The sequence below is a fragment of the Diabrotica virgifera genome, chromosome 3, assembly GCF_917563875.1.
Source record: "Diabrotica virgifera virgifera chromosome 3, PGI_DIABVI_V3a".
Classification (NCBI taxonomy): Eukaryota; Metazoa; Arthropoda; class Insecta; order Coleoptera; family Chrysomelidae; genus Diabrotica; species Diabrotica virgifera.
The window spans coordinates 76485436-76773793 of NC_065445.1; the positions used below are offsets into that span (position 1 = coordinate 76485436).

Genomic DNA, 288358 nt, shown 5'->3' on the forward strand with positions numbered 1-288358 from the left:
CTTCCTGGAGCTCACTTTCCAAATATTTTTCCTTGCAGGATGGCTTATAGGATAATATATACTCACCGGCACAAAATTCCGCCACCCAAAATTTTTGACTAAGTTTGACAATCTATAACCGTTGACCGTAACTACGGTCCTGTTGGTGTAAATTTGTCTTCCTCAGAACCTCCTTGACAACAGGTAGATCTAGAAATAGTACTATCGGGGGATGGAGAGAGACAGATTCGAATCAAAACGAAACCGTAGATTTTCTTATTTTACTAATGCCATACTCTGTATAAGAGTACACAGACTCGTTTCATACAGGTTCTCTGAACCGCAAAGTGGAATGTTTTCCTGGCGGTGCCTTTTGGTATTGTCATACCTGGGTTAAACAGAGAATCGAGTCGAAATTCATTTCAGGGACCGTTCAAATATTACGTAACGCAGGTGGGGGGGGGGGGGGGGGGTAAAAATCTTCAAAAATTGCGTTACGTAATACGTGAACGCCCCATTAAGGTGCGTTACGTAGGGGGGAGGGGGGGTCAAAAATCTTCAAAAACCGCGTTACATAATACTTGAACGCTCCCTCATTAATATAATTATTTATACAGGGTGCCCAAAAAATTTTTTTAATTAAATTAATTGAGACAAAAAGAAGAATGTATATAATTTATTTAATTCGAAATACATTTTAATGTTGTCCGGAAACAGGAAAAATGTTTATTTAATAAATAAATATTGCATTCGCTTAAATTCAATATTAAAGCTGCCACCCACCCACCTCTTTGCAGTTTGAACATTTAATTTAAGCGAAAAGCAATGTTTATTTTTCACATTAACATTTTTTTCTCTCTTTTGACAGCAATAAAATGTATTTTGCATTAAATAAATTACATACATTCTTCTTTTTGTCTCAATTAATTTAATTAAAAGAAGATTTTTGCACCCGGTATAAATAATTATGTTAATGTTTATATTAGTGAATAGAGAATTGAATAACCTTTCGAAGGAGCTATCACACGATCCCTATTCTCATTTAAAAAATCATCGATTGCAACATCACGCCCAGATGGATGACGTCACTAGTATGATATATATTCCAAAAAATTAAAATTTAAAAATAAAAATCGACCAGATCCGGGATTTATTTCCAAAGTCGCCCATTGTCGAGAAAATGAATTTATTCCAACTCAAACTTCCTCACTATACATACAACTTCAGAGTTTTATATCTTAAAACCATGATTTTTTAGAGCTAGGTGCCCATTGAGTCTTTTGTTCTACACATCAAGGACTACCAGAACCCAAAGTTTCAGAGCATTTGACAGAGAGCCATTTCCCATAAGCTATCTGCGGGGTCCTTTTGCGTCTATGCACCCAAAGTTTCAGAGCATTTGACAGAGAGCCATTTCCCATAAGGTTTCTGCGGGGTCCTTTTGCGTCTATGCTCTTAATCGCGGTCATCTTAAAATAATGAATTCATCAAACTATGGCTCTAAGATGTCAAAAGAAAATTATAAAAATCGCATTTACTTATTGAAAATTATATTATTTTAAAAACGTATCACAATTATTTTTTCTGTACAGCACTTCTTGCAAACACGACAACTAACGGTTTGTCTTTCAAAATGTAACCATTGGTTTCTTTAACCGCTTTTTGGGCTAACTCTAGACTATCAAGAGTTACAAAAGCTTGTCCTTTCATTCTGCCTTCTTGCATCAGCCGAATATCAAACTGGCTAGGAGTGTTTTCCTTTGATATTTTGTACCTGTAAAATTAGCATAATGTTAATGTTACCGTAAAAACCCGATTTCAGTTAAAACCCGAATTGACTAGGAAAAACTAGTTTTAACTATGGGCTTTAGACAATTCTAGTTTTAACTAATAAAAACTAGAACTATAAAATATTTTCAGTTAATTCTAGTTGAGACTAAACATATTTCAGTCAAAACTAGTTTTTACTAAACTTTTCAGTAATTTCTAGATTCAACTAAAACTCGGTAAATAATTTGCTGCTCTGGTTGTTTGTAAATAATTTTTTTAAAACGTAAAATACTGGACAAGATCGTAAACGTAAAAAACGCAAGTCCTTTGACCACGTTGTTGTTATTGTCTTGCATCCAGACTGCCAACATTTTCTCGATACCTTGGTTAGCTCGCCCTACTGAAACTTGACTCTGGCTGTGCCTTGGTTCTCCACGAACTAATTTTGCCTTAGGCCAGTATGACATTACCGCATTTATAACTGCATTACCGAACTCTCGGCCATTATCGTAAAGTAAAATGCATGAATGTAAAAAGTCAAGAATATATCCGTTAATTATTGATAAGCAACTTCGTCCACTCTCTTACTTTGTAACAAAACAAATTTTGTTAAATGGTCTTGATAAACCGTTATAAACTTGTACCCGTGATCCTTTTGTGATTGCATATCGATCAAATCTACCTAACAGCGACTATTCATTTCTGGATGCAATAATATAGGTTTCGACACAAGACTCCTCTTCGCTTTACTCTTCTTCCCTAACCTATCCCAACCTCCATGACCAATAGCAACGTGGGCGGCTTCAATTATGTCAAAAATGTCTTCAGCAGGTACATAATATACCAAAATATACCAAATTATAGGTTCAATTCTAGAAGCCAACTTTTTTATTTCGCCAACTTCAACAATTCTAAATCGTTTTAGTGTTGTCTGGGCAGACAGTTCCGCATCTTGTACTTCGGGCATTAATTTAATATACATGCTTTGGTCACAACATTGTAGTGACTTTCTTTCTTCTCGCTAAGTTCTTTTTTCAAGATCTTTTCCAAAAAACGTTCTTTCCAAGTTCTTATATATCTGCCCTCAACCTGATCTTCGACATTACCACTCATGGTGAATAATACACAGTAGTGTAATATAACCAATAAAAACGATGCAGAAAAATCAACAGTTGCACACTCTAGTTTGTTACCGACCGGCCGCCTTCGTCACTAAAGCCTGGGTTTCCTCGAAAGCGGCACCGACAACATGCGACCGTAACACTGCGATGAATTACGTCAGATTACGGTGAAAAATTCAAGGTTCTTCACTGCGGAAATGGAATGTGCAAACTCAGCAAGCGGTGGCTTCCAACGCATCCTTGGAAACCACCGCTATTATTTTGCGTGGTACAGTTTTTTATGACGTCATTCATCGCAGTGTTACGTTCGCAGTTTGTCGGTGCCGCTTTCGAGGAAACCGAAACTTAACCCTACTCCGAAAAAGCCAAATCGTATTTGTCTCTTCTCGCAACGATTTTAACTGGTAGTCGCTAGTAATTTCAGTAAAAACTAATTTAAACTAGTATAAACTACTCTAAATGAAATTTGTTCGGGATTTCTAGTTTTAACTGTATTTAGCAGTCAAATCTAGTTTTGAGTAGTTAAAACTAGAATTGTCTAAAGCGCTTAGTTAAAACTAGTTTTTCCTAGTAAATTCGGGTTTTAACTGAAATCTGGTTTTAACGGTAACATTAATACGAAATTGTGTGTACCTACCACTAGAGGGAGAGTTACTTTAGACATTATTGAGCAAAAATATGTGGAAATAAAATAAACATTAGTAAAACTATAAAAAAGGTTCGAAGAACGGCATGGCAAAATGGACGCCACTATAGTATGCGATCTAACGTCGCGTTTCTGCTGTTAGGCGAGCGGCACACCCCTAATTTGAGGCTTAGAAATCGAAAAAGCGACCATGATAGGTGAATGGCAAATTTTGATCACTCTTTATCTTTTCGAGGTCGGTGAATCCGAATATGAAGTTTATTTTTATCTAGAATTGGTGGAACATGTTCAAAAATCAAATTTTATGCAAAAATGCGAAAAATCAATTTTGATGATTTTTCATATTTATCATTACTATTATCTTTGGTCACTGTAAATATTTCCTTTTGAAAATTTTACTATATTATTATTACCAACGAGATTTGTCCAAAATGTTTAAACAAATTAAGGGGTTGTCAATTTTTAAACATTTTGTCGTCAGATTTCGTTAGTTTCGTGTTTACTTAAAAAAGTTGAGTGACAAATTTTTTAGTTTATAATTTTAACTACCACAGCAATAAAATATAATCCATGGACAAGTTTTCTGGAAAATTTCAAGTCAAAATAAGCAATAACAAAAAAGTTATGTGACTTTATAGACGAGTGGCACTCTTCCAAAAAAAAACGCTTATTTCTCGAGATACTGACCACGGTATGGTGAGTGGCTAATTTTGATCTTACTTTATGTTTTTGATGGTGCTGAAAACGAAAATAAGGTTTATTTTGAATTTTAGTTGGAGGAACATTTTCTTAAAATTATAAGTTGCATTATTTTTTTCCATAAAACACTTTATTCTTTGTACCCTACATTTTAACATAAACTTGATTAAAAAGCTAAATTTACAAATTTTGTCCCTGAACTTTCGCGAATAAACTTTGAAATTCGGGAAACTGCACCTTCCACTTTTTTCCTATTGCATGTTTTGACTTAAAATTTTCCAGAAAACTTTTTCATGAATTATGTTTTATTAGGTACTGTGTTGGTTAAAATTATAAGCTAAAAAGTTTGTCACTTAACTTTTTTAAGTAAACATGAAACTAACGAAATCTGACGACAAAATGTTGAAAAATTAACAACTTATCTTTTGATTTGTATAAACATTTTGTACAAAGCTCGTTGTTATCTAAATACTTCAAAGATGACACAGTAAAATTTCCATAAGGAAATATTTACAGCGACCAAATATACAGCGAGGTAAAAGTTGAAAAATCATCAAAATTGATTTTTTGCATTTTTGCATAAAATTTGATTTTCGAAAGTATTCCACCAATTCTAGATAAAAATAAACTTCATATTCAGATTCAGCGACCTCGAAAACGTAAAGAATCACCTAAATTGGTCATTCACCTTAAAGTTGATTTTCGTGGTCGGTATAACGTAATTTTAGGGGTTGCTGCCGCTCGTCTATGTAGCTTGCGGTCTACCTAGGGATGCGGTGTATTAGACATAATTATTACAGTGCCGGCAAAAAATCTTTACAAAGTGAATTAAACTCATTTTGCAAATTAATACTTTAGGTACACGGTGACCCCTCTGGCGCCTAGACTAGAAACCCTGCGGCAATTAATAACAAATAAGTGGCTGATTTTTTAATATAGTATTCATTTAAGGGCAATTGCCCGTTTTTTAATGCAGGGTGTAACATTTAAAAAAAAAACCCTTTTTATACCATCTGAACCGCTTATGCTAGAGTAAAAAAACTTTCAGCGTTTATCAATGTACTGGTGTTATTTACAAATTTGTATAATGCACCCCCATTTTTTACCCGGAACTACCCCAAATGAAAGTAGAATTAATAAAGAAAGTGATTTTCTTGGAATCCTTCACACACCATGCCCTTTATTAAAATGCTTCATATATCATTTTGTGCACGTTCTTATTACCCATGCATAGACACCAAAAACAATTTCTTGATGCAACCCCTGTAGCCAAAAAAAAAATAAATAAAATGGGGGGTTGAAAAAAAACTTTTTTTTTTGCTTTTTGGCCCATATGGGCATATGCTCCTATGGGCATATGCTCCTATGGGCATATGCTCCTATGGGCATATGCTCCTATGGACATATGGGCATATCCTTGAAAATAAACTGCAGAAACTACACCTATCCCTTGGCGAGCATGTTTTTACGATTTTCTCATTACCTATGAATTTTTTGAAGATATTCTTCTTTAGCGGCGAATCGATTGAGGGTAAAATTTGATTGATCCCCGCGCATGCGCACACCGACAGAATGGTATTAGTGGTTATACGGGCTCTGATTGGGTGTTGAAATTTTGAAATGATCTGTCAATAATTGTTCAATATGGAGGTTATCGGTAAACAAAAATATTGTATAATATTAGTTTTTATTGATGTGTGGAGAGAAATAAAATCAAATTTATAATTATAGTGACTTTTTAAATAGTTTTGAAAAGCCGCAGGTACGTAATTCTAAATGTTTCAGTTGGAAATACCTAATAGTTTCAATACCTATCTATTTGGAAATTGTAAACAAAATAATGTAGTTACCTATTAGTAGACAATGCTTTAATTTACATAATCTGATTATGAACAAACTCTCTACAAAAATCTTCATCTCATATATTGTTTTCTTACTCTATATTTTGTTGTATTTTATTTCGACAAAAATCAAACTAATAATTTTATTAAATTCATATAAATTTATGGTGTAAACGTTTAGTTTGTGTATATTCCCACATGTCGTACACGAGAATGTGGTGCAGTTTGAAATGCCGTCAACTTTCGTACAGCGCGGTAGACGTGAAGTGGGTTCGAGCCCCAAGCAAGTTATTTTTTTATTTTTTTTATAGATTTTATGATTGTAAGTATATTATTATATAATTTTTGAAGATATTCTTCTTTGTTGAAAGTGGTAGATAGCAAAGTTAGTTTGATTTTTAAATAAAATAAGTACAAATAAAATAACCTTTTAAGTATATTTACTTCGTTTAAATTGCCTATTATATAATAGAAGAATATCTTCTTACGTGCGTACAAAGTACACACACATTCTTTTTTTTTTAACAAAACTTATATAGAATTAAAGACCACTATTTTCTCTACAAATAAGGACCTACGCATTTTTTTCGTATAAGCAACCGTTACGGCAAAGTGGCGCCGTAAACCTAAAAAATGCTTTGGCTCCAGTTTTTGTTTTCTTTTTCGTCACCTATTCATTTTATTGATAACGTACTTATGGAAAATAAAAGAACACATTGTCTGCTACACATTATGACCTATGCATATTTTACTTTCTTTGCACCCTAAAGCCACAGTGGTGGCCCAAAATCAATTTTTGATTATTTTCTTTATTAATTCTCCTTTTTTTGGGGTGGTTCCGGGGAAAATATGGGGATGCATTATACAAATTTGTAAATAATACTTGCACATGGGTAATCGCTGAAAGTTTTTTTACTCTAGCATAAGCGGTTCAGATGGTATAAAATGGGGTTTTTTAAAATGTAACACCCTGTAATTAAAAAATTTGCAATTATCCTTAAATGAAACCTATACCAAAAAATCAGCCAATTATTTGTGATTAATTGCCGCAGGGTTCCTTCTTGATTTTCATTACAGTTAGGGAAAAATAAGTTTTTTTAAAATCTTGTCAACTTTGGGGCGCCACCCCCGCTAAACGGTGGGAGATAGACATATGCTGTTGGGAAATAAATAGTAGTAAATATAGTGCTCTTCATTCCAATATTAAGTAAATTTTTTGCAAAACGTAGAGGAAGGGCTACGTTTCGCAAAAACCACAAATTACCCCCTTTAAAGGGATGAAAAGGGGGGTTCCGGGGAAAAAGTTTTTAAGAAAAAGTTAGTCTCATAATAAGCACCCCTTATCCGAATACCACACCCACACCAGAAAAAAAATAAAACCGGACTTGTGTCCATTTTGCGAGGTTCAAACTCTGTTTCCTGCATTATAAGCTTATTGAACTTAATTACTAAAGGTACGAGATTATGAGCAAAATGTTTAGAATAACGAACAGCCTTTTTAAATACACTGACCATTTTTCAAATACCCAAGATATCTAGACATTGTGCAAATGCAAAAGGGGTTTAATTCTGATTTAGTGACTAAAAGAACCATTCCATTATACTAATTAGATAGAATCTATTTTCCGCAGAAGTACAAAATTGGTCAAAATAATAGAAAATCTCATTTTTTTTTTCATTGTAAATTACCCTAAAATTAAACATCAAAGATCATTACAAGGGCAACAACAGGCATAACATATGCCATGGAACGGATGGCACATAAGAAGTGGAACTGGGCTGGACACACGGAAGGAATGGTTCTAGACTTCAAGCATATGGAGGTAAACCTTTGATATGGTCGAAGAATGATATAAATATACTCAAAGTATAACTTTGGGTTTGTAATGTCTACGACCAATTTATGCACTTTTTGTTACCAGCAACAATAAAAGACTCAAATTTAAAGTCTCAATGACTCAAAGTTTCTTACCTATTGTAAATATATTCCAAGTCTTTAGTAGTAACTGTTTTTGCACAATTCTTAATGTATAGTCTGCATGTAGGTACTCCTGGATGATAATTTTTGAAAACTGGAAGAACACCTAAGTCCTTATGATTAATACGGTTAGCAGCAAGTTCTTCAGCTAAAAAAATATGTTAGTATGATTTTTGTATGGTAAAGAATCGATATCGCAGGAAATGGGGTCTAAGATGATCAAATGTTTGTATCTTTTTTATTCATACATATCTATTTGTATGGTATGAAAGATATTTTAAGTTCTGATATACTCTATTCCTTCGGAGTAGGTATTATAAACTTAGATAATGCGATTTTTAATTGTATTGTCTTTTGTAATTTGATCTTATAATCACAAAACTTAACAAAGCACAACACAAGATTCAACTCTTAGTCTCACTGTTCATGCAAACGTTCCTACTAGTGTATTTCTTATTTACTTATTAGTCTAAGAGCTAGTGAACCCTCCGACTAACGGTCTTCCTGTAAAGCTAGAAATTTGTCTAGTGATTATTCATAGCACACCAAGGCTAAAAACCATGACCTGACATGCACCAGCCGTGCACGTGTATCTACCAGGTGAATCGAAAAGTGCATAGTTTAGGGGTAAAATAAACTTTCTCCTGTAAGGTTTAAATTTAAGTATGTGTTTGAGGTCATTTAGAAGAAATATGTACCGGGTGTCCCAATAAGAATGGCTCTCGGCCATATCTCAGGAACCGTTTATAGTAGAGCTTTGAAATAAAAAATTTTATAACAAAAGTTGCCTCAGGAAAAGCCTGGAAATTATTTTCATAATTGTGGGTCCACCGCTAGAGGGCGTAATTGAATATCAAAAATAAAAAAATCTAAATTTTACAAAATTTTCCTAATGAAGGGGCACTGGAAATCCGATTATTGTATTCTTCATCAAATTCTGCGCATATTTGATTTAACAAGTTTAACTCTATCTTTGCAAATAAGAGGTGGGGTGAGTGGGAACCTTGTTATGAAAAAATGGCTGTAAGTCCGGTTCTGCTAAATCAAATTTTGAAAACTGGGTCTTGTTGAAGACAGATCTTTTTGTTCAATATAAGCGTGATAATTTTGAACCATCCTAATAAGTAATAAGCCAGCTGGGAGGCGTTATTTAATTATTTTCAGAAATCTAGTTTTCTTTGGAAAATATTAAATACAAGTATGCATTTTTAATCATACTTTATAAAATTAGATTAAATTAGCAATAGAATGGCGAAAACCGCATGTCGATACCTTTTTTCTATCTCAAGATATCTCGAGAAACGTGTAAATTTTATACATAACTGTTACTATCACCGGTAAACTAAGTTAATGAAAAGTAGTGTGCTGTGGAAAAAAACAAAATAACATTTTCCACATGTCAACGTATAAAAATATAATTAATTAAAACAACAATATAAAGAGAAACAATACTATTAAAATTAAATATAACACAGAACAAAAAGAACTACTTAGTGACGACCTAAATATTCAAATTGTTGCCCATCATACACTACTCTAGAATACATTATCCAGAGAATACTAAACGCCATTCAAAGCATATCGAGAGCAGAAATTGAGACTGCTGTTCAATCTACTCTTGAAAGAGTAAATGTTTGCAACGAAAATGATAGTTGTTTTTATTTCTTTGTAATAGGGCTTTTCAACGCTTCTCATTTGTTTCGAGCCTCTGTCATATGCCGTATAATCCGTGTATAATATTAATATACGAGATACGAACGAGGCTCGAAACAAATGAGAAGCGTTGAAAAGACCTAATATACGTTGACAGCTGGAAAATGTTTCTTTGTTGTTTCCATAGCACACTACTTTTAATGAATTTCGTTTACCGGTGACAGTAACAGTTATGTTTTTAAATTTACACGTTTTGTAAGATATCTCGAGATAGAAAATAGGTATTAACATGCGGTTTTCGCTATTCTGTTGCTAATTTTGTCTAATTTTGTAATATGGTATTAAAAATGCATGTTTGTATTTAATATTTTCCAAGGAACACTAGATTTCTGGAAAAAATTAAATAACGCCTTCTAGCTGGCATATTACTCAGTAAGTTGGTTCGAAATCAAAACTTTTACATTGACGAAAAAGATATGTCTTCAACAAGACCAAGTTTGCAAAATTTGATTAAGCAGAACCGGACTCACAGCCAGTTTTTAATAACAAGGTTCCCACTCACCCCCACCTCTTATTTCCAAAGGTAGACCTAAACTTGTCATATCAAATATGCGTAGAATTTTATGAAGAATACGACGATCGGATTTCCAGTGCCCCTTCATTAGGAAAATTTTATAAAATTTAGATTTTTTAATTTTTGATATTCAATTACGCCCTCTAGCAGTGGTCCCACAATTATGAAAATAATTTCCAGGCTTTTCCTGAGGCAACTTTTGTTATAAAAATTTTTATTTCAAAGCTCTACTATAAACGGTTCCTGAGATATGGCCGAGAGCCATTCTTATTGGGACACCCGGTACAATGACAGACGATTCTGAACAGCATAAGACCTTGCCAGACGAAAGGAAAGATTAGGGGTTTTTCCTAAAATTATGTTTTTTGCATCGAACAAAGTTTTTTTAGGTTTTTCAATCATTCCAAACAGAAAAGGTCTTTAGTGAGTTTTCTCTTAGGTTCATAGTTTTTGACATATAAGCGATTAAAAAGTTTAAAAATTGCGCAATCGGCCATTTTTAACCCTGAATCAGACATTTAACTGAAAATTTCAATGTTGCCAAGGTAGGTAGGATATTCTTTAAACAACGTTTGATGAAATCCCGAAGAGATTTTTGCAATACAATATCGAAAACCCCTTTGTTTTTTAATTGCTAATCAAGCGGGCGCGACACTGTAGTATAAGCGAGTAAGTTTGAGTTTGCATAAATTCATTATCTCGAGAATGGGCAAATTTGAAGAGATATCCTCAGACAGGTCGATTTATATTTTTCAGAGATTTCATCAATCGATGTAAAGAATATCTACCTACCTTGGCAACATTGAAATTTTCAGTTAAATGTCCGATTCAGGGTTAAAAATGGCCGATTTCGCAATTTTTAAATTTTTTAATCGCTTATATGTCAAAAACTATTAACCCAAGAGAAAAGTCACTAAAGACCTTTTCTGTTTGGAATGATTCAAAAAATCTAAAAAAAACTTTATTCGATGCAAAAAAAATAATTTTAGGAAAAAACCCTGATCTTTCCCCTCGCCTGGCAAGGTCTTATGCTGTTCAGAATCGCCTGTCATTGTACACATTTCTTCTAAATGACTTACTCAAACTCATACTTAAATTTAAACCTTACAGGAGAAAGTTTATTTTACCGCTAAACTATGTACTTTTCGATTCACCTGGTAGATACACGTACAGGGCTGATGCCTGCCAGGTCATGGTTTTTAGCCTTGGTGTGCTATGAATTATCACTATACAAATTTCTAGCCTTAAAGGAAGACCGTTAGTCGGAGGGTTCACTAGCTCTTAGACTATATGTAAAAGGGGTTTCAGTTAAATTAACGGAAACATTGCAGAGAGGTAGCTTTGATCAACGAAGGTTGGCTATAACCATTGCAAATTCGTCTCTATCTTCTGCTTTTCTTAAAAGTGTATGTTTGTTTAACTCAGTCCAGTCGCGAATGTTTTACAGCCAGATTAAGTATTTGTTGTCTACGAGAACCCCTTTTTCTTCGATTTTACCCTGCATAATCAGCTGAAAGTTGGGATATCCCAATCCTACCCAGGATTTACCACTTTCTTTGACAGGTAAACATTAAGAAATGTCATTTCAAAACAATATTCATGTATGCCTATTGACATTGAGATGCTGCATATTGAATGTGTCGGTCTTCACCTTTCCTTTTTCTTCTTCTTCTTCTTTTTATATAGACATTACTCTGTCTGTTTTTCAATGTGCCTCCAGTAAGTTGTCATTCCATCTTTTTCGTGGTCTTCCCACTGATCGTCTTCCTATTGGGGAACCGTCCTTCGCCGTCCTTACTACTATATTTGTTGTCATTCGGCTTATGTGGTCGTTCCATTCTACTCTTCTGCTTTTCACCCAGTTAGTAATGGTAGGGGAGCCCAAGCAGGGATTTTTGCAGTTACTCGAGCGCGTCAGATTATCATATGGGAGAAACCTGGTACCCTGCAGATGTACTTCTACCATATATTGGCTCTTAACACAGGGAGGTTCGTTAAGTGGGGGCCCGAAAAAAAATATCTATGGTTAAAAATACTCCAAATTGTCAGATTAAGATAAGGTAAGTTAAGTACATGCAAGAGAGTGTATATTTCAAAAATCTGACGATTTGAGCGGGGCGTAAGGAAATGGGCGAGTCAAAAATTTCACAAAAGAAAAGCGAATATTTCGCGAAATGAACGTCAGATCGAAAAACAAAAAAAAAAAGTCTTCAATATTTTTCAAAAATCTATCGAATGGTACTAAACATGACCACCCACGGAGAGGGGTGGGGGTAAATTTAAAATTTTATATACAAACCCCGCAATATTCCGCAACATGAACATCAGATCGGAAAACTGCAAAATACACTTTCAAAATGTTTTTGAAAAATCTATCGAATAGTGCCAAACACGACCCCCCACGGAGGCGGGGTGGGGGGTTACATTAAAATCTTAAATGAGACCCCAAATTTTTATTGCAGATTTGGATTCTTTACGTAAAAATAAGCAACGTTTATTCGAGATATTTTTTCTAATTGTGGATAGATGGCGCTATAATCGGAAAAAACGATTGTTGGAAATGGAAAATTAAATTAAAAAATGACAAGCGCCCGCTAAAATGGAAAATTTTACTTAACTTTTTTTGATTTTAGGGCCTAATAATCACAACCCAATTGGTCCCCATAACGCTCTAGTGACTGCAAATTTAGCATACTTTACTCCCCTACTATAATGATGTCCACCTTGCATCTCCTTCGTATATCTGCACTTCTAGCTCTATCCCACAGCGTCTTGCCATCGATTTTTCGCAATGTTTTCATCTCTGCTGTTTCTAGCATTCTTTTTGTCCTTTCTGTATCAGGTCGTGTTTCTGCCGCGTATGTCATTATTGGTCTGATAACTGTTTTGTAAATTCTGCCTTTCACTTCTTTTCCGTTGTTTTTATTTCTCCATATTGTTTCATTCAGGCAACCTGCGGCTCTGTTTGTTTTATTCACCTGTTCTTCCACTTCTGTTTCGAGCTTTCCGTAGCTGTATAGTGTGATGCCTAGATATTTAAACTCCATGACTTGTTCTATTATTTGACCCTCCAGCTCTAATTTACACCTATTAGATCTGCTGTTATAACCATGCATTTAGTCTTTTTTGGGGAAATTAACATGTTAAATTTTCTAGCGGTTATATTAAATTCGTGCAGCATACGTTGTAAATCATCTTCACTTTGAGAGATTAGTATTGCGTCGTCTGCATAGCAGATTATTTTAAGTTGTTTTTCTCCCATTTGGTATCCTTTTTTTGTTCTTACTTTTTTTATTATTTCGTCCATGATCAGGTTGAATAACAGAGGACTCAGGGAATCTCCCTGTCTTATCCCATTGCCAGCTTCAATAGGGTCAGTTAGTTCTTCATCTACTTTTACTTTTATTGTGTTGTTCTGGTAGATATTTTCGATCTTTTTAATTATTCCTAGAGGTATCTCTCTTGCGTACAATAAATGGATAACGTCCTTTAATTTGACCCTGTCAAATGCCTTCTTAAGGTCCACGAAACATAAGTATGCCGGTTTGTTGTATTCTAACGATTTTTCCTGAATCTGCCTCATCATAAATATAGCGTCGGTGCATGATCTTCCCTACCTAAAACCTTGTTGTTCTTCTGCTAGTGTTATAATTTTATTCAGTTTGTTATCACTTTGGTCGTTAATTTTAGTGTTGTGTTTAATAAATTAATTCCTCTGTAATTCTCCGGGTCCGATTTTTCTCCCTTTTTGAAGAGAGGTATTAGGATGCTTGATCTCCATTCTTGTGGTATTCTGTTTTGTTCTGTTATTTTTTGGATTAGTTTTAATAATTGTTTGGTCAGGTCTTGTCCTCCATACTTTAGGAGTTCATTCGATATTCTGTCCTCTCCTGGTGATTTTCTATTTTTTAATTTCCTTAATGCTTCCGTTACCTCTGCTTCTTCAATATTTATTTCTTCGTTTGTTGTCACTTCAGGTGTTGGTGGTTCGTTATCGTTATCTTTAGCAAACAGGGATCGAAAATAGTCTGCCCAAGTTTCCTTCTGAATGTGTTTCGTTTTTATTAGTTCGTTCATCTCTTTTCTTTGTCCTCTGATCATCCTCCATATTTCCTTTTGTGTTCCGTAGAAGTCGTGTTCCATCTGTTTTGAGAAACTCTCATAGTGTTCTCTTTTTATTTGTCTGACTAAAGTGTTTGTTTCGTTTCTAATTATTTTATAGTGGTTGTATGCCTGTTGTGTTTGTTGTGTTCTGTATTGTAAAAAGGCTTTCTTCTTTTCTTCACATTTTATCTTCACTTCCTCTCTAAACCATGGGGTTTTCTTTTTTGATATATTGGTATTCGTTACTTTCCTATCTCCAAGTGATTCTGTTGCTGCGTTAATTATGTTACTTTTGAGTTTTTCCCAGCTTTCCTCGATGTTATCGTTTTCTAGTATTTCATTATCAGCAATCTTCTCTGATATTCTTTTTCTATATAAGTACTCCGTGGATTCCGTACTTAGTCCTTCGACTTTGATTTTTGTTTGTGTTGGTGCCACTCTCTTAGGTGTGAAGCATTTCATGGTGATTCTAATTTTACATAATACTACTATGGTCACTACCTACATCTGCTGAGTTGAGGCATCTTACGTCAATTATTTTTGATGGATGTATGTCTCTGTTAGTTACAACATAATCTATCATAGATCTTTGTCCACGGGTATTATTGAATGTATATTTGTGTTGGTCTTTGTGGTCAAAAAAGGTGTTGTTTATTCGAAGTTCGTTATTCGTGCAGAAGTTTATCATCAGCTCTCCATTTTCGTTTTTGCAAAACCTTTCCCTGTCACCTTTCCTAATTCATAATTTTGCAAAATGGACTAAAAACCAACATTTTGAAGCACTATAACTCAAAAACAATTGATTTCTGAGTCTTGGGACATAAGAGCTTTTAATCAGCATGATCTAACCTGCCTCTCTGCTTTGTCAATTTAACTGAAACAACTTTTAAATGTGTAAATAAAAAAAGACTAGGAATATTTGTACGAATACGACAATCAGTGATGCTAAGAGTTGAATCTTGTGTCACTTTTCAGGGCCAGGTCACTTTGAACATTTTTTGTAGCTTAGCACCTATTTAAAATTTTATTAGTGGTACTTTCTCTTATTGTTCTGGTTTAATGTTATTGTATTAGAGAGTTCTTGAGGATGTATAGAAATGAGAAGTATGCTTTAAGATGTTCTATATTTTAAATAAATACAGCACCTTCTATGAAAAAAATGCAAGAAAGATTTTTTGTCACAAATTAAACGAAGAATTAAAAAGTGATTTTTAATTTCAAATGTCTCAGTGGCATACCATTTTTCTCCAAAAAAAAAACATACATTTAGATGATATACGTGGACCAAAAAACTTATAGAATGCAGACCACCAAAAGATGGATGAAAAACAGCAGGAAATTGGATGCAAAAAGCACTGGATAGATAGAGAACAGTATAAGAAGATGGAGGAAACCTGTGTCCCAACAGTGGATGCCAGAGGTAGATGACAATGATGATGGTAATTGTTCAAAATTATGACTGTTTCATCAAATTAATGTCAGTTATTTATTAATAAATATATACCTGTTATTGCAGTTTTGTCTTCTTGTTCCTCTGGTTTTTCTTCTACTAGTGTTTTTTCAGGAGATGGAGGTTTTTCAGGTTCAGGTTTTTTAGGTGGAATTGTACCAATAGATCTCGGCTTTTCTTCTTTTTGAGGTGTATGGAGCAGTGCTTCACTTGATACTTTCATCTCGATTTTTTTATGTACTTGAATATCCACCTGCAAATTATAAATAGTTAATAATTTTCATACAGAACAAGTAAAAACTTCGTTTGTACAATGGTATAAAAAGTTTATTGAAAAACTATTAAAAAGTCATCCAAAGGATTCGCAAAACGTTTTCGATCTAGATCAGATCATCTTCAGTGCGTTCTGCTTATAAAATAGGTGACATCGAGAAATATGATTTGTTGATAATATGATGTTAGTAGCGACTCTAAGTCGATGTTAAAAGATAAATTTGTTAAGAGTGCTCAAAGGGCAACATGATTCACTGTTCGATAAGAACGTGTGGTTCTTGCCAGTTCAATGGACACAGACCAACCTCCAAGTGTGGTTGCACGTGTGTTTCTTGCCAAGTCCATTGAACTGGCAAGAAACGTTCTTATCGAGTAGTGAATCATATTGCCCTTTGAGCACTCTTAACAAATTTATGTTTTAACATCGACTTAAGAGTCGCTACTAACATCAGATTATCAACATGTAAATTATATTTCTCGATGTCACCTATTAGTCCATTCTTTCACGGTTTTTACTCTAAATTTTAAAGAACCGCTTGGATTGACATCAAATTTGGCACACGTATAGCTTACATGTCAAAGAAAAAAAGTGATATTGTGCCGATGTGTGCTTTTGCCCTGGGGGTGACTTTCACCACCTCTTGGTGAAAAATATATGTCCACCTCTTGGGGGTGAAAAATATATGTCCAAAATAAGTCCGGAAATGGGTAAACTGACTAATTTTAAGTAACTTTTGTTCTATAGAGCTTTTTCGCTAAGTCCACACTTTTCGAGTTATTTGCGAGTGAATATGTTCATTTTTCAACAAAATAACCACATTTTTAGACGGTTTTTCGCAAATAACTCAAAAAGTAAGTATTTTGTCGAAAAAAACGTTCTTAGCAAAAATATAGCCAAAAAAGTAAAAAAAATGGTGTACACGTTAGGTCTCTGGATCTCGTAGAACCACAGTTATAGCCAATGAAAAATAGATTCATATTCACCAAATTTCAAATAGAATATTTCGACGTGAAATATCCAAAAAATTAAGCACTTTTTGGGGAAAACCTTTTATAACTTTTTTAAAGCATTTAAAAAAAGCTTTATTTCTGTTTTTACAAAAAGTTTCTAGCATTAAATTTAAGCAAGTTACGCTCAAAATAAAGTTGGTCCATTTTGTTTTTGCAAAAAAAAAAATCGGGAAGGCCACCCCCTAATTAGCAACTTAAATGAAATTAATCGTTACCGCTCCACAAATTATTTTACTTATTTGTGTTTATATGATCTGTAAGTTTCATAGATTCAAAGTGCTTAATTTTGAAAAAATTTGGTTTCAAAGTAAAATTTTTAAAAATTTAAATTTTGAAAAATATGCTTTTTTTCAAAATAACTTGAAAATTGTTAGAGATACCAAAAATCTCGAAAAACAAAAAAAGTCAGATTTGCTTTTCTGAATATCACGTATTTTTTTGTTTTTCTGTTAGACAAAAATTGATTGAGATTTGGTGTTTCGAAATTTGCATACATTCGTGATCAGTGACTCGTTCAACTCCTTTTAACTACAGCCCTTTCAATAATAAAGACTTTGAACCGATGAAACTTACAGATCATATAAACAATATATACACGAGTCAATAAACTTGTGAAGTCGTAACGATTAAGTTCATTTAAGATACTAAGTAGGGGGTGATTTTCTCGATTTTTTTACCAAAACCAAAAGGGAGTAACTTTATTTTGAGCGTAACTTGCTTAATTTTGATGCTAGGATTTTTTTTATAAAACAAAAATGAAGCTTTTTTTAAACACTTTAAATAAGTTGTAATGAGTTTTCCCCGAAATGTGCTTCATTTTTGGGTTATTTCACGTTAAAGTATTCCATTTGGAATTTGACGAATATGAACCTATTTTTCAATAGCTATAACTCTGCTTCTACTAGGTGTAGAGACGTAGTATATACACCATTTTTTAAATTTTTTACTGGCTATATTTTTGCTAAGAATCTTTTTTCGACAAAATACTTACTATTTGAGTTATTTGCGAAAAACCGTCTAAAAGCGTGGTTATTTTGTTGAAAAAATGAACATATTCACTGCCAAATAACTCGAAAAGTATTGACTTAGTGAAAAAACTCTATGGAACAAAAGTTATTTAAAATTAGCCAGTTTATCCATTTCCTGACTTTCTTTGGACGAATATTTTTTCACCCCCAAGAGGGGGTGAAAACCACCCCCAGGGCAAAAGCACATATCGGCACAATATCACTTTTTTTCTTTGACTTATTAGCTATATGTATGCCAAATTTCATGTCAATCCAAGCGGTTCTTTAAAATTTAGAGGTTTTGCAATATTTTACCGTTAAAGAACGGACTATATTTTATAAGGTTGCTAGTTTCATCTACTAAGCAGAACGCACTTAAGATGATCTGATCTAGATCTAAAACGTTTATCTAGAGATATGGCCGAGAGCCATTCTTATTGGGACACCCGGTACAAACGAAGTTTTTACTTGTTTTGTATGATTTTTAATTATGGTATACAGCCAGCTACTGGGATTTTCCCATTGATTTAGTTAATAATTTATTATCAGTACATTCATGTTTTAACCCATGTGCATAAAGAAATATTCCAGAACTGTAGAAGTGTCGAAAAAATTTTATGGTTTCAGAAGGAATTTTTTTTGTTTCTAACATTGTAACCTAAGTTTGACTATCATTCTCGAAATTATATTATACAACGAAATTATTAGAACATCAGAATGGTTCACAGTTGAATTTTTTGTAAGGACACTAAATACATCCAAAAGATATGAAGTATACATATTATAAACTTGCGAGTAAAAAATCGGGCCACTCGATGAATAATTATACACGTTAGATGTCTCGAATTTCCTAAACCTGTTGTCCGATTTGAGTGATTTTTGAAGTTATACTTCTTTAGGCGTGATAGGGAGTGAATGCAAATGTGCGCAAATTCATCAAAATTGTTGGTGCCACGCGGATATACATTATTAGTGGAGTCAATGAAGGTGGATATGAGTTATTACCTCAGATTTCGTTGAACCTCCATCGATTTTCATAAAAATCGGTGAGTTGTTAAAGGATACCTCAAGGAAGAAAGGTGACATAGTGCCAACTTGAGCTTTTTGCATTTTAGGGGTGCAATACACCCCTTTTTTAAAAATTATTTTTTAGATTTCTGAAAGTGCAGTCACTGTAAGTTTTCACTTCCTATTTTGTTGAACCTTCATCGATTTTCATGAAAATCGGTAAGTAGTTAGAGGATACCTCAAGTAATAAAAGATATATAGCATCAACTTGCGCTTTTGCATTTTAGGGGTGTAATACACCCCTACTTTTTAAATTGTAAAAAATGCAGATTTCCGCATTATGGCGCAAGTAATCTCGTTTAATTAAGAAAAATAAATATTTTTTTTATATTTATGTGCATGAATTACATTTTTTTTTAATTTTTCAAACCTTATAGCAACCAAAAATCCGAAAATTAACAAGTCGAAAATCACGAAAACCTTATTCTTCTATATTTCTGAAAGTGTAGTCACTGAATGTTTTCACCCATGATTTCTTTGGACCTTCATCGATTTTCATGAAAATTGTTGATTAGTTAGAGGATACTTCAAAAAACAAAAGTGATATGGCACGAAGTTGCGCTTTCTGCATTTTAGGGGTGAAATCCACCTTTTTTTTAATGATAAAAATGCAGATTTCAGCATTCTGGCTCAAGCAATCTCGTTTAATTAAGTAAAATAAATATTTTTTTACATTTATGTGCATGATTTATAATTTTTATTAATTTTTTAAACCTTATAGCAACCAAAAATCAGAAAATTAGCAAATCGACAATCACGAAAAAAATTAATCTTTTATATTTCCAAAAAGGCAGTCACTGAAGGTTTTCATCCCTGATTTCGTTGAACCTCCATTAATTTTCATGAAAATTGGTAAGTAGTTAGAGGATATCTCAAGAAACAAAAATGATGTGGTACCAACTTGCGCTTTTATCCTGGGGGTGGATGTTACCCCTTCTCATGGGTGAACACTATTTTATTAAAAATAACCCCATAATTAAATAGAGGAGTAAATTCAAAGCAAACTTTCTTTTATCAAGTTTATAAATTTTTTATTTAAATAATATTTCATAATTTAATAAAATATTATTGGTACAGTAAAACCTGACAATAACGGCCACTAAAAATAGAAAACAATTGGCCGTTATAGAAATGTGGCCGCTAATGCTAGGTTTCCTTTTCCACAAATACATAAAATATAATTGAAAATTTATTTATTTTAGTAATTAAAGCAAATCTAATTAAATATAATTCTACAAACAAACGGAACATACTAAAACTAAATTCAATTTACTACAATATAAAACAATATCTATACGAAAAAACAACTACAAGAAAAACAGAATTTTTGTTTGTTTTACATTTTTTTAGATAAACGAAACATACTAAAACTAATTTAATATAGGTAATACATAATATAAAACAACATACTATAGCTACTACGAAAAATACGATTATCACTAAAGTATCGTCGTGCTTCCATGCTATATTCAACAAAACCAACTTGGTAGGGCCTTTAATTAGATATCGCAAATCACTTTGGCTGATTTTGTCTGCATATATATTATGTTTGAGGAATCCCTTTTTTTTTGTGAGACTGGATATAGGACATTTCTCAAGTATGAATTCACATTCATGGTATATCGTTGCTATACAGGGATAATAATCTGTGCAATGTTATGGTACAGGCTACGTTAAATATGAAGTAAATGTGGAAGATATACACTGGTTATTCATTTCAATTTAATTTGATTGTTTCTTAATCGTTTACAATATTTAAAATAATTAAAGACATAAAGTTAGGGATTTCAAAAATAAATTCAGCTCTCACTGGCAGGGTGGGAAATAATAAAGTGCCATACAATAGCATTTCATTACAATGCTCATTACAGGCATTACAGGTTGCTCCGTTTGAGAAAACTCATATCAAACTTTGAGAAAACACTCATTCAGTTTCGACCAACCCTGTATTAGCTAAAATTAAACGTTTTGCTAGATTAATAATTTTTAACAATAATAGATTATATTAAAAATCTATTGAACATAAATTGATTTTCTGATGTCAAGTCACTACAATTATACAGGGGGTGAATATTGCTATGAAATTTGAAAATAAAAACGTAATTATCTTTTAAACTACTTTGTATAACATCACAAAACCTGATATTTTAAGAAATAAAACATATAGGAGAATCCAAAAATGTAAAAATATACAGGGTGTTCCATTAAACAAAAGATAATTTTGTTTCACCCTGTCAATATGGGTAGCCCTGTATATTTGGAAATGTATTTAAATTCTGATATTATCTATGCCCCAATCTCACCTAAATAAACTTTTTTCGTATCTCCTACAACAAACGACTAATTGGACTTCCCACAACCTGTATACATAGAAAATCTCCGCTAAAAATTTTTTCAAAGAAAATGTTATTGGTTTCTTTTAAAATAACTCCGTTAAATTTTGAAATATGAGATTTATCCAAAAACCATTACAAAGCTAAGTAAAAGTTCTATAACACTGTATTAAAGATAATTTTCTAAATCCTTTATTTTTTTCTAAATACAAGGTGAAATGGCCCCGGTTACATGGTTCTCGCAGTAAAATTTAGGTTTAAATGTTTCTATCTCGGTTATTTTTTGTCGTAAAAAAATATTAAAAAAAGAAAAAGCTTAAATGAAGTTAAAACTAAAATTTTGTTCTCTACCATTTTTTAAGTATATTGAGTATTTTTGGAGTTATTATCAAAAGAAAATTAAATTCACGAAAATTTGAAAAATTCTAATTTTTTTTAATCGTATTTTTTTTCAAAAATATGCATTCTAAACCGGTAAAAATTGTTGAAGTTATTACTCATGTTAAAATAAATAAAGTTTTAAATGGGTTACTATAAATTTTAATTTTTGTGGAAATGACGTATGTTTCATTTCTCATTCTTCCCTAAAAAATCTGAAAGGGTCCTCTTATTTCCATCATAACTTGCTTAATTTTGATGCTATCGACTTCTTATATAGGTTTTTGATAGTTACCTTTAAGTACTTTATTAAAATGTTTAATATCTATATTTAACAAAGTGCATCGTTTTCCTGTTATTTAAGCTTGAATACTAAGATTTGAGTACTCGCGGAAAAAAATATACATTCAATTGCATATAACTCACTTTGTATATGTAATAAAGGATTTTTCGAATAAGGAGCTTATTTATTTTTAATTATCTTCGATTTTGATAATAACAACTTTTTTGAAGAAACTTATGGTTTTTGAGTTATTTATGAAAAACTGCTTTAAAACATGGATTTTTTTCAGGAAAAATCAAAACTTTTGATTTTTAATAACTCAAAAACTATTGATTTATTGAAATAACTTTATATAACAAATTTTACTTATAATTTGTTCCTCTATCGATTAGTGGTATTATTTTTAATAAGATAATTTCCACCCCCGAGAAGGGGTGGCATCCCCCCCCCCAGGGTAAAAGCGCAAGTTGGCACCATGTCACCTTTGTTTCTTGAGGTATCCTCTACATACTTACCAATTTTCATGAAAATCGATGGAGGTTCAACGAAATCCGAGGTGAAAACCTTCATTGACTCCACTATATATGTTAACTCTGATTGGGTATTCCAATGACATGTCAAAAATTTTGAATATTTACGACATGTAGGTATTTTGCGTATATAAACAATTATAAGCTATTTATTTTCCTTTTTTGGTAACTATTCTTCCTTGTAAAAAATTCTATTTGTAAATAAAATGCAGATACGGCACTATTTCTGATCCAGTAATATGTCCGCTACTCAATTAAAACGAGGTATATGGCTTTTTATGTACAGCTTTGATAAAAACATGATTTTTTTAAGAATATATTTTTATGTAATGTTCAACTATCATTAGAACATTTTTTGCGATAAAAATTTGTCAAAACATATAGAGTCCTGAGAAAAAACTTTGAGAGCCGATTTCTCGGTTTTAAGTTGGCTGCACATACCACGTTTTATTTGAGGATGGCAGTATAATTCATTGAGGGGTCCGATACTTTTGCTCGCAAGTGTATATTATCAAGAAATTAGAAGACATGCAAAAATAAATTTAAGTTCAGCATAATATGGTGAAATATACTAGATACTAAAAACTTTTTTTTCCCTGGAAGCCGTCTTGTGAACGGGTTGTACTTAAGCCACTTGGCTTATTGTACATCTTCCATTCGTTTATGAAACCCATTCCAGAATTCTGGAACCCTGTACCAGCTTGTACAGGTCTAGTGGGTGGGTGCCATATATATTTGGAGTCACTTCGATGTCTCCGAAAAGTGTTTGCCGCCTCTGATCCAATGCCTCACAGTCATGCAAAATATGGTTGACTGTTTCAGGTTCTCTGTTACAGAGTCTGCAGCTCAAGTCTCCATGAAACAGGTGACCTCTCCATTGTATGCAGGTGACCCTTAACTGGTGCATGTCCAGTGAGGAAACCTGTTATGACTCTGAGCTGATTCCTGCTTGTTTTCAGCAGTAACTCAGCCCTACTAGCACATGTCCGTCCGATATACATCTTGCCATGTGTTTGACCTGGTACACTCTACCAGTGTGAGTTGTGTTGGCTTCAGATTCAGGATATTTTTCGTTTGCGGACGGTGCTTTTTGGCACTCCAACGGCCGGCTCTGGACCCAGGTATTTTGTAGCTGATGCTCTCTTGACAAGTGCATCAGCTCTTTCATTGCTGTATATGCCCCGATGACCTGGAACCCATACCAGTATAACACTGTCATGTTGTGCCAGTGTGTCAAATTCTTGTCGACATTCCCACACCAGCCTAGAGTTCACCTTAGGGTTTATAAGAGCCCCAATGGCTGCTTGGCTATCTGTGCATATGTTAACCCACTGCAGTTCGAATAGCCTCAGGTTGTTTTCTCTTGGGCATTGCAAGATTGCAGAAATCTCTGCCTGAAATACGGAGGTATATTCTCCCAGTGGAATAGAAATGTTAAAATTTTCACTACTAAAAACTTACTTTTTCAAATACATTTTCTGTCCTCTCAACGGTTTTAGGTATACTTGTTGAAGCTGAAACTATTGGTGGTTTAATAAACTTAGGTCTTTTAATCATTTTCTTTTGAGGTGCCTTCCTTTTTAGAGGCATGTACTCCCTATTTCTGAATGTGTCCTCACTGTCACTCTCTAGTTCAGATTCTGAAGTAGTTATTGGAAGTTGTGGCTCTGGATCCAGAGGGGGTTTAGAAGGTGTTTCGACTACTGCGGGTGCAGGATTAACTCTCTCAATAGGTTTTTGTATTATGGGCTGTTGAACAGGTATGACAGTTCGTACAGGTGGTTGTTCTACAGCAAAAGGTGGTGGTAAATTCATTTTATTCATTAAATGAAGTACCTACAAAAAACCATTCAGTTAATAGAAAATGCAATGAGCCTGTGCAAAAAACTTTGTTAATTGGAATGAAAGTCATTCCCACAGAACAATAAATAACACAAACACGCATAGCTTAGCCAGGGGTGGGCAAATACTTTTACGCGCGGGCCAAAATGAAATTTTCAAAATATCTCCCGGGCCGGAGGACTATACCTACCCAGTATGTACGCTAATGTTTTTGGTGGATGTTTTTCTCTGGCCAAGACCTTTTTTTGACAAAAATACTATAAGTATCATTTTAAAGCATTTGGAGAAAGACATTTGACTGTTGATAATAATAAATTGTCTTTCTGGTGTGTACATGCGAACAATTTGTTCACAGTAAAATTACGAAATTTTTAATATGGTCCATTATATTAAGCCATAACAAGTATCCAGATAAAAAATGAACTTCAGAAATTTGATCAAGAATAGAGTAATCAAGAGCAGCCTTTTTGAAGATGAGGAAATTTTTGAGTAACCAAAGATTCAATCTGCAAATCTGATATCGGACGGTAAAATGTTATGTCAAGTCAACCATCATAGACCAAATTCAAACGAGGCAACTGATCTGGTATTGTCATGTATGACGTCAATGGACGACGACAGGCTGCCAAAACAAATTTTAAAATGGACGCCAAGGAAAAGAAGGAAGAGAGGAAGGCCGAAACAATCCTGGCTAGGCGGCATTCAGAAGGCAATGTCGGAAAGGAACCTTCACCCTGACGAATGCAACGACGGACAAAGCTGGAAACTGGCAACCGGAAGGCGGGAACACTATAAAAATCCGGGATAATAATAAAAATTATGTCCACTCTATTCTTCTTTATTGGATTGTTAATGCTGTCTGTCTTAATGAAAAAGCTGCAAGCTTTTGAGGTGGCTTTTTAGGGGAATTTTGAAAGTACCATGGACCAATCATATAACGAACGAAATTATGTTGCACAGAATGGAAAAGGAACAGAGAACTTTTGACTATCATTAAAAGGAGAAAGACAGCAAGGAGAAAGGGCACATACTTAGAAATAATGATAACGTAAGTAAGTTGTTGCAGCAGCTGATTATGAAGGGTAAAATCGAAGGAAAAAGGGGTCCTGGTAGACGACAAATACCCTGGCCGAAAAATATTCCCAACTGGACCGGGTTAAACACACAGACGCTTTTAAGAAAAGCAGAAGATATATATTCATTATTCATAGGAACACTACGAACACTAATACTGTTGATTTCAGCAAAATCGCATAAAAGAGATTAAGAGTGTAGGTGAAAAATTTCGGACCAATGCATTTTAAATGCATTATTTTTTTTCGAATCCTGAGAAAACTAATAAATATTTTTGAAAAAATACATTATTACCGAGGGCCGAAAGTCAATAGAATAAACAAAAAGTTTCTTTGAATGATATATTTGAAATTAAAAATCATACTAAATTTTCTCTTTTTTTTCACCTCTGTGATTATATATACCATTATAGGAGTTTTCAGGGACTTTCGGCCCTCAGTAATAATGTAATATTTCATTCTGCGTTTAAATTTTTCAAAAATATTTATTAGTTTTCTCAGGATTCGAAAAAAAAATTAATGCATTTAAAAAGAATTGCGCCTACGCTCTTAAAAAAATTGCTTGCGGGATTTCTCAATGGGCGGGATAAAGTAAGCAAAAGGGCCGGATCCGGCCCACAAGCCGGCTTTTGCCCACCCCTGTAGCCTATTTTTTTATAATTTTCTGCTTTTTTCAAAACACAGATTTGAATTAGACATTCTTGCTGTGTTGCATACCAGTTTTATTTAATGATCTTTAAAAGTTTAAAAATACAATAACTTTTCATATACTCACGGACAAAAATATTGCATATGCATGTGGAATGAAATTTTTTGTGCTGCTATTCTTAGCCCCCCTGTATCATTTCCTTTTCCGAGGATCATATAAATGCTATAATCAGATTTAAATCTGATTTGGGTTATATGCTGGCCAGTATAATCTTTAAATTGAATTTCATCAAGGTAAGTATTCACTATGCTAAAGGCAAGAAGATGTCCATTGGCACCAATATGTCATATCCAACATGGCTTTCAAATGACAAAACATGATCTTCTAAAATGTTTTCAATGTACATATCAGTTGGCATTCACCTAATCACTTCCACATGTTCGGTATGTCATTTCAAATCAATACCACTTTGTAACACTATGTCGCCACCAGGGTTGAAAAAAAAAACATGTTTTTTTATTTTATATAAAACAAACGTTTTTATACAAAACAAACGTTTTTATACAAAACAAATGTTACAAAACTTAGAAAAAAACATTGTTTAAATCATATTTTCTTAAAATGAGAACGGTCTGTTTGAGGAATTAGGCAGCACAGACATACTTAATAACTTATATTAGGTATATATTATGGCTGTTCAGCCCATATATTGAACTTACTTGCCCATGATACAGAAGTGCCAGGAATAAAGAGTAATATAAAAAAAATTGCAAATATTTCAGAAATGTACATTTTGCTACTGCAACATTAGTGCAAAATTCAGGGAAGCTGGTGATTCTGCTCTTGTATTACATCAGGCTGTTCATTAGAATACTTTATCGGAATGCTTAGGATGTTATTTGAAAAACTGGCTAATATTATTTTATTGTTAAGTATTGGTAAAGATGTAATAAAGCTTAAATGCCTATGACTATTTAAAAAAAATTAAAGTACCTATATTGCAGTTGCTCTTTTTTACAAAGTCCAAGCAAATACTTGCACTATAGGAGAGGCTACAGAGATATGGCTAAAACTTCTGGAAGCATTCGAGACTGAGCATGCAAATGGCGAAATTTTGGTAAGTGATACGAATAAAGTCAAGGAGTTTATGGAAATGGCTTTCATCCTAGCTCATTTTTTGTCAAATTTGCTTGATCATCGTTTTAGTGGAAATAAATTTAGTCAAGAATAAATAGAAACTGGCATGGAATATGTAGAAACTTATTATCCAGAAGCATTGCCAATTATTATTAATTACCAGGCAAAGTGTGTTATTTCATTATTATTATTAAATTATAATTATTGTTATTAAATTATTAATTATTAAATTATTATTAATTACCATATGTTTTCTAAACATCTAATTGAGAACGTAAGACCATTAGCATGGTGGCGTTCTACGAAAAATATAGGTAAGTACATACCTATATTGGAACTTGCTCAACAACTTCGTACAGCTATTGCATGGTTATCCAACATAAAAAAAACTCTTCTGATCATACAGTTTAGTCCATTCCAAACTATATAATTGGCTAGCCAATGTCAAAGCTGCAAAGTTGGTTTCAATTTTTAAAGAGTTTAGTTCTGTCAGTGATGACGAGGACGAACAGATATCAGATTAATAACTTAGAGTCTTAGATTACAAGATTAAAATGAGACTGAAACAGTTTGAGAAATTTATTAGCTCTTGTATGCAAATTGTTTTAAGTTTTTAAATTGTTGATGTGTTCCCATTATTAAAAAATAAATAATATATATGTTAAAAAGTTTTATAATAATATGTATTTGAGATTTTTTTCATGTTTATTTATTATATTCACAAAGAAAATGAAAAAAAAAATGCTTGTTTAATTTAAGTGTTTTAAACACGTTTTAAACTGTTTTAAACAAAAATTGTTTTAAACCTAAAGAAATGTTTAAAACATGTTTAAAACAGTTGATTAAAACAAAATGTTTAAAACAAAACAACCCTGGCCGCCACCACCAAAACTAATGGTCTGTATGAGGCTACAACTGAATACTGTTCGCCAACTCTTATATGGACGAAGTTTTGTAAATCTTGCTCCCATATGGTGAACAGTACGCCAGATGTAACCTAATACACAGTGTTAATTTTGATGGTGGCCGCATAGTGCTATGGAATGGTATTTCTTGGACAGGAGAGACCGAACTTGTGGAGGTGATTGGTAGAAGGTCATGTTTTGCCATTTGCCAGCCATATTGGATAACAAATTCGTGTTAATGCACCATGAGGCAAGTCTTCATGTTGGTCGAATAGTGAATACTTACCTTGATGAGATTTAATTTAAAGTTATATTGGCCGCTATATAGCCATATTAAATATAGATCCAATTATACCATTTATATGATACAATAAAACATGTCATTCAGAAAAGAAATCCTATTTCTATGACACTGGAGGCAGCACAAAAACTTTTATTTCACATGTTAATTTCAAAATATGCAAAATTTTTGTCCGTGTGTGCATATAGACAAAGCTAATACAAATCTCTGATCCAAATAAGCAGAGACAATCAAACATGAAATATAGAGGCGAATATGCCTTACAAGGGCAGCACTTGGCAAACTAAGCCTTATTCTAAAACATGCAATTGCCATGTCTGAAGGTAAAGGTTTATAACCAATATGTTTTGCCCTTACAAAGTTATTAAGCAGAGACTTATGCTAAAAGACTGATGCTAAAATCCACTAATAAACTCAGAATTACACAACGAGACATGGAATGTACAATGCTGGATGTAAGCCTTCAAGAACACATAACAAACCAACAAATCAGGCAAAGAACAGGAGTTCCAGACTTCATCAAAAGAATCATGATGCTTAAGTGGAACTGGGTAGGGTAGGGCATTTAGCTAGAACACCAGATGGATGGTGGACAAGATGAACACGAATCATGAAATTTAGGTCTAGAAACTATTAAAGAAGCCAAGGAAGACCACTGACTAGATAGACCTATAAAGTAAAAACAGTAGCACGAAACTGGCTACACGTGGCCTACTGTAGAGAAGACTGGGAAGAACTGACGAACTATATTACCAGCTCTGTCTACTGGGAAGACTGAACGATCTTACCAGCTCAGTAACACATTATAACTAACTATGTACATTTTTTTTTATTTTAGATGTATGGTAGTAAAATAAATAAATCTGTAACTCACCTGAGTATAGAATCTAGGAATCGTAGTCAAAACATGGACAATATTATTAATAGTAGCCCTATTAGCTTTAGGATACAAATATTTCAAATGTGAAGGTGGTGGTTGATGGAAATTGACAGAGTCATTAAAAGATGTTATTTTATTCACGAAAGTTTTAAACGCCTTCTTGCTAGTAATATCAGGCTCTTCCATCCGTTTTTGTTTAGGTTTTCCTTGGACAATATCATTTTCTGCATATTCTACACACAAACGACAGTTTAAAACATTAATTTGATGAAGCCTGAACATAACACTTTTGGCATACTCTTCCGAATCAAATTTAGCGTACACCACAGATTTTTCTTTGACCCTTGATGTTACAACTTTTACTTTTGAGGCCCCAAAGTGCCGGGCGAAGTCTTCTTTGTGCGCATCGGAAAGTTCTTTGGGTAAGTTTTTAATTTTTAACGTGTCTTTGCAAACCATTTTTAAATAAATTGCTTAGTCGATTATACTTAATTATTTAATATTATTAAACAATTTTTCAGAATTCTTCTTGGTTAGAATAGAAATAGTAAACAATCTGAAATCTGACACCTGACGCTGACAGTGACAGATCCTCTGCAAAAAAACTGTAGGACAAGCAATGTTGCCAATTTAGAATTTTTTTTATTCTTGACTTGCCGTGACGAATGTTGACGATCATCATGGCAATCTTAATATATCCGCAGCAGCGCGGAAAAGCTGCACAGATGTTGTGTTGAACCTGGTTCTTAGGTTCTTAACCAGGATATTCTTCTTCTTCCTGGATTTTGCTTTCCAAATATTTTTCCTTGCATGATGGCTTGAAGAAGGGCATATCAGAATCTGGATCCATTTCCCATAATATGTTCGAAGTATTCTAATGTTCGAGATTTAATGGTGGTGGCTAACTCTCGGTTCTTCTTCATTCTTCTAAGGACCTTCTCATTTGTCATTTGTGGGTCTTTCAGTCCACGAGATTTAAGCATTATTCGATACAGCTACATCTCAAATGCTTTCAATTCTCTGGTCATATCTTTGTTTATCGTCCAGGATTTAACACCATAAAAGAACAGAAAAGACGTAGCATCGCAGCATTCTACAATGCCGCAAACAGAAGTTGTAGCTCTTGAAGAAGGCCCCCATTTGGTTGATGGTGGATCCAGCTTTTCCGATTCGCGTTCTTTTCTCTTGGTTGTTGGTCCACTCTTCATTTATTATATATGGTGCCGAGGTAGTTATGTAGCGCGTCACTCTTTCTACAGTGGTCTGGTTAATGTAGAGTTGACCTTTCTGATATCTTTTTCTTGCTATTTGCTGGGCGTCCGTTATTACTGCCACAATATTTTTTTCTCCTGAAAGTAGCTACTTGTTTATATCAGAAAATAAACTAAATATACATATATGCAGAGCCCGGATAGTAACTGAGTTTCATTCCGACGATTTATACTTCCGGTTTCTAATTATTTCGAGGTCTAACCAAAATTATTCTGGTGCACCATAAGTGGGCTATTTAAGAAACAGATAGGATGTAAAGTCACTTATCATTCTAACTATTTAGAATGGGAAATAAGCCACAATATTATTAAAAAATGATTTTTATTAACGTTTCGACGCCCAAATCGGGTGCCGTTGTCAAAATACAAAATACTATTATTTGGGCGTCGAAACGTTAATAAAAATCATTTTTTAATAATATTGTGGCTTATTTCCCATTCTAAATAGTTAAAATTGTAAAAATGCCACAAGAAAATAGCTTCAGAACAACTTATCATTCTCTTCCACTAATGAGTTAAAGAACGGTTAAAGTGAAATAAATGATAATCCTTTCTTTTTGTAATAGTTTTAGCACTACGCTCGATTTCATAATAAAGGTAAAGTGGACTTTAAATTTAAAGTTGGTACCTTTATAATGCAATTGCTAGTGCTACTGCAAAAAAAGGTTTCTTTTGCTCTGCTGTGTTCTCGAAAAATGCTTTTTTCTACGAGCGTGCAAATATGTCTACTTTCGCGCACACATTTTAGTTTAGAAAGTTTTACTTTTCCGCACGCGTGTTACTTTTCCGCACGCGTTTTACTTTTCCGCACGCGTTTTACTTTTCCGCAGGCGTGGTAATTTAGATATGTTAATATGGCCTTAAAGTAATTATAATACATGCAATAAACTAATATTTAGTTATAATTTACTAATTTATTTCAAATATATCTGTTATTTCAAATATATATGTGTTCATGTTTTAATGAAATTAAAGTCGACTTTACACTACATGATTTATCATGTGATTTGTCATATGATTTTTCCCATGACGAGCCGCATGACAATTTATGACAAAACGAGCCGTATAAACAATGCAAAATCATATGACAAATCACACAGTGTAAACATGTAAATTTCACTCCATGACCAAATCATATGACAAATCACATGATAAATATCATGTAATGTAAAGTCGACTTAACGCGAGAATTCGATGAAATAAAATAATTTTGACATAATATTCGAAAGTCAAATCAGTACACAATAACAGTGGTTTCGAATCGTCGTCATGGAAACCAAGATCGTCGTCATGCTAACCAATTATGCTGTAAGTTTGGTTTTGACAACCTTTGTCAAATAATTAATTTGTGTATGTATATATTTTCATATTAGTTCAATTAATTGATTAAGATTTGGTCATTTTTTAAAGACTCGTAGAAAAAATATTGTTCCTAACGCTTGCAGAAAGTCTCTTTTCCGCACTCGACTGCTTGCCGAACTCCCGCTTCACGTCGTTCGGCAAACTGCAGTCGCGTGCGGAAAAGTATGACTTTCTGCACTTGTTAGGAAAATAACTATTTCTCGTCAGATTTTTGGAACGGAAAATGTTCAAAGTATCAATATTCTTCTTAAGACTATCAGTTTTTTTTTCAGAAATTTTAAACCAATTAATTTGATTTCTTTGGTTTTTTTGGCCTACAACACAGTGTTGTCAAGTGCTGTAATAAAATATGGCATGTGGATCTGTGGATGTGGCATTTCATGCCATATGTCCTAAACGTCAAGAAGTGTCAAAAACGCAAATGTGAAACGTCAAAATTAATTAAATGGTTCACCAAAAGCTGATGGTGGAGACGTGTATATTTTGAAATGTTAACATATTTTCAAGATAAAAAAGATGGCACTTCCAGGGAACGGGATATTTGTCGTCAAAGGAGAAATCTCCAACATGATGGCGGCTATGAAAAGAGGAACAAGGTGGTCGTCTCATTCTTATCAGGACGATGATGTAGATTCATTACTAAGAAACTTTCAAGAACTAAGAGATATTCTAGACAATGTAGACGACTTAAGATTCGTAGAACCCAACACATTTTTGGCCCCCTTTTTGAATGTCATAAGGTCCGAAGAAACCACTGGGCCCGTGACCAGTCTCGCCCTATCAGCTGTTAATAAGTTCTTGTCCTATGGATTACTGGGTAAGTACAGTTTAACAAGTTTTACTTGATTTTTTATATATTGTTTAAATATCTATTGAATGACAGGATACTTGGCATCATTATTTACTTGTTCATATTAACAATTATTTTAATTCAATACTTTGTCAGTATAATTTTAAAATAAATAAATTTTAAATAATATTTATCTATTTATGGATATTCTGTTCTATCATTGACAAAACTAATTAACATAAATTTGGACAAGTAATTTGTGTAATACTCTAGTGTACATTTGTTTTTCATGTACTCTTGTTTTTTATTCCTTTTAGTAATTTTGGGAATCATTTTAATAACCTATTCAGGTCTGTTTATTAATAGTTGTTTATGACAATGGGGAAATCCATGAGCTAATTAAATATTGTTAAATAGCTACATTTACTACTTACACTCAAGCTCAGTATTTATTATGTTTTAAGATAAATATACAGGAGACTTTTATTGTCTAAATTGGAAATAAAATTTGAAATATTTTTAAAGAAAAAACTATTATATTTATGGTTATATTTGAGGTGCTCAGAGCCTAACCCCAAAAACGAAGTTTTGAGATAAATGCAATATTTGCATTTGTATTTCCATTATGCTTATGGGATGGCCCTACAAATTATGTAGCGTCATTTGGCCAAATATAGAAGAAGGTTGTGCAGACCCTCGTTAATCCGAAGATTTAATGTTGCTGCTTATATTGATATATTAATCTAAAAATGCTCAATTTGTGGCTTACGCCACTGTTGCTCTGAGCTCATCATTTGTTTATACATTGTTAAGAAGGTTTTTATATATCAAAACAATTTTTTTGGCACTTTTAGTTGTTTTTACCACTGTTTTCTAATGCATCTTCTAAAACATGCATTTTAATTTGGATGACACTTTTCTGCCTTCCTATAACATTTTTTTTAAATCACAATGGGATTTAATCCTTCTGAAAACACAAATATATAAACCTTTAAAAAGTTATTTTTTTTATATGTTTGCTGCCTTATTACACTATTTAAAGAAAATCTGTTTTGGGGATGAATTTACCCCAGTACTAGAAATATGTTTTTTTAACTTTTAGAGGTTTATTTAGTAGTAGTACAAGTATTCTATGGGTGGTGCGAATAAACACGTAAGTCAAAAAGAGCAACTTTTCAGGAAAACGTAAAAACTGATTAATTCCTACATTATGAAGCACCTGTTCATCAAATTTTATAACTTACCGTGATTTAATGTATCACATATATGTCTTGTAGAAAATAAATTACAAATATACATTTTTTCATGAGTTTTGATTGACTTATTCCATTTGTCACCCACATTGGGTATAAAAAAATGACATGTGTTTTTTCACAATAAATGAAATATTACAAATTAACCAAAAATAATGTAATATTCTAAAGTAATCAAGAACAAAATCATCAAATTAACATCATATTTATGTTAAAAGGCATTTATACACATCAGTTGTTACCATTTTCATCAAATTCTTCTACATCGGGATCAGTTAATATTGACTTTGAACAAGACGGCAATTGTCTATAAAAATCATGAAAAACAGGTGGAATGTAGTCAAGTAGTGCCAAAAAATCTCTTTTTTTCTTCAGAAATGGGCAATGGCATGTTTGTAATATGTGGAACATTGCTTCCTTCATCTAACCATTTTTAAGCTGCGTTAATGCGTAAAAATGATATTTGTTGGTACGGTTCATATTCGTCTAAGCTACTTTTAAAATTGATTTCGCCAAAATTTTTAGTGTACTGAAAACATCGTACAGGTTGCCATTTAAAGTCATTCTTTGCTACATCCTTCTTTCTTTTTACAAGTGGGCCTTTTAACATAGCTGAGAATGTTAAAAAGTCGGTCTGGGTCATTTCGACAACAGTAAACCTTGGTCCGCAAGAGCGAACCAATTGATACCAATCATAAGGATGGCTGATTAAAGTATTGGTTGTTTTCTTTTTTCTTTCTATAATAGAGTGGTTACCATCCACTTCCATATGGGAATACCCAGAAACCATAAATTTATGTTCTATAACATCAAGATTTTGGAACTTTTGTAAGGCTAACGTTAACATCACAGTCACAAATCAATTTTTGTTGTGTCCCCCCGCAAGTATCTGAGTATATGATTACTTTTTAATAGTAGGGGCTAAGGTTTGAATATGGTTGTAAAGACATGACGCAATTTCGTTGGCTCCACGAGCTGCAATAGTCTCGTACCACATGTAGCAAAATGACTTACGTGTTGTATTATCATGGATTGTTAAATTATACGTCCATAACTACGCTTATAGAATGAAATGGAATTAGTTAAAAATCGAGTAGCAAGGCACTGTTGTAAATCCATCGTCAAGAAGCTAATAGCTTCATTGGCTTTTGCTAGTTCTTTATCTTTTTGTTTTTGTTTGTAAGTCTCATCTGCCAAAAATAAGTGATAGTACCTTTGACTTATAATTTCAGTTTTAGCCGAATCATTCTCAGCAAGGTCCAGTTCCAATTTAAATTTATCTCATTCGTCACATATGTCTGCTTTTCTCTTTTTAATTGTCAAGTTTAAATGGTCAAATTCTAAGAGTAAATACACATAAGTCAGACTTATGTTTATATTCACAACAAATTGATGTAGGCGTAAGAACACATAAGTCGACTTATGTGATAATACAATCATTATTATTTCAGTTTGACTGATATGGATTTTCACAGTCATTTTTCATAGAGATATAATAAGTTTTTGACTTATATCATTTTACACAACCACAGGTAAGCATGGGTGGAAGAAGGAGATGACTTAAAATTTTTTTTTTCATTTTTTGACTCATATGCTTATTCCCACCACCTATAGTATAAAGTATCAACAAAATTTGGTTTAGTGAGATTAATGCAGTACCAGACACCAGAGACATACAAATAATATTAAATCTGTACTGGAATCAGCGAGCTAATATAAAAATAGAAGACCAAACATCGGACGAAATAGAAATACGTAGAGGGGTACGACAGGGTTGTATATTGTCACCGCTCTTGTTTAATATCTATAGTGAACAAATATGCCAAGAAGCTCTCTCATATGCAAACGAAGGGATAATAATCAATGGAGAAGTTATCAATAACATTCGATATGCTGACGATACTGTGATAATGGCAAGAACAGCGGAAGATCTACAACATCTAGTTGAAAGTATGAATGAGATATGTAATAACTATGGCATAAGGATGAACGTCAAAAAAACCAAATATATGACTTTCAGTAAGAATCCAATAAATGACACTAGTATCACAATAAACGGTACCCAACTTGAAAAAGTAAACGAATACAAATACTTGGGAACCCTTATCAATGAAACAGGTGACCAAAATCACGAGATAAAAAGACATATTGAAATTGCCAGGTCTACTTTTATAAAAATGAAAAAATTATTTTGTAATCGTGATATTAGTATTCATCTACGAACTAGAATGTTAAAATGCTATGTATTCAGTACTTTTCTCTACAGTGTTGAGTCATGGACTCTTAAACAGAGGAATATTAAAAACTTGAAAGCTTTGAGATGTGGTGCTACCGCTGTATACTAAGAATAAGTTGGGTGGATGAAATTACAAATGAAGAAGTAATACGCAGAATAAATAACGAGCCAGAAGTTCTACTGAATATAAAAAAGAGAAAACTTGAATACTTAGGCCACCTGATGAGGGGACAAAAGTACACATTCCTACAAAATATAATGCAAGGAAAAATCCAAGGACGAAGAAATCCAGGCCGTAGAAGAATGTCCTGGATGAGAAATTTGAGAGAGTGGTTTGGCTGTACCACTAACGAATTGTTCAAAACAGCAGTAAATAAAATTAGAATCGCCCTAATGACATCCAATCTCCGATAGGAGAGGCACTCAAAGAAGAAGAAGAATGATTTCTCTTATATGTGCCTAATTATAAAATATTATACCTGTTGTTCTTCTGCTAGTGTTATAATTTTATTCAGTATTTTTGTTATCACTTTGGCTGTTAATTTTAGTGTTGTGTTTAATAAATTAATTCCCCTGTAGTTCCTCAGATCCTATTTGTCTCCATTTTTGAGGAGAGGTGTTAGGATGCAGGATGCTTGATCTCTTTTCTTGTGGTAGGTATTCTGTTTTGTTCTATCATTTTTTGGATTAGTTTTAATAGTTGTTTGGTCAGATCTGGTCCTCTGTACTTAAGGAGTCCATTCAATATTCTGTCTTTCCTACTGATTTTTATGTTTTTTTTAATTTCCTTAATCCTTCCTTTACCTTGCCCCTGTTTAAGGTTTATTTCTTTGTTTGTTGTCACTTCTGTGTTGGTGGTTCATTATTGTCACATTTAGCAATTTATATTCCCATGGTATTTAAATCTTTTAAGATCCCCATGTCTGGGTTTGTCTAAGGTTCTCTTGTTGACTGGTTCTTTTCCAATATCCTCTTCGTGAGCTGTTTGTTTTGAGCTTTTTACACATATTATGCCCACCTGAGCTTCTGGACTGTTATCTTGTTTATATTCAGTGGCCGTATATGCTTTAAAATTCTGCATTTGTTCTAACTTGAGATTTTCCAGTTGTACTATCAACTATACAACTAAGTTATTTTTTTCAATATTTGGCATTCAAAATGCCTTAATAGTAGTTCGGTTCGTTTCTGGATAGTCCAGGTTTCTTACTATCTTTATCTATCTATTATACTCTGTTTTTAAACCAGGAGGAGGTCCAACCTCAGACAAGTTTACCTACTTCACTTTTATGAAATTTTGACACTAATAACAATAATGACATTTATGAAATTTCTCTATTATACCTTGAATTGATCTATTCTCTATTAAACCTTATACCTGTATCTATATACCTTATTCTGGGCTATATAACCATAAAAGAAGATGTATTTGGTAATTTTTCTAGTGACTTTCTTGGGTGTGAATCTGTCTTTTTAGTTTACTCCTCCTGGTTTAAAAACAAAGTATAGTACCTATTAATATCAGCAGTATGTTATGACTAGCCTAATCATTGTTCTATATATTCTGATCTTTGAAGTTCTAGACATCTTATTTCAGTGTATTTTTTTGTATTAGAGCTCTAATTTCTCTTCGCAAATCATTATCATTATGTATAAGTAAATTGTGGCGGCACCCAAACTTTAAAAATTGTTTGTGCCAATAGTTATATTTTGTCCTATTCTGTCTTTTCTTGCCCTACAGCTGATGTGCATATATTTATTTCATCTTCTCTTCATTGATGTTTAGCCCTATTATTCACTTCCTTTTCTATTTTCACAAACATGGTCTTTTCTTATGGTGGTACTACTCACCATAGTGTCTTTGTGATTGTATTCCAGAATCATCCAGGGGCCCTGGTATAAGCCTTATGCTAGCTTTTTTAATGACCATATCTGTTACGGTTGCATTGATAATAGTCCTTCTAGACCAGGGCGCATCTGTAAAAATATTAGTACATTTGGACGTTAAGAGGTGACTCAAATTTTTTTGCAGAAATTGCTTGAAAATAATTCAAATAATAATATTTGAGTTATCCTCCCTCTCAAAAAGGTCCGGAACATTGTTTAAATAATTAAAATGTCAAAAAATGAAGGAAAAATTCGATTTTTTTCTTGGTTTTTTGATTATAACTTTAAAAGTATTCATTTCCAAGAAAAGTTGTACTGACATAAAAGTTGCGTAATTAAATTTCCTACAATATAGAATTGGTCAAACATTTAAAAAATAGTCACCCTTGTTGCAAAATAGCAATAATTGCTAAAAAAACATACAAAAGCAAGTATTTGCATTTTACGTCTTTCAACCATTTATGCTACACTTAGGACCTTCATATTTCACCCAGAAAAACTTTATGATATAGTAAAACAATACTGTAAATTTCATTAAGATCGGTTCAATAGATTTTGCAAAATAAATTTTGCAATCCAGCTTTTGCAAAAAAAATTCATTTTTCCAAAATGTTACAGGACTGAAAATAAAGCAGATAGCAAGTTGAATTTTTTTTGCATATAGAAGTGTACTGTACCTTTCATATGCAATTTTGAAAAATTAAAATCGGTTAACTACCACGGCGTCAGAAATTTCTTTAAATAAACATTAATTATTGGTGCTGCGCGCAGGACAGCGTATAGTTTGCTCTGATTGGGCATTCCAATGACCTTTGATAATGATTGATACATTTTAATTTTTATTACATTTCGATATAAATAATTAAATTTGTTTATTGCAAAATAAAAACACATACTCTATCCTTTAAAATATCACTTTTATTAGCAAAAACTTTCTTTGTTCATATATTTTAACTTAGAGAATAAAAGTTTATTATTTTTAAACATATGCATTTGTTTAAACAATAGTTCACAAACAATAATAAAATTAGTTTTATTTTTGTGGAATTAAAATATTAAAATACAACAAAATATAGAGTAAGAAAATAATATATTAGATAAAGATTGGAAGAAATTTTGGTGGAAATCAACTTGTGTGAATCTAACACCGCTGTCCTGCGCGTAGCACCAAAAATTAATGTTTATTTAAAAAATTTCCTGACGCCGCGGTAATTAATTGATTTTAATTTTGCAAATTGCAAATGAAACGTACAGTACACTTCTATAAGCAAAAAAAATTCAACTTGCTATCTGCTTTATCCTCAGTCCTGCAACATTTAAAAAAAATGAATTTTTTTTGCGAAAGCTGGATTGCAAAATTTATTTTGCAAAATCTGTGAAACCGATCTTAATGAATTTTACAGTGTTGTTTTACTATATCATAAAGTTTTACTGGGTAAAATAGGAAGGTCCTTAGTATAGCATAAATGATTGAAAAACGTAAAATCCAAATACTTGTTTTTGTATGTATTATTGCTTTTTTGCAACAAGGGTGACTATTTTTTAAATTTTTAACCAATTCTATATTGTGGGAAATTTAATTACGCAACTTTTATGTTGGTAGAACTTTTCTCAGAAATGAATAGTTTTAAAGTTATAATCAAAAAACCAATAAAGAAATCAAATTTTTCCTTCATATTTTGACATTTTGATTATTTAAACAATGTTCCGGACCATTTTGAGTGGGAGGATAACTCAAATATTATTATTTAAGTTATTTTCCAGCAGTTTATGCAAAAAAATTTGAGTCACCTCTCAACGTCCATCTCAAAACAGATGCGCCCTGGACTATTCATTGTGTTTTTAATTACTGGTAACAGATTAGTACCATGGTATGATTCTCTATGTTATTCTTAGCTGTTGAATTATCAACACATATTTTAGTCAAATTAATAATCTCACTTCATAGCCGTATACGTTCCAATAGACCTCCATACAAAATTCCTTACGAAGCTGTCATAAGCTTGCCGGAAATCTATTAACAATTGGTGCATATTTTTATTGAACTTCCAAGTCTTTTCGAGCAGTTGTCTAACAGTGAAAATATGATCTTCTCAGCAGAAAGCCTCACTGGTAGTCCCTGAAGTTCTGAGCCGCATATGGGGTAATTTTCTCTTAACTTATTTGATAATACCTTGTATATTATGTTTAGCCGTGTGATACCTCTGTAATTCTTGCACACTGTTACATTTTTTATGAATGGGGATAATTATACCTTTGCTCTATTCCTTTGGCAGTTTTTTCGATTATCATATCTTTCCCACCAAGGATTGTAACACACCATGCACTTGTTCTTCACTATATTTTATTGTTGTGCACCATATTGAGTTGCACCATCTTGAGTTGCACCATCCTTCGAATGATATATGGCCCTTGCAGAGACAGCGTGACAAACGAAGGGAGGCGCAGATACAATAGCGAGTTAGAGTCTCTAATCATAAAGGAAAATCCAGTTAGATATATAAAGGCCAATAGACTCAGACGGGCAGGGCATGTGATACGCAGTAACGACAATCACCTTATACACAATGTGTTCCGGGAAAGGCCAGATGGAAGAAGGTCTGTAGGACGGCCTAGAAAAAGGTGGAAAGATGCAATCAAAGAAGATCTGGAGAAAATGGGAATGAGACAATGGGAATTAGTGGCACAGGACTGACAACATGGAAGGCAATAGCAAACGCAGCAAAGACTCACGAAGAGTTGTAATGCCATTGATGATGATGATTATATTGAGTTGTGTAGTTATTTGATCAAGGTTTGTTGTTATTTAGCTCGTATATCGTTCTTTCTTTGTAATTTTTTTTAATGTGTTTTTCAATAAAAATGAATTCCAGACCAAAGTTTATAAACCCGAAAACAATATATCATTATAAAACACTGGCTGCTAAGACCAGTGTTTAAGCCCATCGGTACATAATTCGCAAATATTTTACGGCTATCCCTACTTTTTCTGTCTTTACACGGCAAATTACGTGTAGTAAAATTCCCACTGGTATGGATATGTAAACTTTACTTGACAATGTCATCATAAACTTTAAAGATGGCTTTTGAATATTCTTGGATAACTGTTACTTGTATAATTAATTGCCTTAATTATTAATTCAGTTAATTAATATGATAATTTTTTCACTAACTATGTATTCAGTGATTGTAATAATTTATCTACTGTACAACAAAAACTAATAATCAATCGAGAAAAGAGGAAAAGTGATAAAGTGATTTTTCAATTGTAAGAAACGCTTACAATTTTGAACATCTTTAACAACAAAATACTTGGATGGCTGAATATATCCTGGTGTATTCTCTGCTTTGGATCTTCCATAAATAATAAACAATAAATAACTTTTTATTAAGTTCACGTCTTAAATCAATTATTGATCAAATACACCATCAATATTATTGAATCAACAACTCAAAATATTCCCGATACCATTTCAAATAGTCACTGATTGTCACTGTGTGATTGACAATATGCTGACAATATTCTATTCGACTGAGTGCGTTGTATGACAAAGATAGATTTGGAAAATATTACCACGGACATTGTGTTCATTTTTTTCGAATCCTGAAAAAACCAATAAGTATTTTTGAAAAATTTAAACGCAGAATGAAAGACTAAATTATTACCGAGGGCCGAAAGTCCCTTAGAATAAATACAAAGTTTATTTTGAATGAGATATTTGAAATTAAAAATCTCACTAAATTTTCTCTTAGTTTTTCACCCCTGTAACTTATTAAAATAAACATTATATAAGTTCTCAGGGACTTTTGGCCATCGCTAATAACGCAATCTTTCATTCTGCGTTTAAATTTTTCAAAAATACTTATTAGTTTTCTCAGGATTCGAAAAAAATGAATCCCATTTGAATAGCATTGGAACAGAAACTACGTACCCATCCCCTTAATATTTATTATGTTATATTCTTTAGTATCAACTTTCAAAAAGTTGATACTAAAGTGTAAACTGTAAAAAAGTGCCGTAAAAATGTTTAAGAAGTAAACATTTTGTTTTGTTTTGTCACACAGTTGTGATATTTATCATGATTATTTGGCATTCAATATCTTATTAATGCACACCTTTTTTTTTAGATCCCTTGCATGCATCTATCCCTCAAACCATCCACAGTATAGCAGATGCAGTCACCCATGCCCGTTTCGTTGGAACAGACCAGTCGTCAGATGGAGTAGTTCTCATAAGAATATTGCAAGTCCTAAGAACTCTAACATTATCTCCAGAAGGTACCGCCTTAACTAATGAAAGCCTCTGTGAGATAATGCTGTCATGTTTTCGAATATGCTTTGAAACAAGGCTTGTCGACCTATTGAGAAAAACTGCCGAACATTATTTAAAAGAAATGGTGCAATTAATTTTTATGAGGTTGCCGCAGTTTAGTGAGGATCTCAAAGTTTCTTACATTAAACAGTTAAAGATGAAACCTGGAGCTTTAGATCAAACACGTACTAAGAGGAAAAAGCAGTATTCTTCACTTAAAAAAGATAAGAGTGACACTGACATTAAGTCTCCCCAAACCCCACAAGGTAATCTTGCAGCAGTAGCACAAAGTAGTATAGTAGATATGCAAGGTTCCTTGCAAAATCCTGAAAACGCTAACCCTGTAACCTCAAATGCTAGTCCAAAAGAAAACTTCAAGTGTGATGTAGATATCATTGTTGATAGTCCTGTTAGTAATAATGAAGATCTAAAAAATATCGATTCTATATCGTCTGGTGTAGAAGAGGCAGCAACAGAACCTAAATCACTTACTGAAGAAGAAATTACAGAAGAACAGAGTCCGAGTACTCAAGATTACATAAATCAGAGAGGCATAAGGTTTACTCCACAATTGCAGCAAGAAGCTAACTTATCACCCTATGGTTTGGCATGTGTAAGAGAATTACTGAGATTTTTAATAAGCCTTTGTAACCCTCTTGATAAACAAAATACAGAAATCATGATCCATTTAGGTTTAACCCTTTTAACAGTTGCATTTGAAATAAGTGCTGATAATATTGGTAAATATAACACTTTGCTAGCTTTAGTAAAGGATGATTTATGCAGGAACCTATTTTCTCTTATGAATACCGAAAGGCTAGCAATATTTTCATTGGATTTACAGGTGTCTTTTTTATTATTTGAATCATTGAGGACACATCTTAAGTATCAATTAGAACACTACCTAAAGAAATTAATAGAAATCATCCTCAGCGATTCTCCCAAAGTAACCTACGAACACAAGGAAATAGCATTAGATAATTTACTTCAGCTGTGGCGAATACCAGGGTTTCATACCGAACTATATATTAATTACGACTGCGATATGTACTGTGCGAATCTGTACGAGGAATTAACTAAATTGTTAGCTAAACATTCAATATCTTCTAATACTGGAGTGTACCATACACATTTGTTATCTTTGGATGCACTTATGATAATCACTGAAGGGATTGAAAACCGGTGTTGTGAAGAAAAAGATAGGTTAGACGCAGGAAATAGCGAATTGGTTCAACAATCAAATGACATTAGCTTCTATGTCGGAAAAAATTCTAGAACTAAAGTTTCTCCAATCATGCCAAAGAAGGAGGAATTAGCTCAAAAGAAAAGTATTAAGAAGTGGCTACCGCAAGGTAAGAAACTATTTTCTTTCATAAGAATATGTCTTGAGGTATTGGATTTTCCTATAATTCTTTTTAAACGAAAATTATCGTAAATACGAGGAAGACGAAAAGCCTTAGATACAAAGTTTACTGTAATAAAACAATTAAAATAATTGAAATAAAACAATAAACAATATCTTAAATCTAAGACTTTTCGTCAAAAGAAACTGCTTTCTGGTTGCATCCTGAATCTCCGGTTTTAACAATCTATACGCACAGAGACGACGAACATAGAAGAAAGCCGAAAGGACAACGGTCAAGTATCTACTCTTAGTCCAGAAAGCCACTGCGCATCCGCTAGGAAAAATATTCTGATTCGGATTTTTTGCACAATCTTACTCAAAAAGGACTCCTTTTAACAAATTTGCATGTTGCCAGGACCAAAAGGTGGTCAAAAATTTTTTAAACGTTTTTTGTTTGTTTTTTTTTTCTAAAATTATTTTTTTGCATGTAAAAAAGTTTTTTAGGTTTTTTGGATCATTCCAAACAGAAAAGGTCTTTAGTGACTTTTCTCTAAAAATGATAGTTTTTGACATATAAGCGATTAAAAATTGAAAAATTGCGAAATCGGCCATTTTTAACCCTCAAAAACGATGTGAAAAACTGAAAATTTGAATGTTGCGAAGGTAGGTAGATATTCTTTAAACATCGATTGATGAAATCCCGAAGAGTTTTTTGCAATACAATATTCAAAACTCCTTTATTTTTTAATTGCTAATCAAGCGTGCGCGACACAATTTTCCACCGACAGTATGGTGCAAATGAAAGGAATAAATTCGTTATTTCGTAAACCGGCGACTTTAAGGAAAAATCCCGAAACAGGTCGATTTTTATTTTTAAGTTATGATATTGTGGCATATATGGTATACTAGTGACGTCATCCATCTGGACGTGATGACGTAATCGATGATTTTTGAAGTTATACTTCTTTACGCGCGATGAGGGTGAATTTTTATATGTTAAAACCAGGCGCATACGCATCACCCAGGCGCATACGCGCATTGTAACTTTGTTCTGATTGGATGTTCAAATGACATGTCAAAAATTATCCAATATGGCAGCTGTAGGACAGCTGTGGTCTGGAGGAAAAGGTAAAGGTAAACAAATGTATAATATATTAGTTTTATTGTTGTGAGGACAGAAACAAAACAGTTTATAATATTGTAGTGACTTTTAAATAGTTTTTAAAAGCAACAGGTACGTAATAATTGTTAATGTATCATGGGTATAAACCTACCTGTTTGATCTGCCAAAATACATAGTATGTAATAATGTAATACTTTTATTTATATAATTTGATTACCATCAATATTCACCTAATATATTGTTTTCTTACTATATGTTTTGTTGTATTTTTTCAATTCTAAAGTCCACTTTACATCAACAATAATTGAATAAGAAATTGACAACAAGTTATTCAAGGTCAAATTTGGCTTATACAAAACACAATTCTACATCCAATTTTGCCGTGAATAAAAAGAAAATAAAGAAATTTGACAAAATAAAACATATCCAATTGTTCTATTTCATCAAATTCCTTCATTTTCTTTTACAAACCATACATTTTGTACTCGTCAAATTTGGCCTTGAATAACTTTGTCAATTTCTTGTTCAATTTATTGTTGATGTAAAGTGCACTTAAATCATTTCAATTCAAAATTAAAATAATTTGATCAATTTTCAAAATATCACAAGTTTAATGACGTTCTACACCTTCGGCAAAGAATTAAGGATTTGCATGAAATTTTAGTATGTTATAGTTTACTTAAAAAAACTAAGACTTGATTTTTAAAAAAATGTTTTACCGTGCCGTTTAATTACTATTAAGGGTCAAAGTTAAGTTTTAACATGGGCTCTTATGGGAATTCTTAAAAAGTTAATAACTTTTGACCCAAATTTACGATTTTAATTATTTGTGCTTAAATTAAAGGTATTTTTGTAAGGAATAACATATTAAAAAATGAGGATTGTTTACCGTACCATTATTAAATAAAAGTGAAATTACTGTTTCGAAATTTAACAAAGTTGGTAGTAGTGAGATCAGCTGCACTCATAATTATATCCGAAACGTACGTGTCAATCACATGACCTCGGTGGTCTAGTTGTTGAGCGTTCGGTCAGAGTTCGAAACGTCCCGGGTTCCAATCCTCTAAGATTCATTTTTTTTAGTTGTTTTAATAAAAATTTTTTGAAAGTGGTAGATAAGAAAGTTAGTTTAATATTTAAATAGAATACAATTACTTCGTTAAAATTATATAATAGAAGTATAACTTCTTACGTGCGTACAAAGTACACACACATTCTTTTTTTAAATGAGAATAGGGGTCGTATGCTAGCTCATTTGAAAGGTTCTTCAATTCTCTATTCAGTAATATAAACATTTACATAATTATTTATACAGGGTGTCCAAAAAAATTTTATTAAATTAAATTATTTGACAAAAAAAGAAGTAGAAGGACACCCTGTATAAATAATTATGTAAATGTTTACATTACTGAATAGAGAATTGAAGAACCTTTCAAACGAGCTACCACACGACCCCTATTCTCACTAACGTCTCGATAACGTCACTAGTATACCATATATGCCACAATATCATAACTTAAAAATAAAAATCGACCTGTTTCGGGATTTTTCCTTAAAGTCGCCGGTTTACGAAATAGCGAATTTATTCCTTTCATTTGCACCATACTGTCGGTGGAAAATAGTGTCGCGCACGCTTGATTAGCAATTAAAAAACAAAGGAGTTTTGAATATTGTATTGCAAAAAACTCTTCGGGATTTCATCAACCGATGTTTAAAGAATATCTACCTACCTTGGCAACATTAAAATTTTCAGTTTTTCACATAGTTTTTGAGGGTTAAAAATGGCTGATTTCGCAATTTTTCAATTTTTAATCGCTTATATGTCAAAAACTATCATTTTTAGAGAAAAGTCACTAAAGACCTTTTTTGTTTGGAATGATCCAAAAACCTAAAAAAACTTTTTTCCATGGAAAAAAAAAAATAATTTTAAGAAGAAAACAAAAAAAACGTTTAAAAAATTTTTGACCACCTTTTGGTCCTGGCAACATGCAACTTTGTTAAAAGGAGTCCTTTTTGAGTAAGATTGTGCAAAAAATCCGAATCAGAATATTTTTCCCAGCGGATGCGCAGTGGCTTTCTGGACTAAGAGTAGATAGATCTCCTTTCGTCTAGGAAAAAAGCCGAAAGACAGTTTCGAGTACTCAAAAATCTGAGTAAAGATGAACAAGGGACAACGGCAGTTTTTGTTTCTATTTGATTCAGATTTGGACCACCATCTCCAGATAGCTATTTCTGCCTCTCAGGCGTCATCGGTGGAGCTATGCAGTCACAACTCTGAATCAAACATCAACAAGGCTGTCTTATTTTGAGGGAAATTACCACGAATGCAACTCTGGGTCAAATATAAACAAAAACTGCCTTTCCCCCTTGAAAATTATCGTCATTAAATATCTTCTAGCTTTCACTACTGAATATATGCTTTTTCCAATTAATTGCGATTATTTCTTACGTTTGATAAGGACAGAAGTTACTTCTGCTGATCTAAACGATCCCAAATAATCAATTTATAAAATTTTTGGCATTTCGTGATTTGTGTTAATATCTTCTCTTTACTTTACAACTCCCCATGTTCACTTGTTTTTTTCTGTTTAGTCGTAACATTGACATTTTCATTATTCAAAGGATTACGTCAGTTTTGTTCAGTATACTTTTTGACACTGTCATATTTTCTTTTTTAACAAAGTAAAGCAAAATTTTTAAATGAATGGGATTCCTACCCACTAAAAATCTACACCTGTTAAAGAGATAATGATGGAAAAGCTGTGCAGTATACTTTATTAGGATTCTTGGTTTCCTCACATCATTTATGCTTGTCGCATCTACTATTCTACTGCAAAATTGTTACTGCTTATTTCCAATCTCTCCTTTTATATTTAAAGTGTCTTGTTCTGTTTTTGTAATTGTCACGAATTTGGTCTTTTTAACATTCATTGTTAAACTAAGTGCTGTTTCACATTATAAGAATTTAAACGTGCGAGGATTAGAACGCACGACGACATTCCAATGGTGGCGCATGTAATCATATGGAGCCTTTCTCACTAGACGGTGGTTGGAACGTTCGGTGAGGTCGCCGTGTTTATGTCGTCCCTCGCTTACAACAACAGACGTCAGTCGTGCCGTCTTTACGCACCCAGTAGCATAGGGGACTTAATGCATCCTTTCATATGATACTGTCGTTCAGTCGCACGAAGGTAGTTTCTTTGGTTGTTTGGTACATTATTTTCATTTACACTTTGTGGCTGTTTAAAGTCGGTGCATATATTTTATGTTTTCATGTCTCAGATTGACAGTGAAATATTAATAACATTAATTGAAGCGAGACCTGTTCATTGGGACAAAACAATAGAAATATATAAAGATAGAAACTTGACGAGAAATGCTTGGAATGGTGTATGCCGTGCACTTAAAAGTGCACGAATTAATTTGAATTAATTAATTTGACGAATTAGGTGATAAAGAAAAAAACCGGTTCCTCTTATTACTCTTTCTTCGACGATAAAGTAAACACAACGCTATAATTTGATTTCGCTCCATATAAAATATACCTTTTATTCTACGAAATTATATTTAGTTTTATAGGGTAAACAACTCGGTGAAAACTGGAGTAGGGCTGCGGTCACGTCTTGTGTGAAATTATCTAAAAACAACATTTAAAACGAGGGGAACAACATTTAAAAATGAATGGATGACAGAGGGTCTTTTCTGTACATGAAAAACATAGATTGTAATGTTGTTCTGAAGCTATTTCCTTGTGGAATTTTTATAATAAACTAGTCTAAATGGGAAATAAGCCACAATTTAACTAAACAAAAATAATTTTATTAACGTTTCGACGCCCAAATCGTATGTCGAAACGTTAATAAAATCATTTTTTTAGTTCAGTCGTGGCTTATTTCCCATTTAGAATAGTTTATTATATAGATTGTATGAGCTAATTAGATGAGCTAATCCAAGATCCCACAAATAACTTAGTAGAACAACGATTATAAAAACAAATTAAGGCTTTTAATTAAAAACATAAGAAATAATAACTGACAAAATAGAAATTGCAAATGCATTAAATACGCATTATAGTACATTAGGACAAAAGTATGGACAAAAAATACCCATGTGTAATGATACATATCAGACATCGTATCATGTACACTTCGCGTCATATAAAACTGGTACACTTTTTTTCCCAATGTAAACCTGAGTTCAGACTGACAATTATTGTTCGTGAATCACTTCGTTGTTGCCATCACAGACAACGGAATTGCACTAAATCTAAATACAAAAAAAATAAGGTTAAAAATGTATATTTCGAATTGTAATACATATATTTAAATTCCACACTTGTTCACTGTAAAAGTTATTCATTTTGTGTTAATTTCAAATTAAATTTTTAATTTTTCCAGTGTGTTTTATTTATTCTACACAACTTAATGCCGTTTTGTCCTACAATTTACGAGAAACCAATCACACCTCTCGATTTGACATTAAACATAATAATTTAAAGTCATGTCAAGATTTATTATCTATCATTATTTTTGAATTGAAATATTTTCATAAATTATAATAAAACACGAATCAATGTATGAATACTTAATTGAGATGACGGAAAATTACAATTGTTTTAGTTTTTAGTATATTAAAAAATGCGGTCTGTCGCACAGCCCCGTTTTTACCTAGTTTGATATAATCTTTTCGTTGAACTGGCAACTTTGTCCTAGAAATTATAATGACACTTGTGACAAGACCAACTTACACAACTTGAAAAACACGATTTTCGGTTATAAGAGTTGTACCAGTTTTTTTTGACGCGAAGTGTATCTACCTCAGCCACAAAGTGTAAATAAAAATAATATACCAAACAACACAACAATATATCTGCGTGCGACTCAATTCTTATTGTGTGAAAAGGATAGGTGCGTCAAAACTATCGCACGAGAAAACCCTCGCACGTTCAAAATTCTTATAATGTGAAACAGCACTAACAGTGTTTGTAAGTCTTGTATATTCTCTGCTATTAGCACCATGTCACCTGAATATCTAATGTTGTTGATAGGATAAGATCGTTGTTTCTTCGAGTGATTTTTGAATTATTTCTTCCGAATACAAATTAAAGACCATTGGTGAAAGCACGCAACGCTGCTTTCTACGTCCACCTCCGGTCAAACGAACTTACCATCTCACCGATTGATTTTCCTCCATATACCCCCGATCTAGCGCGCACTTATTTTCACGTGTTATCTGCGTCTGAAGAAGCATCTTTGAGGTCTGTGCCACAATTATGTGTTGCAATTGATATCAAATGCTTTAATATTAGTGGCAATTATGTGACAGAATAAATAAAAGTGCGGTATTTCATGTAAAAATACAAGAGTGTAGGATTACATTCGTTTAAGTTATTTTATTTTATCATAAACGCGAGTCGAAAGCCAGTTAAGTGGCATTTGCCTAATAATAAAAAAAAACGCGATAGATCTATAGGTTCAGCATATCATGGCCAAGTGACAGTATTCAGTAAGTCAGAGAAAAGTCGAGTTGACATTAAGACGCTGATGATAGGGGGCAGACGGCCTTTTTCATCTATATACAACGACGTACGACGAAGTAAGATTGCGTATTCTTGCTATAAAGCCGTTTTAGATGTTCAGTGTTAATTACCGTTCACATTAGTTGTTACATTATCCTTGTAATTACGAGTTCTACAATAAAGTATTTGTTGTATCCTAAAATCGACCTGTGGCCAAATAATCAACCCTAGACAAACAGAAGATAAAAGCCTACAAGAGTTATAAAGAGTTTAGTTTATTTACATATCAAAACGGTATTAATAATTATCTACTTAAAGAACACTTCTGGTACAGTTGAGTCCGCGAGTTTTTACCCGTGCGTCATTACTAGGGCTTTTCATTCACAGTCATTTGTTTCGAGCTTCTGTCATATGTCATATAATCCGTGTACATGTATTAATGTTATACACGGATTATACGACATTTGACAGAAGCTCGAAACTAATGACAATCGATGAAAAGCCTATACCTGGCGAAATAAAACACATACTTTTTATCTAGCATCATTCTCTTCCACGCATGAAACTAATGACAAACCAGCTGCCGCCTGTTATTAAGTAAAAACACATGTTATTTTTATGAACGATCTAGACTCAGTGCATTGAAAGAGATAGGTACAAAGAAAGATGATTGGGGATGTTTTCACATATTTTAAGTACAATTTCTGACGTTTTGGTTTGTTTACTTTTGTGGCTGTCAGTTTGTTGAATTTTTTGCTGTTATTTTGTCGAATTTTTGCATTTTGAAGTTTTTTCTAGTATACAAACAGTTGTTTTCACAACTAATTTTATATTGGAGTTAGAAATTTGATGATAAATTTATGTTATTTTACGATAAATTTTGACAACGTATAAATAACCTCATTGTTGACACAGTTAAGGAATGCTTGTGTTTAATGTTCCGCCAAAGTGAATAAAATAACAAAAAGAAAATATGTTATCGAAGTTTTTTATAAATTGTTTATTTATTTATTAATCAATAGTAATAAAAGAATTTATTAAGCTACTTCAAATGTAGCTGTAATTATGCACCAAAATTTTAAGGCAAAACTTAAATTTGACATTCTATTTATTTGATAACGTCAAATTTTATACTGTAACCCGTGATCGGAATACTTTCTGTCACTTACTGTTGCGTTTAGTAAATATCCGACTTATTTCGTATGCTTTAAATGGTGACGCACGGGTAAAGACTCGGGGACTCAACTGTATCTATCGCATTATCCATAACTACCTTTTTGTTATTTATAGGTACCGAATACTTCAACAAAAAGCCAAAAAAGGGCATAGAATTTCTTCAAGAACACGGAGTATTAAAGCAGGATATCGATTTGGATGAAATCGCAAGATTTTTAAGGGAAAATCCAGTTCTGAACAAGGCTATGATTGGTGAATATATAAGTAATCGAAGTAATTTGAAAATTCTGCAATCCTTCGTCGATACTTTTAATTTTGTCGGAGTGCGTATCGATGAAGCTTTGAGAGCTTTTCTAGAGACTTTTAGGTTACCAGGTAAGTTCTTTTTATTGTTAATAAATTCGTTAAACTTGTCTTACATCCAAAATCCAACAATCACGAGTTACAAAATTGTAAATTATTGAAATAAAAATTAAAATTTTAAAATATTTAAAATTAAACAGGTGATCGTAGCTCCCAAATATTTTTAAACTGATGAACCCTTTCAAAGGTCTACTGGTACTGTACATTATATAAAACAGTGTCAAGTTTAGTGGTGTAAGAAGAGAATATTCTCAAGAGAATATTCTCGAGAACGAGAATATTCTCGGCCAGAATGTTCTCGTTCTCGAGAATATTCTCTTGACAGTTGCTGCGTCCTTAATCGTGCTAAGACGATACATAAAAAATAAAAATGAAAAATGGAAAATGTGGATACGGCTTTTCTAAGTAATCGCGAAACAATGAGTAATTTAACTATGGAAATAATGCTAGACAATTATTATTTGTTTAAGAATTTTACAAAGAATGTCAAAAAGTGATTTCGAACCTAGGACCAAGAATAAAGAAGAAAGATCAAACATAAGAAACGCAATACCAATCTCAACAAGATTAGCAATTGTTATTTATATATACTAAAAGTTTTAGTTTAATGTATTTATTCAGGGTGCACTCCTCTTCCATTTGTCCCATAGTTCCAGAAGTATGCCAAGTTCCACAACTCTGGATGTACTACATTAATAAACCTTATTGTGATTTCATTTGACCACGTATTCATCGCTTCTTTGTATGTTTTGACAAAACCAAATTAAATTTCAACAGAGTACAGGAAATAAAGAAGAAATACAGAGCAACATGCAAAATTTTCCACAGCAGTTCAACGCATCAGGCACTGCAATAGTGTTCAAATACCAGTAAGATTTCGGCCACATGGCTCGGCCAAATGGCGATATTTTCATTAGATGGCTGTAATGTTGCCAGAAACATACCAAATATATATATTTTCGGCAACATAGTGCTTCAAAAACTAGCCCGTCTTTAGACGTAGACCAATCCATGACTGAGCTGGCGACTCGTGAAAAATAAAATCCCACAACTTCTCATCAGTACATTGAAATACAGAATGTAGATGACCAGGATGAGCTAATGATAGAAATATATTCTGAACCTGAGGCCTCATGCTTTTCTGATTAAATCACCACATCCATTACTTGCATTATTTGTTGTTAAGAAGAAACTTTCATTTTATTGTCAAATAAATTTTGTGTTCTCTGTTGTTTTTGTATTTTGTTTATACGGGGTGGAAGGCACTTATGGAATAAAATTATTTCTGTCCTTGTTTCAAAAAATAATAAAAGATGCTTAGACCCGTCGATTTTTAAATAAAAAATGTGCACTTTTTAAACATAAATTTAAATGTACAGGGTGATCCTTGCAAGTCTAGCAGAGTCCATAAGATTTATTTTTAATGGAACACCCTGTATATTCTTATATTTTTAAAAGCTGCTTAGCAACCTGATTTCAACGAACTATATCATGCAGGGTGTATTATGAATAATACAGGGTGAAATTTTGAAAGTAACAAGTATGGAAACCACTCATGGAATAAAATTATTTGTGTCCTTATTTTAAAAAATTATAAAAAATACTGGGACATGTCAACTTTTAAATTCAAATGGGCGTTTTACAAACATAAATTAAAATATACAGGGTGATTCACGCAAGTACGGCATAGTTAATGATCTTTAGTTTTAATGGATCACCCTGTATATTTTTATATTTTCAGAATCTGCTAAACAACCTCATATCAAAAAAGTATACACCTATTATGTAGGACCTATTATGAATAATACAAGGTGAAATTTTAAAATTATGTATAATTTTCGTCAAGATATTAAATAGGTACCTACATAAAATTTTGAAATTAATAATTTATCATGCTTTAAATAACAGTATTATTTTTTAAATTAGCTAAATAAAGGCATACATTTTCTAAACTAAGCATTAAATCTATTGGGTTTTGTATTTAATGTCCTCACAAAATTTATAAATAATTTTAAAATTTCACCTTGTATTATTCATAATAGACCCTACATAATACACTTTTTTGAGATAAGGTTGTTTAGCAGATTCTAAAAATATAAAAATATACAGGGTGATCCATTAAAACTAAAGATCATGGACTATACTGTACTTGCGTGCATCACCCTGTATATTAAAATTTTTTGTTTGTAAAGCGCCTATTTGAATTTAAATGTTGACGTATGCCAGTATTTTTTATAATTTTTTAAAATAAGGACACAACTAATTTTATTCCATAAGTGGTTTCCATACTTGTTAATTTCAAAATTTCACCCTGTATTGTTCATAATACACCCTACATGATATAGTTCACTGAAATCAGGTTGTTAAGCAGCTTTTAAAAATATAAGAATATATGGGGTGTTCCATTAAAAATAAAGCATATGGGCTCTGCTAGACTTGCAAGGATCACCCTGTATATTTAAATTTATGTTTAAAAAGTGCACATTTTTATTTAAAAATCGACGAGTCTCAGCGTTTTTTATAATGTTTTGAAACAAGGACAGAAATAATTTAATTCCATAAGTGCCTTCCACACTGTATATAAAGAACACTGTTGTTTAGTCTCATAATTTTGTATATAATTTCATGATTTTTAATACCCTGTTTCATCTTTAACAATATCCTTAAGTGCATCATAGGGTTCATTCTCAGAAAATTCTCCATATCGAGAATATTCTCTGATTTTTCATTCTCGAGAATTTTCTAACACTAGTCAAGTTGATGGTAAAAGGGATCCAGCCAATCGCTGAACTTTTATGAAGAACTTACGAAGACAATGTTATGGATGCAACACTCAAACATTTTTCGAAAGGCGGTAAACCAAGTCCAAAAGTGATAATGATGGTCAACATGCAATAGGACAGGGAACGCTAAGAAACTTGGTGCTTAATTCGTCCATACTATCAGTGCACCTCGTAATTGGATCGCACTAGAACAAACTGTATAAGCTAGTACAGGGTTCCAGAATCCCGGAATAGGTGTCATAAAGGAATGGAAGATTCTTCCTCTTCCTGGAACTCGCTTTCCAAACAGTTTTCCTTCCAGGATGGCTTGTAGGAGTTCATATCTGGATTCATTTCGCATAATAATGTCCGAATTATTGTAACTTTCAAGATTTGATGGTGGTCAGTACCTCTCGGTTCTTATTCATTTGTGACCCGGTCAGTCCACGGGATTTAAGTATTCTCCGATATAGCCAAATCTAATTTTCTGCACATATTTTCGTTTAAGGTTCACGAATAACACGAAAAAGGACAGAGAAGACGTGGCATCACAGCATTCTTACTTTTATGCCAAGAGAGAGGTTGAGGCTCTTGAAGAAGGCTTCCATCCGGTTGAAGGTGGATCTAGTTTTTCCTATGCGCGCTCTTATCTCTTGTAGTCTAGGCGCCAAATAGAGGTCACCGTGTCCTTTTCAATTCTGATGGATAAACTCAACGGTTTCTTACGGATTTTTGGCTGCTGATTACGAATTTCGAGGGTGGATTTCGATCTGAGTGGTCTAAAAATTGTTATAAAAAATTTAATTGTTTATAAATTGTTTATAAGGCTCTGGCTCATAAACTAAAAGAGATAAAAACGAATGTTTCAAATAAAATTTGTTCGTTTATCAAAAACGAAGAAAAAACGTTTACCTAACTTAAATCCAACAATTTGAACTCAAGATATTGTAAAATTAGTGCACAATGCAAATTGCAAATTACAAAATAAGTATTTTTCGAAGCATTATCGATCGTAACTAGGATTCTACGCATGCAAATGGGGCTTCCAAACAAAGTTTGTTAAGTTACTTTATCTTTATTTGTTTTAAAGTTATACCCGTTTGAAGTTATAATTTAAAAAAACTGTACATTAATTTGTTTGTGAGGGTTTCAAGCAAATTTGAGCTATAAACATTTATACTTTAATTAACAATAATGATAGAAGAACTCAAAAATAACATTTTGAGCTTACGAAAATGTTCGTAAGTTTTTTTGGCCAAGATAACGATATTTCAATAGAGCGCTCTGAGGCGCAAGATCGGCTCACCGCGTAAAGGTTCACGCGCTAACTTCTCATTTTCTCATAAATATTCATTTTTCATTTTTGAAGATCCTAATAAAATTTTATCACATAATTCTTATAATTAAATCATCATGCTGTACCTCGTATCACCTTTCATTATATTTACTTTGTCTTCTATTTTTTGTACTAAATGAGAAAAAAACATTAAAAACTAATATAACTAAAAAGTAAGTTGATATTACTTATTAATACTATTTTTACAAACATTTTCTTTAATGCATCTGCATCGAGATATACATATACAGGGAATCTCAGCTTTTTTACATCTGCATAAGTTCTTAGAGCAATTTTTACAGTTACATGGTGGTACTAAGTCTGTCCTTGTAGGCAGTAAAACTAAAACTTTCTGGGGCTTCAGAGTCTAATATCTATATGATATCCATATAAAGTGGATCTAGTTCTTTTGCAGCATCATCAAGGCACGTCAATTGTGTGTATGCCGCCACAACATAAATGCTCGTTTTATATGCAATGATTATGCTGCAGGAGAACTAGATCCATTTTTATATGGATATGGATATGGATAGTTGTTCCATTTTATCTTTGTCCATGCGTCGTGATTCATTTTCAAACAAATTAAATCAAAACATAAAGTGAAACGCACGTCTATGTGTATAGTATATAGTATACCTACAGTATACACAATGTATATACACATCGACGTACGTTTCCCTTTATGTTTTGACTTAATTTGTTTGAAAATGAATCGTAACACATGGGCAAATATAAAATGGAACAACTATATCACATATTGGCTCATTTGCATGCGTAGAAGCCGTGTTATGATCGATAAAGCGTCGAAAAGTATTTACCTGACTGTGAGCCGATCTTGCGCCTCATACGCGCCATTAAAATGTCGATCTATTGACCAAAAATATACTTACGAACATTTTCATAAGCTTAAATTACAAGTTTAAATACTGTAAACCAAAGTCCTGTTACGATTTATCCTCTGACCATTCACCTGTTATCATAACTGCAAGCAAAAACATAACAAAAATAGAAAGGAGCTGTATATTACACAACAACAAAACAAATTGGAGTTATTTTAGATATCAAGTAAATAATCAAATCAATTTAGACATCTCACTAAAGACCGATAAACAAATCGAACAAGCAGTAGAACATTTTAACACAGTTTTACAGGAAGCAGCATGGAACTCAACACCATTACCTACAAATCGACATATGAACAAAGACTGTTCCAATACAATACATGAAAAAATAATTGAAAAAAGAAGACTCAGAAAACAATGGCAATTATCAAGATCACCTCAAAGTAAAACAAACCTCAATAAAGCACAAAAAGACCTAAAAAAATTGATATTAGCAGAAAAAATGCAAGCTTTCAGGAATACCTACAAAAACTAGATGCAACTCAAGCCACTGACTACTCATTATGGAAGGTTACAAGGACTCTACGAAGGCAGAACTATACAGTCCCACCACTAAGAACACAAACAGGGCAATGCGAGAAGTCCTCTAGAAAAGGCCGAAACATTTGCGACACACCTTAAAAAAGTCTTTACACCAAATGAGGGAAATTACTCACTACAAACTGAAGAAGAAATTATTTCGATACTCACAAAACCTTATCAACTAGAACTTCCTGAAAAAAGATTCACAAAAAATGAGGTAAAAAATATTATACAACACTACATCGATCCAAAAAAGGCTCCAGGATACGACCTGATTACAGGAAAAACTCTTCAGCAACTCGCAGAGAAAGGCTTCCAATTTCTGACACAGTTATTTAACTCTATAATGAGACTAGGTCATTTCCCATCACAATGGAAACTAGCACAAATAACAATGATACTAAAGCCAAGAAAAGAACCAGAAAGTGTACAGTCCTACCGTCCTATTAGTCTTCTTCCAGTGGTATCCAAAGTTTTTGAAAAGCTGACACTTACTAAGCTAATGCCTATACTAGAAAACAAAAAACTAATACCACCACACCAATTTGGGTTTATAAAACAACATTCAATAATACAACAGGTACATAGAATTGTAGAGAGAATCAACGAGGACTTTGAAAATAATAGGTACTGCTCGGCGGTATTTCTGGACGTAAGTCAGGCATTTGATAAAGTCTGGCATAAAGGCCTATTATGTAAACTAAAACAGAATTAACCTACAAATTACTATATACTCTTAAAGTCATATATCACCAACAGAAACTTCCAGGTAAAGTATGAGAATGAATACACAAACATACAACAAATTCTCGCTGGGGTGCCCCAAGGAAGTGTACTAGGACCTATATTATACCTTATATTCACTGCTGACTTACCGACAGATACACATATCACTACAGCCACATTTGCGGATGTTACGGCAATACTATCATCGAACAATAATCTAAATAAAATTCAACAATGGATGACAAAATGGAGAGTCAAAATGAATGAAAACAAATCGCTACACCTAACATTTACCACGCGTAGGGAAACATGTCCGGCTGTATACTTAAACGGTAAAGGAATCCCACAAGGGGATGAAGTCAAATATCTAGGTATGTACTTGGACAGAAGATTAAACTGGAGGAAGCATATATTTACTAAGCGAAAACAACTGGGTCATAAGTTAAGAACCATATATTGGCTGTTGGGTAAAAAATCAAAACTATCAACTGAAAATAAAATATTAATCTACAAATCCATCCTAAAACCAGTGTGGACTTATGGGATAGAATTATGGGGAACCGCCGCACATTCCAACATTGAAATCATACAAAGATTTCAGTCCAAAATATTGAGATCAATACTGGGAGTTCCATGGTTCATAACCAATGAAGCCATCCATCGGGACGCCGGACTACCATACGTCAAAGATGACATCAAAAAGTGCGCGAAAAAACATACAGAGAAACTTAAAGTGCATCCAAACGTGTTAGCAAAAAATTTAGTGAATAAACCGCGTACTGTTCGTAGGTTAAAACGAAAAATTCCGTTAGAGTTAAGTGAACAATGGGTACTAAATTAATGTGTATAAGTTTATGTCAGTAATAGTCAGTGTTGTAGGCTGTTTTAAAAAAGGGGTGCATCACTGGATGCCTCCCTACATGTCATTCCTAATTATTGTCAGTCCTATTACTTATTGTCTGTTATCTACCTAAACATTTAGGTTTAGATTGTATAGATAGATTGTAATAAATGTGGGGTTAATAAAAAAAAATAAGCTTAAATTGTTCCTTTTGAGTTCTTCTATCATTATTGTTAAAAAAGTATAAATTTTTACAGCTCAAATTTACTTGAAACCCTTATAAACAAATGAATGTACAATTTTTTTAAGAAAATTATAATTTCAAACCGGTATAACTTTAAAACAAATGAATATAAAGTAATAGAACAGACTTTGTTTGGAATCCTATTAATGAAGCTTTAAAATGAGATCTTCTAAGGCTCATTTGCATGCGTAGAAACCGAGTTACGATCGATACAGCTTCGAAAAATACTTATTTGCAATTTGCATTGTGCACTAATTTTACAATATCTTGAGTTCTAATTGTTGGATTTAAGTTTAGTAAACGTTTTTTCCTTCGTTTTTTATTAAAGAACAAATTTTATTTGAAAAATTATTTTTTATCTTTTTTTAGTTTAATTTATTTTTTATCTTTTATCTCTTTTTAGCCTTATAAACAATTTATAAACAATTAAATTGTTTATAACATTATACGTATATAACAATATTAATTGTTTATAAATTATATATATTTTTTGACCACTCATACGAAATCCACCCTCGAAATTCTTAATCAGCAGCCAAAAGTCCATAAGAAACCGTTGAGTTTGTCCATCAGAATTGAAAAGGACATGCTGACTCCTCTGGCGCCTAGAATATTGGTTGTTGGTCCATTCTTCATTTATTATACTGAGGTAATTGTAGTGCGTCACTCTTTCTACGCGGCTTTGGTTAATATGATTATCTTTTTCTGGCTAACGATCATAAGCTGTATCTTATTTACATTTTATATTTTTAATCCACACTCTTGACTATAATACGTGATTTTATTCATAAGGACTTGTAGGTCTTCGAGGTTGTATGCAAATACTATTGTGTCATCTGATGTTCAGGCGGTACCCGTTTAGTAGAATACCTTTTTCAGTTTAGTGCAAAGCCTCGATAAATATTCTTTCAGAGTAGAGATTGAAGATTTGAGGAGACAAAATAGAGTCTAGCCTCACTCCACGCATGATTTTCACATATTCGTTATGTTCACCTTTAACGATATTTGCGGTCTGATTCCAGTAACAGTTTCTAATTATTTTCAGGTCTTAGTTGTTAATTCCTGCTTCTTTTAGGATCTGCATCATCTTGGCGTGCTGTACTCGATCAAACGCTTTCTCGTAATCAACCAGACATGCGTATACGTCGCCATTGACGTCACTACATCTCTGAAATAAGACTTGTATTGAGAACAACGCCTCTCTCGTACCAAGAGTATTTATGAACCCGAACTGGTTCTGGAAAATTTTACTTGTTTGTGTTTTGTTTGTGATGCGGTAGTGTAGTATTATTTTTTGTTGTCAACTTTATCAATACCTTTAATTTTTGTTTGTATATGAATATATTTTTGTAGGTGAGGCACCCACAATCTCCCTGATCTTAGAACATTTCGCAGAAACCTGGCATAAAGCCAACAACGAACCTTTCGCAGATGTGGATTCGGCCTTCACTTTAGCCTATGCGATAATCATGCTCAACGTCGACCAACATAACGAAAATGCCAAAAAACAAACGACTCCCATGTCGGCTAATGCTTTCAAGAAAAATTTGAAAGGCGTTAACGGAGGTAACGACTTTGACGAAGAAATGTTAGATGATATATATACAACAATAAAAAACGAAGAAATAGTTATGCCCGCCGAACAAGCCGGGTTAGTTAGGGAAAATTATTTCTGGAAGATCTTGCTGAGAAAGGGACAGACGAAAGATGGCATCTACATCCATGATAATAGTGGTACTTATGATTCTGAGCTTTTCCAGATTGTTTATGGACCTATAGTAGCAGCTCTGTCTTCTGTTTACGAGAAGGCTGAAAACGAAAGTGTACATAAAAAAGTTATGCAAGGTTTGTATCCCAATTCAAAAAATTAATTTCAATGAATTATTTGGACTCTCTTCATTTTAAAAACGAAGCTAGGACGAATTATCCCCGGACAAAAAATCCCCACAAATTATCCCTGGACAAAAAATCCCCGTACAAAAAATCCCGGACAAATAATCCCCACAAATTTTTTTGGACAAAATATCCCCACAAAAAATCCCGGACAAATATTTGCTGTCGAATAGTTCTCTAAAAGTTTTCCTAAAATTTTAATAAATTTCGAATTCCAATTCTATGCTGAAAGCTTTATAGGCTATTGATTATTATCAAAATAAGATAGCTAAGATAGTCCAGAAAGCCACTGCGCATCCGCTAGGAAAAATATTCTAATTCGGATTTTTTGCACAATATTACTCAAAAAGGACTCCTTTTAACAAATTTGCATGTTGCCAGGACCAAAAGGTGGTCAAAAATTTTTTAAACGTTTTTTTTTGTTTTTTTCCTAAGTTTATTTTTTTTTGCATGGAAAAAAGTTTTTTTAGGTTTTTTGGATCATTCCAAACAGAAAAGATCTTTAGTGACTTTTCTCTAAAAATGATAGTTTTTAACATATAAGCGATTAAAAATTGAAAAATTGCGAAATCGGCCATTTTTAACCCTCGAAAACTATGTGAAAAACTGAAAATTTGAATGTTGCCAAGGTAGCTAGATATTCTTTAAACGTCGATTGATGAAATCCCGAAGAGCTTTTTGGAATACAATATTCAAAACTCCTTTGTTTTTTAATTGCTAATCAAGCGTGCGCGACACTATTTTCCAGCTACAGTATGGTGCAAATGAAAGGAATAAATTCGTTATTTCGTAAACTGGCGACTTTAAGAAAAAATCCCGAAACAGGTCGATTTTTATTTTTAAGTTATGATATTATGGCATATATGGTATTCTAGTGACGTCATCCATCTGGACGTGATGACGTAATCGATGATTTTTTTAAACGAGAATAGGGGTCATGTGCTAGCACATTTGAATTCATTAACATAACATTTACATAAACATTTACATAATTATTTATACAGGGTGTCCAAAAAATTTTTATTAAATTAAATTATTTTACCAAAAAGAAGTAGAAGGACACCCTGTATAAATAATTATGTAAATGTTTGCATTACTGAATAGAGAATTGAAGAACCTTTCAGATGAGCTACCACACGACCCCTATTCTCATTTAAAAAATCATCGATTACGTCATCACGCCCAGACGGATGACGTCACTAGTATACCATATATGCCACAATATCATAACTTAAAAATAAAAATCGACCTGTTTCGGGATTTTTCCTTAAAGTCGCCGGTTTACGAAATAACGAATTTATTCCTTTAATTTGCACCATACTGTCGGTGGAAAATAGTGTCGCGCACGCTTGATTAGCAATTAAAAAACAAAGGTGTTTTGAATATTGTATTGCAAAAAACTCTTCGGGATTTCATCAATCGATGTTTAAAGAATATCTACCTACCTTGGCAACATTAAAATTTTCAGTTTTTGACATAGTTTTCCAGGGTTAAAAATGTCCGATTTCGCGATTTTTCAATTTTTAATCGCTTATATGTCAAAAACTATCATTTAAATCGTTTAAAAAAATTTTGACCACCTTTTGGTCCTGGCAACATGCAAATTTGTTAAAAGGAGTCCTTTTTGAGTAAGATTGTGCAAAAAATCCGAATTAGAATATTTTTCCTAGCGGATGCGCAGTGGCTTTCTGGACTAAAAGAAACTACAACGTTAACGGGGTTTTATTATTTAATATAGTCAATGAACATCTATATATGAAAAAATCGCGGAGTGCTACCATTTAAAGGGGTGCGTTTTTGAGAAATGGGTGAATTAGTCCCTGGGCACAGGTTACATTAGGGTGAGTTCTATGCACTTTTGGTACAAACATGTCTACATAAAAATTGTTCCTGGTTAAATTTCCTATCTAAGTATCTTTTTTTAAAGTCAATAATACTTCTTTTTACAAAAATATACTCAAAAGAAAAAGCACAAAGAAACCCAAAAGAAAGAAATTTTGTTTTTTGTCCCATAACTTTTGTCCACGAGGATATAGGTATAGACATTGCTTTACATAAAAAAAACCTATATATTTCTTCTTTAAAATGTTGTTTAGTACAGGTTATTAGGATTTATAGTTTTCGAAATATGATTTTTCAAACTTCACCACTCGCAGCAATTTTGGGCAATTTTCCTTGTTATTTCGCAAATATTGTTCTGTAACTTTTTTCTACGTAACTTTAGGTATATGCAATGGTACACGTAATATGAATAGAAATCAATTACCTTTAAAATGGTCTACTTTATAACGTTGTACGACTTTTTTAAAGAGATTATGGTTTTTAAAGGTTTTATACTTTTAACGATATTTTATAATATAATATAAAAAAAATAATATTATTATATAATATAATATAATATTATATAATATTAGATTATATATAGTATATATAATATAATATTATATTATATATTATATAATACCTAATATAAAAAAAAATATTATTTTTTACATTTTTTACGTTTATTTTTGAAATTTCTCATTATAACGTTTTTTTTTCTTGTACATGAATATACTATATATTGCTTAATAAAGAGAGCTCACTTTCTGTTCTTTAAAATGGTGTATCATCTATATTTAATTATGTAATGGAAACCGAGTGATTATTTGATATTTTTTTACATGTATGTATTATATAAAATTTTTTTCTTTTGCAAAAATACATAAACATTTTAGCCTAATAAAATAAAAAAAAGTCAAAATGGAAATTCGTACAGGTTAAAACAAATTGTATATCAAAGTTTAGGTAGGTACAAAAAATATTTTCAAGAAAGTATCCAAATCATACAAGGGGATCATTGTTTAAATACTTAAAAAGGGGTCATTTTTGCAAAAAAAATACTTTTTTAACTGCTGGGGTAATTCACTTATTAACGAAGATCTATGGGATTTCTTTCTGCAAAATTGAAGGGTAAATCTTTCACATATGACTTACTAAATTAAATTTGACCCCCTATTTATTTAAATAATTGTATATAAAACTTTAAAAACAAATTTGCAAAAAATTATTTTTGGCGTTTTAAATAAGCACTATAAAATATCTTATTTCACAGACTAAGTTGCGCTATGTTACTAGTATTAAGCAAAAAAAATTGGTCAAAAAATATTTAATATTTTTTGAGATGTTGAATTTGTTTATTAAATGTTACTATATTTTCAATTTCCAAAACGCGGTTGTTACCAAAGAAATATTCACCTTCTAAAGATCTATTTATTTTTATTTTTATGTATATTTTCGATAAATGTATTGATAAATTTAAATTTCAATTAAACTCCCCCCTAAAATGGCATTTGAAAATTATTTAAATTTTTTTATAATTTGTTTTTTTAATAACGTCGCGGGGATTAAGTATTTTGAAATGCCGTTTCGATAATTAGGTTCCTGGGAATTTTTTACTAATTAACAAAATTTTTTTGTCGGTTTTTCTTCTTCTTTTTATTCTTGGAGTTATATTACTACGGGCCCTTTTAGGGTTAAATTTTATTAAGAATGTCGAATCTCTGAGTTGTAGATTCTAGACCTAAAAATATTAAGATTTAACTAAAATCTCTTAAACAAAATTTGGCTACTTACTGAGTTACAGGGTGTTTTATTTAAAAATTTAAAAATTATTGTTACCAAGTACTTTAAAGCTATTTGACGTATCCTTATCATACTTGGCAGAAAGTGTGGCTATTATATACCCTACTAAATTGTGATAAATAAAAGTTTCTAGCTACTACCAGAGGCGTACGACAGGGGATAGTTAATGGTTGACCCTTCCCAAATTCTACGCCACTGAGTGAATTACTATTTGAGCGAAATTTTTCGATTCTCCAATACTTTGCATGTTAATAACTTTATTGGTATCGATAAAGTCATCAGTTTGAGAGATATTGGAAGTTTAAAATGAATGAATGAATGAATCAAAATAACTATGCCATTTCATATTTAACGTCCAATATCTCGAAAACTAATGACTTAATCGTTACCAGTAACGAGTATGTTATTTACATAGAAAGTATTGGAGAATCGAAAAATTTCGCTGAAATAATAATTCCCTCAGTGGCGTAGAATTTGGGAAGGGTCAACCATTAACTATCCCCTGTCGTACGTCTCTGGTAGTAGCTAGAAACTTTTGTTTATCACAATTTAGTAGACTGTATAGCACCCACACTTTCTGCCAAGTATGATAAGGATACGTCAAATAGTTTGAAAGTACTTGGTAAAAATAATTTTTAAATTTTTAAATAAAACACCCTGTAACTCAGTAAGTAGCCATATTTTATTTAAGTGATTTTAGACCAATCTTAATATTTTTAGGTCTAGAATCTACAACTTAGAGATTCGACATTCTTAATGAAACTTAACCCTAAAAGGACCCGTAGTAATATAACCCCAAGAAAAAAAAAGAAGAGGAAAAAGAGACAAAAAAATTTGTTAATTAGTGAAAAATTCCCAGGAACCCAATTATCGAAACGGCATTTCAAAATATTTAATCCCCGCGACGTTATTAAAAAAACAAATTTGAATAATTTTCAAATGCCATTTTAGGGGGAAGTATAATTGAAATTTGAATTTATCAATACATTTTTCGAAAATATACATAAGAATAAAAATTATAAGATTTAATACAGGTGAATATTTCTTTGGTAACAACCGCGTTTTTGCAATTGAAAATAGAGTAACATTTAATAAACAAATTCAATATCTCAAAAAATATTAAATATTTTTGAACCAATTTTTTTTTGAATAATACTGATAACATAGCGCAACTTTTCGTGTAAAATAAGATATTTTATAGTGCTTATTTAAAACGCTGCAAATAATTTTCTGCAAATTTGTTTTTAAAGTTTTATGTATAATTATTGAAATAAATAGGGGGTCAAATTTAATTTAGTAAGTCTTATGTGAAAGATTTACCCTTCAACTTTGCAGAAAACAATCCTATATACCTTCATTAGTAATTGAATGACCTCAGCAGTTAAACAAGTAATTTTTGTGCAAAAATGACTCCTTTTTAATTATTTAAACAATGATCCCCTTGTATGATTTGGATACTTTCTTGAAAATATCTTTTGTACCCACCTAAACTTTGATATAAAATTTGTTTCAACCTGTACGAATTTACATTTTGATTTACATGTAGTGTAATTTTATTTTACTAGACTATTGGTCTTAGAAAACATCACTTTAGTTAAAATTATTTAAGCGTTGACATTTAAAAAATTTTCAAAATCAAAGTCCATCTCTTCGTTAGCATTAGCTGCAATATCTTCCTCTGGCAACTCAGTGTGCCTCAGTTATCTTAGAGTTCCCACAATTAGTACCCATACACATGCACCCTTTGCAGAATATTGAACAACTAATTTGTATCTTCCTACAACCGCAGTTTTTTTTGTACATTTTTTGATAGATTTACATGCTATTTTGTCAAGCAAAGCTTGTGGTGCAGGAGCTTTGACAGTAAATATTGGAATTAATCCATATTTTGAAGTTTGCCCGGCCGAGTCAAGTGGATCCAAAGTATTAACTATAAAAAACAAGATTCAATCATAACACACAATCACATAAAAAAGTTATAATGAGGAATTTAAAAAATAATCCTAAAATCAAAAATCGTTGCAAGTACTTGTTACATTTTGAAAAAGCATATCTTATTCAAAAATAATCCTAGAATTTTTGATAATACACCATTTTAAAGTAAACAGAATAAGCTTTCTTTTTTAGTATATAATATATACCTAAATATAAAAAAAAGTTTTAATGGGAAATTTAAAAAATAATCGTAAAAAATATAAAAACTCGTTAAAAGTATAAAGTCTTGAAAAAGATAACCTCTTTAAAAGAAGTCGTACAACATTATACAGTATAACATTTTAAAGGTAATTTATTTCTATTCCTCTTACACGTACCATTGCAGATGTCTAAAGTTACGTAGAAAAAAGTTACAGAACAATATTTGCGAAATAACAAGGAAAATTGCCCAAAATTGCTGTGAGTGGCGAACTTTGAAAAATCATATTTCGAAAACTGTAAATCCTAATGACCTCTACCAAACATCATTTTAAAGATAAAATATGTAAGTTTTTTTTCCGTGAAGCAATGTCTATACCTATATCCCCGTGGACAAAAGTTATGGGACAAAAAACAAAATTTCGTTCTTTTGGGTTTCTTTGTGCTTTTTCTTTTGAATATATTTTTGTAAAAAAAAGTATCTTTGACTTTAAAAAGTTATATTTAGATAGGAAATTTACCCAGGAAAAATTTTTATGTAGACGTGTTTGTACCAAAAGTGCATAGAACTCACCCTAATGTAACCTGTGCCCAGGGACTAATTCACCCATTTCTCAAAAACGCACCCCTTTAAATGGTAGCACTCCGCGGTTTTTTCATATATAGAGATTCTTTGACGATATGAAATAATAAAACCCCGTTAACGTTGTAGTTCCTTTCTATAGTACATAATCAATAGCCTATTATTTGTGTTATATTTTTGTTAAATGTATTTGTTTATACATGACAAAAAAGTGTGAGTTTTTCAAAAAACGCGCGTCTTAATGACCTAAAACGCGCGTTGGCATGTGAACGGTCTTCAGTAAAATGTATGTAGTTGTAATCGCGCGTTATCAAAACGCGCTTTAAGCGCCTGACATGAAAACGGGGCCTTAGCTCATTCCCCATATCTTCCATAATTTTTGAAAAAACTCACACTCTTTTGTCATGTAAAATTTGAAGTTTTCAGCATGGAATTGGAATTCGAAATTTGAAGAGTACAGGGGAAAAACAAGGAATGTCACTTTTTCATGAATTTTCTCACCATGGGGTAGCAAAAACTGAGTACTATCGACTAGACTATCGATTCAGAAAAATAACCAGAGAGATCAGTCTATATAAATTTTTTAAGAATTTGTATCCAGGCGAAGGACCAAGATTGTCCGCACGCCACTGGACAAAAATAAGGAATGTTAGCAGTTTTTTGGTGCATTATTAAATTAATAACTTAATATAGATTAATATTATATTAAGATTATAGACCAATAAATGCTAGAATTCTGCTAAGAATCTCATAAGTAGTTTTTAGATATAAGGATTAACCTTTATTGATGTTTATCTCAATATGTATAAAATGTGACATTCCTTGTTTTTCTCCTGTACTCTTCATTTGTTAAAATTTCTGGAAAACTTTTAGATAACTATTAGACAGCAAATATTTCTTGGGGATTTTTTGTCCGGAATTTTTTGTGGGGATATTTTGTCCAAAAAAATTTGTGGGGATTATTTGTCCGGGATTTTTTGTGGGGATATTTTGTCCAAAAAAATTTGTGGGGATTATTTGTCCGGGATTTTTTGTGGGGATTTTTTGTCCGGGGATTTTTTGTCCGGGATTTTTGTCCAGGGATAATTTGTGGGGATTATTTTGTCCGGATCCCTTTAAAAACGTAACAGTAATATTTATAATTGTGGTCTACTACTGCATGTTGGTTTATAACGTTATACGCCCTTTTTCGACTTCCAATCACCGCTTCATCCGGTTGTTCCATGCATCCTCTTCTATGTTTCTTTCTCTCAGCTCTTTGTCTATTCCTTCGCTCCAACTTTTTCTCGGTCTACCTCGTTTTTTCTTTCCTTCTGGTTGCCATTTTAGTATTTTCTTTGGTATTCGTTGTTCATTCATTCTTTGTATATGTCCGAACCAGATAAGTTGTTTTGTTGATAAGTCATCCGTGATTTTTCGTTTGATTCGTTGGTAATCCTGTCTCTTCTAGATCTTCCTGCTGCTCTTTTTCAAAAATCCGTTGCTTTCAGCGTTGCCAGTGTTTTTCTTTCAGTGGACGTACCTCACAGCTGTATACAGTGATACTTTTCATTAGGTATAGTCTTATATACCCTCTTTTTATTTTCTTTGCTGATGGATTCGTCCAATAAAATATTGTTTAACATTGTGATGGCTTTTCTATCTGACGTATTTCTTTCTCTTATGGCTTTGTCTAATATTCCATCGTGCGAAATATTGATACCTAGATATTTGTAGTCGTAGCAGTGCTTTATCGTGGTCATGCCGTCTAATATGAGCTCTTTTTGTTCTCCTCCAATGCAAAAGCATTCCGTTTCTTTTTGTTCACTTCATAATCTTGAACCATAATTACTTTATGTCTGCAAAGTTGAGCGTATATACCATAGTCTAACAATAAAACACTGAAAACGTTTGTTTTCTATACTTCCACAAAATTTATTATAACTATGTGACTACAGCTGTTTCGGCAGAGTGCCTTTCTCAAGTGATTTATTTTACTATGGGTTTGCCTTTTTAATGTCTTTAACTGAAGAGGTTGAGGAGTGGGGAGCTGTTTGTCTCGAGTTGGTCATTCAGAATTATATCTGTATTTTTTAATTTATTAATTTCCATAGATTCTAATAAAGACAGCTTAAGGCCTTTATTTTGAATATGCAGAATTTGAAACTCTTTATTAAAATAATGATTATGATCTAGAAGGTGAAGTGCGTATGTAGAAGTGTCTGTTTTTCTATTGTTGAAAGCTCTTGTGTGTTCTGCTATCCGTTTGTCAAAGGTTCTGCCAGTTTGACCGATGTAAGTTTTCGGACAGTCACCACAAGTTAGTTTGTAGACACCACTCTGTAGTTGTTTTCTCTTTAGGCTCTTATTGATCTTAATATATTTGCTTAAGTTGTTGTTGGTTCTGAAAGCTGGTGTTATTCCTTTCTTTTTTATGTATCTGGCTATTTTTGTTGTTATTTTGCCAGTACATATACATATGTGATAGAGCAGAAGGTACTGGGTTCTTTCTATGGTGGTGGATAGACTAATTTCAGGGCTTTCTTATGGAGTTTTTGGTTTAATATTTTATTAATTGTTTGTTCGTTATAGCCATTGTTTACTGCTATTTGTTTAATGATGTTCAGTTCTACTCAGATCTATGTATCATGCTATGGTAGGCTGCTAATTTGTGTTGTGTAGGATTGGATGATGAATTGTGTATAGTTGTGTCAGTGTGGGTACGTTTATGATATACGGAGAACTCATGTTTGTTGTGTAGTCTGGTAATTGTTACATCTAGAAAGTTTATGGACTTATTTTGTTCTGTTTCTATTGTAAACTCAATATTACTATGAAGTGAATAGGGAACTTGCATAAATTTTTAAATTCGAAAAAAATGTTATAAATCACAACACAACATAATTTAAAACATGTATCAAAGATAAAAAAGTTTTGTTTGTCTTTCGTTTGGCCCCTAAAGACGATTAAAAATTCAAATTAAAACAGGTGGTTAAAAACGCTTCGTGACGTCACTTGGTTTTACATTTACATTTTTCCAATAAAGTAAACATAATTTTAAATTAGACGTTATAAACGTCAGTAGAAAATACATTTATGTGACGTTACAAGTGTTTTTGATCGTTTGAACTATTCATAGAAAAATTCGTACTTTTACAAAATGGTTTTATTTTCAATAGTAAACCTTCGTTCCTTTCCTTCAAAAACAGTATAAAACTACAATTTTAACAAACTGGTATATATTATTACAATGACATACGATAAATGTCATTAGAATATAAATATTTTTGACTTATTCCACGACGATGAGCTTGCCAAATACCCAAGTAGGTGAAGGCCAATAAACTAAAGAAGGAGAAGAAGAATATACCTAAATATAAGGTTGTGTCTAGGTATACGTTACCGTGTACGCAAATAAAAAAGTTAGAGTGTCAGTGATTTCTTATTTTTTATTTGTTTAGTGTTTGTTTTTAAATGAACTACGGAGTGTGGACAATTATTTAGTTCTTTTAATGAGTTTAAGAACATTTTAAAACAGTACGAAAAAGATAAGAGACTATAAATTATTATATATTTTTTTTAGTTATAAATAAAATAGTATGTATTACCGTAAAAGATTAAAATAAAAAGAAGACCTAAAGCTTTCACAATAATAATTAACTTGTTCTGAAGCTATTATCCTTGTGGCATTTTTGTAATCAACTATTCTAAATGGGAACTAAGCCACAATTTAACCAAAAAATGATTTTATTAACGTTTCGACGTCTAAATCGGACGTCGTTGTCAAAATACAAAATATTATTAAATTCAACAAAAATGGTGTTGCTTAGTAAAAAAAATTTCTAATAATTTATTTAATCTGACTAATTTTTGTATTTTGACAATGACATCGGATTTGGACGTCGAAACGTTAATAAAATCATTTTTTTAGTTAAATTGTGGCTTATTTCCCATTTAGAATAGTTGATTATAATAATTAACTTACGTATAAAAATTATTTTAACAATATTTTTTACGTGTTATGTCAACTAAATACATATATTTATTTTGCTAACCTAAATATATACTTTAATATATACATTGATGTATTACAATTAAGTTTGAAACATCTGAATAGTTCTGCTTCCCTTCCTTTAACAAATATTTTTCTATCAAACACACGCTAAACATATCAAAATAGCATGTACCAAAATACACAGTCACTGCGCACGCTAAATAATAATGTCACTGGCTTGATGAAGTTTAATTCGCGTGTACATACCTAACTTTTTTATTTGCGTACACGTTAGCGTGTACCTAGACACAGCGAAATATAACCATAATAATAACTATAGTTGATTTGTTTACCAAGAGGAGTAAACTAAAAAGACAGATTCACACCCAAGAAAGTTACTAGAAACGTCACCAAATTCATCTTCTTTTTTCGTTGATCATATCAGCTTTCGATGATAATCCATACATATTATATTATACTAACACATCAGTAAAGAATTCTAAAAACAACTGTTTTTATATAAAAGTAGACTAAAAATCTAAAAATTAAAGGAATAATGCAGAAAACACAAAAAATCGCTGATATACTTAATTAACCTATAAAATGACAGAAGTGCCAAAATTTCATAAATGTCATTAGTGTCAAAATTTAATAACAGTGGAGTAAACTTGCCTGCGGTTGGACCAGTTAGAAACAAGCATTACGGCGCGGTAAATTTGAATCACTCCTCTTGGTTAAAAAACAAACAATAATGTAAAACTATGTGACGTCACGGGTCGTTTGAACTATTTTATACCGCTGAAGACTTTAAATACGTATTTCTAAGTTATTACGAGTTTTTGAATCGCGAAATTTTGGAAATCTCATTTTTAAACAAAACTGAACATTATTATGTAATAAAAAAAAATTGTGCAAGTTCCCTATTATTGTATGAGAGAAATTGGTCAAGTTGCCTGTTAGTTCCTGTAAAGCATACTAGTATATCATCCGCGTATCTCCACCAATATAAGAAATGTTTAAATACGGGATGTTTAGAAATTGTTGTTTCAAGCTGGTTCATAAACATATCTGATAGCAATGGGTTTAGAGGATTACCCATAATAAGTCCTGCACTGTTGTTTGTGTATATTTGATTATTGAATTCAAAATAGTCTTGATTTATGCAAATTTCAAGAAGGTGTAAAATTTCAGATGCAATGATCGGATTTGTACTATTATGGTGTAAAAGATTTTTAACTAGAACAAAAGTTTCTGTAGGAGGAACACTAGGAAAAAGATTTTTTACGTTAAATGAAATTAGTCTTGAGTTGTTGGGCAATTGAAAATGTTATATTTTATTAACTAGTTCTAGTGTATTTTTTACGGTGAATTTAGGTGAAAATTTAGTGTATTCTGTAATAATATCTGACAGTTTTTTTGAAAGTTTATATGACGGAGCTGTATAAAAAGAAACTACAGGCCTTATTGGGTGGTCAGGTTTGTGTAGTTTAATAAAAGAGTATAATTTAGGAGGTTGTGGGTTCGTAATATTAAGGTATTTCTGTTCTGTTGGATTTAATATAGATTTTGAATTTTCAATGGCTAGTTTAATTTGTTTTCGATATTTTTCTGTGGGGGTCTTTGTTTAGTGTTATACTATTTTGGTTATTTAAAAATTCTATTGTTTTTTTATCTTAGTCTCTTTTATCTTATCTTTGTTACCTTTGTCTGCTTTTGTAAATATTATGTCATGTTTTATGGATTTATTTTTAATTGAAACGGCTATTTGGTTATGTTTGTAACAGGAATTATTAGTTTCACTACACACATCTGTAATAGATTTGGCAATGATGCTTTTTTCTATGTTCTTGGTAGTTTTGTTCAACGCTACTTCACATTCTACACCTAAATATTCTAAATTATGTTGAGGCAAGTTGTGTTTGAATCCTATCTCTAAAAGTTTTATCTCGCTATTATTGAATTTAGTATGTGTTAAGTTTATAAATCTATTGAAAAAACTATGATTTGAAAAAAATTTTGCATAATGAGTATTGAGTTTTTACTATTGCAAATTAGATTATTTAGTTTTTTACACTGTGTATTAAATTTTTTGTCTATTATGTTATCTACTTCAGTTCTTAAGTTAGAATCTAGGATGTCAAATTCTATATTATCTAATCTATAATGCAATTCTGAATGACATACCTTAAGATAAACAGCTATAATATCTCGTTTTCTGTACTGGGTGCTCCTATCCCGTTTCAGCCATCTGGTTTGGCCCTGATGGATACCTGCTAGGGCAGCGGCACTGCGGTTGTTAGTTTTTAACTGTATATATTTCGGGAATCGAATCAATCAATTATATACCATGGTGTTGGTGATTGGTATCCCAATTGTTCTACATTTTTGTTTCCATCTTTTTAAAGCACTTCCGAGGTATGTATATTTTAAATAAAGGACAGGCAACATCCTTGCTTTAATCCCCTTAATGTTATGTTACAAATCCTGTTGTTATTTTTGATATTGGTTGATTCTATAGTATTTTGACGGCTTTTATTAATTCCATATTAATATTCGTGCTTTCCATTTATTGTCACAGTTTCTTCAGTGGAACGCTATCGTAGACTTTCAGTAGGTCAACGCATAACATATGAATTTCTTGATTTCGTGCCATCTTGTTTTCTATTATCTGGGTTAAGGAGAAAATATGGTCAATAGTGGATCGATCCGTAAGAAATCCTAATTGTTCTTCTGCTTCAGCAACTCATATTCTAGCGTTTAAAAGTCCATCCTCTCTAGCTGTAGTCGCCCTTGTACGATGCTTATAAAGTTGTCTTCTAATAATTTAATACATTTCATGTCTGGTGCAAGCTCTATCTATCGCAGTACGACTAACATTTAACATTTCTGCTGTACGGTGTCTTGAGTAACCTTCTTCTAACAAGAAATATGTTATCAGCTATCTTCTAATCTAAATCAATGTCTTGTGTGTGTGTGTGAAAAAATGGCTTGGATGCGAGTCCGTTAGCCACAAATTATGTCAATGTCTTATTCTTTATTATATTTTAGGATTCGAAAGATGCGCCTTTATTGCTGCAAATCTCAATATATCTACAAATTTGGATATGCTTATTCTAGGCATTTGTAAATTCACTGTGTTCTACAATCAACAGAAACAGAACAACATTGTGGTGCAATTTGGAATGAACAGCAAGGCTCAGTTGGCACTTAGGACGGTATTTTCTCTAATTCATCAACACGGAAACACCATGAGGGAGGGATGGAAACATTTATTTGATCTCTTGTTAGCGCTCTATAGCAACGGACTGTTGTCAAAAACGTTTGTAGAGGTAAGATTGGAGAGAATTGTCTTAAGGTTGTTCTGAAGCTATTTTCCTGTGGCACCCTAATGCAATTTACTATTTTAATTGGGAATAAGCCACAATTGCTTTGAAGTTAAGTTTATTTGACGATTCAATTTCCACTTCGGAAAGTATTTTCAAAGTGTTTTGATGTAATACATAATAGTTATTTATGATATAAGTGTTAAAATTACAATTTTAAGGTACGCATGTGAAAATTTCGCTTCGCTCATTCTGCAATTCACATGAGTGCCTTAAAAATGTACTTTTTAACACGTATATCATACAATATTTTTTCTACAAACGTCTTATATATCAACAATTATAATTTATTCATTTTCAATTACAGGACAATATCTACAAAAACTTTTTACTTGAACTTGACTGACATTTCATTTTTATATTTTTCTTGACATTACATCAAAACTGCCTATACTGTCAATACGTAAATCATAACAACTATAGAATAACATCTTACTTTTATTGTTGTATATTCCAACAAATTTTAATAGTTTTTTTCTACAAACGTGGTAATAATGTAAAAATACAGTTTAAATTAAATTTTAAAAAATCTTTTAAACCACCTTTTTCAAATTGCGCAAGTTGTACTATTAATATTAATGTTAATAAATAAAATATAAATATTTTGACGTTTCACAATTTGACAATTCACTTTTAACTGCAGTGCCTTAAAATTTTTAAAGCACTAGTGCTTTAAAGTAGCGTTTGTAACGCTCCTATGGAGTGCTAAAAATTGCATTTTCAACACGGTTGTAGAAAAATATATTTAAATATAGAAAAACACGAAGATTTTAAGGATTTAACTCGTACCTAGTTTATGGCAATGAACATAACCTAAGATGTATTTGACATTTGATGTACGCTTAACATAATATGTCAGTGTTATATCGTCATATCGTCAATTATTTCACACTCTCACATCTAAAATTCAAATTTGGGCAAGAGGAAGCACAAAATATATCAATTAAAAATCGAAAACAAACAAAAACTTATCAGTTTAGACACATTACCATAAAAATTGCATAAATTTGCATTTAAAAAATACGTATACCTATAGTAAAAAGGATTAAAATTATGTAAACAATATAATGGTTTAGAAATACCGAAAAGGTAAAATAGTACCTAACATATAAGTGCAAATAATGGAGACAAAAAGCGCAAAAGAGGATAAATGCTAATGGTTTTTAAATCATCTAATTTTATAAAATTTTATACAGTTTCGATATATAAACACTGAATGACGTTTAATAAACGACATTTTATTTTGTTATATCTTTTTTTTAACAGATCCAGAATGACTGAATCGAATTAGCTAATTTCGATTTTAAAACATTTGTAGAAGTCCAAGGAAGGTTTAAAAGGCGAGAAAATGTGATGAAATTGTAAAGGAAATACTAAAAACAACAATGTTATTCTTATATACACACAGTTATATTATACTCCTTTAGATTTACGTCACTAAAAAGCGGCTAACTTCGGGTCTATTTATTTTTTGACGTTTCGTGTGAATCCATGCTTACGGCACTTTATTTAATCTTAATATGGTATTTAGAATTGTTTCATTAAGGGCCAGTTGTTCAATCAGTAGTTAACTCGTGGATTAAGTAAACTTTAATTAAATTTAATCTAAAGATTATTTTTTAAGAAGTTGTTCAATGTTAGTTAACTTTCGGATTTATTAAACCTGAGTACTGAAGCGGCGACAACGTTGCCAGTTATTAATTAACGACTTGGAACAAACTTTATCATGAAAATTGTACATAAAAATGTGTTCTGTGTTATAAAGTTAATGATTTTTGACATGTAGTGTTTAGTACATGTCAACTACTACTGACAGAGATTTTAATTTACATTATTAAACATATTTAAAATGGAAGAAAGTATTAAAAGTACAACTGCTAACTTTGCGTAAAAAATAGTTATTTATGATATAAGTGTTAAAAGTACACATTTAAGGCACGCATGTGAAAGTTTGCAGAATTTGCGAAGCGAGTTCTGCAATTCACATGAGTGCCTTAAAAATTTTTATTTTGTAACACGCATATCATACAATATTTTTTCTACAAACGTAATTACAGGACAATATCAATTACAAAAAATTTTACTTGAACTTGACTGATATTCCATTTTTATATTTTTTTGACATTGCATCAAAATTCAAATTCAAAATATCTTTTATTAAAAAAATTGTAAACAACACACTTACAGCAAATTGTCACAATTGAATAATAAGTGTCTAATATACATACAAAATTAAAATTACAACTACTATAAGTTAAAAGTTAAAATGTGTGATTTAAAAACTCATACATGGTCTATACAGTCAATACGAACTGCAGTGCCATAAAAATTTTAAAGCACTAGTGCCTTAAGTAGCATTTTTAACGCTCGTATGGAGAGCTAAAAATTGCATTTTTAACACGGTTGTAGAAAAACATGTTTAAATAGTAATGTTAATTTTTTAGCTTATAAAAATATTCCTATTCCTTCACAAAAATTTCATTAAAAGTTTTTCCAATTTGTACCTGATTTTTACATGATTTTTACACATAATGAAAAAAGCGAAACTTCTGGAAATATGTATTTATAAATAATTAATAATTATCATGCATAAATTTGTAGAAAGCATAAGTACCTATACACTGAGAGATCTAATTTATTTTTGTACTAATATAAATTTTTTAAGAAACACATTTTTTTGAAGACAAAAAAATTATATTAAAAACAGCTAAGAAATATTCGTCCTCTGTCATCAAAATAAAAGAGAAATAACCATTATTATTAGAGACACGAAATTGTAATAGATTATTACTGCATTATTACTGCAAATCTTATCTACGACTGAAAATTTATAGAAAGAACAATTCAAAATACATACATATCTAGCTAGTGCAATAACTATGGTTGTTCCAATTTGGAATTTTCTTGAAAATATTTAATTTAAAACCAGAAAGTAAGGTTACAAATCTTTAGTTAACACCGTTAATCCTTCGTTTTTGAGCGATTAAGATAATCTCTAGTTAACAGATGGTTAAGTGTTAAACTTGCATTGAACAACGCAATATTAAGTTTAATTGAAAATTATTTTTAATCTGAAGATAATCTCCAATTGAACAATCGGCCCTAAAGGGCCTAGCCGGGTAAGATGATGAAAAGTGCCTCCAACTCGATTCGAATTCCATATAGGTCGCCGTTTAGCATATATAGTGAAACTCACTTTCTGAAATTTTTAGCCCCCTAGGTGGTCATGTGACCCACCTAGAGCCTAATTAGGGTTTTTGTGTTTTTCTGTTCGAAAAATTTTTTTTTTAATTTTTGGCGGGAAATTTAAATTTTAGAACGATTTTAAAATTTTAAATGAGTATAAAAAAATAACTAAGACATTCGTTTTCACGAAAAAAATATATAACGTGTATTTTTGCATAATATTTCACCCCGAATTTTTTCAAATTTTTAAAATTGGTGAAACGCACCTTCAAAAATAAAAAACCGCATTTTTTCGGTTTTTTTTTTTCGTTTTTGGATAAAATTTTATACATATTTTTCAAAAAAGGTAACACCGTCACTAGAATAGGTAAAAAACTTATAAATAATTGGGGTTTGCTTAATAAAAAATTTTTGTAACGCCATCCATTTTCAAGATACAGGTCGTTGAAGAAAACAAAATTTTACACATTTTTTACGATTTTGCCGAAACTACTGGCAACATTGTAATAAAACTTGGCGGGTTTTAAGAGGTAGTTATTGTGCATGTTTTGACATACAATTAAGGATGTGATATTAATCATTGGCGCGCATAGGACTAATGGTCTGAACTTTTCAAAGAAAAAAAGATAGTACGCCACTGACATATTTCAAATTAACAATCATTTTTGAATTCCTCGTTCAATTTGCGATAAAAAAACTATCTTCTCATTTTTTCATATGACGCGCCGTTTTGCTGCAAAAAATAATAGTATATTAAGTATGGAGAACGGTAAGGGTTTTATACCGATCGAAGACAATTGTTTGGAGGAGGAACGGAGCGACGACTCCAATTATTGTCTGAGATCGGTTACCCTTAACGTTCGACATGCTTATAACGTTTTTTGCACGATTGATACCATTATAAATTATAAAATTAAACATTTTCGTCATATTGACTAGTTTCATTCATTTTATCAAGATAGATACTTTGGTTGTTAGGTAGTAACTAGGGTGCATAACAACAATGGAGAATTGAGTTTTTATTTAGTTGGCAATAATTTTAAGTACAATTTTGATTATTATAAATTAAAATATGAGCGAAAGTGAATTTAAAGAAATTGAACGGGCTTGGGAAGAAGGGTGTTCCGCAATTATTCCCGAAAAATCCAAAATCCGTTATCAAAATACCTACCAAAGTTTTAAAAAATGGTGCGAAGGCAAGAATTTAAGAATCGAAGAAAAGACTCTATTGGCATATTTCGTTCAAAGACATATGCAGTTGAAAGCTCCTGGAAGCCTCTGGGCAGAATATTCAATGATTAAATCCACCGTTTTTCTTTATGATGTCATTGATATTGCCAAGTTTTCAACTTTGACCGCGTATTTGAAGAGAAAAATTAACAAATTGTACCGTAAGTTTCAATATTAATAAATAATTCGTTAGTTTTCTTTATTCTTTCAAAAAATAAATTAAAATTAAGAGATTTTTTAACTCGACGGTAAGTGAATTACTTACCGTCGAGTTTGAGTACTTACCGTCGAGTTGGATTACTTTCGTCGAGTTGCTAGTAAATGTCACCTACTGATGTAAAATCTGTCACGGTAAACAGTCAAAAATGATCAATCGTGCAAAAAATATCTTAACGCTTCCAAAGTATTCGAATTAGTTTTTATAATGGATGTACGAGTTTATGTATGTAGGTAGATGTAGAAACTATTTACTAGAAGTTCGAATACTTTGTAAGGGTTAAAATGTTTTATTTTTTGAATAAAAATGGCACGTCGTATGAAAAAATAGGAAAATAGTTTTTTGTCACAAATTGAACGATGAATTCAAAAACGATTGTTAATTTGAAATATGTCAGTGGCGTACTATCTTTTTTCTTTAAAAAGTTCAGACCATTACCCCTATGCAAGCCAATGATAAATATAAAATTCTTAATTGTATGCCAAAAAAACTACCTCTTGTATGCCAAATTTTATTACAATGTTGCCAGTAGTTTCGGCAAAATCGTAAAAAATGTGTAAAATTTTGTTTTCTTCAACATGTATCTTGAAAATGGATGGCGTTATAAAAATTTTTTATTAAGCAAACCCCAATTATTTATAAGTTTTTTACCTATTCTAGTGACGGTGTTACCTTTTTTGAAAAATATGTATAAAATTGTATCCAAAAACGAAAAAAAAAACCGAAAAAATGCGGTTTTTTATTTTTGAAGGTGCGTTTCACCAATTTTAAAAAGTTTAAAAAATTCGGGGTAAAATATTATGCAAAATACACGTTATATAGTTTATTCGTGAAAACGAATGTCTTAGTTATTTTTTTTACTCATTTAAAATTTTAAAATCGTTCTAAAATTTAAATTTCCCGCCAAAAATTAAAAAAAAAACCAAATTTTTTTCGAACAGGACTTTTTAAAGCTTACAACTTTTTTATTTAACGTTTTTCGCTAGTTCTCGATGCCGCTGAGATAAAAAATAAAAACATAAAAACCCTAATTAGGTTCTAGGTGGGCCACATGACCACCTAGGGGGCTAAAAATTTCAGAAAGTGAGTTTCACTATATATGCTAAACGGCGACCTATATGGAATTCGAATCGAGTTGGGGGCACTTTTCATCATCTTACCCGGCTAGGCCCTTTATACTTATTAAAATGTATTGCATTAATGCACAAACTTGAATTTTCAACTTTCTCACAGAGAAAATGTTGAAAAATAATTACACTTTTATAAAAAAGAACTTTTTATAATAAAACGTTTTGATTATTTATAGGACCCAATATAAAATTATTTTGTTGTTTCAATTTCTATGTCATAAAAGAATTTTGTAATCGACTTTAAACTCATATAAATCAAAGAAAACTCCGATCCACTACCTTATAAAATTAAAGCTCAGAGCACGCATATTTAACACCAAAAATGTCACAGCATAAAATCCACAGAATATAACACTGCGCTAATATCTAAAATTGCTAGAGCTAATTACATGAAAATCTTAGACGAAGTGTTACCAAAGATTAGTGTGGTGCGACGATATCTCGAAGCGATAGTTAATTCTGCATTATTTTATTAACGCAGCCGGCTGCGTTTTCTGTCGTTGTAATATGGTCTTTCAACCAATTATGGGATATATCAGATTTTTATTAACATTCTAAGTGCTCTTAAATTTGTTGCAAACACACGCTAAACACAGTTACTCGAAATAACATAGTGTAGTTTACCTCCGAGGTCCAGATTATAATTTCAAAAATTACGCTAGTATAAAAAAGTACTTGTTATAATACCACGGTTGTTTAAAATGGTATATATAATAATTAACTTATAAAATATGAATTTTAAGTATATTAACTTTTAATTATGTATTAAAAAAATAAAAAAAGGTAAACGACAAGCAGGTTTCGAACTCAGGACCTCTCGATCTCCGGTCTAACGCTCTACCGTTGAGCTATCATCTCTCGATGTCTTAACTTACGTTAAAATGGAATTCAAATGTCATAGCATTAGCCACATTTTTAAAATAGTTTGAAATTTAAAAAAAATCCATTTATCCATACAATAGCTAAATATATCCATACAATAGTTAAATATTGAACTGTTAGTCATCTCTGAGATATTCTGAAAATTTCAAGTACCTAGGTAGCCTAGAACTATTTTTAAAATGGATTACAAAATTTGCGGAGACAGTGACACCAACCAAGCCAAGTATATAAAAACGTTTTAATAATTTTTATTATTGGAAGTAAACAATGTTTTAAAATTATTTTTAATTTTTAACATATTTTCTGTATATTAATTTTCGATATTGCCAAAAATAGATATATTGCTGAGCAAGGAGCATATTTTTTACACACTTCCTATACAACTAATCAAATTTGATATCTGATGGGATATTGTAAAGAGCCTCTTCCTTAGACTTCTACAAATATTTCAAAATCAAAAGTAGCGAAATCAATTCAGTCCTTCTCAATTTATAAAATAAAAAAAATATAAAAAAAATAAGAGTCAGAAAAAAATACAGGGTGCCAGATAATATTGGAAGGATATACGATAAAATAGGAGGATGTCACAAAAAATTGAGTGCGTGACATGGCAACGGGCAAAATCACTAGTAGTTTCATTAAAATTGTTAAAAAATGAAGATAATTTCCTCTGGTGACCATCTGTAGCAATTTTGTAATTCCTCTTTTGAGGTTTCTGACTCCAATGCCAAATAAATGCTAATGTATCAAAGGTGAATTACCAAAAATAATTTACAGTATTTAGCTGCATTTAACACAAAACAAAATAATTTCTGAATGCTGTTTTATCTAAATTCAAAAATTGTAGCTTCTCACAACAAAAAATATCCTTTCGTAAGTCTATCTTTATATTTTAAACATTTGTATATCTTATACAAAAAAATATGGCACAATCATATGCTCAGCTATACCGTCGACGATAGGTTATGTTCATTGTCCTAAACTAATCATTAAACCTTTTTTTTTTGCTCCAACCTATTTTTGGATATAGGAAAACGAAAGAATTTTACTCCACTATTTCTCCACGTAAGTAAACAATCAACAACGATACAAGAATCGTGACAAAATATTTAAAAAAAATAATCTTATAATATACGTAAGACCGTCCTCCAATTTTTAAAATTTGCTCCACTATGAGAAGTACTGTGGAAGTCTCATATCCCCTTCATGTTAACCCTCCCAGCGAATAGAGAAATGTAGAAAATGGTGTAGGAACGAAATATTCTTTATAAATAAATAAATAAATAGTTTATTTACGGTTATACCAATTACAATAATTACAATCATTAAATAATGATTTTCATTAACGTTTCGACACCCAAATCGGGTGCCGTTGTCAAAATACAAAATACTACCTACTATTTTTTAATACTATTGTGGCTTATTTCCCATTATAAATAGTTAAAATTGTAAAAATGCCACAAGAAAATAGCTTCAGAACAAAATCATTAAATAGTTCAATCATATTCACAGTTTTAAAACTCAATAATAATTACATACAATTTTCACAAGACAAATGAATAGAATAAATACCTAAATGACAGTTTACAGTGACAGCCTACATACATTGTATTTTAAAAAGATTTTTTCAGCTTTTTTCGAAAACTATTCAGAGGCTAGAAAAAAATCTACATCTAAACCATTTCCAGATTGACACATTCGTCTTATAGGTCTATTTAGACAATAGTTTGTTTGTTGGAATTCTAAGTGAAAAACGTCCTTAGATCTTGTGCACATTTGAGGAACCCTAAGACCTATTCTCTGCATTTGAGGCGAATCTATCATTACGTTTACAATCTTGAAAAGAAAAACCAAATCTAGCATTAAACGACGATTTTCTAATGTTGGTATATTAAGCAATTTTAAAATGTCACAATACACTATATCTTCTGAAGAAATCTCTAATTTATAGCCTACAAAGCTCTGGAGTTAGTGGATGCGCTCAAACGAAGAAGAGTTCAAATTGCTTGTATTCAAGAAACTAGGTGGAAAGGACAAAGGGCGAAAGAACTAGGTGAAGGATACAAATTGTGGTATGTAGGGAGTAGTAACACTAGAAATGGAGTTGGTATAATTGCTGATAGTGAAATGAAAGATAACGTAGTAGAAGTTGTAAGAACGAGTGATAGAATGATGTCAGTGAAATTTGTAATTGATAAAGAGGTATTGAATGTTGTGTGTGTGTATGCTCCCCAAACAGGTCTGGGTGAGAATGAAAGAAGAGCTTTCTATGATCAATTAGGAGACGTACTGAGTGATATTCCAGCAGAGGAGAAAGTTATAATAGGAGGTGATTTCAATGAACATGTGGGCCAAACCAAGACAGGATATGAAACAATACATGGGGGATTAGGCTTTGGAACTAGAAATGAAGCTGGAGATGACATGCTTGAATTAGCAACAGCATTGGATATGGCGATTGTTAACACATTCTTTAAAAAGAGAGAAACTCAACTTATTACCTACAAAAGTGGACAACATCAATCCCAAATAGACTACTTCATGATAAGGAAAGAAGACATACGTGAATGTAAGGACTGCAAGGTAATAGTGAGTGAGACAGTAAGCCAACAACATAAGCTGCTTCTTCTGGACATCGAAGTAAAAAGCGAAACTAAACAAAAATATCGGAGAGGACCACAAAAAATCAAGTGGTGGCTGCTGAAAGATGAGAAAGAAGGTCTATTCAGGAGAAGAATAGTAGAAAAAATATGTTGGAACATGAAAGGAAGCCCTAATACAATTTGGAGAAAAATGGCCAGTAGTATTAGAGAGACTGCTATTGAAATACTTGGGAAAACGTCAGGAAAAAAGTTTGAGGATAAAGAGACTTGGTGGTGGTCAAACGAAGTACAAGGAAAAATAAAAGAGAAGAGAATATTATATAAAAAGTGGCAAGAAACCAGATCCGACATAGATCTTCAAAACTATATGGTGGCGAAAAAGGAAGCGAAAGTAGCAGTAGCAAAAGCCAAAGCAGAAGCGTATTCAAACCTATACGATCAACTTGATACCAGGGAAGGCGAAACGAAGATATATAAAATAGCCAAACAGAGAGCAAAGAAAGCAAAAGATTTTAATCAGATTAGATGTATCCGAGATGAAAATAATAAAATACTAGTTCACGAAAGGGAAGTCAAAAAGAGATGGAGAAAGTACTTTGACAGCTTATTAAATGAAGAATTTGACAGACAGCCTGTAGAGTCAACGGAGACAGTAGCAGCAATGGTCACCAAAATAACCAACGAGGAAGTGGCTCAAGCGCTTCAAAAAATAAAGAAAGGAAAAGCGGGAGGACCAGATGATATTCCTGGGGAAGTATGGAGAGCATTGGGAGAGACAGGAACAAGGTGGCTAGCAGGTCTATTTAATAGAATTATGGAAGTCGGACAAATGCCAGACGAATGGAGAAGCAGTATACTGGTACCTGTTTACAAAAACAAGGGAGATATACAACAATGTACAAACTACAGGGCTATAAAACTGCTTAGCCACACCATGAAAATATGGGAAAGAGTAATTGACAGACGGATACGTGAAGAGACCGAAATATCCGAGAATCAATTTGGCTTTATGCAGGGTAGATCAACAACAGATGCAATTTTCATTATAAGGCAATTGATGGAAAAATACAGGAGTAAAGAAACAAACGCTCATATGGTATTCATTGATCTTGAGAAAGCATATGATAGAGTTCCTCGAGAGATTCTGTGGTGGGCACTCAATAAGAAAGGAGTCCCTGGTGAATATGTAAAGATTGTGAGGGATATGTATGAGGGAGTAACGACTAGTGTTAGGACAGGTGTGGGAGAGACTGATAAATTTCATGTGAAAGTAGGATTGCACCAAGGTTCTGTGCTTAGTCCGTATTTATTCTCATTAGTTGTGGACCAGATAACAACGAAACTACAGGGTAACATTCCATGGTGCTTAATGTATGCTGATGATGTCGTGTTAGTAGGAAATAGTGAAAGAGACCTAGAACAAAAACTGGAACAGTGGAGACAAGCTCTGGAGGAAAAAGGTTTAAAACTTAGTAGGACAAAAACAGAGTATTTGGAATGTTCATTTAAAGATGGAGCTACTACAAATAAAATGGTATCTTTGGATGGTGAAATGATTGTGAAAAGCAATAGTTTTAAGTACCTAGGATCGGTATTACAGAGTAATGGAGAAATAGATGGAGATGCATGCAGTAGAATTAGGGCTGGATGGATGAAGTGGAAAGAAGCGAGTGGTGTGTTGTGTGACAGAAAAATTCCAATGAAGCTGAAGGGAAAATTCTATAAAACAGCCATAAGACCGGCTATGATGTACGGAACTGAATGTTGGGCAGTGAAAAAGAAAGAGGAACAACGAATGCATGTGGCGGAAATGAGAATGCTTAGATGGATGAGTGGAGTGACAAAGAAGGATAAAATTAGAAATGAGTATATTAGGGGAAGTCTAGGTGTGGCACCAATTGATGCCAAAATGAGAGAGCATAGGTTAAGATGGTTTGGTCATGTTCAACGTCGAGACGTTAATCACCCAATACGAAGAATAGCTGAAGTGCAGATTCCTGGAAGGAGTAGGAGAGGAAGACCAAAGAAGACCTGGGGGGAGGCGATAAGGCAGGACATGTTGGTAAAGGGGATTAACATTGATATGACCCAAGACAGAATTGTGTGGAGAAATGCAATTAGGGAAGCCGACCCCGCATAGGGATAAGGCAAAGAGAATGATGAAAGCGTAGAAATTTTTTCTGAACTTTCTCAATGCTTTCAATATGACATTATTTATGTCCCTTCTTACTTTTTTCTTCATCCGATTTTTTATTATATAAAGATTTTTTTTCCTTTTTAGGTAGAAGACTTTATTGAACCAAGTGGCAAATTAATGCTAGTCTACAAGGAAGCACCATCTGCGGCGAAGCAGGATACCGGTTTACTGAGTTCTCTTTACTCATACATGGTTTCCGCGGAAAATCTATCAAAAATACCGACTCCAGAAGAGCAAAACTGTATAGATGCTGCTAAAGAATGTATAAAAGACTGTAATCTAGAGCAAATGATAACCGACTCCAAGTTTCTCCACGAAGAAGCTCTGTTTGAACTCGTAAAAACCTTAATAGAGTTATCTAGAGGGCCGGATGTACACGAAAGTGTGGCTTATGACTACAATGATAACGTTACCGTGTTCTTCTTGGAGTTATTGATCAAAGTTGTTATACAAAATAGAGATAGAGTGATGACAGTGTGGCAGAATGTGAGGGATCATATATACACTTTGGTTATGAATGCATCTGTTTTCGATTTCCAGTTCTTGTTGGAGAGATCTGTTATTGGTAAGTTGAAATATTTTACATTTTTAACAGTTTGAGTTTTGAGGATTCGTTATACGTTATAAAAAAACTCACTTTACATTTCATTACAAATATCACAAATTCGAATTACAATAATAATTATCGCTTACATTTCATACTGATATCACTTACAAAATTGATTCAGATCACTTTCTAGTTGGCACAAGAATTCGAGCTAGAATCTCAAACGCGAAGAAGGAGAGAAGTACCAAAACAATGCGCCTTAATATTGAACTCCTCAAAAATCCTCAAACGGTAGAAAGATTTCAAAACTATATCGAAACCAACTGCATAATGAGAATCTAACGATCAGCGAACAATGGGAAATGTGTAAAAGTAATATTAAAAACGCAGCAAATAATATTCTAGGGCCAGAAAAACGACCATCACGCAATGACTGGTTCGATGCTGAGTATAACGATGCATATAAACAGATGCAGTAAAGAAGAACCCGAGAAAAACAACAAAAATATAAAGACCTTAGAAGAGAAGAGAAGTGCATTAATAGAAGAAAAAAGAGAATTTATGAAAATAGAATACTGGAAGAACTTGAGGCATTAAAACAGGAAAATCAAACAAGACAATTATATAAAACTCTGAATAATGCAAGAAAGGAATTCCAAGGCTAAGACTATGTAAAGATAAGGAGGGGCACATACTCAATACAAAAGAAGAAATATTGAACCATCGAAGGTACTCACCGAAAAAATAATAAATATCCAGGAAGTGACGGTATATCCGCGGAACTTATTAAATATGGAGGTGCTACTCTGCCTAATCAAATATATAAAATAATACTGAGACCCTGGAATGGGGAACAAATCCCGGAAGAGTGGTGTGTTGGAATCGTTTGCCCGCTACACAAAAAGGGTGATCAATTGGAATGTAGAAACTATAGGGGAATAATCCTCCTTAATACAGCTTACAAAATATTTTCGAGTATCTTATATGGTCGCCTAAGTGCACATTTAGAGGAGCTTCTTGGAGAATATCAAAGTGGTTTTAGGCCTGGTCGATCAACAACAGACCAGATCTTTGTGCTAAGGCAAATACTGGAAAAAAACAATGAATTCAATATCGACACATACCATCTTTTCGTAGATTTTAAGTCGGCCTATGATAGTGTCCTAAGAAATAAATTGTATGAAGCCATGGATGAATTCCACATCCCTGATAAACTCATAAGATTGGTTAAGGCTACAATGCGTAAAGTCGTTTGCAAAGTCGAAATACAGGGCGAACAATCACAGGCGTTTGAAACGAATGTTGGGCTGCGACAGGGAGATGCGCTGGCGTGTCTCCTCTTCAACATAGCTCTGGAAAAGGCGGTCAGAGATGCCCGAATAGACAACAGAGGAAATATTTTTAATAAATCATCCCAATCATCATTTTGGCATATGCAGATGACCTGGACCTAGTTGCCCGCACAACACGCAAACTAGAAGAAATGTATACCACCTTCTCAAATGCCTCAAAAATATGGGCCTGAAAGTAAACGAGGAGAAAACTAAGATGATGACATCAACACCCAACAATAGAGCCAGAAACATCGGTCACCAATTTACTGTTGATAACTCTACCTTTGAAGTGGTGGACAAATTCACATACTTAGGCTCCCTGATCACCAAGGATAACGTCATGACGGAAGAAATCAAGCGAAGGATAATCCTAGCGAACAAATGCTATTTTGGACTGAGTAGACATAATATGAGAAGCAGAAACTTAAGCCAAAAAACAAAAATAACCATATACGAAAGCCTTCTACAACCAGGGTTGACATGTGGATCGGAGACATGGACCATCTCCAAGGCAGATGAAAACCTTCTGCTTATATTTGAACGAAGGATGCTGAGAGGAATATTCGGTGACATCTGTGAAAATGGTATTTGGAGGAGGAGGCACAACTACGAGGTATACCACAGATATAAACATATATTTGGTGGTAAAGACGTAGTATCTCTTATAAGAATAGGAAGACTAAGATGGGCAGGACATCTAGCAAAATCACAGCATAACAACCCTCCTAGAAGAATCCTTATGTCACAACCTGTGGGAAGTAGAAATAGGGGTAGGCCAAAACTTAGATGGAGGGATGGTGTATATGAGGATGGGAGAAAAATAGGTGCAGCAAACTGGCAACGGTTGGCAATGGATAGGACTGACTGGTGTAATAGACTTGGGAAGGTCGAGGCTCTTTCATAGGGCTGTAGCACCATTGATGATGATGATCACTTACAAAATAGTTTACCAATATTAAAATGATAACAGGCTACTTCAGCGAGCTTATACAATTACGGACAAAAATATTGCATATTTTGAAATTAACGCGTGAAATAAAATTTTTTGTGCTGCCCCCAGTGTCACAGAAATAGAATTTCTTTTCCGAATGTAATATTTTAACTACCATGTAAATGGCATAATCGGATTTAAATTTGATATGGGCTATATGGTGGCCAATATAATTTTTAAATTTAATCTCAAGTTAAGTATTCACTATTCTACCGACATGAAGACCTCCGTTATGGTGCATTAGCACGAATTTGTTATCCTTTATGGCTAGCAAATAGTAAAATATGATCTTCTAAAATGTTTTTAATGTACATATCAGCTGTCATTTACCCAATCACCTCCACAAGTTCGATATCTCCTGTCAAAAGAAATACCACTGCATAGCACTATGCCGCCACCACCAAAATTAACATTCTGTATGAGATTACATCTCTCATACCGTTCATCATATGGAAGCAGGATTGACAAAACTTCGTCTACAGAAGACTTGGTGAACAGTATGTCAATTGTAACCTCATACAGAGCATTAGTTTTGGCGGTGGCAGCATAGTGCTACGGAGAGGTATTGCTGTGAAAGGACATACCGAACACCTGGAGGTGATTAGGCGAATGCCAACTGACATGTACCGGGTGTCCCAATAAGAATGGCTCTCGGCCATATCTCAGGAACCGTTTATAGTAGAGCTTTGAAATAAAAAATTTTATAACAAAAATTGCCTCAGGAAAAGCCTGGAAATTATTTTCATAATTGTGGGACCACCGCTAGAGGGCGTAATTGAAGATCAAAAATTAAAAAATCTAAATTTTACAAAATTTTCCTCATGAAGGGGCACTGGAAATCCGATCGTCGTATTCTTCATAAAATTCTACGCATATTTGATTTGACAAGTTTAGGTCTACCTTTGGAAATAAGAGGTGGGGGTGAGTGGGAACCTTGTTATGAAAAACTGGCTGTGAGTCCAGTTCTGCTTAATCAAATTTTGCAAATTTGGTCTTGTTGAAGACAGATCTTTTTCGTCAATGTAAAAGTTATGATTTCGAACCAACTTACTGAGTAATATGCCAGCTAGAAGGCGTTATTTAATTTTTTTCAGAAATCTAGTGTTCCTTGGAAAATATTAAATACAAACATGCATTTTTAATACCATATTACAAAATTAGACAAAAGTAGCAACAGAATAGCGAAAACCGCATGTTAATACCTTTTTTCTATCTCGAGATATCTTACAAAACGTGGAAATTTAAAAACATAACTGTTACTGTCACCGGTAAACGAAATTCATTAAAAGTAGTGTGCTATGGAAACAACAAAGAAACATTTTCCAGCTGTCAACGTATATTAGGTCTTTTCAACGCTTCTCATTTGTTTCGAGCCTCGTTCATATCTCGTATATTAATATTATACACGGATTATACGGCATATGACAGAGGCTCGAAACAAATGAGAAGCGTTGAAAAGCCCTATTACAAAGAAATAAAAACAACTATTTGGTGATGACATAAACGTTCAAATTTTTGCTCATCATTTTCGTTGCAAACATTTACTCTTTCAAGAGTAGATTGAACAGCAGTCTCAACTTCTGCTCTCGATATGCTTTGAATGGCGTTTAGTATTCTCTGGATAATGTATTCTAGAGTAGTGTATGATGGGCAACAATTTGAATATTTAGGTCGTCACTAAGTAGTTCTTTTTGTTCTATGTTATATTTAATTTTAGTAGTATTGTTTCTCTTTATATTGTTGTTTTAATTAATTATATTTTTATACGTTGACATCTGGAAAATGTTATTTTGTTTTTTCCCACAGCACACTACTTTTCATTAACTTAGTTTACCGGTGATAGTAACAGTTATGTATAAAATTTACACGTTTCTCGAGATATCTTGAGATATAAAAAAGGTATCGACATGCGGTTTTCGCTATTCTATTGCTAATTTAATCTAGTTTTATAAAGTATGATTAAAAATGCATACTTGTATTTAATATTTTCCAAAGAAAACTAGATTTCTGAAAAAAATTAAATAACGCCTCCCAGCTGGCTTATTACTTATTAGGATGGTTCAAAATTATCACGCTTACATTGAAGAAAAAGATCTGTCTTCAACAAGACCCAGTTTTCAAAATTTGATTTAGCAGAACCGGACTTACAGCCATTTTTTCATAACAAGGTTCCCACTCACCCCCACCTCTTATTTGCAAAGGTAGAGTTAAACTTGTTAAATCAAATATGCGCAGAATTTGATGAAGAATACAATAATCGGATTTCCAGTGCCCCTTCATTATGACAATTTTGTAAAATTTAGATTTTTTTATTTTTGATATTCAATTACGCCCTCTAGCGGTGGACCCACAATTATGAAAATAATTTCCAAGCTTTTCCTGAGGCAACTTTTGTTATAAAATTTTTTATTTCAAAGCTCTACTATAAACGGTTCCTGAGATATGGCCGAGAGCCATTCTTATTGGGACACCCGGTACATTGAAAACATTTTAGGAGATCATGTTTTGCCATTTGCAAGCCACATTGGATATGACATAATGGTGCGAATGCACGTCTTCATGTCGCTAGAACTGTGAATGCCTACATTGATGAGATGTTAAAAATTATATTGGCCAGAGTATAGTCAAGATCAGATTTAAATCCGATTATAGCATTTATATGACACTTCAAACATCGCATTCGGAAAAGAAATCCCATTCCTATAATACTGGGGGGCTAAAAATAGCAGCAGAAGAAATTTCATTTCACATGCATATGCAATCTTTTTGTCCGTGAGTATATAAGGACAACTACAGGTTTTGGAAACTTATGAGTCGTTTGAATGAATTCAGGACCCCGCTAAAGCATGGAATCGCAATCAGGGGTGGCACAACAATGTATTTTTTACTATACTACATACTAACGTACTACATACGCCCGAAAGAAGGCACAGAAGAAGTGCCAAGTCAAACAAACAAGGAAAAATGAAAAACTCACATACAAGAAATCTGATGCAAAAAAGAAGCTAACTGTAAGATAAGCAGACAACGAATATTGCAGAGCCAAGGAATTTAAACAAAACCATATCAAACGCTGTTTGGAAAGACATAAGGATTTTTAACACTAAAGAAACAACTAATACAGTAGAAGAAAATAAAAGCCTTAAAGTTCTAAGATGAAAGTTGAAGACAGGAACGAGAAATAATTTTATAAGCTAAAAAATAAACAAGGACATGCCGTATATGAACAACAAGAAATCCTGAAAATGATCGAAGAGTACTATAGAACATTCTATAGTCGATATGCTAACATTTCGGAGGTAGACATTCCAGCCATACAAAATCAAGGAATAGAGCAATTTCCAGATACAACCAAAGAGGAAATTGAATCAGCTTTAAAAGGTTTGAAAAACAACAAAACACCTGGAGAAGATGGTATTGTAAGTGAAATGATAAAACTAGAATTCTGCCAGTTGCCTCCACTAAGATGGTAGGTTTTGAACCCTACCATGATAAAAAATTTTTAATGTGTTTTTTTTTGTGAAAGTCCCATTTGCTGTTGTGAATTTTAACCATTTTACAATTTTAAATACATATTACAATTCAACCTCCAACTAAGTTTTACTAAAAATACTTTTTTTTCCAAGGGATTTTTTTCCAAATTTTTTTTTTTATAGAAACAATGGGATCCCTCTCTTTATAGTGGTACTTAAACCTTTGACCATAGCTCTGAAGATGGCTTTGTAAGCCGAAAGCGCTCAGCTAGGAATTAATAAAATTTTACACACTTCAAAAATACTTTTCTTTTCCCAGTCATTCAAATGCCATAAGTGTGTACAAAAACACATCAGTTTTTACAATCATTTATATAAGCTCTTTATGGGAATAATTACTAAGGGCCGATTGTTCAATAATTGGAGATTACCTTCAGATTAAAAATAATTAAACTGAATATTGCGTTGTTCAATGCCAGTTTAACACTTAACCATCTGTTAACAGGAGATTAGCTTAATCGCTCAAAAACGAAGGATTAACGCTGTTAACTAGAGATTTGTAACATTACTTTCTGGTTTTAAATTAAATATTTTTAAGAAAATTCCAGATTAAAGCAACCATGGTTATTGCACCATATATTGTATTGTTCTTTCTACAAATTTTCAGTCGTAGATAAGATTTGCAGTAATAATCTACTATAATTTCGTGTTTATAATAAGAATAATGGCTAAGTTTAGTAATAGTGTCTTTGATTTTGATGATGGAGATTTCTGGACGAAGATTTCTTAGCTGTTGTTAATATAATTTCTTTTTGACTTCAAAAAAATATACTTATCATATAAGTATATTTTTATCACCAAGTTATCACCAAGTGATCCACATAGGTAGCACAAAAATAAATTAAAGTTCTCAGTGTATAGGTACTTATGCTTTCTACAAAATGCATGGTAGTTTATAAATACCTATTACCATAAGTTTCACTTGTTCTTCATTATGTGTAAAAATCAGATAAAAACAAATAATTGGAAAAACTTTTCATGAATTTTTTTGGGAAGGAAGTAAAAAAACATTCATTTGATATACAACATAATTTATAATATACCTACAACAAAAATTTTATTGTTATAAGCTGAAAAATGAACATTACTATTTCAACATAATATATATTTTTCTTGACGTAAAGTTAGCAACTCTCTTTTGTTTAGTACTTCTGTACTTGGGTTTAATAAATCCGAAAGTTAACCAGCATTGAACAACTTCTTAAGAAATAATCTTTGAATTAAATTTAAACATGGTTTATAGACCAGGGCCCATCTGTAAAAATATTAGTACATTTGGACGTTGAGAGGTGACTCAAATTTTTTTGCAGAAATTGCTTGAAAATAAATCAAATAATAATATTTGAGTTATCCTCCCTCTCAAAAAGGTCCGGAACATTGTTTAAATAATCAAAATGTCAAAAAATTAAGGAAAAATTCGATTTTTTTCTTGGTTTTTTGATTATAACTTTAAAAGTATTCATTTTCGAGAAAAGTTGTACTAACATAAAAGTTGCGTAATTAAATTTCCTACAATATAGAATTGGTTAAAAATTTAAAAAATAGTCACCCTTGTTGCAAAATAGCAATAATTTTGAAAAAATCATACAAAAACAAGTATTCGTATTTTACGTTTTTCAACCATTTATGCTACACTTAGGACCTTCATATTTCATCCTGAAAAACTTTATGATACAGTAAAACAATACTGTAAATTTCATTATGATCAGTTCAATAGATTTTGCAAAATAAATTTTGCAATCCGGCTTTCGTAAAAAAAATTAATTTTTTCAAAATGTTACAGGACTGAAAATAAAGCAGATAGCAAGTTGAAATTTTTTTTGCATATAGAAGTGTACTGTACCTTTCATTTGCAATTTTGAAAAATTAAAATCGATTAACACCACGGTGTCAGGAATTTTTTTAAATAAACATTAATTATTGGTGCTACGCGCAGGACAGCGGATAGTTTGCTCTGATTGGGCATTCCAATGACCTTTGATAATGATTGATACATTTTAATTTTTATTACATTTCGATATAAATAAATAAATTTGTTTATTGCAAAATAAAAACACCTACTCTATCCTTTGAAATAACACTTTTATTAGCAAAAGCTTTCTTTGTTCATATATTTTAACTTAAATAATAAAAGATTATTATTTTTAAACATATGCAATTGTTTAAACAATATTTCACAAACAATAATAAAATTAGTTTGATTTTTGTGGAATTAGTTACAACAAAATATAGAGTAAGAAAATAATATATTATATAAAGATTGGAAGAAATTTTGGTGGAAATCAACTTGTGTGAATCGAACACCGCTGTCCTGCGCGTAGCACCAAAAATTATTTTTTATTTCAAAAATTTTCTGACGCCGTGATAATTAATCGATTTTAATTTTGAAAATTGCAAATGAAAGGTACAGTAAACTTCTATAAGCAAAAAAAATTCAACTTGCTATCTGCTTTATTTTCAGTCCTGTAACATTTTGAAAAAATGAATTTTTTTTGCGAAAGCTGGATTACAAAATTTATTTTGCAAAATCTATTAAACCGATCTTAAAGAAATTTACAGTATTGTTTTACTATATCATAAAGTTTTTCTGGGTGAAATATGAAGGTCCTAAGTGTAGCATAAATGGTTGAAAAACGTAAAATGCGAATACTTGTTTTTGTATGGTTTTTTCGCAAATATTCCTATTTTGCAACTAAGGTGACTATTTTTTAAATTTTTAACCAATTTTATATTGTAGGAAATTTAATTGCGCAACTTTTATGTTAGTACAACTTTTCTCGGAAATGAATACTTTTAAAGTTGTAATCAAAAAACCAAGAAAAAAATCGAATTTTTCCTTCAATTTTTGACATTTTGATTATTTAAACAATGTTCCGGACCTTTTTGAGAGGGAGGATAACTCAAATATTATTATTTGATTTATTTTCAAGCAATTTCTGCAAAGAAATTTGAGTCACCTCTCAACGTCCATCTCAAAACAGATGCGCCCTGGACTATTACTTAATCTATGAGTTAACTACTGATTGAACAACTGGCCCTTAGAGACTGGGAACTAAGTTTGATTTTCACCAACCACTAGAGCCGGATTTAGATGACATTGAAATTAAGATGTACAACACTTGTTGCTTTGCGTTTAATACAACCAACATTTTATTATAACTATTTTTTTGACTGTATTTTTATGTTAATAGTAGTTATTTTTTATAGGTCTATTACGTATTGCTATCCGTCTGATGAGAAATGAAGAAATGAGTCATATAGTTCTTCAGTCTTTAAGAATGCTACTGCTTTTAAAAAGCAGTACCCTTTCTAGGATATCCCGGCAAATATCATTTGGTTTATACGAACTTCTGAAAACTTCCGCACAAAACATTCACACCAACACTGACTGGACTATTATTTTCACGCTTTTGGAATGTGTGGGAGCAGGGGCTCAACCACCTAAGCCTGTTAGTTCAGGTAAGATTAAAATTTAGTTTAATTGTCTTGAAAGGTGAAAAACTTTTGTGTCCTAGGAAGATGTCAACAGAAATAATCAGGTATCCTAAGTCGTGATGTAACTTTTTCTGATTAGTTTTGTCAAACGTAATTTTAACGCGACTGTGGTGTAATAAATTTCGTTAAATTTATTTCCTCGACATTTTAATAATTTTTTATAAATTTATAACCAATAACTAAATTTTTTTATCGCCATGAATAAAATCATTAGCAATTGTTTTCCGTCCGTTTCATTATTTCTGGAAACAAGTCAATTATGATATTTTTTTAGATGTGAATAGATTTTTGAATAAAGAAGTTTGTATAAAGGGGAAGATATATTCACGGAACTTACACCGTGAGCTTACTATTCTCTTTCTCATAGGCACTTTTCAGTGCGTGACAGTTTTTCGATTTCTTTCCAACGCATTAAGTTGGAAGTGCCAGAAAAAAACGTACTTCCGTGATTACAGTCATTTCAAACATTTATTCTAGCTGTTGATAGATGGCGCTATAATCGAACAAAAAATTATTTACGAATTATATATGACTATAATCTGTACAGTTTATAAGACCATACAAATCAAAGAAAATACCATTTTATAAATGCAATAAACACAATTGATTTGTTTTTATACCAAATTACAAATAAAAGGGTTATACTGCAATACTCTTTTCATACTTTGCTGATTACGATTCTGACAACTGTCACTCATTTAACTAAAATGTCATGTTATAAATGTGTATTATCACGGACTTACCTTTTTTTCTCTCACTTGTGCCGCACTGAAAAATGCCTGTGAAAAGAACCATACTTTACCAAACGCACTGTGGTTCCAAATGCCAAAAACGTGATCATGAACACTTAAAATTGTATATTGTTCATACACTTCGGTATTACTTTCGTACGTGAAGGTTTTTGGCATCGCTGATTACGAATCTGACATTATTTTTATGAAAAACAAAAATGAAAAACAAAAACAAATACTAATGAAAATTAATAATTTATTTTTAAATTTGATAATTTAAGGGCTTTTTAAGATCTATGATTAAGAATCTGTCATTTTCGCAAAAAACAAAATGTTGGATCTAATATGGCGGACAATTTTCAATATATTATATCAAACGGATACTATTTAGAAATATGGCAGTTAAAAACTAATACATATAAATGTAAGGTCATTTCACACTTTTATATTCAAACAGCTGCCAGCAATGCAAAGACAGCTAAACCAATAGTTCAGAGAAATAAGGAAAAAAAATATCCTGTTAATGACACAACCCCCTCCAGGCCGACACCAAATTTTTTTAGTAGTATGGACATCTACATATATTAATAACCTATATGTTTCCTGCAGCCGATTTTGATGATATACATAGTTATACACAAATGAAGATCAAAAAACGGCAAATTTTCGCTTTTTTCGTCTATAACCAAAAAGTTAGTATTTTAAACAAATTTGAGAGTGAGAAACTCATAAATCGTATAAAAAACTTCAATATGGCGTTCGCTGAATATGTCTATCCTTATTGGTTGCTTAGAAAATTGCAAAATAAATCATAAATTTTGAGTTTTTATAAATATTCATACCTTATGTAAAAATTAACTTAGAACGTTCTTATTACACGGAACACTGAGCCTTCTGCTGCTTAAATCATACCCTAAATTTCAAAGTAATTGGTAAAATAGTTTAAAAGGTATTTAATTTGTTTATCCCAAATTATTTTTTTGCAACGCTATAAGTCAGAAAATGATGAAGTTACACTAATGCTTTGGATAGTTTATGAAAGAAGAAGATTTATACTATTAATTTAATTAAAAAAAATGACAATCAAAAATACTAAACACTGCAAAATTATTTTGCAAAAACATGTGAATTAAAAAAAGGGGGCTAACTTCGTCCCTAATTGTTCTAGGAAAATTGTTTTTCTTTCTAAATGTGTGTAAAGATTCAGTCTTTCCAAATATGAAAAAATAATTTTTCTACGGGTAACGGTTAAAAAGTTATTCTAATTGTTTATAAGTAAGCAAAAAATCGACGTGTTTTTGCAAAATAATTTTACACTGTTTAAAATTACTTTTTGTCATTTTTTTTTAATTAAGTTAATAGTATAAATAATGTTCTTCTTCCATAAACTGTCAGAAGTCTTACTGTAACCTCATAATTTTCTGACTTATAGTGTTGCAAAAAAATGAATTTGGGATAAACAAATTAAATAACTTTTAAACTATTCGACCAATTGCTTTGAAATTTAAAATATAATTTAAGCACCAGAAGTCTCAGCAATTCGTATAATAAGAAGGTTCTAAGTTAATTTTTACATAAGTTATGAATATTTATAAAAACTCAAAATTTATGAGCAACAATTTATTTTTCAATTTTCTAAGCAACCAATAAGGATAGACATATTCATCGAACGCCATATTGAAGTTTTTGATATGCTTTATGAGTTTCTTCCTCTCAAATTTATTTAAAATACTTAACTTTTTGGTTATAGGAAACATAAAGGTTATTAATATAGATGTCCATATTACTTAAAAAATTTGGTTTCGGCCTGGAGGGGGATGTGTCACGAGAAATATCTTATTTCTCTGGACTACAATGTGATTCTGTATCTTCTTACTATACATTTTGAGATTAATAAACGTTAATCGCAGAACTATATACTTTTTGAATATGTTTTAACAACATTTTGATCATTTTAAGTATATTTTTACTATTTATTCATTAATAAATTTTAGGCATTTATTGTTATAAAATCCTAAGTCAACTTATATCCTATATTAATACATACTTGAAAAAGAAGAATCTGATTTACAGCAATAAAGTTAAAAACTAATACTCAATCGAGAAAAGAGGAAAAGTGTTTAAGTGATTTTTTAATAATATGTTGTTACTATGGAACGCTTACAATTTTGAACATCTTAAACATCAAAATACTTGGATCACAGAATATATTATCCTGATGTATTCTCTGCTTGAATCTTCCACGTATAATATACAATAAATAACTTTTTATTAGGTTCACGTCTTAAATCAATTATTTATCAAATACACTATACAGTGAGCACGTAAAGGTTGGAATAAATTCATTTTCTCGAGAATGGACGATTTTGGAAAAAAATCCCGAAACAGGTCAATTTTTATTTTTAAATTACGACTTTTTGACATATGTGTCATACTAGTGACGTCACCCATCTGGGCGTGATGACGTCATCTATAATTTTTTTAAATGAGAAAAGGGGTCGTGTGATAGCTCATTTGAAAGGTAACTCAATTCTCTATTCAGTAATATAAACATTATCATAATTATTTATACAGGGTGTCCAAAAAAATTTTTTTTAATTAAATTTATTGACATAAAAAGAAGAATGTGTGTAATTTATTTAACTCAAAATACATTTTACTGCTATCAGAAAACAGGAAATAATGTTTATTTAACAAATAAATATCGTTTTTTGCTTAAATTCAATATTAAAGCCGTCACTCACCTTCCTCTTGACAGTTTGAACATTTAATTTAAGGAAAAAGCAATGATTATTTTTCAAATAAACATTTTTTTCTGTTTTCTAAGAACAGTAAAATGTATTTTGGACTAAATAAATTACATGCATTCTTCTTTTTATGTCAATAAATTTAATTAAAAAAAATTTTTTTAGACACCCTGTATAAATAGTTATGTAAATGTTTATAGTACTGAATAGAGAATTAAATTACCTTTCAAATGAGCTATCACACCCCTATTCCTATTTAAAAAAAATCATCGATGACGTCATCACGCTCAGATGGGTGACATCACTAGTATGATGTATATGCCAAAAAGTCGTAATTTAAAAATAAAAATTGACCTATTTCGGGATTTTTTTCCCAAATTTTTTCCATTCTCGAGAAAATGAATTTATTCCAACCTTTACGTGCTCACTGTATATCAATATTATTTAATCAACAACTCAAAATATTCCCGATGCCTTGTCATATATTTAAAATTATCACTGATTGTCACTGTCTGACTGACAGTATGCTGACAATATTCTATTCGACTGAGTGCGTTGTATGACAAAGATAGGTTTGGAAATATTACCACGGACATTGTGTTCATTTTTTTTCGAATTCTGAAAAAACCAATAACTATTTTTGAAAAATTTAAACGCAGAATGAAAGACTATATTATTACCGAGGGCCGAAAGTCCCTTAGAATAAATAGAAAGTTTATTTTGAATGAGATATTTTAAATTAAATATCGAAGTAAATTTTCTCTTAGTTTTTCACCCCTGTAACTTATTAAAATAAACATTATAGAAGTTCTCAGGGACTTTCGACCCTCGCCAATAACGTCAATTTTCATTCTGCGTTTAAATTTTTCAAAAATACTTATTAGTTTTCTCAGGATTCGAAGAAAATGAATCCCCATTTGAATAGCATTGCAGCCGAAAATACGTACCCATCCTCTTAATACATGCTTGAAAAAGAAGAATCTGCTTTACAGCGATAAAGTTTATGAACTACAAAACGTTTTACAGCGTTTTCAATATACGGGTTCTTTTTGACTTTCACTGCCGGCCTAAATAAGGTCGTACATGACTCACTTGCCCTTCAGCTATGAATAAGAATGATAAAAAAGTGTAAGCATGAAAATCCCTAGATAGTTCCTTTTTTTACCTCATGACCACGTTTTCAGCATTTGAAACCACAGTGAAACGGGAATATCGATTAACTCTTCTTGTGTATACTGGTATGTACCTACCAATCTACAGAAAAAAAACACGGATATATAACTGAAAATACATATTTTATAGTTCTTTTGTTTTTATAAAAAGTCGCTGCTTGTGTTAACAAAAATTATTCAAGATGCCAACTTCATTATGGTTCAATGAAAGGACGATATCAACCACTTTGTGCATATCAAACACTTTTGCAATGTTTAGTTCAAAATATTACTATTTTAGATATTAAAACTATTTTGTTGTATGAAATAAAAGTTAGTACATAATCTCTATTTCAAATTTATGTGTTCCCGTTTTAGCCGAAGATACAGAACTGAAAAGTAAATCTGACGGTGAAACTTCCGATAACCACGAGGAAGAGGGCACCCTTTCAGATTCAGAAGGAAGGAAGAGTCCGAAAGATAATACCCAGAGATCACAAAGTCCTGTGAGTGTTGTAACTTCGCCTGTTGGAACTCCAAATACAGGTAGATAATAATTATAATACATTAACACTACAGTCCCAGGAGGCCCACGGCTTGGTTGACTATTCTTTTCCATTCGTTTCTGTTCCTTGCTTTTCTTTCCCAGTTGGTCACTTTTAATCTTCTGATATCTTCCTGCACTTCCGTTTTCCATCTTGACCTTGGTCTTCCTATTCTCTTCTTTCCTCCTATTGCACTAGTTAGGGGGCACTTTGGTATCCTGGTTTGAGGCATTCTCTGCAAGTGTCCCATCCATCTTAATCTGTGTGTCTTTATGATTGCTATTATGTCAGGCTCTTTGTATAGTTCTTTTAATTCTTGGTTTGTTTTGCGTGTCCATGGGTTTTGCGCCGTATATTTTTCTCGACACTTTTCGTTCCCATATCTGAAGATTCAACTGTTCTGCTGCTGTTGGTGTTCCTGTTTCACTCTCGTAGGTGACTACAGGTCTGATTACGGTTTTGTAGATCCTTATTTTGGCACCTCTAGATATGTGGGTACTTCTCAGCACTCTATTTAAGGCATATAGACAGCGATTCCCAGCCATGACTCTTTTTTGTATCTCTTCGCTGTTACCAGGTTCACACGAGAATATCGCTTCCCGGTACTCAAATTTCTTGACTTTTTCAAATTTGTAGGTTTTATTCTTTGATGTAGTCAGCGTGAGGTACTGTCCATTAATGAACGGTTCGTCTGTCCATTCCATATATTTGGTTTTCGTTTCATTAATATACAAGCCTTTACTATTTGCCTTTTCTTCTAATCTTCTGACTGTCTCCCTTAACTCTGTTTTATTTCTGATCACAATATCGTCTGCAAATGCTAGGGATTGGTGTTTCTAGAAATATACGAGGGTTTTTTCTAACAACATATTGAACAACAGCGATGACAATGGGTCCCCTTGTCGTGCTCCTTCTCTGACTTCAAATTTTTCAGTTAGGTTGTTATGTACTTTGACTTTGTTTTCTGTTTTATCTTATGTTATTTTTATCGTTTTAGTCAGTTTTGTGCTAATGTTTAAGTCTATGAGTGCTTTAAATAGTTCTGTTCCAATCCAGCTGTTTCCAATATTTCTAGCATTTTGTTATGTCGGACCTTGTCAAAACTTTTTTCAAAATCGATTGCACAGATGTACACATTTTGATTTATATCACTGCATCTCTGTATTAGTACTTGGATACTAAACAAGGCTTCTCTTGTACCCAAATCACTCCTAAATCCAAATTGAGTATTGCCAATTCTGTCTTCTAACAGCGTGTGGATTCTGCTGTGTATTACTCGCAGGAATATCTTCAAAACTTGACTCATCAGACTTCTTGTCCGATAATTACTGCAGGTCTTTGTTTTTAAACACACCAACCAATTGTTGTTGGTAAAACCAATCAGTTTTTAATATCCCAGTATCATAAATTCTGCTAAAGAGATCATCACAGTGCTTTAATTCCATTTTCTCCCAAAAACTTTACGATTTCAGCACTCACTTCATCGGGGCCAAGTACTTTTCCATTTTTGCCGTTTGTATTGCACGTATAACCTCACTTTCTGTTATTCGCGGTGTGAAAGTAACTTTCTTAAATAATTCATATTGTCAATTGAAATTGTCAAATATTTCATACCTACTGTCATTAAAGAAGAAAAATTATATGTTACTCCACAATATTGATATGATATGTAATTATTATGTAATAGTAAATATATTAATTGTATTTTGCTTGCAGTACTGCATTTTAATACCTAATTAATTTTATTTGCTACATACAATTGTTTACCTTTTAATAACATAACCTCAGTCTTACTTTTTCTTCTTATAATTTTTTTTGGGCAATGGCCTTGACAATTATCCAGCAACCAGGCCCTATATGATTGGCCAATATAATTAAAAGTGCGAAAAAAGTTGCCGAGCTATGAAACCAGGTGTCGCTTTTCCGAACTTGCACGGTCCCAATAGATGGACCTGTTATAGCAATCGGTGCATAGTGTTTTACTCTCTTATTTTCAAATAACTCAGAAATGTTTTCCCATTATTTTAACTGCTCATTGATGTCTAATATTCTGTGTCCGTTTCTGTCTTGTAAACTTTGGGATAATTGTTTCCAGCGACCTTTTTTAATTTCTTGTGCAGATGAAATGTATCGTGTTTATTTTCATATTCAATTTCATTACAATCTTTACTATGAAATTGTGTTGTCGCGTGTCTTATCTTCTGCCTGATTATTGCGTGATTCCTCTTGTATTCGTTTTATCTTTATTTCTGACTTCTCTTCTTTGATCCACGAGTCTCAGCATTTCTTCTGTCATCCGCCCTTGTTTTTTTCTTGTGTTTACTGCACTTCATTTTGTTTCTTGAACGGTATTTCTTCTTTGTCTTTTAATTCGTCCGATTTTGAACATAGGCCTTCCCCAGTTTCCTCCATTCGCTTCTGTGTCCAGTATATTCCTTCTATCTTTCTAATGTCATCTCCCCATCTCAGCTGGGGTCGTCCTCTTGCTCTCTTTCCTGTCCATAGTCTCCGTTTTTGTATCGTGGTATTATTCCACCTATTGTCCGTTTGTCACAAACGGACAAATGAACGGTCTTTCTTTAATTCTAGTCCAGATTTCCTGAGTACTTTCCTCTTTGCTTGCTGTTAACTTCATTTTTTGTTCCAATATACTAGTTATTTCTTGTTTTACAGTATCAATTAACATCTCTACGGAAGTCAAAGAATTATTTTTGTCAGGCACTATCTGTACCAAATGTTATATAAAAACGTTCTTTTCTAAACAGCTATTTCTCAGTATTTTGTTTACAGGGTATTTAATTATGCTCCATTTTGAACTAAATAATAGATATATCAGTATGTTAAATGTAAAAGAAATTTCCGATTTCAGGTGGATGGATTTTGGTAGGCAACGAAGGTGAAATTCAACCCGTCATGGGCCGCACCGTCCCTCCAACACAATACGGCCTAGCTTTAGAGAAGAACCTTGGAAGCCATGACCCCAGAAGTATGATGAAGTGCTGCGAAAGTCTTGCGTTTTTAGTAAGAGATGTCGCCCATATTACACCGTACAATTTTGACGTTTGTGTTCATTGTATAAGGACTTTTGTAGAAGCTAGCTTACATGGTTCTAATTTCAAAAGGTTGAGAGATTCTAGGTCTAGAAAGAAAACTTTAGATAGGACTAGAACTAGAAAAAGTCCGACAAGTAGTCCCGATGAGGATGATAGTGACGACGAAAACATTCCAAGTGGTTATCACCAAATATCAATACAGTTATTAGATTTAATGCATACTTTACATACGCGAACGGCTCAGATATTTAAATGGTGGGCTGAAGAAGGTGGTGAAATATCGCAAGAAACTTCTCTTTGGACTCAAGGCTGGTGCCCTCTTCTGCAAGGTATAGCAAGACTGTGCTGTGATACGAGAAGGCCTGTAAGGATGAGTGCTATAACGTACCTACAGAGAGCGCTACTTGTCCATGATTTACAAACTTTGAGTGGGTCAGAATGGGAGCAATGTTTCCAAAGAGTATTATTTCCTTTACTTAGTTACCTGTTACAGTCAATAAATCCTAAAGATGCCATATCGATGGAAGAAACTAGGATAAGGGTAGCAACTGTGTTGTCGAAAGTGTTTCTACATCACCTTACTCCTCTATTAGCACTTCCCAGTTTCTTTAATCTATGGCTGGTGGTTTTGGACTTTATGGATAAATATATGCATGCAGATAAAAGTGAACTTCTTTACGAAGCCATTCCAGAAAGTTTAAAAAATATGCTTCTGGTGATGGATTCTGCTAAAGTTTTTGACGGTCCCGATGGAAAGAACATTCTATGGAATGCCACTTGGGAAAGGATAGGGAAATTTCTACCTAACATGAAAGACGACTTATTTAAGGAAATAGAAGACCAAAATAGAAAAAACGAAGAAGTTAGTAACATAGAGATAATAGTGAATAAAGAAGAAAAAGATGTAAATACAGAGAAATTGACTACTAACGATAACCTTATTACGTGTTAGTATGTAATTGTGAGATATAATGTATTAGGTGTAAATCCTTAGTTGTAATATATCATTTATATAAATATCTCCAAAAGATAATAAGTATATCTAATTTGTACCAATCAAACCGAGAGAATGTTGTATTTTAAAAGCGTTATTCCATTTATTGTATATGTTGTATTTATTAAATTTTCTTTTAAAGATGTTTGATTTTAAAATAAAAAATATTTTCGTTTTGAATCATGCCTTGTTTGAAGACATCACCAGACCATCAAATTTTGCGCAAAATACATCTTAAGAGAAAAATAAAAGCATCGAGGTAATGTACTATAAAATATCCATGTCTCCAAAAGAAACCACCTTTAATCAATATACTATTCCATCGATCGAAGAAGCCGTATCATTTCTGCAATTTTCTGTCAAAGATTTGAGCCAAAAGCTATGTTTTAAATCGATATTCGAAAATATATGGTATCCCGTGATTCTTCCAAATATATAGCCTCAATGTCTTAAGGGTGATTCATACTGTTGATTGTTATTTCTAGCATCTCAACATTAACTCTAACTCAAATCACCACTTCTTTTCTTAATTATCACAAATGGATTCATATATGGAGAATCACATCCCTCGATAATCAACCCCTAACCAAACATTCCATGTATGTTCCTAGAATGTACACACAGGACATTGAAAATATTCCTGGAGTGTCCTCAAAAGCACAAGAACGTCCCCTAAATGTCCCAGGTCAGCATTTTAAACATTCCCTGAATATCTTATTGGAACATTCCATGAATGTCTACGAATGTTCTTTGGACATTCACAGTATATTTTTTAGACATTCCATGGATATACTCGCTGATGTGACATAATACCCCCGATTTGTTTTTTCATGAGTTTTGTAAGAGAGACTAAAAACTTTTTTAGTCACCTCCTGTTTTCATATGATATTTTTTGACATGTTTTGAAGTAAATTCAACTATCTATTTACTACAAAACATGTCAAAATTTACATGTGAAAACAGGAGATGACCCTAAAAATGGTTTTTCGTCTCCTACAAAATTCATGAAAAAGCAGATAGGAGGTATTGTCACATCACCGACGTATACTAGAAGTATATGTGGCCATACCAAATAATACATCCTTGATAAATATAAACATTTTTATTGCACAAAATCTTGTCATATATTGTTTTCCATAATCATCACTACGACGATGATTCATTCTATTGAATTGTACATTACAATTACAATCTGGTCATAACTGACCAATGAGCAATTTTAATTTAACCTAAACTACTGTTCCTTAAAATGAAGAGCCTTACCCCATAGAGTCTCTTATCTAATCTAACAAGATCGTGCACTATTCTAACATACACAGGCACACAAGCACTATGCTCTGCTTTTCACTATCACCTATCACTCAAACTAGTTCAAAAGGTTTGTCCTCTTCAATCTTCTAGTTTACCCAGTAGTATCGAGTAGCTGGATTTCCTCAATATTCTTGTACTTATGAAGTTGTTGCTCGTGACTTCCTGCCATCTTCTTGATGATTATATCTAGGTTCCATTCTTAGGTCCTTATGGAGATCACTGTGTTTGTGCATCCATAAATCCATACAGGTCTTAATATTTGTTTATAAAGTAATAACTTATTATGCATCGACAATGTGGAGTCTCTTCCAATTAGCCAATACACTTTGTATATCCTTTTGCCTTTCATAGCCACAAGGCTATACGTTTCCTTCCTGTTTTTTTTTTGTAGACCACTTTCAGCTGATTCTAAAAAAAAATAAAATGAATGGAAATGTTTCTGTTCTTTACAATTAAAAATCAAAAGGTAATAATATTCATAAATAATTCGTTTCATAAAGAATAAAGAAAATTAAAAACGGATTTTATAATACTTACATAATTGTTTAAACAAAAGAGATCCACCCAGAGCAAAACTAACAGACAGGATAGCAAAAAAAGCCACTAATTTCCATTTTCCCAATATTCTTTATCTATGCATTTTCCAATCAGAAATTTTTAGATTATCATGAAATGTAATGACCACGCGACATAGATACACGCGCGGCAAATTTGAAAATAAACGCAAATTGAATAGTAAATGGCCTGTCTTAAAATATAGGACATTGGTAGTATGTTCATAGAATGTCTTGTGGTAACATTCCACCAATAATTTAATCAGATGTTCACCGAATATTCCTTGAATGTCCAGGACATGCAAACATTAATAGAACTTTGATAGTATATTCCTGGAATGTTTTGTGTTGGGGACGTTGAGACGTTAATCACTCAATCCGAAGAATTGCTGAACTGCGAGTTCCTGGAAGAAGCAGGAGAGGAAGACCAAAGAAGACCTGGGGGAGACGCTTAGGCAGAACATTTCGGCAAAGGGAATTGATGTTGATATGACTCAAGATAGGAACATATAGAGAAATGGCAAAGATAATGATGATGATGAAATTTGTCGGGGTGATCATATATTATTTTTATAAATTCTTGAACAAAACTAAGACAAGACGGGATCAATATTTACAATTTTTCTGCTTTAACACGTTCGATGCCTATCTTGAACAAGCGCCACTTGCCTGAAACCATGTACTTAAATCGTTCATTTAGTAACACAGTACTACTAACGCTACTTATGGGTCATCGGTACCTTTGATAAAACCTTCGTGACGGTACTCATGCGTCATGGGCACCGAGCGTGTTAAAACAGTCTTGTATAAAGATAGTGTAATTTTCTGGCGTAAAAACGTGCTATTGTCGAGAATATTTTGTGCAGTAGTATTTTCCTACCCATGCATTACTAAGAGCTATAAAATAAATATCACCAGTATATTGTATATATCTTTATTTTATCGAATCCATCCATATAAATAACATTTTTTAAGTATTGGTCATAATAACTTTTTCCAAAAACTCAATTCCATTCATGCGTGTAACATATTTTGCCCGACTTTTAGGTCGAGCACTTACTTTCTCATTTTCCGTAACTTGTGGATGAATGCCATGCTTTCCAGTTCTCGATCGATCAATTCCATATTTTTGGGGATCATCAGTGTACTTGCAGAAGTCCGTGAAGTATTCTAAGTATTCTTCCTCCTCTTCAGTAAGATCTCTGGGTGGCGGTGTTATCTTCACTGGTGGGTCAACAACTTGAGATCGATTTCTAGGTTCTAAAAATATATATGTATAAATATATGTATAAAAACCATGTGTAGAGTAAAATTCAAATCGAGCGCCGAAAAATTCTAAGAAGTGTTTTGTACCGCAGATAATAGCATAGTTACAAAAACAGTTTAATAATGGCGCTAAAGTATTTAAATATTTATACATTATTTTTACGTTAAGGAGTTCTTTTTTTTAATGGAGGGGGGGTGTATAGTTTGAAATTAACATTTCAAGCACATTTTTGTGATTTTTTTTTGAAAATACGGTAGAATTATTTTATGTTTAAATTGAATAAACATATTCACTACAATTCAAAGAATGGGTCGCGGACGTTTCCCCAACTGTCATCAATACGACTAACTTAACGCGTAACTTTGATACGAGAATTATAAAAAAAAATATGCATTGAAACCCAAATCCCGTAACTTTTGGAGCGTTATAAAGTGAGTACAAAGATACATATTTCTTTTTTTGTAATTACAGCTTCAATTTGCCGTACACTTCTCGTGGACTCTGCCGATAAGGTAGAGTCGTGTTGGGGAAAGCTCGCGTGCCCTCAAAGAATACCCAAAAAAAATTTAAGGCAAAACATTGAACAATAAGCCAACGGTGGCAAGTTTTTACAGACACCTCAAAAAAATCGATTTTGCGATGGACATCAGAACTCGACATCAGATCAAGCGAAACAGAAATTTCAAAAAGATTTTTTTAGCTTACGAGTTTCTCGAGGTAACGCTCTCAGATTTTTTAGTTTTAACGATATTTGAGTTTTTGGTAGCATTCTGAAGTCAAAATAAAGACATTTTGTGTAAAAAATGGGTGACAATCAACGAATTTATTATTGTTAAACAAAAAATATCTCGACAGCGTTACCTCACGAAATGTCTGTGCAAACTTTCAGGTGAATCGGTCAAGTAATTTTTTAGTTACAATGTTAGTCCGTTCACTGACGGTAAAGAACCGCTTAAATTGACATGAAATTTGGCATACACGTAGCTAACATGTCAAAGAAAAAAAGTAATAGTGTGCCGATGTGTGCTTTTGCCCTGGGGGTAAGCTTCACTCCTCGGGGGTAAAAAAGTATACGTTCAAAATAAGTCCGCGCTTACATAAAAAACACGCTTTTAGAAGGTTTTTTCGCAAATGACTCAAAAAGTAAGTATTTTATCGAAAAAAGCAGTCTTAACAAAAATATAGCTCGTAAAAAAGTAAAAACAATGGTGTATGTATAAGATCTCTAGACCCAATAAAAGAGGAATTGTAACAATGAAAAATAGGTTCATAGTCGCCAAATTCTAAATCGAATATTTCTACGTGAAATAACCAAAAAATGAAGCACTTTTTGGTGAAACCTCGATACAACTTTTTTAAAATGTTAAAAAAAGCTTTTTTTTGTTTTCATAAAAGCTTTTAGCATTAAAAGTATGCAAGATACGCTCAAAATAAAGTTAGTCCCTTTATTTTTGGGTAAAAATATCGTGAAATTCACCCCTAAAGCATCCCAAATACAATTAATCATTACCAATTCACAAGTTGCTTTACTCGTGTATGTATCGTTTATAATATCTAAGTTTCATCGGTTCAAATTGCTTATTTTTGAAAGGGCTTGGACGAGTCACTAATCACGAGTGTATGCAAATTTCGAACAGCAAAACAAAAAATCCAAAACATTCAGAACAGCAAAACATACAGTTTTCTACTCCTTGAGATTTTTAGTATCACTAATAATTTTTAAGATATTTTGAAAAAAAGCATTTTTTTTTCAAAATTCAAAAATTAAAAAAAAAATTAGTTTAAAACCAAATTTTTTGAAAAATAAGCACTTTGAACCGATGAAACTTACAGATCATGTGAAGCGGTAACGATGAATTTAATTTTAGGTGCTAATTAGGAGGTGATTTTCCCGATTTTTTGTACCAAAAAGACAGGACCAACTTTATCTTGAGCGAAACTTGCTTCCTTTTGATGCTAGAAACTTTTTGAAAAAAACAAAAATAAAGCTTTCTTTAAACACTTTAAAAAGTTGTAATGAGTTTTCTCCAAAAAGCGTACCTATTTATTTTTGGTTATTTTATGTTGAAATATTCGCTTTTATGAACATATTTTTCATTAGCTACAATTCTGCTTCTACTGGTCTAGAGACCTCATACATACACCTTTTTTTTTACTTCTTTATAAGCTATATTTTTGGTAAGAATGTTTTTTTTTTCGATAAAATAGTTACTTTTTGAGTTATTTGCGACAAATCGTCTACGAACTTGTTTTTTTTTGTTGAAAAATGAACATATTCATACGCAAATAACTCGAAAAGTATTGACTTAGTAAAAAAATGCTACAGAACAAAAGTTGCTAGAATTAGTCAATTTATCCACTTTCGGGCTTATTCGAACCTATTAGTCCAGAAAGCCATTGCGCATCCGCTAGGAAAAATATTCCAATTCAGATTTTTTGCACAATATTACTCAAAAAGGACAAAATTTCAACAAATTTGCATGTTGCCAGGTCCAAAAGTAAGTCAAAATTTTTTTAACCGTTGTACAAGAATTCATCTGTACTCATTAGATATCTTTTAAAAACACCCTTTAATTATCTACGCTAATTTCTTTCGGTTATTTAAATGTCATCATAAACAATTCCAACCTTCTTTCGTTACATAAACATTGTTGACCTAGATCGTGAGGTGTAATTATACATACAGCCACTATAAACACTTTTCAGGGTCGACGCTGACTTTGCACTTTTAAATATATTTATACAACCAAAACATAATAAGGGAATCCTCATTACACATTCCACATTCGTCATTCTATTTTATTAGATGTAAGATTATTCACATTCAAAGATAGTGTCATCTACACTCCGCGAGACGACGTTACGTAGGTTGCTACCAGCTTGTACTCATGCGAGTATAATAAAACAACTTCAACAGTGAAACGACTATTAATCATTCCACCCCTCGGATAAGGGTTAACCACCCTTACCGGGAGAAGATAGCCCTAGTAATCCTGGACTATCATATGGCGATCCTGCCAGGACTATCATATGGATACCATAACAAATATGACAGAGGAAGAAGAAATAACTTCGGACAACGGAACGAAGGAGAAGCAACGGACAATCAACGAAATTATTCGAACAGAAGATACAGACAATTTAACAATCAAACATACAGAGGAAACCAGAGAGGAGGACGTAACAGGAACGTAAGGTTACTAGAGATAGAGGACAGTCAAGAAGAACAAGAAAACCAGCAGTTGGGGTTTTGAATGAACAAGAAGTTGGAAGCACACAGGCAGAAATAAAATATAACATTTACAACTTCGACCTGAACCTAACGAACTTTGTACGAATGAAAACAGGAATCCTTGAAAACACAAGCACCTTTATCATAGACACAGGAGCTGATATTTCAATACTAAAATGTTCACAAGATTTTATGAAGAAACAGGTGAAACCAAACACAAAGGCGAAAATAAAAGGAGTCACTAAAGGAGAGTTGCAAACAATGGGAGAAGTTGAGACAACACTAGAAGTAAAAGGAACTCGATTCGAACACATCTTTCAATTGGTAGAACCTAACTTTCCAATTCCAACAGACGGAATCATTGGGAGAGACTTTATTTCTAACTTTCAATGTATACTGGACTACGCAAACCTTAAAATGCACATTAAAGAGGACAACGATTGTTACATTAGTACGAAAATTCTGGATAATATAGATAATGACACCATAATAATACCACCCCGATGTGAAATTTACAGAATAGTCAAAATTTTTCAAACGCTAAGGAACGACAGGATAGTGGAGCAACAAGAAATACAACCAGGAATATTCATAGCAAGAGCAATTATTTCAAGTAATAATCCATACATCAAAATTTTGAACACAACATACGAAACCGTAAATGTAGAGGCAAGCACAATCAGGATGTTGGACATTAAACTATTCAATATATATAGACTAGTCAACGACAGCAAGGATAGGAAAAAAGAATTACGAGAATCACTGAAATTAGACATACCAGAATATATACGAGATAACTTAGTATCGTTATGCGAAGAATATGCAGACATATTCGCCCTAAGGCATGATATGTTAACCTGTAACAATTTCTACGAACAGAAACTAAGAGTTAAAGACCAAACTCCGGTATATATCAAGAATTATAGGACACCTCATGCGCAAACAGAGGAATTAAATCGACAAGTACAAAAACTAAGAGACCAAGGAATCATAGAACCATCTACATCCGAGTACAACAGCCCAGTAGTACTGGTACCGAAAAAAGCTATAGATGGAGGAAAAGCATGGAGATTATGCATAGATTTTAGACAATTGAACAAGAAGATAGTTACAGACAAATTCCCATTACCAAGAATAGATTCGATATTAGATCAACTAGGAAGAGCAAAATGGTTTTCAGTTATAGACTTAATGTCAGGTTTTCATCAAATACCATTAGAAAAGTCATCGAGAAAATACACATCGTTTAGCACGGAAAACGGAGCATTTCAATTTACCAGATTACCTTTTGGATTAAATGTAAGCCCGAATAGCTTTTCAAGAATGATGTCAATAGCATTTTCAGGATTAACACCAGACAAAGCATTTCTTTACATGGACGATATCGTAGTAATTGGAATATCCGAAAAACATCACCTAGACAACCTGAAAAAGACATTTGAGACATGTCGAAAATTCAATTTGAAACTTAACCCAGGAAAATGTCAATTTTTTAGAAGGGAAGTAACATATTTAGGACATGATCTTTCTCAAGAGGGAGTATCACCCGACAAAGCGAAGTATGCAGCAATTGAACAATATCCGACACCTAAGACAGCGGAAGAAACAAAGAGATTTGTAGCATTTTGCAACTATTATAGACGTTTTGTTAAAAATTTTGCGGAAATATGCAGACCACTCAACAGATTATCGAGGAAAGGAGTAGAATTTTTTTGGTCTGAGGAGTGTGAAAAAGCATTCAAAAAGCTTAAAGCATCTCTGACGAAACCACCAATTTTAAAATATCCTGATTTCAACAAACAGTTTATCCTAACAACAGACGCATCCAATGAGAGTTGTTCAGCAATCCTAAGTCAAGATTACAACGGAATAGACCTACCTATAGCATATGCATCAAGAAGTTTTAGTAAAGGAGAATGTAATAAACCTATAATCGTTAAGGAATTACTAGCGATTCATTGGGGAATTAATTATTTTAAATGTTATCTATATGGAGCACCAACATTCAAAGTAAAAACAGACCATAAACCTTTGACACACCTATTTGCAATGAAAGAACCAACCCCAAAACTCGCGAGGATCGGATTAGACCTAGAAGAATATGACTTCGAAATAGAGTATATAACAGGGAAAAGTAACTACTCAGACAGCCTTTCAAGAATAACATTGCATCAACTAAAGAACCTATACATAGACAACACCCATATACTAGCTATAACAAGAGCTCAAGCAAGAGAAAAGGAGAAGGAAGCAAGACAAACAAAGGCTGAAAGTGAACTCGCACTACAGCCAGAAGCCACCAAACAGACAGTAAGGAAGGTACTAAATAATTTAGAGGCGCATAGACTACCAATTTTGTCCTTTGGAGCAGAACTAATCTCACCAAGACTGAGCATTAGGGACAAAAACAAAATAAAATGCAGCAAAAGCATAGCCACAGGATTGGATCATTTCGATTTAAACCAAGCGTTGGCACAGCTTGATAAGCTGGCGGTAGAGAATGCAGTACGTAAAGTAAAGATATGCGTAAATGATATTATTTTTAAATTGTGCACAATTGATGAATTTATTAAAGAAGGAAATAAAAAATTGAAGAATATAGAAAGATACATATGTGAAGTACCAGAAACAATAAAAGATGACAAAGAAAAACACAGATTAATAGAAGAATACCATAATCACCCGATGTTCGGAGGACACGTAGGGAATAATAGACTAATAAAGAAGCTAAAGGCAAGATTCCGATGGAAAAATTTGGAAAAAGACGTAAGAAAATACGTTAAACAATGCCACAAATGTCAAATTAACAAACCGAAAAGAACACATGTCGAAGAGTTCGTGATATCGGACACATCTTCCAAACCATGGGACATAGTATACATAGATACAATAGGTCCATTCACTAGAAGTAATGAAGGTAATAGATACTGTATCACAATGTTGTGTGAACTGACAAAATACGCGGTCAGCATACCAGTGTGCAATAAAGAAGCAGAGACAATAGCAAGAGGAATCTTTGATCATTTCATACCAACATACGGACTCATGAAGCAAATAAGAACAGACCAAGGCACAGAGTATAAGAACGAAGTAATGCAGGAATTAACAAAGCTATTAAAAATAGAGCACAACTTTTCAACGGCATACCACCCACAGTCCATTGGAAGTTGCGAAAAACTACACAGAACGTTGAACGAGTACGTAAGAGCATTCATAGACGAAGACAGAGAAAATTGGGATGTGTGTTGCAGAATGTTCACATACTGCTACAATACAACCCCTAACGCGTATCATGGATACACACCGTTCGAACTGCTATATGGCAGGAAGGTTAACCTACCGGAAGACCTTACACAGGAGATTCAACCATGTTACAATATAGATGCCTACTACAATGAGTTACGATACAAACTACAAAGCGCACACGAGAGAGCCAGAACCTTCTTATTAAAACACAAAAAAAGAGCGGCAAGAAAAGAATAAGCTCAAAGCAACACCTCAAAACTTTAAAATAGGAGACCTAGTCCTGGTAAAAAGGGAAGAGAATGGTAAGTTTGATAGTCTTTATGTAGGTCCTTTCACAATAACAGAAGTAAATAACGTTAATTGTAAAATCAGAATAGAAAACAATAAAATCAAGGAAATACATAAGAATAGATTATATGCTTACAATCCGAAAACACAGTGAGTGACAAGTGTGATGAAACAATGTTGTTAAACGAACATTTTTATTTTTATTTATGTATTTACGTAGTTTTAGGAAGTTTGTATATAAAATAAATTTTTTGTATTGATTACAACACAGTATGGGTTGGCAGCACTACTTGCAAAATTTTCTGCCCGTAGTCAGAAAATTCTTAGGAGGGAAAGGTGTACAAGAATTCATCTGTACTCATTAGATATCTTTTAAAAACACCCTTTAATTATCTACGCTAATTTCTTTCGGTTATTTAAATGTCATCATAAACAATTCCAACCTTCTTTCGTTACATAAACATTGTTGACCTAGATCGTGAGGTGTAATTATACATACAGCCACTATAAACACTTTTCAGGGTCGACGCTGACTTTGCACTTTTAAATATATTTATACAACCAAAACATAATAAGGGAATCCTCATTACACATTCCACATTCGTCATTCTATTTTATTAGATGTAAGATTATTCACATTAAAAGATAGTGTCATCTACACTCCGCGAGACGACGTTACGTAGGTTGCTACCAGCTTGTACTCATGCGAGTATAATAAAACAACTTCAACAGTGAAACGACTATTAATCATTCCACCCCTCGGATAAGGGTTAACCACCCTTACCGGGAGAAGATAGCCCTAGTAATCCTGGACTATCATACCGTTTTGTTTTGTTTTTTTCCTAAAATTATTTTTTTTTGCATCGAACAAAGTTTTTTTTAGGTTTTTTGGATCATTTCAAACAGAAAAGGTCTTCAGTGACTTTTCTCTAAAGTTGATAGTTTTTGACATATAAGCGATTAAAAATTTTAGAAATTGCGAAATCGGCCATTTTTAGCACTCAGAAACTATGTGAAAAACTGAAAATTTCGATGTTGCCAAGGTAAGAAGATATTCTTTGAACATCGATTAGTGAAATCCCGAAGAGTTTTTTGCAATACAATATCGAAAACCCCTTTGTTTTTTAATTGCCAATCAAGCGGGCGCTTGATTGGCAACCGTTGCATGTATATGTAACATGCGTAAATATATGTGCGGAAAAATATTCTAATTCAATTTTTTTTTTCACCACCTTGCTTAAAAAGGTCCCCTATTAACAAATTTGCATGCTGCCAGGGTCAAAAATGTGTCAAAAAAAATTTAAACAATTTTTTTTAACTTAAAATGTTCTTCGATTACATTATACACATGCAACGGTTGAAAATAGGGTCGCTCCCGCTTGATTAGCAATTAAAAAACAAAGGGGTTTTCGATATTGTATTGCAAAAAGCTCTTCCGGACTTCATCAATCGATATTCTTAGAAGTCTTGATTTGATTAATGATTCTTAGTTTCACATAGTTTTTGAGGGTAAAAATGGCCGATTTTGCAATTTTTAAAATTTCAATCGCTTATATCTCGAAAACTATCACATCTACAGAAAAGACACTTAAGGTCTTTTCTATTTGGAATGATAAAAAAAATCTAAAAAATTGCCCGATGCAAAAAAATTAGTTTTAAGAAAAAAAAAGACAAACGTTTAAAAAATTTTTTGACTTTTTGATCCTGGCAACATACAAATTTGTTAAGAGGGGATATTTTCAAGCAAGGTGGTGAAAAAAATTTGAATCGAAATATTTTTCCGCACATTTATTTACGCATGTTACATATACATGCAACGGTTGCCAATCAAGCGCCCCCTTGATTGGTAATTAAAAAACAAAGGGGTTTTCGATATTGTATTGCAAAAAACTCTTCGGGATTTCATCAATCGATGTTCAAAGAATATCTTCTTACCTTGGCAACATCGAAATTTTCAGCTTTTGACATAGTTTCTGAGGGTTAAAAATGGCTGATTTTGCAAATTTTAAATTTTTAATCGCTTATAATATGTCAAAAACTATCAACTTTTGAGAAAGTCACTAAGACCTTTTCTGTTTGAAATGACCCAAAACACCTAAAAAAACTTTGTTTTTATCACTTTATTAATATCACTTTTTTCTTTGGCATGTTAGTATACCAAATGTGTATACCAAATTTCATGTCAATCCAAGCAATTCTTTAAAATTTGGAGCAAAAACCGTGAGTAAATGGACTATGTCCACCGCATTTGAAAACAGTTTTGAGGAAAACGCGTTTAAAGTTTTGACTACTTTATTTTTATCCTTTTTTGTCTGTCAAATCGTAAAGTGATGCACATTGGAATATGTTTTTGAATCGCGGAGTAATTTACAATACAGGAGGGAAACAACTGTTCAACGTTTTTCACTACGCTCAAGCAAGGTAGAGATATTCTAGCTTTTAATTTATACTTACGTTTTCCTGGTCCACGTTGATATGGAGGAGCATAAGCCTTACTGAGTTGTTTTGTAAGTGTATTTAGTTCAGTATATTGTTTAGCTGCTTTTTCCGCTAGTTTCATAATCTTCATTTGCTCATTATAGCAGGTACCTTCAAGCAAAGCAACTTGTTCCGCCGGTACCTAAATCAAAAATAAGTATTATACTTACTTCATTTCAAAAAAGTAAAGAACCAGTAAGTATCGAAAAGTAGTCCACTTGGTAAATTATTTGACTACATTTAGATTATTTGACTTCTCTGCATTGTCATCCATAACGACTATATCGTCCATAACCCATACTTATTACATAAAATAAATTCAATAATATTAGACCAATTCTATTTTTAACCAAAATTTTGTTTTCGTTTGTAAATGCACAAAGTCTTCATTTGTACGTCACCGAACTACGAACAGTTTGTTCATTTGTACGTCACCGCCCCTGTTATTCGCTGTGTGCATGTGCAAGTATTTGGAGGGGATACAAAAAACGATCGTGCGCGTATAGCGGACAAATTTTGCAACTTTCTTAACATATATGTTTTAAATAATTCATATTGTTAATTGAAATTGTCAAATTGACGTTAAATATATTTCATACCTATTGTCCTTGAAGAAAATGGGATTTCGCAAATGATGTGTTATAAATTGTAACAATTATATGTTACTCCACAATATTGATATGATATGCAATTATTAAAGTGAATTTAATTAATGGTATTTTGCTTGTAGTACAATGTTTACCTTTTAATAACATAACCTAAATCTTACTTTTTCTTCTTATTCTTTTTTGGGATATGGCCTTGACAATTATCCAGTATGCAGGACTAATATAATTGGCCAATATAATTAAAAGTACTAAAACTGTTGCCGAGCTATGAAACCAGGTGTCGCTCTTCCGAACTTGCACGGTCCCACTACTTGGAGCCATGGATTTATCTTCCATTTTCATATTGATATACTCTATCAACATCATACGAGTAGTTATGTATAAAAAAAGAATGTGTGTGTACTCTGTACGCACGTAAGAAGTTATACTTCTATTATAAATATAATTTCAACGAAATAAATATACTTAACAGTTTATTTGTATTTTATTTAAATATTAAACTAACTCTAATACTTACCTACTACTTTCAAATTTTTTTTATTAAAACAATACCAAAAAATAAAAAAAAAAAACAAAAAGAATAGGAATCGTATGGGATTTGAACCCAGGACCTTTCGATTTTTGGTCCAATGCTCTACCAACGACAACGGCGTAACCAGGATGATCCTAAGGGGGGGTTACAACTACTGAAGAGTCTCTAGGGGTATGGTGTTAAGCGTATAGAGCTTAAAGTTCATTCCAATGGGGGGGGGGGGTTATAACCCCCAAACACCCCTGGTTACGCCTATGACCAACGAAGCTATCATCGCTCTGTGTACGTGATATCTCGGACATAATTACAAATCACGGTGACAAATAGATCAAGTGAAGTATAAAAATGTTATAATAGATACTTTATTATCTTACTCCCGAGGAAGACAAATCTAAAGACACAAAGATTATAATAGAATAATATATTTAGATACTAAAAACACTAATATATTCTTTTAATGACTTATTTGCGGTGATACATACATACTCGGCAAAAAATGCGATGAGTCGCCTAACTAAAGTTTGGACAGACCGATCTATCTCTCAAAATATCAAGATGAGACTGGTGAATGCCCTTGTATTCTCAATATTTCTATACGGAGCAGAGACTTGGACTCTTCGCACATGCGAGCGCCAAAAAATTGATGCCTTTGAGATGTGGTGCTGGAGAAGAATGCTGCGCATACCTTGGACAGCTCATAGGACAAACGTTTCCATTCTAAACCAACTCAATGTTAAAAAAAGGCTGTCCACAATATGTCTGCAACGAACTCTGCAATTCTTTGGCCACGTGTTCCGCAGAGGTGACGACAATTTGAAGAGATTAATGGTTTCTGGAAACGTTTCGGGGAGAAGATCAAGAGGACGATCACCAACTATAGATGATCTGACCAAATAAAGCATTCAGCTGGAAACTCATTCTGCGAAGCTCTTAGAGCTGCTGAAGATAGAGACCAATGGAGAAACATTGTTAGGAATATTGGAATAATAACGATCCTCTGTAATGGGGAAACGACAAGAGAGAGAGAGAGAGAGAGCGATACATAACTTGAAAGATTAGCAACGAACTATACATACTGTCTGTGTACGCATGCGCCCAGAATAATAAAAATTCACTCTCAATCGCGCCTAAAGAAGTACAACTTCAAAAATCTAGATCTATATGACAAGATGGTTATTAAAATTTAAACGTGTTATTCAAGTATTTATATTAATTTTATAATAAAGGGGAAACCAAAAGCCACAGAACATGGTCGACCAAAAGAAATTCGTTATTTGATTTGAGTAGCTAAGAACGATTGAACAAGCGAAACTTACATCAAAATCAATAATCTTATTTTGACATTTGCAGTCTCGATGCAACCTATATAGGGCTTTTCATCGATTGTTATTTGTTTCGAGCTTCTGTCATATGTTGTATAATATGTGTATGTATTAATATACACGGATTATACGACATTTGACAGAAGCTCGAAACAAATGACTGGGAATGAAGAGCCCAATTGGAAACGGTAACATTAATTCATATTTAGTACAAAAATATCTAGTTACCAGTTTTTATTGGTTTATTTTTTAACCAGGAGGAGCAAACTAAAAGAACAGATTCACACCCAAGAAAGTCACTAGAAAAATAACCAAATACATCTTCTTTTTTGGTTGATCATGTTGACCCTCAACGTTAATCCATTAAATATTATATTAATACGTCGCTGAAGAGTTCGAAAAACAACTGCTTTTTATATCAAATCAGACTAAAAATCTAAAAATTATAGAAATAACACAGAAAACACAAAAAATCGCCGATATAACTGAATTAACCTATGAAATGCCAAAAGTATCAAAACTTGATAAATGTCATTAGTGTCAAAATTTTATAACAGTGGAGTAAACTTGCCTGCGGTTGGACCAATGACAAACAAGCATTACAGCGCGGTAAATTTGAATCACTCCTCTTGGTTTAAAAACAAACACTAGTTAAAACAAAAACCATTGTTATCAAATTATAAGGGGGGATATTGTAAGAGGGGCAAAATCATTACAAGGATCCAGATAAAAAATTAAGATATTGAGCAACTGGACAAAATGTAATACTTGGGAGTCTGGATTACGGAAGATCTAAATCAGAAATTCGATCAAGCATAGAGCAATCAAGAGCAGCCTTTTTGAAGACGAGGAAATTTCTGAGTAACCAAAGACTTAATCTGCAAATCCAATATCGGATGGTACAATGATACCTATATCCACTCTATTATTCTTTATGTTGTCGAAGCCTGGACTGGTAATGTTGTCTAAATGAGAAAGCTGGAAGCTTTTGAGATGTAGCTTTTTAGGAGAATTTTGAAAATACCATGGACTGATCATATTACGAATGAAATGGTGTTGCCCAGAATGGGAAGAGACACAAAACTTTTGGCATCATTAAAAGACAGCATATTTGGGGCACATATGTACTTAGAAATGATAAGTACGAGTTGTTGCAGTTGAATATGAAGGGTAAAATCGAAGGAAAAAGGGGTCCTTGTAGACGACAGATATCCTGGCTGAAAAACATTCGCGACTTCTTCTTCTTCACGTGCCATCTCCGCGACGGAGGTTGGCAATCATCATGGCTATTCTGATCTTAGATGCTGCTGCTCTGAATAGTTCGGTTGATGTGCATCCGTACCATTCCCTCAAGTTACGCAACCACGAGATTCGTCTCCTTCCTACACTTCTCTTGCCCTTAAGTTTCCCCTGTATAATCAACTGAAGTATGTTGTATCTCTCATTACGCATAACATGCCCCAGGTTTCCAATATTTCCAGTCTTTTGTTGACTCTTCTCATGACTTCGTTGTTTGTTATATGCTCGGTCCATGATATCTTCAGGATTCCTCTATACACCCACAGTTCAAATGCTTCCAACTTTTTAGTAGTCGATGCGTTAAGTGTACATGCTTCTATCCCGTAAAGCAGAGTCGAGAAAATATAGCACCTTGCCAGCAAGTCTAATTTCAGTTCTCTTGCACAAAGTACCTTTCTCATTTTATTGAAGTTTGTTCTTGCTTTCTCTATTCGAACTTTGATTTCTTTGGAATAATCGTCCGTGTGATTAATTATTGTGCCAAGATAGTTGTAGTTTTCTACTTGTTTTAAAGTTTTACCTTTAATTGTCAGGCTTTCATCATTATTTTGGGTTTTTGATATCCTCACAAATTTAGTTTTCTTGATGTATATTGATAATCCATATTCTTTTACATACTCAACTATCTTGTTCATTAGCTTTTGGAGGTCTTTAAGGTTGTCTGCTATTATGATAGTATCGTCCGCATATCTAATGTTCGCGACTGGACCGGGTTAAACACACAGACGCTTTTAAGAAAAGCAGAAGATTGAGACGAATTTGCAATCATTATAGCCAACCTTTATTAGTGGAGGAGGCACTAGAAGAAGATACTTAACTAGATTCAAATAATACCTACTCACCAGATCAAAACTAAGCACTTCATATCTGTATTTTTCTTCTATATATTTCATCATTTCCAACATGCTATTATTTGCATCGTTGGGCCCAATCCTTGTTTCATATACATCTTCTACAAAAACGTGTAGATTCAGTACCTCTTCACCCATAATCAGTTTCTTAAAATCATTGCTTATTAACGATTGGGCCAAGTTTTCCAGTTCTTTTGCCCGATTTTCTTCCCACCTGGAGATACAAATAAATTAATAAACTTATTAACTTTAATCCGTATTTTCATCAACATATCTCGTGACACTCTTTTCAAATTTGTTTTGTCGGTGCTCGAAATCACTTGAAACTTAAATCGATTAAATATCAAAGAACTATCAAAACCTACAAATCTGAGCGTTCTACTATATGTCTTACCGCAACTCTACATATAGGGTGTCAATTTGAAAAGTTGCCACCCCCTATAATTTGCTCCCTATAGAAAATCTAAAAACATACAAAAACACGTCAAATTTATTTGTGAGGGGGACATTTTGTACACCAGTTTTTAACTAAATTACATTAACCCTCTAGGGGGGGCGTACACAACCCCCAAAATCTTTAATGGAAAGGGGGGTTGAGTGATACCTCATTTTAAAGATCGTTCGATTATCTTTTCAAAAATACTACATATGTTCTATTTCCATTTGGTACTTTTGGAAAAATCAAGTGAAACCGTACAGATATTAAGTATCGAGTTCAGAACTCCAAAACTTTTTTTGGAATATTGAGCTCCAAATTGAATTTTTTTCGAGTGTTGGAGTATTTAGAGAATTTTTTTTGAAGTATTTTTGGAAAAATCAAGTAAAACTGTAAATATAATTAAGTATCGAGTTCAGAACTCCAAAATTTTTTAGAGTATTGAGTCCAAGATTTTTCCAAAAGTACTAAACAGAAATATCACGTATGCGGTATTTTTGAAAAGTTAATTGAATGACCTTCAAAATGAGGTGTCACTCAACCCTCCTTTCCATTAAAGATTTTGGGGGTTGTGTCCGCCCCAGCTAGAGGGTTGATGTAATTTAGTTGAAAACTGGTCTACAAAATGTCCCCCTCATAAATAAATTTGACATGTTTTTGCATATTTTTAGATTTTCTATAGGGACCAAATTATAGGGGGTGGCAACTTTTCAAATTGACACACTGTATATAAAACAACTATAATATTGATATTATATTTTTAGAACCACACAAACGGTATTAAACTAACATTTTTATATATAAAAAAATAAATAAAAAACGTAGATAACATCTACATCGTTACTTACTCTATGCCACTTGTCAAGTCCGAAATACTTTGTTCTAACTCTGATATTTGCATGTCAAATAGGTTATTGGCAAATCGCATACCATCTTTTATATTTGCCAATGGTACTGCTAATTCTTCAGCATGTAGCAGATAATTTAAGTTTTGAACTTCCATAAACCTGAATACGTCGATCAATTGCTCTGGCTCTAGAAATAAAATAGACTTCTAGATTACCTATATCTGCTTGTATTATATACAGTACAGTGCATTCATAAAGTGTGGAAACGGTCTATTATTTCATGACTTAATTATTTTCAGAGTTAAAGCTCTGACAGGTCGATATTTATTTTTAAATTATGATTTTTTAACGTATAGTACATAATAGTGACATCATCGATTTGGGCGTGATGACGTCATCGATTATTTTTTTAAATGGGAATAGGGGTCGTGTGGTAGCTCATTTAAAAGGCGATTCAATTATCTATTCAGTAGATAATATAAACATTAACATCATTATTTTTACAGGGTAGCCAAAAAATAATTATTTTATTAAAATAATTTACGCAAAAAGAAGAATGTGTATAATTTATTTAACTCAAAATACATTTCATTGATGCCACATAATCTAAAAAAATGTTTATTTCATAAATAAACATTGCATTTCGTTTAAATTAAACGTCAAACAGCCACACACCTGCCTCTTGGCAGTTTGAATATTTAATTTAAGCGAAAAGTAATGTTTATTTGTCAAATTAACATTGTTTTCTCTTTTCTGACAGCAGTAAAATGTATTTTGAGTTAATTTAATTACATATATTCTTTTTTTGCTTCAATTAATTTATTTCAAAAATTATTTTTTGGCCACCCGGTATAAATAATGATTTTAGTGTTTATATAACTGAATCGATACTTGAATCACTTTTCAAATGAGCTACCACACGACCCCTATTCCCATTAAAAAAAAGCATCGATGACGTCATCACTCCCAAATCGATGACGTCACTATTATGGGATATACGTCAAAAAATCATAATTTAAAAATAAAAATCGACCTGTCAGAGCTTTAACTCTGAAAATAATTAAGTCATGAGATAATAGACCATTTTCACACTTTATGAATGCACTGTAGAATATTATATTTACCTACTTATTAAAAAACTTATTTTTCCACAATGCCTTAAGTTGTGCTCACGACAAGGCGCCGCGCGCCGACCCTCGCTCCCTGATATCCCTCGTACTGCTCGTACCATATTATCGATTGCCAGATGCATTATTTTAAATGCGAGCGTTCACCAAAATGAAGAAGTAGGATACTAAGCTCTATGCCCTAGGCTAGGATACGATGCGATGGTCTCCATAGTGAACAAACCCTTTTAGGTACCCGAGAAGCTCTGTTCACTGTGCAAGTGCTTATGCAGAGGTGAACGAATGTCAACTATTTATTTGTTTATATATAACTATATATATTTATTTGTTTTATCGCTTACAAAATAGTCCATTGAAATGTTACATTTTTTAGGCCATACCTTGCATTTGTTGGAGGAGTCAATTTTATTTTTTTAATGTGTAGGGGGATCAATAGAAGCTTAAGTTCAAGTTTTTGGGGTCACCACCCTTGTCCTCCAGCCGCCATCTTGGAAAAGGGGGCAAAGGCAGTGGCGTAGCGTGAGTGTCGGCTGCCCGGGGCGGAAGACAATTTTGCCGCCCTCTTATTTAGGTATTTTAATTTAATTTAATTTAATCAGTTAAGCCCATTCGTACCTTTCGGTGTTGGGCTGTTTACAACTAGTTCAATATCTACATTTCAATACATTTTAATAATTATACAAAACTTTTATTTTAACAATACAATTTTAATAAATATAAATTACTTATTTGACCCATTTTTCTGTCTATTTGTTTTAATCTTGTGGTACTTCTTTGATACTTCTTTTCCATGCTGTTCTATTTTGAGCCAATTGTTTTACCATACTCCATTGCAGTCCTCTCTTCTCTGCTTCTTGTCTAACTTGTTCTTCCCATCTCATTCTTGGGCGACCTACAATATTTTTCCCTTGTACTCTGACTTAATATACTTTTTTCGTTATTCTTGTGTCGTTTAGTCTGTGGATGTGGCCCAACCATCCTAACTGTCGTTCCCCTATAATTGTCTCTATGGGTTTTATCTTTAGAGCTTGAGTTATTGTGTCATTTCTTATTTTGTCTCTTCGTGTGACCCCTTCTATTTTTCTCAAGAATCTCATCTCTGTAGCTTTGATTTTTCTTTTGTTGTTCTTTGTTAGCGTCCACGACTCACTCCCATAGACGATTGATGGTCGAACCACTTTTTGGTACACTTGTGTTTTGACTTCTCTGGGTACCTCTTTCTTTCCAAAGAACGTATTTCTTAATGTATTATAAATTGTCCCTGCTTTTCCTATTTTATTGTTTATTTCTTTGTCTATTTTACCATCTTCTTCAATAATTGTACCTAAGTAGTTGTAGCTGTTTACTTGTTCCAAAACTTGTCCTTCTACCTTAATTTTTATCACTTTTTTTGTAGTTGCCATAACCATTGTTTTACTTTTATCTGTGTTTATTTCCATGTTCATTTTTCTTAGTTCTTTTATATAAGTGTTTATTATTTGTTGCAGTTTCTCTTCCGTGTCAGCTAACAATACCATATCATCTACAAATAGTAATTCTTGTATTTGTACATTGTTCATTTTCCATTTTCCCAATATCATGTCTTTAGATTTCTCCTTGCATTGCTTTATTGCGTCATCTAGTACCATTGAGAAAAGTAATGGACTTAGTACACAGCCTTGTTTTAGTCCTATCTTTGCCTGGAATTCATCAGATTCTTGATTGTGAGTCCTTATTTTTATTTTATTATTTTTATATAAGGCTTTAATTATTTCTATCATATCCTTTTCTATTCCATTTTTCTTTAAACATTTCCATATATCTTCCCTTCTTATTCTATCAAAAGCTTTTTTCAGATCAATAAAGCATATGTGTATCTCTTTGCCTTTCATCAATAGTTTTTCTCCTATTTGTCTCAATATGAATATCAGATCTTGGGTACTCCTTCCTTTTCTGAAGCCATGCTGGGATTCTTCTAGTTTTATTTCTAGTTTTTCCCTTAGCCTTTTTTCAATTATTCTATTGAATATTTTGGCAGGAACGCTTGTCAATGTAATACCCCTATAATTTTCGCAATTTCTTGCGTCTCCTTTCTTAAACAGTGGTACTATTATATCTGTTTTCCAATCAGATGGTATTTCCTTTGCTGTGATTATTTCATTTAGTAGTTCTCGGAATTTTTCTTTTGAATTTTCACTCATGTACTTTAACATTTCAGCTGTGATTTCATCTTGGCCTGGAGATTTTCCCAATTTTAATTTGTCAATGGCTTCTGAAATTTCCTCTTTTGTTATTTGCTACATTTCCTCTGTATTTTCGATCATGTCTTCCTCTCTTTCATGTTGATATTGTTTCCATTCTGTTAGTTCTTCAAAGTACTGCTTCCATCTTTGCATTATTTCTCTTTCTGTAGTTAATATATTTCCTTCTTTATCTCTTATGTTTCTTAATCTATGTGTTTTCTTTTGTCTTAGCTGTTTCAATGTACCATAGAACAATTTTTGGTTATTAAAATAGTTTTCATTCATTTTGTGTCCAAAATCTTCCCAAGACTTCTTTTTTGCCGTTTTAATTTCTTGTTTAATGTCGTTTCTGGCCATTTTATATTTTTCGAAATCGTCCTCCGATTTGGTTTTTAGATACATTTTCCATACTTTTTTCTTTTCTTTCACTTTACGTTGTATTTCCGCTGTCCACCATTTACTTTTCTTCGAATATATGTTTGTGATTTTAGTTGTTCCGCATACTTCTTTTGCTGTTTTCAATATGATTTCCTTAAATTGCTTCCATTTATTTTCTATTCCTGTGTTAATTGCCTTTATAGTCTCGAACTGTTTGGTTAACTTCTTCTGGTATTCCTCTTTACTATGTATTTCTCTTAATTTGTAGCTTTTTATTTTTTCTTTAGTTATCTTCTTTCTTTTTTCTGTTGTGTTATGTGTGTACACCCTTAGTTCCATTATAAGCAAGTAATGGTCACTGCTTATTTCAGCCTCTCTTTTTACCTTTACGTCTTTTATCATCTTTAGGTCTTTTCTTTTTATTAGGAAATAGTCTATTATGGATTTTTCTTTTCTCGATTAGATTTCTCTAGTATATTTGTGTATGTCTTTGTGCATAAATTTTGAATTCGTTATAACCATATCATTTGCTATACATAGATCTATGATTCTGTTTCCGTTATCATTTTTCATTTCTTCTCCATGTTGCCCTAAGTATCGTTCAATCCCTTTATTGTCTCTTCCCACCCTACCATTTAGGTCTCCCATTAATATAATGTTTTCTCCTTCGTTGTCCATCTCTGCTTGTAATATTTCAAAGAATTCATCTTTTTCCTCTTTTTTTGGCATTATCATTTGGCCCATATGCTACGATTATGCTGGTTATATTTGTATTATCTAGTTTTACTTCCACTACCAATAATCTTTCGTTTATATATCTTTCACCTATTATGTTATTTGTCTTTTCTGTTTTTACTATTAGGCCTACACCTCCCGCGCCCCATTCTTTTAAGTCAACTCCTGACCAATATAAGCGGTAATCATCATTTAGATCTACTATTCCTCTACCTTTCTTTTTTATTTCAGTTACTCCCAAGTAGTCTATATTTTGTAGTTTCATCTCTTCAGTTATTTCTTCTTCAGGTATTTTAATTTAATGTATACTATACATTACATACATTACTTATAGAGAACATTTTGGCGAGAACAGTCATCATTATTTTGCATTATACAGGTTAGATTTTAAATAAAAAATTTGATCTAAGTTTTACAATCACGTTTATTAATAAAAAAATTCTTTTACTTTAACCAATTACACAAATTGACACAACTTAGGTAACTATCACTTAAAATTAGGTAAACCTTGTCCATTGACAAGATTAAATAAAATCAATTTTTAATTAGAACTAGAACGATACTATAATGTTATATTTTTATTTTTATTGAAAAGTAATATGAGTATTTGTTAAAATTAAAAACAAAATTTCCGTCTTCAATTAAAAATTTATACGTTCACTTTTTTAAGAGCAAAGTCTTTTATTGCACCGTCAATGTCTATCGCATCACACACCTCTTGCTCAATAGACAAAATAGTCAAATTAGTTAGTGTTAGAGTACTCATTGTCGATCTTAAATAATTTTTAATCAATTTCAATTTTAAAAAACTTCTCTCACAGCTGGCATTGCTTATAGCAACTGTGAAAAATATTCGGAACATTATTAAAATATTAGGCAGAGTATCTTCCAGCTTGGATTTAACAATAAATTTAAATAATTCAAGTGAGTCTGCATTAATCAATTTATTTTCGTTGCCTGTAGCAGCAACGAAAGTCCGCAGTCGAAGTCTTTCCAGCGTGATATCCTGCTCGTTAATTTCGTCAGATGCGTAGTCTAGATTACATTCAGTGTTGTCTGGAGCTAATAATATAGCCGGCGTTATATAAGCAAACGTATCCGTTATATTCTATAGCTGTTAAAATCGCTCACGAATTTGTACAAAAACTCTATCTAACGAATAAAACAGCTTTCGTCTCAACTCATTTTCACAAGACAGGTTAGTATCTCTAGTTCCTTCATCAAAAATATGCTTTCTTGTTATGCGCCTCCTAGGTTTTATGGAAATTCCAAGTTCTTCACACATATTTTTTGCATAACCTACAGCGCCATTTGCCATTCCTCTCTTTTCTCTGTTAATATCATCTGCAAAGCATTTATTTTCTGAGCGCTTTATGTCAAGTCCCCTTGTTTTTAAATATTTTTATGCATCATTTACTTCATGTAGCACCGGTTGCCACAGGCCCAAAAAACAAAGAAAGGAAAATGACTGCATCGAAAGTAGTAAAGCGCCTGCATTTGTCCTAGCGTTTAAGCTTTCACCTGCCTCTGTCAGTTTTTCCAAAGTGGCGAGAATGTCTTTGTAATGATGTCATGTCACATTTACAGCATCGCCTCTTGCACTCCACTGCGTGTCTTGGACCCCTTTTGCTGATATCAGAACTTCCCAACGATGTGTCGATGAGGAAAAAAAGAATAGCAACGTTCTAAAGTGCCGAAAAAAGTTACTGAATCCACCTCAACTGAGGCAGCGTGTAAACAAACTAGGTTTAACGAATGATTTGAGCAAGGTACGAATTCAGCTTTAGGGTTTATTTCTTGAATTCTTTGCTGAATTCCTGAATACTTTCCAGCCATAACAGCAGCATTATCATATGATTGGCCTATATTAGTTGACTGTATCTAGTTGCGGTAAAAATATAAAATGGTTCAAATATTTACAAAATATTTTTATTACTAATTGTTAAATTTTGCCGCCCCCCTAAAAAGTGCCGCCCGGGGCGGACCGCCCCTGCCGCCCCCACTACGCTACGCCACTGGAAAGGGGTTTCGCGCTATATCTCTTAAACTACCAATCCTACAGAAAATCTAATACCTACAACTTAAAATGTAACAATTGAAATTTTCTACAATTTTGTTTCTATTACTTTTTATCGTCAAGTGACCAACAAAAAAGATATAAATAAAAATAAGTAAAAATTTTTTAACAAGTTTTCTTTTGGAGGTTACAACTTTTTTCAGTTAATTTTATAATAAAATAACATTATCTCAATTTTGTAGAAGGTTTTTCAGCGAACAATTTCCTCTATAAAGTTGTTTAATTCTATTTATTTATCTAGGTTTCACAGCGCTCCAAACTTGACCAGATTCTCAAATGCTCATAGGGATACAATTAAAACAAAACGTTAGGATTACTTTTCTATCTACATATATTTTTATTTATACAATTTATTATGATTTTAACATTCCTATGCTATCATTAATCTATTTTTGACCTTTCTCCCCACCATAAAACTTAGAACCCTAAGCATATATAGAAAAGTCCCAAGAAGTTGTTTGAGGACAAACTCGCCGCTCCAGAAGAAGAATGATTAATTATTTATATGGGAAATAAGCCACAAATAAAATGAAAAAAATAATTTTATTAACGTTTCGACGCCCAAATCGGGTGCCGTTGTCAAAATACAAAATATTACTATATATTTAGTAATATTTTGTATTTTGACAACGGCACCCGATTTGGGCGTCGAAACGTTAATAAAATTATTTTTTTCATTTTATTTGTGGCTTATTTCCCATATAAATAATTAATCATAAAAATGCCACAAGGAAATAGCTTCAGAACAACATTAAGAAGAATGATGCAACCGCAAAATCCAAAATTCGTCAGAAGAGCAAAAAACGATTTTTAAATATTTAAAATACGGATTAAATGAAGAGTAATCGCCCAGGAGCATGGGTACGGCGTATGGCGTTTGTTTTTTGACAACAATGGCTTTTATTTTCATCGATATTGGTTCGAATTTCATTATCTTAATTTAATCGCCCCATTTTCAACCCTATCTACAGTTGCGTCATTATGCATCTGAAACAAGGTCTAACATAGCGCGTATTTCAGTAACGACGCAACTACCCTATAGGCTCAGCACATTTTTACAGTTCGGTCGTTTTTGTATCATCTGTAGGTACATAGTATTTTAGAAGTTAATTACGCAATAAACAGGAATTGACAAAATTTGCAGTTACCTACGTCATTCTTCTTCCGTACGGGACTGAATATCTGCCTGCTATTACCTACTTTTATTATTATGATTTATCTAGGTGGCACAGAGTCGGTTTCCCTCTAATTACTTTATTCTTACAGTTATGCTACCTATTTGGCCACGTGCAGTCGTAATAAAAATTGTGAAAAGTAGTTTGAGTTTTATAGATAATACTATTGAGAGTCTTGTGGGTAAAATTTATATTTTTGTGTTTAGATAAGCATTTTGTGTTTTTTGTAAGCGCGGATCATGAGTGGTGGTTATTTGATATGTAAGAAAACTCTGGGGAAAATTATTTGTCAGTGGGAAAGTCAAGCCATCTTTACTCACTGTTGTCGGCGAACGTTTATCGTCTCTTTGTATGGCGGAAATAAAGACGATTCTCTGGAAACCCTGAGATACAAACGATTCGCTAAAATAGTGACAAAAATGCATTTAATCTCTTCTCACTTCCTCCAATACAAGATGTAGCCCATTTCCACAGACTCAGAGTGTATCACCAGATTCAGTCATGGCTCGGTAAACATTGTGATCCAGAAGATTGACGCTGGCAAAAGCATGAAAAATTTTGGATACCAATCCAAACTTCCAAGCCTCCAGTACCTACCCCCGAGCTTATTAAATTCATCTTTTGCAAATGCAATGGAAACTGGAAGTGCATGTGGTTGCTGAAAAGCAGACCTCAAATGTTCAGCAGTGTGTCTCCATTGTGGTGGTGAAAGTTGCAGCAACATCGTGGACATTTCAACATTAGTTATCGAAGAAAATGAATTGGAAGATGAATTACCGACAAATTACGTCAACTCTAATTCTCATTATACCACAAAAATTCACCTCGGATACTCATTCAGATCTTGACTAGCAGCCTGGACCATCGAAAAAAATGAAAAAATAATAACTATGATAGATCTTTTCAGCATATTAATAATAAATAATATTATTTTGTCTAGAAATTGTCCATGTATTCCTATGAGAATTCGAGAATCTGGTCAAGTTTGGAGCGCTCTAAAACCCAGATTAATAAATAAAATTAAACAATTTTATAGTTTAAATTGTTCGTTGAAAAATCCTCTACAAAATCGCTATGATGTTATTTTATTGTGAAATAAAGGGAAAAAAAGTTATAACTTCCAAAAGGAAACTTCTTACAAAATTTTCTCTTATTTTAATAGATATAAAATTGGAGAAAATTTAATTTGCTACATTTTATGTGTAATTAAATTTTCTATAGGGTTGCTAGTTTAGGAGATACAACGCGAAAGTCCTCTGTACCCCTTTTTCCAAGATGGCGGCCGGGGGACAAGGGTGGCGACCCCAAAAACTTGAACTTAAGCTTCTACTGAGTCCCCCTACACAGTAAAAAAATAAAATTGACTCCTCTAAGAAATGCAACCCTAAATGTAACATTTCAATGGATTTAAAAGGAATTTGATAGGGTCAAATATGATAAGCTCACAACTATCTTGAAACAAGCGAGTTCAGATGATAGACACTTGAGGATCATATATTATAATTTAAATTACAATCATCATCATCATCAGTGACGTCACAGCTCTTTATGAGCCAAAGCCTTCTTCCTTCTTCAGAACACTCCTCCATTCGCCCCTGTCTCTGGCAACTCTTCTCCATGCTCTAATTCCAATAGATTTTAAAACATTCTCTAAGTTGTCTTGGTACATAAATCTCGGTCTTCCTCATGTTCGTTGTCCAATCGGCCCTCTTCAGTCAAAAGCTTTTCTGACTATGGCATCTTCCTCTCGCCTAATTACATACCCTATCTATCTAAGACGTCCTACTTAATGAATTACAACCAAACTGCCAAAATTCAGTTCACAGAGGCAGTGTTCATAGGTAGAGGTGTAAGACAAGGATGCATTTTGTCCCCGATGTTACTTAATATGTACTCTAAACATATCTTCGAGCAAGCACTGGGAGAACTGCAAACGCAAAATATTTAATACACAGCTGTTGGTTAACCATCAACCAAATGACAGGGAAAACAGTTGCAGGTATCTTGGTACCAACATAAACAGCCAATGGGACCACTGTATTGAAATAAAATAACGTATAAGAAAAACAAGATCAGCGGTGGTAATGATGAAGTCTCTTTTCAGAAGTCACGATTTACCACTTCGTACCAAAATCTCTATCATTAGATGCTATGTATTTTCTACGATGTACGATATTATACGGAGTAGAGGCCTAGACACTTTCTGATGCTTCTTTAAGAAAATTGGAGGCCTTAGAGACGTGGTGTTATACTTTATAGACGCATTTTAAGAATTTCGTGGGTGGATCGTCTGACTGATGTTGAGGTCTTACGTAGAATGGGCAAGGAATGCAAGAATATTAAACCAATAACATACCGTAAATTAGAATATTGGCCATGTTAATAGAAATGAACAGATAGTATTTATTTGCAACTCATTCTTCAGTAGCAGCAAGGTATTTGGAAAGAGTGGATCAGGGAGAAGAAGAATACCTTGTCCTCAAAACCCAAGAAAGTGGTTCAATACATCTACAACCGGATTATTCCGAATAGCAGCACGCAAAGTTAGGATAGCCATGCTGATCGCCAACATCCGAAACGGATAGACACCGTAAAAAGGCGAAAATGCTACTACTACTAACAGTTTTGTATATAGTCACATAAATGGTACTCACCAGTAAAATAGATTTCTGGTGATGGCTCATTCGCACATTCATCTTTCATAAATTCTATCATTTCGGATAACGACCCCGTTTTTTCTGCTAAAGCTGTCGTACTTTCTTCAAAATGTTCTTCAATATCGCTGTACTAAAATAAAAAAAAAGCTTTCACATTTCCACACGATTTATTTGAGATGTTACTACGAAAGTTATTACAGAAGTAATATCAAATTTGATATTACAAACTAATGGTAGGGGAGCAAAGTATGCTAAATGTGCAGTCACTCGAGCGCTTTGGGGACCTATTGGGTTGTGAAGAGTAGGTCCTAAAACTAAAAAAAGTTAAGTAAAGTTTTCCATTTTAGTGGGCGCTTGCCATTTTTTAATTTAATTTTCCATTTCCAACAATCGTTTTTTCCGATTATAACGCCATCTATCCATAATTAGAAAAAATGTTTCGAATAAAAGTTACTTATTTTTACGTAAGGAATCCAAATCTGCAATAAAAAATGTGGGCTCCTATTTAAGATTTTAAAGTAACCCCCCATCCCACATCCATGGGGGGTCGTGTTTGGTACCATTCGATAGATTTTTCAAAAATATTGAATAAGTGTATTTTACAGTTTTTCGATCTGATGTTCATTTCGCGAAATATCGCGGGATTCGTATTTAAAATATTAAATTTACCCCCACCCCTCTTTATGGGAAGTCGTGTTTGGTATCATTCGATAGATTTTTAAAAAATATTGTGCACATATTTTTTAGTTTTTCGATCTGTCATTCATTTCGCGAAATATTCGCTTTTTTCTTGTGAAATTTTGGGACTCACCTATTTCCTTACGCCCGGCTCAAATCGTCAGATTTTTGAAATATAAACTCTTTTGCATGTACTTAACTTACCTTATCTTAATCTGACAATTTCGAGTTTTTTTAAGGATAGATTTTTTTTCGGGCCCCCCTTAACGAACTCCCCTGTGTTAAGAGCCAATATATGGTAGAGGTACATCTGCAGGGTACCAGGTTTCTCCCATATGCTAATCTGACGTGCTCGAGTAACTGCAAAAATCCCCTCTTGAGCTCCCCTACCATAATATCATACAAAGCTAAACAAACACTCATATTATGGCATTTATTGATCTTAGACAAAAGTATGATAAGGGTACCCTCTTCCCAGGGGGTAGGGGGTGGGTCATATTAGGTATTATTCGATAGATTTTTGAAAAATATTTAACACGTGTTTTTCATTTTTTTCATTTGGAAGTGTCTTAGACGGGTTTCTTAATTTTCCTAGGGTAAAGTATTTTCCACCTAAGAATACCGCTTTGCAATTAAATGCTGATAACTTTATTACTAGCGGACCAGATAAGCGGCGATATATTTTACGCTATCTGTATGAATAACATTTTACTGGTCTGTTGTGTCAATCAGCACTACTCAACAAGTTTCCGTTTATTCGTTTAAATATTTTATTGCAATAGTACGGAATATACAGTGCACTGGAATAAGTGAAGGGTACACGGAAAAAACCGGCTAAGTCACAAATTAACAATTTTGAGTTTTTGGATGTTTTAACTTTTCGTCCAATAGCACCATTGCATGTTGAAGCTTTAGAACCTCCCTTGAATTTTAGAAGAGATTATCTGAGTGAAAAATTTGTTGTGAAAATTGCATGTATCAATAATTCATTATATTCTAGCATAAGCTCACTAAACACAGATGATCTAACAAACAGTTACTGGACTCATAAAAATACACCAACCCTGTGTACAGCCTTTAGAACCATGTGCAACAATAAGTATATCAACAATATCAACAACCTTGATACTAACGACTATTTCGCATTTTTTTATGAACCTGATATACATATACCTACATATTATAATAGTTCATTATTAGATTTATGCATCTTGAATTCCTGTATAGACAAATGGCCCAAAGCAACTGTAATCTATACAGATGCATCCAAAACATCGGAAGGGACCGGGTGTGCTTTCTACATTCCATCTAAGTCAACAGAAAAAATGTTCAAATTACCTTCTAATTGCTCAATTTTTAGTGCAGAAGCAATTGCAATTCTTGAATCCTTGATATATTTCGATAGTTTAAACAATAATTCAGTGTTAATAATATCCGATTCATTGTCAGTTTTATTATCTCTCAAAAATTCAAAATTACCCAATTATAATTCTAATCCTTTCATTTACCAAATTAAGAACATGCTTGTCAAGCTTAAAAATAAAAATAAAACTCATGTTGGTATAAAATATAATGAGTGGAAGTGGAACACCAACTGGGTATTTTAATGAGTGGAAGTGGAACACGTAGAACATGTCAAATGACAGGCATTATGACAGGTGACAAATAACAGTCTGATTTTTGCATGAGAGTTTAATGAAAGGGTAACAAATCAATTGGAAGTTCTGTCCAACAAAATACATGGGACGTTTTCGTGGTCTGACGTTCCAAATTTTTAACCTGATCCACAATTTAAACTTCCCCTGTTCCAGTGTTCCCATACATGAAAGTTTGTCCGACTAGACACCCTTAAGCTATTAACAAATTTTCAGCATGCTATTAATCAACTTTTTTTTCATACGCGGGATCCAGACCTATTAGACTTCTAACAAAAAATCTATGAAAGAGGGTATATTTTTCACATTCGGCGAATAGTTTAACTTTGCTATAATAATTCCAGCCCTGGAAATCCAGCATTGTATCTTAAAGGGTAGTGACTTAGCCGCTTTTTGCCCTGTTCGATAAAAAAAAACAATTGCTTTATAGTAATTTTTTAATTCTCCGGATTAAAGAAAATCAAATAACATGTTTATGTGGCGTTGTTATGACTGACCGTCTGATTGATACTTAAATAAGGAAGCCGTCGCGTGTCGATGTTTTGGATTTAGCTTGTTGTTTTCCTGTACCGCGTGGACTTAGCTGATTTTTCTCGTGTATGAGCATATAATTATGGGCTTTTTTTCGTGACTTGTCTTGTTATTCCCTTGTTTAAAGGTTTCAGAAGATGCAAACTGGAATTTACTACAAGATGGCGTAAAAATGCTATTCCTACAAAAATGGACTTAGCCGGTTTTTCCCGTGTACCCTTCAGGTGTTTCCCCCCTTAATAACTTATTAATTTTTAGCACATAAGCAAAACGCTCGGACAGGTTGATTTTTAAAATAATCATAGTAGGTATATTATAGCATCAATGTTTCGAACTTTACGCGGTCCCTCTTCAGGTGACAATGATAATTTTGATTTTTTTAAATAGGAAAGTTCATCATGTGACAACTCATTTAAAAGCTTTTGAAAGACTGATTACAAAAATGGATAATACTTTAATCCTTTTTGAGACCGTAGGCGCAAAATTTCGGTCGAAATATTGTGAAATGTATTCATTTTTTTCGAATCCTGAGAAAACTAATAAGTATTTTTGAAAAGTTTAAACGCAGAATGAAATATTACAATACTATCGAGGGTCAAACGTCCCTGAGAACTTCTCTAACGATTATTTTAACAAGTCACAGGGGTGAAAAAAAAAAGAAAAGTTAGTCGAATTTTTTATTTCAAATATGTCATTCAAAAGAAATTTTTGTTTATTTCAGCCTTTCAGCCCTTGGTAATAATGTAATCTTTTATTCTGCGTTTAAATTTTTCAAAAATACTTATTAGTTTTCTCAGGATTCGAAAAAAATGAATGCGTTTAAAAACAATTCGATCTAAATTTTGCGCCTATTCTCTTAAAAAGGGTTAAAGTATTATACATTTTTGTAACCAGTATTTCAAACACTTTTAAATGAGATATCACATTATGTACTTTCCCATTTAAAAAAATCAAAGTTTTGCTTGTCACCTGAAGAGGGATCGCGTAAAGTTCGAAACATTGATGTTATAATATACTTTGATTATTTTAAAAATCGACCTGTCCGAGTGTATTGCTTATGTGCTAAAAATAAATAGGTTCTTTAGGGGGTGAGGGGTTAACACTTATTCCAGCGCACTGTATCTTATTTAAACGGTGAATTTACATGTTAATTTTTTTTTATTTCTTGTGACGTATCGTATAATGTAGGTTTAGCCAATAATCAAAATTATGCCTTTACAAAACCATATTATTTAAAAAATTTAAGAAGTACCATGTGTCATAATTATTGTAATCTCCTTTATACACGTAAAAAAATTGTTTATAGTAAATATGTATTTCTTAAATTCACCCAATCATTGGAAAATGATTGATGGTGTTTAAAAATATCTATTAACGGCACTGTTCTCGACAAAGTCGATCAAATTCAAACTTGGCATCATATTACACTTTTGTTTATCGTTAAAAATTAAATGGTGGTTGTGAATTGTATTTAATATCAGCAAAAATCTTATTTAAAATATGCGAACCGTTTTTGCAATCACTACACTTGTTTAAACCTTTTGTTTTGTTGAAAACTCAGAAGTGATTTAGTGCCAGTTTGTTTCAAGGTTATATTTAATACAGTGTCTGTAGAAAGTAAAGTCCTGTATGTATTTTATTCCAATTTGGACATACCAGCAACTTGTCAAGTACAGTGGAACCTCGATAACTCGGATTAATCGGGACCGCGACCGATCCGGGCTATCGAAAACCCGAGATAGCCGGAGAATATGGTAAAAATTAATAAAATACGGTATACTTACAGATAAACTCCGTTATAATTGAAATAACATGAAATATATTTATAAATATGCACAGTACCTACTCATTAAAATTACTAAAAAAAAACACCAAACCCAAACGTAAGCAAATGGAAGCGAACAATACAAGACACACAATACTAAAGACCATTGTTTATAAAAGAATTTTTTAAATAGTCTTTCCTAAACAATGCTGACAGTTTGAAATAAAAAGGAATAGATACTAAAGACAGGTGGCTGTTGTTTCTGCGGCGTGTGCTATGAGTCATTTTTAATATCGTATAGTTCAAATTACACACATAAGTACACATTATCTCTCAAATATTATATTACATACATTTTTATTGTTGAAAGGTTTGTCTGATAATTAACTATTTTGATTGGAAATAAGCCACAATTAAATTGAAAAATACAAAATATTGAAAATCAAAATGTTTATCTGATGAAAATCGGTCCGGGTTAGCCCGACTTCCGGGTTATCGGGGGCCGACTTATCGGGGTTCCACTGTATTTTCAAATTTTACTGCATGCAAAACCATTCGTATAATTTTCATTCTACGCAAAATAGAGATCTTAATGAACATTTGATGTCGACAAATAATTTCGAATATTCGAAATATTCCGTCCCACTTCTTTTAACACGCCCTGTATATACCGACATATTATATTCATTTCATTTGCCTTTGATAGAGTAGAATCCAATATTCTTACTGAACATAAAATACAGGAAATTAAATATTTTTACTTTTCAAGCGATCGGAATTAAATAACGCCCCACTCTTTGAGACCCACTGATCATCTCTTAATTGCATATCGGCCGTCATAGGGTAAAAGGACTTTATATGGAGGCCGAGAGATAAGACGAATGATGGAATGGAGGCCCAGAATCTATAACAGAAGCCGAGGATGACCACCGACTAGATGGTCCGACGACATCACGATATAAAGACACAGAAGATAAGATAATGTGCATAGTGGGCGGAGTCAATGACGGCAGCAACAGAGTTATCTCGGATTCTTTATGTAACTTTTAAGTATCGCATTCTTTCGTGTCTTCAAAGTCTACCGTGGTTTTCTTTATAAATATTTTGAATTTATTGTATATTGTATAAGGTTGTGATATTTATTTATAACGTTGTGAATATGTTCGTTAAACATGCGTTGTGCCTTTTTGGATGTGGATCTTACCAGAGCCGCCGCGAAGAGTTTGGCCGCCCGCGTGCAATTCCAATTAAGCCGCCCCCTCTTTAACTATATTTAGATTTACCTTTCATAAAGTCCCTTAGTTTTGTTACATACATAAGGGTGTGAAAAAAGAAAAAGAATACTTCACAAATAATAACCATTTAATAATGATAATTTGCAATACAATATATTAAAACTATACATTAATATTCTTAAGAAACACTTACTACAAAACAAAATGTAATTAGTACATTATATTCTTAAATAATACAAATTGTTACAAAATTATTTAAATGATTGCTTGTTTTAAAATACATTACAAAAAGTACAAATTTTTATAATTATTAAAATAACAATAATTATTAGAATAAAATAACTCATTATGTAATTATTTTATAATTTAAAAATGGTTTTAAGCAAAATGATTTAAAGGGTAAAAAGAAACAGCTTTAAAATTTAAGGCTTCAATAAATGAACGTGAAATCCGGCGATACCGTATAATTTTTAGGGTAAACTCCTAATTGCATGAAAATTTGGATTTAGATTCTACTCATCCTCCACTTCAAAGTTGAACTTGTGCCGTTGGTTGCTTTTACTTGGGGGTGAAAGTCACTCCTCTTTGGGGGTGAAAAAAATAGACTTTTAAAATAAGTCCGGAAATAGATAAACTGACTAACTTTAAGCAACTTTTGTTCTATAGAGTTTTTTAACTTAGGTACTAGGTTAATTCAGTAGTACTAGAGTCATTTGCGACTAAAATTTTTTTACTTTTCAACAAAAAAAACACGTTTTAGGCGGTTTTTCGCAAATACTCAAAAAGTAAGTATTTTATCGAAAAAATATCCTTAGAAAAAATGTAGCATATAAAAAAAACGAAAAAATGGTAAGTGTATTCTTAGTCTAAAGAACCAGTAAAAGCAAATTTGTAGCTCATGAAAAAGACGCTATTATCCTTCAAATTCCAAATCAAATATTTCAACCTGATATTACCAAAAGATTAAATTACCTCTTTCGGGGAAAACCCATTAAAAATGTTTTTAAGTGTTTACAAAAAGCTTTATTTTTATGTTTTATAAAAGTTATATACGGATGGAAAAGACAAAGGAACGAATTTTCGAACGTGGAAACAGACGACACTCCAGATTTACCAATTTCTGGACAATTGATCCAAAGGCTGGATTCTAAGAACGAAACAGTTGCGGATGTTCAAGTTTACAATGAAAGTCAGAATGAAAAAAACATTAGTGACCTCGAGTATGATGATTTGGAGAATTTGGTTGGCTATATTTGCCATAAATTGGACGATTCCAGTATTCAATCCGAAGATTATTCAACGTACACGTGGGTTGATCATTTGAGTGAGGGTGGTTTATTATGTAAACCATCAGACACTTTTTTGTTATATGTTCTAATAAAGCGAAGAAGTTATTTTTTAGGTCTCGGATGTACTTCCGAATTAAAGAATTAAACAAATCTCTTAACAACCTGATATTGCGTAAAAGAAAAATTATAAAAACTGCTACATAGTTGCTGTATGTACGTCTATTTCACAATCACAAAATTTGAATAAAGTGAATGGCATGAAATCTGTAAAACTTATTTTTGTCTTTTCCGAATCTGTCAGGTTAATCTGATGAAATACTATATTTAAAAAGTAAACATTTTGTTTTTTTTAACAATCAATTAAATTTATGGTTTCAATTTTTGGGGTTTCTCTTCCCCTTGGCAAAGACTATATTTTCTTATGTGTAGGCCAATAATCAATTTTTGACAACTAACGAAATATAATAATTTTATTAGATATCGATTATATGAATATTTTTATTTTCCGTATCCCAATATAATCGAGACTAGGAACTTTACACATAACTAACAATATATTTAAATGAAAGGAAATAGTTTAATAATTTTCCTCTAAACTATAAAAATCACTTAGTTTTTTCTAATCATAATTCATTCATTACTATTCTCAAATTTCATTCGCGTTCGTATTACGAACGCATAGACGGGATTATGCTTTACTCTGTTGCTGACGTCATGCGCCAATCGGACGAGTTTCCGTAACTAGAATATCAGGGCCTGGACGACATAAAAAGAGTAGCGGGAAACTGGCTACAAGAGGCCCAGTGTAGAGAACACTGGAAAGAACTTGGACATAGGGAGGCCTATGTCCAGCAGTGAACGCGATTGGCTGATTGATGATGATATGGATAAATCGTTTTTTCCGATTATAGCACCATGAATCAATAATTCGCAAAAATGTCTCGAATAAGACTTACTTATTTTTGTATAAGGAATCCAAATCTGCAATAAAAAATGAGGGTTGCTATTTAAGATTTTAAAATTGCCATCCACCTTTATGAGTTATTGGCGAGTGGGGAGTGGTGTTTGGTATCATTCGATAGATTTTTGAAAAATATTGAACACAATATGTTTGTCACTTTTTCGATCCGATGTTCGTTTCGCGAAATATTTCTTTTCACAAAAACAAATACCAATAAATCTAAAGACGAGGGTATTAAACAGTTGTATCTACCAGTTATGGTCTATGAAATGGAGACCATGACACTTACAGAGTTATTAGCCAATAGAGGAGTATTTATGTTAGGACTATCTCTGAGGGAACATAAGTACGAAATGAGGACGTGCGAAGCAAGACGAAGGTCGAAGATGTAATTGGAAGAATTGCGCAAATGAAATGGAACTGAGAAGGACACGTGTCACAACAAAACATCGAAAGGTGGACGAGAAACATTGTACATTGAAGACCACGCGAGCACAGTCGTAGTAGAGAAAGACCACAAAAACATAGACCATAAAACAGAGAAGAATTGAGAACTTATGGGAAGGCCTTTGTCCAGAAGTGGATACAAACAGGCCAAAGAAGAAGATATGTAAAAAAAGACCTGTTGGAAGGCCAAAATAAGAGATAGGAAGACGAAGTAGATGAGAATGCCAAAAATCTCTTAAGAACGCGTTCATGGAAAAGAACAGCAGTCAATCGAGATGATTGGAGAAGCTTGATGAAGGAGGCGAAAGCCTGGTTTGGACTGTAGTGCCATTGGATGGGGGGGTGTCTTGGATGTTAAGGGGGGTAATTTAATTACTTTTCTCTGATCCAAGGTCACTTAGTCTTGCCACCCCTAGGGTAAGTGAGTTTTCAATTATTTTTGGAATGGGCCTAAATTTTTTGTTTGCGTGAAGGCTCTCGGTTTTTTTAAGATTATTGAATTGAGATATTTATTTTCGACCCCCGTGACACCCCCCTTGGATCCGCCACTGGATAGATGAATATATATGTATTATGTAAGTGAATTGAAAATGGACTCAAATGTTTGTGAAAACAATTTATATTTTATTTCATATACACACACCCAAACTTATATGGAATCACCATGTATTTCAAAGTAATATTTATTTCTTTTGAAAAAACTTGTTATTGTTGCGAAGAATAATACCCCAGGCTGTGGGTGAAAAATAGGATATAATTCAGGAATTTTTGAAACCTGTCAGGTGTTGTAAAGGACGATGCCAGGAATAACTTCTACTAAAATGTAACCAAAAATATGGTGCTCTTTTTTTTATTGCGATTTTCATTTGTTAAATTTGCAATTTAAAGATTTTTAATTTTGTAGCTTAGGATATCGATTTTAGAGAAAAACTTTTTAATAGAAAGTTGTAGTAAATTAAAAAGCCTACAATTTGAGCTATGGTAAGTTTAATTTCGTTTATTGGTTATTGCAAAACAGCCTGCGAAAATCCAAAATGGCCGTTTTTTACAATTATTGCATTATTTATTGTACAAATAATTTTTTTAAAGCTTTAAAATGAAGATCTTTAAATTCCAAACATAAAAAAAATTGTAAAGCCAGATTAACGAATTTGTTGCTTAGATATTATAAATTGTTTATCCCAAGAGGTCAAATGTCGAAGGCTATAACTTAAAAAAATCGAAGAGAGTTGGTAAAACATCCAATCTCCTTAAGAGTTATATTTTCATATTCTGATGTAAATAAATGCGTAAAACATTTTTAAACCTCTAATTTTTGGGTTTGAAAATAAGGGGGTAAATTTCGTTATAAACATTTAGAGCTGAAGCGGCCCTGTACATCCTATGAGTTTTTAACTTACAGATTATAATTGCTGAAGACGAAACAAAGATTTATAAAAAAATAAAAAAATTTTACGACCAACGGAAGCCGAGATAATTGTTGGGTTTGAAAATAAGGGGGCAAATTTCGTTATAAACATTTAGAGCTGAAGCGGCCCTGTACATCCTTTGAGTTTCTAAGTTACAGATTATTGTTGCTGAAGACGAAACGAAGATTTATAAACAATGAAAATTTTCTACAACCAACTGAAGCCGAGATAATTGTTTTTTTTTTCTTAAATCGTAGTGCCTTTATTTATAACAATTAAGAAATTATTTTACAGTCATTGACTAATTGTTTGACTTCGCACGTTTGTTTTGTTAAATTCACACGAAATTGTAAGAAATATCAGAAGATTCCATATTAGTTTGGGTGTGTGTAATATTGATTATTTCATTCATAGAGATTCTGATCAATAGAAAGCTACAAGAATAAAAATTACAGCGATTATTTCATTCATAGGGAATTCTGACCAATAGAAAGCTACAGAAATAAAAATTAAACTGATTATTTTTTGATGATTTTAACTTCCAATTGTATAGTAAGATATTTGATCACGTGTTTAATTCTGCCCAATCAGATTAAAATTATACTGAGAATTATCTACTGTAGAAAATTACCGATAGAATTTTTTTAAGTAGATTGTTTTTGTTTAGTGGCAACCAGTTTCCTAGTTTTGACAACTGTCACATTTAGGAAAATATCCATAACATACGTATTAAAAATAATCTTACGAATACCTATCACACGACAGTGAGAATAAATAAGAAAATAATGCTTCATTTTTACTCAAATTTGTTGTCATTGGGCAATAGCCACTCGAGACCTGCGGGCTCTCGTGTCTATTGCCAGACAACAAATTTTCGAAAAACTGTCGCATTATTTTCAATTTATTCTCACTCTCTTGTGATATTATACCAGATTATTTCATTCATAGGAGATTCTGACCAATAGAAAGCTACAGAAATCTAAATTAAATTGATAATTATTGATAATTTCCCGTCGTCAAGTATATTACGTCAGATGCCCTTCGTTGCTACGAAAAAAATACATTCAGTGACATTAATGACAATTAATGTTTTAAAAATTATAAAAGTGATGACTTTCAACCGTAAAATATTTATAAGAACTGTGTGTAACTCGCCTTCGGCTCGTGAAATTAAAATTGTCAAAGTGTCACTCGGGAAAAATTCAATAATTTTAGAGCTCTTGTGCAATTACAACTGATAATTTTTGATAATTTCCCGTCGTCAAGTATATTACGTCAGATGCCCTTCGTTGCTATGAAAAAATACATTCAGTGCCATTAATGACAATTAATGTTTTAAAAATTATAAAAGTGATGGGTTTCAACCGTCAAATATTTATAACAACTGTGTGTTTAATTGTACTAATTTGTACTTACATAAATAAATTACAATAAAATTTTGGTTTTGAACAGTTTTATTCATGAAATAATCGCAACAAATTGCACTCGATCTCTAAAATTAATATAGAATTTTAGAGCTCTTGTGCAATTACTACTGATTATTTCATTCATAGGAGATTCTGACCAATAGAAAGCTACAGAAATAAAAATTAAACTGATAATTTTTGATAATTTCCCGTCATCAAGTATATTACGTCAGATGCCCTTCGTTGCTATGAAAAAATACATTCAGTGACATTAATGACAGTTAATGTTTTAAAAATTATAAAAGTGATGACTTTCAACCGTTAAATACTTATAACAACTGTGTGTTTAATGGTACTAATTTGTACTTACATAAATAAATTACAATAAAATTTTGGTTTTGAACAGTTTTATTCATGAAATAATCGCAACAAATTGCACTCGATCTCTAAAATTAATATAGAATTTTTGCCCTCGTGACACTTTGACATAATTTCACTCGCCTTCGGCTCGTGAAATTAAAACTGTCAAACTGTCACCCGGGAAAAATTCAATAATTTTAGAGCTCTTGTGCAATTACTACCGATAATTTTTGATAATTTCCCACCGTCAAGTATTACGTCAGATGCCCGTCGTTGTTACGAAAAAATGAACATTCAGTGACATTAATAACAATTAATGTTTTACAACTTGTCAAAGAGAACACCAGGAACAGATTTAGCAAATATTCAGGCGAAGATATCAATAAAATATTAGTTAAAATGATTTCAAAAACAGTTTTATTCATGAAATAATCTTATTAAATTACAATCGAACTCTTTAAAACTTACCGATTTGTTTTGCCCTCGTGACACTTTGACATAATTTAAAAATTAAAACTGTGAAAGTGTCACTCGGGATACAAATCGATAATTTTAGAGCTATCGTGTAATTACTACTGAAAATAACCTTACTTTAGATTTTTGTTCTGGATGTTCATTTCTCCATTGTAGTGGACTAATATTGTATAAGAAACTCTGATACATCTTGCAGTTACGCCATTTTTCTTCAGACCCGTATAAAGCTGCTCTCATTGAGCCATACTTTTTAGACAGTCTTTTAAATTCCTCATATTTTTCATAAGCTTCATTTGTTATCGCCTCAGCCTCTCTATTAAATAAATCAACATTATTAAATTTCTATACAGTATGTCGCAAAAAATTCATTATTTCTGAAATATACGACTTAAAAAAATTCTCAAAATACTATTCAATTTTAATTTTTGAATTGCCATCAACTATTGTAAATTTAATGTGTTGGACATTTCGTCATAAGTGTTGGCATAATGACGTAATCTACAAATTTTTTAAATACAAACCGAGGTTGCGGGATACCTCTTTGGAAAATTCTCCTAATCCGCTTTGCAACGATGGATTATTCAAATATTTATTTTTACAGCGTTAGCCAAAATTTTGTACTTAGTTAAGTATGATAAAAAGGTGTGAAATAAATTCATTATTTTCGAAACAAATATTAAAAAAAAAAATCTTAAAACACGTCAATTCTACTTTTTTGAATGACCATCAATTACTATATATGTTGAACATTACTTCTTCTTTGTTGGAGTATCTAATAACGTTATTGACGATTTTTTTAAATACAAACCGAGTTCACGTCACACCTCACTTGAAAGGCTTCCTAATCACTTTTGCAACGATGTATTTAAAGATTTATGTATTAAAATATTTATTTATACAGGGTTAACCAAAATTATCTATTAAGTAAAATGGAATTACAATAAATACTCATTCACTAAATTTCAGAAATAATGAATGTATTCCATACTTTTGTGATATACTGTACAGTCGGAAAAATGAAAGAATACCCATGAACGATCATATCAAGCATATATTTTGGATTTGCTGCCTTTTTTTTTATAAATAACAAACGAGAGAGATAGATTATTAAGTGTTGTCTACAAAGCAAAAACGTTATCCAAGTCATACGCAGTTACTTATTTATAATTGACAGAGTGAGACGGCGATACAATTATTGTTCAACGTAGTTATATTAATTTAGTAGAAAATTTAAAATCACACTTGACTATTTCTGTACTTCTAATGTCATTCTTAGAAAAACATTCAACAATCGTAGAGATAATGATTGTATAAACTACTATTCGAGTAATCGTGCTGGTCAACAATAATCTGACTGATTCGATTTCTGTCACTTTGACAGTGAAACTGGGTTAGGTTCGGTAGAGTTTATAAATTTTAATAATCAGTCATATTTACTTAAATAAATTCAGTTCTTTTAAGAGCTATTTTGATATTAGGTATATTGAATTTTTGGTTTGGTAAGTATTTATTTAATTAAAATACGTCAATAAAATTTGTAAGTAATCATCTGTCAATATGGTTAACTTCTGTCTATGAGTTCGCCAAACGTGTAGCTACATATTACTCTGACTTTTCAATCATAGTGTATAGTCCAGAAAGCCACTGCGCATCCGCTAGGAAAAATATTCTAATTCGTATTTTTTGCACAATCTTACTCAAAAAGGACTCCTTTTAACAAATTTGCATGTTGCCAGGACCAAAAGGTGGTCAAAAATTTTTTAAACGTTTTTTTTTGTTTTTTTCCTAAAATTATTTTTTTTGCATGGAAAAAAGTTTTTTTTTTGGTTTTTTGGATCATTCCAAATAGAAAAGGTCTTTGGTGACTTTTCTCTAAAACTGATAGTTTTTGACATATAAGCGATTAAAAATTGAAAAATTGCGAAATCGGCCATTTTTAACCCTCAAAAACTATGTGAAAAACTGAAAATTTAAATGTTGCCAAAGTAGGTCGATACTCTTTAAACATCGATTGATGAAATGCCGAAAAGTTTTTTGCAATACAATATTCACAACTCCTTTCTTTTTTAATTGCTAATCAAGCGTGCGCGACACTATTTTCCATCGACAGTATGATGCAAATGAAAGGAATAAATACGTTATTTCGTAAACCGGCGACTTTAAGGAAAAATCCCGAAACAGGTCGATTTTTATTTTTAAGTTATGATATTGTGGCATATATGGTAAACTAATGACGTAATCGATGATTTTTTTAAATAGGAATAGGGGTCGTGTGCTATGTAGCTCATTTGAAAGGGTCTCCAATTTTCTATTCAGTAATATAAACATTTATATAATTATTTATACAGAGTGTCCTTCTATTTCTTTTTCTGTCAAATAATTTAATTTAATAAAATTTTTTTGGATACCCTGTATAAATAATTATATAAATGTATACACTACTGAATAGAGAATTGAAGAACCTTTCAAATGAGCTACCACACGACCCCTATTCTCGTTTAAAAAAATCATCGATTACGTCATCACGCCCAGACGGATGACGTCACTAGTATACCATATATGCCACAATATCATAACTTAAAAATAAAAATCGACCTGTTTCGGGTTTTTTCCTTAAAGTCGACGGTTTACGAAATAACGAATTTATTCCTTTCATTTGCACCATACTGTATACACATGCAACGGTGTCGCGCACGCGTGATTAGAAATTAAAAAACAAGGAGTTTTGAATAGTGTATTGCAAAAAACTCTTCGGGATTTTATCAATCGATGTTTAAAGAGTATCTGCCCACTTTGGCAACATTTAAATTTTCAGTTTTTCACATAGTTTTTGAGGGTTAAAAATGGCCGATTTCGAAATTTTTCAATTTTAAATCGCTTATATGTCAAAAACTATCATTTTTAGAGAAAAGTCACTAAAGACCTTTTCTGTTTGGAATGATTCAAAAAACCTAAAAAAAACTTTCTTCCAAGCAAAAAAATAATTTTAGGAAAAAAACAAAAAAAAAACGTTTAAAAATTTTTTGACCACCTTCTGGTCCTGGCAACATGCAAATTTGTTAAAAGGAGTCCTTTTTGAGTAAGATTATGCAAAAAATCCGAATTAGAATATTTTTCCTAGCGGATGCGCGGTGGCTTTCTGGACTAGTATGAAATTACAGATTAGTATATTTTTACGAATGTACATTTATTTGCAGATAATGTCTGGAGAATGATCTGGGCACCTAATGATATGAATTCATTAAGTTTACTTTCATTTTAGTCACTTAATGCAGCTGACATAAACAACATTTTTTAAATTCCTGTTACTATTTACGTCCACTGGCAACTTTAACATGGAGAAATTCTTAATACTATATTTGCTTACTCATTATTTTTGTATTATTAATCTATATCAAATAATTAATTACAGTAGTAATAGTAATATTTATCACCAATAAATATATATTATCAGAAAAAGAATAACACCACAAAAATTTTTGACACATTCTTACGTAGCGAAAAATCGTACGGTGGGTAGTAGTCACATCCGTTTATTTTCAGTATTAACTTAGTTTAGACCATAGAGAAATAATAGCTATTTGTATAACAAGGGAGGAAAGTGCTACTTTTCCTCCCGAGAATGAAGTTTACTGCCCGACGCGTAGCGGAGGGCAGTAATCATTCAAGGGAGGAAAAGGCACTTTACTCCCATGTTATACATATGATTTTTCCACCTTCCTCAAATAACAAGTAATTTTTTTATTTTTACTTAATTTATTTATGTAACTAACCAACAAAATTTATTAGAACTAAAACTAACAAGTAGGTACAATATAACTGTCAACTGTCAAATATGTCAAATTATTAATGTAAACATTGTTAAATCAAAATAACAATTTACTGTTTTTTACCATTCTGCAAAATACAGGATGTTTTATAAATAAACGTTAAAATATATAGATACTTACGTAATAGAAAATAGATATTATACAGGGCATCAATAAATTATATTTCATGAATGAAATACCATGACGTCACTTTTACTTTTCCTCCCTAGGGAGGAAAAATATTTTCCTCCCTAGGGAGGAAAAGTACAACTTTGCTCCCTACAATCAGGTCCGGAAAGTATACTTTCGGTAGCGGTAGATGGAAAAAGTTATTTCTCTATGGTTTAGACTTCGTTTTGACTAGAAATTTTTGATTTGATTCGTATGCATATCATTGGGGAGCGGATTTATATGCGATCAATTTTGATGAAATATGCGCATATATATGCAGTAAAAAACTACGAAATATGCGCAAGATATGCACAAAAATTCAAAAAATGCGCATATCGAGAAACCATAAATTTTCTGTTCTATTCTATTCTAGGGGGTTCTTTTAAAGGAAGGGGCGGCAATTTTATTTATTATCTGTCAAATAAAATCATTATTTTTTATATATACAATTTATTCACATTTTTTACAAAAACTGATAATTACCAATAGTTACCGATTTAAAATAAAACAACAATATCACTATTATATCTTCGATTATAATTTACTACAATATGTTTTTCCAAATTTTCTTCGAGGAAACATTTTCTTTGATCAGATAAAATATTTTTTTGTAACTAGAAAAACTCCTTTCAACATCAACAGAAGTAATTGGGCCTATTTAAAATAATTTGTTAAAGCCGAAAATTCTGCACCAAAATCTTCAAAATTTCCATTAAATATTTCGCATATTATGTCCTCCAAAATTTTAAAGCCGTTTAAAGACGGGATCTGATCTAAAGCACGAATATTTCACTTTACATTAGAAAATAGTAAAACTATGGTTAAAGCTGTATATTCTCTTAACAATAGGGGATCTTAAAGAGGCACCAGAATTATAGCTATTAAATTGGGATACAAATTGTACTAAATATAATAAAATTAAATAAAATTCGGATTTCCTGGTAAACCATCATCATTTTAACATCCTACAATCATTTTATAACGGCGTACTGTAAGCACTATAAGTACTTTGTGTAAAGATCGGGTATTTTTTAAGAAAAAATTAAAAGGCAGTGAATGAGCCGTCTCTCTTCAGGTAGTTCTCAAATTAATAGATAGGACAGTCTGTACGGGGAAATATTTTGTGTCGAATTAAAAAATAAATTCTTTTTTGACTCAAATGTTTTTAAATATGCACAAAATATGCATGTTTCTTTAAAAATATGCAAAATTTAATAAAGTTCTCAAATATGCGAAATAAGCATGCCATATGCATTTAGCATAATATCCGCTCCCTACATATCATCGATGACGCATGGGTATTCTTTCATTTTTCCGACTGTATATTATATTCTATTATACTAACTAGTAGAAAACTAAGAATAATACACAGTGTTTAAGATACGCACTAAAACTGATAAAATATACTGTGTAGTAGGATACAAAAATAAAAAATTCTTGCATAAAAGGTTTGAGTAAGGGGTAGTACTATGGTGGCTCCTGGCTTCTGAGCCACCCTGGATACTTAGGGGTTGGTTACCCCCTACCATAAGGGTTGATGAAATAACTCTTTTCATAGTAGATGCATTTATTTCTATAAGTCAGAGTACTAACGGTAAAGAGCTGGTGGTACGTTCGTTCTCAGTAGGTGTGATGTTTTCCCTTTGGGATCTCAAATATTAATTAATTACTGTTCGCGATATAATTAGAACTAAACATCGATATTCTCTTGTTATTGTTTTGATATATAATGAAAGTAAGATTATTTTGATTAAAAGCGCTGAGTCTACTAATATATAAAAATAATGAATACTATTGTTATTTTAAACCGACCTTGGTCAAACCTAAACTGTTACACCGATATTTGCTAATGTAGGTCGAATGTATTTACTATAAACAAACGTAGTTTTGTTTTGCTAAAGATATTTTTAATTATTAAAAGGATTTGTTTAAATAAGAAGATTACTAAGAGATGCCGTGTATCCCAACACAGTACTGAAAAAAAATCACTAAACAGATAGAAATCGACTTCGATGAAACAGCATTATTTAATATATACCCACTCTGAAAACATCTTTAGAGAAGCCTTGGATGAATCAGAAGATGGTACCTACTGCAGTAAATGGCCAACTTAATAAACAATAATATACAGACGATACAGTATTGCTGGCAGATGATACAGCGCAGAGGCTCCAATGGATGATGTATAATGTTTGAGAAACACGTAACAAACACGGCCTAAAACTAAAATTGTAAGAAGACAAAATAACGATCATTAGTACGACCACCAACATAAAAATGCCCATATACTATAAATACCTAAACGATACACCATTATAAAGAGTCTCTTAGGAGAATTCTCTGCAACTTGTCTTTAAGTATTAAAATACGTATAAGAACTCTTAGATGTTACATCTAGTATCCTTCCCTACGAAGTAGCAAGCTGGAGTTTTACAGAAGATATCATAAATCGCTTAGAAGCATTTGAAGTCTCATAGTCTCATAGTCTCATATATACACCAAACAACTAGCATAAGGATTCTCCAGAGGTTGAGAAAAGACAAAGGAATTATTAACATCGTAAAGAACAGAAAATTGGTTTACTTCGGCCACATTATGCCTCATAATAAATATCGACTTCTAGAGGTAATTCCATAAGGTAAAATTGAGGGCAACAGAAGACCTGGACGTAGACGTACATCCTGGCTGGCCAATCTTTAAAAAATGAACTGGTTTAACGTCAACTACTTAATCTATTACGAGCTGCTGTGAATAGAATAAGGCAAATAAGGAAATAGCCTTAGATGGGTCAATGTGGTCTGCAACATCACTAGAAGATAGGCAAGATACAGGCAAGATTTAGAAAAAGATATTTATATAAGTAAGTAACAGTTAGTCTAAAATGGGATGAAATTTGGTTGAAAACTTTCTAAATTTCAAACAAATTACCTACATGCTTAAGAGCATAACAAATGCTTTTAACATTTTATCTACTTAATAAAAATCAAAACTTACGCAAGAAGTTGTTTAGCAGACATATGATCTCTAAAGAGAAGATCCTCAAACGCATTTACATATATTTGGTAGTTCTCTTGGATTTGTTGTATTAGCTTCTCTTCGTTTGCTAAACTTTGGTTAATTAAAGCAATGTCGTCTTCTCTATAACCAATCAAAATTTTTGTCCGCAACGACTCTCTGACAGTATCTATATATTCTCTTCTATTAAACGATTCGTGAATTGGCCTTCCTAAAAAAGCAATATTTTTAAATACATAGTAGAAAAATATTTTAAAGTAAAACTTCTGTAGGCAGCCTTGAGAAAAATATGCTTTTTTATATTGAAAAAAATTCAACATATTTTTAGTAGTTTCTAGAATCCTAATGATGTAGACTAATATGATCCCGTAATTTACATGTAATGATCCCGTAATTTATGTAATTATCCCGTAATTTAAATAAAAAGCTTAAGGAGACTGCTGCAATATACCGAATACAATAAACGAAGACCAACTACCATAGTTAATCAGGATAATCAGATAGTGCTGGGTGAAAAGGAGAAAATTCATATATAAGAAAACTATATACAGGAACTCTTCCATGACGAAAGACCCATGGGTGAAGTTTATACGAATGACCAGCTGACTGGCCCGTCAATCATTAAAGAGGAGATAGAAAAGGCAATATTCAATTCAAAAAACAATAAGGCACCTGAGCCAGATGAAATCCCTTCAGTAATACTCAAACTACTGGATCAAAGGGGAATTTCAGCACTACACAAAATATTTAATTTTATTTATGTAACTGTTTGCTATCCTCAAGAGTAGTTACGCTCAATGGCGGCTCGTGATTTTTACAATAGGGGAGGTTATACCTAACTGTAAAATATCTAGACAAATTTGCACTAGCAAAAAAAATCCGCCAAAAAAATCTAATTTAAGGCCCTATTTTTTTGACCTTTTTTTATTTACATTTTTTAATATCATCATAATTCACAATTTCATAATATCATATCATTTTAAAAATAGTTAGTCTAATTGTAAAAAAGTATTACCAAAGTTTGTGTCGTTTATTTGTTAACAATTCTATCTCTGCAGTTTCTAACTGTTTTACAGTCCATATAGGTTGAAGGTTTACATTTTTTAAGAGACTGTACTGAATTTTTTTAATTCTAAAAGCGGCCTACTGCGAATCCAAAAACACAGTAAATTACCGATATTTTGCTTTGCATTACAGATATCGGAAAAAGTTATTTAAACAAGTTGTTCCAAATATTATTCTAATCCCACATACCAAATTTCATCACAAAATTCGCACTTTTAGTTTTTTCATTATTTATAGTCAGGATCCTAAAATCGCAGAGGAGGCTGCTGGCCGATTAGCCGCCCTTGCCCAATCTCCGGGCAGCGTGTGCGTTAAGCGATAATGCAGCTCTAAGGAGACCGGGTCCCCTTAAACTATCCTTAAACGCTGCTGGTCTGCGCGGAGCATTAGCAAGTGAGATTTTCCGGCCAGCAGCTTCCTCTGCGATTTTAGGATCCTGACTTCAAAAATAATGAAAAAACTAAAGGTGCGAATTTTGTGATGAAATTTTGTATGTGGGGTTAGAATATTATTTGGAATAACTTGTTCAAATAACTTTTTCCGATATCTCTAACGCGAAGCAAAATAGCAAAGTAAACAAAACAGTGTAGCATGTGTAAAAAATTTATGGGGAGGCTATGCCTCCCTTGCCTCCTCTGACCAGCCGCCACTGGTTACGCTCTAACTTTATTCCCTTACCCAAGAAAATCAACGCAAAAAGGTGTGAGGATCAAATACTAATTAGCCTAATGAGTCACACTTTAAAGATATTCTTAAAAATACTACATCAAAGGTTATACGAAAAATGTGAATGAGATATCAGTAATTCTCAGTTCGGGTTTAGGCAAGGCTTATGGGTTGAGGCATGGACACTAAAAAAATCCAACATTAAAAACCTGGAAGCATTCGAATTGTGGTGTTATAGACGTATTCTGAAAATATCATGGACAGATCGTAAAACAAACGCACAAGTGCTCGAACAACTAGGAAAACAATGCGAAGTTTTAAATTCCATAAAAATCAGGAAGTTGGAATACTTGGGGCACATCATGAGAGGTGAAAAATACGAACTAGTAAGGAATATAATGCAGGGCAAAATCAAAGGCAGAAGAAGCGTAGGAAGACGTAAAATCTCGTGGCTACGCAATCTCCGTGAATGGTTTGGATGCAGCTCAATTGAAATATTCCGGCGCGTAACCAACAAAATTATAATTGCCAGATAGTCCATTGAAATGTTACATTTAGTGTGCATTTCTTAGAGGAGTCAATTTTATTTTTTTAATGTGTAGGGGGGTTCAGTAGAAGCTTAAGTTCGAGTTTTTGGGGTTGAGGCCCTTGTCCCCCGGCCGCCATCTTGGAAAAAGGGATGCAAAGGGCTTTCGCGCTGTATCTCGTAAACTAGCTACCCTACAGAAAATTTAATTTTACATAAAATAAAGAAAATTAAATTTTCTACAATTTTATGTCTATTACTTTTTATCATAAAGTGACCAACAAAAAAGTTATAAACAAAAATAAGAGAAAATTTTGTAAGAAATTTCCTTTTGGAGGTTATAACTTTTTTTACGTTCATTTCACAATAAAATAACATGATAGCGATTTTGTAGAGGATTTTTCAATAAACAATTTTCACTATAAAGTTCTTTAATTTTATTTATTATCTAGGTTTTACAGCGCTCCAAACTTGACCAGATTCTCGAATTCTCGTAGAAAAATAATGCTTTTCTATCTATATATAGACGAGCGGCATTAACCGTTATGCCAACCACGAAAATAAAATTTAAGGTGAATGATCAATTTTGGTCTATTTTTATGTTTTAGAGGTCGCTGAATCCGAATATGAAGTTTATTTTTATCTAGAGTTGGTGGAACATGTTAAAAAAAATTAATTTTATACAAAAATGCCAAAAATCAATTTTGATGATTTTTCAAATTTACCTCGCTGTACCTTTTTTCGTTGTAAATATTTCCTTTTAAAAATTTTACTGTGTCATCTTTGAAGTATGTAGATAACAATGAGATTTGTCCAAAATGTTTAAACACATTAAAAAAGGAGTTGATACTTTATTAACATTTTGTCATCATATTTCGTTAGTTTCATGTTCACTTAAAAAAGTTGAGTGACAAACTTTTTAGTTTATAATTTTAACCAACACAACAATAAAATATAGTTCATGAAGAAGTTTTTTGGAAAATTTTAAGTCAAAATATATAATAGGAAAAAAGTTATGTTACTTCATATACATAAGCGGCACACCACGAAAAACGCTTATATCTCGAGATCCTGACCACGGTGTGGTGAATGGCTAATTTTTATCATACCTTATGATTTTGATATCAAAAATCGTTTTTTTTGCTCTGCTTAAGAATTTTGCATTTTGCGGTAGCGTCATTCTTCTTCTGAAGCGGCGAATTTGTCCTCAAAAAACTTCTTGGGCCTTTTCTATATATGCTTAGAGTTATAAGTTTTATAGTGGGAAAAAAGGTCAAAAACAGATTAATAATAGCATAGGAATGTTAAAATCATAATAAATTGTATGAATAAAAAATATATATAGATAGAAAAGTAAGCCTAACTTTTGTTTTTATTGTATCCCTATGAGCATTCGAGAATCTGGTAAAGTTTGGAGCGCTGTAAAACCTATATAAATAAATAGAATTAAACAACTTTATAGTGGAAATTGTTCGCTGAAAAACCCTCTACAAAATTGCTATAATGTTATTTTATTTTAAAATAAACTGAAAAAAAGTTATAACATCCAAAAGGAAACTTGTTAAAATAAATTTACATATTTTTGGTTAGGTATATCTTTTTTGTTGGTCACTTGACGATAAAAAGTAATAGAAACAAAATTGTGGAAAATTTAATTTGCTACATTTTATGTTTAATTAGATTTTCCGTAGGGTTGGTAGTTTACGAGATATAGTGCGAAACCCCTTTGCACCCCATTTCCAAGATGGCGACCGGGGGACAAGGATGGCGACCCTAAAAACTTGAACTTAAGCTTCTACTGATCCCCCCTACACATTAAAGAAATAAAATTGACTCCTCTAAGAAATGCAAGGTACGGCCTAAAAAATGTAACATTTTAATGGACTAAGAATGATTTCCAATCTCCTATAGGAGCGGAACTTTAAGAAGAAGAAGAAGAAGGAACAAGAGAAGCAATAGTAGCAACACAGGTGCTGGTCCAAAATTGCTACGATCGGGGGAAGGACGTGTTCCTATGCTTGTTAGATTACGAAAAACGTTTGTCTAACACCACAAGTTAATGCAGATCCTCAAAAAACTTAATGTAGACCAAAAAGACATAACATGCATTGAAAACTTGTAATGGTATCGAACGGCACAATTAGAAATAGACAATTCTATATCCAACCCCATACATATAAGAAGGGGTGTTCGACAGGGATGTGTACTTCCCCTCTTTTATTTATCATTTATTCGGAAGCCATACTTCAAGAGTCTTTGGAAAATGCAGAAATGGGAATCAAAGTGAATGGAGTATTGATCAACATAAGATATGCTGATGACGGTGTCTTAATTTGTGACAACATAGTCGATCTTCAATAACTTGTCACTATAATCGGAGAATACAGTAAGCGAATGGGATTAGAGATTAATACCAAAAAGACCAAATTCATGATCATCTTCAGAAACCTGGGTGCACTTGAAAACTCCATCATAACACTGAAAACCAAGTGTATTGAAAGAGTTAGCAAATTTATATACCTGGGAACGTGGCTTTTTGAAGAGTAAAATGTCGCATTGAGCAAGCTCGACAAGCTTGCGTAAAATTCAGAAAGGTACTGACCTGTTCAGCGTTCGATCTTAAATTGAGATTAAGGTTTACTAAGTGCCACGCTAAGTGCTACGTATGGTCGGTGCTACTACACTAAGCATCAAAGTTAACGCACCATCTTAAAAATGGGACATATTTGATGTCTCGTATTTCCTAAACCTGATGTCCGATTTTAGTGATTTTGTTGTTGTATTATAGCTTTATTCTTCAAGAATATCGATGTAATAACATTATAGCTAAACAGGTAAGTGTCATTGTATACCGGGTGTAACAATGCTAGTGTATTTTTTCCTCAAAGTTTGGAACAACCTGTCAAATATTCTAGCGTATATAAAATATTGAAATTAAAACTTAACAGTAGCCTTTTTTAACATTTTGCTTTTTGATTCATTTGCTTATGTGGTATAACAAAAAAGTTAGGTACTTTAACAACTGGCCATGTTATTCATCAATACAGGATGTTTTTAAATAAGTGCGACAAACTTTAAGGGGTAATTCTACATGAAAAAATAATGTTTCGTTTCCGAGATACGGGATGTTGAATTTTTTCTTACAAACTGACCATTTATTTATTGCTCTAAAACCGGTTGAGATATGCTAATGAAATTTGGTATGTTTTAAGAGGTAGTTATTGCGCATTTTTTTTACATACAATTAAGCATTTTATATTCAACATTGGTGTGCATACGGGATGTATCTAAAATGTTTATACCCATATGCACGCCAATAGTGAATATAAAATTCTTAATTGTATGTAAAAAAATGCGCAATAACTACCTCTTAAACCTACCAAATTTCATTTGCATATCTCAACCAGTTTTAGAGCAACAAATAAATCGTCAGTTTGTAAGAAAAAATTTAACATCCCGCATCTCGGAAACGAAGCATTTGCGGACATATGTTTATAAAGCAAACGTTCATTATTTTTTCATGCAGAATTACCCTTTAAAGTTTGTCGCACTTATTTAGAAACATCCTGTATTGACATCCTGTATAATAACATTGCTAGTTGTTAAAGTACCTAATTTTTTTACTGTCCAACATAATCGAATGAATTAAAAAGCAAAATGTTAAAAAAGCCTAAGGATACAGTTGAGGTTTAATTTCAGTATTTTATATATGCTAGAATATTCCACAGGGTGTTCCAAACTTTAAGGAAAAACACACTATCATTTTTACACCCGGTATACAATGACACTTACCTATTTAGCAATAATATTATTACATCGATATTCTCGAAGAATAAAACTATAATATACTAAAAAATCACTCAAATCGGACAACAGGTTTAGGAAATACGAGACATAAAACATGTTAAGTGGAGAGATTCAAGTATAGTCTTGAAAGAATCAGATAGTAAAAAGAGAAAAATCAAAGAAGCGGCTCTAATTATGCTAAATGCAACCAATTGTGTCGCAAATTCCTCGGTAGAATGCAGTAGGATGTGGTTACCCATACTGAAAGAGGAAGTCAATAGCAAGAAAATACTACGATTAGTAAGCCAATAACATATCGAGTTAGTACAAATTTTATATTTTAGTATTACTTATTGTATATCTATGTATTATTAATATTATTTATAATTTAAACATATTAAAGTCAGAGTTTGGTATTAGTTTTTTGAAAATAAATTAAATGTAAGACCAAATACGATGTCGGGATAGTATCACGAGGTTTTTTCCTGGTTTTCCCTCGTGATTTACTATGGAATCTCTAACGCGAGAATTTTACTGTCATCGTTGCATTTGGTTGTCTTTTTAAAGACAGATCACATGCTATGATTTTTTTTTGCGACGGATATTGTTGAGTTGGGATTGATGTCATGTAATCGAGTGAACTATCTTTTAGTAAAGTCGTCCCAGGAACGCAACTCATAAATATTGGCGATATCATTTTAAAGTCTTCTACTTTAAAATATATAATATACGTCTGAATTGCCAATATAAATAAGTCAGATTAAATAAATTATTATAAGGATTTTTTTACTTAGCAACAACATTTTTGTTTATTTTAATAGTACATATTTTTTATTTTGACAACGAAACCCGATTTGGGCTTCGAAACGTTAATAAATTCATTTTTTAGTAAAATTGTGGCTTATTTCCCATAGAAAATACTTAATTATAAAAATGCCACAAGGAAATAGCTTCAGAACAACATAAAACATGTTCCATTTTTAAGCTGGTGCGTTAATTTTGATGCTTAGTGTATATGGAGTAGAGGGCTGGACACTCAAAACGGGGGATATAAACAAATTGGAAGCCTTCGAAATGTGGCTTTATCGCCGTATCCTAAAGATACCATGGACGGCGAAAGTCACAAATGTGGATGTCCTTAAAAGAATCAACCAAGAACGCCCACTTTTCGAAACCATCAGGAAAAGTAAGACGGCGTATCTGGGTCACATCATGCGAAACAAAAATATCAGTTCCTTCAACTTATAATCGAGGGTAAAATTGAAGGCAAGAGAGGAATAGGACGCAAGAAAATGTCCTGGCTCCGAAACATAAGGCAATGGACAGGGATTAAAGACATTCCATATCTGATACACATTGCAAGAAATAGAGAGTTAATGGAAAATGTGATCGCTAACATCCATTAGTGGATTTTCATCTGAAGAAGAAGAATGATGTAGAAGTTTACTCAATTCATAATAGTTGTTTATGACTAAAAGCGACTACTCTCTCGAGGCCTTTCCCAAGGGTATATACATCTATTACTTCCCACGGTGTCTATAAACTTTTATGTCATACTAATTTGTTATCAAAAAGAAAATAGAACTTTTGGTAGATGTACCGGGTGTCCCAATAAGAATGGCTCTCGGCCATATCTCAGGAACCGTTTATAGTACAGCTTTGAGAAAAAAATATTTATAACAAATGTTGCCTAGGGAAAAGCCTGGAAATTATTTTCATAATTGTAGGTCCACCGCTAGAGGGCGTAATTGAATATCAAAAATTAAAAAATCAAAATTTTACAAAATTTACCTAATAAAAGGGCACTGGAAATCCAATCATCGTATTCTTCATAAAATTCTGCGCATATTTCATTTCACAAGTCTAAGTCTACCTTTGCAAATACGAGGTGGGGGTGAGTGTGAACCTTCTTGTGAAAAAATGGCTGTTAGTCCCGTTCTACTAAATCGAATTTTGCATACTTGTCTTGTTCAAAACAGCTCTTTTTCGTCAATGTAAGTGTCTTATTTTTGAAATAGCCTAATACGTAATATGCAAGCTAGGAGGCGTTATTTAATTATTTTCAGAAATCTAGTTTTCTTTCGAAAATGTTAAATACAAGTATGCATTTTTAATCCTGTATTAGAAAATTAGACCAAATTAGCAACATGATACCGAAAACCGCATGTCGATACCTTTTTTCTATCTCGAGATATATTAAGAAATGTGTAAATTTTAAACATAACTATTACTGTCACCGGTAAACGAGGTTAAGAAAAAGTAGTGTGCTATGGAAAAAGCAAATAAACATTTTCCAGATGTAAACGTATATAATTAGTTAAAGCAACAATAAGACAAACAATACTATAAAATATAACAAAGAAGTAAAAGTAAGTACTTACTTAGTCTTAGTGACTGCCTAAATGTTTAAATTGTTGCCCATCATTTTCGCTGCAAGTGTTTACTCTTTTTATTTATGGGGACGGATTAAAGACCTTGTTTTTGCCGCTAGGCCCACTACTCGAGAAAACATTATCTAGAATCTAGAGAATACGAAACGCCATTCAAAGCATTGCGAAAGCAGAAATTGAGACTGCTGTTCAATCTACTCTTGAAAGAGGCACGAAAATGACGGGCAACAATTTGAACATTTAGGTTGTCACTAAGTAAGTAGTTGCTTTTATTTCTTTGTTATATTTTATAGTGCTGTTTATCTTATTGTTGTTTTAATTAATTATATACGTTTACATCTGAAAAATGTTTCTTTGTTTTTCCTTACTACTTTTCCTTAACATCGTTTACCGGTGACATTAACAGTTGGTTAAAATTTACACGTTTCTTAAGATATCTCGAGACAGAAAAAAGGTATCGACATGCGGTTTTCGGTAATGTTGCTAATTTGGTCTAATTTTGTAATACAGGATTAAAAATGCATACTTGTATTTAATATTTTCCAAAGAAAACTAGATTTCTGAAAATTATTAAATAACGCCTCCTAGCTTGCATATTACTTATTATGCTATTTCGAAAATAAGACACTTACATTGACGAAAAAGAGCTGTTTTCAACAAGACCAAGTATGCAAAATTCGATTTAGCAGAACCGGACTTACAGCCATTTTTTCATAAGAAGGTTCCCACTCACCCCCACCTCTTATTTGCAAAGGTAGACTCAAACTTTGCGCAAAATATGCGCAGAATTTTATGAAGAATACGATGATTGGATTTCCAGTGCCCTTTCATTAGGTAAATTTTGTAAAATTTTAATTTTTTATTCTTTGATATTCAATTACGCCCTCTAGCGGTGGACTTACAATTATGAAAATAATTTCCATGCTTTTCCCGAGGCAACTTTTGTTATAAATATTTTTTTCTCAAAGCTGTACTATAAACTGTTCCTGAGATATGGCCGAGAGCCATTCTTATTGGGACACCCGGTACATTACAGATTCAATGATATTTACCTACACAATATTTTTCTGGATTTTTTTTACTATAAAATTAAAATAAACTAATCATAATAATAAAGTTTTATGACATAATGAGTAAGTTATCAGACTACCCTTTAGAAAAACAATCGTTGGTCATTTTAAAAAATTGTCTTAACAAAACACTCAAATATTATGAAATATATAGTTCACAGCAACTATCTAAAGATTTATAAAACTGAGAGACATAATAAAATGACTATAACAAGTAAACGAATAACAAACGTAATGAACTAATGGAGCAGGCCCTGAACATTTTAACTTTATGACTTCACGACCAACGAGGGCATTTTTTTGAACTGGCTGCTATAATTTGAAGTTTCTCTCGATTTTAATCGATTTTAGGAGCCAAACGAAAGACAAAAACAACTTTTTTTCTTTCATATTTATTTTAAATTAGGTTCTGTTGTGATTTATAGCATTTTTTCGAATCAAAAATTTTATGCAAGTTCCCTATTTATTTACTCTTATTTATTTGTTATTATGTTACCTTCCACAACTTTAAAAAATTGAGGGTCAAGATCGACAATGGTCTTTGTATTTTCCGCAGTGGGCACTTTTACATAGAGCCTGTTAAAAAGATCATTATTCAGCTTCTCTCTCATTCCTTGCTTTTTAAAAATCGGCGCTTTTAAATCCTGCTTCACTATATCTCTTCTCCATACTTTGGTCATAATTTTTTGACCCAGTTCTTCGTAAGATGTTGGGAATTTATATGGTTTGGTTTTGTCTAAATCTGTAATATTTTGGTCAGTTACCTGAAATGGTTTTGATTAAATAATATAAATAATCAAAAATCTATACCTACTACAATCAAACAGCGGTTGTAAGGGTGAAAATTAAACAAACCAAGTAGAAATTCAAAGAGGGGTCAGACAGGGATGCGTGCTGTCGGCTCAATTATTTAATGTGTACTCCCAACTAATATTTCAGGAAGCATTATGGGAAAGAACTGAAGGTGTAGATTGGAAATCATTAACAAAGAAATCAAAAAGATGGGACTAACGATGAATATAGATAAAACCAAATTCATGGCGATCTCAAAAACTTTTGTTGACAACATGTGTACATACATCTGACATTGGAAAGTAAACCGTTAGAGAGGGTCGACAAGTTAAATCAAGAAATTATAAACCCACAGTAAGATCACGATGAGGAAATTGAGATCAGAATAGAAATAGCTCGAAAAGAATTTATAAAATACAAGTCAATTTTTACAGTTTACAAATAAGAAATTGAGTATGGCTATTAGATTGAGGTTCATTTAATCTTATGTTTAGTCGCACTACTGTAGGAAGTTTGAACTCTGAAAGCCCAATCAGTAAAAAAATTGGAAGCATTTGAAATATGGCTATATACCTATGCTGGGGCCACACTAGCGTCTAATGCGGTTAATTATCGCATTATTTGCATTACACAGATAGCAAATAATGCGATAATCAAAGGCATTAGACGCAAAGTATGCTAAATTTGCAGACACTCGAGCGTTATTGGGACCTATTGGGTTGTGATTATTAGGTCCTAAAACCAAAAACAGTTAAGTAGAATTTTCCATTTTAGTGGGGACTTTCCATTTTTTATTTAATTTTCCATTTCCAACAATCGTTTTTTCCGATTATAGCGCCATCTATCCATAATTCGAAAAAATGTCTCGAATAAAAGTTGCTTATTTTTACGCAATGAATACAAATTTGCAATGAAAATTTGAGGCTCCTATTTAAGATTTTAAAGTAGCCCACCACCCCAACTCCGTAGGGGGTCGTGCTTGGTACTATTCGATAGATTTTTCAAAAACATTTTGAAAGTGTATTTTGCAGTTTTTCTATCTGATGTTCATTTTGCGAAATATCGCGGGGTTTGTATTTATAATTTTAAATTTACCCCCCACCCCTTTCTGTGGGGGTCATGTTTAGTACCATTCGATAGATTTTTGAAAAATATTGAACAAGTATCTTTTAGTTTTTCGATCTGACGTTTATTTCGCGAAATATTCGCTTTTTTCTTGTGAAACTTTGTACCCATCAAATCCCTTTGTACCCACTCAAATCTTTAGATTTTTAAATGTACACTCTTTTGCATGTACTTAACTTACGTTATCTTAATCTGATAATTTCGAGTATTTTTAAGGATAGATTTTTTTTCGGGTCCCCCTTAACGAACTTCCCTGTGTTAAGAGCCAATATATGGTAGAGGTACATCTGCAGGGTACCAGGTTTCTCCCCATATGATAATCTGACGCGCTCGAGTAACTGCAAAAATTCCCGCTTGGGCTCCCCTACCACTAGTGTGGCCCCAGCATTAGGCGTATTCTGAAAGTTTCTTGGCCTATAAATGTCTCAAACGAAGAAGTGTTAAGACAAATTGGACATAGCAGAAAGCTTATGAACACAATTAAAATAAGAACATCGTATCTGTGCCACACACTTCGAAACGATAAATACTATTAGTCCAGAGAAATAAGATTTTTCTCGTGACACATCCCCCTTCAGGCCGAAACCAAATTTTTTGAGTAGTATGGACATCTATATTAATAACCTATACGCTCTGAGCTTCGCTGGTGCCGCTCCTAGCGGATTACTAATGCAACTTTCACCGGTAATTTTTTAATTTATTGTTTAATTGTAATCGCTTAATATTTACAACGCAAAAAAGTAATTAAATTGTAATCGATTTTTTAAAGATTTTGCTAATCATTTTAACTTTTTAACGTTCTATTAATGAAATATTAATTTCTTACTTCGGATACTTTCACAATTATCGTGTAGATTGCGCTAAGATTAATAGATTAATATATAATTACATATTACGGAACATTAAAAAAACTTAAATTCAGTATTTAAAACGTAAGTATATTTAAGGTAAAACTATATACCACAGCTTTGACCAACTAATATTTTTCATAATTAATGCTTTTATTTTTAATTTTAAATTATTCACTTTGACATTTATGTCAAATTTCCAGTAAACGTTTACAGACGTCACTACTGGCGCTCGCGAATTTTTAAATATCCCCTCTACGTACGAGCTCACAGCGTATACGCTCTGAGCTTCGCTGGTGTCGATCCTAGCGGATTGGTAATGCAACTTTCACCGGTAATTTTTAAATTTATTATTTAATTGTTATCGCTTAATATTTACAACACAAAAAAGTAATTAAATTGTAATTTTTTTTTAAGATTTTGCTAATCATTTTGACGTTCTATTGATGAAATATTAATTTCTTACTTCGGATATTTTCACAATTATTATCGTGTAGATGGCGCTAAGATTAATAGATTAATTTATAATTACATATTACGGAACATTAAAAAAACTTAAATTCAGTATTTAAAACGTAAGTATATTTAAGGTAAAAATATATACCACAGCTTTGACCAACTAATATCTTTTATAATTAATGTTTTTATCTTTAATTTTAAATTAATCGCTTTGATATTTATGTCAAATTTCCAGTAAACGTTTACAGATTTGTCACTACTGGCGCTTGCGAATTTTTAAATATCCCCTCCACGTACGATCTCACAGCGTATATGTTTCCTGCAGTCGATTTTGATGATATACATAGTTATAAACAAATGAAGATCAAAAAACGGTAAATTTTCGCTTTTTTCGTCTATAACCAAAGAGTTAAGCACTTTAAACAAAGAGAGTAAGAAACTCATAAATTGTCTAAAAAATTTCAATATGGCGTTCGCTGAATATGTCTATCATTATTGGCTGCTTAGAAAATTGCAAAATAAATCATAAATTTTGAGTTTATATAAATATTCATAACTTATGTAAAAATTAACTTAGAACCTTCTTATTACACGAATTGCTGAGACTTCTGGTGTTTAAATTATATTTTAAATTTCAAAGCAATTGGCCTAATAGTTTAAAAGTTATTTAATTTGTTGATACCAAATTCATTTTTTTTGCAACACTATAAGTCAGAAAATTATGAGGTTACAGTAAGACTTCTGACAGTTTATGGAAGAAGATCATTTATACTATTGACTTAATTAAAAAAAAATGACAAAAAGTAATTTCAAACAGTGTAAAATTATTTTGCAAAAACACGTCGATTTTCTGCTTACTTATAAACAATTAAAATAACTTTTTAACCGTTACCCGTAGAAAAAATATTTTTTCATATTTGGAAAGACTGAATTTTTATACATATTTAGAAAGAAAAACAATTGTCCTAGGACAATTAGGGACGAAGTTAGCCCCCCCTTTTTTAATTCACATGTTTTTGAAAAATAATTTCGCAGCATTTAGAATTATTTTTTGTCACTTTTTTTAATTAAATTAATAGTATAAATCGTCTTCTTTCATAAACTATCCAAAGTATTAGTGTAACTTCATCTTTTTCTGACTAGCGTTACAAAAAAAAAAATAATTTGGGATAAACAAATTAAATACCTTTTAAACTATTTGACCAATTGCTTTGAAATTTAGGGTATGATTTAAGCACCAGAAGTCTCAGTATTCCGTGTAATAAGAACGTTTTAAGTTAATTTTTACATAAGTTGTGAATATTTATAAAAACTCAAAATTTATGATTTATTTTGCAATTTTCTAAGCAACCAATAAGGATAGACATAGACATATTCAGCGAACGCCATATTGAAGTTTTTTATACGATTTATAAGCTTCTTACTCTCAAAATTTGTTTAAGATACTCAACTTTTTGGTTATAGACGAAAAAAGCGAAAATTTACCGTTTTTTGATCTTCATTTATTTATAACTATGTATATCATCGAAATCGGCTACAGGAAACATATAGGTTATTAATATAGATGTCCATAGTACTCAAAAAATTTGGTTTCGGCCTGGAGGGGGTTCTGTCACCAACAGGATATTTTTTTCCCTAATTTCTCTGAACTATATGCTACACGTCATCATGAAAGGAATAGGAGGAAGAGGTTTGGGAAGAAGGAAGAAATTTTGGCCGAGGAATGTCAGAGACTGGACTAACCTCAGTGTTGAACAGATATTTCACGTTGCAAAAGATAGGGAAGCGTTTAAAGAAGTGACCGCCAATCTTCGTTAGAAGACGGCACAATAAGAAGACGAAGCATGAGATCAATAACGAAAGAACCAAAAAGGGTAGTTTCCTGGCTTGGCTGTATAGCATATACAGGGTGATTGATTAGTAGGGTAAAGCTCAATAGCTCAGCTATAGTAATAGATAGCAATAAAAGTTAATAACAAAAATTTTAGCCACCTTTGAGCTTCATATTACAAAATTCGTTAGAATGTTGCAGGGTGTTCGATAACACAGTGGCAGACCAAACTTTTGTTTTTTTAATTGGAACACCCTATATTTTATTTTAAATTCGAAATCCTGTTAACTTCTCCATCACAAAAATATAAAGGTTTGTTATGTTATACAAGGTATTTACAAAGTTATAACCAATTTTATATGAAAATCGTAACAAGTTCAACTCCTTGTATAAATAAAAATAAGCAAAACAACAATGGTTTATTAATGCCATATTTTTTAACGTATTGTCAAAGTTTTTAAGAATGGTCGATATTGCTAATTTTCTTTATATCAAATAAAGGGTGAGTCAAAACGCAAGAACATTATTTTCTCAGTAATTTTAAATGGAACACCCTGTATTTTATATCACTATTGAAAAGTACCATTACCGTACTTTAATTTTTAGATAACATTCCCTATGTCTAAATTTATTAGTTTTCGAGATATTTTCATTTTTCAATGGACCAGTAGCGTGGCCACACAAATCACCAGAATTTAATAAACTGGACTGATATAAAAATTAAAGTACGTTAATGTTACTTTTCAATAATGATATAAAATACAGGGTGTTCCATTTAACATTACTGAGAAAATAATGTACTTGCGTTTTGACTCACCCTGTATTTGATATAAAGAAAATTAGCAATATCAATAATTCTTAAAAATTTTGGTAATAAATAAAAAATATAGCATTAATAAACCATTGCTGTTGTGCTTATTTTTATTTATACAGGGAGTTGAACTTTAAAAAATTTAACTTCACTAAAAACATCAAAAAATTACTCTCTCGATAAATTATAATTTTAGCGCTTGTTCAAGACCAAAAACGAAATATAAATATTGGTGTACTATTTCAATACATATTTTCCAACTACCAGCACCACGAAATCGAAGGAAAAAATTTGTACGTATTTGAAAATTATAATAAAAATTTAAATAAGACTCCCGTTACTAACTATCTACATCCCCATAGTAAGGAAGACGGTAGCAAATACCCCATTCTTTTAAATTGGTTAATTTTATTTTCATACAAAATTGGTTATAACTTTGTAAATACCCTGTATAACATTACAAACCTTTATATTTTTGTGATGGAGAATTAAACAGAATTTTGAATATAAAATAAAATATAGAGTGTTCCATTTAAAAAAAAACATAAGTTAGGTCTGCCACTGTGTTATCGAACACCCTGTAACATTGTAACTAATTTTGTAATGTGAAGCTCAAAGGTGGCCAAAATTTTTGTTATTAACTTTTATTGCTATCTATTACTATAGCGGAGCTATTGAGCTTTACCCTACTAATCAATCACCCTGTAGTTAAACAAACTCTAACATGAAGTAAAACCACTTCTATGTAATAGGTATATTTACTAAAATCTTAAAAAATCCCAATGGATTGAATAAAATAAGTTCATTCAGAACGTTTTCGGACCTATTAGTCCAACGTCAGTGAATTCATATATACTTGCTAACTAGCCCCACAACCAAACAATGGTTGTAATTATAATTCAATCTACATTATAGTATTGTAAAATTGAAATGGCTAAACGCCGATGTTAAAAGATAACCTCTGGGAACATGGCGAAACTCCAAACGAGAACCTTAACCAACCATCTTCTCAACAACATCAACAAGATGGTTGGTTAAGGTTCTTGTTTAGAGTTTCAACATTTTTCCAGAGGTTATCTTTTAACATCGGCGTTTAGCCTTTTCAATTTCACAATACTATAATGTAGATTGAATTATAATTACAACCATTGTTTCTGGGGCTAGTAAGTAAGTATATATGAATTCACTGATAATGGACTGATAGGTCCGAAAACGTTCTGAATGGACTTATTTTATTCAATCTATTGGGATTTTTTAAGATTTTAGTAAATATCCCTATTACATAGAAGTGGTTTTACTTCATGTTAGAGTTTGTATAATGTAAGAATCTTATCAGATCTATTAATAATTATGGAATACAAACGAAGACCTAAGAGCACAAATTGGGTTGAAAATTTTAATAGGGCAAGGACTATACCAATATTAGTCACGTTAACATCAAACCATCAACCGTAAATAAATTGGAGGCCCTTGGAATGTGGATCTATTGAAACGTGAATCTACCGGAGAATCCTCAAAAATTCATGGACATCGCATGCCTCAAAAGAGTGCTGCATAGAATAGGCAAGCAACGAGAACTTTTCAACATAGTGAAAGTTAGAAAAACATCATAACTAGGCCACATACTGGGAAATAATAAGTATATACCAATAGGCTAAACTAATAGCGAAAGGAAGGATCCAGGGAAACAGTGGACTAGGAAGGCTATCGTGGCTAAGAAACATATGACAATGGCCAGGACTAACACTTGAACAGCTGAAGACAGAGAAGAGTTTGCAATTATTGTAGTAGCTAGCTTCCATTGCGGAGAAGGCACTGTAAGAAGAAGTCACGTAAAATGAATGAAGAAAGACTACCTAAAATTATGCTAGAGGGAAAGACAATAGAAAACATCAAAGAAATTGGGGAGTAGTTAACCGTCCACCAGGCAAGAAGTCTTGAATCGAAGCAATGAATAGATATTAACAAATCGAAAGATCTTAAATAAGAAACTAAATAGGTTATAGCTGTATTACAATTAGGACTTACATTCCTGCCATCCGTGAAATACTTTTGTATAGGAGGTGCCTTTGGTTTAACTTTAACATTTCTTCTTTGTATAAACTTTTTAGGACGAGTTATTTTACTTTTGTCTATTCGGCTAATACCGGAATGTTGACTTCTAGTTTTATGTGTGTTTGGTGTAGGTGGGTGATCCTGATCATCCGAACTCTCATCGTTTTCCAAACTCTGCATTTTATTAAATTACTATAAAAGAAGTAAGAAACGTATATAAAATATCAACGTTATGATTAAAATATTGACATTGTCAAAACTTGTGTGTTTGTTTGATAGATATTTCTATAGATACGGATTCTTAGTGGCTCCTAATAGTAAGGGAGCCTTGGATGGATAAATTTGCAGTTAATAAAGCCATAAATAAATAAATAAAAACAGCGTCATGAGTAATACCTACATAAAACCAAAACAAGTTAAGTTTTCTATTTTAGTGGGGAGTGAGCGGGTAGAAATTTTCAAAACCCGTTGTTTCCGATTATAGCGCCACCTATCCATAATAGGGAACTTGCATAAAATTTTAAATTAGAAAAAAATGTTATAAATCACAACAGAACATAATTTAAAACATGTATCAAAGATAAAAAAGTTTTGTTTGTCTTTCGTTTGGCCCTTAAAGACGATTAAACATTCAAATTATACCAGCCAGACCAAAACGCGTCGTGACGTCATCGAGTTATATATGTTTACATTCGTACCAACAAAGTAAACAAAGTTGTATATAATTTTAAATTAGACATTATAAACGTCAGTAGAAAATACAGTTTATGTGACGTTACAAGTATTTCTGATCGTTTGAACTATTCATAGAAAATTTGTACTTTTACAAAATGGTTTTATTTTCCATAGTTAACCTTCTTTCCTTTCCTTCAATAACTATATCAAACTCCAATCTCAACAAACTGGTATATATTATTACAATGACACGATAAATGTCAATAAAATATAAATATTTTTCCTTTATTCCGTGACGACGAGCCACATAATATATAACCATATGGTTATTTATTCTGTGGACGAGCTATCCAAATACCCAAGTAGGTGGAGCCAATAAACTAAAGAAGAAGAAGAAGAATATACCTAAACATAACCATAAACGGAACCATATATGCTTCTTCTCATGAGCATTTTTCAGTGCTTCACAAATGATAGAAAAAAAGGTAAGTCCGTGATAATATACATTTTAGTGACATGACATTTTAGTTAAATCTGACAGTTGTCAAATTTTATTTGCAATTTGGCATAAAAACAAATCAATTCTGTTTATTGCATTTGTAAAATGGTATTTTCTTTGATTTGTATAGTCTTATAAATTGTACAGATTATATTCGTAGATATATTAAATAATTCGAAAATAATTTTTATTTCGATTATAGCGCCATCTATTGACAACTAGAATAAATGTTATAAATGTCACCGACGAAATGTAATCACCGACGTGCGTTTTTTTCTGTCACATGCAATTTAACGCGTTAGAAAGAAATCGAAAAACTGTGACGCACTGAAAGATCCTCATGAGAAAAAGCATAGTTAAACTATGTGACGTCACGGGTCGTTTGAACTATTTTAAAATACAGAAGACTTTAAATTTGTACTTCTAAGTTATTATGAGTTTTTGAAGCTTGAAATTTTGGAAATGTCATTTTTATACAAAACTGAACATTATTATGTAATAAAACAAAATGTGCAAGTTCCCTATTCGAAAAAATGTGTCTAATAAAACTTACTTATTTTTACTTAAGGAATCCAAACCTGGAATAAAAACTGGAGGTTTCTATTTAAGATTTTAAAGTTATCCACCACCCCACCTCCGTAAGGGGTCGTGTTTGGTGCCATTCGATAGAATTTTCAAAAATATTGAACACGTATTTTTCAGTTTTTCGATCTGATGCCCATTTCGCGAAATATTCGACCGCTGACGCAGATGGATGACGTCACTAGTACGATATAAATGCCAAAAAATCGTAATTTAATAATAAAAATCTACCTGTTTCGGTATTTTTCCTTAAAATCGCCGGTTTACGAAATAATTAATTTATGCGTTACTTTATGGACGCACTGTATACCTACAGCAGAGAGCCATAACTTCAGTATTACGGACATTGTTAAAGAACTGCGCGATAATGATAAAAAAGACAATTCTGACAATAGTGATGTGGACGAATGTGGAACTAAAATCCACTTTATCTATGGTTTGTTTTTAAACCAGGAGGAGTAAACCAAAAAGACAAATTCAAACCCAAAAAAGTCACTAGAAAAATCACCAAATACATCTTCTTTTATTATTTTATACTAATACGTCGCTAAAGAGTTTTAAAAACAATTGTTTTTATATAAAAATAGACTAAAAATTTAAAAATTAAAGGAATAACGGAGAAAATACAAAAAATCGCCGATATAACTTAATTAGACTATGAAATGCCAGTAGTGTCAAAATTTCATAAATGTCATTAGTGTCAAAATTTAATATCAGCAGTGGAGTAAACTGGCCTGATTTTGAACCAATTATAAACAAGCATTACGGCGCTCAGATTAGCCAAGCGGACTGAGGCGCAAGATTGACAAATCTATAGTGGATATGCTGTCGAGTCGATCGAGGTTCGAGCCCCAGCCCGGTGAATAGAAAAATAAAAAGGCTGACGCCGTAGTCTAAAATTCTAAAACGAATCTACGACTTGGTCTGGAATAAGCTGGTGTCTGATTGGCCTATGGAGGAGCGGTACGGCAAGGGATAAGGGCTTGCGGCTCGGTGACACTCCTCCATAGATCCCTACCGGAAGGGCGTTGACGCCTAAAAACGGTATATAATAATAATTACGGCGCGGTAAATTTGAATTAGTCCTCTTGGTTTAAAAACAGACCATATTATGAGTGAAGTATGTGCAAAATTGAGGGACGTGAAAATTATTTATAGGGCAAAAATAATGGTGAAATTTGTATAGATTAGACCTGGATCCCGCGTACCAAAAAAAGTTGATTAATAGCAAGCTGAAAATTTGTTAATAGCTTAACGGTGTCTAGTCGGACAAACTTTGATGTATGGGAACACTGGAACAGGGGAAGTTTTAATTGTGGAACAGGTAAAAATTTGGAACGTCTGACTACGAAAACATTCCATGTAGTTTGTCGGACAGAACTTCCAATTGATTTGTTACCATCTCATTAAACTCTCATGCAAAAATCAGACTAGTGTTCATCACCAACTGGGCATTTTAATGAGTGGAACAGGAAGAACATGTCAAATGACAGGAATCATGTTGGTTAGTAATAGCAGTCTGATATTTGCATGATAGTTGAATGAAAGGGTAACAAATCAATTGGATATTCTGTCCGACAAAATACATGGGACATTTCCGTAATCTGACGTTCCAAATTTTTAAACTGTTCCACAATTAAAACTTCTCCTGTTCCAGTGTTCCCGTACATCAAAGTTTGTCCGACTAGACATTGTTAAGCTATTAACAAATTTTTGGTACGCGGGATCCAGGCCTAATGTACATACCTGTCTTGAATTTTACTTAAATGTAAAGCTAAAGTTCTCAGGTAAATTTAAAGAAAAAGACAAATGTTTATATTGCATGAGACAATTGAAAAAAGTTAACAAGTCCTCAATGAAGACACCGTGAATTTTTTTGATTGTACTACATGTATTTGGTTCACATTTAACAAGGTCGTAGGATTTAAATCACTTTCACACGCACTATTAACCTTTGAGTTCACGGCATTACACACATGAAAGTACCCTTGGTACCTCGGGTACCTTTGTGTATGTTGAAAGAGATGCTCTTCGGAAATAAACGGTCAATGTACCGCTCGTTATCTTTTTTCCTCTACTTAATTGTAACGACAAATGTCTTACGTGACATTGACTGCAATATTTGTTTCAAAACCATTCTAGTTTAATGTAATTATAAAAGTATTAATTATATTAATCATAGTTTCCTTGATGAAATAATTAGATTGGCCTTATAATACACGCGTAAAATGTATGTTTAGGTATATTGGCCTCGATAAAGCATTTGACAAATACTTGGTGGAAACAAAAGTGTGCAGCCCTAATTATTTTAACAAATATACTTAACACGTTCGCTTCCCATGACGCACGAGTGTCGTCACGACGGTTTCATCGAAGGTACCGACGACGCACGAGTGTCGTCAGTAGTACTGTGTTACTAAATGAACTATTTAAGGCCATCGGTACATAATTCGCAAATATTTTACGGCTATTCCTGCTTTTTCTGTCTTTACACGGCACATTACGTGTAGTAAAATTCACACTGGTATGGATATGTAAACATTACTAGAATGTCATTCTACTTGACAATGTCATTATTAACTTTAAAGAGATGGCTTTTGAATGTTCTTGGATAACTGTTATTTGTATAATTTATTATATATATTTAATGAATGTTTTAATTTTTCACTAACTATGTATTCAGTGATTGTAATAATTTATATGTACAAAAAACTAATACTCAATCGAGAAAAGAGAAAAAGTGTTAAAGTGATTTTTTAATAATATATTGTTACTATGGAACGCTTACAATTTTGAACATCTTTAACAAAAAAATACTTAGATCACAGAATATATCCTGATGTATTCTCTGCTTGGATCTTCCATAAATAATAAACAATAAATAACTTTTTATTAAGTTCACGTCTTAAATCAATTATTTATCAAATACACTCTCAATATTATTTAAACAACAACTCAAAATATTCCCGATGCCTTGTCAAATATTTAAAATTTTGTCATCATATTCTATTTGACTCAAAGTCAAATACAACTGCCTTGTATGACAAAGATAGCCAATGTTCGATTTGGAAAATATCACCACGGACATGGTGTCCATTTTTTTCGAATCCTGAAAAAACTAATGAAAAGTTTCTTTTGAATGAGATATTTGAAATTAAAAATCACACTACATTTTCTCTTAGTTTTTCACCTATGTAATTTATTAAAATAAACATTATAGAAGTTTTCAGGGACTTTAAACTGCGTTTAAATTTTTCAAAAATACTATTAGTTTTCTCAGGATTCGAAAAAAATGATTCCCCATTTTAATAGCATTGCAGCCGAAAATACGTACCCATCCGCGTAAGTACGTGGTACCAGCCAAGTGGCGCTTGTTCAAGATGGGCACCGAACGTATTGATGTAAATGAAGAAGCACAGAAATTCAAATGAATAATTCTGTGATTTTTTTCTGGTATTCGAATTTTTTCGATGATTACAAATAAATGCGTTACTCTTGTCAGCTGGTATTATTAAGGACTCATCTTATTTTAGAGCATTGATTTCTTCAATTCCCTTTTGCACAGTCCTCTATATTCTTCCTGTTCATGTGTTAGCAGTTGTTTGAGAGACTTTTCAATAGTACAGTGGAACCTCGATAAGTCGGATTAATCGGGACCGCTGCCGATCTGGTTTATCGAAAATCCGGGTTAGCCGGAGAATATGGTAAAAATTAATAAAATACATATAAATAATAAACAAATACACATTACAATTGCAAAAACATGAAATACATATGCACAATACATCTAAATTACGTACAGTTGTACACAGTATTATTTATTTCTTGGTAAAAACTCAAGTAAAGTGAAAAAATGTTTGTATTGTCTGATCAAAATCCGTCCGGGTTAGCCAGACTTTCGGGTTATCGGAGGCCGACTTATCGGGGTTCCACTGTACTAATTATATCTGATTTAAGAACTAATGGCTAGGCTACAAAAAAATTTAGACCTTTTGAGAGCATCAGGTTCTGTGTTGCAATCAATTGTCTATTTGATATAATATTATCTAATAGCATTGTGTTGGCTTACTTGTGCCTTTTTTAGTTATTGAATTATATGCGATTGCTAAATTTGTTTATGTGTTCGCTTTTTGTCTAAGGTATGTGTTGGATTGAATTCCCCATAATATGTGCAAATTTCTTGTATCATGATCATACTTTTTGGCTTTGCCTTTATGGCATATGTCGGCTTCCCTAATTGCATTTCTCTATGAGGAGTCATGTCAGCATTATCTCCCCTTTACCAACATGTCCTGCCTACGCATCTCCCCCAGATCTTCTTTGATCAACCACCAATGAACTGTCAACACTGATGGAATCGCTATGAAGCGAATTTAATGGCGCCAGGATGAGATAGAAGATAATCAGGTAAAGGAGGGAAGATAATCGCCATCTTTCGTAAACAAACAGTAGTCAGGTACGTTGTAATTGTAGCAAATTTTACCTGACAAATTTTCTGTCTCTCTCATGTCTCTCTAGAACCTCTCTCTTGTATGTTGGCGCCAATCTCGCTTCACTGTTGGAATGGGACGGGGCCATTCCATCAGTGTTAACAGTTCGTTGTCAACCACACATAGAGTTTATAGAGACATAGTTGTATGGACACTACCTACTAAAGAGTCTGGGATAACCTTTTCTATCCCTATTTTTATATTATATAAACGTAAAAGCATCCATTCAAAGACAGCAATGAATACAAAAATATAGTAAATGCTTCCTAAGTCAACTATTAATTTATTTGTCACGAATAACGATGCAAATAATTGCATAGCAACCTTTAAATTGCATAATAATTAACACCAACATATTTCAAATTACATATTTTAATTTTTTACTGACCTATGTTACAAAAGACCTGATAAGATTGCTACAAAGTCATTAAATTATTAGAAATCCAATATATTGAAATAGATTAATTAAAGGTTGATCAGGGACAAAATGACTGTAACAAACCTCAACCCGTATGCAAAAATTGCTTCAATTGTCGATAAAATTATTTTAACCCGTATAAAATCGGTGGAAAACTATATCGACGCATTAGTAACACAAATTTATTAAACCAAGACACTTCTAATTTGAAAAAATGTACAAAATTTTGGTTTTCGTGCTACTGTTTGTGCTTTACGTTAGTGCTGCGCCTAATCCCAATCCGATACCTGATCCAGTTCCTATTGCCGCGCCTAAAGCAAGTCCAGTACCGAGCTATGGTGGATATGGTTATGGGTGGCCATATGTGACGTCCTATAGCCCTTGGGCGTGGCCCACCGTTGGATATGATTACAAGTATGGGTACCCTTGGTATTGGTGGTAGATCTGATGGTGATAAGCAGGATTTGTCGACGAAATTTTGAAGTACTATATTGATTATGAGTGAACCGGTACTTATATTTTTGTAACAATTCATTAAAATAAATATTTTTTTTGATATATTTTTTTATTCCAAGAATATGTGGAAGTTTTTTGCATGAGTCACTACGATTTAAAAACGACTAATCAATGTTTGTTGCATTACTAGTTATATTTTCTATTATCCAGTTTTTCAACATTAAAAAAAATTGACTTTGATAGAGATGACTTTTTTAGTCGAACATTTTCTTTCAAAGCACAGTGGTTTATCTCATACAAATATTTTCTCAATTACATAAATATATATGATTTTAAAACATTTTCGAAAAAACTAAAATTAATAGATAAAAATCTAGTTAGAATAAACGTTTTACATTTATTTTAAATCCAAAATTGTGGAGTGTAACGGTAGAAACTTAAATATTAGAAATGATACACCAACCTCCGTAATAGTAGGGGAGCCCAAGCGGGGATTTTTGCAGTTACTCGAGCGCGTCAGATTATCATATGGGGAGAAACGTGGTACCCTGCAGATGTACCTCTACCACCACATATTAGCTCTTAACACAGGGGAGTTCGTTCAGGGGGGCCCGAAAAAAAAAATCTATCCTTAAAAATACTTGAAATTGTCAGATTAAGATCAGGTAAGTTAAGTACATGCAAAAGAGTGTATATTTAAAAAAATCTGACGATTTGAGAGGGGCGTACAGAAATGGGTGAGTCAAAAAGTTTCACAAAAAAAGCGAATATTTCGCGAAATGAACATCAGTTCGAAAAACTAAAAACTACGTGTTCAATATTTTTTAAAAATATATCGAAATATACCAAACATGACCTCCCACGGAGAGGGGTGGGGTGTAAATTTGAAATTTTAAATACAAATCCCGCGATATTTCGCAAAATGAACATCAGATCGAAAAACTGCAAAAAACACTTATTCAATATTTTTAAAAAATATATCGAATAGTACCAAACACTACCCACCACGGAGGTGGGGTGGGGGTTACTTTAAAATCTTAAATGGGAGCCCCCATTTTTTATTGCAGATTTTAATTCTTTGCTTAAAAATAAGCAACTTTTATTCGAAACATTTTTTAGAATTATGGATAGATGGCGCTATAATCGAAAAAAACCATTGTTGGAAATGGAAAATTAAATTACAAAATGGGAAGTCCCCACTAGTATGGAAAATTTTACTTAACTTTTTTTGGTTTAGGACCTAATAATCACAACCCAATAGGTCCCCGAAGCGCTCGAGTGACTACACATTTAGCATACTTTGCTCCCCTACCATAACATTAATCACAAAAATATTTGCGATTATGCCAGAATGTTAGAAAAGCGAAAACAATATTTCGAACACAAAATAATGAAACTGAAAAGTCATTAGAGAAGTAAATAGAAGACAAATATCAGTAGGAGTTCATTGAGAATCTGGCGGATCGACCGGTTATAGTCATTGGGCCCATCATTAAAAAAAAATTATTACATCTTTCATGCGACTTTTTTATTCAGTTATTCATCTCGAGTCGGACAACTTTTTGGAAAGGGGATGTTTCGTAAATTTGACCTCTAAACTTTAGTGCGTCCGAAAACTGGAGTTATCGGACTTTTTATGCAAAAAATCATCATTTATGATTCCATCAAAATCCGCTTATACTTAACAAATAATTAATTTTTAGGGTCTACAGACATTTTTACATTTTTATTATATACATATTCGATACATAATCATTAGACTTAGCAAATATGCAAAAAAAAGTATGAAATATGCGCATAAATATGCAGTATTTGATGAAAAAATGTGCAGTATTTTATGCAAAATATGCATATTTATCTAGAAAATATGCATGTAATAAAAAATATTTACAATATTTTTTATTTACAAAAATACTTACAATATTATAAATACATAACATATACAATTATTTTAACATATAAATATTATTTTGAATTGTGGTAACAATAGATTATCAAATGATGTTCAAAATTTTCTAATAAAAACTTATGGCTTCTATCTGAATACATATATTTGTAATAGAAAAACTTCTTTCGATATCAACTACTGATGTAACTGGGGCATTTTTCAAATTTACTATAAATAGATGGTTCTAAATTAAGTGGTTCGGAAAATGTCCCAGCTAGTACTTGAACCACTTCAGAAAGAACCTGGTAACCACTATTTTTTTCCATGGTTACTTTAAATTTTTGAAAAATTTCCTTTTGAGTTATAGTTTACTGGACAAAACTATAATTTGATTTCATATCATCCGTTAAAAGGTTAATTATTATTTTTTTAAATCAACAAAATGATCAGCATAGAAATTACCTGCTTCCAACCATGTTCCCCAACGTGTTAAAATGGGTTGCGGTGGCAGTGAAACAGCAGGAAGCATATCTCTGTAACATTGTATTCTTACAGGTGTACAGGAATACCTTTTTGACGCTCGCTATTAAACTGTTAGCTAGTGGAAAATTTTTTCTTACTTCCTCCGAAACTGTTTATTCCATGCCCTAAACAAGTGACATGTATTAAGTTTGGATAAAATATTTTTAAATTTGATCCTGCTTTCACCATATATGGTGCGGCATTAGATAAAATAAGCAATAATTAATTTATCATTAGGCACAGTAGTAGGAAGAAAAAAGTTTGCTAATGCTTCTTGTAGAAACCGTGATATTGTTATAGCGTTGGTTTTTTCCACTTGCTTACAGGAAATTAAATACGATTTTGGAAAGGTTTCATCGCTAAGTACACCAATCAATAAGTGCACAGTGTATCTTCCTGACGAGTCAGTGGTCTCGTCCACACATATGTAAAAGTAATTATTACCTATTTCGGCTTTTATGTTGTGGATAACTGAGGAGTAGGTATAACAAATTGACATTATTTCTCTTTCGTTCATTGGGAATGTTTTGTTTGCAATATTCTTTTTAAAAAAGAACTAAAGTTTTCATTAGATAATTTTGAAAGCGGTATATTAGAGGATACTAATGCACGACACAAGTCTTCGTTAAAAGTTTCTTGTTCGGTTTGTTTTTTGGAACTTGACTGAAAGCACTTGGACACTGAAGGTTGATATTTTTCACCGGATGTGGTTTTTACCTTTTTAGCTAAATGTTTCGCGGTTCTGACATGCTGATCAATTCGAAATTTTTTTTCAGATGAAATCTAAAAAAGAATATAAATATTCTCTAGTGGTACCCATTTTTAAAATCTAAGATTGTAGAAATAAACTAAAAATGAACCGTTTTTGCATAACAATTAAAATATTTAAATTAAATCAAATAAAAATCGGTGTAGTAATCTTGAAAATGTCAAGAAATGACTGTGCAAGAAGGAAGAACCCCCAAATATTTACAAGAGGCTCTTGGTCTTTTCTGTTTACATCTAAAGAAAAAATACTGTGAGCATAAATTAAAAGCACTTAATTAATTAAGTCCAATATATGTATGTTTTTGTTTTTAGCAAAATTAAAGCAAACTATGCTATTGTTAGAAAGAACATGTTAGCGACCTTTCAGTAGACTGTTGAATGATTTGAATTTGAAATAGGTATCCTATTTTTTTATCGCAAGGAGTTTAAAAAATGCTTAAAAAAAAGAAAAAATACATCGATTTATTGCGAACTAGCCTTGTGTCGGTACTTTTCTTAAACATAATCTCCAATTTTAAAATCTTTGTTTGTACCACCGTGTAAATTTTTTTAAAATAAAATAAAAAATAATACGTAGGTACTTACGGTTTTGCCACAACATGAGCAATAAAAGACTAAGTTTTTCAACCTAATAAAAATATTTGTAAATTAAATATTTTTAAAAGATTTTTAATTGAAAAACTTTATTGGCCCATTTCCTGGTGACAACCTCCAAGGCTTCTACAATATGCAAGCACATGGATGCTGCAGTGAAGACTAAGGAGAAGGAATTCTACACTATGCAATTCACAACCCCCGTCTGCAGCGTGGTAAAGTTCCAGCGGAAAATGGACCTAGTTACTCTATAGGAGTAATACTAATAAAAATAAAAATGTATACCATTTTTATTCATTCAGTTGCGGTGCGAAACCAAAACTGTCTTAATTTTTACTCAGATCAGAGAGTGCAGCCAGCACTCTTATCGACGATTTCACCTCTTTTTAGAGGTTCATCAGAGACTGCATAGGCTGCTTTTCTCTGGCCCAGGTAAAAATCTTCGATATATCCATCTCCCACCGCAACTGACGAGATGGTAGTAGGTGCCTAGCGGCATCTGCTAAATAAAAGACTAAGTTTTTCAACCTAATAAAAACATTTGTAAATTAAATATTTTTAAAAGATTTTTAATTGAAAAACTTTATTGGCCCATTTCCTGGTGACAACCTCCAAGGCTTCTCAATATGCAAGCACATGGATGCTGCAGTGAAGACTAAGGGGAAGGAATTCTACACTATGCAATTCACAACCCCCGTCTGCAGCGTGGTAAAGTTCCAGCGGAAAATGGACCTAGTTACTCTATAGGAGTAATACTAATAAAAATAAAAATGTATACCATTTTTATTCATTCAGTTGCGGTGCGAAACCAAAACTGTCTTAATTTTTACTCAGATCAGAGAGTGCAGCCAGCACTCTTATCGACGATTTCACCTCTTTTTAGAGGTTCATCAGAGACTGCATAGGCTGCTTTTCTCTGGCCCAGGTAAAAATCTTCGACATATCCATCTCCCACCGCAACTGACGAGATGGTAGTAGGTGCCTAGCGGCATCTGCTAAATAAAAGACTAAGTTTTTCAACCTAATAAAAATATTTGTAAGTTAAATATTTTTAAAAGATTTTTAATTGAAAAACTTTATTTTAAAAATATTTAATTTACAAATATTTTTATTAGGTTGAAAAACTTGGTGTTTTGTTTAGCAGATGCCGCTAGGCACCTACTACCATCTCGTCAGTTGCGGTGGGAGATGGATATGTCGAAGATTTTTACCTGGGCCAGAGAAAAGCAGCCTATGCAGTCTCTGATGAACCTCTAAAAAGAGGTGAAATCGTCGATAAGAGTGCTGGCTGCACTCTCTGATCTGAGTAAAAATTAAGACAGTTTTGGTTTCGCACCGCAACTGAATGAATAAAAATGGTATACATTTTTATTTTTATTAGTATTACTCCTATAGAGTAACTAGGTCCATTTTCCGCTGGAACTTTACCACGCTGCAGACGGGGGTTGTGAATTGCATAGTGTAGAATTCCTTCCCCTTAGTCTTCACTGCAGCATCCATGTGCTTGCATATTGTAGAAGCCTTGGAGGTTGTCACCAGGAAATGGGCCAATAAAGTTTTTCAATTAAAAATCTTTTAAAAATATTTAATTTACAAATATTTTTATTAGGTTGAAAAACTTAGTCTTTTATTTAGCAGATGCCGCTAGGCACCTACTACCATCTCGTCAGTTGCGGTGGGAGATGGATATGTCGAAGATTTTTACCTGGGCCAGAGAAAAGCAGCCTATGCAGTCTCTGATGAACCTCTAAAAAGAGGTGAAATCGTCGATAAGAGTGCTGGCTGCACTCTCTGATCGCACTTAGTCTTCACTGCAGCATCCATGTGCTTGCATATTGTAGAAGCCTTGGAGGTTGTCACCAGGAAATGGGCCAATAAAGTTTTTCAATTAAAAATCTTTTAAAAATATTTAATTTACAAATATTTTTATTAGGTTGAAAAACTTAGTCTTTTATTTAGCAGATGCCGCTAGGCACCTACTACCATCTCGTCAGTTGCGGTGGGAGATGGATATGTCGAAGATTTTTACCTGGGCCAGAGAAAAGCAGCCTATGCAGTCTCTGATGAACCTCTAAAAAGAGGTGAAATCGTCGATAAGAGTGCTGGCTGCACTCTCTGATCTGAGTAAAAATTAAGACAGTTTTGGTTTCGCACCGCAACTGAATGAATAAAAATGGTATACATTTTTATATGAACAATAAACTTTATCCATATCATTAGATAGCTCTTTGTAAGGTTTTATCCAAGTTGAAACATTGCTTATTTTCGGCATTTTCAAAGCAAAATAATTATTCACAATTAGAAATACACGTTGTTTACGCCTCCAATTTTACAACAAAAGTGAAACCAAGTGAAACTGACCGTCAAAATAAAAATTTTTACCTAGAGACATAAACTGGCAAATACAAGCTCTTAATTCCAGGGCAAAACGTGACAAAACTATAAGCCGCTGTCTTTTATTAGTTACTATACCAAGAATTTGAATACCAAGTGGTTATAAAACAAAATTAAATATTGGCATTTTCATGCTATCTGTAAGTTTGAATATAAAAATATATAGCTAGCACCAAATTTTCAAATTATATGCACTTTATGCTCACTTTTATAAAAATATGCAAAATTTGACATTTTTGCATTTTTTATGCATTATATCGACGGTTGAAAGGCAAAAGTTACCAAACGCCAATTTGGCGATATTGACATATATATATCACTGAAATCAGAAAATTTTTCTGCGTCGATTGGTTGTATCCTCATTCGGCTACGATGAAGTTTTTGTCGCTTGGTTACTTAAAATAATTGACATTTTTAACAATTTTCGGCGACCAAGCGACTAGAATTTTGTAAATTTAAGAACAACTTTCATTTGGTACCTCTTCCATTTTAATCATTTACAGTTAGTAAGTTTTTATTAGATTGTATTTTAAATGTTTGGGCGCGTAGTGATTTTTTACAAACAATATCTAGAGTTTTTAAAATGCTTAAGAAATTTTACCCTACCCGAAAATTTTGTTTTTGTCATTTATTACTTTTTTTCGCATATTAATTGAATACCATTTTTGTTTAGTTGATTATATCGAGATGTAACTTTCTTAAAAAGGATCAATAGGTCCTTCTTTCTACCGAAAATAGGTAGAAGTTGTCGCTTGGTAATAATTTACCTGCCGTTTTTTTATGTTTTTGTTGCTTAGATATAATATTATATTTCTTTAAAAAGGAAATTTTAAAAGAAATTTTATCATTATTGCACGTAACCTGTTCCGCCGTTTAGAAGGGCTCCAAATCATAGTTTGATTTGTAGTTAGTAACAGAATACCGGTCAGTGTGCTTCGAAATTGTGGAATAGCTAAATATAATGGAGAGTAGAAAACGAATACATAACATCCTAAACCTAGCTCTAGCAAGAGCAGGGGCATCTACCAAAGATTTACCTTCGGTAAGTCCCCATATTTATAATATTTTAGTGTTTCTTATACTATATTAGTGTTTGGTGTTACTAACTTCTTCTTCTGTAAGTGCCGTCTCCTAATCGGATGTTGGATATCATCATCACTATCGTTACTCTATCTACCACTGATCTGAATAGTTCTATAGAACTGCTTTTAAACCAGTGCCTTAAATTCTTCAACCATGTCACTGCCTTCTTCCTATACTCCATCCGCCTCTTATATTTCCCTGTATTATCAGTCTTAGCATTTTATATCGCTATCTCCTCATTGCGTGCCCCAGAAATTGTAACTTTCTTATTTTTAATGTGTTTATTATTTCGGATTCTTTAACCAATTCTCGCAATACTTCCGTGTTCGTTTTCTTCTGTGTCCATGCTATTCTAAGCATCCTTCTGTAACACCACATTTCAAATGACTTTAGATTATTTATGTGTTCTTGTTTTAATGTCCAGCTGTCAAGTCCATATTGCAGTATCTACATAAGCTAAAGTCTTCGTAGCAGATAACTGTTTTCATTTTTACAAACGCTTTACTGTTATATAAATAGGTCACTGGTACTTAATAGAAATATCTTACTTAACATTTGCAAGTGTAGCAGTATGCCAAGAAATCAGTAAATATTTCAAATAAGAAATTTATACATTTCACTGATCATGCATGTCGTATAGATAAAGACGACACGATTCAAAGTAAGATTTGTTATTAATATGATAATTACTGTATATTATATTTTTTAGTGTTCTAGTTCAACTATTTTACCTGTTACAAAACATGAATGATTTTCGGATAGGCCATATTTCTGAAAATACATTCAAAAATTTATGGGGTTTAGTCAATTTTACCAGTTCCGATAATAAAAATTAGTGACTTTCAGTATTTTTTTCCAGTTGAAGGTAAAAAAATATAGTCGGTTGGTAACTTTTTCCTGGTTGCGATTTAGCAGAAAATATTACTAACCGACACTATTTCATAAAGTATTAAAAAAATAGATAGTCTACAAAGGGTAGTTTATAAAGTATTTAAACTGCATTTAAAGTTCGTTGGAATTATGACAATAAAACCACTTAATCATGTTTTATGAATTTTTTTCCAAATTTTCAAACTTTAAACCGCTCTAGTGTATAGTTAGCCAAATGTCGCTTGGTCATTTTTGCCTTTCAGCCGTCGATATGCAAAATAATATGCAATTTGCATATTTGCCTAAGTCTAATGTCATATTTATTATACTAAAGAGAGTCGGAACCAGCGCATCCACCTGTTTTAGCACATCAGTTATATCTGTTAATATTTTATTGATTTTGAACTCGTACTTGCGTTTCTAGGTGAGATGGTGGTTTGAACTAACTTTACCAATTTCCTTGATATCTATGCCAAATGCTCGAATAATTATTTTTTATAAGTATATTTTATTTCTGTTTTTGTTATCATAGGATTATCGCAAATCTACAAGGCTTTAGCAAATATTTTGATTTACGTTGGATAGCTGGTCAATAGTGGACCGTCCTGGTCTGAATCCGACCTAGTATTCTCCTATGATTTGTTCTGTGAAGTGGCTTAATCCCCGGTTTATGTTCCACATAAACAGCTTATAGCTCACACAGAGTAAGGATATGCCTCTTTAAGAAAGGAAAAATCTCTTTAGGAAAATTAATTTTTTCTTTCAAAGGATTGGTTTTAACATAATCAAAGTTAACTTTAATTGTTCTTCTCGATGTAAAGGTGGCGTTTAGAATTATTAATAATACAGTCGAACCCGCTTATTAGAATACCGGTTATAAGAATATCCCGCTTTAAGGAATAGAAATTTGAGGTCCCGAAACGTTTATACTAGCTACCACTGATCGGATATTAGAATATTCCGGTTATAGGAATACTTTTGCTTGGCATGAAGGCTATTAGAATAAGTGGGTTCGACTGTAATTAACAATAGGAAATAATTTTTTTCTTCATTTTCTCATCATTTTAAAATTTAAGTTTTTTTATATTTTTCTAGTTGTTTGGTTTCATAATATTGAGTTTCTTGAAAAAATATTCTTAAATTGATTTTATATCAGCTTTTTTATTGTTAATGTTGATTTTGATATAATCATATAATTTATTTACTTTTGTAAAATTCTAGTTGTCAGTTTATTCGATTTTATTATTTTTCTTTTAGTCATATACTATTTAATTTGTTTAACCCGTTTCTTTTTCCTTGGGTCAACATCTTCTATATTTTAACGTTGTTTTAATAATATTGACAATTTTTAGTTGTTTTGTTCTATTCTTATTGTATTTGTATCTCTTTGTATATTATCTACTCTATTATTTATGTATATAATAACACTTTTCTTTATGTTACTATGAATAATAGTTATTATCAGCAAATTAACTTTTTCTTACAACGGTGGTTTTAACAATCTTCTTCATGTGCCTATCCGTGACGAAAGTTGGAGATCAGCCTGGCAATCTTTATCCTATCAGCAGTAACGTGGAAAAGCTGCACAGATGTTTTGTTGAACCAGGTTCTGAGGCTCTTTAACCAGGATGTTCTTCTTCTTCCTGGACCTCGCTTCCTCGCTTTCTAAATATTTTTCCTTGCAGGATGGCTTGTAGAAGGGCATATCTGGATTCATTTTACATAATATGTCCGAAATAGTGTAACTTTCGAGCTTTAATGATGGTCAGTACATCTCGGTTCTTTTTCTTCGGGATTTCAAGTATTCTACACTACAAACAGATGTAGCAGTCTGGGCAGATTATTATCGGAGAATAGGCCATTTTTGGGAAAAGTTATTTACCAGCAATTTTATTTTGTTTATTATTAATAAATAATATAGGTATGCAAAGTCCGCAGATAGTGTGCTACTTTTTTTTTAACAAAATGGCGCCCGAAAATCGTGTTTTTTTCAATTTTTGTTCTATAACTCCAAAGATTTTAACTATACACCAAAAATATCCAAATAAAATTTCACCGTAATTAAATTCTGCATCGAGACGTGTTTTTCGCGATTAACTTCGACAAAAATTTTCCCTGGAAAATGTGGGTTTTTCCAACAAAATCTTTAATTTTCAACTAAAATTTTAGATAAGTAATTGTCTATCAATAATTAAATAACTTGGTAAAATAAAAGCTCTTTTCATATAGATTACAGAAGACGTTGGAAATTGAATAAACAATTTAGCAACAATTGAATTGTTAATTAAAAATTTACGGTCGCTTTAATAACCACAATAAATATGATACATAAGAATAACTAATGCTTTTGTACAAAAAACACTGTACCCATCTAATGTACTTTACATAATTGAAATTGGACTATTTGAGCGGCCTCAGGAATATTTTAATATTATAAACAATTTTTTGGCTTATAACCAAATAGAATAACTCAAGAAATTATAAATTAAATTAAATCGTGAAAACGGTATTGGAAAAAAAGCGGAAGGGCGCTTCTTTTAAAAGAAAAAACGTTTAATTGTGATAAGTGGTTCCTGAGATACAACCGGTCAAATTTGACCGGCATTTACGGCAAAGATATAAACAACAGGATCATAATTTTAACCTGTTTATTTTGGTGCTCTTTCTCCACACCAATTTTCATATCTTTAAACTACTCATAACATATATTATTATAATAAAAACTATCGATATTACGAGTGAAAATTGACAAAAACAGCAAAATTCCAATCCAAAATTAGGTTGGAGAAAATGTAATCTCAAAGTTCAAAATCGGTGTACGTTAAAAAAATGCATTTTTTCGGCTTCCCATGGAGCAATTTTCTTCATTCTTTTTTTTTGTTCCCAAGTAACTCTAGTAGAGCCATCTAACTAACGCATTATTAAATGTCAAAGTTGCTTTTGTTTTGTTATAATAAATTTATTTATTTATTATAACAATATTTTTTAATTTGTTTAAATAAAAATTGTTTGTATAATTATACAGCTTTCAAATGAGAATATTTGTGTTTTTAACGTTAAAAGGTACACTTGTAGTAAATTTATCTAAAAAAAGTCTAGAACTGGAAAAAATATGTAGTTTTCTTTTCTTATAAATAAATTAATCTATTATAACCAAACAAAAGCAAGATTGACATCTAATAATTAGTTAGTTAGATGGCTCTACTCGAGTTACTTGGGAACAAAAAAAGAATGAAGAGAATTGCTTCATGGAAAGCGGAGAAAATGCATTTTTAACGTATAGCGATTTTGAACTTTGAGATTACATTTTCTCCAACCTAATTTTTGATTGGAATTTTTCTATTTTTGGCAATTTTCACTCGTAATACCGATAGTTTTTATCATAATAATATATGTTATGAGTATTTTAAAATTTATGAAAATTGGTGTGGAGAAAGAGGACCAAAGTAAACAGGTGATGGTTTGAAAATTATGATCTTATTGTTTATATCTTTGCCGTAAATGCCGGTCAACTTTGAGCGGTTGTATCTCAGGAACCACTTATCACAATTAAACGTTTTTTTTTTAAGAAAGCATCCAAGGAATCGATTTTTGACCCTTCACTTCGTTATCGAACGTATTCGCTTCATATACTAAACAGATATGAAACGAATACGTTCGATAACGTAGCGAAGGTTCAAAAATCGAGGCCCTGTCGCTTTTTTTCCAATACCGTTTTCATGATTTAATTTAATTTAATATTTCCCGAGATATTCTATTTGATTATAAGTCAAAAGATTGTTTATAATTTTAAAATATTCCAGAGGCCGCTTAAATAGTCCAATTTCAATTCTGTAAAGTAAATTAGATAGGTAGGTACAGTGTCATTTTATCCAAAAATCGTAGTTATTCTTATGTATCATAATTATTGTGGTTATTATGGCGACCGTAAATTTTTAATTAACAATTCAATTGTTGCTAAACTGTTCATTCAATTTCCATCGGCTTCTGGAATTATAATCTATACGAAAAGAGCTTTTATATTACCAAGTTATTCAATTATTGATAAACAATTACGTATCTAAAATTTTAGTTGAAAATTAGATTTTGTTGGCAAAACCCGCATTTTCCAGAGAAAATTTTCGTCGAAGTAAATCGGCAAAAAAACGCCTCTATGCAGAATTTAATTGCGGTGAATTTTTATTTGGGTGTTTTTGGTGTAGGGGAGAGTTGGATAAAACGGGATAGTCGGATAAAACGGGATACCTAGCCTAGAGACCCAACTAGTGGTGCTATCAATCGGACAACGACGGAAACTTGTTATCAGTCGTCATTTTAACATTCTCAGTTCGTTTTACCTCGATGCCACTATTTGATGAAAAGTTGTTGTGTTTAGAATTGTTTGACTCTATTTTTTTGATACTTTGTACTTTTAAGTGCGTTGTTTTCTACATTATACTGCCTACATATATAAAAATATAATTCCGGTGACTATTACATTTAATTAAGCAGTCATTAACGAATATTCTCATGTGTAGTCTACCTAATTTTAATTTCACATTTAGGCAGCAGCCACTTATGTTTTGAAAAATGTCGGAGTTGGACAAAACGGGACACTTATAAGTTGGATAAAATGGGATACAGTTTCTTATGTCCCGTTTTATCTACCTATTTATTTGTTGGCCTATTAATTTTTTAAATAGAGGTATGAAGCGTTTTATCATACCGCAGAGAAGAACAACATATTTTTATGTGACTTTTGTTCTGATATACGTACCCAGTCCTAAATAAAAGGTCTTATTTCCCATTTTGCCATAAAACATAAAAAACGCCTATTTTTAAGTTTCTGACTACTGAAGATATTATTCTTTCAAGAGTAAATTTTACTATACAGTTTAATGCCTACTTAATTTAGACATAAATTAAGTTTTAGATAATTTTATACAAAAAATTAAATATTATATACCTATTTCGTTTTATCCAACCGTGGTTGGATAAAACGGGATGTGTAGGACTTTAATAATTTTTTTTTACTATTTTCCAGTTATTAAAAATAGCTAAAAGTATGTGTTTTGTGTGCTGCAATAAATGTTATACCTATAAAAAATAATATTATGATAATTTCTTTAACATATTTTCCGTAGCAAAAGTAAACAAGAATGGTATCCCGTTTTGTCCAACTCTCCCCTAAAGTTAAAACCTTTGGAGTTATAGAGCAAAAATTGAAAAGTCACGATTTTCGGGGGGAATTTTGTTTATAAAAAAAGTAGCACACTATCTGCGGACTTTGCATACCTATATTATTAATATACAATCATAAGATTCCATTCCAGCAATAAAATTGCTGGTAAATAATTTTTCCTTGTATTTTGCTAATTAGCCCAGAGCATAGTAGCATCGGCTACGGAATCTTCAGAAGTCGATACAACAACGAGCTTTATCAACTTTATAAGGAAACGCCCCTGTCAGACTTCATTAGATTACAAAGATTGCAATGGGCCGGACATGTGATAAGAATGGGAGAGGATAGGCTACCAAAACGAGCACTGAATGCTAGAATGCAAGGAAAGAGACCGGTTGGGAAGCCACGAAAGCGCTGGGAAGACACAGTAAACAGCGACACACAAGCCCTTTTAGGAGTCCGTGTATGGAGAAGAGCAGCCACAGACAGGCAAGGGTGGAGGCAAAAAATAAAGGAGGCCAAGGCTCAATTTGGGCTGTAGTGCCGTAGAAGAAGAATAGTAGCATCGGAGCATTATTACTTTTATACCACAAAAGAGAAGTTGTGGTTCTTGAAGAAAGCCCTCATCCTGTTGAAGGTGGGTCTAGTTTTATCAAACGTGCTTTTATCTCCTGGTTGTTGGTCCATTCTTCATTTATTATTGCGCCGAGGTAGTTGTAGTGCGCCACTCTTTCTACAGGGGTTTGATTGACCTAGAGTTGGCTTTCTGTTATCTTTTCTTGCTAATGATCATAACCGTTGTCTTCTTTATGTTTGCATTTTAACATAAGCAAAGTTAACTTTATTCTTATTTTCGAAGTAAATGTGGTTTTTAAAATGATTAAATAATGATTAAAAATACGAAATAATTTATTTTTCACGTTTTACAAAATATACAAATGAACACATGAGTACTTCAAAATAGACGTTGAAATATTGAGGTACATTAATTACCAACCATGACCATAGCCTCCTAATGAGTATCCACTACCGTATCCGCCGTAGCCATGTCCTAGACCATAACCGTGTCCTAATCCACTACTATATCCTAGGCCTGCGCCATATCCGTGACCAAGTCCATATGAAGATACTAGAGGAGCACTGTGGTAGCTCACTGCAGGTGCTACGTACGTTTTGATGGCTGGTGAATGGTAATCAATACGGGAACTGAAACAATTTTTTATGTTTTTGAAATAATAGCCAACTAACATTTATATAAAAAAATAGGCTTTTTATAATCGATACAAGAATAAAAAAAACCGCTAAAGGCCGTAAACATGAGTGGCGCATACAATATTCCAGCTAAAAAAGATCTGATATGAATATTACGTGGCGTGGAAAATGTATTTTAATTTTGATGCAAAATTAAATTTTAGTTTTATTTTAAACGATTTTTCCATAATATTTGCTAAATTTGAAGTAAAACGATCCACAAAAGTGTAACTTTGATAAAGTTTGAATTTTGAAACTCTTTTGTGGCGCGTTTACTTCAAATTTAGCAAATATTATGGAAAAATCGATTAAAATAAGCTAAAATTTTATTTTGCATCAAAATGAAAATACATTTTTGCGCCACGTAATATTTATATCAGATCTTTTGTAGCTGAAATATTGTATGCGCCACTCATTTTTACGGCGTTTAGCGGTTTTTTATTCTTGTATCAGGAGTTTTTCAAAGTTTTTTATAAATTAAATGTATGAAGTTGAATGCAATTTTTCTCGATTACACGTTAAGCTTTATAAATGGTCGCCTTTGTCGCATTATCTCCCAAATGATCTAGTGTCCATAGAATGTAGGTACACTAGATTTTTTTCTATTCGAAATATATTGAAAAAAAATATTGGGATGGCCGGTTAATAAACTCGGATTGCCCGTTGCCAGATCAAATTTAGCGTCGTAACCACTACAACTACATAAACCATTTCGGGAATAATCGTTAATTTTATTATACTTTTGTAGCTTAATAACTTCTAAACGGCTTAACCGATTTTGATCACTAAACTTTAGTTTGAAACGTATTTACAAGTAGTATCTGATGCCATTTAAGGTCAAGTATGATAACTGAAGCTATTACAGGAATTATTGAGCTTGAAAAACCGTTTTTTCCATAGGAACTAGATTTGATCATATTTATGAAGCCTATAACTTAAAAATTAGAATTTTCCCGGATATAAGGTATACACTGTCAGATTCGTCTAGAGTCCTTCTACAAACGTTTAGTTATTGGCGCAATTCGTAGGTTGAAATTTTGATTAATTGTCGAAAAACCAAAATTTCCAAAGTTTAGTTTTTCAGTTTTTTGGCGATACTGAGCCGTGTGTATGTCTGATCCTGACGGCTTAAATACCATTTGAAAGCTTAACTCAACAATATTGATTTGGTGTATTTGAGCTTCTCCTGTCTCTTCCTGAACCGAAGATATACCCCCAAAAAATATGCCGTTTTGTACCTACCAAGTCCTACAGCTGGCTTATGGGTGGTCAAAAGTCACAAAATACACCGGTTCTAAATCGGCCCTGACCCCCTCTTCAAACACAGAACAAAAATTCAGATCGGTTTAACTATTCCAGTCACATACATACATATCCACAAACATTTTTAAATATAAATTGAGTCATAATTCTGAGCTCGGTAACTTTTGAATGGTATAACCGATTTTTAAAATTAGACATGCGTTGGAAAGGTAATGATCAGTACTATTATAAACCGCAAAGGTGGGACTTAAATTTTCGAAGTTTTTGGGAGTTTTGGGATCGAGAACGAATAACAGACCCTAAATAGAAAAGGCCGTAAAATCCACACCCTTGGACCAAAATGGATAGTTGACATATGATGGGAAGTCTTTTCCTGAACTTTAAGATGGGAGTTGGCACAATTTTCAATTCCGTCAGATTTAGAAAATCGAAAATTTCGTGTATATATAGTGTCGCGTGTAGGGGGGTGTGGGTGTGCGCCACTGGCGAGAACTGCCGTTCTCCGGTAACATTACGAAAACGATGGAAATTTAGAGCAAAATAGGGAGCAAATTTATGAATTCCAAAGACTAATGCTATATAATAAAAGTCTATATTATTAACAAGTAACTAGAAAGAGAAGTTTAGTTGCCTGCAATGCCGAATATGATGGGTTCAAGATCCACTACAAAAAAAAACTAAAAACTACTGCGATGGTCGTCTTTTCGAAAATAATGCCAATATTAACATTTATTTTGTATTTTTTTTTATTTGTTGTTAATAATTTTGGAGTATATGTTATAGATTAATATACTAACTGTATTAACACCTCTATAGTTTAGAGGTGTAGTAACAAGGATTTAATATGGCTCACTGATGGATCTAAAACTGCCCGTGGTACCTACTGGATCAGGAGTTTTTGGACAAACATGCAATTAAAATAAATATTACAGTCTATAGGTCAATATACAAATGTGTAGACAATAAACTGTCTTTAATATGGGTGCCGGGTCATAAAGAGGTGCATGGGAATGAACGAGCAGATATGTTGGCAAAACAAGGCTCAAGAGAAACCTTTTAAGGCTTTTAACTTTTCTGTGGCGTGAAATCACTAAAGATGCTACGAAAAATGACGTTCATAAATGGTTGATAAATAATGAACGAAAGACATGGGGAACCACTCAATAATGATCAAAAGATATGGGGAACCAAAAATGGCGATAAAAAACTCTCCAAAAATTTGACGAACCTCAATAAACGAGAGATCAAAACGGTCACTGAAATAGTGACTGGACATTGCCGTTTAAAAAACCACCTTCATCTGACCTTTATTGACCTAAAGGCAGCTTTTGATTCGATTGATAGGAGAAAAATATAGAAATGTCTGCAACAACTAGAAGTACCTAACACATTAATTATTAGAAAGATAAAAAGACCATATAAGACAGTCAGAAAAAAAGTTCAAGTGGGAGACCAAAGATCAAATGAATTTAAAATAAACAAAGTAATAAAAAACGGAACATCACCGGAAGACGAACTACACAAATAAAATGCAAAGGGTGGTGAATTGGTGGACTGAATAAATACTAAAAATGAAAATGTAGATGAATATAAATTAAGAAGCAAATCGAGGAAAGTTAGTCAAAAAGAAGACGAAAACCATAAGTAAAACAATATTATTGTTTTTGGAATAACTGGACCAATATTAAAAAAATAAACGTACTGATATCTGTCCAGCATTGTGGCTGATGATGACAAAGTAGTCGCGGAAATAACAAATAGAGGAAATAAATTTACACAACTATATTACACAATTAATACAACAATACTAGGATACAAAGATGTCAAAATAGAAGTCAAGAGAAAAATTTTTTAATGTCCGACTGGTCTATTATTTGGCAAATAATGACATTATTTCGAAGTCTATTAAGTACGATATAACGCCCAAGGGCGTGTTATTGAAAAATAACGCCCTAGTGCCTATTAAAATTAAATAACGAGTTAAATACTGTCAAGTTGACAAATAAAACTCTAAGTAAAACTATGGTTACCACAATTACGTTACGACTATTTCTGGTAAATGTACTTATTTGAAAACTAATTAATTCAAAGTTCATTCAAATTTGTTGCATATAAAGAATAATTTAGTCGGACATTAAACGTTGAAGGCACCACGGGTATTATAATAATAACGCTTTCGGTCAACGTATATACCTCGGGCCGAAGGCCCTTGGTCTATACACCACTGACCTTAAGCGTTATTATCCTTATAATACCCTTGGTACCTTAATAACTATAATAATAACAATGCCAATAATAACATGCGCCAGCGAAAACTGGACAATTTCCTCAATACATCATTTGCGAAAAATGTGCTAAAAAAGAAAATAGGAAGTATAATATGTGAAGATACCAAACAAAGGATAAACCAGAAACCTATTAGGGAGTACATTAAACAGATGCAAATGTTCTGGTTCGGACATATTAATATAATGAAACCAGAAATAATTAGGTATAAGGAAGCATTTGTGATATGCAGCATTTGGTAAGATCGTGATTCTAAAAGCAATGCAACTTGCTTAAGGGGCGCAAAATCCATTACTATTTAAATGCATTTATTTTTTTCGAATCCTCAGCAAACTAATAAATATTTTTGAAAAATTTAAACGGAGAATGAAAGATTACATGATTACCTCCCTTAAAATAAACAAAAAGTTTTTTTTTGAATGAAATATTTGAAATTAAAAATCAAACTAAATTTTCTATCCTTTCACCCCTATAACTTATTAAAATAAGCATTATAGAAGTTTTCAGAGATTTTCGATTTTTGACCCTTGGTAATATTGTAGTCTTTCATTCTGCGTTTAAATTTTTCAAAACTACTTATTAGTTTTCTCAGAATTCTAAAAAAATGACTGCATTTAAAAAGCATTGGACCGAAATTTTGCTCCTACGCTCTTAAAAAAGTGGTAAAAATTAACAGGAAAGATTTAATATATCTAGCCTGTGAAACTATCGAAACATCATAGTTTTTAATTCTTCCACAAAGACCACATCTTATATACCTATATTTTTATCGACACGGAAAATAAGAAATGACGGCACGCAAAAATAAGAAAAGCAGGTTTCGTAAAAACGAAAGAACAATATTATTTTATGTTCAAATTAAGTAAGAAATACGAAAAGTGGAGAGGATATGCAACGTTGACATCTTAAAAGAACGGAAAAATAAATCAAAAATAAAATTCGGAAAAATGGGAAAAATAAAAAAAATTTAAAACTAAATAAAAGAAAATCGTTACCACTATATTGGCTAAAATAAAATTACAACTTTTAACATGACTGCGGTAGAAGAACAATACGAAAAACCTAGATTAGTTGTCGGGATTATATTAGTGATTTGAGTTTATCATAACACATTTTTGAAAAACTAAATTTGGAATTCATTGAAAGAAAAAAAAACAATTTATATAGTCCACAATTTATTAGTCTATAAATAATAGTCAAAAGAGATAACATAAAAAACGAATAAAAGTTAACAGAATAAAAAAAGGAGGACCTAGGAAAACTGCATTATACACACGTAGAGAAATTTAAAGAAGATAAAGAAAAGGGATTCAAAATTAATAATTTATTGTCACATCATTCCAAAGTATTAAACAGGAATATAAATTTTGGCCAATAAACACGTTTTGCCTGTTACAATCAAATAATTTTGATTCTATTAAGATATTTTTGGCATACAGAAATAATTTCTCAATACCAAAAATATTTTGTAGAATTAAAAATAAAATTTTCTAAGATAAAAAACGAATAATAGCTAAAAGAATAAAAAAGGAGATGTAGGAAAACTAAAACAGCTGTGAAAAATAAGGTAGAGAAATTTAAAAAAGATAGAGGAAACGGATTCAAAATTCATTGGCACATCACTGCAAAGTATTAAACAGGAATAATAATTTTTGCCATTAAATACAATTTGCTTCATATAATCAATATGATTTTGATTATATTAAGATATTTTCAGAATATAGAATTAAATTCTACAAACCAAAAATATTTTGTGGAATTAAAAATAAAATTTCGTTCAATATATTTTTAATTTTTATACACATGTTAGATAAGGAGTACTTAAGGAGTATTTAACTGGTAGTAAATTTTATTATATTTTTAAGATAAATACAAAAATTACCTGTAACTTGTAGCTGGAGCTAACCCATAATGTCCTCCATAACCTCCATATCCCCCATATCCACCATATCCGCCATATCCACCGTATCCCCCGTAACCCCCAATTCCCAAACCGCCTGGTTTAGCATAAGCTATCGACACTACAGCACAAACTACTAACAATTTAAACATTTTGAATAATTTTTTAAAAGTCTTTCTAAAATATTAAAAAATATTTGTTGTGCTGTTGAACAACTCGTTGGATCTATAATCCTCAAGTAAACCGTTTTTAACTTTTATAGTAAATCTTGAGCACCTTGTTTTTCTGTGTTTGCGCAAGACTTCCTTATTCTGTCGAACATTATTGCGATATTATGAGACCTTTGTTATGAGAGATTTGTTTTTTTGTATTTACAATAATAATATCTGTTACAGTTGAGTGATTGACAAACCTCGAATTTTAAGTATATGGAATAAATTTTTCAGATTAACCTTTTTTGTTTAGGTGTATGTTCTAATAAATAAATAGTAATTCATTTTTAAGATTAAATTATATTTAAAAACAAACAATTTCAATTTAAAACGGTTTTCCAATTTTACCTGAAATTTGAACTAACTGAATTTATTTTAACTGAAACTCTAACAAAATATTGCTAAATATTTTCTTCTATATCTATAAAGTTTTCATCGTTTAGCTATCCAACAAGTGTATTCTCTTTCTTCGGTTGTTTTTCCATTTTCTGACTCTGAATCTTTGCCTCATTTTCAGTTTAAATAACAGCAAATCAAATAAAAATGACACTGAAAAATCAATTTTCGGACCAAAAAAATGATATCACTAAGTTTAATAAAATAATTTTAAGTTGTTTTTTGCCGTTAAAGTACCTACTATACAATCAAGCCATAACAAAAATAATGTTTTCTGAAGGTGGACTGAAGGGATTCAAACAAGAATGTTGCCTGTTCCCCACTTTATTTAAAATATATCTCGAAACTCGAAAGTGCTTTAATAGTCCAGGAACCGAAGCTTTTCGCCTCGCAATTTTTACAGAATGGATCGATTTGCTTAAAAAATTGAGAATAAGTAGTGGATAGTCCAAGAATCAAAATCCATATGATCTTGAAAGGCGCTTTTACCATGGGGGTGTTTGCCACCCCATCCTGGGGTGGAAATTTTTTATTATATTTTGACCGCAGAAGTCGATAAAAAATTCATTCTAAGCAAAAAATGTTTTATACATTTTTTTGATAAAATTAATAGTTTTCGATTTATTCGCTATCGAAAGAGTTAGTTTAATATCGAAAAAATCAATGTTTTTCGATAATACTCATTTACGATTCACTCAATTTTTGCCGTAAAAAATTTTTTTTCAAAACAAGTTCTTGGGAATTAAATAAGCTACAATTTCATATTTAAACATTTTTTCGTATCTTTGATGCTAATCTTTCTATTCTGAAGAAAATGGCATTTTTTACCAAACTACAAAAATTCGTTTTTCGCTTTTAACTCCAGTTTTTAAAAAAATAATCATTCTAAGCCAGTCAAACTTTTAGAATCTATTAATAATACGCAAATAAAGAAGAATGAATAAGGCCAATAACTAAAAATACCGCTAACTTACATTATTGTGCTTCCAATTGGATTTCTCCTTTTTTTTTTAATATATTGATTTTTTAACCGTAACTTTTTTATTTTTTATCTTATAAAGTTTGGTAAAATGGAATTTTATAGGTTTTTACAAGATCTATAAGAGGTTACTTTGAAAGGGTTGGTAAAGGTGATTTTTGCGTGTTATTATAAGATTTAGTTGTCAATAGCTCACTCAATTTTTGCCGTAGTAAAACTTTTTGCAAACCAGGTTCTTAGAAATTAAATAAGCTACAATTTTATATTTAAATATTTTTTCGTATCTCTGATCGTAATCTTTTTATTCTGAAGGGAATGCCTTTTTTTACTACAAAACTTTGTTATTCGATTTTAACTCCATTTTTTTAAAAACTAATCATTCTAAACCGGTCAAATTTCTAGAACCTATTACTAATACATAAGTAAAGAAGACCACATAAGCTCAATGACTAATTTTAATTAGGGTGGTGATTGGGAGGTTCCTTCCGATCACTTTTTCGCTGAAAAAAAATAGGGACTCACATTGTTTTCATTGTCACTTAATTTTTGAGCTAGAGACTCTTTTTTATTTCTGGAGATAGATACTTTTAAATACTTTAAATTAGTTTGAACAAGTTATCCTCGAAAAATGCAGTTTTCCCGCCGTTTGCCTTTGAAACTACAATATTTAGCATATGACGAAGAAGAGCTAGCATATAATAAAGTATAGCTCGATTGCTATTGGTCTAAAGAAAATTAAAAAAAAAATGGTTTTGTTTATTTTTTTAAAAGGTACATTTTTGTTAAGAAAAGTTGTTTTGATAAAACGAAAACTTTTGGAGTTATTAGCAGAAAATTTATTAAAAACATTGATTTTTCCGATATAAAACTAACACTTTCGATAGCGCATAAATCGAAAACTATTAATTTTATCAAAAAAATGTATAGACCGTTTTTTGATTAGAATGAATGTTTTTACCAACTTTTGCGGTCAAAATATAATAAAAAACTTCCACCCCCGACATGGGGTGGCAACCACCCCCATGGTAAAAGCACCTTTCGGAATCATATAGATTTTGATCCTTGGACTATCCACTACTTATTCTCAAATTTTGAAGCAAATCGATACGTTCTGTAAAAATTGCGAGGTTTTATCCTATTTTAAGCTTCATTACTTGGACTATAAAAAGATGGAAAAAAATATGTAAAACAATGGGGATACAACTCTCCAACATTAAGGTATATACGCTTAACTGCGCAGACGATCAAGTAATGAAGGGGAAAAGTGCAAAATGCAAAAATTTGACGCCTGTCAAAATTTTCAATGTGTTTTAAATGTATTAATTTTTTTCGAATCCTGAGAAAACTAATAAATACTTTTGAATAATTGAAACGCAGAATGAAAGATTACGTTATTAATAAGGGCAGAAAGTAGAAAGTCCCTGAAAACTTCTATGATGTTTATTTTAATAATTTACAGGGGTGAAAATAAAAGAGAAAATTTAGTATGATTTTTAATTTCAAATATTTCATTCAAAAGAAACTTTTTATTTATTTTAAGGAACTTTAGGCCCTTGGCAACAAAGTAGTCTTTCATCCTGCGTTTAAATTTTTCAAAAATAGTTATTAGGTTTCTCAGGATTCGATAAAACTGAATACATTTAAAGCACATTGGAAATTTTGACAGGCGTCAAAATTTTGCATTTTACGCCTTTCCCCTTAAGATTATGACGATTTAAAATATGTGGATCGAAAATTAATTGAAGAATATAGGATATAATGGGGTCTAGAAGTGAATAAAAAGAAAACATAATACTTGTAGATTTAAACATATAAAAAAAATATTATATTATACAACACCACTATAAAAGCACTGCTATGGCTACAAATTATATATAGGTATCAATATTTTGCACGATGGAACATTAGACAAAGCCATAAGAGAAAGAAATAAGGCAGGTAGAAAGGCCGTCAGAATGTTACAGTATTTTATGGAACCAATTCATTACCAAAGATATTAAAAACAGGATAATATATGAGACTATGGTGAAAAGTATCACTCTATACAGCTGTAAAGTACGGCAACTGAAAGAAAAATACTGGCAACGCTGGGCGTAACGGAAATGGATTTTTGGAGAAGAGTAACATGCAGATCTAGAACAGAAAAGATGACCAACGAACGCATTAGAGAAATAATGGAAATTAAACAAACAATCGCATATAACTTATCGACAAAACAACTTATCTCGTTCGGTCATATACAAACAATATATGAACAACGAATACCAAAGGAAATACTAAAATGACAACTACAAGGAAAGAGAAAACGAGATAGACCGGAAAAAAGTTGAAGTGAAGGAATGGACAAAGAGCTGAAAGAAACAAACAGAAAATGACCTATAGAACAACAGGACGAAGTAGTATTTTAAAAAAATTTCAAGTTTCGTCCTTTTCCCATGTCAAAATAAACGGAAAGGACTCGGAATCAAATACTGAAAAATTTACTGACAGCTTAGTAGAAAGTCGAAGTTGTCAACACATAAAACTACTCTTATATAAACTAGGGCTGTAAAAGCAATATTATTATGATATATAGGGAGATCAAGGGATGTAGACTGTGGAGCAAACTATGACTGCGTTCACCAGATGCAAACACGTTCACAACTGTTTGCGCTTTGATTCTTAAACTTGTTGACAGCGAGCTGAACGATTGGTTGTTTAGGTTAAAATTTGACATTTTGCTTGCTTGGTTTGAACGTAACCTAAAATAAATTTTCTATTTAAAATTTTTTTTGAAATTATTTTTTTTTTATTAAAGGAAAAAAGAAAATGGATTTAATAGATAATAACGTAGCTGAATGTCTTTAGTAGCCGTTATTTTATATATAAAACCCTTATAAATATATTCTATAATATATACAATTTAAATTCCCGCCATATTTTTTCAATATTCAACACGTTTGCAAAGTTCAACTTAAATATTTTATGCTTGCAAAAATGGCGACCGCTTTCCAAACATGTTTGACGTTAGCAAGTCGTTCAGAAGTATAAAGCGCAAACTGATTGCCAACGTTTGCATCTGGTTAACGCGCCCTATGATGAAATTTGCTTAGAGTCACGAGCAGAGATCAATAGAGAGAATCAATCCAGCTGTCCAGCTTTTCCAATTCCGCATTTATTGGCGATTTAATTTCGTTTTATGTGTAAATGTTTTGAATTGTTCTGAGTAAGTTCTGAGAAATTTCCCTATTACGTAATAATTTGAGAACATCTTCCAGCTGAATTCCATCAGTCTTTCCGTAGGTATAAAGGTCTGCAAGAAAACTTGCAGAAAGAGAAATTCTTCTTGATTCTTCAAAGCGTGGAATTCTATCAACAAGGGATCTGCCTGTTTTATGGAATGATCCCTTGTTTGTTTAATTACACATTTTCATCAATAGCACCCCGCGGAGCTGAATATTAATGACTCTCTTAGTTTGCTTGCAGAACTATACTAATAGATTTTACTAATGTTGTTCGCATAAAACATACAGCTTATGTATACGGTCCAGATCTAAAACCTTATTGTTTATCTGCTGATGTTGTGAGACTATTTATTTCTTTAGTTATCACTTTGGTGGCCAATTTCAGAATTGTAATTAGAAGATTACGGAAGGAAGGGGTAATTAGGGACACAGGGATGAAAATGACAATTATTCAAAGCTCAACACAGATTATAGGATATGCGGATGACCTGGGACTGGTAGCACGAGATAAAAAAGACTAGAAGAGGCACTTTTAGCCCTGGTAAGAGAAGCAAAGAAGAGAGGATTAATAATCAATCAGAATAAAACAAAATACCTTATAAGCACAAGGGACAATATAAACAGAATAACAAAAATAAAGATAGGTGAAAATACACTTCAGGGAGTAGATTGCTTCAAATACCTGGGGTGATGGTGGACGGCAAAAACGGAAGGAGTATAGAGATAAACGAAAGAATTAAACCAGGTAATAGAGTATATTGGAAATATCACCGACTACTCAAGGACAAAAACCTGAGCAAAAAAACAAAATCAAAAATATATATAGCAGAAATTAGACCAGTGATAGCCTATGGAGCAGAAGTAATGTGACTTACGAAAAAATACGAAGAAAAGTTAAGAATCATTGAGAGAAAAATTATGAGAAGAATACATGGCCCAGTGAAGACAGAAACAGGGGAATATAGAAAGCTGATGAACCATGAAATAATAAATATAACTGAATGAGAAGATATAGTAAAATTCATTAAAGCACAAAGGCTCCGATGGTTTGGGCACACACAAAGGTTCTTATTCTTCTTGTGCCACTCCTATCGGAGATTGGAAATCATCAAGGCTACCCTGACTTTGTTTACAGCTGACCTAAAAAGTTCATTAGTGGTGCAGCCAAACCACTCTCTCAAATTCCGCATCCATGACGTTCTTCTACGGCCTATATTCCGTTTTCCTTCTATTTTTCCTTGCATTATATTTTGAAGTAATGCGTATTTATGACCTCTCATCAGGTGACCCAAATACTCGAGTTTTCTTCGTTTTATCGTTAACAAAATTTCTGGGTCTCTTCCTATCCTTCGTATTACTTCAAGATTTGTGATTCTTTCAAACCAACTTATCTTCAGCATTCGACGGTAACACCACATCTCGAAACTTTCAATATTTTTTATGTTGGTCTGTTTGAGAGTCCAGGCCTCTACACCGTATAGTAGCGTGTTAAATACGTAGCCTTTTAGCATTCTTAATCGTAGAGGGATGCTTATATCTCTGTTGCAGAAGAATTTTCTCATCTTTATGAAGGTGGCCCTGGCAATTTCGATACGTCTTTTTATTTCATTGTTTTGGTCTCCAGTTTCGTTTATTAAAGTTCCCAAGTATTTGTAACTTAATACTTTTTCAATTTGAATGCCGTTTATACTAATATGTGCTGGTTGTGTCATGATTTTACTGAAGACCATATACTTGGTTTTTTTGATATTAATGTTTATGCCATAATTGTGGCAAGCAATATTTATGTTTGTAAGTAATCGTTGTAATTCTACACACAAAGGTAGAAGAACTGATCAGGAAGATAATGAACTGGAAACCAGTAAAAAATAGACCAAAAGGAAGACCAAAAATAAGATGGGAAGATCAACTGCTAGACGATATATCAAAGATGGAAATTGTAAACTGGAGAGAAAATATTCAGGACCGGATAGAGTGAAAGAAGATAGTAGAGAATGCAAAACATCACAACCTACATATGAACGACGACCTAAAGGAAACTGCGGACTAATCCACCGCGTGAAAAGGATTAAAAGAGCCCATAGTATTTGAGTGACCTATTCTTTAACCAGAGTGAAGGTCCATATAAATATATAATTAGAAGATTAATGCTTATATAGTTAGAAAGACTGTAATTATTATTAATTAAAACGGGATAGTTTCTGGGAGTTGGCTGTATACAATATAGTTAAAAAAATTTAACATTGAAGTAAAAACTCCTGTCGTAATTGGTATAAGTAACTTAATTAAAAATTAAAAATCCAAGTGGATTTCATTAATAATTATTCAGGACGAACGTTTTTGGACTTATCAGTCCATCTACAGTGAACCTGAAAAACCTATTTAACTGAAGAACTGATTTAATTAAGAAAAACGAGGGTAGAATTTTTGACTGTTAAAAAATGCGATAATGCTTGCTTACTTTTGGGGTACTTACTAAAGCCGCAAAACCAAACAGTAGTTTAATGAAAATTGTTTATATTTTAAAAAGTATAAAATAAAAAAATAAAAAATAAAAATAAAAACATTTATTGCCATTAATAATTACAGATTATAAACTTAAGATATTTTAGCCTTCTTTCTTCATGGATGTTCCGCGTAGCACCATCCCCTCTTGGCTGTCTCCTTGGTCGGTTCTTGGTCCTGGCTGTGGGTGGCGTCCTCGTCTTCTTCTGTAGGCACTTTTTCCGGCTAAGTGCCTACTTCCCTGGTCCGGTTCTTATCCTAGTTGTTGATCGCCCAGTCGATCAGTCGGTGTTTTTCTCGAAACATCCTCTGGGCCTGGTTGTCTGCGAGGATGTTTCTGGTTTTCCTGAGTCTTCTGGTGGCTGTGTTGAAGAAGTGCCTGGTCCTGTTCACGGCGACTTCTCTTAGTGGGGTGTATTGCAGTCTGTCCTTGATTGTCTCGTTGCTGATCCGGTCCTGCCATGATGATCCCTCGATGAGTCTGTAGCATGATGTTTCGGTCCTTTCCAGTCTTCTCCAGTTGGTTTCGGCCGTGGAACTCCAGATTGGTGCGGCATACAACATCACTGGTCGTACGTATGCCTGGTACAGTTGTATCTTCTTTTTCCTGGAGAGTGGAGATGTCCTGTAAATAAAAGGTTGTATCAGTCTTTTTACCTGAGCTGCCCTGGATTTAATTTGCTTTGTATGCGTATGAAATGTCAGCCCCTTATCCAGGTGGACGCCTAGGTATTTGATGGATGGGCTGGCCTGGATGATGTTGTCTCTCATTGTTAGTGGTGGAGCTGGCAGGTTGTTCTTCGTGAAGATGGTGTACTGCGTCTTTTCCCTGTTGATCCTTATTTTCCATTTGTCCGTGAATTGGTGGATCCTTTCTAGGTGGTCTTCTAATCTTTCGATTATCCTCCCCTCGTCCTTTCCTGATGTATAAATGGCTGTATCATCCGCATACAAAGCAGTATTAGTTCTGGCGTCCGTTGGCATATCTGAAACGAAAATATTATATAAAGCTGGGGATAAAATGCTGCCTTGTGGCATCCCCTCCTGGACTTCTTGCATCCTAGACATCTTTCTGTCGGCAGAGACCTGAAATGTTCTATTACTAAGGTAACTGTTACAAATATTAGTAATGTAATGAGGTAAACCAGCCCTGTTCATCTTGAAGATTAGTGCTTTTTTCCAGACTGTGTCGTAGGCTTTCTCGATGTCCAAGATGGCCATTGCTGTTTTGTTGTTCCTGTTGAACTGGATTTTGGCGTCGCTGACTACTCTGGCTAGTTGTAGTTCGCAGTTCCTTCCTTTTCGGAATCCAAATTGGTCGTCTTGGATAACTCTTCTTCTTTCTGCGTGTTTCATCAGTCGCTTGAAAATGATCTTCTCCAGTATTTTCCCCAATGGTTCCAGGAGGGATATTGGCCTGTAGTTTTCTGGTCATCTTCCATCCTTCTTTGGCTTTAGGAGAGGTATCGTCTTGGCATGCTTCCAGTTGTTCGGGAAGTGGGCTTTTTGCAGACAGAACCGGAAGATGTAGAACAGTTGGACCATCATCTTCCTTGGTAGTTCCTTGAGGACTATGTTGTGAATTCCTTCTTGGCCTGGGGCTCTGGAACCTTTGAGCTTTTTAATGATTTTGATGACTTCCTGTGGGTGTAGTTGGTCTTCATCTTCAAGTTGGAACTCGTCTCTTGCTGTGATTCTCTCGTACTCTCTGTTGACTTGACGGATGGTCCTCGGGTCCGACATTTCCCTGTTCTGTCCATGGATGGCGGCTAGCCTTCTAGCTATGGCGTCTACCTTTCCTTGTGCTTCGAAGTGGATTCCCTCTTCGTCTATGATTTGTGGCATTCTCTGTTTTCCTCTCTTCTTGGATTTGATCATCTTCCATACGTTGCCGTGGTTTTCTTCTGCTTTTCGGATGAGGCTGTGCCACTTTGCTTCGTTGAGGGTGCTGAGTCGTAGTCTTATCTCCGTTGATAGTTCGTCAGCATATGTCTTGTATTCTTCCCTCCTGGTTCTTTGGTAGGTTCGTCTGGCTCTGTTTCTGTCTTTGATGATGTCCTGGACTTCAGCTGGTACGACTATCCCTTTGTGGTTGGTCCTTTCCTTTGGGATGTGGTCTTCCATGGCTTGTTTGATCCTTCTGGTGATGTCTTCTACCGTTCCTTCTATGTCTTCCGTGGTTTCGAAGTCTCTCTTCATCTGGAATTGGTTGAGTTGTTGTCTATAGTTGGTCCAGTTTGCTTCTTTCCATTTCCATCTTTCTTCTGGTTCTACTGTTGGGAGGTCCACCGTTGTCGTCAGGGTTCCGGTGACTGGTTTGTGGTCCGAGCTGCATTCGTAGTGGGTCCTGGTGTCCTCTATAATGGCTTCCTTGGTGATGAAGAGGTCCAGGGTGTTGTCTCGTTGTCCTCTGATTGGATTTATTCTGGTTGGTTCATCTGGTGCGAAGATCATCCATTCTCTGTCTTCGCAATGTCTTAATAGTGCTTCTCCTTGGCGGTTGGATTCTGGGCATCCCCATGCTGTGTGGTGGCAGTTGAAGTCTCCGGCTAGCACTACACTCTCTGAGGTATTCATTAAAGCAACTAATTCTCCAAGATCTGGTAACTCAATCTGACGCTTCCTATAGCAAGAGAAAATATTAGTATCACCTATTCTAACACCAACATTTTCAAAATTGTGAGATACAACCTCTACCTGATACCATACCAGGCTATTTCTGATGTAAATAGCTACTCCTCTATCGGTGTGAGCATCCCTCTTTCCAAATCCCTCGTAGTTGGTAATCCTAGGGAGCTGAGTTGTCGTCATGTAGTTTGTTTCTGACAGGCAGATGACATCTGGTTGGAGTCGGATAACCACTTCCCTCAATTCGTTGATTCTTAGCTTCAGGGACGCTATGTTGAACTGCAGGATCTTCAACTTCTTATGGGGCATTGTAGAGAGCTTCGTATTTGGCGAAGATGGCTCCTCGCGTCCTTAGGTCCTTGTTGCATCTTAGCTCGTCCCTCATGGCGGTCAGCAGCTGGATCATCCTGTCGTAATCAACCATGTCGTTGATTTCAGCCCATAGGTCGTTGATTTGGTCCATCTTGGATGGTTGGCTTCCTGATGTCTTCGGTTGGTTCGTCCTCGGTGGGTTGAAGGGCATCCTGGTCTGCTGTGGTACACTCCTTGACGCCTGGGCATAGGACATCCCTCCTGCTGATGTTCTGTGGGCTGAGGGGTGGACTGGTCTTGGGGCTTGTGGCACTGGAATGCTCCTTTGGTTCCTCTTTACCTGAGAATCAAGAAAGTCGATGTGCTTGGGGCACATCGAATAATTACTAGTATGGTTACCTCCACAGTTGCAGCATACCACCGTATTGACCACGTTCTTGGGAAGTGGGCAATCCCTTGTAGCGTGTCCTCTGGCGCACTTCATACATCTTGGTGCCCTGAAACAGTTCCTGGCGCTATGTCCGAAATTTTGGCAGTTGAAGCACTGCGTAGCTCTGGATGGTCTGCTGTAGGAGTCCCATCTGACTCTCACGTTCTGGACTCCTGTGATCCTTTTCACCTCTTTGATGTCCTGGTCCTTGGGCATCTGTAGTAGGTATGACACTCCTGTACCTCCGTTTTTGGGCTTCATGGCTGTGACCGTGGCTTCGATCCCTTCTGCTTTTAGTTCAGCCTCCATCTCTGCTGTATCCATGTTGGGGGCTGCTCTCATGACGATCTTCTTCTTGATTTCTTCTCTCCTGGCGAAGGTGTGGAATGGTTCTTGCTTCTGTTTGAGTCCTTCCTGGAGCTTTTTGAAGTCATCCAGGCTGTAGGTGTAGACCCTTGTCGTTCTTCCAGCAGGTGCAATCTGGAATTGCTTGTGCCCTAGAATAGTAGAAATATTTGATACAACATTCTTAAACTCGCCTATGTTACCTTCAAGGATTACGGGAGGAATCCTTTCTTTCTTCACCACTTTCGTGGTTGGGTCCTCGTTTCCGCTATTCCTTTGGTCTGGTTTGGCCAACCTCTCGAACCTGTTGCTTGTGGGCACCGTCGATGTTCCTGGTTGTTGTTCATCGGGTTTCTGGGTCCTGACCTTCTTTACTGGTACCTCTATCATCGGTGGTTCATTACTGGTAGTGTCCATTTCGTTCCTGTCTTCGCTCTGTGCCCTCATCCTGTATGTCTGCAAGGTAATTCTTTTCTTGTCCTGAGTTGATTTGCTGGTCTTACTAAATGGCTTCTTTTTGTGGACCTTGTTTGTAACGAACTTCGTCAACTTCGTGATAATTTTTTCTTTCAAAATTGGATCTGAAACATTCCTTAATTTTGGTTTAGATAATGTAGTTTCTGCATTAGTCTTGAAAAAGACTAAAGAAGAAATATCTGAAACGGTTTTCACCGCTTCCACTGAATCTACACTCGTTTTTTCGTTTTCTGACAGTGCAACTATCCGTCCGCCAAAAGACTTAGGAAAATTCCACTGCAAAATTCAAAAGTATACACGTCAAACGTGGAGGTTGCCCACCAAATTCTCAGAGTATACTTTTAAAAAGTATAAAATTAGCCGACTATTATAGTCGGCTGATCGGGTCTAAAATGGGGAGGTCCTTAGAAGAATGGGGAAGAACCGAGAGGTACTAACTACCATCAAATCTCGAAAGTTCGAATACTTTGGACACATTATGCAAAATGAATCCAGATATGCCCACCTACAAGCCATCCTGCAAGGAAAAATATTTGGAAAGCGAGGTCCAGGAAGAAGAAGAACATCCTGGTTAAAGAACCTCAGAACCTGGTTCAACACAACATCTGTGCAGCTTTTCCGCGTGGCTGCAGATAAAGTGAAGATTGCCATGATGATCGCCAACATTCGTCACGGATAGGCACATTAAGAAGAATAAGTCGATCAAAGTAGCTAGCTTTTCGGGAACACAAGGTCCCTACTTGAAATAGCAGATTATATGTATGATTTTACATGATTCTATTTATATATCTACTTTCGTAAACATTGACACGGCTATACTTAGTTCATAAATATTTGGGATTTAATTATGTTCAAGGATCTTTTGAAACAATTTTATGATTTCTCCTATCAATGCAACTCCACCATATTTTAGCAGTTCATTGGGTATTTTATCTGGTCTTCGAGACTTTCTATCTTTTAACTGACATACTTTGATGTATGACAGTACACAATTTTACTTATCAACTTTCGTAAACAAAGATTCTATTATGTTCAATAATCTTTTGGAGAAATTTTGTGATTTCTGTCCACCAAAGGATGGATAATGCCTGTCCAACAAATTTTAGCAATTCATTTGGAATTTTACTGGTACTGCTGGATACTGTCTGTCTGTTAACTGGCCTGGTACTTGACTGACTTTCTAGGTGTTAATCATACGTTAACTGGATATTCGGTGTTAACGCTTGTGCATTCCAATCATGCCCTTTAAATAAATCTTTTAGTATAATGCCTATGTATGTAGTTCTACTTATATGTGTTATTTGCAACTACCTCATTGACTTCTTTACATATTATGGACAAATTGAGAACAAATTTTGTTTATATTTTTCTGTTATGGTATTACTCTCATTCTATCCAATAGATTTTCAAGGATTCTCATTTGTTTCGAGCTTCTGTCATATGTTGTATAATCTGTGGATAATATTAATATACGACATATGACAGAAGCTCGAAACAAATGAGAATCGTTGAAAAGTCCTATTATAACTTATGGTCGTTTCCTACGTTCGCCAGTTTAAATTACAGATCGATTAATCAATCAGTATAAATGTTCAATTTTTTTATCCCAGAGCTCTTGTATTCTTTTTCTCATGATCATCTTTCAGTGCGTCACAGCTTTTCGATTTCTTTCTAACGCATTAAATTGTATGTGACAGAAAAAAAGGCACGTCCGTGATTACAGACATTTACAACATTTATTCTAGTTATTCTAGTTGTCGATAGATGGCGCCATAATAAAAAAATAATTTTTTTTAATTAGATAATAATATTACAAATATAATCTGTATAATTTATAAAACTATACAAATCAAAGAAAATACCATTTTATAAATGCAAGAAACACATTTGATTTGTTTTTATTCCAAATTGAAAATAAAATGTGACAACTGTCAGATTTAACTAAAATGTCATGTTAGAATAAATGTCATAAATGTGTATTATCACGGACTTACCCTTTTTCCTATCATTTGTTACGCATTTAAAAATGCTCATGAAAAGGACAATAATAACATTATAGTCGGAGAGATAGAAGCGGATTTTGTGCGTGATAAGTAATATGGAAAAACTATACGGGGATATGTTGAATTTGTTGTGTACATGACTTTCACCAACGGCCGGAAACCAGAGTTGGGGCCGAGGGTAGTTATAAGGGGTCAAAGTCGCGGATTTTATTATTTTTTTTATGACACTCATGATCGAGATAGTGCACCAAAATTTGGGAATAAGTAGGTCATGAAGTAACTAAGTAAAATTTCTAGGGGCGGAACGCTGCGTGGCCGACAAAGGGGTGGGGGTAGGGGTGAATATAAAAAATATAAAGGGTTTTTTGCGACGTTCGTGATTGAGATAGTGGACCAAAATTTGGAAATAAGTAGATCATGACATTATTAAGTAAAATCCCCAGAGCCAGAAACCAGAGTTGGGGATGAGGGTAGTTATAAGGGGTCAAAGTCGCCGTTTTTATAATTTTTTTTTGTGACGCTCATGATCGAGAGAGTGCACCAAAATTTGAGAATAAGTAGGTCATGACATAACTAAGTAACATCTCCAGGGGTGGCACTCTGCGTGGCCGACAAAGTGGTGGGGCAGGGGGGAATACAAAAAATATATGGGGTTTTTTTGCGACGTTTGTGATTGACAGAGTGCACCAAAATTTGGGAATAAGTAGACCATGACATAACTAAGTAAAATCCTTAGAGCCGGAAACCAGAGTTGGGCATGAGGGTAGTTATAAGGGGTCAAAATCGCCGTTTTTATTATTTTTTTTTGTGACGCTCATGATCGAGATAGTGCACCAAAATTTGGAAATAAGTAGGTCATGAGGTAACTAAGTACAATCTCTAGCGGTGGAACGCTGCGTGGCCGATAAAGGGGTGGGAGTAGGTGTGAATATAAAAAATAGGGGTTTTTTGCGACGTGCTAGATTGAGATAGTGCACCAAAATTTGGGAATAAGTAGACCATGACTTATCTAAGTAAAATCCCCAGAGCCGGAAACCAGAGTTGGGGATGAGGGTAGTTTTAAGGGGTCAAAGTCGCAGTGTGTATTATTTTTTTGTGAACCGGCACAACATTTGTCCCCCACGCAGCGTTCCGCCCCTGGAGATTTTACTTAGTAATGTCATGATCTACTTATTCCCAAATTTTGGTGCACTATCTCGATCACGAACGGCAAAAAAACCCCCATATATTTTTATACTCACCCCTGCCTACCACCCCTTTGTACCCCAAGCAGCGTTCCGCCCCTGAATATTTTACTTAGTTACGTCATAACCTACTTACTCCCAAATTTTGGCGCACTATCTCCATCATGAGCGCCACAAAAAAAAAATAATAAAAACCGCGACTTTTACCCCTTATAACTACCCTCGTCCGCCACTCTGGTTTCCGCCTCTGGGGATGTTACTTAGTTATGTCATGGTCTACTTATTTCCAAATTTTGGTGCACTATCTCAATCACGAACGTCGCAAAAAACCCCTTACATTTCTTTATATTCACCCCTGCCCCACCCCTTTGTCGACCACGCAGCGTTCCACTCCTGGAGATTTTACTTAGTTGCGTCATGACCTACTTATTCCCAAATTTTGGCGCGCTATCTCGATCATGAGCGTCACAAAAAAAAAATAATAAAAAACGAAACTTTGACCCCTTATAACTACCTTCCTTCCCCACTCTGGTTTCCGGCTCTGGGGATTTTAATTATTTATGTCATGGTCTACTTACACCCAAATTTTGGTGCACTATCTCAATCACGAACGTCGCAAAAAACCCGTTATATTTTTTATATTCACCCCTACTCCCACCCCTTTGTCGGCCACGCAGCGTTCCGCCCCTAGAAATTTTACTTAGGTACGTCATGACCTACTTATCCCAAATTTTGGTGCACTATCTCGATCATGAGCGTCATAAAAAAAATAATAAAATCCGCGATTTTGACCCCTTATAACTACCCTCGGCCCCAACTCTGGTTTCCGGCCGTTGGTGAAAGTCATGTACACAACTAATTCAACATATCCCCGTATAGTTTTTCCATATTACTTATCACGCACAAAATCCGCTCCCAGCTCTTAGACTATTATTCAGAAAATAATGAAGATAGTTGGATATAATTACCTACATTTTAATATCAAAACGAATTTTGAGTATAAATTTCTAAAAGTTATGATTGCCTAATAAGCTCCTCTTGCCAAAAAAGTTTTCGTTAGTATAATAAAATAAAAACAAAAAGTTAAAAATAATTTATTTATTTTTTACGTTTTACAAAATATCCAAATGAACACATAAATAAATTTAGTAGCCTAATAATATATACAGCCATTTTATTATAAAATTAAATTAACTACCAGCCATGACCGTCTCCTCCTAAAGAATATCCATTGTTGTATCCACCATAACTATGGTCTCCACCATAACCATGACCTAATCCATTACTGTATCCTAAACCCTCGTCATATCCATGACCAAGTCCGTGCGAAGATACCAAGGGAGCACTGTGATAGCTCGCTGCAGGTGCCACATATGTTTTAACGTGTGGTGAAGGGTAGTCAACACGGGAGCTAAAACAATTACTTAATTAGTTCTTGAAATACTAAATAAAATTTCAAGTTGTAAATATAAATTCTTCTTCTTCTTCCTTCTTGTATGTAGGCATTAAAGCCTGTTTCTTCTTCAATATTAGCCTCCTAAATTGTTAAAGTTATCGCACCATCTTTTTCTTGGTCTGCCAATACTTCTTCGTCCATTTGGTGACTTATCTCGTGCTATTCGTACTATCCTATCCTCTGCCAATCTACTAATGTGTTCGTTCCACTGCTGTTTCCGTTTTGTCACCCATCCATTTATGTCTTCTACATTGCACGATCTTGTTATGTTTTCGCTTCTCTCCTATCCAACAGACTTGTCCCTGATATTCGTCGGAGTATTTTAATCTCTGTTGTTTCTAGTAATCGTCTCGTTTTAGATGTGTCTTGTCTCCGTCGTGTATGTCAATATAGGTCTAATTGCTGCTTTATAGATTCTTGCTTTTGTGTCTTGTCTTAGGTGTTTGTTCTTCCAGATTGTGTCCTTAACAGATCCCGCCGCTTTACTTGCTTTTAAGTTTTGTTGTCGTACTTCCTCTTCAACATCTCCGTAACTGGTTATATATATTCCCAGATATCTAAACCTTGCTTCCTGTTTTATTATTTTCCCATCAATTTCGATTTTACATCGTAGTGGGTATTTAGATGTTGTGATACATTTGGTTTTTTCTGCCGATATTATCATATTTTATTTCTTGGCTGTTGTATTGAAGATGTGTGTTAATCTTTGGAGATCGTCTTCTGTCTCGGCGATTATTGCTTATAAATATAAATTACTTTTATTAATTACTACTATTAATTAATAATATTTAATATTCCTTTTTACCTTATATTAGATGGAGAAGTTGAGTAACTAAATTAATATTGCTAAAGTGACAGAGAACTCTCGTAAACTTAAAGCATGAATAGCAGAGCATGATACAGAATGGAAAACATGACAATGTAAAAACATTATACAAAAAGTGGCTAAGTAGATATTGGGCATTGAGAAAAGACAGAATGGTACCAAAGAATATATTGATGGTACTAAGAAAAATGTCGCAACATAACAGAGAAAAACAACCACATGAATCGGTGAATGCACAACGATACAGAACAAAACAAACAAGGAGAATATAAAATACCAACAAAAGAAGGCAAGAAAAAAAAATAGAGAAAGGAAACTTAATAATTTAGAAGAATTTAACAAAACGACAGAAATTAAAAAATCCTCCTAAAAATTGAAGAAGAGTAGAAAGGCCCACTCAGTGAGAAGCATGCTCACAAACCAGAGAGAAATAATAAAATATTGGACGTATTTATTTAGGAAAAAGTTCGAAGAAAATAGCGGTGAGTACGATTAGATAATCAACTGATCATTATCAAATATTTAATTACTGTCAATGTCAATAATTACAGTCAATGTCAACTTTTATTGGGTTGCTGAAAACATAATTGATTACAATTATGAGTTTAATATATTAGTTAATCAATTATGTTAATACATAATTGTTATCTTAATTAATAATTAATAATTAATTAATCAATCAATTATGTTAATTATCATAATGATAATTAACATAATTGATTACAATCAACTGATTGGCGTACGAACAACGGAATTTGTTATTTGATGGTTGTTAAAGGGACTTGAGTATAATCAACTTCTTGATTAGCGTTCGAACAACCGGCCCTTAGAGCGCATAGTAAAATCAGAATCCAAAATGAATTAACAGATATCTCTCCTAAGAGAAAAATACTCTAAGGAGGCGCCTTATCCGGCATCGTGTTTAACATCGCTCTAGAAAAAAAAACATAAAAAGGAAAAACAGCCATCCCCAGGGGAACAATAATAACCGAAAGTATACAAATACTATTAGTATTTGCTTACGACGTTGATATCATAGCGGGTAGCAGAAAGGATATGTATGATATAATCATTCACTCTTATGGAAAAAGCGGTAAAACACAACTACAGTCTAAAAATCAGTGAAGCCAAAATATCATGTGAACTTTAGTCAGGCAAAAGGAACGAGTAAACTCCAGATTATAACTATAAGCAACTATAACTTCAAGAGAGTAGTACATTTTACATATATATAGGTTGGTTACTCACTTCATAGGATAGTATTAGTGAAGAGATCAAAAGGAGAATATACATTGCAAATAAAATAAATAATGGACTTGTCAAACACTTAAGACCTGATAATATAACAAGATGAAAAAAATGTCAATTTTACAAAATATCAGACCAGTGCTAACATAGGAATCAGAAATATGAACACTACCAACAAGCGAAGAGAATCTACTAGCGACGTTTGAACACAAACTGTTACGACATACTATGCAAGAGAGTGCGTGAAAACAACGTATGGCGAAGACGATACAACTTTGAATTATACAATGCATATAAAAAACCAGATATTACCACGTTTATAAAAATTGGGAACTGCTCTGGATGGGTCACGGAATCACGGAAGATCTTAGAACATTCCACAAAGGAACGAGTAAACTCCAGATTATAACTATAAGCAACTATAACTTCAAGAAAGTAGTACATTTTACATATATATATAGGTTGGTAACTCACTTCATAGGATAGTATTAGTGAAGAGATCAAAAGGAGAATATACATTGCAAATAAAATAAATAATTGACTTGTCAAACACTTAAGACCTGATAACCTAACAAGATGAAAAAAATGTCAATTTTACAAAATATCAGACCAGTCCTAACATAAGAATCAGAAATATGAACACTACCAACAAGCGAAGAGAATCTACTAGCGACGTTTGAACACAAACTGTTACGACATACTATGCAAGAGAGTGCGTGAAAACAACGTATGGCGAAGACGATACAACTTTGAATTATACAATGCATATTAAAAACCAGATATTACCACGTTTATAAAAATTGGGAACTACTCTGGATGGGTCACGGAATCACGGAAGATCTTAGAACATTCCACAAAGGATTGACTATGAATAAAACTGTTATAAAAGCTGGGATCTTAAAACCTTAAGGGGTTTATACATTGTGTCCACGGTTGGGGTACCTAAGAGGAAAAACTTTTTTATTTTCAATTTTAGTGAAAAATATCATTCTTGATAACAAGTTTTGATTTCAAGTTTCAAAAATTCAAGTTTTTCAAAACCTGCTTAATTTTGTAGCCAATTTCATTTAAATATGTAGGTACCTATAAATTTTTGCACTAAGTTCGAAATCGTAACAATACATAATATGTCTGGATCCCGCGTATGAAAAAAAAGTTGATTAATAGCAAGCTGAAAATTTGTTAATAGCTTAAGGGTGTCTAGTCTAATAAACTTTGATATATGGGAACACTGAACAGGGGCAGTTTTAACTGTGGAACAGGTTAAAAATTTGGAACGGTCAGACCACGAAAACGGCACATTTATTTTTTCCGACAGAACAGACTTAAACTCTCCGAACAGAGATTAAACTCTCATGCAAAAATCAGACTGCTATTTATCACCTGTCATAATTCCTGTCATTTGACATATTCTACATGTTCCACTCATTAAAACGCCCATTTGGTGATAAATAGCAGTCTGATTTTTGCATGAGAGTTTTATCTCTGTTCGGAGAGTTTAAGTCTGTTCTGTCGGACAAAATACATGTGCCGTTTTCGTAGTCTGACCGTTCCAAATTTTTAACCTGTTCCACAATTAAAACTTCCCCTGTTCCAGTGTTCCCATATATCAAAGTTTGTCCGACTAGACACCCTTAAGCTATTAACAAATTTTCAGCTTGCTATTAATCAACTTTTTTTTTCATACGCGGGATCCAGACCTATAATCTAGTGTTGCTAAACTAGAATGTAACTTTGTAACTGTCAACTCCGATAAATAATTTGCGAATTGCCATTTTTTTTGAAAATGTGAGGCGTTCAACAAAGAATTTATCTTGTGAACTGTCATTCTTGATATATATTTTGCTTGCTCTAAATCCCTATACAGTAAAAAGAAAACAGTAAATTTTAATATCAATAACAAAACATAACAAAGGAAATAGGAAAACTAACAGTAAATAAAACAACAACTATTCGATGTAGCCTCCACCAACTTCAAAACATCTCTCCACTCTATTTTTAAATTCGTTATTAGAGTTCATTTGCATGTCTGAGGTGATTCCTCTGACGGCACTAATGATTGCTTGTTTCAAATCTTCAATATTTACAAGATAAATTCTTTGTTGGATGCTTAACATTGACTTGTCCAAAAAGAATGACAATTCGCAAATTATTTATCGGAGTTGACAGCTACTTAGCTACATTGTAGCTTAGCAACACTAGATTATTGTTACGATTTCGAACTTAGTGCAAAAATTTATAGGGTTAACATAAAATTGGCTACAAAATTAAGCAGGTTTTGGAAAACTTGAATTTTACTTCGTTTTATGGGGTTTTAGAACAAGCAAAACTTTTTATCGAGAATGACATTTTTCGCTAAAATTAAAAATAGAAAAGTTTTTCCTCTTGGGCACTTCATCCGCGGACACACTGTATAGTTGGCAAATAAAAGAAAATAGGATAGAATATACGGGGTTTCTACAGTCTAAAGCCTAAAGTATGAGAAATATTGCTGCTAGAAAAATAGCTAGGCTCTTCCTACCTTACAAATCAACTTTGACATAACCGTAAACATGTTGCAATCAAAACAGAAAATATACACATATGTATAAACTAAAAAAAGACAAAGCCAAAGAAGTTAGTCAACCAAAGTACAGTGTAAGGAATGTTATATAGAAACATAGAGATAGGGAACATACTATTATGGAATATAATCAGAGATCACCATTAGAAAACATAGATGTCTAACGGAAATCTAAACTTTCAGAAAACTTTAATTGTGTAAATAGTGAGATTTAAAATTTTAAAATTTACCTGTAACTAGTAGCTGGAGCTAATCCAGAATGGCCGTATCCTCCATATCCTCCGTGTCCACCATATCCTCCTTGTCCACCGTATCCTCCATGTCCACCATATCCTCCAATTCCACCATATCCTGCATGTCCACCATATCCTCCGTCCAGCAAACCTCCTGGTTTACCGTAAGACATTGTTACTACACTACAAATTACCAACAATTTAAACATTTTGTGTAACTAATTAAATTATTTTCTAAAATATTCACAAATGTATGCCGTTGTATTGTTAACACAACTCGTTGAATAATATATGTGAATCTAAAGTAAACTGTGTTAACTTTTATACTAATTCTTGAGCCTTGTTTCTCTGTTTCTTGCATAAGAAATCATTCTTGTATCACACAATATTGCGATATTATAAGACCTTTGTAGACGGATTTGTTTTTTCCTCTCTGATTAAAATAGTTTTTCAAATGATTATTCAAATATTAGAATATACCAAATTAAGTTTTTGATAAGTTTTATGTCAAGTTTTATAAAAAGATAATAGTGTAGTATTATTTTTAAGTTTAAATTAATAATACAAATATAATAAGAATTTTTTGTCAAATTCAACCACATTTGTTTTAAAGTTACTTTAAATTACCTTTTAATAATTGAAAATATTAGGTGAGGCAATGAAGCAGTAAAGTGACCAAAAACCTGCCAAATTTTTGCTTGGCACTAACGGCAAATTTTGCTAAAAAATAGACCAGAATAACTGGTCTGTGATCCAAGAAATTATGTCGAAGACAAACTGTACTCGCATATCTAATAATGAACCAGGGGCTAGGTAACTATTATGGAAATGGTTAAAAAATACAACCCAAACCTAATCAACCTAAGTAGATTATTAGATTACGAGTAAATCTATTTTTCAGTACTTGTATACTTATTAAATCGTGTTAAGATTTCTAGTTATGGATAAGTAGATGAAAATATTTGGCTTTAAAAATATTAAAAGGAGGAAATGGCATTAACCAACAGCAAAAATGCCAAAGCCGTCGGTTCAGCCTAAATTCCAGTCGAAAGATTTTAAAATACATAAATAATGAAACCTACAGTATACTAGACTTGAGCATCATCATCATCAGTAGCTCGACAACCCGTTTTGGGTCCTGGCTTGTTCTAGGATTTTCCGCCATTCTGCTCTGTTCCTTGCTTTGTTCTTCCAGTGGGTAATCTCAAGTGTTTTTAGATCTTGTTCCACTTGTTCCATGTATCTAAGTGTGGGTCTTCCCTTTGACCTTTTCCCTACTGGTGTTTGCTTCATTATATGTTTTGGTGTTTCGGTCTCCAACATTCGTTCAACATGGCCCATCCAGCGCAGACGTCCGATCTTTATGGATGTTATGACGTCGGGTTTGTTGTATGCTGCGTATAGTTCAAAATTATATCTTCTGTGCCATACGTCATTTTCTTTCACCCCCTTATATATGTGTCTAAGGATTTTTCGTTCAAACGTACCTCTGATCCATATCGGACCGGTTTTTATCAGGGTTTTGTATATTTTGCATTTGGTTTTTCTCGTGATGTTGTTATATCTTAGATGTTTAATGAGTCCATTATATGTTTTATTACCAATATGTATTCTTCTCTTAATTTCTTCGCTGACATTGTTATCTGCGGTAACTAGTGAACCTAGATATGTAAAATTTTTTACGCTTTCGATGTTATAGTCTCCTATTGTCAGATTCTGTAGGTTTCTTTGGCCTGTCGATTTGCTGGCCTTCATGTAATTGTTTTTTATTTCATTAATATTTAGGCCACTGTTTTGTGCCGCTCTTTCTATAGCATTAAACGCTTCTATCATTTCTCTTTTGCTTCTAGCTATGATATCAACATCATCTGCAAATGCCAATATTGTACACTTTTTGTTATTATTGTTCCTCTGGTGTTGACTTTTGACTCTCTAATTATTTTCTCTAATGTGATGTTGAATAGAATACAGGATAGGGCATCTCACTGTCGTAGGCCCGTTCTAACATAGATTGTATCTGTTAGTGCGTTTTGAATTCGAACCCTGCTTTGTACTTTAAGTGCTTTTTTTACTATATCAATGAGATGAGTTAGAATATTAAACTCTTTCAGGGCGTTGATCAGAAATTCTCGATGAATACTATCATAGGCACTCTCAAAGTCAATGAATAGATGATGTGTTTCTATATTAAATTCACTAGTCTTTTCCAAGATTTGTCTCAAAACGAAGATTTGATCTATAGTGGACTTCTGCCTGCAGAAACCACATTGATATCCCCCAACTATTTGTTCCGCATATAGCCTCATCCGCTCATACACAATATTTGACAGTATTTTATATGCCACAGTCAGTAGCGTTATTGCCCGGTAATTTTTACTTTATCGTACTATATACGTAGTATAGTATAATAGATAAAGTTATAGGATCGTGCAAAAAAAATTTTTTCAGATTTCACTTTTTTTCGACGTTTTGAGTCCCCTGAGTCTAAAAAGCAAATAAAAAAAAACATGTCGGAAGTATGTACGTACGTACGTATGTCGCCACCGCCCAGCAAAAACTACTGGACCGATTTTGATGAAATTCGGTGTGAGTAAGTTTAAGAGAATTTTGTCGAGAAACTAAGCTTTTAAAAAAAACCTCTCAAAGGGGGTTTGAAATAGGGGGGTTATTTAGGACCCATTTTTGCAAATTTTTACCGAAATGAATGAAATTCAACTCAAAGTAAGCTCATCGATAGGTAAATAAAAATACGGAATTTGAAATTTCCAAATTCAAAATGGCGGCCAACATGGCCGACCGCCCACCCGACTCATTTCCCTATCTATCTAAAAACTTGTTTAAGATAAGTTTAATTTGAAAAAGTCGTTATATAGCCTAAAGATGGGGCTATAAGAAGGATGTTATCGTTTTTCAGAAAAAGTTACGCGTTGCCTATATTTAAGGGGTCAAATTTTGACATAAATTTGAAACAGATTTTCTCAAAAATGGCTCCAAGGCATTTTTTGATATTTTGATATATTTTTGATATCCTATCAGTAAATTGAATGATATTAGTTATATACCTTAACTCCCCATAGGAGGGGAGTTATAAATTTTTTATAAAAAAATATTCGAGTACCCGTAACTTCCTTCTTAATAGAAACTAAAATTTGAAATTTTGCAGACATATATGGTACTTTATTATGTATTATCACAATAAATTTTACCAAAAATATGGCTTCCGGTTAATCCGGAAATGAATAAAAAATCTTAATTTTTTTAGATACGTCCTATATATTTTAACACATTTTGAAAGAATGCAAAATTACCTTTCCAATGACATAAAATTCATTGCTGTAGCTCAAAAACTCGAAAAGTTACGGTAAATAGAAATTTTGCTATAATCCTATGTGTGTCCTCTCTCACGCGTTCATAGCAGAGCATTATTGTAGGGCAGTCAATGAGGGTATTTGGCTCCGAATTCCATCCTACTACATTGATGTACTTGATATTTTCACAGTAAGTAGGAAATAGCTCAAGAAACAAAATCTACCCTATATACTATGGCGCTTTTATCTTGGGGCGGTTCCCACTTCTTCAAGGGGGTGGAAAATTTGTTGGTCAAAATAAGCACGGAAGTGGCTAAAGAACCTATTTCTAAGCAAAAACTGGTCTATACTTTTTTTGAGAACTCAATACTTTTTGAGTTATGCGTAGTTGAAAATTGGCCATTTTCATTGAAAAATGACACCTTTTCGGACGGATTTTTTGTGAATACCTTAAAAACTATACATCGAACTAAAAACACTATATAAAACATTTTTTAGATTATAAATAATAAAGAGATTCGTTCCTTCGTAAATGTTCTATTTATAATACAAAAAGAGATATGGTAGGTGAAAATAGTTTGTTTTTTGGTGCATGCTCAAATTGGTGTATTCAACTTGAAATAACAAAGGAACGGTAGGTTTTAGGTGTATAATGCTACCAACACCTTTTGTAGTGTTTGAAAAGGCCTTTAAAACGAGCACCGTTAAATGTCGGTTACTTACAAACTAAGCGAGATATGGTGCAAAAAATATATGACTAATGTACTTTAAGGAGAAATGAAAAGTATATACATTTAACTCCCCATCTACCATAATTTAAATGCATTTTTTCCTTCTACAACACCTTTTAATATATATAGTGTTATTTCTACTTTCAAAAAGTTGAACGGGTTTAAAATGATAGGTCTGGATCCCGCGTATGAAAAAAAAGTTGATTAATAGCCAGCTGAAAATTTGTTAATAGCTTAAGGGTGTCTAGTCGGACAAACTTTGATATATGGGAACACTGGAACAGGGGAAGTTTTAATTGTGGAACAGGTTAAAAATTTGGAACTGTCAGACCACGAAAACGGCACATGTATTTTGTCAGACAGAACAGACTTAAACTCTCCGAACAGAGATTAAACTCTTATGCAAAAATCAGACTGCTATTTATCACCAAATGGGGGTTTTAATGAGTGGAACATGTAGAATATATCAAATGACAGGAATTATGACAGGTGATAAATAGCAGTCTGATTTTTGCATGAGAGTTTAATCTCTGTTCGGAGAGTTTAAGTCTGTTCTGTCGGACAAAATATATGTGCCGTTTTCGTGGTCTGACCGTTCCAAATTTTTAACCTGTTCCACAATTAAAACTGCCCCTGTTCCAGTGTTCCCATATATCAAAGTTTATCCGACTAGACACCCTTAATCTATTAACAAATTTTCAGCTTGCTATTAATCAACTTTTTTTTCATACGCGGGATCCAGACCTATGAATGGTTTTTGTAAAAAATGTGATCAAATTATAGAATGAATTTTTAAATTTTCTTAAAAATCTTCCTTTTTCTCCATGTAATTCGAAAATAAAAATATTTCACCCCTGAGAAGTGGTGGGAACTTCCCCCATGATAAAAGCGCCATAGTATATAGGATAGACTTTGAATTAGGAGATTGGGCTACTCCCAAAATTTCATTAAAATCGATGCAGTAGGATAGAATTTGGAGATAATATCTTGTTCATAATCTCGCGCATTGACTGGCGTAATCGAAATAGAATGAAATGCAAATATTGTAAACTATTAATTTCTCAGAAAAATGAACTAATTTGAAATGAAAGTATGACTATAATATTCTATTGATTTATGCAATAATCAACACATCTATAGTGTGTCCCCGAAATATGGCATCGAACATTTTCTCAAATGCAGGAATTAATGATGCGTAGAACCATAAAATACTTTCAAGTACAGTAGGTGTTTCTAAAATATCAAAATAACGAGTAACTTTGTTATTTTTATAGAATTCCAGTATCTAGTACCATAACGATAATAGATCGGTATGATAAAGTTCTCGGGCGGCCCTTCCGTCCAGCGTTTTACATTGAAGCTGATCTCCCTTTTTATGTAGTGGAATGATTACTCCGGTATTCCAGTCTTGTGGCAGTTGTTTATTATTCCATATGTTCACTATAAGTTAGTGTATCGCATTCAATAGGAAGTCTCCGCCTTCTTTTATTAATTCTGCGCTAATGTTGTCCAATCCAGGTGACTTGTTGTTTTTCAGTCTGGTAACTGCTTCTTGCATTTCAGCTACTGAAGGGGGGTTGTTTCTCTGGTATCCATTTGATCCAGTATAATTTCATCGTATAGTGGATCTCCGTTTTGTTCAAACTTTTCTTTGAAGAATTCAGTCCATCTTTGCAGTATTTCACTCTGTTGAGTTACTATATTTCCTTCTTTGTCTCTGCACATCATTGTTCTTGGTTTAAATTCTATTCTGCTTTTGTTAAGTTTTTGGTAGAATTTTCTGTTTTCTGTTGGTTTATTTAATTATTCAATTTCTTGGAGTTCTTTTTCTATGTCTAGACTAAATCCCAGTCGAAAGATTTTAAAATGCATAAATAATGAAACCTACAGTATACTAAACTTGAACATAATATATAAAAAAAGGACATATTATACCGAAACAATGGTTACTATCCACCTTTTGCGCTAGCCCTAAAAATACAAACGCTAGTGAATACAGAGCAATATCATTTATAAGTCATGTTCTCAAATTATTCTTGAAAATAAAATATGGTTATATAAATAAAAAACTGGTAGAAGGAATAGATGATAGTCAGTTTGGGTTTAGAAACAGACCCGAAATCAGAGCAGAGAGGTGTTATTTGCTCTTAATGTGATAGCTCAAAAATGCGTGGATATGAATGTTGATGCGCATATTTTTTACGTTGATTTTTTACTACTAGCAACAGTTATACTCTTACGGAGCGAATTTCAAATAGGACAACATAACGTCAAAAGTATACCAATTGTGGAGCCCCATCATGTTTTAATGCCTTCATTGCACATAACATTAGGTCTCATAAAGCAATTTGTAAAGGCTCTTCGTCAAGATTCGGTGGACTTTCAACATTTAAAATAGTTTTTTCCGAAATTATCAGAGGCTTAAATCTGGGATTTTGATTGGTCCATAAATATGGACAGTGAACAATTTCTACAGCTCCTGAGTACCCAGAAGAACGAGCTTGGCTTAGATTTAAATCAGTGATCTATAGCTTCCTTGGCAACAGGATGGCTGACAATTACAAACAGCTTATTTCTAAGATGCCGGACAGCTTAAAAGTCGTGAGTTACAGGATGTCTCTTAAAGCATACGACATGATACATGTTCACTTGGATAAACTTAAAGACAATCTGGGTGCATATTGAGAAGAGCAATAGTATCAAAGACAATATAACGAGAAGATGATGGGTGAGTATGTTGGGAGATTTATACGGGAGAATTCTTGCTTACACAAAAGGAACACCAAAACTATTCATTTTAATTTTTTTTGTATTTTTTGTGTATTTTTGGGTTTTATATATGCCGTCTTTTACTATTAAATTTAATAAAAATATAGTTCAAAATATGTTTGCTTTTAAATATAATTTAAATTAAAAAATAATTTTTACAAAAAAATTGAGAATTTAATTGTGGTAAGTATTACATAAAATTATTTTTTCTTTCTTTATTTAGGCATAAGTAATCAGTATCAGAGTTATGGAACTCAGACTCAAAATTCATGTTGACCTGTGCGCCATTGATGACGGTAATAGCACATATTTATCATAGGTATAGTTCAACCTTTTTGAGTCATGTACCACCTACAGTTATTTTTATTATTTGGTACCACCTATATTTTTACATTGTATTATCAAGACTTATAGTGCAGTCACTGAAGGTTTTCACCTCCGATTTCGTTGAACCTCCATCGATTTTCATGAAAATTGATGAGTAATTAGAGGGATACCTCAAGGAATAAAGGTGGCATGATGCCAACTTGCGCTTTTACCCTGGGGGTGGATGCCACATCTTCTCGGTGGTGAAAATTATTTTTTTAAAAATAATACCATAAGTCTATAGAGGGACAAATTATAAACAAAATTTGTTATATAAAGTTATTAAAATAAATCAACACTTTTTGAGTTACTAAAGACCAAAGATTTTATTTTTTCGTAAAAAATGCATGTTTTAAATCGGTTTTTCACGTATAAATCAAAAACTATAAGCTTTAACAAAAAAGTTATTATTACTGAAATTGAAGATAATAAAAAATTGAATACATTCTTTACATAAAGAACTAAACTAATGTTAGTTGAAAGTGGATTATTGGCAATTGAATGTGTATTTTTTTCGACGAGTACTCAAATCTAAGTTTTCAAGCTTAAATAACGGGAAAACGATGCAATGTGTAAAATATTCCTGCTAAACATTTGTCAAAGTACTTCGGAATACCTATCAAATGAGCTTCAGAACAAGGTAATAGCATCAAAATTAAGTAAGTTATATTGAAAATAAAAGAACCGTTTCGAATTTTTTAGGAAAAAGTGAAAAATAAAACATAGGTACGCCATTTCCACAAAAATTTAAATTTATAGTAATCCTTAAAAGAACTTCTTTATATTAGGATAAGTAATGTTTCCGATCATTTTGACCGGTTTAGAATGCATATTTTTGAAAAAAAGATATGATTTAAAAAAATCATAATTTTTAAAATTATTGTAATTCTCATATTCTTTTGATAATAACTCCAAAAATACTCAATATACATAAAAAATTGTATATGACCAAATTTTAGTTTTTTCTATGCCAAATATTTTACCTGTTTTACTATTTCTATAGGATTAAAAATATCCGAGATAGAAACGTTTAAATCTTAAATTTTGCTGTGGGAACCGTGCAACCGGGGTCAGTTAACCTTTTATTTTTTTAAAAAAGTAAGGGGTTTAGAAAATAAGGTTCAACGTACTTAAATAGAACTTAGAATTAGCTTTCAAACAGTTTTTAGATGAACCTGATATCGTAAACATGAACGGAGTTATACAAAAAAAAACTAACTTTTTTTGGAAAAATTTTTAAAAGATAAATTTTGAAAACATTTTTGAGCATAAATTTTAACGCTATCAACATGTTCGGGTGCTCATTTGATAGATATTTTTAGGCACATACTCGATAAGTTTTTACTCGCCGAAAAAAAAATTCATTCAATCACATTCAACTCATGTTTAGTTAACATTAAAAGGTTTTTCTAATAAGGGATTTATTTGATTTTTTATTAGCTTCAATTTTGATAATGATAACTTTTTTGTAAAAACTTACACTTTTTGAGTTATTGATGAAAAATTGGATAAAAACATGTATTTTTCTCAAGAAAAATTAAAATCTTTGATCTTTAATAACTCAAAAAGTTTTGATTTATTTTAATAACTTTATATAACAAATTTTGCTTGAAATTTGTCCCTCTATCGAATTATGGAGTTATTTTTAATAAAATAATTTCCACCCCCACGGTAACAGCGCAAGTTGGCACCGTGTCACCTTTGTTCCTTGAGATATTCTCTAACCACTCACCAATTTTCATGCAAATCGATGGAGGTTCAACGAAATCGGAGGTAATAGCTCATATCCACCTTTAGTGACTCCACTATTACTAAGTACTACAATTTTAATTTTTTTGTGTTTTGTGTACCACCGCAAATAATGATAAGTACCACCAGTGGTACATGTACCAGAGATTGAGAACCTCTGGTATAGTATATTCTTTTTCAACGGATATACAAAACTAGGTTTTCGTTATCAATTTTTTCCGTTTGGCAACGAGCAAAAGAGTTACGGTAATTATGGGGTATATTATGATATTTATTTTTCTTTAAATATAACTATTCAATCATTTTATTTCACATAAATGTCTTGTGCTACAAATTGAATAATAAAATAAGAATTAAAAGTCAAAATAATTTATTTTTTCTCTTTTACAAAATATACAAATGAACACATATATAACTTGCTTACAGCCTATTAAGATATAAGTTAGGTTAACTACCAGCCATGACCGTAGCTTCCCAAAGAGTATCCATTGCCGTAACCTCCGTAACCTTGTCCTAGACCGTGACCGTGCCCTAAGCCATAACCATATCCTAGACCTGCGCCATATCCGTGACCAAGCCCGTAAGACGCTAGAGGAGCACTGTGGTAGCTTGCTGCAGGTGCTACGTAGGTTTTGATGGCTGGTGAATGGTAGTCAACACGGGAGCTAAAAAAATTAATACAATAAGAATATTTACAATTTTTTTGATTTTAGATTGGGCTGCAACATAGATAAAATTTGCGATATGCGAACGACACAGCAATCCTAGACTCTACTGAAAAAGAACTGCAAACACTACTTGATTGTGTCGTTGAGAGCTAGAAGGCAGTAGGTCTAGTACTGAACATACGAAAAACCAAAATACTCGTAATAAGTAAACAGCAGAACATAAGACCATCATCTTATGTAAATAATACCAAACTTGAGTAAGTTGATCAAATTGTTTACATTGGATACTTATCAGTTAAATTGTATCGCAGAGAGTCACGGTGAAATTAGATCTAAGATAGAGCAGGACAGTACCGATTTTAGAAGAATGCGTAAGGTCCAACACAGACCTAAAATTGGCACTGAGCACTGATTTTAATCGCCTTGAAGCTTTCAAAATGTGGTGGTAGAGAAGAATTTTAAAAGTTTCTTAGGTAGAGAACATTCGAAACTTCACAATACTAATAGAACTTAATTTTAGCTAGACTACTGAGATTATAAAATGCATCAAGAAGAGAAAGCTGGAGTATTTTGGGCATGAAAATAGTGGTCCAAAATGTCGGTTGTTGCAAAATATTATGCAAGGGAAAATATCAGGTAAATATAGTTCAGAACGAAGAAGGACTTCATGGTTGAAAAACTTGCTGAGATATGTGAGGTATCGATACAAGCACGCCCTTTAGGGTGGCATTGAATAAAATTAAGATATCTATGATGGTAACCAACGCAACTTTCTGAAAGGACATGGCACATGAAGAAGAAGATAGATAAAACAAGAAACAGCCTAGTAAAATAAATAATCTAAACCATTACTAGAAACTAATTCGGAAGTCAGAAGCTCACAAATACAAAAAATCGAATATGTATATGAAACCAAAAGATTTAAAAACAAATTAAAAGGGTAAAAAATAAAATAGTTGCCACATTGTTACAAAATATTTGTAACAATCGTACAAACATTGTAACAATACTAACAACATTCAGAAATTTTATTGTTTAGTGTCATAAATTAAGTTTGTTTTTTAAGAATAAGATTAAATCAGAAGATAAATTAATAAAATTTAAAAAATCCTCATATAAATATAAATCAATATAATATTATCAAAATAATATAGTTTAAAATGAATAAACTTTACCTATAACTAGTTGCTGGAGCTAATCCATATTGGCCGTAACCTCCATATCCACCATATCCTCCATATCCTCCATATCCCCCGTGTCCTCCGTGTCCTCCATATCCACCATATCCTCCATATCCTCCATATCCACCGTATCCTCCATATCCACCGTATCCTCCAGATCCACCATATCCTCCGTAACCCAAACCACCTGGTTTACCGTATACAATTGTCACGACAATACTAATTATTAGAAATTTAAACATGATGTGTAATATAAGTAATTTAAAGATTTTCAAAAATATGTACAAATATTTGTTAGTGTTGTCGTGTTGAACAACTTGTCGATCTATGATTCAGAAGTAAACCATCTTAAACTTTTATACTAATTTTTGAACACATTATTTATCTCTTTTTACGCAAGAATTCGTTCTCGTCTAGCAATGCAATATTATGAGTCCTTTGTTATGAGATATTTGTTTTTTTATATTAACAATATTTGTTACGATTGAGTGGTTACTAAACCTCGAATTTTAAGTGTGTGGAATAAATGTTTCAGATTAACAACTTTTTCATCATTTGTATCTAATTTTCCAAAGAAATATAATCTATAATAAACTCAATAGTTTAGGATACATTATTAGTAAAAAAACTACATTTTGGTAAAAAGGCATTTTGATTAATAGTCCAGGGTAAATAATAAGGTTTTTTCCATGACACTCGAGCAGCCAGGGTACTGAAGCGTTTTTTCGACAGGTAATACCTATGAGAACAAAATGTAACTATTTCCTACGTAGGATCTATCGGCCATTTTTATTTATAAACAATTTAATGTCGAAAAACGGCATTTTTTCCGGTTTTTCTTCAAATCAATGGAAAACAGTGTACCTTGTGGTTACATTAGTACAAAAATCTTCGAGAGCATGGAAAAACATTGTAAAATGACGTATTACAAAGGTTCATACACTTATTTATTGTTAATATAATTGAGAAAAAAGGTCTAAATTTCAAAAACAATGAGTTTGCAATAACTATTGTAAAAATTAGTGTACAACTTTGAAATTTTTGTCAAATGAAGGTTCATTAGTGCTTAACACGTAACAAAAATTTCGAAGCGATTCATTCAATGGTTTATATTTTATTCAAATTGTTTATCCCAGAGAGCTTTTTTTGCAATAACATAAGTCAGAAAAACAGAATGTTAGATCCACTCTGCAGGTGTCAAATGTAAGAGCATAAGATAAACTTTCAAATCTGTTTAAAAAATGATAATAAAGAGTGCATTTTTAAGTAATAAATAATTATGCAAAAGTCTCGTCAATTTTTCCTTATAAGCAATTTGAATGACTTTCTTGTTATGGCCGGTACAAACATTTTTTTTGCACATTCTAAAAGATGGCATTTTTATACGAACGAACTTATATAAGTTAGCCTAGGTCAATTAGGGCCAAAGTTAGCAACATTTTTTTAAAAATCCACAGCTAATTTGTTTATGATAAATAAGAATCGAAAATAGCGCTCTTCCACTTTCAAAGACACGAAGTATTCAGAAAAAATTTTGGATTTATTTTCTCTTTAAGGGAGTCGTCAATAAAGCTTCAGAAATGAAGTACAAACGCGACCCGCTTGCTACCGACGAAGTAGAAGCATAAAATCCGTGCGACCTAAAATTGAAATATCAACGTCAAAATCCTACAATTTTTTGTAACTTGGGAACCAACCAATGGATTTTAATGTTTTTTTTAATTTGTATGTACTTTTAGCGTACTTTACAAACATGGAGTCTGTTGATTTATAAATTATTTAATAAACAATTTAATTTGTTTAAAAAAAATTTTCAAAAAAATTTTTTTTACCGTATTATAGGTGAACAACTACAATGTTATGTATGTAATAATTGATAAAAAATTGTAATAAATATATTATTACTACATTCACCGGCACAAAATTCGGCCTCCCAAAAATTTTTGATTAAGTTTAATAGTTTATAACTTTATTATTTGTGCTCCGATTTTTAAGATTCTTGCACCAATTTGTAGATACATATTATATTGATATCGTTTCGTATTTTTCCGGTAACAAAAAAAATTTGCTTGCATGGCATTATACAGGGGTGAATGGAAGCGTTGTATTTTCTACTAACTTTAAAAATTTCTGTGGAAAAACGGAAGGGCTCATTTTGTGTCATGGTCCTGTCATATTATCCCAGAGACATCACTAAAATTTTGTTTTTTGAATTATCCGAATATCTCTTTTCTTGTAAGAGCTGTATCATGTTTTGTAAGTAAAACACTGATTGACTCATAAAATAGAGGTTGGATTTATAAGATTAGAATGGTCCGCATGCAGCCCAGATCTCAATCCTGTTAAGCATTTATGGGATGAATTGAAAAGAGCTCTTCGCTGTTATCCCAGGCCTCCAGAAAATTTTGTACAGTTATGGCCTTAGTAGAGGAATATCAGACTATTCCCCAGGCAATATTAACACACCTTTATTCGATGCCAAATAGGTTGCGAGAAGTCGTTGCTGCAAGAGATGGACATACTCACTATTGAAATGTTTCGTTTTGTTGTTAATTTTGTTTTGTTTTTTTTTTATTTTAGTGCGCTTGATATTTTTAATTAAATAAACCTTCAAAGCAGTGTTTTTATTTACAGCTCTTACAAGAAAAGAGATATTCGGATACTTCAAAGATTAGCTTACAAAAAAAATAGATGTTTACATGTACTTTTTCAAAAAAGTAAAAATTGTCTCCACTTAATAGTAGCTGTTGTACATACTTTCCAAATGAGTTCTTCTCACATGGAATCATTTTTCAATAGAAAATTCGTATAAATACAGGTACATCTCTTTAGGTATATTTTAAAAAATCTTCTTAAATTTGTAATTGAAAAAAACTTTACATTTTTTATTCAATAAAATATAAAATCTAAGACATAAAAATGATTTGATAAACAATGAATCACAAAATTCAAATTACTGCAACTGTAAGCAAACTTATAGGGTAAAAGTCGCACTTTTATAGAAATTTTTCTATTATTATAATATAATATATACAGAGAGGGGCTAAATTATGGAATAAATTAATTTTCTCTAAAATCGACGTCTTTGAAGAAAAATACTGAGACAGGTCGATTTTTATTTTTAAATTACAATTTTTTGGCATATATTTTATACTAGTGTCGTCGTCCATCTGAGCGTGATGACGTAATCGATGATTTTTTTTAAATGGGAATAGGGGTCATGTGGCACCTCATTTGAAAGGGTGTTCAATTGTCTATTCAGTAATATAAACAATAATATCCTTATTTATACAGGGTGACCAAAATAATAATTTTTGAATTAAATTAATTGACGCAAATAGAAGAATGTATGTAATTTATTTAACTCTAATTACATTGTACTGCTGTCAGTAAATAAAAAAAATATTTCACAAATAAACATTTCTTTTCGCTTAAATTAAACCACAAACGACCTCTTTGCAGTTTTAACATTTAATTTGAGCGAAAATCAATGTTTATTTGCCAAATAACCATTTTCTTCAATTTTCTGACAGCGATAGAAAGTATTTTGAGATAAATAAACTGTATACATTCTTCTTTTTTCGTCAATTAATTTAATTCAAAAATTATTTTTTGGCCACCCTGAATAAATAATGATATTAATGTTTATATTACTGAATAGAGAATTGAACAACATTTCAAATGGGGTGTCACACGACCCCTATTCCTTTTTAAAAAAATCATCGAATACGTCATCACGCTCTGGTGGATGACGTCACTAATATGAAATATATGCCAAAACATTGTAATTTAAAAATAAAAATCGACCTGTTTCGGGATTCCTCCACAATCCTCCATTTTAGAGAAAATTAATTTTTTCCATTATTTAGCCCCTCCCTATATACATACAGGGTGTCCAGAAACTCTACCAACAAACGAAGACAGGAGATCCCTCAGATAATTTTAAGACAATTTAACCCAATTCACCTAGTCCGAAGATGCTTCCTAAGGGAGCTAGAGCTCTTTGAAGATGGCGTCATGTAATTAGTTTTTCTAAAATACCTCCAGAACACTGTTATTTAGAAAAACGAAAATTGGTACGCTTATTCACTTTCCAGAAATGAATCGATTTCATCCATTGCGAATTTCTAGTACCGGCCATAGGCGTCCGTTTTGGTTAGGGCAACGGTTATTTTATCGCCTAACTTTTTTGTCTTTAATTTTTAAGCATTTTTGACTCTAAATTATTAAATTGTGAGGTATTCTAGTACTAAAAGGTACTCTTACTTTAAGTCGATAGAATACACCGTTTTCTAGAAAAATCGATTTGAAATTTTTTCGTTCTTTGAATTTCAAAAAAAAAAAGATTTAAAAAAACTATTTAGAAAGATGAAAACTGGCACATTTATTTATATTCCAGAGGTTAATCGATTTCATTAACGGCGAATTTCTAATACCGGTTATAGACGTCCGTTTTGGGTTGGTCAACAGTTATTTTATAGCATAACTTTATTGTCTTTAATTTTTAAGTATTTTTGACACTAGATTATTCAATTATGAGAAATTAGAGTACTAAAAGTTACTCTTGCTTTAAGTTGGTAAAATACATCGTTTTTTTAAAATATTTTTCAATTTTTTTTCCAATTCCCAAAACTAAAAACTTTCAAATCGATTTTTCTAGAAAACGGTGTGTCCTACCGATTTAAAATAAGAGTACCTTTTAGTACTAAAATACCTCACCATTTAATAATCCAATATCAAAAATGCTTGAAAGTTGAAGACAAAAAAGTTATGCGATAAAATAACCGTTGCCCTACCCAAAACGGGACGCCTATGACCGGTACTAGAAAAGCGCAATGGATGGAATCGATTCATTTCTAAAAAGGTAATATGTATACAAATTTTCTTTTTTCTAGATAGAAGCGTTCTGGAGGTATTTAAGAAAAACTAATTACATGGCGCCATATTCTAAGAGCTCTAGCTCCCTTAGGAAGCATTTTCGGACTAGAAGAATTGTATTAAATTGTCTTAAAATTATCTGAGGAATCTCCTGTCTTAGTTTGTTGGTAGAGTTTCTGGACACCCTGTATATTATTTAATATATTCATAACAATTTTTTATCAATTATTATATACATACTATTACTTGGTAGTTGTGCACCTAAAACACGGTAAAAAATTAAATAAATTGTTTTCTTTGTTTAAATAAATTAAATTCGTTATTATAATTTATGAATCAACTGACTCCATACTTGTAAAGTACGCTAAAAGTACACACAAATTAAAAAAACATTAAAATCCATTGGTTGGTTTCCAAGATACAAAAAACTGTAGGATTTTGAAGTTAATATTTCAATTTTAGGTCGCATGGATGTACATACATATTTCATTTCTGAAGCTTTATTGACGACTCCCTTGAAAAGCAAATACAGCCAAAATTTTTTTATGAATACTTCGTGTCTTTAAAAGTGAAAAAGCGCTATCTTCGATCCTTATTTATTATAAACAAATTAGCTGTAAATTTTTAAAAAGTTTTTGCTAACTTTGGCCCTAATTGGCCTAGGCTAAATTATTTTTTTAAAGTTCGTGTAAAAATACCATCTTGTAGAATATGTAAAAAAATGTTTGTACCGGCCATAACAAAAAAGCTATTCAAATTGTTTATAATGAAAAATTGACGAGACTTTTGCATAATTATTTATTACTAAAAAATGCACTTTTTATTAACTTTTTTTAAACAAGTTTGAAAGTTTAGCTTATGCTCTTTTATTTGACACCTGCAGAATGGTTCTAACATTCTGTTTTTCTGACTTATTTTATTGCAAAAAAAGCTCTCTGGGATAAACAATTTGAATAAAATATAAACAATTGAATAAATCGCTTCGAAATTGTTGTCACATATTACGCACTACAGAACCCTCATTTGACAAAAATTTGAAAGCCGTACACTAATTTTTACAATAGTTATTGCAAAATTATTTTTTTTGCAATTTAGACCTTTTTTCTCAATTATATTGACAATAAATAAGTATATAAATCTGTGTAATACGTCATTTTAAAGCTTTTTCCATGCTCACAAAGATGTTTGTACTAATATAACCACAAGGTACACTGTTTTCCATTGATTTGAGAAAAAACGGAAAAAATGCCGTTTTTCGACATTAAATTGTTTATAAATAAAAATGGCCGCCAGATCCTACGCAGGAAATAGCTACAATTTGTTCTCATAGGTATTACCTGTCGAAAAAACGCTTCAGTACCCTGGCTGCTCGAGTTTCACGAACAGGGTATATTTTTGCCTTATTACCCTGGCCTATAAAATTTTAGCCAATATACACAAATATGGTAGGGAAGCCCAAGCGGGGATTTTTGCAGTTACTCGAGCGCGTCAGATTATTACCTGGGGAGAATCTTTGTACCCTGAAAATGTACCTCTACCATATATTGGCTCTTAATGCGGGGGAGTTCATTAAGGGGGGGCCGAAAAAAAAATCTACAATTAGAAAAACTCGAAATTGTCAGATTAAGATAAGGTAAGTTAAGTTAGGTACATGCAAAACAGTGTATATTTCAAAAATCTGATGATTAGAGAGGGGCGTAAGGAGTTTCACAAGAAAAAAGCTAATATTTCGCGAAATGAATGACAGATCGAAAAACTACAAAATACTTGCTCAATATTTTTCAAAAATCTATCGAATGATGCCAAACAAGACTTCCCACTGAGAGGGGTAGGGGGTAAATATAAAATTTTAAATACGAATCCCGCGATATTTCGCGAAATGAACATCAGATCTGAAAATGTGAAAAATACACTTATTCAATATTTTTGAAAAATCTATCGAATGGCACCAAACACGACCCCCCATGGAAGTGGGGGTTACTTTAAAATCTTAAAAAGGGAGCACCCATTTTTTATTGCAGATTTGGATTCCTTTCGGAAAAATAAGTAACTTTTATTAGAGACATTTTTTCAAATTATGGATAGATGGCGCTATAATCTAAAGAAACGATTGTTGGAAATGGAAAATTAAATTAAAAATGGAAAGTCCCCACTGAAATGGAAAACTTTACTTAACTTTTTTTTGGTTTTAGGACCTACTCTTCACAACCTAATAGGTCCCCCAACGCTCGGGTGACTGCACATTTAGCATACTTTGCTCCCCTACTTTCAAAAGTTATGCATCACCCAAACTTTTTACTATTATTATCTATTTTCAGATAACTATTATAGATCATTTGTAAAAAAATATAACGTTGACAGATATTTTTTTAAAGAGATACTGTTTTTTTAATAAATTAAAAATTAAGAAATATATTTCTAATTAAAATTATTTATTTTAAAATTTTAATATCTTGTATTTTCACTACGGACATCAATGCCTGGACTCTAATATTGCTAGCAAGTCGATAAATCATTTCCTGTGACAGATTCCCCCATTATTCTCCACGGGAAATTATTAGTTCATGATAGGTTCTAGGAGAATTCCTTCGGATATGAATAACTCTGGAAAGTATATCCCATGCATGTTCAATAGAGTTTATGTCTGGAGATATCGCAGGCCACTCCAAACGGTGAATACGTTCTATCTCAAGATAGTCATTAACTGTTTGCGTCCTATGTAGGCGGGCGTTATCATTCAGAGATACAAAAATTCTACCCACAGCTCCTCGCCATAATCTCACATGAGGATCTAAAATACGTGTGATGTACCTATGTCCTCTTAGAGTACCGCCAATACCTACCAATTTCGTGCCTCCACCTACCATAATACCTGCCCAAAACATAACACTGTGATTACCGAAATATAGTATGGGACTGGCGTGCTAGTTGTGTAGCTCTTGTTGACTTTTACCTGACTTTTACCAAACACTAATTTGCCGGTTATCACTATTGGTACACTGGAAGCGATGCAAAACATGTCTAGGTTCTAGGTTGTAGCTGAGGAACAGTGCCGCGCCAGCACGTGTTAGCGCCTGTGTGCAAAACATTAAATTGCGCCCAAAAATATGCATTTTTTTAAATCGTTTTGCTAAATTAAACAGTGTGAATAAAAATGAACAATTATTTATTGCAACCAAACAAAAATAACTAAACATTCTCATATATGCGAAGGAAAATTAACTAAGTTAAAATAAGTAAAAATGAATCTTTGGCGTATCAACATAAAAAACTAAAGATACTTATAAGTTCAGGTAAACATGGAAATAAATATCATTTCAGAAAAAATTCGCTTTTCGCGCCTTCAGGTCGGAAAATCTTTTTATAACATGGTGAATATTATCTAATATTGACGACTCTATAGAGAGGATAGATAAATTTGTCAACCGCTCTTGACTGATGGTCGATCTAAAGGTCCGTTTTCACGCTACGTTTTCTTGTACGTTTTGTGGGTCATACAAAACGTACGACAAAACGTACGTTTTGTCAATAAATGGATTTAATTTTTCCGATTCGACAAAACGTACGTTTGATGTTTACACGCCACATTTTATTGTATAGGATTTGTCTTATCACACAAAACGTACAATAAGACGTAGCGTGAAAACGAGCCTTTAAAATAATGTTTTATAAGTTTCCGTTTAGAAAGAGATCGTTCAGCAGTGGCAACAGATATAGGCAGAATGCGAAGAGCTGTTGTTAAATTTGGGTCAATACACCGAATATGTGAAAATTATGCGTGTCATCATTACTTTACAACTCTTTTAACAAACAACGTGGAATGAAGTAAACACTTCTGTTGTATTTAGGTATATGAATTTATTAAAAGTCTTAAAATTTATCCACGAGGAAGTGGAAATTGTACAAAACGTTTTCGGCCACAAAACTTTTTGATTAAAAACTTTTTGTACAATTTCCACTTCCTCGTGGATAAATTTTAAGAATTTTAATAAATTCATATACCTAAATACAACAGAAGTGTTTACTTTATTCCATGTTGTTTTATCAAAGGTATACAGCCAACTACAGAGTTTACCATTTTTTAAAGTTTTTTTTTTCTTTTAACAAAGGCTGGAGCTGTATAACTCATATGAAGGGCCAGGGGGAAGAACGATAAATGTCTATCTGAATGCATTTTCGGTAAAATGAGAAACAAAGTTACATATTCATTGATTTTCCCCCTTGCGTCCAATCTTTAGATGTGATTTTTAAGACGATTATCATCTTTATTTCCCGTTGGTTAGTCACAGGTTGATAGTACTCTTTCTAAGCTAGCAGATTGCACAAAAATTGCAAAATAACCAAAAATTGACATTAATCGTTTTTCCCTCTGACCCTTCATATATTTCTTCAAACAAATCATCTCCCTCTCTAGATGATCATTAAATCTGTTTGTTTTTTCAAATTTCTACACAAAAGTTTTATTGTGAGTTTTCTGTACTGTCGTTCAAATTATGTAAAAATTTGAAAGAATTAACATGATTTTCCAATATGGAAATCTTTTATTTATTGACATTAATGCTTGCTCGAGAACACAATAAAATAAATTAACTTTGTATGACATTTTAGGATCCAAAATATTTATGTTAGTAATCGAACTGTCAGCTTTTTTCCGAAGCTGTAACTTTATGGCTGGTTGATAACTGGGCTCCATATCCAGTTTCTCTTCAGTTTCATTAATTTGCTGTAGTAATATCATCATTAAATTTGCTATCTGTCCGAAACTCGAGCAGCAATTGTTTAATCTCTTGTAAAGCATTTAAGGCCAGCTGCATATTTATTGTTTTTGATTGAAAAATTTTGTTCTTTCACATTTAAAAAAATTTGCAAAAATTTTGATTGAAAAACTTTTATCAGAACTTTATACCATAGGTATGTAGGCTGAGCAACTGAGCATATGAATCTAAATGTTGATATTTTATCTCCTAAACATCTAGATTGATATTTTGAATCACGATATTTATCCGAATGTGTTATATTACATAAAGTAAAATAAATTTCAGACAAAATTTGGTATAATCAATTCTGCTGGACCAGCGTGTATTAGTTAAATGTTTTAAAGCCACACTTGCAAAGTGTTGTTTTATGATATCCCAACGTTTCTTATAAGCTGAAAAAAATGGGTAAGTGCTATTATTACCCGCCTAAAATGTTTGTGAAAACTCTAGTGGCGCCCCTCAATTGCTGGCGCCTTGTGCGCCGTACTCTTTGCACACGTGGACGGCGCGGCCCTGCTGAGGAACACTTATTTGACTACGACTACTCAAACCTAACACTAAAATTCCTTTTCTTGTTGTAGCCAACGATACACTGACCCCTGTCCCATGCCTGATATCTCTTGGGAGAGCTGGTACAGAAGTAGAAAAATTTCTAGGAATGGAAATTCTGATATATCTATTCGGTTTTCTGTTGAAACTTGCGATCTGCCGGAGTGCGCTCTATTCTCTATTAAATTTTGCTCCAGAATTCTAATCCATATCCGTGAGGTATCACTGTGGGAAATACCTACTCTTTTGTTTTAAACACCAATAGTTTTGTGATGTGCATACGAGACCATTAACGTACGTTGGTAGCATCACATTTCAAATGTCTCTAACCGTTGTATGGCATCTTCTGTAAAGCTCCAATCTTCTACTCTGTAGAGGAAGACGCTTCTTCCTGTTTAATGTTTAATATCAAGTAAATCAATATGTTCGCCAACTATAAACATATTTGATGTTAGATTTGAATTACTTGTCATTATACCAGTTTCATCAATCAAACAACCTGAATCATCTTGGGCGACTTTCGTGCTCTAATTATTTTTATTAAATTAGATCTATCAATCGTATTTTATTGTTATCGATATTTAAAAATTTATTTTGAGCTTGGATAATGACAGTAGTACAACCGAATCCTATTATACCACCATACCTAAATTTGTATTTTGTCTGCACAATCTTTCAGTTGACTTAGTGCTTATGTGTATATTCGAATAATCATCAAACACAATCGTCCCATTAGTATAATTTTTTTTTACAAAATTTGTATAAACCTTTAATAGTTCACTTGTTGAAGATTGTCTATTCCATCTTTTTTGTGTAATAAAAATCCAGCATCGATGACAAAAAAATCATTTTGATACCTTACAAAATCTGTCATTTTATAAAAATTTTAATAAAACAATGGTTTTGATTATTTGTGTCAATATTATTAATTTCCATTAATCATTTATAACAATAATAATTAATAAATAAAAAATACTAATTTTATTAGTCCATTATATTTTTATCGTGTTTCAATATAATTTTGATAATTTACAGTTAAACTAACGAATTTTCATTAGTAATTGCACAAGAGCTCTAAAATTATCGAATTTTTTACGAGTGACACTTTAACAGTTTTAATTTCATGACCCGAAGGGGAGTGAAATTATGTCAAAGTGTCACGAGGGCAAAAATTCGATAATAATTTTAGAGATCGAGTGCAATTTGTTCCGATTATTTCATGAATAAAACTGTTCAAAACCAAAATTTTATTGTAATTTATTTATGTAAGTACAAATTAGTACAATTAAACACACAGTTGTTATAAATATTTAACGGTTGAAAGTCATCACTTTTATAACTTTTAAAACATTAATTGTCATTAATGTCACTGAACGTATTTTTTCGTAGCAACGAAGGGCATCTGACGTAATATACTTGACGACGGGATATTATCAAAAATTATCGGGTATAATATCAGAAGGGAGTGAGAATAAATTAAAAATAATGCGACAGTTTTTCGAAAATTTGTTGTCTGTCAATAGACACGAGAGCCCGCAGGGCTATTGCCCAATGACAACAAATTTGAGTAAAAATGAAGCATTATTTTCTTATTTATTCTTACTGTCGTGTGATATTCGTAAGATTATTTTTTAATACGTATAATATGGATATTTTCTTAAATGTGACAGTTGTCAAAACTAGGAAACTGGTTGCCATTAAACAGAAACAATCTATTTAAAAAAATTCTATCGGTAATTTTCTACAGTAGATAATTCTCAGTATAATTTTAATCTGATTGGACAGAATTAAACACGTGATCAAATATCTTACTATACGATTGGAAGTTAAAATCATCAAAAAATAATCAGTTAAATTTTTTATTTCTGTAGTTTTTATTGGTCAGAATCTCCTATGAATGAAATAATCTTTGTTATATTAAGCGAGAGATTATAAAGCGAGATTAACTTTTAAGTCAATTTATTCGAATAGTAAATATTCATTTGTTAAATAAATAAATAAAATCTTGTTTAAAGTTGGTGAAATGTAGATGTGTCAGATTTATTGGTTGGATAACTTTATTCATCGAATAAACTAGTATTTGTCGTTGGTGAAACCGGCCCTAAATGTGAAATACAGTGCAATAAAAATATTGTTAAAAAGTTATTTTCCCCTAAATATATTATACTACATATGTATATGCTCCTGACTCAATGTCAAATGAGCACTGTAACGATCTAACATGTGGCATCGCGTTTTCATTTGCCTACCCCGCTCTTTTTACTCTAGTCGGAACGCAAAATACTCCTTCTTAACCTTCGGATGACCAAGCGGGGAAATTGTGACCCCAGCGTATGTTTTTCTTTAGTAAATTCAAAAGTATTTTCAATTTTTAACTCATTATTTTTTTATTTGACTTTAATATCATTCTAGATATCCTCATATTTTGAAATAAAAAAATTCCCTATATTTTACGAATAAAAAATATATTCTGAAGTTGATGTTTAGTAAAATACCGTCTATTATGTGTAACTCCAAACTTCAAGTAGTTTTACGCTAATGACGTCGACTTTGCAAAGTAACAAGACACTTACTCAACATACACACTACACATGACACTAATACTCATGTTGTGACTGGCTGAATGACATAAAGTCCATGCCAAAAAAAAAAAAACTTCATTTTTTTTGTTAATTGTCATTTTTGACATATTGACCTGGGGTCATTTTCCCCCCCTTGGTCATCCGTGTAACAAAAAAAGGTTGGTCATCGGAAGGTTAAACAATTTTCAATATTTTGTTTGCTAAGAGTTTTGTTAAAAACTTGACTATTGTTATAAAAGATTAGTTAATTTCAGCCCTTTGTAATTAATGCCTGGTTGCACCAACAGATCTTAAGCTCCAGTTTAGCTAAGCTCTACTTATATATATAGGGCCTCCTTGAGTATCACTTACGTTGCACCATAATTTTAGATTCTTACCTTATTATCCATTATATCTATTATTATATTATGGTATTCTTATTGTAATATATTATAATTATATTATATTAATTCTTATGATATTCTCGACTTAAGCTTAAGATCTGTTGGTGCAACCGGGCATAAGTAACGTACCAGCGATATTTGTTAAAAAAGGGGTTATCTTGGGTTCTAACGGTCGTGAGACCTTCATTATGTTGTTAGAAGTTATGCTTTTAATCAGCTTTCCGAATGTTTTATTGCCATTTAATTTGATCCAATTTCTACGGAGTTATTGTAATTGTTTTTAAGCTTAAAAAGCGCTATTTATTAACAAATAATTTTGTGTAGGTACATAAATGTAATTATTTTTTACTTTTTTTTTCATAGGTATATGTTACCGGCCAAACCCGATTTCAGGACAAACTAGTTTGGCCTATCGCGCGTAGGCCAAACTAGTTTATCTTGATATAAATATACACACTTCAGGCCAAACTAGTTCGGCCTAGGCCAAACTAGTTTATCCTGAAGTGTATGTTTTTATATCAGGATAAACTAGTTTAGCCTAGTCTAAACCAATTTAATCTAGTCGAAAGTACATAATTGATTACAGATTGGTTGCTGATTTAAACGTGAGTTTAGAAGACACCATTAAGAGTTGTAAGACTTTTAAGTATTTAGGGTAAATGATAAAACCGAGATGGCACTTGTACGAAAGATATGGAAATGAAAATAGTACGGGGAAAACAAGCCACGAAAGTACTCCATGGAGTGATATGGAAGAGCACTCTAACTAAAGAAAACAAAAAAGGATCTTTTAGGGCATAGTGCTAAATATTACCCTACAAGAGCGGAAGAATGGCCAGTGACAACAATAATACGAAATAAAATACGAACAATTGAATTGGAGTTTATGAGAAGGGGTCTACAAATTACTAGGTAAGATAGAATAAGAACAGAGAAAATATGAAACAGAATAGAAGTAGAGTGTTCAATTACAACAAAGTTGTGGTAGCAAAAGTAGAGCCATGAAATGGTACGGGCATGTAGAAAGAATGCCGGAGCACAGGTGGCCGAAAAGATTACTGGACTGGCACCCACGGGGAGGAAGACGGAGAGGAAGACCTGCTGTGAGATGGAAAACTCACATAGGAAATGATATGATAAATAGAGACCTCAGAGATGGCGACTGGGAGAATAGAGTGCTATGGAAGACGAAAACGGCAAACTCATAATGGGAAAATGCCAAGAAGAAGAAAGTAATTCAGCGAACTAGTACGGCTTAATATAAATAATAAATTGAATAAAATACTTTGTTCTTAGGAAAATAATAATTTTTATTAAAATTATAATTATTTGTAACAAACAAACAATAATATTGAATTATATTCGCGGTCGGACGGACAGGCAGCTTAGGTCAAATTTCTCACCTTTAGTACCATCCTTGAATTATAAGCTTTCATTTGACACCTCATTTGTTATTATACCTGGTATAATGACGGAGGAGTTGAGTTCACGGACAGACAGACGGACGGACGGACGAACAGACGGACGTGCATAGTTCAACGTTTTCACATTTTTTCAAAATTGGTAAAAGCATAATTCGTACTCGATTTTATTCGTAAGTGTATCTGTTCTTTTAAGTTTTGGAGAAAACCTTTTTCTTTTATTTTTTATTTGTTATAATTGTTGAAACTTTATTATATAATACAAATTCTAATCTTTGCTTTATTACGCCCCTAAAATTATGTCACATTTAATACACGATTTTGGCCTTCTTATAAAATCTATCTCAAAAAATGAGTGACAATTCCAAAATAAAATATTTGTCAATGTTACATTTATTTAAAAAACGATAGCTTTTTCAATTATAATAGTTCATAATTAAGTCCAAATTAATATTTGGGACTTTTTTGTACAATATTAATTCTCAATGTGTCTGGCGTAAAAGCTAAACTTAGCTTTAGTAAGTGTAGTCTTTTTAAATAAACCAATTAGGAAAAAGAAGTAATTTATTCTACAACCAAGAGACGGAGAAAACGGTTTGGGAATTAATACCAAAGCGATATTTCTTCATTTGGTCCTTCGAGCCGGATTTTTGACCAGCATAAAACTTATGGAAAGTTCTTCAAGATTATTTGCCGACACAACAACAAAAGGATATACTGGGTGAGATAAGTCCATTTATATACCCTTTGTTTCATTATTCTATTTGGCTATCAGTTATTCAAAGACATTAAAATCAATAAATTCTGTGATTCAAAGACATTTTCGTGTTCCAATATCTTTAATAAAAATGGATGAGTTCAAAAAATACAGAAAAATTGCTAAGTCTTCTCTTACTCGTATGTGCAACTGGTTTATAGCCAAAAAAGACGTAGAATTAGATGTTACCCAGTTCGAGACGCGATTAAGTAGACTTCATTTAATATTTCATGATTATGAAAAAGCACAAAATGAAATCGAATTCCTTGCATCAAATACAGGCAAAGAAGAAAAAGATAGAGAGTTTACAGAAAATCAATATTTCAAACTTGTAAGCGATTTGACCGCTTGTGTTAATAAATTAAAAGCTGCACCTTCTCAGATAACATCTAGTTCATCCAGTGAGGGTTCTTGTAGTGCTCCAATAGCAGTTCGTCTTCCGGATATAAAAATTTCACAATTCTCAGGTCATATTAGAGACTTTCAATCGTTCATCGAGCTCTTCGATGCGCTCATAGTGAAAAATGAGACATTAACAGATGTCCAAAAACTTGTGTACTTGAAGAGTTATTTAAAAGGTGAAAGCCTTCAACTTATAGATTCATTACCGATAATTAATGAAAATTTTGTAATCGCGTTAAATATTTTAAAGAAGAGATACGACAACAAATTCGCCATAATAAATTCTTATTTGCAAGCAATTTTTGATTGTAATAATATTTCTAAATGTAAGTCAGACACATTAAGAGAATTAATCACTACAATTCAAAAGAATATTTTGTCACTAAAAAATTTGAATTTAACTTCCGAAAATTTATTTGACTTAACACTTATATTCATTCTAAAAAAGAAGTTAGATTTTCAATCGGCTAAGGCATATGAATCTGAGAGGAATCACGATGAAATACCTACTTTAAATCATTTCTTAAAATTCTTAGAAAAACGTGCAGTAATTCTGGAAAATGTTGAAATTTCTAGTCCTAAAACTACCAGAAAAAATTTCTCATCTCATTCGACAATGCATGAGGCAACTTCAAATCGCCAATTTCAATTAATTTGTATCTACTGTAACAAGGAGGGCCATAAAATTTACACTTGCTCTGAGTTTAAAGATATATCTCATTCCGCCAAATTGCAATTTATTAGGGCAAAGAATTTATGTATAAATTGTTTTGGTAAACACAATTTGAAAGAGTGTAAATCCTCTAAAAAATGTTCTTTTTGCTCCAAGTCACACAATTCGTTAATGCACATAAAAATCGGCGAAAATCAACATTCTCCGCCAATGACTAGTAGTAAGCGTCATTCACATTCTCTATATAATAATGGTTCAAATTCTCAACCTAATAGCTACGCAGGTAACCATAGCTCTCTAATCTCATCTAATAGTTCTTATTTAGATAATACTGCTCATGTTCAAAATGGTAATAATTCATCTTCTCATCTCGATAGTAATTCAAATCTTCAAACCCGTTCTCTGGATATCCAACCAGTACAGGAAAATTCAGGAATAACAAATTTTCAAGGTCCTTCGAGAAATTTTACGGAAAATAACCCTACCGCAAATAATCATTCAGCGAATCACTCTGTTCAGTCAGTAAAAAATAGTCATATTCTTCTGGGTACTGCAAAAGTAACTTTACTTGGTAAAAACGCTAATTTCTGCATAGCGAAAATTCTTTTGGACACAGGATCCCAAAATTCATTTATCGTAGAGAAGCTTGTGAACAAGTTACAATTAGATACGTATAACAAGTCAGTACATATATCAGGAATAGGAGGGAGTGGCTCGACTTGTACTAAAATGTCAGATATAACCATATTTTCCAATTATGATCGTCGAAGAAGTTTTCATTTTTCAGTAGTTGTATTACCCGAGATTACTTGTGCTCTACCTCAATCAAAAATACTAGTGAAAAAATTAAATATTCCGGAACAATTCTTTCTAGCAGACGACGAATTTTTTAAGCCTTCTGAAATTGACATTCTAATTGGTTTAGATCTTTATTACGATATTGTTTTACCTAACTTCGTAAGACTTGGCAAAAATCTTCCAGTCTTACAAGAGTCTCACTTAGGTTTCGTGGTAGCTGGTACAGTTCCTGATCATTTTACTGTATCCAATATATCTGTTACAGACAGTAGTTCAGAAGTTTTAACTGAATCTAATTCACTTCTTTCCACATTACAATTAGACAGCCGTTTGAAAAAATTCTGGGAAATCGAGGAAATTCCCAATAAATTCTATCTTTCAGAAGCTGATGAGGCATCTGAAAACCTATTCCGTTCTACAACCAAAATTTTACAAAATGGTAGATTTCAAGTAAGTTTGCCGCTGAAATCACCTTCAGAAAATCTAAAGTTAGGAAATTCTTATTACATGGCCAGAAAGCGTTTCATTTCTTTAGAAAATAAATTTAAAATTAATTGCAACTTTTATCAAGACTATAAAAAAGTTATTGATGAATTAATTGAACTTAAACATGCTCATTATGTACCCCTAACTCTGCTAAATGCCAAATCTGAAAATAAATATTTTATTCCGCACTTAGGTGTAGTTAGAGAATCCAGTTTAACAACGCGTTTGCGCGTTGTCATGGACGCCAGCGCCAAAAGTTCCTCAGGGTATTCCTTAAACGACGTGTGTTTAAAGGGATATCAGGTCCAGCCAGAATTGTATGACATTCTATGTAGATTTAGACTTTTTCCTTTTGTATTCACGGTAGATATTAAAAAAATGTTCCGACAGGTCCTCGTGAACCCGGAACAAACTTTTCTTCAAAACATTTTATGGCGAGAAAACCCTGATGAAGACTTTAAATGTATCCAACTCGATGTTGTAGTTTTTGGAACCAATTCAGCCCCGTTCTTGGCAACAAGGGTTCTTAAAGAAATTGCTTGTCTAAACTTTTTAGAATTTCCTCTTGCGTCTGATGCAATTCTGAATCAATTCTATATGGACGATGGCCTTTGTGGTTCATATAATCACAACGAACTTTTCAATTTATACTCTCAATTAAATACCATCTTAAATAAGCATGGGTTTGAGTTGCATAAATATTGTTCAAATAGTGATTATTTTCTTAAAAATATTTCCAAAGACATTTCGGAAAATCAAAAAGCTGATTATGACATAAACATAGATGAAGTCCCAAGTAAAGTTCTTGGGCTAAAGTGGAGTACAGCAGAAGATACTCTTTGTATTTCCGTGCCTCAAGAAATCGTGCACGGTCCAGTTACCAAAAGAAAAATACTTTCTATCTTAGCTCAATGTTATGATCCGTTAGGCTTGATAAATCCTGTTATAGTAAAAGGTAAGATACTGATGCAAAAATTATGGTTCAAAAAGTTTCATTGGGACACCGTAATAAACGACGCTTGCATTCTTAAAGATTGGCACAATTTTATTGAACATATCCCCTTGCTTTCACAACAAAAAATAGCTAGACAATATTTTCGTCCGAAAACTGTTAGCAAAATAGAAATTCATGGCTTTTCTGATGCAAGCATAGAGGCTTATGGTGCTTGCATTTATTTTCGAGTTCTTTATTCTGACAATGATATTTCTTCTTCTTTAGTATCTTCAAAATCTAGAGTCGCCCCACTTAAATCAATTACCATTCCAAGGTTAGAACTTTGCGCTATGCTCTTGCTGGCGAAACTTGTAAACAAAATTCTACAAGTCTTCGAAAATAAATTAGAGTATGACTCAATAAATTTGTGGACCGATTCTCAGGTCGCTTTATGTTGGTGCAGGGCACACCCTAGTAAATGGTCAGTGTTCGTATCGCATAGAGTTGCTCAAATTCAAGAACTGACGCAAAATTGTCAGTGGCGATACGTTAAATCAGCTGAAAACAGTGCTGACATTCTATCACGCGGTTTATCAGCCAAAGAAATTCTGGACAACAAGTTGTGGTGGTCCGGTCCTGCTTTTCTTCTTAATCATTCTTTAGAATTCTCTGATGAACCCCTAATAGCTGATCAGCTAATTACAGAGCACAGAAAAACTCGTTCCAATATACTCACAAACGTCAACTCAAAACCTCCTTGGGAACAATTATTTCAAAAATTTTCTTCTTTTTCTCGATTACGTCGTACTATCGCATATGTACTCAGATTTGTCAGTTGTTTAAAAGGAAACAAACAATCTGATTCCCTCACTGTTGAAGAATTGGACCAAGCTCTATATTTTATAGTTCGGCAAGTTCAGCTAACCAATTTTTCTAAAGAAATTTCCGAACTTTCTGCAAACCAGCAACTATCAAATAAACAATTATTATCTTTAAATCCATTTCTCGATGAATTATCAATGCTGAGGATCGGCGGACGGCTTTGTAACGCCTCCATTCCCTACCAACAGAAACATCCCTTGCTTTTGCCACCCCATAATCATACGACCTCCCTCATACTAGAGTACGAACATAGGCGGCTCGGGCATGCTGGTGCTCAAACCGTTCTGAGCAATATTCGTTTACGTTTTTGGCCCCTTAATGGGCTCAGAGAGATCAAAAAAATCATTCGAAATTGCAATATGTGTTTTCGATTCAATAATCAAGTCTGCCAACAGATTATGGCAAGTTTGCCCTCTGATCGTGTAAATGTTTCTAGACCATTTCAGAAAGTTGGAATTGATTTCGGAGGATTCTTTCAAATAAAATCCTCAAGGCTTCGTAAATCTCCACTCATAAAATCATACATTGCGGTTTTTGTTTGCATGGTCACCAAGGCAGTTCACATAGAGCTAGTTCTTGGACTGTCTACTGACTCCTTTCTGAACGCTTTAAAACGGTTTGTCTCGAGAAGAGGAAATCCGTCAGTGATCTATAGTGACAACGCCACCAATTTTTTAGGTGCAAAAAATGTCCTACATGATCATGTATCAATTTTTCAAAACTAATAATAATGTAAATATTATCTGTGACTTTCTTTCACAAAATGAGACCAAGTGGAAATTCATTCCACCTTGATCTCCGCATTAGGGTGGAATCTGGGAATCCGCCATCAAAAGCGCAAAATTTCATATCAAGAGATTGGTGGGTAATGCTTTGTTCACTTCAGAAGAGTTTAACACTATTCTTTTTCAAATCGAGGCAATACTAAATTCTCGGCCCTTAGGTCTAGTTTCTAATGACCCTACATATTTAACCTGCCTTACACCGGGACACTTTCTGATAGGGTCTCCTCTCACCGCTTATCCTGAAAAGGATCTTTCACATTTAAACGAACATAGACTTTCCACCTTCCAGCAGATTTCTAAAATTCAACAAGTTTTTTGGAAACGTTGGTCGGTTGATTACTTAAATCGCCTTCAGAACCGGCCTAAATGGGCTGAAGAATATTCTAACCTGCAAGTAAATAAACTAGTTTTACTCAAGGAAGATAATGTACCTCCAATGATGTGGCCGTTGGCGCGCATCATTGAAGTATATCCTGGTAAGGATGGCAAAGTCCGTGTGGTTAAGCTCCGTACGGCTTCCGGAGAGTTTATCCGATCCATTTCAAAGCTTTCTTTATTACCAAATCAAACTCAACCTTAAAACGACCAACATGCTTATTTCTAGTTTTGTTACATTCTTCCTAACACTTTGTTTTTTCTGTTTCTGTTACTGTGTAATTTAGTTGAAGCAGGGATGCTTCAACGCGGGGGAGAATGTTGAAACTTTATTATATAATACAAATTCTAATCTTTGCTTTATTACGCCCCTAAAATTATGTCACATTTAATACACGATTTTGGCCTTCTTATAAAATCTATCTCAAAAAATGAGTGACAATTCCAAAATAAAATATTTGTCAATGTTACATTTATTTAAAAAACGATAGCTTTTTCAATTATAATAGTTCATAATTAAGTCCAAATTAATATTTGGGACTTTTTTGTACAATATTAATTCTCAATGTGTCTGGCGTAAAAGCTAAACTTAGCTTTAGTAAGTGTAGTCTTTTTAAATAAACCAATTAGGAAAAAGAAGTAATTTATTCTACAACCAAGAGACGGAGAAAACGGTTTGGGAATTAATACCAAAGCGATATTTCTTCAATAATATTTAATTATACAAGAATATATTGATTTATAGCATGTATCAATATCATCACTCGATGTATCGTATGATACAATATATAATGTATAATTTTTTTGCCATCCCTGTTGGGACGTGATTTGGGAATTCCCCGCATGTAAAAGTCCTTACATGTTCGCTAAATTACTTTTGACTCGGCTAAATTGGTTTAGACTAGGCCGTACTAGTTTATCCTGAAGTGTGAGTCTTTATTATATCAGGATAAACTAGTTTGGCCTAGGCCAAACTGAAATCGGGTTTCTCCGGTAACATATACATCTTAATGAAGAAAATAAGCTCCGAATCAATGACATTCATTCAGTCAAATTATCTGAACAAGCCTTAGAAATTAGCTCGTTTTTTTTTAATTTATAAACAAATTAAGTTTTTCAAAAACCATTCAACAGATCATAAGCAACAATACAGAAGATCTAATCTACGTGATAACTGAGCTTAAACAAGTCGGTTTAAAAAGAATTTAAATAAAACAAAAGTGATGATAAATCAAGATATCACAATCGAGTTAGATGGAAGTGAGATCGAAAGTGTCGAAGAATATATATATATAAAAAAGACGGCAGAGATAACTAGAAGGATCCGAATGTCTTGGGCAGCAGTAGGAAGACTCAGTGATGTGTTGAAGAACAAAAAGGTGCAGGAAAATCTAAAGAAAAGGGTATTCAACAGTTGTATTCTACCAGTTATGATCTACGGAATGGAGACAATGACACTTACAGAGTTATCAGACAATAGATTAAGAAAGACACAGAGGGTGATCGAAGGAGCTATGTTAGGAGTATCTCTGAGGGAACATATACGAAATGAGGACGTGCGAAGAAGGACGAAGGTGGAAGATGTAATTGTTAGAAATGTGCAAATGAAATAGAACTTGGTAGGACACGTGACACAACAAAACATCGAAAGGTGGACGAGAAACATTGTACATTGGAGACCGCGCTAGCAGAGTCGTAGTAAAGGAAGACCAAAAAAACGATGACTAGACGGCATCAAAGCAAAAATGGGAAGGAACTATCACCAAAAAGCACAAAACAGACAAGAATTGAGAACTCATGTAGAGGCCTTTGTCTAGGAGTGGATGCAAACAGGCTGAAGTCGACCATTTAACATATCTGAACCCTTTTTCGCACAACATTCAAACACGATAATACCCTCAGGTTCAGGTAAATTTAAACAAATTTTATTGAATAATGAAATCTACAGTTATTAACAATATTCAAAAACAGCGATTTTGTCGTTCGTTTTGCAATAACTATTTTGGTTATTAACCGATTTTAATTTAACGTATCTCATTTTGTGTACCTATCTTTTTTTTTCTGAAAAAGTTGTCTATTGACGTCAAATCTCTGAATAAACAAGATATGAGGAAAAACTAAATTTTGATGTTTTAATAGGGAACTTGCCTAAAATTTTAAATTCGAAAAAAATGTTATAAATCACAACAGAACATAATTCAAAACATGTATCAAAGATAAAAAAGTTTTTTTTGTCTTTCGTTTGGCCCCGAAAGACGATTAAAAATTCAAATTATACCAGCCAGCCCAAAAACTGTCGTGACGTCATCCGGTTATATGTTTACATTCTGCACCAACAAAGTAAACAAAATTGTATATAATTTTAAATTAAACATTATAAACGTCAGTAGAAAATACAGTTATGTGACATCACAAGTGTTTTTGATCGTTTGAACTATTCATAGAAAACTTTTACTTTTACAAAATGGTTTTATTTTCCATAGTAAAACTTCTTTCCTTTCCTTCAAAAACTGTATCAAACTCCAACCTCAACAAACTTGTATATATTATTACAATGACATACGACAAATAATGTCATTAGAGTATAAATATTTTTCCCTTATTCCGCGACGATGAGCTGGCCAAATACCCAAGTAGGTGGAGGCCAATAAACTAAATAAGGAGAAGAAGAATATACCTAAATATAACCATAATCATAACTATATAATAAAACTATGTGACCTTACGGGTTTATTGAACTCTTTTATAACGCAGGAGATTTTAAATTTGTATTTCTAAGTTATTACGAGTTATTGAAGCGTGAAATTTTGGAAATCTCATTTTTAAACAAATAATAAAAAGAGAATGTGTGTGTACTTTGTACGCACTTAAGAAGTTATAATTCTATTATTATGATTTCAACGATATTAATATACTTTAAACAGTTTATTTGTATTTTATTTAAATATTAAACTAATTTTAATATTTACTAATTTTCAAAAATTTTTATTAAAACAATACCAAAAATTAAAAAATAAAAGAATAAAACACACACAAACACATTGAAAAATGCCACAAATAATTTCTGAATAATAATAATTGTTGGAAACATTTTAACTAAATACGTATTTTCTGAAAAAAAAAATATATAATAATATACTTACAATCATAAAATGTATAAAAAAATAAAAAAATAAAGTTTGTATTGGGGATTGAACCCGCGTACATTGGCGCGGTTAGTTTTGAAATTAAAGTATCTTTAGATTTTGGCTACGGAGACATATGCATCATGTTGGAAGATAGACCAACTGAACGTTTTAAACTTTTGACAGTTCTGAATTTAACCAAATTAGTTTGATTTCTGTGGAATCTAAATATTAAAATACAACAAAACATAGAGTAAGAAAACAATATTAGATGCATATTGGTGGAAATTTTGTTGGAAATTGGAGTGCCCCTTGTAACAGTTAACGTGTCTCGGTTTGTTTACTTCTACTGCATCTTGAGTGTGAATGTAGAATAGGACTGTAAATGTTGATGAAGTGTTCTTCTAAACATTGCATCATGCACAGTATATGATTCATTTTATGTATGTATATCCACTCACTATTTTTGTTTTCTAATTGGAGGCAATAGAATCTGCATTAAAAAAAAAACGTTTGTCGCTTTTTACAACTAAGAATCAATGTAATTATTATAACTAAGTAATCTAAGTTTTCCAAGTAATATTAGATCAAATAACTTTTAAACAATTATTGCTTTCAGTTCCCTTGCTGGTAAATTCAAGCAGTTAATCTTTTTTAATTGTCTTTTTTGCAAGACTTTTATTTTTAGATTTTTGTCTTAAGAATAAAATTAAAAAAATATTGGTCTCAATTGGAACCGATCATTTAATCTTCTATGTTAGTTTTCAATAAGATAGGTAGGAAAAGAAACTACATACATTGGGTATGTACAAATATAAAATAATTTATTTTAATGTTCTATACAATTTACAAAAATGAACACATGAGCAGGATAAATGAAAATGTTGTACTTGTTTTGGAGCAGTTACCACCCATGTCCATACCCTCCTAAAGAGTAACCATGACCCAAACCTGCGTAGCTGTGTCCTAGACTATAACCGTGTCCTAAACCATAACCATGTCCTAGACCATAACCATATCCTAAACCATGTCCGTATCCATGGCTCAATCCTCCGTATCCGTGACTCAATCCTCCGTATCCGTGACCCAATCCATAGGAGGTAACTAATGGGGCACTGTAGCTGACCACTGGTGCAACGTAGGCTTTAGAGACCACTGGTGCAACGTAGGTTTTAGCGACCACAGGTGTATGGTGAACAACACTGGAACTAAAATGTTTTTAGAATGGCACAAAACAATGACATAATAGAAAATGAGTAAATGTATTACTTTTAAATATGTAGTAACCAATAAATATTTATATTTTATTTAATATAATTTTAATACGCTTATTAAAAAGAGATAAGTATTCTTGTAACACATTGTATTGTAGAAACTTTCCAGGAAGGTGACAGACAAGGATTTAATATAAATTAAAGAAAACAAATACAATGAACCTCACATGCAATATAAACCACCAGGATGGCATCTTTGGATACAAGTAAATTTAGTTTTTAACCATATTTCAATGCTTCGACTGCTGAGATCGAGTGGTTTATAGCAACCAATCTTAATAATAAGATTAAAATACGAGCCTGAATAGAAATTAATTCCAACAAATGCACTTCTTTTATTATTTATCGTATATTCTTTTATATTATATTCGAAGCAACAATTCGGAACAAAAAGTCCCAAATATTAATAGGTACTTAATATGGTTCACTGATGGATCTAAAACTGACCATGGTACTGGATCAGGAGTCTTTGGGTAAACATACAATAAATCTTACAGCCTAGGTAACTTTGTTCCAGGCAAATTTCCAGGTAACTGTGTGTGGAAATTTATGCTTTGGCGGCCTGGATTAATGGAATAGTAGATGGAGACCCTAAAGCTAAGAAAATCAACATTTACACATAGCCAAGCAGCTATTCTGACGGTAAAGAGGCCACTCAAAAAAATCAAATCTGGTGAGGAACTGCAAAGGTCCTCAACAACCTGGCACAAGAAAATAAAGGGTCTTTAGTATGGTGCCGGGTCATAAAGGTGTGCATGGAAATGAAAGAACAGATATGTTGGCAAAACAGGGATCGAGAGAAACCATTGAAGTCCCAGAACCTTTCTGTATCATCAATAAAGATGCTACGAAAAACGAGCTTCAGAAATGGCAGATAAGAAATCTTCAAAAGAAATGGAGATCCGCTCAAGGACAAATCCAGACTAAAAAAATAATCAGTAATTATTGATAAAAAACTCTCGAACAATTTGATGAACATCAATAAATCAGATATCAAACCGATCACCACTGACTGGACATTGCTGTTTAAAAAATCACCTATACAAAATAGGTAAGCTGAATAAATCATGGTGCAGAAAGTGCGAAATGGAAGAAGATACTGTCATACGAGTCCACATACTATGGCATTGCAATTTGGTAAGTGATTCGAATTCTGAGGAAACAAATATTTATTTTTAAAAAAATTAAACGCAGAATGAAAGATTACATTATTGCCGAGGGCCGAAAGAATAAACAAAATGTTTCTTTTGAATAACATATTTGAAATTAAACATCACACTAAATTTTCTCTTTTTTTTCATCCCTGTAACTTATTAAAATAAACATTATAGAAGTTTTCAGAGACTTTCGGCCCCCGGTAATAATGCAATCTTTCATTCGGCGTTTAAATTTTTCAAATATACTCATTAGTTTTCTCAGGATTCATTGGTCATTGCTCATTGGACCAAGATTTTGCGCCTACCACTTAAAGGAAAAGTCTTAAAATAAACAATGTGTGCTCATAAAAATACACAAAAAATATACACTTATAAATATAACGCCAGTTAAATAATTAATAATAAATACAATTAAACGAAAACATGCGCTTCTGAATATAAATATCATTAAATGACAAAATATAAATAGAAAATTTATTGACATATGTAAAATAAAATAATCATATTAAAAGAAAAATGAGATTCTGGTATAGTTAAATAGTAAAAAAATATTCAGAATTTCTAGAATATAAAACTATTGTTCAAAAGTACAATTCAGCCCATTATGAAGTGATACAAAGACACATTTTAAAATATTCCTAATTTAAATAAAAGAAAACTAAAGAACAACGATAAAAATACAACCTCTTAATAAGAAACAAATATTTACCAGAATACAATAATACTGCAAATACTTTTCAGGTTCAAAGCAATACAAATTGAATAATATAGGATTAAAATGTAAGCAGAAGTCTGTATCCAACATAGAATATTAGGAAATAGTTACCAATAAGAAAGGAGACTCAAAAAGAAAATATCAGTTCATGAGCACACCCATAGAACGTAAACATATTATTTTTACACCATTGAAAATAAGAAGATTTACAACTGAGTAGAGAATCAAGTGCTGCCAACATATCAGAAATGTGAATTCACAGAGCATCGTCAACTTAATAAAGTATAGTTATTTTTCCTAATATCTGTGGCAAAAAGTTCATCTAATGCCATCCCCTCTTTGTGAACACACACACATATGTAGTTATTTTTCCGGTCGAAAATTTATTTATAAGAAATGTAATGAAAGTTCTGTACATATACTATCAAACTTTTTGTGCTAATTGATTTCAAAACAAGGTATTGAGGTTCATATAAAAGAAAGGAAGATACTTTTTATTGCATGACACCATATAGTAAAAAGAACAGTTACTATAAAATGAAGATAGTTTAAGAGAACTATATCAAGGAAAAGTAAAAGAAATGAAAAAGATTTCATAGTTGTTTAATTGTCTGTCATCCTACAAGTACAAATATTGAAAGTACTTTACAAATATTAAAAAAATAGTTTTTCTACAACCGTGTTAAAAATGCAATTTTTAGCACTCCATACGAGCGTTAAAAATGCTACTTTAAGGCACTAGTGGTTTAAAAATTTTTTAAGGCACTGCAGTTCGTATTGACCGTATATGCAATTTTGATGTAATGTCAAAAAAATATAAAATTGGAATGTCAGTCAAGTTCAAGAAAAAGTTTTTGTAGATATTGTCCTGTAATTACGTTTGTAAAAAAATATTGTATGCTATGCGTGTTAAAAAGTACATTTTTAAGGCACTCATGTGAATTGCAGAACCCGCTTTCGCTCATTCTGCAAACTTTCACATGCGTGCCTTAAACTTGTACTTTTAACACTTATAACTATTAAATACATATATAAAAGATTAATTTAAAAAACATTATAATAAACTAAAACTTAGGAGAAGTCTAAAATTTAGAGAATGTTGTTTTTAGCTATCAAGTTAAGAAAAATTACATTTTTGTAATTTACGATCAGGTATACATACGGGAAATTGTAGACTTTTTGGAAACTGGACTTGAAAATGGAATGGACTTACTGCAGCCTGATCAAATAAAATAAAATCAAAATACAATGCCGTAGAGGTTGGAGCACATTTTTTATGTTACAGATATTTTCAAGAATGCATATGATTTGTATAACGGGATCATTGTTTAAATAATGAAAAGTGGGTAACTTTTGCATACAATTTACTTTTTAACTGCTGCGGTAATTCAATGTTTTTTGATTTCGTTCTGCAAAATTGAAAGGAAAAGCTTTCATTTAAGACTTACCTACTAAATTAACTTTAACCCTTTAAAAAATTCTAATTAAAGCTTGAAAATCAAATTTGCAAAAAAATATTATTTACATTATAAATAAGTACTATAAAATATTTTATTTTGTAGAAGTTGCGTTATGTTACCAGTTAGCGGGTTAAATGACCCATTTTTTATTATTTTAACCATGATCCCGTTATATAAATCATATACTTTCTTGAACATTTTTTTTTGTTTTCACTTAACCTATACGGAATTACATTTTGATTTATATTGTAATTTCATTTTATTTAACTGGACTACTATCAAAAGATAATCAAAATAAATGTTAAAAATAAATAAACAAAATGTTAAAGCAAAACCGCCACTTCTATACCATTGATAGAAGGGGATATCTATAAAAAGTAAAATGTGGAAATATCATTTAAAAATTTTTGAGTAATTTTTGTGTTTTATTATGGACTAATATAAAAAAACATACCTATAACTGGTAGCGGCTGGCAAGACTCCGTAATGGCCAAGTCCACTGTAGCCTCCATATCCTAATCCTAAGCCACCAGGTTTGGCTGAAGCCATGGACGTCATAACACAAACTATCAACAATTTGAACATTTTGAAATTCATAAAAAATATTTGAAAATTATAAAAATAACTATGGTTGTGTTTAAACACTCGATGATAATTCTACGATTCCGAAATCAGCGTCCCCAACTTTTATAGTTATTCTTAAGCGATGCGTTTTTCTGTATTTGCGCAAGAGCTCCTTCTTTTTTTCGCATATTATTGCGAGATAGTATCATGTCTTTGTCGTAAGAATGTTTTGTTTTTTCACATATATCTGTTACGGTTGAGTAAATGTCGACCCTCGTGTTTTACGTATGTAAAATAGAAAAAATTTTGTTCATATGAGTGTATTTTTATTATATTATTATTATTATATTATTCATAATTAATTTAATTACGTCAGTAATAGACTACGCGTTAATTTAAGGTCTAAATAAAATAGATCGATACATTTTAGTAAGGAACTAAAGAAAATTGTAAATTTGAGAAGTTATGTAATTATGGTTAAGGGCGTAGGCGCAAAGTTTCGCGCCAAAGTGTTCTAAATGCACTCATTTTTTTCGAATCTGAAAAAACCAAGTATTTTAAAAATTTTAAACGCAGAATGAAAGATTACATTATTACCGAGGGCCGAAAGTTCATTAAAATACCCAAAAAGATTCTTTTGAATGTGATACTTGAAAGTAAAAATCACACTAAATTTTCTCTTTTTTTTACCCATGTAACTTATTAAAATAAAAATTATAGAAGCTTTCAGGGAATTTCGGCATTCGGTAATAATGCACTATTTCATTCTTCGTTTAAATTTTCTAAAAATACTTATTAGTTTTCTCATAATTCGAAAAAAATTAATGCATTTAAATCACATTAGCACTTAAGTGAGTGGTCTTAATATTAATATACTATTTTTTTATTAGTTTTTTTATTTATTTTGTTGGACTTTTTACAATATAATACACCACCAAGATAAAAGCCGTAATCTTACAGGATGACTCCACAAGCTATCCATTCCATAAAAGATTAACAGAAAGAAGCAGAAAATATAAATTACAGAAAGCGAGGGAGTCAAAGAAAGCTGGGTAAAAATGAAGTCTAATATCTTAGCCTCAGCCAAGGAAGTTCTTGGTCAAAGTAACATTAATAAAACTAAATCGCTCTTAAGGCAAAGAACTCAATGGATTTTTACAGAAGTGAAGGAAAAATGTAGATAAAACAGAAAATCTGAAAAGCTTACCCAAAATGTGAGCTGGGCCGGGTACTCATAAATTGTACTCGGGTACAGAGTACCGGGTACTTTTCATATTTGAAGAACGGTTACAGAGTACCGAAAACATTGCTCAAAAAAAGTACTCACAGTACAATACTCAAAGTACAATTACCCGAATTTATCGGGTACTTACTTCCAGTACATTCGAATATAGAAGCCGAAAAAAGGTAATAATTATATCTGCATCTTTAAACATATTTATTTATGAGTCATGAAAACATAAAATATCGTACAATTCCACCTGAAATAAAAAAATAATAATTTTAAAAATTAATTATTGTAAACGTAAATTAGGTAATTATCTCAGGTTTTAGGGTTTATTACAGTGAAAATTCCACACCTGTAATTTTGAACCAATCAAAATACGTTATTTTGACAGATCACCATGGCAACGGAGGTATTTTATCGGAAATTTTTTGCTCGTGGGGTACCCAACAGCGAATTATAGTGGAAATTTTTTGACGTTTACAATAACAGAACATTTTTGACAGACTGGTTTTTATTTGTTTACATAATTTAGTTTTGATTCATTTTCTATCACTTGTAGTTACTCAAAACTTATGTAAAATTGAAGAATATACTATTTTCTATCTTGAAATGGTATTCCCATGCAACTACAATGAGTAGAAATTACGAATTTGAAAGCCTAAATAATTGCTGACAAAGCTATGGCGCGCTATTAATCTGTTCATGCAGCTTTGGATTTTCAAGTGCAAATTTGGTGTGGAATTTTCTTACCGAATACCACGCGAAGTCAAATTAATATCCGGAAATTTTTTTTTGATCATGAATATTTTTAGAAAATTTCCCTCGTCTGCGACTCGGGAAATTTTCAAAATATTCATGATCTCAAAAAAATTTCCGGAAATAATTTGACCTCTAGTGGTATTACTAGTGAAAATTTTTTGCTCAATTAGAAATCCAATGAAATCAATTAATTTGTGGTCATCTGATTGAATACAACCAATAAAATCAACATTATACTGAAAACAGATCCCATCGGCTGTTTTCACTCAATCATGTAGCTATGGATACCTACATTTCGTTTCATTTCGATTTTGACATTTCAAATATTCAATATTTCAAAATGTCACGATTTGGTTGTAATACTGATGAGAATATTAATGAAATTATCGAATCAAATATACCAAAGAATACTTGTTAATTGCACATTTAAATAAATTGTTTCTGCTCTGTATTTTTTTTTCATAACCAGCAAAAAATTTTCTATCCGAATAACCCTCGAACATTGATAAATGCTCAAAAATGTTTTAACAACTTTCTCAAGCTTGTTGCTTACAGGCAACAGACCTCCGCCTACGGCGTCGGTCTGTTTCCAAGCAGCAAGCTTTCGAAATCTGTTATAAAATTTTTTCGAACAATTATCAATGTCCTTGGGTTATTACTACTGAAAATCACGATAATCGTACAAATGGTGTATTTTCGTCTTTACGGTAAAAACTCTGAATGCTAGCTAATGGAGAATTCTCACGACGAGGTCGAGGCGCGTGTTGAAGCGAGATTCAAGTGGGTCCTAATTTAAACGTCGGCAAAGAGAGATATAATATATATAATAGTGGAAAAGAAAGAGAACGCAGATACCCCACAAGACGGTAAAATTAGTAATATTTACACTTTGTGATAAAATGTCCCGAAGAATACAGGCAACCAAAAAGTTGACCGCTCTCAGTGGTGGAGATAAAAATATTAGTTGGTTTTTTTAATTCTCACAATGATAAAAATTAGAACAAAACGTAGTTTGACCATAAAATTACCACGCCACTGATCATACCCTCGGCTGACGAGACATCCACACTATCTACAGGCTAATAAATTTTAGCATTTGGTGTTATTTTAAGGGTCATAAATACCAAATTTTGACAGAAATTTCTCTATCTCTTCTTACGTTTAATCTTTTTCACGTTGGGTTGAATTCCGTCTTCAGTTTTTATCTTTTTCTGTTACATTTTTTTATTTCACTCATAATGTCGCAAGACGCTCTGTCAGTTTTCCTCTTAAGACGCCAAATATAATAACATTTTCTGTGTCCCTAAACGCATCTGCTAAATTTAAAGATAAAAACTATGGTCAGAGTAGACCACACACACCCTATTTAGGTCACTTCCCAAAACACAGAACTTTTGCAACAGCGTGTGTCGTTTGACGATCATAATTACAGTCACTCTCCAGGGGCGTATCGTAAGGAATTAGTTTGTTACATCATCGATTAATAGTCAGTATAATACCACTCACACTCACTGATTAATTTTATTGGCTTTTAAAATAACTAATTTTTCAAAGTTTTCATCAGTTAGAGCATTTCTTCGAAGGCTATTAATTTTATTATTGTAGCATAGGAGAGTAGGCGTTGCTTGACTTGACGAATGAACTGATACTGAAAACGGCATTTTTGCGTGATGCTATTAATTTTCTCTCCCACATGCAGCGACAAGTTTACACTTGAGAAAAGTACTCGGAAAATGTACTCGTACAATAAACGCGGGTACCGGGTATTTTAGCCCATATGCTACGGGTAGTGGGTACGAGTACCAAGTACTTTATTGAAGATGTACTCGGGTACTGGGTACTGAGTACACTGAGTAATGTACTTAGAGTACAAAATTCGGGTACTTGTTACCCAGCTCTGCCTAAATAAATACATGATCAACTAATATGATTTTTATGGCCGACAAAAGAAAATATAGCGCTATTTAAGAGGTCAAATAATGGAAGTAAAGGAACGAATAGAACCGAAACACATAGAAAAGGATACACGGATTGACTATCTAGAAAAGCTCTATGCAGAGGAAGATCAAATGATGCTAGAACCGGAAACACGAGAACTTAGCAGAAATGAAAAAGTTAATATAAGTACACAGGGAATTCGAAAAGCGCTTGAAAAACTGAAGAACAGAAAAGCTGCAGCTAAAGACGGAGTACCAAACGAGTTACTGAAATATTGTGGAGCAGCAATGACAGAACAAAATTAACAAGCTGAATTAACAAAATTATAGAACACAATAAAATACCGGAAGTATGGAGAACGAGAAACAAATTCTTGTATTTAAAAAAGGAGATAAAAACAGCCACAAAATTACAGAGGTCTCAACTTGTTAAATACTACCCTAAAACTTCTACCCCAACTAAAATTTTAGAAGAATTAATGAATCAGAGGATAAGTTTAATACATAAACCACAGGGTTTTCGTACTGGAAGATTGTGTACAGACGCAATATTCGTCATAAAGTAAATTACTGAGAAATCACTAGAGTATAATAGACCGGCATTTCTGGACTCATTGAGCCGGGTGTAAAATTTTACAGGAGCATTTTTAGTGTCATAATATTTATCCAGCTTTTCTTCTGTTTCTTTTTACCAAAACATACATATTACTCGGGACTCGGGGGTTTTTGTGGTGGCTGAACACGAATACACTATCAGAACTGAATCCCAGAGCACCTGGTGCCATGGACGTTCATAGCCGTCACCCTGGGCATTAAGATCGCTTCTGATATCATATTCGTATTCAGCAACCTCAAAAACCTCCTACTAATCTGTTTGCATCAATTTGGTGCCAAAATCCTCGAAACTCCAGAAAATGACGTGCCTCATCAGTGACACTTTGCACTAGGTCCCCAAGGCTCGGTTCTGATCACGTATTTGTGTTCAACAATGTTTAACGACCCCAAAACCTCCTAGTAATTTATGTGCATCAATTTAGTGCCAAAACTTCTCGAAACTCCAGATGACGTGTCTTAGCAGTAACCATGGGCACTATAGGTTCTCCGGGAGCCAGTTCTGAAGGCGTATTAATGTTATAATTTGGCACTTAATATACTGATTTTGACATGCTTATTATTTACAAGAATAAAAAACCGCCAAATGCCGTAAAAATGAGTGGCGCATACAATATTCCAGCTACAAAAGATCTGATATGAATATTACGAAATTTACGCGAAAATGTATTTTCATGTTGATGCAAAACAAAATTCTAGTTTTATTTTAAAAGATTTTTCCATAATATTTGCTAAATTTGAAGTAAACGCGCCACAAAAGAGTTTCAAAATTCAAACTGTATCAAAGTTCTGTATCAAAGAAAAATATTTTAAAATAAAACTAAAATTTTGTTTTGCATCAACATGAAAATACATTTTCGCGCCACGTAATATTCATATCAGATCTTTTGTAGCTGTAATATTGTATGCGCCACTTATTTTTACGGCGTTTAGCGGTTTTTTATTCTTGTATCAGGAGTTTTTCAAAGCTATTTATAAATTAAATGTATGAAGTTAAAGAATGCAGTGTTTCTCTATTGCACGTTAAGCTTTATAAATGGTCGCCTTTGTCGCATTATCTCCCAAATTATCTAGTGTTCATCGAAAGTACACTAGATTTTATTCCATTCGAAATAGATTGACAAAAAAAATATTGGGGCCGGTAAATGAACTCGGATTGCCCATTGCCAGATCAAATTTAGTGTCGTAACCACTACAACTACATAAACCAGTTCGGGAATAACCGTTAATTGGATTTTATACTTTTGTAGCTTAATTACTTCTAAACGGCTTAACCGATTTTGATCACTAAACATGAGTTTGAAACCTATTGACAACTAGTATCTGATGCATCTAAGGTCAAGTATGATAACTGAAGCTATTACAGGATAAGGCTAAGTTTTCACTCTAATGACATATAAAACAACATAATGCTATTCTACATCCCACCAGACTGAAAACAATGGGAACCTTCTCTGGTTACACCTCCGAGGCTTTTACAATTTGCAAGCTATACGGATGCTGAGACTAAGGAAGATGAGTGAATTTTACAATTTATAATTCACGTCCCACCTGCTCAGCGCGGTAAAGTTTCAACGAGAATGGTTCCCTTCGTACTCCAATCAGAGTAAACATATAAATCAAAAATGAATAACCATTTTCAATTTCGTTGCAAAACGAAAATACAGCCGCAACATATTCTAGTCCAATCAAAGAGTGCAGCAAGCAAGGAATTATTGAGCTTGAAAAACCGTTTTTCCCATAGGATATAGATTTGATCATACTTATGAGTCCTATAACTTAAAAATTCGAATTTTCCCGGACATGAGGTATACACCGTTAGATTCGTCTAGAGTCCTTCTACAAACGCTCAGTTATTAGCGCAATTCTTAGGTTAAAATTTTGAGTAATTGTCGAAAAACCACAACTTTCAAAGTTTGGTTTTTTAGTTTTTTGGCTATACCGAGCCGTGTGTATGTCTGATGCTGACGGCTTGTATTTGTGGGTCCCCTGTCTCTTCTTGAACCGAAGATACATACACCCAAAAAATATGCCGTTTTGTACTTACCAAGTCCTATAGCTGGCTTATGGCTGGTCAAAAGTCACAAACTACACCGGTTCTGAATCGGCCCTGGCCCCCTCTTCAAACACAGAAAAAAAATTCAGATCGGTTTAACTTTTCCACACACATACATACATACATATTACATACATATCCACAAATATTTTCCCTTTTTTAAATAAAAATTGAGTCATATTTCTGAGCTCGGTAACTTTTGAATGGTATAACCGATTGTCAAAATTAGACATGCGTTGGAAAGGTAATGCTCAGTACTATTCATCATCCAGCCTCAAAAGTCCACTGCTGAACATAGGCCTCCTCCCCTCGTTTCCAACCCCATCTATCCTGCGCCGCCCTCATCCAGGTTTTATTTACCTTTCTTAAGTCGTCAGTCCATCTTGTAGGCGGTCGACCGACGCTTCTCTTGTCTTCTCTTGGCCTCCATTCCAATAACCTCTTCGTCCATCGCCCATCTGTCATTCTGGCTACGTGTCCTGCCCATCTCCACTTCAACCTGGCTATCCTCTCGATGACGTCAGTCACCTTTGTTCTTCTCCTGATTTCTTCGTTTCTGATTTTGTCTCGCAGAGTTATTCCTAACATTGACCGCTCCATTCTTCTCTGCGTGACTCTTAGTTTGGTAGCCGAGGCTTTAGTTAAGGTAAGTGTTTCTGATCCGTACGTCAAGACTGGGAGGACGCACTGATCGAATACCTTTCTCTTTAGACATGTGGGTAACTCACTTTTAAAAGTTTCTCTCAGTTTTCCAAATGCTGCCCACCCAAGACCGATTCTTCTCTTCAGCTCATGAGTCTGGTTATCCCTGCCAATCGTAATTTCATGTCCCAGGTATTTATATCTATCTACGAGTTCTATTTCCTTCCCACCAATACTGATGTTCTGGTTGGGTACCAAATTTGTCATTATTTTTGTTTTCGAGATGTTTATATTTAAACCTACATTTTCTGTAGCTACAACGAGTTCTTGTACCATCTCTCTTGCCATACCTAGATCCTCAGCTACTATGACTATATCATCGGCGAAACGTAAGTTGTTTAGGTATTCTCCATCTATTTTTATTCCCTTTGTCATCCAATCCAAACTCTTGAAAGCATGTTCTAAGACCGTATTAAAAAGTTTAGGTGACATTGGGTCTCCTTGTCTAACCCCCCGTTCTATTTTTATGCGATTACTGTTAGTATGTAATTTGACAGTGGCTGTTGCCTGTAAGTATATTTTGTGTAATAATTTTGTATACCTATAATCTAGCCTGCATTCTTTAAGCGCCTGTAATATTTTGCTAAGTTCAACTGTGTCAAAGGCTTTATGAAAATCGATAAAAAGTAGAACTAGGGGTTTATTGTATTCCACTACTTTCTCTATCAGGGTTTTTATACTTTGTAGATGGTCATTTGTTCCGTAATTTTTTCGGAATCCTGCCTGTTCTCTTGGTTGATAAGTCTCTAACTTTCTATCCATTCTCTTAACTATTATTCGCGTAAATAACTTATATAAATGGCTGAGGAGGCTAATCGGTCTGTAATTCTCTAAATTGGCTTTGTCTCCTGCTTTGTGTAATAGAATCATAGTAGCGTTGTTCCAGTCTGTTGGTATATTGGCGTTTGAAGGCAGATATTGAAAAGTTGTTTAATTTTTTCAAGTAGTATATTTCCTCCAATTTTTAGTGCTTCTGATACTATTCCATCTTCACCTGGGGTTCGATTATTTTTCATTTTCTTCAGAGCCTCTTTGATTTCTGATTTTGTTATATCGGGCATTAAATCCGATCCTTGATTTAATACCCCAGTTTTTACTGTAATTGGAGGTTGCGCATTGTCATCTTTTTTTCTTGATTTGTATAACTCTGTGTAGAACTCTTCGACTATTGTTAATATTTCATCTCTGTTTGTAGTTTCTTTTCCAGTTCTGTTTCTTAGTTTGTTGATTTCTATTTTTCCTTTTTGTACGCTTACGTTCTTCAAAACTTTCATGTTCTTATTTTGCTCTATTGCTTGTTTTGTTTTTTCTACATTGTAGTTTCTTATGTCTTTTCTTATTGACTTTGTGATAGTCTTATTTATTTGATTTAGCGCTTCTTTGCTGGAACTTGTATCTCCTTTCATCTGTCGTCTTAGTTCTATAAGGGCTTTAGTAGGTTGACTTAGTTTTTCATCTTTTTGGTTTGTTGGACAGTATTTAGTTTGAGCCTGTTGTATTGTGGTGATTATTTGTTTGTTCAGTATATTAATGTCTGTTGTTGTTGTATCTTTCAATGTATCATTAATATATTTTTCGAACTCCTGAATATTAGTTGGTTTTACCCATTTCTTTGTGTGTTTCTTATTTATCATTTTGAGTCTTTCCTTTTCGATCGATATCGTTATTTTAGCTCTTACTAACCTGTGATCACTGCTTGTGCTGAACTGGTTTAACACATTTACGTCTTTAAATAATTCTTTTTTATTTGTTAAGAAATAGTCGATTTCGTTCCTTGTTTTTCCATCTGGACTTTCCCAGGTCCATCTTCTGTGTTTTTTCTTTTTAAAGAAGCTGTTCATTTGATAGAGATTGTTTTCCAAAAGAAAAGTTAACAGTTGTTTGCCTCTATCATTTCTGCCTTCGCTTCCAAAATTTCCCAATATTATTTCAGAGGGGTCTTCCTTGGTACCTATTTTGGCGTTGAAATCACCGCCTATTATTAAGAAGTGGCCAGGATTTTCCTTGATTGCACAGGATATTTGGTCGTAGAATATTTGGACTTCTTCATCTGAATGGCCTGTAGTAGGTGCGTATACTTGAATGAACTTTAGGATATATCTGGTGCTCATTTTGATGTTTAAGTAGACCACCCTTGTTGATATTTGGTTTATTGACACAATTCTGTTCGCAATTCTTTTGTGAACAAAGAAGCCGACTCCTCCGACTGTCGATTCCTCTTCTCCTTTGTAGTACCACAGATGGCCTGATGGGAGTGAGATAAGATTCTCTCCTTTTTTTCTAACTTCGCTGATACCCACAATATCCCAATTCACTTTTGAAAGTTCTTCCTCCATTTCTTCGAACCTTTCTTCGGTAGAGAGCGACCGAGCATTATATGTGGCGATGTTAAGGTTTATATTTTTGACGTACTTTGAATAGGGTTGGTTTACACTGGTCGGGTTTGTGGCATTTAAACACCGTGCTTGCCTTGCATGTTGGTGAGTATTCATATTTATTCCCACGAGTAGCTGGGGATCGTTGTCGATTCCTGTAGAGCCCCGCGTACAGGAACAAGGCTAATTTTCAATGGGATTTCGCCCGGTGTCCCAAGAGCATCGTTAGCGGCCGCGTGACGTGCGACCATTCAGTTTTTAGCACGATAGCTTCCACCTTAACTTACGGATTTTTTGCATCTGGTTTTCTCCATATTTTGTTGGGTAAGATGGGGAGGGAAAAAGGTGTATATGGGAAGAATCTGTAGTAGAAAGAAATATAGTGACCCGTTTGCCTTCGGAAACCTAATCGCCATTCGGGGTCGGAAAAAAACAAGAGTTAGCCAAGAGAGGCTGATAGAAAAGATTAAAGACATTTCACTCAAGACAAGTTGAAGAAGAGTAAAATGTGAAGGCCCTTATGATCCGCCAGGTGCGTTTCATAAGCGTATGAGTATTGGTACGCTTTGTGTTCCCGCTCATACTTCGGGGTGTTGACTACAGACTGTATGGCTCGTCCAGCATGCCATAGCATGGAGGATAAGGTTCACGTAAATTTTACTATGTAGACACCCTAAACTCCATGGTCTGATCAGTACTATTAGAGACGGCAAAGTTTGGTCTTAAATTTTCAAATTTTTGGGAGTTTGGGCACGAGAACGAAAAACAGACCCTAAATAGGCAAATCCAAGTGCCGTAAAATCCATACTCTTGGCCCAAAATTGATGGTTGATATATGAATGGGCGAGTCTTGTCCTGAACTTTAAGATGGAAGTTGACCCAATTTTCAATTCGGTCAGATTTAGAAAATCAAAAATTTCGTGTATATAAATAGTGTCGCGTGTAGGAGGGTGTTGGTGTGCGCCACTGGCAAGAACTGCCGTTTTTCGGTAATACACTTTTAGATGTATTATATGCACTGTAAATGCAATTATGCATTTCCACCCATTTTTCTATCGTAAGCTATTTTCCTGACATCATCCTGAACACAATGCAAAAAATTGGAAGTTGATAGGTGCTGTATTCGAAGTTGATAGGTGCAAAAATCGATTTATTTTGTCCTAAATGCTCTGGTTTAGGTGGAAACCATCCGTCGGCGGTTCTCCAAATTTTCACCTAGCTCTCAAGGTTTTCGGATTCTTTCTTTCCTCTAGAATCCTACGTGGAAATTCTTTTTTGCAAATTTTTGTGACAAACTTAAATTTTTGAAAAAAATATCTTTAAGGCTGAAAAAAATATTTTTCCGCAAATCGCTAGGAAATTTTGACATTCTTGTCAAAATTTCTTGAAGAAAAAGTCAGGACTTCCTTACTGTAAGGAAATGTCATTTCCTTACTGTAAGGAAATGATATTTCCGTACAGTTGTTAGTGTTCTACATAAATGATAGAAAACACATTGCTATTAAAACCTTGTAAATTACTTTAATCATTAAATTTTCTTTATCTGGAGCTTCCTGGATAAATTTTTCAATTTCTTCCTTCGTTAAAATCTTAGATTTCTTTGCCCTATAACCTTGAGCTTGCCGTTTCAATAAAGAACGAAGTTTTGAGTATGTAGATATATCTACATTGTGTTTAAGTGCAAGGGTTGACTTCAGCATTGAATAATTGGCCCATAATGTTGAAGATTTCATCTTTAAACAAAGGTCTAGGAAGTATGCCATTACAACATTTTCTGAGAAAGAACTCGTATTTTTACTCATGCGATAATCCATAAAACGTCTGTATGCATTTTCGTACTTTTCTCTTTATTTCTTTGGCAATAATTCTAATGAAGCAGCATTCACTGCCTCAACCAGCTCTGGAGGAGTCCCAGGAATGGAAATTTCATCATCACTTATCATTTTACTTTCGAGAACACCAGCAATTAAATTTATAAGCGTCAAGTTTGACAATTCAACCTCAATACGTTTCCATAGTAACCCAAGTAATTTTATTAGGAATTTCAAAGCACCATTTATTTGGGAATAAAATTATCGCGTTTTTTTTAAATCAATCAATATCTGTCGAATTTTAAACGATTTGCGGAAAAATAGTATGTTTACCTCGTAGGAAAAGCCACATTCCTGGACTCTGTGTTGCTAGCAATCTTCACAGTCGTCCAGGAATGTTAAGCTTTTCCTACCCGGTAAACAATGTACTAATCATTAAATTTTAGATTACAATAATGCTATTGTAAACGATTATTATCTGATGCATATAATAATCATATTTTTGTTTGTAATGGTCGAACATATTAGTTATGATTCAGTGAGCAACAACCGTCAAATTTCGACAAGATCAATCACTACTTGAAGTTTTGAAGTTCTTGCCTTGACGTTTTAGGGCGGTTATGCGTAAAACTAACTAATAATTATTAAAGTATTGAATTGAATTTAAATTTTTTGACGTATGTGTATCTAATAATGTTTACTCCGGGTACATAATATATAATATGTAAACAGGAAAATCATTAATTTTTATTGTTTAAATTTACTAGGTCATTTTTATAATTTTAGATTTGTTGTTGCTATAATTAGATATCCAAGATTATGATCTGTTAGGTTCTATAGGTAATAAAATTAATAAAATATACGTCATTATTATTATTATAATGACGTAATTTAAATAAAATCACCATAAAACCACGATATAATACAGGAAGATTTAACAACAACATAATAATAACCCTAAAGCTCTATTATTACTCGTTAACGCATTTAGGTACATATAGTACATATAAGTAAAAAGAAGTTGGAATGGAAAAGGCTAGAGCAAATTTTAACAAAATGATAAGGGTGCTCTGCGCACAAGAGATTTGAAGTTAGAGCTAAGAGTTAGGCTTACGAAGCCATCTACGAGTTAGGTTGGTTAGGTGCTACCTTTTCTCGACTTTGTTTTATGGAATGGAAGCTTGGACCTGGAATGCGGCATCAATAAAAAAACTGGAATCATGTGGTTCGTAAAGAAGAATTATTCTGAAAATATCATGGAGAGAACACGTGACAAACAAAGAGGTTCTGAGAAAGGTGAATAAGGAAAAGGAAGGAACACAATCAAAACCCGAAAACTGGAATATCTCGGACATACACGTGGAGAGAGATACAACTTGCACCAACTCATTATACAGGGAAAGACCCAAGGAAAATGAAGCATAGGGATACGTAGAATCATTAGAATTATGCCTGCGCAACCTGAGAGAATGTACAGAAGTACATCAACTGAACTTTTCCGAGCAGCAATCTCTAAAGTCCTAATAGCTATGGTGATTGCCGACATCCGTCGCGGAAATGGCAATTGAAGAAAATAGTATAAGTAAGAGATAGTCGAACCCGTTTATTGGAATAGCCTTCGTGCCAAGCAAAAGTATTCCTATAACCGGGATATTTTAATAACCGATAATTGGTGGCTAGTAGGAACGTTTTAGGACCTAAAATTTATATTCCTTAAAGCGGAATATTCCTATAAGAGGTATTCTAATAAACGGGTTCTACTGTAGTAGAAAGCCCCTTTTTTGTTTACACCGACCGACCGGTTTAAATAAAAAGAAACCCTTTTTTGTTTAGAACTGCCTGTTCGCACTGAGTGAATTGTCTGTAGCATTTCAGGTTTTAGTTGGGAAGCAGTTCTTTACTGAGTGTAGGTTTTAATTTCAAAAATTTTGAACTGTATAATATGTACGTTACTTTTGCATTTTAAGTATGTTTTTATAAAGTTCTCTGAGTATCAATAATTCTAACAATAACGAGAGTGATTACAAGGGCTATTCTACATCAATTGAAAGAGATTTATATGTTTTTGTACACACTTATGACAAAAAAATTAATAAAGGGAAGAAAAGTATTTTTGAAGTGTGTGCAATTATTTAATTTTCCAATTGAGCCCTTTTGACTTACAATATCATCTTCAGAGCTTTGCTACAATAGAATAAATTTAAATGTTACAAAGTTTAACTTACGTCAATAACTATAGAGTACCTACTAGTACCTACTAAAGAGGAATCCCTTTTTTATTAAAAAAAAATTATTGAAAAAATTCCTTACAAAGTTGAAAACACTTCGAGGATGATTTGAAATAATTCTCGTAAAATTGAAAAAACATCTACACTAAATTTCAATAAGACATCCAGTGCATGTAAACAACGGTTTTAGTTGTTAAAGGTGTTCAAAATTGATCTACTCGTTCCATAGTAACAGTATATTATTAAAATCACTTTATCACTTTTTCTCTTTTCTCGATTATTAGTTTTTATTGTATAGTATATAAATTATTGTAGTCACTGAATACATAGATAGTGAAAAAATAATCCTATTAATTAAATTAATGAATAATTTACGCGATTATACAAGTAACTGTAATCCAAAAATATTCAGAACCTGAACGAAGTAGCCATCTCTGTGTTCCTGATGACGACATCTCTGTCAATCAATGTATACATCTAGTGCATAGCTTATGCGAATAAACTGTAGAAACGGCACATTGCGACTTTACAAAAACGCATAAAAATATCTGGGACTATTAAAAATTTTTAGATAGTTTTATATCTGGGAATAAAACTAACGAGTAACTGGGAATAATTTCTTCGAAACGAAGAAAATACATATTACAGAAAATAGTAAAGGGAAGTCAGGTGATAGGAGCACTGAATTCGGTAACGTGGCAAAAAAATATAAGAACAGAAAACAATTTACAACAGTATATTAAAACCAGTATTAACCTATGGAGATCAAGCCTGGCAATTAACCAAGAAGTACAAGGCTAAATTACTAGCCACTAGCCGCGGAGACGGATCTTTGGAGGAGGTCAGCAAGAAGATCTAGACTAGAACACATAGAAACGACGACATTAGACAACAAATGAGAACAGAAAGAACAATCATATGACATCGAAAGACAACAGCTAGTACGGTACAGACACGTAAGACTAATGGAGGGTAAAGGAATCCCAAATAATTTTAGGTTGCACCCCCTCAGAAAAACGAAAACGAGGAAAACCAGCAACCACATGGACAAGGGGCATCTCCAAGGTGATTAAATTTAAGAAAGAAATTTAAGAGAAAAGCCTGCTATAATAGAAAGGAGCGGCGATTAGGAATGAACAGGCGTATAACACTATAAAACCGGTATAACCCACAGTACATCGTCCTTTTTGGAAAATGATTACAAAAGTGTTAAAAATGATTTTTCCACCTATCTCTACCGAAAGTATACTTTTCCGGACCTGATTGTAGGGAGCAAAGTTGTACTTTTCCTCCCTAGGGAGGAAAATATTTTGTACTTTTCCTCCCTAGGGAGGAAAAGTACAAAAGTACATAAAAAAGTACATAAAAGTACATAAAAAAGTACATAAGTTGTACTTTTCCTCCCTAGGGAGGTAAAAGTGACGTCATGGTATTTCATTCATGAAATATAACTTATTGACGCCCTGTACAATATCTATTTTCTATTACGTAAGTATCTATACATTTTAATGTTTATTTATAAAACACCCTATATTTTGCAGAATGGTAAAAAACAGTAAATTGTTATTTTGATTTAACAATGTTTACATTAATAATTTGACTTATATTTGACAGTTGACAGTTAAATTGTACCTACTTGTTACTTTTAGTTCTAATAAATTTTGTTGGTTAGTTACATAAATAAATTATTTAAAAATGAAAAATTGACTTGTTATTTGAGGAAGGTGGAAAAACCATATGTATAACATGGGAGTAAAGTGCCTTTTCCTCCCTTGAATGATTACTGCCCTCCGCTACGCGTCGGGCAGTAAACTTCATTCTCGGGAGGAAAAGTAGCACTTTCCTCTCTTGTTATACAAATAGCTATTAACTGCTTCGTTTGAGCGAGTCTAACAGTTTCTGAAAAATTTCAGAGTTCAGGTTGGACGCGTTTAAGCGTCCCGCGTCATTAACATATTTACGTTGTCGAACTCACGAAACGAGGCTGTATGTAAATTTGTCGGACAAGAGATCGGCAATCTTTATTAATTGGGTATAAGTATTTTCAATTGAAAATTAAGAGTTTTGTACAGTGGAGTCCCGATATAACGAACCCCGATGTAAAGAATTCCCCGATATAACGAATTTTTTTAAATCCCCTTCAAACCTCCATAAGACTCAATGTAAAGAATACCCCTATATTATGAACTATTTTTATTTTAAAAATCCACAAAGAAAAAGAAAAGTTTTTCCTGTAGTTGGCTGTATACCATCAATCACAAAATTGGAAAAGGATTTTACAAAGGATTTTTTTCCAATTTTATTTTTATTTTAACCCTCGATATATCGAATTTTTACGATTTGTGGATATAAATTAAAACCCCTGTATAATGAATATTGAGTGTAGCAAAACCCTATATAAAGCAAGCAACCCCTATATTACGCATTTCTCCGTTCCAAACATCGGTTTAGCGTGGATGAGTATAGATAGTGGCGACTCACAGACAAGTCCACACATGAAAACAATCAGACCTGCTTCCCGCCCCCCTACTCTTGGCGAAAGGTGAGCTGCAGGATGTCGAAGAAGCTGTTATTAAGTGGTTTAAACAGTGCCGGGATAAAAATGTACCTGTTGGAGGTCCCATGATCCAAGAAAAGGCTCACCAGTTCGCAGAACAATTAGGGCACGCAGACTTTCGAGCCAGTAATGGCTGGTTGGATCGGTTCAAAAAGAGGCACGAAATTAGTTTCAAACATGTTTGTGGCGAAAGAGCTGCAGTGGATGATGTAACTTGCGAAGATTAAAAAGCTAAATTGACAGACTTGACTCGTGGATACAATGCAGATGATATCTACAATGCTGATGGGACAGGGCTTTTTGACTGGGTTAAGCGATGAGAAATTCGTTTATAAAGGGGTTTGAATTCGGCTTTAAGAACCCCTTTTTAATGAATATTGGCCGCATTTAACCTCGATATAACGAACCCCGTCATTGAAAAATTTCCGATATAACAAATTTTTTTTCGGACCCTTCAGATTCGTTATACCGAGGTTCTACTGTAATAACAAAACTACCGCGCTAGAGTGACATCTTGCGGGGGTCGGACTCAACGAACTCCCCCTTTTTTTTTGCCGACAAAAATAATTTACAGTACAACCTGCCATATCCGGATCAATGTGGCGACAGACCGATCCGGATATGAAAAAATCCGGATATCAAGACCACTACTTCTTTTACAGTCTCTGAAACGTTTTCTCCTTCATACATTCCAGTAATCAGCGCCGTCAATAACTTTCGTCGATAGACACGTTTTATAGATTCTATAATACATTATTTCGCCATCTTTTAGTTCTTCTTTTAGTGCGTTGTCCAACAGCAGGACTGCCTTTCTAGGTAGATTTCGGTTGATACGGACGGCGCAGAACCATCCGGATATGGGGAGGTCCGGATATGGCAGGTTGTACTGTATTTTATTTTGACTTTTTAATCTTTTGATTAAAATTAAAATTTTTATAGTTTTGCAATAACAAAACCTAACCGCGAGAGCTACAGGTTTAGGCGTGGGGCGTGCGGAAACGGATCCAACTTGCACACTGAAATTTTTCAGAAAGTGGTAGACTATCTCAAACGAAGCAGTTAAAACCATTTTGAAGACTTTTGTAATCATCTTCTAAAAAGGATGATGTACTGTGCACAAGTAATATATGAAAATTTAAAGAAAAATTAAAATTCAAAAAATTGTAAAATGTGTAAATTGTGTTAATTGTGTAGATCTTGGTTTGATAATTATACATGTTGAAAAACTGATGATGAAATGACTGAAGGTCCAAAAAATTCAATTGAAAAGTTAGCCCTAAAAATAGTAAACATATAACATTATAGTTATTTTCCTAACAAGTGCAGAAAGTCATACTTTTCCGAAGCGGGAGTTCGGCAAGGAGTCGAGTGCTGAAAAGAGACTTTCTGCAAGAGTTAGGAACAATATTTTTTCTACGAGTCTTTAAAAAATTGTCTACCGATGTGACTTTCGAATATTATGTCAAAATAATTTTATTTCATTGAATTGTCAGTAGTAATTGCACAAGAGCTCTAAAATTCTATATTAATTTTAGAGATCGAGTGCAATTTGTTGCGATTATTTCATGAATAAAACTGTTCAAAACTAAAGTTTTATTGTATTTTATTTATGTAAGTACAAATTAGTACAATTAAACAAACAGTTGTTATAAATATTAATTTGACGGTTGAAACTCATCACTTTTATAATTTTTAAAACATAAATTGTCATTAATGTAACTGAATTTATTTTTTCGTAGCAACGAAGGGCATCTGACGTAATATACTTGACGACGGGAAATTATCAATAGTAATTGCACAAGAGCTCTGAAATTATTGAATTTTTCCCGAGTGACACTTTGACAGTTTTAATTTCACAAATTATATCAAAGTGTCACGAGAGCAAAAATTCTATATTAATTTCAGAGGTCGAGTGCAATTTGTTGCGATTATTTCATGAATAAAACTGTTCAAAACCAAAATTTTATTGTAATTTATTTATGTAAGTACCATTAAACACACAGTTTTTATAAATATTTGACGATTGAAAGTCATCACTGTTATAATTTTTAAAATATTAATTGTCATTAATGTCACTGAATGTATTTTTTCGTAGCAACGAAGGGCATCTGACGTAATACACTTAACGACGGGAGATTATCAAAAATTATCGATTTAATTCAGATTTCTGTAGCTTTGTATTGGTCAGAATCTCCTATGAATGAAATAATCAGTAGTAATTGCACAAGAGCTCTGAAATTATTGAATTTTTCCCGAGTGACACTTTGACAGTTTTAGTTTCACGAGCCGAAGGCGAGTGAAATTATGTCAAAGTGTCACGACAGCTAAAATTCTATATTAATTTCAGAGGTCGAGTGCAATTTGTTGCGATTATTTCATGAATAAAACTGTTCAAAACCAAATTTTTATTGTAATTTATTTATGTAAGTACCAATAAACACACAGTTTTTATAAATATTTGACGATTGAAAGTCATCACTTTTATAATTTTTAAAACATTGATTGTCATTAAGGCTATGGGTACATAATTCGCAAATATTTTACTTGTATCCCTACTATTTCTGTCTTTACACTGCAAATTACGTGTAGTAAAATTCACACTGGTATGGATATGTAAACATTACTAGAATGTCATTCTACTTGAAAATGTCATCATTAATTTAAAGAGATGGGTTTTGAATGTTCTTGGATAACTGTTATTTTTATAATTGCAAATTATTAATTCAGTTAATAAATGTGATACTTTTTTCACTAACTATGTATTCAGTGATTGTAATAATTTATTTGTACAACAAAAACTAATACTCAATCGAGAAAAGAGGAAAAGTGTTAAAGTGATTTTTTAATAATATATTGTTATGGAACGCTTACAGTTTTGAACATCTTTAACAACAAAATACTTGGATCACAGAATATATTATCCTGATGTATTCTCTGCTTGGATCTTCCACAAATAATGCACAATAAATAACTTTTGATTAAGTTCACGTCTTAAATCAATTATTTATCAAATACACTATATATCAATAATATTTAATCAATAACTCAAAATATTCCCCATGCAATGTCAAATATTTAAAATTGTCACTGATTGTCAGTGTCTGACTGACAATATATGCTGACAATATTATATTCGGCTGAGTGCGTTGTAAGACAAAGATAGATTTGGAAAATATTACCACGGCATTGTGTTCATTTTTTTCGAATCCTGAAAAAACCAATAAATATTTTTGAAAAATTTAAACGCAGAATGAAAGATTACGTTATTGGCGAGGGCCCAAAGTCCCTTAGAATAAATAAAAAGTTTATTTTGAATGAGGTATTTGAAATTAAAAATCACACTAAATTTTCTCTTAGTTTTTCACCTCTGTAACTTATTAAAATAAACATTATAGAAGTTCTCAGGGACTTTCGGCCCTCGCTAATAACGTAATCTTTCATTCTGCGTTTAAATTTTTCAAAAATACTTATTAGTTTTCTCAGGATTCGAAAAAAATGAATCCCCATTTGAATAGCATTGCAGCCGAAAATACGTACCGATCCTCTTAATGTCACTGAATATATTTTTTCGTAGCAACGAAGGGCATCTGACGTAATATACTTAACGACGGGAGATTATCAAAAATTATCGATTTAATTCAGATTTCTGTAGTCTTTCTGTAGTTTCTTCTATTGGTCAGAATCTCCTATGAATGAAATAATCAAAAATTATCGATTTAATTTAGATTTCTGTAGCTTTCTATTGGTCAGAATCTCCTATGAATGAAATAATCGCGTTAATTTCATTAAAACAGGAACACAATAAGATACATTTGAAATAAAATAGTAAATAATATCTAATATTAGTTTATTGCATGTATTATAATTATTTTAAAGCCATATTAAAATATCTAAACGCGCGCGGAAAAGTAAAACGCGTGCGGAAAAGTAAAACTTTCTAAACTAAAACGCGTGCGCGAAAGTAGACATTTTTGCACGCTCGTAGAAAAAATAGTTTTAAGTTTTAAGATTTTTTTTTTTAATTAGCTAATGCCGCGACAACTAATGGCCATTGGCATGGTAGGTACGGTGAATTTTTGCAGTTAGGCACCTAGAGTCATGTGTAGTGTGTGTGTTGAGTAGGTAAGTGTCTTGTTACTTTGCAAAGTCGACGTCATTTTCGTTGCAAAGGTACGCTAATTGTATCCGAACGTCTGCGGTCCCTCCGGTGAAAGTTTTAAGATTATTTTACAATATCATAATAGTTATTTTAATGATTAATTATATTTATATGCGAAATAAGCCACAATTAAAATGAAAAAATAATTTTATTAACGTTTCGACGCCCAAATCGGGTGCCGTTGTCAAAGTTATTTTAAGTTATTACAAACTCGATTTTAATATTGTTAAAGTCATGGTGACACAAAAAAAGATAGAAGTCACTAACACACGGATTATTTAATCGATAAGAATTCAAGCATGACCATTCATGGTAAAAATATTTCGTAAATGGTGCACAACATTTTTTTTCTTGTAAATTCAAATGATCTTGTCACAGTTATGGGTGTTGGTTTCACAAATTGTTGTCTACCGAAACAAGACCTTGACCAAGGGTATTAATTTTTTACATAATTAGTATGTTTTAACCTTGTTTGACGATTTTTTAACAATTGAGGATTTTCTTTGTTTGGTGTACAGAAAAACCTTGGAAGTGTATAATTTTTATTAAAAATTGCAAGAAATAATTAGTATGTGGGAAACTCTTGTTTGTATTGAATAAGTTCTAATCTGCATCTGTAATTTTGCATTTATGATTCATCAAATATCAATACTTTGTTACTTAAGTTAACTTTTTCTTTATTACTTGTTCTACATCAAGTTGTGTATTTGTTGCGCTGCGCCTACTATCATCGAAAATCTGTTACATCTACCATATCTACAAAATAATATTTTCTTCCCGAAACACGAAATAACTAACAGATCTTGATTGTGGGAAATTGTGATTATAATTTTAAAGGTCGTGACCCGTATATGTACGTTTTAACGCAATTAAAAACATTGGTCAATTTGTAAAAATGTTGGCATTTAAAGTATTTTTAATAGAATAATACATTCAACTGAGTTTTAAAAATATAACCATCTTTATAATTACCATAATTAAAAAGGTTTAACAAACCCTTAGCGACTTCCATCTCTTTTTATAACTTGAGATTTTTTACTTGTGTGCTAGACCGAGATTGCAGGAGTTTTCATGTCTGTTCGTAACCATCAACAGGGCCATTGAGCAATATTGCCAAATCTTGCATCTTAAACTATGACTCATTGTTGACAAGTTGTGACAAGGTAGGTATAAAGGATCGTTTAAACACAGCGATATATCAAACAACTTATCAAGGTCAATCGAGTTGTTGCAACTTATCATTGTGTGTAAACGGTGCATCGCACGACTTATCAAAGTTGGAGTTGGGTTGAGGTTGGTATCAACTTATCACAAGGATCGAGTTGTTTTAATTTATCGTCGTGTCTAAACGGTACAGCGATTTATCATTGGACTTGGGTCGTATCAATTTAGGAGAATCTTACCGTATTAGAATTTATTTACATATATAATTAAATAATGTACAGGGTGATTGATTAGTGGGGTAAAGCTACGTAGATCCGTTATAGTAATAGATAGCAATAAAAGTTAATAACAAAAATTGTAGCCAACTTTTAGATTCACATTTATAAAATTAATTAGAATGTTACATAGGGTGTTCGATAACATAGTGGCAGAAATCATAGAGCAAAACAGCGAAACCAAACAAGTTTGATTTCTCCGCTCGCACTCTTTGTTATTTTTCCGAAAAATGAATCTCGATGTCCTGATATCTGAAGTGTTTCAAAGAAAGCTGTTTTTGAATCAGTAAGATTCCCTATTCAGATGACGACGATGGCTTTTTAAATTTATAACTTTATGCAATTTTATAATTAAATAAATATTATGTAACTTAATAATTATTATTAGTTCTACGTTCTACAGTGTGGCAAAACCAAATGGAATAAATTCATTATTTCGTAAACCGACGACTAAAAAATCCGGACATATTTTTAAATTATGATTTTTTGGCATTTACATACTAGTGACGTCATCCATCTCGAAGCTGAAATAAAAAATATACATGCGGACCAATGTAAAAAAGGTCATTTCATTGTTGTCTTCTTACCGGCGTGAGAAATACAAAATAAGATTTACTATTTTATTTGGACATAAGTCACAATTCGAGTTTGAAATCAAGTTTACTTGACGTTTCGAGTTTCACTTCGGAAATCGTTATCAGTATATAAAAAAACATTCATAAATTAAAAATTTAACTTTTGTTTCTGGTGAAGCAACACAGTTGGAACAAGCAGAATATTATAATTATTGTCACCGGAAAGCGAAAAAGGTAACGCACAACTTGAAAGAACTTATATATTTCTAACTTCGTTTCTGGTGAAGCAACGCAGTTGGAACAAGCAGATATATTATAGTTGTGTCACCGGAAAGCGAAAAAGGTAACGCACAACTTGGGAGAACCTATAGATTTCCAACATGGTTTCTGGTGAAGGAACGCAGTTGGAACAAGCAGATATATTATAATTGTGTCACCGGAAAGCGAAAAAGGTAACGAATAACTTGGAAGAGCCTATAGTTTTCTAACTTCGTTTCTGGTGAAGCAACGCAGTTGGAACAATCAGATATATTATAATTGTGTCACCGGAAAGCGAAAAAGGTAGTCCCTGAAAACTATAGGTTTTTCCAAGTTGTGCGTTACCTTTTTCGCTTACCGGTGACACAATTATAATATATCTGCTTGTTCCAACTCGTTGCTTCACCAGAAGCGAAGTTAGAAAACTATAGGGTCTTCCAAGTTGTGAGTTACCTTTTTCACTTTCCGGTGACACAATTATAATATATCTGGTTGTTCCAACCCTGTTGCTTCACCAGAAGCGAAGTTAGAAAACTATAGATTCTTCCAAGTTGTGCGTTACCTTTTTCGCTTTCTGGAGACACAATTATAATATATCTGCTTGTTCCAACTCCATTGCTTCACCAGAAACGAAGTTAGAAAAGTATAGGTTCTTCCAAGTTGTGCGTTACCTTTTTTGCTTCCCGGTGACACAATTATAATATATCTGCTTGTTCCAACTCCGTTGCTTCACCAGAAGCGAAGTTAGAAAAGTATAGGCTCTTCCAAGTTGTGAGTTACCTTTTTCACTTTCCGGTGACACAATTATAATATATCTGGTTGTTCCAACCCTGTTGCTTCACCAGAAGTGAAGTTAGAAAACTATAGGTTCTTCCAGGTTGTGCGTTACCTTTTTCGCTTCCCGGTGACACAATTATAATATATCTGCTTGTTCCAACTCCGTTGCTTCACCAGAAGCGAAGTTAGAAAACTATAGGCTCTTCCAAGTTGTGAGTTACCTTTTTCACTTTCCGGTGACACAATTATAATATATCTGGTTGTTCCAACCCTGTTGCTTCACCAGAAGCGAAGTTAGAAAACTATAGGTTCTTCCAAGTTGTGCGTTACCTTTTTTGCTTTCCGGTGACAATTATAATATTATATCAGCTGCTTTTTCCAACTGTGTTGCTTCACCAGAAACAAAGTTAAATTTTTAATGTATGAATGTTTTTTGTTGATATTTTCAACTCAGGCGCTCCAAAATCAACAAACCACTCGCAAACCCGTCCAAATACGTATTGCGAACCATCAAAGCTTTTGTTGAAAAACCGACAGAAGTTGACGTGCCTGATCCCTTGATCACGCATTTTTAATTACTTTTTCTTTTGCGTAGACAGACGAATAGGGAATGTTGTATACAAATTAAAGTACGGTAATGGTACTTTTTAATAGTGATATAAAATACAGGGTATCCCATTTAAATTTTACTGAAAAAATAATGTACCTACCTACTTGAGTTTTAACTCACCCTTTATTAGATATAAAGTAAATTAGCAATATCAATCATTTTTAAAAATTTTGACAATAAATAAAATATGGCATCAATAAACCATTGCCGTTGTGCTTATTTTTATTTATACAGTGAGTTGAACTTGTTACGATTTTCATATAAAATTGGTTATAACTTTGTAAATACCCTGTATAACATACCCAACCTTTATATTTTGAAAGTAACAGGATCTATTTGTTTACGATGAAAACTAGTTATAATTCATTGAAGGGTCTAAAAGGGTCTAAAGGATCGTTTAAACACAGCGATATATCAAACAACTTATCAAGGTCAATCGAGTTGTTGCAACTTATCATTGTGTGTAAACGGTGCATCGCACGACTTATCAAAGTTGGAGTTGGGTTGAGGTTGGTATCAACTTATCACAAGGATCGAGTTGTTTTAATTTATCGTCGTGTCTAAACGGTACAGCGATTTATCATTGGACTTGGGTCGTATCTATTTAGGAGAATCTTACCGTATTAGAATTTATTTACATATATAATTAAATAATGTACAGGGTGATTGATTAGTGGGGTAAAGCTACGTAGATCCGTTATAGTAATAGATAGCAATAAAAGTTAATAACAAAAATTGTAGCCAACTTTTAGATTCACATTTATAAAATTAATTAGAATGTTACATAGGGTGTTCGATAACATAGTGGCAGAAATCATAGAGCAAAACAGCGAAACCAAACAAGTTTGATTTCTCCGCTCGCACTCTTTGTTATTTTTCCGAAAAATGAATCTCGATGTCCTGATATCTGAAGTGTTTCAAAGAAAGCTGTTTTTGAATCAGTAAGATTCCCTATTCAGATGACGACGATGGCTTTTTAAATTTATAACTTTATGCAATTTTATAATTAAATAAATATTATGTAACTTAATAATTATTATTAGTTCTACGTTCTACAGTGTGGCAAAACCAAATGGAATAAATTCATTATTTCGTAAACCGACGACTAAAAAATCCGGACATATTTTTAAATTATGATTTTTTGGCATTTACATACTAGTGACGTCATCCATCTCGAAGCTGAAATAAAAAATATACATGCGGACCAATGTAAAAAAGGTCATTTCATTGTTGTCTTCTTACCGGCGTGAGAAATACAAAATAAGATTTACTATTTTATTTGGACATAAGTCACAATTCGAGTTTGAAATCAAGTTTACTTGACGTTTCGAGTTTCACTTCGGAAATCGTTATCAGTATATAAAAAAACATTCATAAATTAAAAATTTAACTTTTGTTTCTGGTGAAGCAGCGCAGTTGGAACAAGCAGAATATTATAATTATTGTCACCGGAAAGCGAAAAAGGTAACGCACAACTTGAAAGAACTTATATATTTCTAACTTCGTTTCTGGTGAAGCAACGCAGTTGGAACAAGCAGATATATTATAGTTGTGTCACCGGAAAGCGAAAAAGGTAACGCACAACTTGGGAGAACCTATAGATTTCCAACTTGGTTTCTGGTGAAGGAACGCAGTTGGAACAAGCAGATATATTATAATTGTGTCACCGAAAAGCGAAAAAGGTAACGAATAACTTGGAAGAGCCTATAGTTTTCTAACTTCGTTTCTGGTGAAGCAACGCAGTTGGAACAATCAGATATATTATAATTGTGTCACCGGAAAGCGAAAAAGGTAGTCCCTGAAAACTATAGGTTTTTCCAAGTTGTGCGTTACCTTTTTCGCTTACCGGTGACACAATTATAATATATCTGCTTGTTCCAACTCGTTGCTTCACCAGAAGCGAAATTAGAAAACTATAGGGTCTTCCAAGTTGTGAGTTACCTTTTTCACTTTCCGGTGACACAATTATAATATATCTGGTTGTTCCAACCCTGTTGCTTCACCAGAAGCGAAGTTAGAAAACTATAGATTCTTCCAAGTTGTGCGTTACCTTTTTCGCTTTCTGGAGACACAATTATAATATATCTGCTTGTTCCAACTCCATTGCTTCACCAGAAACGAAGTTAGAAAAGTATAGGTTCTTCCAAGTTGTGCGTTACCTTTTTTGCTTCCCGGTGACACAATTATAATATATCTGCTTGTTCCAACTCCGTTGCTTCACCAGAAGCGAAGTTAGAAAAGTATAGGCTCTTCCAAGTTGTGAGTTACCTTTTTCACTTTCCGGTGACACAATTATAATATATCTGGTTGTTCCAACCCTGTTGCTTCACCAGAAGTGAAGTTAGAAAACTATAGGTTCTTCCAGGTTGTGCGTTACCTTTTTCGCTTCCCGGTGACACAATTATAATATATCTGCTTGTTCCAACTCCGTTGCTTCACCAGAAGCGAAGTTAGAAAACTATAGGCTCTTCCAAGTTGTGAGTTACCTTTTTCACTTTCCGGTGACACAATTATAATATATCTGGTTGTTCCAACCCTGTTGCTTCACCAGAAGCGAAGTTAGAAAACTATAGGTTCTTCCAAGTTGTGCGTTACCTTTTTTGCTTTCCGGTGACAATTATAATATTATATCAGCTGCTTTTTCCAACTGTGTTGCTTCACCAGAAACAAAGTTAAATTTTTAATGTATGAATGTTTTTTGTTGATATTTTCAACTCAGGCGCTCCAAAACCAACAAACCACTCGCAAACCCGTCCAAATACGTATTGCGAACCATCAAAGCTTTTGTTGAAAAACCGACAGAAGTTGACGTGCCTGATCCCTTGATCACGCATTTTTAATTACTTTTTCTTTTGCGTAGACAGACGAATAGGGAATGTTGTATACAAATTAAAGTACGGTAATGGTACTTTTTAATAGTGATATAAAATACAGGGTATCCCATTTAAATTTTACTGAAAAAATAATGTACCTACCTACTTGAGTTTTAACTCACCCTTTATTAGATATAAAGTAAATTAGCAATATCAATCATTTTTAAAAATTTTGACAATAAATAAAATATGGCATCAATAAACCATTGCCGTTGTGCTTATTTTTATTTATACAGTGAGTTGAACTTGTTACGATTTTCATATAAAATTGGTTATAACTTTGTAAATACCCTGTATAACATACCCAACCTTTATATTTTGAAAGTAACAGGATCTATTTGTTTACGATGAAAACTAGTTATAATTCATTGAAGGGTCTAAAAGGGTCTAATGTACACAATGGTCCCCTCTTCAACTTGTTGTGGTCAACTTATCGCAGCGTCTAAACAGCGTTTCAACCTCAACAAATCACAGCAACTTGTCATCACAACTAGTTGCTGGACTTATCGCTGTGTTTAAACGCCCCTTAAGGAAGTTTAATGCCTGGTTGCACCAACAAATCTTAAGCTCCAGCTTAGACCAGCTCAGCTTATAAATAGGGTCGCTTTAAGTCTCACCTACCTTGCACCATAATTTTAGATTCTTATAGACGGAGGGGCAGCGCAGAAAAATCTCTTTGAATTTACTGAAGCTAAAATTTTCACAGTTGATTACTGTGATTGCGTAGAGAAACATACTGCGGTCGGTTAAGCGAAACGTAGAACAGGGGTTACTGAGCGGGTATCAAAGTTGCTTTCCTACGAAGGTAATTAAATCCATTTACTAAGGCTGAAAATCTGTACACACATTCTAAATTGAATATAAATAAAAGTTATTATAGTCGGTCAGCTGTATGATGGGACAGAACCGGTCGGTAAGCCCCAATGAATGTACAGGGTTATTCACTATATTTTGACCCCCTTGTAAACTGCTTTATTATTATTACAGAATTAGAAAAGAATGTAAAATACAAAAGTTATTCGATTTTTTAATTATGCTTTTTTGACATATGTATATATCGTACTAGTGACGTCATCCATCTGGTCGTGATGACGTAATCGACTATTTTTTTAAATGAGAATAGGGGATATTTGAAAGGTTATTCAATTCTCTATACAGTACTATCAACATTAAGATCATTATTTATACAGGGTGTCCAATTTTTTTTTGAATTATTAATTAAACAATTAATTTAATTAAACAAATTTTTTGGACACCCTGTATAATTAATCATGTTAATGTTTATATTAATGAATAGGGAATTAAACAACCTTTCAAATGACCTTTTAAAGTAACCTTTTAAATGAGCTAGCACTCGACCCCTATTCCCAAATGGATGACGTCACTACTACGACATATATGCCAAAAAATCACAATTTAAAAATCTAATAACAACTTCTGTATTTTACATTTTTTCTAATTCTGTAAATAAAGCAGTTTACAAGGGGGTCAAAATATAGTGAATAACCCTGTACATTAACTGGGGTCGACCGACCGGCTCTGTCCCGTCATACAGCTGACCAACTATAATAACTTTTAATTATATTTAATTTAGAATGTGTGTACTGATTTTCAGCCTCAGTAAATGGATTAAATTACCTTCGTAGGAAAGCAACTTTGATACCCTCTCAGTAACCACTGTTCTACGTTTCGCTTGACCGACCGCAGTATGTTTCTCTACACAATTACAGTAATCAACTGTGAAAAATCTAACTTTAGTAAATTCAAAGAGATTTTTCAGCGCTGCCTCTTGGACTATTATCTAAGCACGTCTCAACTAAAACTAAATTTAAAATGCAATCCTCGTGGCAGTCCATTCTGGCAAGCTGAAAATTGATCTAAGACTCAATAGTGCAACGCGTATATTTCGTAACCTGAGCTTAAGGTACGTCTTAAGTTTAAGATCTGGTGGTCCAAACAGGCATAAGACATAGAGCAGACATATGCTTACGAGTTTTATGCCTGTTTGCACCAGCATATTTTAAGCTTAGGACGCGCATTAAGCTCAGCTTATGAAACATACGCGTTGCACCATTGAGTCTTAGATCAATTTTCAGCTTTAACCGATGTTGATTTCAAGTCCCCGTTACTCTCAGCTTAAGTTTGTGTCTGAGTTTAAGACATCATCTAGACAGTCAAAATCTATAAGCTGAGCTGGGCTAAGCTGGAACTTAAGATCTGTTGGTGCAACCAAGGTCCATGTCACCAGCCCCCCCTTTTTCGATTTGAGGGTCAAAAAAAAGCTCATTCGTTTGTATTGCGTTAGTACTGGATTGTATCACCCTTCATTCGTTTGTACTGCCCCCACCCTTTTAAATCTGCCTGGAGGGGCTGGTGACATGCCATCCCCCCCCTTTTTCGATTTGAGGGTCAAAAAAAGCTCATTCCTTTGTATTGCGTTAGTACTGGATTGTATCACCCTTCATTCGTTTGTACTGCCCCCACCCTTTTAAATCTGCCTGGAGGGGCTGGTGACATGTTATCCCCCCCTTTTTCGATCTGGGGGTCCGGGATGGGTATGTTCGTTTGTACTGCGTTAGTATCGGATTGTATCGCCCTTATTTTGTTTGTACTGCCCCCACCCGTCTAGATTGGCCTGGGGGGCCAGTGACATGCTACCCTCTACTCTGCACTT

The 288358-nt window shown here is 32.8% G+C and overlaps 7 protein-coding genes across 8 annotated transcripts; 1 reads left to right on the forward strand and 6 right to left on the reverse strand.

The window, feature by feature from the left end:
- Positions 1-1512: 1512 nt before the first annotated feature.
- LOC126881155 (RNA-binding region-containing protein 3) lies at positions 1513-30061 on the reverse strand. The gene is made up of 5 exons (XM_050645232.1): positions 29480-30061; positions 24160-24534; positions 15870-16068; positions 8029-8182; positions 1513-1753 (listed from the first exon to the last, which is right to left on the reverse strand). The coding sequence occupies exons 1-5, from the start codon at positions 29942-29944 to the stop codon at positions 1555-1557; spliced, it is 1392 nt and encodes a 463-aa protein (XP_050501189.1). The 5' UTR covers positions 29945-30061; the 3' UTR covers positions 1513-1554.
- Positions 30062-32524: 2463 nt separating this feature from the next.
- LOC126881156 (Golgi-specific brefeldin A-resistance guanine nucleotide exchange factor 1) lies at positions 32525-105749 on the forward strand. The gene is made up of 9 exons (XM_050645233.1): positions 32525-32935; positions 42410-43945; positions 51870-52130; positions 60805-61296; positions 74706-74986; positions 86570-87050; positions 96098-96349; positions 101393-101560; positions 104429-105749. The coding sequence occupies exons 1-9, from the start codon at positions 32635-32637 to the stop codon at positions 105562-105564; spliced, it is 4908 nt and encodes a 1635-aa protein (XP_050501190.1). The 5' UTR covers positions 32525-32634; the 3' UTR covers positions 105565-105749.
- Positions 105750-108391: 2642 nt separating this feature from the next.
- LOC126881158 (cilia- and flagella-associated protein 100-like) lies at positions 108392-171135 on the reverse strand. The gene is made up of 9 exons (XM_050645235.1): positions 170852-171135; positions 163454-163721; positions 153434-153665; positions 146577-146772; positions 134247-134379; positions 123879-124065; positions 122586-122808; positions 117959-118124; positions 108392-108731 (listed from the first exon to the last, which is right to left on the reverse strand). Exons 1-9 carry the CDS (start codon positions 171056-171058, stop codon positions 108442-108444), a joined length of 1902 nt encoding a protein of 633 aa, XP_050501192.1. The 5' UTR covers positions 171059-171135; the 3' UTR covers positions 108392-108441.
- A 21034-nt stretch (positions 171136-192169) lies between these two features.
- On the reverse strand, positions 192170-198216 carry LOC114344658 (keratin-associated protein 6-2-like). The gene is made up of 2 exons (XM_028295486.2): positions 197961-198216; positions 192170-192484 (listed from the first exon to the last, which is right to left on the reverse strand). Exons 1-2 carry the CDS (start codon positions 198128-198130, stop codon positions 192268-192270), a joined length of 387 nt encoding a protein of 128 aa, XP_028151287.1. The 5' UTR covers positions 198131-198216; the 3' UTR covers positions 192170-192267.
- A 15540-nt stretch (positions 198217-213756) lies between these two features.
- Positions 213757-219304, reverse strand: LOC126881163 (uncharacterized). The gene is made up of 2 exons (XM_050645242.1): positions 218997-219304; positions 213757-214084 (listed from the first exon to the last, which is right to left on the reverse strand). Exons 1-2 carry the CDS (start codon positions 219206-219208, stop codon positions 213868-213870), a joined length of 429 nt encoding a protein of 142 aa, XP_050501199.1. The 5' UTR covers positions 219209-219304; the 3' UTR covers positions 213757-213867.
- An 8971-nt stretch (positions 219305-228275) lies between these two features.
- On the reverse strand, positions 228276-230117 carry LOC114344656 (uncharacterized). The gene is made up of 2 exons (XM_028295483.2): positions 229766-230117; positions 228276-228587 (listed from the first exon to the last, which is right to left on the reverse strand). The coding sequence occupies exons 1-2, from the start codon at positions 230011-230013 to the stop codon at positions 228374-228376; spliced, it is 462 nt and encodes a 153-aa protein (XP_028151284.1). The 5' UTR covers positions 230014-230117; the 3' UTR covers positions 228276-228373.
- Positions 230118-254356: 24239 nt separating this feature from the next.
- Positions 254357-258838, reverse strand: LOC114344657 (glycine-rich protein-like). 2 transcript variants are annotated; one of them, XM_028295485.2, is made up of 2 exons: positions 258619-258838; positions 254357-254760 (listed from the first exon to the last, which is right to left on the reverse strand). In XM_028295485.2, exons 1-2 carry the CDS (start codon positions 258759-258761, stop codon positions 254463-254465), a joined length of 441 nt encoding a protein of 146 aa, XP_028151286.1. In that variant the 5' UTR covers positions 258762-258838; the 3' UTR covers positions 254357-254462. The 2 variants fall into 2 exon arrangements, with proteins under 2 accessions (XP_028151286.1, XP_028151285.1); XM_028295484.2 differs by having other exon boundaries at positions 254357-254766.
- Between the last annotated feature and the right edge of the window lie 29520 nt (positions 258839-288358).

What these genes read in the sequence shown, in the direction of transcription:
- LOC126881155 (XM_050645232.1), bottom strand. Translation starts at nt 29,944, where the DNA reads ATGGTTTGCAAAGACACGTTAAAAATTAAAAACTTACCCAAAGAACTT. An exon ending in TTCCTAGATTCTATACTCAG is followed by an intron (nt 24,535 to 29,479) that starts GTGAGTTACAGA and finishes GGTTTTTTGTAG; the next exon opens with GTACTTCATTTAATGAATAA. An exon ending in AGACAAAACTGCAATAACAG is followed by an intron (nt 8,183 to 15,869) that starts GTATATATTTAT and finishes ATATTTTTTTAG; the next exon opens with CTGAAGAACTTGCTGCTAAC.
- LOC126881156 (XM_050645233.1), top strand. Translation starts at nt 32,635, where the DNA reads ATGGCACTTCCAGGGAACGGGATATTTGTCGTCAAAGGAGAAATCTCC. An exon ending in CTTGTCCTATGGATTACTGG is followed by an intron (nt 32,936 to 42,409) that starts GTAAGTACAGTT and finishes CTTTTTTTTTAG; the next exon opens with ATCCCTTGCATGCATCTATC. An exon ending in TGTTGGAACTCCAAATACAG is followed by an intron (nt 101,561 to 104,428) that starts GTAGATAATAAT and finishes TTCCGATTTCAG; the next exon opens with GTGGATGGATTTTGGTAGGC.
- LOC126881158 (XM_050645235.1), bottom strand. Translation starts at nt 171,058, where the DNA reads ATGCAGAGTTTGGAAAACGATGAGAGTTCGGATGATCAGGATCACCCA. An exon ending in ACCAGAAATCTATTTTACTG is followed by an intron (nt 124,066 to 134,246) that starts GTGAGTACCATT and finishes TTTTATTTCTAG; the next exon opens with AGCCAGAGCAATTGATCGAC. An exon ending in GACTTGACAAGTGGCATAGA is followed by an intron (nt 122,809 to 123,878) that starts GTAAGTAACGAT and finishes TTGTATCTCCAG; the next exon opens with GTGGGAAGAAAATCGGGCAA.
- LOC114344658 (XM_028295486.2), bottom strand. Translation starts at nt 198,130, where the DNA reads ATGTTTAAATTGTTAGTAGTTTGTGCTGTAGTGTCGATAGCTTATGCT. An exon ending in GCTCCAGCTACAAGTTACAG is followed by an intron (nt 192,485 to 197,960) that starts GTAATTTTTGTA and finishes AAATTGTTTCAG; the next exon opens with TTCCCGTATTGATTACCATT.
- LOC126881163 (XM_050645242.1), bottom strand. Translation starts at nt 219,208, where the DNA reads ATGTTTAAATTGTTGGTAATTTGTAGTGTAGTAACAATGTCTTACGGT. An exon ending in GCTCCAGCTACTAGTTACAG is followed by an intron (nt 214,085 to 218,996) that starts GTAAATTTTAAA and finishes TAATTGTTTTAG; the next exon opens with CTCCCGTGTTGACTACCCTT.
- LOC114344656 (XM_028295483.2), bottom strand. Translation starts at nt 230,013, where the DNA reads ATGTTTAAATTTCTAATAATTAGTATTGTCGTGACAATTGTATACGGT. An exon ending in GCTCCAGCAACTAGTTATAG is followed by an intron (nt 228,588 to 229,765) that starts GTAAAGTTTATT and finishes TAATTTTTTTAG; the next exon opens with CTCCCGTGTTGACTACCATT.
- LOC114344657 (XM_028295484.2), bottom strand. Translation starts at nt 258,761, where the DNA reads ATGAATTTCAAAATGTTCAAATTGTTGATAGTTTGTGTTATGACGTCC. An exon ending in CCAGCCGCTACCAGTTATAG is followed by an intron (nt 254,767 to 258,618) that starts GTATGTTTTTTT and finishes AAAACATTTTAG; the next exon opens with TTCCAGTGTTGTTCACCATA.